Source organism: Toxotes jaculatrix, chromosome 13 (genome assembly GCF_017976425.1).
Source record: "Toxotes jaculatrix isolate fToxJac2 chromosome 13, fToxJac2.pri, whole genome shotgun sequence".
Lineage (NCBI taxonomy): Eukaryota > Metazoa > Chordata > Actinopteri > Toxotidae > Toxotes > Toxotes jaculatrix.
The window spans coordinates 12,137,087-12,425,444 of NC_054406.1; the positions used below are offsets into that span (position 1 = coordinate 12,137,087).

At 41.5% G+C, this 288,358-nt stretch overlaps 6 protein-coding genes across 7 annotated transcripts in view; 3 read left to right on the plus strand and 3 right to left on the minus strand.

Annotated features, from left to right (window-relative positions):
* The first annotated feature begins 10,081 nt into the window (after positions 1-10,081).
* gabbr2 (gamma-aminobutyric acid (GABA) B receptor, 2) lies at positions 10,082-171,128 on the plus strand. Its single transcript, XM_041053758.1, has 19 exons — positions 10,082-10,396; positions 54,992-55,129; positions 91,792-91,962; positions 99,792-99,893; positions 105,335-105,400; positions 105,924-106,112; positions 106,931-107,173; positions 112,464-112,524; positions 118,360-118,440; positions 119,246-119,396; positions 119,757-119,889; positions 121,353-121,460; positions 124,955-125,077; positions 160,682-160,792; positions 162,496-162,720; positions 162,947-163,129; positions 163,505-163,634; positions 168,852-168,969; positions 170,963-171,128. Exons 1-19 carry the CDS (start codon positions 10,082-10,084, stop codon positions 171,126-171,128), a joined length of 2,814 nt encoding a protein of 937 aa, XP_040909692.1.
* A 7,632-nt stretch (positions 171,129-178,760) lies between these two features.
* Positions 178,761-202,811, minus strand: elp2 (elongator acetyltransferase complex subunit 2). Its single transcript, XM_041054014.1, has 22 exons — positions 202,677-202,811; positions 202,453-202,531; positions 201,629-201,699; positions 201,389-201,533; positions 200,183-200,260; positions 199,774-199,838; positions 199,587-199,653; positions 197,354-197,500; positions 196,935-197,030; positions 195,657-195,757; positions 190,464-190,595; positions 189,758-189,907; positions 188,429-188,620; positions 188,085-188,154; positions 187,835-187,930; positions 186,226-186,283; positions 185,138-185,210; positions 184,199-184,391; positions 181,237-181,358; positions 180,947-181,089; positions 180,119-180,232; positions 178,761-179,426 (listed from the first exon to the last, which is right to left on the minus strand). Exons 1-22 carry the CDS (start codon positions 202,806-202,808, stop codon positions 179,231-179,233), a joined length of 2,520 nt encoding a protein of 839 aa, XP_040909948.1. The 5' UTR covers positions 202,809-202,811; the 3' UTR covers positions 178,761-179,230.
* A 7,001-nt stretch (positions 202,812-209,812) lies between these two features.
* ctnnal1 (catenin (cadherin-associated protein), alpha-like 1) lies at positions 209,813-255,527 on the plus strand. The gene is made up of 19 exons (XM_041053051.1): positions 209,813-210,157; positions 236,138-236,327; positions 240,523-240,710; positions 241,581-241,700; positions 243,149-243,238; positions 243,508-243,678; positions 244,729-244,929; positions 245,991-246,077; positions 246,445-246,603; positions 246,917-247,009; positions 248,424-248,574; positions 249,755-249,792; positions 249,881-249,931; positions 250,314-250,468; positions 250,834-250,882; positions 251,483-251,539; positions 252,932-253,051; positions 253,810-253,893; positions 254,396-255,527. Exons 1-19 carry the CDS (start codon positions 210,062-210,064, stop codon positions 254,564-254,566), a joined length of 2,271 nt encoding a protein of 756 aa, XP_040908985.1. The 5' UTR covers positions 209,813-210,061; the 3' UTR covers positions 254,567-255,527.
* A 628-nt stretch (positions 255,528-256,155) lies between these two features.
* abitram (actin binding transcription modulator) lies at positions 256,156-258,558 on the minus strand. The gene is made up of 6 exons (XM_041053057.1): positions 258,396-258,558; positions 258,179-258,230; positions 257,218-257,347; positions 257,033-257,109; positions 256,881-256,950; positions 256,156-256,683 (listed from the first exon to the last, which is right to left on the minus strand). The coding sequence occupies exons 1-6, from the start codon at positions 258,475-258,477 to the stop codon at positions 256,546-256,548; spliced, it is 549 nt and encodes a 182-aa protein (XP_040908991.1). The 5' UTR covers positions 258,478-258,558; the 3' UTR covers positions 256,156-256,545.
* The window catches only part of ccn4a (cellular communication network factor 4a), a 36,940-nt gene continuing 6,569 nt past the window's right edge, over positions 257,988-288,358 (plus strand). The window contains exons 1-3 of the mRNA XM_041053054.1: positions 257,988-258,024; positions 263,223-263,305; positions 287,384-287,776. Coding sequence (XP_040908988.1) covers positions 287,729-287,776 — 48 coding nt within the window. The 5' untranslated portion in view covers positions 257,988-258,024; positions 263,223-263,305; positions 287,384-287,728. The remainder of the gene's footprint in view (positions 258,025-263,222; positions 263,306-287,383; positions 287,777-288,358) is intronic.
* On the minus strand, positions 267,241-271,700 carry sla1a (Src like adaptor 1a). Of its 2 annotated transcripts, XM_041053055.1 has the most exons (8): positions 271,541-271,700; positions 270,937-271,033; positions 270,542-270,641; positions 270,285-270,371; positions 269,941-270,044; positions 268,843-268,974; positions 268,206-268,335; positions 267,241-267,883 (listed from the first exon to the last, which is right to left on the minus strand). In XM_041053055.1, the coding sequence occupies exons 1-8, from the start codon at positions 271,574-271,576 to the stop codon at positions 267,682-267,684; spliced, it is 888 nt and encodes a 295-aa protein (XP_040908989.1). In that variant the 5' UTR covers positions 271,577-271,700; the 3' UTR covers positions 267,241-267,681. The 2 variants fall into 2 exon arrangements, with proteins under 2 accessions (XP_040908989.1, XP_040908990.1); XM_041053056.1 differs by lacking the exon at positions 270,937-271,033 and having other exon boundaries at positions 271,541-271,682.

Consider the following 288,358-nt stretch of genomic DNA (forward strand, 5'->3'; position numbering starts at 1 on the left):
GGAAAAATATTCAAGGTGATTATAGGAGCATCAAATGGAAATTTCTCACAGATAAGGAAATTGTCTAAGAACAGTTCACAGGTCTGGCATCTTGATGATAACCCAGATTTGAGTGTAGCTCTCTGAGGCCTGGTTTTGGGAGAAAGCCAACCCTCTTCAGATCATAGGGACTGTCCTGGTTTTGAGAAAAACACATACAAGACTCCTGAGACTGAGCTGCGTTTCTGAACAAGTGCACATGAACTTGAGGCTGCACTCCACAGTTCACATTGCTGGGCCATTAGGATGAAGCCGCCAGCATTGCACAAGCAATCACTGATCAATACACACATTGGAGCTCAGAGAGGTTGGGAATCTCCTGTGTCCATTAGCACAATCACTGGCGAAGAGAAATAGAAACTATATCCTCAAGTGCTCTTCATTCATTCACCCCATGGAGCCACCTCTATCATGGAGAGCCACACCAATCAGCTCACACATATATAAATCACCCAATGGCTTTTAAGCGTGCACCTCTTTGTCTTTGGAGGATGGAAAGTGGTTGTGTATAATTAATGCTGGTGGGGTGGGAGTTGAGGAGGAAGGTCTTGGAAAACTGCTGTCCACCCCTTCCATCTCTGAGCTCATGCGCTGTGGGGCAGCGCATGCACATGCATCAACGTCTGCCATTAACCTGATCCGGAGAAATGCCCGGAGATTCTTTTCCTGCGCCGCTTTTTTTTTTTTTTGTGCAGCTTATTCTTCATCTCTCTATCTAATTTCCCTCCAATTCCTTCTTTGAACTATTTGCTCTCTTTGCCCTTTTCTCTATCTCCCTTTCACTCTCCTGAAAGTGTCTGTATTATCACTCTGAGTGAAAGTCTGCACTTTTGTGTGTGTAGAAGAATGGGCAAGCATGCGATGAGGGTGAGAGTCTGAGAACTTTGGCTCTGTGTGTGTGTGTGTGCATGTGCCTGTGTGCATGTTTGTCTGTATAAGTCTGCATACTTCTCATACCCACTAATTAGAATGACAGTTTTTATTAATAGTTTGGGGCTAATGTGCGATAGCGTGACTCCAGCTTTCCTACGAGCTCGTTTATCCTGCTCTCTTGCCACCTCGGGCCCTAATTATCAAGCTGATGATCTGACATCCGACCACTAAAACAGAGACGACACATTGACATATTGTCACTTCCGACTTTAGGCTGGACTTCTTTAAACCTGAGGTTATGCTGAATTCGGTAGACTTGTTCCATCTTGTCCGTCTACCTTTAAGCATGTCCGTAAACTGTGTGGAGTCCAGATTATGAAACTACATATATTAATAGATTCCAGATTTCCCACTCTCAGATTATGCTCATAATTCAGCATGCCAGGGGTGATTAATCAATCTTAGAAAACAATAACATGACAGCAGACAGTGGTTGTCTTTCAGAATGTATTTTCAATTCCTCTAACATTAGGGTATCTTCATATTTTTTCACATTGTTATAGTGGGTTGGGTCAAGTATCCACAAAGTATGATTCAGACACTACAGTTTTTTTTTTGGTACATGAGGAATTTTAACGGGCATAGATCCAAAGGATGTCATTTTGAAGACGGGGTGGAATGGAGATAATTTCCTTTTTTGTCTCAAGACACAAATCATTGCATGGACCACTCATGCATGTAGGATATACATTATGTTTTCCCGCAAATCAGTTGTATACCATTACACTGTACACAATATTATGAGGAAAATATGTATTTATCTACCTATCTATATTTGCTCTACATACAAAATCTTCTCTGTTTTAATCTTATTACATTCAGCCTCCAGACATGTGGAATTGCTGTTGAAATGATCAGGCTTGCTGTAAAGCAGTTATGCTGTAGATGACATTGGAAACATTCATTGTAAGTGTGATTATGTAAGACATAGTTCTTGCTATTACTAGGACTTGACAGTAATCAAAATAGTGTCCTCCCACAGCACAGCCGCAACTGAAGCTCTTTTGAAGGCAGTGGCCTACTTTACACAGTCTCTTCTCATATTCCTGATTTAATTTCAGAATGGAATAAGAAAGGTTATGATAACCTTTTCTGACCAGGACAAATGTAGCATGCCCATTCAAGATTATCTCTCTAGGGTGCACAGCAGAGGACATCCTTTAAATCAGAAACATGCTGTGTGCATCTCCTGTCCATTCTGACACAACAGTGACCCTGGAAATCCTGAGTACACCCTGCTGTGCTACTGTCACTGTAGTAGCTAATTTTATTTTCTATGGTCCTGTGTGTGTCAGCAAACTAGCCACAGTTTGTGCCTCTCATGTTTTTGCATTTGCCACTTTTGTGGTGATGATTAAATTCAAGTCACACAGCTAAGCATCTGTTTCTTTTAAATGAATGAATACCAGTCACACTTTGAAAGCCCCTGTAGGTCACAGGCAATACTTGCTGCTGTTTTGGAGACATTTCAGATTCCTCAAAGACTCTTTTTTTTTTTTTTTTTTTTTTTTTTAATCTAGCATGAAGGTAAAATATTAAGTTTGAGGCACACAGAAGAAAATGTTACTTGTTACCCAAGTTGTAACTCTGTTTCTTAAAACCAAATCAAAGCCTGAAGTGACACCCCCTATTTTAGTGGCATGTATTAAAAATATGAACAATTATCATATAGTATGTCAAAAAATAATTCAACATATAATAAAATATATGAATTAATAGAAATATAGAGCTCAATATAGTGCTTCAGCTCATGTTGGGTGCCTGTCAACTTGGTTATGTTGTTGTAGGTTACCAGAATTGTTCTATGCACCTGCATGCTAATAAATATATGAAAGCAACTAGCTGCTTAGCTAGCTCCTGTGAGCAGTAAGGCTAGTGAACAGCGCCTCAGCAGTGCATCTTATGATGCGCACGCGGCCTCTATGAAAGGAATGTCACTTCCGGTGACCATCTTTTTTTTTTTTTTTTTTAAGAGAACAAAAGCGTTAGGTCGCTGCCATTGTCATGCCTGCGCAGTCACGATGCCATGGAAATTTTCTTTACTGTTCCTGCCACGGAGTTTTTTTTGTTTGTTTGTTTGTTTGTTTGTTTGGTTTTATTTTTTATTTTTTGTTCCAGCTGGATAAAAGAGTTTTTGAAGAGACGGGAAATGTTTTCTGAAGAGCGGTAAGTTTTGACAAATGACCAATTACTGTTACAATTGTGAAAACAGTGATAAGGAGTTTGGCAAGAGGCACAAACCTGTGTTAACTTTATTAGCGACGTTAGCCACAAGTAGCTGTAGCATGAGTTACATAGGTTTAATTTAGCTAACTGGTTTAATAACTTTCTCGATATGCTTCAGAGTAAATATAATGGCGTTGATGACTCACTTAAAATAGTACATTTTTGGCAGGTTTTCAGCAAGCTAATGGGACCACGTTTATTTATCAGTGTTATCTGTATTATTTGTGTTGTTGTAAAGGTGATTCTAATGTTATTGGGTAGTGTCCATAGTCCGTATAAAAAAAAGTGTCATGTATATATATTTAGCATTTGTACAAAAGTGGTATAGCAGGGATATCAGCATCACCCCAACCTGTAGCTCCCATCTCCTTTGAACCCAAAACAGATCTTAAAAAGTTCATTAATTATGAAAAACTGTGACCTCCTTTGTTTCGAATGCTGTTGTATCTTGATGTTTGTGGCAGGCTGAATTGTGTATGAAAATGTAATTTTTAGAATTTGGTAATGTTATCTACATGCTAGCTTACTGAAATAGCTGGAATAAAATGTCTGCTGTGAGAAAGGTCATCCATGTTAAAGCCACACAGGTGATTTTAATTATGATAAGACCTCCTCTCAGGACTGATTAACATCCCCCTCACCTCCTGTTAAGATGGGACAAGTTAAACAATCCTGGGCTGGAAGACATTTTCACATGTTACAGTGGGAAATGCACAGGTGTAAATACTAAAAAAAATAATGATTGCTAAGCTCTATTTAACTGCTTCATTTTCAAGGTCCTGGTAATGTGCATGGTGGCTCACTGTCACACTGTCAAGGCTTACTTGAAAACTTTAATAGAACAGAGCCATTGTTAGTGCTATTAGTAACACCTGTGCTTTTCCTACTATGACGAGTCAGGCTGTCTGCTGTGAACAAGGCCTCTCAATACATGTGGTCTGGTGACATTAACTAATTCCTGTTCACCTTCAACCTGAGCCAAGTCTAATTAGCCAGAATAACTGAAAAACGCTTGTGTGGACATGCAGGGTCATTAACCATGAACCATCCTGAGCCTGTAAGAAAGCTGTGTTCTGCTGTTTGTCTATTTATTTTGTAATATTTTGTGTTTGGTTTAAATGCATTTGATCTTGTATTTGTAGATGGCCAGTGGATAGTGAATTGATGGCGATATGGGGAAATCTGCAGCTGTCTTCATGAACATTTCAAGGTGAATTTCTTTTAGTGAACATGTTATTCAAGTTACTAAAGAGTCTTTAAGCTGTGAACCCAATCTGCTGTGTAGCTGTAAAATAACACATTCCATGGCCTCACCATGACCTCTGCTTATTCTCTTTACTACACAGAAATGCATGTTGCTGTGAACAGTTCTATCTGTGACAGATATATAAGAAAAATAAATACTCTTAGCCATTCAATAATGCGTGATAATTAGGAGACTTTAATCTCACCTTGCTGTGTCATGTGATATTTTAATTTCAGAAGTGGTTGCATTAGTCACTGCCACTACTCAGTGTGCTTCTTTAACTTCCACTACCACAAGAGTCCATCTGCCATAAGTGTGTGATACTAGTGTTTCAAGGGGACTATATGATGTTTGCTTGGGTGTGGAGTTTTGTCCAGAGACTGTGCCACACAACATATCTCACCAAAGGAGTTGCACAAACTTCTTTAGATCATGACTTGATAAAAAATCTCATTAAGAAGCTCCATTTCCAAGCACCCCAACAAGGCCAATGTGAGTCATCCCTCTTCTTTATCCCAAGGGGAAATTTCCTAGTTGACAGTCTGCAGTGTTTTCATGTTTTCCAAGCTCATAAAACATGCATTCACCGCCGCCATGCATGGAACACGCCCTGTTGAAGAATTGCTCCTCAACTTGTTGGTATGCATGGAATTCACAGGACTGTGACTCCAGATTTTGAAACCAATTATTCAAATAGCTGCCACTGTAACTGGCAGGGCAAGCGTGTCGAGAACAAGGGAGAGAAGCATCTCAGATCCATAATAAAATGTTCTCTGCTGTAGAATGGAGTTACTTGTCTACGCTATTTCGAGATAGTCTGTTGTCCTTGGCTTGGAGTTTTGAGATCAGTCATGTGTGAGATGACTCTGAAGCAAGGTGTTGATCTGGGATAAATGAAAGTCTGTTCTAGCTTTTACTCCTAGTTCATATGTCTGTTTGCTAAGAAGATCACAGTGAAGCATTTTTTTGTGTTCAAGGATTTGGGATGTGATACCAAATCAAACTAATCCTCTAGAGACATAAACATAACCCTGCAAAATGTCCCGCTGTGGCCAAATAGTGAATTTGTCGCTGGATGTATGGATGAACAAACCTTTCCTTTCTTCCTCCACTCACTCTCCAGAGAGTAGTGTGATCAAGTGTAGTTCTAAGAAAAAGAAACATTAGAGAATTAGTTTGCATGAGTCATCTACTCATTCCATAAACAACTCTCAAAAGGTGTACATGGATAATCCTGCCGTGAGCAAAACCATCTGAGCGATGAAATATGAGAGCGTCATAAATATCATTTTTCATTCATCCTGTCCTGAATACCTGGCATTTATAATTCATAGAGCATCTTGTGGCGTATTGTCAGAGTTTTGGTGAGGGATGTCCTCAGGCCACTCCATTAATTTCTATTAAACGGGGACATGTGAGCCATCTCTGTGCGGGTATGTGTGTGTGCATGTGAATTGAATGATGCATTTATTAGTCTTTTTTTAAGCACTGGGTGTCAGGTGTTTGGAAGTATAATTGCTTAAAACTTGGTTATTTCTCACTTTGTTTTGTATTGTTTTCTAAAAGCATCAGTACCACAAGACAAAAGAATTATAGTCAAATAAAAACATTCACACTACCTGAAAGCTGATGTCTAAGTTTCAACATGAACATGGTCATTGGAGTCATAATATAAAATTTCATCTCTGATTGCTCAAGCACCAACATCTGCATAATTATTTCACTGTGTGCCCTTCATACCACACAAGCATGTTCCAATTAGTGGTGATATATTGGCTTGACATCTCGTTTAGGGAGGACGGGCAGATTGCAGAGCCATGATTGAAAGCTTAATGAATGATTCATAATCTGGAATGAAAAGAACATTTTCATTTGGGTGTCTGCAACAATCATTAGCTGGACACGTAGCATTTCTACATTGGAAAAAACTGTGTGAATTTAGAGTTGCTGATTGATTGTACCTGGAAATGTGTGTAGGTACTCTTTAAAAATAAATCCCATTCTATGTGCTCATTAAGAAACTAATTTTCAGAGCCTTTCATTTCCAGTTGAACTGTAGTTTCCTCACCTTGCGATGAAAGGTTTTTATTTGCATTTGGATGCAGTGTTCTACTCCACACTGCTTGTTATCTACCTCATGTTTCTAGTTCGCTGCTGTCTGGGTGCTGGTGGAATGTTTTGAGCAGGGAGGGATGTTTTCTTGTGCGAAACAAACAGATGGGACGACAACTTGACCTACTTCTTCATCTGGACCATCCTGAATAGAGAGGAATGACTATGGAGAGGTGAATGAAAATAGAGCAGTATGATGAATTTGTGTGGATGAATACAAAGTGCAGAAAACACAGCTGTTTCTTTTTGGTTAGCCTCACTTTAAAAAAAAATTGTGTTGACCACATTTACATGCTTTCTGTTTGTGCTCTTCAATTGCAGCAAACTTTTCTTCTGTCTTCCTGCCAGCTGTTCATACCATAAATAAATTAGGAACCAGATACAGACAGGTCAAAACATAAGTCTAGGATCGTGTGCATGGAGCTTGAAATAAATGACCTGTGTCTTAAAGGCCAAGAGGGTCAGCTCTGCCAGACCAACCATGAGGATTGAGGAGATTGGCTGTGTTACTGGAGGGGTGGAAATCATATTGTGGTTAGGAGTATTTGCTCTGCAGAAGTTACATCACAGTGCCTATTTCCTGATAGCAAAGTGAGTTCATCTTGAAAAATTGAAATGCTCGCAGATGGTGTGTTTCATAATTCCTCATATGCTGACATCATCCTTTGCATATTGATTGAACATGAAGACTTGCATCCTGACACCTGTATTGCAATTTGAACTTCAATTTGAACACCTTTCCTCTCCATAGGGTGGGAAATATGGAGTGATACAGCCCTGGTTCACTTCTGTGTCCACACGGTGATCACAGCAAGGCGGTCTTTGGGTCTTGTGCCATATCATCTTGAATAGGAGGTAAAAAAAACACACACACACACATTACATTCCTATTTGTGCTTTTATCCAGGAGCTTTTTAAACAAACCCCCTTGACACTGATTGTAATTGTGCATTTGATATAATTGCGTAGGTCAAACTGTATGTGCGTCCGTTTTGAAATACAGTTGCAACTGATGACTTGAAAGGCTTTCATATTTTTCCCACATGTGGAGAACAGTTACCCCCTGGCAGCATATTCTGTTCTCTTCCCACGCCTCTTTAACAATACCATGAATTGTGTTGCAGACTATTGCAATAATTGCCTGTTTTTTGTTTGTTTTTTTTGGACCACGGTGCCACAGGAGACAGTAATCCTTGCACACTGAGACATGAATAAAAATGTGTATACTCTGCCCTGGGGAAGTATAGGTAATGGACTGAAGGACAGTATACAGCATAAATGAGTACACCCCTCCTGAAACCTCGCAAATTCAGCTATCTCTCTTTACAAATAAGACATATTTGGGGGTCCATGTAATGTTCTGGGAATGCTGGTGTATTAATTCCCAGTGAAGCCTGTTACTACTCGGACTTTGGAAGAGATCACTCTCAAAATTATTAAAGGCCATGTTGCAAAAATGAATGCATCCTCCTGAAAGTTACAAATGAAAACTTAATAAAAATGGTTTCTGGTGCCATTTAAGGGCATTTGATCACCTTCAGGTCGCTGTCATAAGTTTTCACCTTGTGATGGGGTGAAAGATTTTTGATGAGAAAAGTGCAGGAGAGTTGCAAAACAAGTGCAAGCTTGGGAAAGCTAAACTGGAGTAACTCACTGTTTCATCCCACACAGTATGACGCAGCCTGCACAGAAGTGGAATGCCTGGTTTGTAGAGAAAACCAAGGCTGGAAACGAAAGCACAAGAAAACCTGTATAACCTTTGCCAAGGCCCGTACTGACTGAGGTGAAGATTTCTGTATTGGATTCATTTATGCTGTGTACTGTACACATGTCAACAGGAGGAGAGGGCAGGTTCAGCTTTTCTGTTTGAGTTCAGGACCATGGACAGTACAGAGGCTTTCCAGCATAGATAGCTCGCTGTCCATGGTGCTGAAATTCTTCCGATTTGTGGCTGAGAATCCACTGTCTCACAGATATTTTATGATTATTTATCAGTGGAGATAATAACAATAGTCATTTGTATACATCCACAATCTGGTCCAGTGGCTGGATAAAGTTCACTTGTGCTTTGAAAATGAACTTTTCTTGGGACCTCCTTAAAATAGGACACCTACTGATGACTGAACCTGACTCCAGTCTATGTTTTGGCATATTTTGCTTAACTGCTTGCTAGATGGCTTGCTTGCTGTTTATGAGACTTTCCGCTAAATCAAAGCTTATGCAGAAATTACAAATCAAATTACTTTCATATGCAATACCCATTCTGAATATTTATATAGGCCTATTTATTATTCGTCCTGGTGGGAATTCTCTTTTCATCCTCGGATTGAGACGCACACAGCCAGCTAGTGTGTCTTCTTAGGATGCTCACGGATACTTCGGCAGGTACTGCAGGTTACACAGCCAATCAAAGCCCAGCTTCCTGTGGGAACAATCCCGCCTTCCACGAGGGTCAGCATTTATAACGAGTCTCTGAAAATATAGCTCGAATAAGTGTTTTTCTTTTTGATGTGATTGTTATGTGACGTGCAGCATAACAGAGCTATACACATGTATACAGCCCCATATATTTTGACTGCTCCATGCGTGTCTGAAACGTCGTCTGCCTCATACAACATAAAAGCCCAGTAAATCACCTTTGGCTGTCAAGCCACTGATGAGTCTGCCCTGCACAAAGCCTATGCAGCCTTTCCACCAGGCTGTTGTATCCCTCTCCCTCTCCTCTCCTCCCCTCTCCTCCCCTCCCTCGTTTCCTCTCCTCCTCCACATTCAGTGCTCCCTCTTGCGCGCACGGTGAGCAGCAGCAGCAGCGACGGCTTCAGCGCTTCTCTGACGCACCATCGGAGATGAGCATCCCTGTCCCGCGGGCTGTCAAGGAAGACTCTCTCGACATTTCCCCCTAGGACATCTGCGGTCAGGCTTTCAGCATCAACTCTGTTAATTTTTAGTTAGTTTTCCGTACCCGTTCGTTGTCTTGTAATTTGTCAGATTCGGCGCTGCGTTTGGCAGGGATGCCCGCAGTTGACATCTTTTGGCTGGGAATTTACTTCGGAGGTGATTTCGTATCCGCAACAACTGTCAACGAGTGATTGATTTCCGTCTACACCGAGGGGGGTAATCTCCGTTTTCGGGGCATCCTTCAGGACATTCTTGTGCTTAAGATAAGTGGTTTAAATCAGAGGTGGAAAGGTGGGGATTGATCAGAGGGCTGTTTGACAGGAGGAGACCGTGGATAACGGATACCGAGAGGCAGTAGCTCTCCCTCTGCAACGCAAATCTCTGCGTCCTTGAAGTATTCTTACAGACGGACTGTTACAGAGTAGAAATATTTTCACAGTTTGCAGTCACAATCCGTAGGACGAGTTTGCCCACTGCAGGGGCTGTCGCGGCTTTCGCGTCTGCTCTGTTTTAGAGATACGATTTCCTTGACGGGCGGGCGTCTGAGCATCCCGGACGAGCCCGAATTTGCGATGCCCAAACAGTGAGAGTACGGCGGGATCTCATTTGGTCACCCTGCGCGGTAGCATGGCTCCAGCCCGGAGGGACTGCAGCGGCTGGGAGATGTTCCTCCCGACGGGATGCCTGCTCCTCTCTGTTATGCTATTTCACCCTGCCCTGGCCAAGGTGTGCAACGACCGCACCAAACACGGACAGGACAACAGCTGGTTCACCAGGGACGGGGAAAACTTGCCCATCATGGTTCTTATGCCCATGAATGAGTCGGCCCTGATGAGCAGCATCAGCCAGGGGATCGAGCCGGCGGTCCAACTGGCCATCCAGCACATACGGGAGTCCAGGAAGTACTCGTTCTCACTCATCACCAAAATCTACGACACCGAGGTAAACACACAGACTGAATCGTTTCACTAAGCCGCTGCGGGGCGGCCCAGGCGTGTTTAAAGCAGTTGTAAGCTATATGACTTGGGTGTTTGTGTGTGTGTGTGTGTATGTGTGCTCCTGTGTGCGCGCGTGTGTACATGTGCACGGGTGTATGCGCGCGCGCCCGGTGCCCAGCAGCGGTCCACACAGTGTGCGTCCAAGGGGAAACGCTGGGTTCTGTTATGTTTGGTATCTGCGCAGCCTCGTTGTTGGCGAGCTTGTTTTCATTGCGCAAAAGTCAACTGCTGGCGCCTTTTTTCTCCCCTAAACGATAACGCGGCGTTAGTGCCCATTTCCCCATCTTCGTCTATGTCACCGCTGTCGCTGGCCGTTGATAGTGCATTTAAATGTATCTTGACATCAGAAAGCACTGCATCACCGGGGCGCCCCAGAGCCCCACACTCACAGCCTCCCTGTATTGGACGTGTTAATGGTTACCGCAATCTCAGGATGAAACAGGATGATAAAGCTGTCTGATAAGAGGCTACAAATGTCACTCATCGCACGCGTCACCCAATTTTATTATGTTTATTATATTGTTTATTATTTGTTTATTATATTATTATTATTATTATTTTTAATTAAAGCGTTTCATTCGGTCTTTTTGTAATTGGCGCTTGAAGGTGTGTGTATGACTTAAGCTGGCTTTGTGCTACATAGATTTTCAGTCACGAATCCAGCGTATCTTTTAACGATTAAAGGGACTGGTTCTCGTCGTGCCTGAAGATGGCGGTAATTGGATATGCGATTTCTTCTGCCTCCTTGCACCCTCGAAAGGAGCCGAATCTCACAGCGTTCTAGCTCCAAATTAAGATCTGTTTATTTGATAACAATAACAACAATAATATACCACTCCAGCTCAAGTCCTCTTGAAGTTCAGTCATCGCTAAATCTCTGCGAGCTTTGACAATGTAGGCCTGTTCTCCATAATTTGTTTACACTTGAATCATTTGACTCAGTCAACAGTACTTAGAGTGGCCTTCTAGGCTTTAGTGATTTACGTGCTTTTGAGGACACAACATAGCTGTGGAGTTTAAAGCTGCAGCATCATACAGACATGTTTGGATGTTGATAATTTGACAGAGTTTTTAACAGTCCAGTTACAAAAACATCAACTTGCTACTTGGATAAATTATTACTATATTTATAATCTGTTTTACAATGTTAGGTGGATCCAGATTTATCTGGCTCTGTCTATTAAACATCTCATGGTAACGCCTGGCCCCTTTTGTCTTAAATTGCAGTAATTCTCTCAGTTTTTCCTGTCCAGCACTTATCAAGGGTACTGTATGTGCACAGGTGTGTCTGTGTGAAACAGCACACAAATCTCTGTTGACAGAGGTAAGCCCTCACAGGCGGCATGCGCTCAGACCATGGGATTAATATGCTCTTATGAGAGTTATGATTTTTCTCCTTCTATTCCCCGGGGAGAGAAAGATGAGCTAGAAGCAAGAGGTCAGTGGGCCAACATGACAGCCGCTCACTGGGAATGTCTGATAGTGATGCCAGCTTTCTAATACTGGCAATCAATGGAAACTCATGAGAACAGTGTTATTTAATGACTTTGTGGTCAAAAGCTAAACAGTGGCACTGCCAATTCAGTGGTATTTGACATTTGTTTTGTACACAGGCCAGCTGAAAAAAAAAAAAAAAAAAACTGATCATGTTTTTAGAAATCCCAAAATAAAAATATTCCATGCCTGCACTAAAAACCTGCAGTGTTTTTCCTCAATAAAAATGTTGCTCAGTGCACAGATAAATAGAGAAATATATATGATCAACACTCTTTTTCATTATTCTATTAGTGGCAGACCTTATAGATGTGTATTTACTTATAGATGAATTGTGAGGAGGAACGTTGACCAGACTTGGACTGTGAGCTCTGGCTTTAATAACTCTTAAGGAAAAAAAGTTCCCTGCCAACAACTTAAGAGTATATTTACAAGCTACTGGAAATCATCTGGCACAGGCTGGTATGGTTAAAGTCAACAAGTGACCACACAGAGCACTGCAAAGTGCAAATGGCAATATATTATTGGAACAGAACATTGTTATTATATATTTACAGAGAATAATAAAGAAACAGAGATTCTAGTGAAAGAAACATGATTTCAATAAGAGTTGTTATTGTTTGTTTATATCAGATGAAGTGGTCTGAAGTGTTTGGAGTGTCTCAACACTCATAAGCATTTTACAGGTAGAGGAGACCTTTGCCCAGGACACAGTTATTGCTGTAGTGTTGAATATATTGGTTTTGCGGCCTCTGACATGTTTATGGGAGCAATAATGTGAAGTCAGTGATGGCTGTGCCATTAGCAGTTTACCATACATGTGTTCATTATACATTTATTGCCATACAATGTCTTATTTACACATGAATAAAAGTCCTGAGCACACACACATATACACATATACACATGCACACATGCGCACAGCCTCCCCACATACCACATGCTTATGTCAGAAAACAATACATGCATCAGTGCATTCGTTGCAGCTAGCAGCAGGCCAAGTGTGTGCCTGTGTGATGTTTGTACATGTGTGTATGTGTGGGCTCTGGGATTTGGCCTGGCAGATGTAAGTAATCAGTCCCTGAGCAGAGTCTCTTTATCCCTTTATCCCCTGTCGGTGGAGCCATGGGTAGACTGAGCAGGCCCAGTCCATCCCATGGTGGTGTGGAGCTGGGTGGTGGTGCTGATAATGGGGATGGTGAGTCACTGGGGGGGCTGTCCCACAGTAAAAGGCCTGAAAGCTGAGGCTGTGCTGCTAGAATGAGGCAGTTGGAGGTTGGGAAGGCTGAAGAAGCAGTCACTGGAAGCAGAGCAGATGCCCTGATGTGGAATGCCATGATCTAATGTGGGCTAGTGTGAAACTGATCTGATCAGGCTGAGAAAGATGTCTCACCTATGTAGGCATTGTAGCAGGCTGAGGCAACTGCAGAATACATTTTTTTTGCTTTAAAATCAGAGCATTGCTGGTAGAAAAGAAGCAGGATGGATTATATCAACTGGGAGGCTTAGTGCCAGAGCCGGAGTTGGTCCTCCACGGCAGCTCTAGATGTGTGAGTGTGGGTTTTAGTGTAACCGAGGACTGATACTGTAACTCTGCAGGCTTAGAGGATCAAAGCTTTGGAGAGGACAGGAAGCACTGGAAGAGGATGGAAGGGAGACTTTGGGCAGTGAGAGCGTTCTAGGCTAAGCTACGCTAGTTCACAAGCTTATAGGATGTGTGACAGCCCCTTGAGAAGGGCCACTCAGGGAAAGATCACTTTTTTAGCAGAATAATGAACAGTGGTAGGCTAAGTTTCTGAAATCATAGTCATCTTGTGTTCAGCTCTGGCCAATCATATCAGACAATATTTACAAATGTAAACCTCACAAATCAGAAAGGTCAAGGTTGCTGTTATACACACTAGGATTTCACTATTTAAAAAATGAATGCTGTTGTATGAAAATATTTGGATCAGGATATCAGTTATCAGAAAAAATTAGATTCATACATACTCTCCAGCCCATAAAGGCATGGTAGTCCTACATACAGTTAGAATAGTACAGTAGCTATTCTGTTAATGCTGGGACTGGGCACAAGTAGTGTTAGTTAGGATATTGAGGAACATTTGTGTAACAGGTGTGTGTGTGTGTGTGTTGATAAGGAGTTAGGTTTAGGATTTTATGGGTCGCTTCCTTCTCCCCTAAACCAGCTATGGGTCATAACAAAGGTGGACAGTCAGATTTGAGGCAACAAGCAATACGATAGCGACTCTTTGAAACTCTGTGATCATTTTAACATGAGCAGTCCCCATTTCTTGGAAGGAATCTCAAATTCAATTAATCTACTTTAAGGGAATGTGCTCCTTTGCTATCATGTTTCCTGTGTTCTAGCAGCCAGAGAGGAGTGAACACATGTATTTTAAAGGCAAATCAATACAACCACAAAGACACAGAGTCTACAGCTGGAGATGTGGATCACGCCCAGTTACAGTGCAACAGATACAGTATGCAGATGGGTATTTATAGAATATAACTGTCCTTCCATGCAATACGATGGGCCCCCTGAGACTATGTTAGCAGTGACCCATGTTCATAGATTCCGCACACAGATACTTACAGTATAAACTGCTTCCCCTGCTCTCCTCAGAGGACTAGATGCAACATGTCACATTTGTGCACATGTTGGCAAGCCTGAAACCACTGTACAGTACACTTGTTCACAGAAGGAAGAGCACCCCCCCCCCCCCCCCCCCCTGAGCGTGTGTAAGGCATTCTGTCATTTTGTCAGAAGAAGTTAGGTTTTCTGTGAAAAGGCATTACCATAATGGAGGTCATGGTGCTGCTAAGCATAGGTCTTAAGTCAAGGCAAGCTAATTCAGGGCCGTTGGCCTTTTTAGGGTTGAGCAGAATTTGTTTTAGCAATGTATCATCTGTTTATAGTGTAAGTCATTTATGCATTTATTCAAAATGAGCATGCCAGAGTACCCTTTACTGATCTTGGCGATTCACACACTGTACCTCACCTCTGAGCTTTTGTGAAAAAAAAAAAAAAACATCTGACAAGGGCCAAATGAAGCAGCGCCTTTGGACATCTTGCATGTCAGGGTCTCATATTGTACGCCACATATTATCTAAATATCTGACATCTATTCAGCGCCGTAGCAGTGACCCAGTGGGGTCAACAAAGATTACCTGTCCCTAGGAGAAGGGTGAATATTCAGGGATAGTAGGGGAAAAGCAGTCTGTGACGGCCTGGCTACTCTCTAGGCATACAGAAAGCGCTGAGTGTGGCTGTATCCACTGACCCGACACAGATAGTGGGGATCAATGTGCAGCAGCCCTTCTCATAGAACGAACAGGATCTCAGGGGAGAATCAGAGAGAGGCGAGAGAGAAAGAGATGTGTAGGGTTATGAGATGGAGATCCTGAAAGAGGATTATATCATCTTCTGTGCAGGAAGAGGAAATGGCCATCCTCTTAATTCTTATTGGATCATAATGTAATGCCATTTGGCATTGTTTCTCTGAGGCTACATAGTTTAATGGCCATGTGGAAAAAAAGCAATTAGTGCATTAGATCAGTCAAAGGCTCTGAAGATCTTGTGTTATTATATCAGTAAGGTCATTTTGCAGGTTCACAAAAGTATTGTGTTTATATCATTATGATATTTTTTTTCACTCTGATTCAGTTAAAATTAGAGGAACACAGACCTCTGTTTAATAAAGTTACTAAATCTGGGCACTAATTGCTGACCTTTCGTCTGAGTCAGGCTTCCAGTGGCCTGGAGGGCTCGAGCAAGATAACCAGAAACATGAACTTTCTTGATAAAAGAGGCTCTTATGTGCCCTGAAGCTGGCTTTACAACTGATACTCTGACATAAAGCGCACACACACACGCACACACGCACACACGCACGCACGCACGCACGCGCGCACTCACACACACACACACACACACACACACACACACACACACACACATACAGTAAAGCCCATAAATGAGTGAAACTATGCTTGTAAACACTGGGACTTTACATTTTCATGCAACTACAGCACTGCAAACAGCACTGCACACATAGACCTGTCTTCTCTCTGCGTACACACACACACACAGACAGAGCACATACACAACCACATATGGTCTTGGCTGTTTTCAGTTGGCTCCCCTGCAGCATTGCCTGAGGTCAGGACAAAGTGGTCAGTTGAGCAGTTAAACACAACGTGTCGTTCAGTTCCAATAAAAATGGAGTCACATTAATGATCAGATTGCTTTGTAGCAACATCAGTACCTTCACCCATTCACCCTCACTATGGGGAGTATGCAACGTACCTCAGTAAAAACAATTTGCATCAGTCATTTGAAACCAGTGTAACATGACATGACTCTCTTTGTGCTATGCATTTATATTTTTCATATTTCCTTACATGCCTCATTTTTTCTCTTTCCTTGTGCACTGTCTTTTGTATTCATCGCTGTTTGCTTAATTTAATTTGATCAAGAAACGTAAAATAAATCTCATGTTTATGACTGAAAATAAATGGATGATAGTAAGATTGTATCAAAGGCAATAAAATGATAGAAACATTTTCTTTCTTTTTTTTTTGTAACAACAAAAACAAAACACAGTAGACCTCCCAGGCTTTTTGCATCCTCACTAGTGTTGGATTTGAAACTTTGTTGTTCCTTGTGCCCTTCTCTTGTTCACAAAAGACCACAAAAGACCTGACCTCTTGACCACTGTTTCCTGTTTATCCCAGAGGTTTGTCCTAAAGCTTAAAAAGAAAAACAAGTCAACTTTAACTGCTCCCCTTCTCTGGTACATTAATCCACATTAATCATAGAGAAACCTCTTCTTGCCAATGTGTTAACAACACAGTGCTTTGTTTGATATAACATCAGTATTCCAAGCATAAAATTCAATAGGTGAGTTCAAGTGTAACAAAAACAAATTATCCTTCTGGCTTTTGCCACTGAACACCTTGCATTTGCCCAGAGTAGATTACAGTGTGTCTGGCTGAATCTCATTGTTTGTGCGAGTATGTTGCTAATTTGATAGAGCAAGAGAGAGTGAGTGTTTGGCATTATCTCTTGTCCGTGGAGTCACCCTGCGGGGCCTGATGCACTGACCAAGTCAAGGGCTAATCGCATGAGAGAGGCAACGGCCGAATTCAGTTTCAAAAGCACCTAAAGCAAGTCACATCGGTTGCTTGCAAAGCAGTCGAAGCGTGCGTTTGTTCATGAATGCTGCTGGAGGTAGGGAGAGGATGGAAAAATAGTCTGTACACTGGATGCGTGGGCGCAGGCACTTATGTGAATATATCAGTGGCTTCTGAATGTGATTCTTCGAGATGGACCCAATCACCCCACACTGATATTGTTAAAAATCAGTCAATTACACTGGAGCCCCCTGCTACAATTCAAACACAGCCGAATGCTGTTGTTAAGAGTGTCACTGCCGTTGCTGTCATTTTTCTGCTTTGGTAAATCTGCCTTAGTGTGACTGACTGGAATCTAAATGAGCTCTTTGTTATCCCACTGAACTAAATAAGATACAGGCAAGTGCCCTATTGCCAACCTGGACTCATTCATGGCGTGGTCAGTGGACAGTGCTGTGGTCAGCACCAACACTTAGGTGGAGTTAGATGAATCACAGCCAAGTAGAAAAGCGCACAGGAAGGACAACCTCATCTACAAAAAGATAGCAATAATACTAATAATAGCATGCTACTATATTTAAATACATTCTAGCACAGTACCTCACCTGAAAAGATTAATACAGCATCTAAAGCTCTGCATATGTTGCTCTGAATTCATTGCATCTTAATTACAACCAGGCGACACGCTTGTGTAGTAAAAGCTTTAATGAATTCAGTTTGTGATAATCAATTAGGTTTCAAATGAATTTGTCATTGTCAAATTTTAATCTTCCTTTCTTTGGTGCCATCCTATTGTGTTTTCCCAGCAGATGCTATGATGAGACATCTGTTGGCATGCCCCCTCCTCATCTTTTTCTTTCTTTTCTCTGCTGTCGTCGAGATGCACAGTGACTCCAAAAGGTGGTGAACCAGGCATCTGGCTGCCATTATCATTAAACAAACAGTTACTCTCTGATTCGCATGGCTGTACTGTGATGCTGAGGGAGGGACACCCACTGGGAAATCACCCAGGAGATAGAAACAGGGTGGGAGGATGGATGAAGAGGTGGGTGAGCCAGAAAAATGAGGACTTTAGGAGGATGAGATATGTGATATGCGATGTGTAGACACTGGAAAACAACAAAAAGCAATGCAGCTTTAAAGTAGAGATAAACAAGCGCTGGGATGAGTATGAAAATCTCCCATCTTTATTCAGTGCTGCTGAAAATACTGACAAGATGGCTGCTGCCATGTTGAGTGCAACACTAAGTCAGTCTGTCTGGCTGCTACTGCTGGTGCATCTATAAAACTGCCATTGATCCCCAGCCAAGCCATTTGCACAGACAATTAACACAGTGAACGTTTATCCGCTGCTATAGCTTGTTTTGCTGCAAACGACTACAAAAATCACTCTTCCTAACTTTCAAATGTGGTTTTAGCATTAGGATGCTTTCAGTATTTTGTTCTTGTTGGTAAATGGTTTCATAATGATATTTGTGATGTTGTAGTCTGTTTACTCAACTCGCTTTTCTGCAGACAAGATCCAGGAGAATATGTGTTTGCGTGCTTATGGTTACCAACCCCAGGAGAGGTGACCTGCTGTTGCACGTCTAGAGAATTTCCATCACTAAAAGGCTGCGTGTATGTGTACGAGCGAGACAGGCAAAGGAGAGAGAAGGCTCATATGTGTGAGATGGGTTTCAGGCGTCTTAATATTGCTTCTCTTCTAATGTTGTTTGACCTTTAACCCTAACACAAAGCAGATTCTGACCAAGGTGCTGCTGTTCCAGTTGACCTTTTTTTTTTAAGGATGACTTGTCTTCTTCTCCATATTGCCTTTGTCAGCCATTATTATGCCTTAATCCTTAAAATTTTACATCCCCCACTCCATCACTGTCTGCTCCTTTCACTCCTCCACCCCCTCACAAACACACATGCACACGCGTTCACCACATTCACCTCTGTGCCTTCCTGTGCCTCTCCCGTGAGTGGACAGAAATGAAAGGATTATCGTGAAAAGGGTGTGCTGTTGTCATTAGAGATTGGACAAATGCTCTTTGCATGTTCCTGTCTGTCGCTCTCAAGGGGGCCCAGCACAGAGCAATAAGTAGAGAGAGTCTGTCCTTGTCAGTCCTGTAATTACATTAAAGCTCATGTAATTCTTGGCCAAAAAAAAAGAGGAGCCAGCCGTTGTCTGCTTCTTCTTGGGAAGATGTGTGTGCGTGTGCATGTTGGTACAAATGTGCATGAGCTGTGTAAAGAGAAAGTGACTTTTGTGCTGCTGCTTGCATGTATCCACACATACAGTTTGTGTTTGACTCTGAGCGCCGGGGACTCAGTGTGTTAGTGTTTGTGCATTTGCGTGATTCTGGCAGCACGCAATGTGTATGATTATAGCATGTGTGCATCCTGTTCCCAGGGGTGAATGGCAGTTAGCACTTATTTCCACAGGGCAGGTTGGCTGTCATGGCCACAGCTGGGATGTGTGTAGACTCAGGCAGGTGCACATAAGAAAAAGAATAATGCCTTTTCTTGCTTTGTCTCAGTGTTTCACTTACATCATCATGACACGCACTTACACATGCATACGCGTTTTTTCAGCTCGTCTTTCTCTCTCACACATACACTCACTCACACACACAAAACCCCAAACCACATGTCAACAAACACTCATACCTGTTGTAAGTGGTCAACAGAGGGCACCAGGGCGTTGCCTTACCTAACACAACTTTGGGAAAAAAAGTGGACATCCTCAATCCTCACTTTGTAATGCCAATGATATTATGTGGTCCCAAGGCTTAGCTAAGTTTATGCTGAGACATAGTGAAAAGTAAATGCATTATCAAAGATGTAATATTAGCATATGCCCTGTTCATTCAATTAATACTTGTATAAATACTGAGCTATGTTGTAGCTAAAGCAGTTTTCATTCATTAGCATGCTATTTCTGCTTGCATGCTAATGTTGCTAACGTTAGTCAGGATGTCTTTGACGATGGTATTCTTAAAAAATGGAGGTGATCTTTTTTCCTATTCTGACATCTAACAGCACAACAGGACATTTTTTCTTTATTCTGGGGATCTTGCCTGTTTCTGTCCACTTGTTTCTCTGTCTTTCTGCCACCACAATGGCTGCACAACTGCGGCGACGTTAATGTGACATCCACTTCAAACTGGTCTATACTAACCATTCTAGCCATATGATATCATCCCGACACATTCACTAACAGTCTCAATAGAGCCACCCTACAGCTTGGTGAAATGTTCCAGCAGCACACACAGCAGTGGACCCTGTAATGAAAGCTTTCTCACTGTTAAAAAGCAATTAAATGCCATTAAACTATTAAACACTAAGATCAAAACTGAGCTGTCTATAATATATTGCAATGATGAGTTCAGAGCACTTATAACTGTAATAACCCCTTTTAAAATCCTTAAGAATTCCCTCATCAAAAGTAACTCCAAATCCAAATTCACACAGCAATTTTTTTAAAATACACAAATTGCAATATCTGGTATAAGTGATCAGGCATGATCACTTATACCAGATGAAACTTCCAGCTTATCTCAAGCTTTTTCTTCCTTGGGCTCTACCTTTTGTCTTCCATGCAGATTTGCTTTTCGGGATATCAGAACAGGTAATTGTCAGTGCTGTTCCACTGTCCTTCTCTAGAAAGAGATGCTCAGCTGCTGAAGGAGTGATTATACAGTTTCAGTCACACCGATAAGGACCTTCATGGAGCACCTGTCGGAGGCACAGCCTTCACAGTTATTATTTTACAGAAATAGACTGCTGGATTTAATACATTAAAGCTTCCTTGAGCAATATCTCATGCTTTTGTGCTCATCCAGCTGTAAGGAAACAAACTGTCAGCTCGAGTCTTGCTTTTCGTCTTACGGTGTGTGCCATTTAGATTTTGCGGTTGTCAAACATTGTAATCCTCTGTGTGTTTTCCAGTATTTTCCTGCTTAAACTGACTACATACTGACTGTATGCACAGGGATTGTCTGAAAGTGTAACTGTTTTGATTTGTTGCTGGTAGTGGGCCTCAGCATGTGTCCATGTGGCACACTGCAGCTCTCTGCTCCAGCAGTCTCTGGATACACATCAGACCTTTGTCCATTTGCTGCCTGCACATGGTGGCGACCACTTCCCCATTCGTGATTGCTGAGGCCTGTTAGCGGAAAGCAGTTGGTAAGCCCATTGTGTGCCAAGAGCGATAACAACAGACAGTAGAATCACAGATGTAACCTACACACAAGTACACACACACTCCATGCCACACTCCCCAAGTGCCCAAGCACAGTAGCAGTGGTATACACATCTGTCATGCCCTTCCAGAGCAGGTAATCATGCCACATGCGATCACAAAAGCCTGTGCAATGATGATAAGAGATCATTTGCAACCAAGCTCTATCTGTTGTGGCTTAGTCCTAATCTTTGTGCATGTATGTATGTCTGCGTGTGTGTGCATGTGTGTTTTTTCATAGCTGGGTAGTTGGATAATTGGATAGCAAAACAGATTAAATTGTGCTTTCCTATGTTGTATCAGTGGAATTGTGTTTTGTCAGTGGAAAAAAACAAACAAAGCAAAAACAGTAACACGCAGCAGTGGGTTGCATTTTATTTTGAGCAGTCCCCACTCCATTTGGCAAACAAACCCCAATCCACAGCCCCAAACAATCAAAAACACAACCACACATCCGCACACCCTCTCTCACACCATTACACACAGAAGCAGTTACACTATAAATGTTGCTCTACATGTTGTACTGAGGTAATTTCTCTTTGGTTAATACGTCTCTAAATAAACCATGTTATAGGCCATAGAGTGGGAGTTGTGGCTGTAAGGAGTAGTTAGTGTTACAGAGCCTGTGTCAGCTGATAGATGGGGTGGGGTCCTGATTGGACGGACCTGCGGCTGCCTGTCTGACTAATGAACTGTTACTGTAAGGCAGGAGCCTTTTATTGCCTTCTTTATGTTGAGAAGAGGGTACACTGACGACTTGGTCTGCTGTCTCCTTTTACTAGTGAATTTCTTGCTATGCACACACAAATACATGCATGCGCATGCACACAGGGGATTCGCATCGATCAGCAGTCTGGAGCCATGTTATTAAAACTCTGTCACCTTGGGCTCTTGGGCCCATTTCATCAAATTTGCAGCATACAAACTGATATTTGCAATATGCAATCACTTGTTTGACATGTGTCACAAATAAATTACAATCTCGAGAGGCAAAAGGGACCACACAATGCACACACCGAAGGTGGCAATCTGGATTTAGAGGTTCATTCCTCACTTGGAGAGAATGAGTATGATAATGAAATACTCCTCTCTGACTGAGAGTATGCGTTCTCTTCCTGCTTCTCCTAATTCTCAAAAGAAAAATATTGTTTTACAAAAAAGCAATATACATGTTGAAAATTTCTTTTTTTTAATTCAATGTTGGAGTGCTAATTTGAGAATCGCAACTGACATTTATTTTTCAGCATTTTTGGGATTTGTCACCATAGGACAAAATCTTGTTTTGACACATTATCCAGACTTTTCTCACTTCAAGAGACCTTGAGCATCACAGCAAGACTCCAGTATTTGAAAAATTAAATTCTGAAAGTTTTATCTGACTTGTGCACATGAAAACACAGCCTGTTAACATCTATTTCTGTTGCATCAATTTCTAAATAATTCTTAAAATGTGAAATCTGGAAATCTTGGACTGTAATTGACGTGTTGAAAGGCGACTGAGGGGATATATTTGGTATAATCTAATAATCCTCATCTCAGACAGTCTTATCTGGTGATAACACTATTTACGTGATTAGATGCTCTTACTTCCGTGCTGATTTCTTGCCTCCGTCCAAATACATAACAGTCTTTGCCAGAAAACAGCTCCTCTGTTCATGTTGCCCAACTGTTTGTATTGATTTCATAGCTAAAAACTGGGTGGTGGCGGAATGCCTGTTTTATTCTTTCTTTTGGAAAACATCCAAGAACAATTGATGCCACCCTTTGCTGCTCCTTAAAAATAGACAGCTTGTTAACAATATAGATCCAGCTGCACTTGAATTTCATCACTTACATGATTTAAGTTAAATAATATTTGAAGTAATCTTTTCATTATATCCTATTTTCACTGGATTTAGTTCACCACATTTCCTTTAACCTCACACCTCTTCCATAATGCGATGTTTCATGGCCACAATGGGATGCTTGGGGAATGCACTCTGGGGTTTTCACCACTGCTGCCAAGAGATACTGGCTGCCACTTCCTCTGCCAGCCATCTTTTATTAAACCCTTTCATTATGTTTGAAATTCCAAGGTAAAAGAGGGTCTAGGGACTGAACGTCACCAGCCGTACTCAGCCACTTCAGCACACTATACAAGACAGATAAAGCAATTAAGTCACCAAGGAAATGCGTACACTATACTGAGCTCTTGAATCAACAAGAGAGTGATGTACTATTTGTCTTTAAAATGGCAGCCTGTGTTGAGGTAGAGACCCCCATTTTATAGTATGGCAAGAACATCCCTGCCATGTGTCATTCCTGCTTTTTGTACTGTGATGGTTATTGGGCTTTTGTGAGCTTTTATTGCCTCCGTTGTGTGTGATTGATGTTCCCAATGAATGCTGAATGCTGGTTGGGGCTGATGACACCCCAAGCTGTGAGAAGGACGAACGCCTATCACGGTAATTCAATAGAAAGCAGTTGGATAGTGAGTGAGATTTCATTATCCCACGTAAAGCAGATAATTCCGAGGGCCATCTGGACGGATGGAGGACATTACTCCTAAGGCGTATTCATATCAACATTTATATTCACATAGACTGAGCTATCCCAACCCTGCGCTGATGTAATTGTAAACAAGCCTTTTGTTGCCTTGTCTATTGGCCAGCATGGTGTTAAGCTAGCTATTTTTGATCTGATGGAAAGGACACCAGAAAAAAATCATCTGCCCACTGTGACATTCTCAGTGTTGCAGTAGCCTTTAGAGTGGAAAGTTTGCTAGCATTAAGCAACTGCTAAACAAAACCAAATGCGGATTTTAAGCATCCACTCCCTGCCAGGGATTTTAGCTCCATTTTACAGGCTCTTTAAAACGCAAAAACCAGATCTTGTCCACACTGAGCTACAGCCCATGTTTCACTAATTACTACAGCTTATTAGTATTCTAGTGGAACATTAGCAATTAGCGTAGCCATTAAAACCATAAGGATCTCCTGTGGGGGACAAACAGAAAGGAAAAACAGAAATGTAAGGTTTAAGCCATTTTTATATGGCTGTGTTGGTGCAATTGCGTTTCCACCTTTCGGCCTTGGCAGACAAATGTGTAAAGGGTCCTTTGGCACTGCACTACTGTCTAATGTATGTAAATTGTGTGGAAAGGGGACATCAATTAGAGTTGGCAGTGTGCACACGCTGTGCATTTATTCATGAGGTTGGTAAACCTGTTAATTGTATGTGCCGGAGACATCCGTCGTGGATCCTGTTGACTGGATTAAAGCAAACAGAACTAATGCCACGGATGCACATGATCTGTCCTACGTTATGTTGTAGCTGAGAACACAGAACTCCACGTTCAGTCCATATACAAAGGTATGCAGATGTGAATGGATGGATGTGTGTTTTTTGTGTGTTCAGAGACATCCTCTGAACTTAAAAAAGAATAAGACACACAGTCCCGGGGTTGTGTGCATAAATATTTAAAGGTGGCATACTAAACAATTCTCCAGCGCTGACCTGTTGCTAGATGTATTCTTATTGAATAAATGAGCATGCCTCATATTTACTAGATCACTGCTTTCAAGATGTATGAATAAGAATTATACATGGTCCCTGGTGGTTGTTGGCAGCCTCTCTCTACATAAATATTATCTGTATGCCCCTGCTCTCTGCTCTGTTGGCTTGCTCTTACACACAGGGGAGCTTCTATTGATTTCTAGAAGGCCTTCATGCCGGTTTCTTCAGCTCACTGGAATCACATTTTCAGGAACGGGTCTTCCAGCTCTCACTGTGTGCAACATCCCATCTTTGTCTATTCAGCGTACTTCTTAAACGTATGCAGTTATTTGGCTTCTTTCAGTGGCTTTTCTTATTATTGTCTATTTTAGGCCTACTAGGAATTTATGTGGGAGATTGTTGCTCGAGAAAGCAGTACAGAGAAAGGAAACAACTTGTATTTAAAGAGGGGAAGAAAACGTGTCTAAAATCATTATGGCTAAAACACTGTTTAAAATGTCACTGTATGAAATTATGGTGTCCGCATGTTCTTCTCACCCACTCGCGCTGTCAGTGGTGTTGCATCTATGGGGGAATCAGTGTTAGCTCAGTTATTCCTCAAGGCAGAATGTGTGACAACCATGGCAAGGGGACCGCAGGGTCATGACCATTCTTCTTTCTTTGATAGAGGGCAAATGTAAATGTCAGCGACGTCTGAAAAAGAAAGGTCTGCTACTCTCTGATGCTACATGGAATAAGCTGTGACAGATGGAAAAAGTGTTGCAAGCTACAATTTATGGAAGCGAAGCTGAGAGGAGAAGTAATACTAGAAGAGGGAACAGGAAAATAAGGAATTGTGTTGAAAGGCTAACAAAGGCAGGATTTAAAAAGTCACCATCTTTCAAGTGAAAATCCTGCAGAACTACCATGATCATATTTTCTGAAAATGCAGTAGCCATTGATTTCTATCCAGATCTTCTGTTGACTCTATTGATCAGTTATAGTTTGCCCTAAAAATCTTGAGATCAGATCTAACCTCTGGTAGTGCTAAAAAGGCAATGAAAATCATTGAAATACAAACATATTCAATGGTTGTAACTTGTGAAAAGAGGAGTTTGTCATCCATTGCATCATTGGTATCTGGGCTTCTACAGGGATCCTGAAAGCAATTTTTTTTTCTCATAATACGTAGTAAATTTAGCAATTGTAGAGAAGAATATTCCCATCCATATTTCTCAAACAGCTGTGGAACTACAGCCCTCCACTCTGAAAGCATCAGAAAAGAAGGTTTTGGCTGCAGAGTCTTGTCACAGCTTCCTCCCACCACAACAAAGGCAGACCAAGAACGATGTTAGCGCGTATTCAACTCATTTATTCATGAGGGTAATTGAAATATTAACGCAGCTGGTTAGACACTGGAGACTGAATGTCTTCAACGCTCAGATCCGCTCAACTCACCAAGGAAATTATGCTTTATTTACACTTAGATTCCATCCCTCACATCATAGTCCCCGTGTTCAATGGAGGTGTGTATCACAAAGGTCCCTGGACAATTTTTCACTTTGTTGGAAATGCAAATAATGTTCTGTGTGTGTGAATTACCAACGGTCAAAGAGAGCTGACATGTTCTTTATGGTAAATTTAAAATTTTCTAATTTTAGAGGCTCTATAATGGTTATAATTCTGGTGCAAACACAAATGTGAAGAGAGTAAGGAGAAGAACAGGAGGGATACGGTGTGGAGAGAGGAAAAGATGCAATGTGAAGAAGATATGGAGAAAAGATTCTGTGAAGGAGAGGACAGCAGCTCGGCTAGAATTGTACGACGGCTGGATGTCAGTGCTACGAGTGCAGCCTGTCATGTTTACCCCTTTCTAATGATGTGAGAGTGGTGCTGGAAAAAGGTGTGTGCAATGAAAGCCAGACATAGGCACAACATCTCTGCATCTGTGAACAGTTTGATCTGCACAGACCTAGCTTATGTTTCTCAGGCACGTGGCTTTATGTTCACATACCTACACTTCTGCATTCGTATGTGTGTCATTATGTGCGTTTAATTGCACAGATATCCGTCTATGCGTGTTGTGTGTGTAGTTGTGTGCATGTGCGTGCCTCCGAGATAGTCATTTGGGGTTGCTGGCTGGGGAGCGAGAAGGAACATGACAAGTGTGCCAAGCTTGTCGCGGGGTGTTCTCAGACAGTTGGGGGGGAAACAGGCCTGCAGAGGATTGGGGCGGAGGGATGGGGGAGCTGGGAGGCCATGTGCTGCTACTGTCACATGTCGCGCTTGGCACGGTAGCGGGCGAGCGGCAGGCGGGCGAAGAAAACACCACCCACCGGGAACTGTGGGCGTGGGGGCTGGGTGAGCAGGATGGCTGCGGAGCTAGCGCTTCTTCCCCAGGCTTTATCAAAGGGAGAAAATAAAACGCAGAGAGATAGATCTGCCACTAACAATCAGAGTAGTAGCACACTGTGTTTTGTGTGTGTGCCACAGAGAGAAAGAGTTTCATACGTACTCCATGTACTGGATGTATGTATGTATACAATAACCTACAGTGACAACGCCAAACAGATTTTTCACTTATTCTGCAAATAAATTAAATGAATTCTTTAAATAAGACATTTTCTTGAGTGCTTTACACTTGATGGCACAGCTGCATCTGGGCTTTAGGTTCCATACAATTTGGGTTACATGTGAACCCAAATCTATCAGCGTTGATAGACTTTTCATGTTTCGGTAGTGTACAGTAGGCTGCTGTAATGCTGAAAATGAATCTGAGGTCTGAGGTCGTGTGCGCTCTGGAACAGGTTTTTGTCTAGCATTTGAGAGAGTTGTTTTTTTATTGTTTAATATGTGAAGACTTTTATTATGAAATTCTTTTCAGTGGAGCACAGTTCATTGACTTCAAGGGTTTGATCATTTTCTATATGATTTTTCCTATATTGTTGTGCTATATATTAATAGTGGCGGGGGGGGGGTTCTTCTTTGAAATGCACTGTAAATGGTGGGACCGTTTTGACAGGGGTGTGCATTTCTAAACGATGTCTAGTCTCATTTAGATCAAGAGGCATCTCAAGTAAGATCAAAGGAAACCAGATACATCCAGGCTCAGTGTGACACAGAAAAGGGGGAATACATTCAGTATGTAAATGAATTGTTTCTGCATTTCAGATTCAGTTGAGACATATTTAAAAATGTGTTATAAATAAAGAACGTGCAGCAGAGAGATACAGCAGGATTAAAAAAAGAAACCTGGCTGTTCTTGTGAATGTAATGTCCAACATATCAGTTTGTGCACTAACACACTGAGACATAGACGAGGTTCCCATGAAAATACCAGCCTTTTTTTTTTTCAATGAACACACAGGCTTGCAACACCACCCGCATTTCTTTGAGGACCCCGTTTACCCATCAGCCTCCATTCCTGCTGTTTGATCCTCAAGGCAACCAGCAGACCAGGCCCTCGTGCTAGTATTACGACGTCTGTCGTTCCCCCTTTTAATTTCTTCCTCCCCATCACTCCTTTCCCTTGTCTCCACCACTTCTACCCTCTTCTTGGTTGTAATGGATGTCTGCTGTATGCAGTATACGGCAACCCGGAGGAAATATTCTGTCACACATCATCATTATGCGCCCAAGGACGCCTGTGTTTAAGCCAGGGACCCTGGTGCTGTCATGTCCCTTGATTATTGTGTAACAGATTGATTAACCCTCGAGTGGAAGCAACCCTTTTCATCATGGTGGCAGGTTGTCACCACTCTCTTGGGTGTCACTTTGTAAATATTTGTCTCTCTCTCGTTCCTCTATGCAACCTGTTGCGCTATTGATTAACACATCCTCAAAATCGATGCCTTTAAGGTAATGCGTCTTTTATACACATGTCACAGCTGGAGGGGGGTGACATCATTAATGGGTTTTCCAGCATATGTTTGTATGTAGTGATAAGCAGACTGTGAAGGATTTCTGTAAACCGTGCGTTATTTATTTACTTTATTTAAATGCTACAGTGTGTATAGAAAGCATTGTTTGTTTAAGCTAAGGAATCTAATATTAATGAATATTTTAAACCTCTTACCACATTTCTTTTAACAGTTTAGTCTCAACAAAACACACACATGCACACACACAAAACTGCAAAGGCTTCTGTGGTTGCTTTCTTCATGTGAATAATAGTACTTTTACATACATTTAACTAATGTCTAAATTTTGGAGTCTAAAAACATTAAATTAAGAATAATAAATAAGGATCATAGGTAGTATTTGTTTATATACTGAAACATCACGACATCCAAAATATTTTAGATGTGATATTTTATTGAGCTCACAGGCACCGAGGAAGATGTTGCTGCTTGTTACATGTTGCACTTGTGCACCAGGATCGAAAAGGGAGGAGAAAAAGAGATTTCTTGGATTTAATCTGCTTCTGACTTTCTCTGAACGGAACATTAAACTGCTCGGCAAAGTCTGAGTGAGAGTCACCCTCTATCTAATCTGCTGATTTGGCTCTTGGTGAGATTAAGGGTTATGGTTTAGAATGAAAGAGGGAGTGAGAGAGAATAGCTGAAGAGATGAGATGACGGAAAAAGGGTGGATTGAGACAAGAAGGCAGAGAGGGAGGAGGGAGCAAAGCAGAGTTGATTAGAAGAGATGGAAGAGAATTGTGCAGAAGCTCAGAGCAGATAGAAAAAAAAATGCTACGAAACATAAGAAGAAGAAAAGGCTGGTTCTGCTTTGACTGTCAGGTAAAATTCATGAAATTGTGTGAATTCATTTAGAGCCATTTTAGGCGGGGTTTGGTAATGATGGATGAGCCCTGTGGGTTAGTGGAGGTCGCAGTGTCCTGCCCCCTTTCAATGAAGCTGTTGACAGCACACTTACTCACAGCTCCCTTTCACACAGCTGAGATATATCTTAATTCTACAGGCTAAAACTGTCGCTTATATTGTCATAACCAGCAGCTTTGCACATTAGAGGAGTGTAATTTGTGCAGCATTTTGTAGTGAAGTTTGACAATTTTTCTCTGCTTCTTGCAGCAGGATGGTGGGGGTTGAATTAGGATCAGTCTCTCATGTAAATCAGTTCACATTTTGTTGTTGAATTACTGGAACAAAAAAAGGGATGAGTCATATTTTTATTCTGTTGTATCGCTCAAGAAACTAATGTCGCAGCCCACTGTACGACAACTACTAGCATTTCTGTTTTCATCCTCCTCTGCTACAGATTTATCCTTGGGCCAGTTATCGTTGCGACCTGCTACCGGTGATGGATTTCAGTCTTGATGCCTAGACTGAATTGACGGTCGTTGATTACAACTATAATTCTTCCTGCTTCATCTCTTATCCCACATAGGCCAAACAGCTCAGGGTGGGGTTTAAGTTCAGGCACCTCTTCCGCGCTTTCACATCCACACAGAGTGATGAACAACTCTATTTTTCCATGGGGGATCAGAGGGACTTTCTTTACACAAACATGACATGAAAGGGTATTCCCAAGGTTTTCTCCCTCGGGGAGCTGTAGCTGTAAGAACCTGCAGTCGAGGGTCTTCCTCCCACTTCATTGACAGCCCTATTTGTCTTGCCTGGTCAAGCCTATTCATTCGGCTCACAACTGCCATACAGTACAGTAGTGGTACAGTTTATTTATAGCTCTGATTCAAAGCTCAGTCTTCTGCCTGGCTTGCAGTCCTTGCGTGCAGTACAGTATAAATATAGCATCTTCTCGCCTCTTTACATCATTTTTTAAATCTCTTTATTCTCTTTCTTTGCTTTCTTTGCCCCAGCTCTCTCTCTCTCTCTCTAATAGGTACACTTGCATGTGTGTCCATACACACTTTTAACAACATGCACATCTGTACACATGCGCACTCACTTCCGCTCCATACCCTGTAGCAGCACTGATGTCTAATTGGGCTTTCCTTTTATGTATCCTGTCAAATAATACATTTTATACACATAATGTTAGTGGCTCCTTGTGCCTTCACTTGACTTCCTCTTTCATCTAAACCCATGTGTGTGTTTAAAGAACATACAATGTATTTTCTCCCTCCATGCAATGTGCTGGATGTGCAAATTGCAGCATGCATGAAAACATGAATAATGGAAATCTGTAAGTTTTCTCCCCCTATCTCTCTCCAGCATGGCTGTTTGAAGCATGGCTAATATGAAGTGTTTTTAACCTGCAGGGCTAAGAGAGGGAAATGCTCTAATGAGCTTGGATTGCTGCTAAAGTGTGTGTTTTTGTGTGTGTGTGTGTGCCTGCAATTGTAAATTTGCTCAGTGTGTGTTGTTGTGTATCTTTGTTCTGTCTTGGCGTGTGTGTGTGTGTGTTTGTGTATGGAAGACAGCAGAAGATCTTTCTCCTGCAGTGCTTAACCATGACAGTTATGAGAAGGGAGGCGGGCGTGTTTCTACCTATCTTTAGTCCCAAGTTTCATTAACTCAGTCAGTATCCCAGAGTCACGCAGAGGGAGAGAGAGAAGACAATGGAGGACAAAAAAGAGGTTTCTTCTGAGTAAAAAGTAGAAATAAAGACAGCGGGAGAGTTGGTATATGCACCTGAACCCAGCCGGAGGGGCCCTTTTCTGGCAGCTGAGGCAGGCACACACCCCCTCAAACCTTTCCCACCTACACACACACATACACACACACACACACGCACACACACACACACACACACACACACACACACACACTCCTCGCCTACGCCGCTCAAACCCCCAACAAGCCGGGCCCCGTTCCACACCAGTGGCTAAAAAGACGGGCAGCGCAGCTGACACTTCTGCCGAGGAGAGGAAGAGCAAACGCAGCCAGCTCCCCCTCCTCTCTCTTCTCCTTCCAAGTGCTGCTGCTGCTGCTTTTATAGCCCAGGCTCCTTCTGCAAGCCATTTAACATTTCATAGCAGTAATGCATGGCCCTCTCCTGGGCTGAGAGTCACAGCTCTGGTTTATTCATCAGATCTGACCAACTTAGCTGGAAGAGGATAGTCAGATTTGAGGCCACAGAGAAAAAGATATTGAGTTTGGGTGGTGTTTGTGATTGTAGTTACAGCTGCCTGGTGCACAAAACAATTGCTTTGCCATGTGATAGTAAGGAAGAGAAAAGAGATGAAGACAGCGTCAGATCATCTTGGTTGTGTGTGAATAAATTAGTAGTAGCTAGACTTGGTTATTTGGTTGCTGGGTAGTCAGAGATGCTGTGTGGAAATGCTGCATCTCACGTGCTGTCTTGTGTCACTTATCTGTTTGTCCACCTCCTTATCTGAATTACAGTATATTCATCTTCTCCATCACCTTCTCATTCTGTCTCCATCCTTTCTACATTTTTTTTCTTTTCCGCTCTCTAATTACCGCTCCCCCGTTTCCCCTCATCTCCCTTTGTTGTTTTTCTCCCTGCCTCCTCTGTCAGGAGGAGTATGGGGAACTGGTGTTTTCTCATTAAGTTAGCTGGGGACTGTGGAGCACAACATTCTAATATCTGCCCAGATGCCCATTAGTCCAGCAGCTTGGCCCAACTGATGGGAACACAGATCAGAGGGCAGACAGTACAAGTACCCACTGGCTCTGCCTGATAAAACATCCTGTTTCACGAGCAGTGTCGGAATGGAGCAGTCAGTTAGTTGTGACGGAGCCACAGAAAGGCTGCTCCAGAGGGGGTTACAAAGGAGTTGGAAAATGTGTTTTGTGTGCACATTGTTAGGTTTACAGAATGGCTGATATAGAGTACCCATCCTAAACAAGGCATGCCACTCATTACTGCAGTTACACCAGCAGTGAAAACCAAATGCCTTTAATTTATATCTGTTGCTGCAAAAAAAACATTTAGTTTTGTGTCCATTTACGTGTTTCCTCTCTGGTTGTAATCATTTAAGCCTTTGCGTAAAGAGTCACAAAGGCCTTGACATGTATCAGTCGTCTTCTTTTTCTAATTACTGAAGTGTTGATGTTTTTGTGGAACTCGGTTTTCTTGTGACAGTGGAGAGATGGAGGGCAGGAAGCGAGGGATTGAGAGAGAGAGTGGAGGCAAAGATCAGTGGGAGTTGGCAGGGTGAAAGGAAGTCAGCCGGGACCCCCAGAGCTGAGTGATTCACCACCAAATGAATAAACCACGTGCGCACACACACACACACACACACACACACACACACACACACACACACACACACACACACACACACACACACACACACACACACACACACGCACACACACACGCTAGCGCGCGAACATTGATGTGCCAATACAGACAGACACAGGTTACGTTTTGGGGATGTCAGGACACATCACTGTCAGGACTTTGTCTTTGTCATTCTCTGGAAAAAAAAGAGGACAAGTCTAAATTGGAGGTGGATCACAAAGTCTGTTTTTCAATGTCATTCACTGTAATTGGTTCACTTTGTAGCTGTGTATCTTCCTCAGGGTGTGTAAGGGTATCGAGGACTTAAAGTCTCTTATGTGGACGGTATGTTTTTGACTGAGAGAAAAGGGAGGGATTTCCATCTTTTCCCTTCTTTAACTCGGTTAATGTTTTGTGCATCTGTAGACATCTATTTTCTTGCTGTCAAAACCATTGAGGCCATTCTAAACATTCCATATTTACAAGTAACATCTGGATTATAGACCATTAATCATTTGTCTGTGCTGTAATTCAATGTCTTCAGTGTATTTTCTACCAAATTATTCTCCTAATGGTGAGATTTAGTTTTCATGACCATGAGGAAACCAAAGTGACAGCTGACATCAGTCTTACTGAAAGTTTTGATGACAACAAGATGAAACTGAAGGGAACAAATTGCAACGGCTACATGAGGCGGGGGCTGTTTTTGGATGTTACGTAATAGGAGCCACAGAGGCACGTTTTCTGCAGGTACATGGGCTTATGGACAAACACAGTGCAACGCTCACCTGAGCCATTTGTATTTGTGATCTGTGAATGAAGAGATTGTTATTGATTATATTGATTGTGCTTCCCCTGAGAAACCAGGATGTACTGATTTTTACGCCATAGGGGCTGTCTGCTGTTTTCGCCACCATGATCAGCAGGATGGAACCAATTGGGCCTGTGTTGAAACACACACATCACCAGCTCATCAAATCTTTGAGCTATACAGTGTATTATACAGCCTCTTCCAGCATTGCCACTCTATGTGCATGGCTGGGTCAGATATATTGTGCAGAAATGCCTGAGGGTGACTTCGCTGACACCAGCCTTGGTGACAGTATAGAACACTGAAGGAAGCTGGAAAACACGAATACTCAGTGAATCAGAAATGGAGCTTGTGTTGTGTGTTAGCGGTCTACTGTATGTGCATCGCCTGATTGTCTGACGCTAATTAACTGAATCACATTAACATTGCAAATAGGAGGTATTTAAGCACAAGCACACAAAGTCTCAGACAGTTGGATGATTACTTAGTTTATCCTGTAGCAGAAAATAGTATGATGGAGGAGAAGCAATGCATTCCATAGTGGTTAGCTCGCTGTCACATTAATGCACTGGCTTAAGGCTCATGTCTGAACTGGCTTCTGAAACAACGATATAGCGTGTGTTGGCTCGAGTAATCTATTATTCTGCACTTCTTTACCTGTAAACAAAAAGTATCACATGCACAGCCTATCATATGGTTACAGTGAGGTTTTCTTGAATGTTAGTAATTATCATCCAGAATGAAAAACAAAATGAATTACTTTTGAGAGTTAAAGTGACCACGGAGGACTATCAGTCGCCATGGACTACATTTGGCTCAGAATAGCATTGATAAGAATAATCACCCAAATTAGTCAGTGAGGATCAAGGAAAGAAAAAACACTGACTTTGGGATAGATGCCAACAAAATTAAAAAAAAAAGAAAAAAAGAAAATCATATCATTTGATGATACAGAATGTCAGCAGTAGCAGTGAAGAAGTGCTGGTAGTTGACCCCTGAAGACCAGTAAACTTCTTTGTGTGACTAATATTATTTCTGTGCAACAAACCACAGTATCAGCATTTTCCAGCACTTTGCCCTGCAACAAAAAAAGAGCAACCACAAAAGCTTCACAAATGCCATAACATATTGTATTGTTAAGGGATACTGCCCTGCACTGCTGAAAATGAAGCACGGTGTAGAACTATTGTTGGTGTAATTTACTTTTTTTTTGATGCAAATAAGAGGTGGATTACGGATGATTAGTGAGTTGTGATCTTTTTTTTTTTTTACTACAAATTTCCAGTGGAAACAGGCAGTATTAAAGAACAAAAATATACAATTTCCCTCGTGGAATTATATGATATATGGAATTATCTGACTGATGGGTTTTTTGATTATAAGCTGCTCAAAGACAGAAATGCATACAGGCCTTTTGCTGACAAACTTCACCATGGTTATTTTACTTCAGAGGAATGATATTACAGATGAAAGACTTGTTTGTCCAAGTTTTGGCTTGGCAGTTTATGATCTAAAGTTCTGATTCAGGTTTCCAAAAGCTATACAAAGACAACTGGACTTCAGATCTGCTTCAGTTCTGAAGTTCAGAGTGAACTGAAGTTCAGAGCTGAAGATGGATGAGAGGTGAACAGTCTTCAAGAACCTCAAGCAAGTCCAGTTGCCTTTGTATAGCTTTTGGAAATACCATGACCTGGATGACCGAGAGTCTTCACAGACATACTGATTCAGGTATACACATACTGATAGAAATTGTTTTATCGAGTGGTATTCGGTTTCATTTTCATGCACACAAAGCCAGTTTATTGATCCATGCATGTGCATATGTTTGAGTGTGTGTGTCCGCGCAGAGTGGCCTGCATAATGACAGTCATGCATTTAATTGCAGTTCCACCGAGCATTTGAAACCTGGTTATTTGCAACGAACTCAGTGGGAGACTATGTGACACACACTCAACACAGATTTCTGATGAATTGGTTTAGTTTAAAAATATATTGAACTTCTGCAACCATGGAGACAATAGCATTCAGTGATTTTGCTCTCATTCATTCCCACTCATGTTCTCCCTCTACCCCTCGTCAAATGCATCTTTCTCTCACATGCACACACACACACATGAACCAACGTGCAGACAAGAAAAGAAGCAGAAACACGTCACTCCACGCTGCGTCAGACAAACATAGATAGACACACTTAACACATGCACAAACATGCATATTTTTGGCGGTGGGCAAATTCAAATCTGCAAATACCGTCACACGAAAACCCATCCACTGAACACCGGTGATGCAGTTAACCCCTTCAACAGGTTCTCTGTTGCCATGGCAACGTGCTGCAGGCTGACCGAGCGGGATGTGAGTGAAAAACCCATTTCCTTGGTGACCGGTGGAGACAGGCGGAGACATCAAAATGGTTTGCGTGTGTGTGTGTGTGTGTGTGTGTCTAGGAAGTGAATGAGCTGATGTGTGCTTATGCGAGGACGTGTTAAGATCTCATCAGTATACTCGCCACCCTGCTTTGTATCTCATCATTCCCACCAATGATGAAACAGACTGTAAGTAAGGGGCGGGGCTCAGTGCTCGTCAGTGATTGACATGACTCTTTGTTCTGTGCAAGTAATTGACTCACACACACGTACGCATTCCCACAAACACAGGCATAGTTCCCCTTGTTCCCACTAATGACTGCAGCCATCATTATCTACCAGCGGTTTGTGACTGTGTGCGGGAATGTGGAGACATGAAAAGAGAACAGTCTCATGCTCATTCTGCATCTCTGTGGATGAGCTGATGCGAGGAGAGTCAGAGAGAGAGAGAGAGAGAGAGAGAGAGAGAGAGAGAGAGAGAGAGAGAGAGAGAGAGAGAGAGAGAGAGAGAGAGAGAGAGAGAGAGAGAGAGAGAGAGAGAGAGAGAGAGAGAGAGAGAGAGAGAGAGAGAGAGAGAGAGAGAGTCATGAGCCAGTTCCCTCTGCATTCTTCTCTCCCATGAATCTGCCCACGCGCTGCCTTCCACCCACATCATCGCAGCAGTGATGGAACTTTTCTGCCTCCTCCCTTGCTCGTTTTCTCACTCTCTGCTCCTTTTCTCCCCGCCTATTCACGTTCTCTCAGTTTTTCTATCTGCCACGCTTCCTTCCGCAATTTGTGTCTCCCTTTCTCGCGTGCTCTTCATTTGTCATTCCTGAACTCTAACTTCTTCAGTCTGCCATTATTTAAAATTTATTTCTGTCCCTCCATCCCACCCTTGCGCTGACAGAGAGAACATTCGAAAAGATTTTCTTCACTTCTGTATGTATCAGCGATCTACCTCCACCACAGCAAAACTCTTGAGGCCTCAAATGAGGTCTTAAGAGTTTCTACTGTCATTGCAATGTCATCAAAAAGTCATGTCTCGCAGAGCACCCGTTAGTAAATTTGATTTAAGATTTGAAGTAAAGATGTAACAGGAGATGCAATTAATTGTGTTGTGACTGTGCCAAAAAAAAGGAGTGATACAGTTAATTTAACTACAGTCACAGAATCTGAAATAAGAGTTATTTGTTGGGGCGTATTGCTCTGAATTCATTTCAGCCCCTGGAGAATCATCTCCAGGGGCTGAAATGAATCATCTCCAGGGTCAGGTGAATGAGAGGGGAGCAGTTTCATCCGATCACAGCCAGTGGAGGTGCCTCATCAAAGGCCTTCTGGCCTGGCCTGCTCCCCTGGGGGCATTGCCATCCTCCAGGAGACACATCAAACACATGAAAGAAGAACCTTCAGAGTCACACTCCTTTGCCTCCATCACAGCAGTCCGCATTTATCATCATACCTGACCAGCAGTTATTTCCTATGATGCTTTATACAAAACTTTCCACTGACTCTTTTGGGTTTGATTTACCTGAGCCGCTTTTCAAGCTGCTTTAAGACAGAAAAAACAAATTTTTTAAGTTTTAAACTTGATCATATCAGTGGATAGAACTTGATTATTCTCCTCAGCAAGTTTACAAATCAGAGGCCTCATTCACGCAGGAAAGCATCACAAAGAAGATCCATCTTTGGCTAGATTTTAAAGTACTGAAACTCCTTCCGTGAGCAGTGCAGATTTTCCATTCTATAGCCTGTTAGGAAAAAAAAAAACAGTACCTCTCCATTTCAACCACGCAGCAAATTAATACGGACATCTTCTATGCTCCATAACATATTCTACCATATTCTCACCTGCGGTGTGCTTTCAGACTGTCAGCTATAGCAGACAGTATTCACAAGGGGTGGGGGTGGGGGGGGGGCAGCGATGCAGCCATCTTGGAGGCAGTGGTGCATGCCAATGTCTGCCTGATGAGTTCACAGAGGAAGTAGTTCATCTTCCTCCACTGTTATTTTATTCATTACTGCCTGTCGGAGAGGGGAACAGACACACACATACACTGAATACAGTGTAGGCACGCGTACACAAAGGCAATCAGGTGGGCAGATGGGCAGAAGAACACACTTTTATGTAGTGCTGTTTTTCCCTCTTATCTCCTTTCCGTTCTCTTTTTTCTTAACCTCTTATTTTCTTTGTTCATTATTTTTTTTCTCATAATGGTTATTCTTGTTTACCTACTCTCTATAGCCACTGTTTATGTGGCACGTCACTTAGGCTCATTACACTTACCTGAGGCTTTTAAACACATCTTTAAATTGTAGCTCTGAAGCCTACCGAGGATTAAATGGCGATATAGGAGCCCCTGCAGCCTGCGGTGGTATGCTTCTGCTTTGTGTTTGTCTTTTGTTTTGTCAATTTGAGATGAACTGCTTCGTCCTACTTGTGGTGGGGGCAATTAGGAGAGAACCCTTGGGCAGTTGCTGTTGAGGATTTCTGGATTTTCTCACTTGAGTAAACAGTAGTGCATTTCAAATACACACATGTACACAAACTGAAGCGCACAGAGTAAAAGGTAGCAAGAACAAAGGGGCAGCGGAGCACTGCGTTCAGACCCTGGAGCTGTAGTTATTTCAATGTTGCTTCTTCATTTTTATATGACACGTTTGCGTGTGAGGGGTTGTTGGTTCGCTGGGAAAGAAAAGAAGCCATTGGGCATTGTAGAATCAAGAGAGAAGGTAAGGAGGAGAAAGAGTGTGGTGTTCTGTAACTGCCTGGTAGCCCATGCTTACCGGAGTTCAACAACACTCATTAAGCTCAGCTGCCTGTGCAGCAAAAGTTTGGGAGATTCAAACTAAAGAAGGCTCCTATCCCTCCCCCTGCAGGCCAAAACAACCTCTGAATTATATTATATCTCCCTGGCCTCTTCCTGAGATGGAAATAAGTTTTGATTTGCCTTCACTGTGGTCTGGCTCGGGGAGGCACAGGACTAGTCTGTGGCCATTTTTCAGGGTGTTGCTCTGCAGTGTGTTGTGCTGCAGCACTGAGGAAGTTAAATACAAGCAACTCCCTCCAATTAAAACAGTTCCTCTGATTTTAAAAAATGTTTTTGATTGAAATGACTGCACCTGTGAATTTTCCCAGTCATCCATGTGATGTGGTATGCAGACCTGAATGATACCACTCAAAAGGAACTGGACTTGATGTATAGGCTTGATGATGTTTTGCTGCTCATATGGGAGGCCTCTTTAATTATAGTGATGACAAACCAGGGAGTTTCCTGTTATTAAATCTGTGTGAGGGATTTGCGGTGGCATCGCTTTATATAACTTTATATGTATAAATAGTAATAACAGTGCTACTATATCTGGTTTTACATACAGGTAATCTCACTAATCTTGCTTCCTTGCCTGACCACTTTCTCACCATGCTCCTGCAGAATGAATAAACATATTGTAAGAAAAGGTTATTGATCCCCAATCAGAAATCAAACTCAAATGTCATTTTTAGATGGAGCTGTTTTGAACTCATTCGTTTAATCGAATTACAGCCTGAGGGTTTCCAAAGTTTGCATTGTAATGATTTTTTTTTCTGGGTATAAGCTAGACATAACTGAGGTCTATGTGAGATTACATACACAGGCACTGTTTGCTGAATACAATGTCTGCAAATTCAAGCTTCTGCCATATTAACTTCACATTTTGCGATCCAGCGCTGATACCTGAGGTGAGAGCTGAATGTGAAGACAGAGAATAGAGGGGTTTTTCACTGACACAAGAACAACCTGCCAATCATGACTTTGTAGGTGCGAAGAAACAATGGGGATGTCATCTTCCTACACAGCTCGCGGGCTACCAAGCCCCATCCATGAAAGACAGTGACAGCAAAATGGTGACAATCACGGATGAGACTGAGGCACCTGTACAGGTCGCTGTGAGTCGATGTACGGAAACAGTTCTGAAATCTGCATGTTTCTTCCATTCTCGTGTAAGTTTGTAACCGCAAATGTCCTCGCAAACGCTATCACAACTCCTGTTATGACTGAAAGTGACGTCGGCAGGAGAGAAGCAGCACTTGTTACTGATTGGTATCAGCAAAGCAAAAGAAAATAGCAACCCATTCTGAACAGAAATTGGCTCAAAGGAACATAAGTGTGAAGTGTAAAAATTAGCTTTTCAAGATGTGGTGTGTAAATACTGACGTAACCCTTTATATTGTTTAAATCAGCACTGAGCTTGTGCTGGTAGATTGTAAGTCAGGCATGAGTGAGGAAGAACTGATGCTTTATTGGTTCTTGTATGGAAATTGTGATTTTGCTATTCTCATTCACAGTCAGCGGTCAAGGTCTGCTCCGGCAATTCAGTCTCCACAGATGCTTTTGTACGTGATTTATTTGATGGAAATTTTTTTTTTTAAACATGTATCAAAGAAACGTGAATGAAGCTCTTGCTCCTTGTTCATGATGTGTAGAGATGTGAACGTGACCTGACACACAAATTCTACAGTACCAGTTCTGAATGGCTGTATATTAGACATCTGGTTTAGTAGTAAATAGTACAATTTTCTGAGGAGACTTGAGAATGTGTGAGGTGGGCTGTGATGTTAGTGTGTTGTGACATTATCCATACTGTGTGTGTGTGTGTGTGTGTGTGTGTACACTGTCCATCACAAACTGTACACAGCCTTGGAGACTCTCTTGGCTGAGAAACCGAGGGTGGCTAACACTAGTTGATTATTTATGAGGTGGAGTTCAATACAGGCTTTCGGCCTGTCTTTAAGGCCGGCCTCTTATAGTGTATGCTTATTGACAGCATTTGTGGTCTTCATTAATATTACATTGTGACATCCTGACAGATATGCATTCCCAGAGGACAGCAGCAAAACAAAAGTTTTCTACTTCACCATAATATTATTCACAGTACTTTCATCCAAACTTTGACAGGAAGACAGTGATTGTTTTCTGCTGAATGGTGGCAGATTTGAGATTTTTTTTAAAAATCTAGTTTAAAATAGTGCATATTTGAGCGGCTAATCTGATCAGTATGTGTAGAGAAGTTTGCAATTTCCCCTTTTTCTTTTTGTATGACTGTGCGTACTAAGTGCATGAATCAGAGCGAAATTGGTTTGGTGAGTGTTTACCTCGAGCTTAGAGCTGCCTTTGATCTAATGGGTCAGGCCAAGCAAAAAGCCTCCAGCTCAGGTGACAAAAGAAGTAAGTGTCCTCTGCTGCTGGATCTCAACCAGCAACACATAAAAATCAATAAGGATCACTGTGTCATAAATTACATGGCAGGAAATTGGAATGGCTTTGGGGCAAGAGTCTAACGTTTCATATGGTGGAAGTGTTGAAGAGAATTATAAATAGACTGGATAAATTGATCAGCATTATGTAACGCTCATTCAGCCGTGCATTCAGAGCCTTCATTTATGTGGTTTTCTTACATGTAATTTAGAATGGGCACTTTGCTCTCTTTTAAATTATTCAGGCACACACACGGACACACAAAGAACACCCCCCCCCCCGCCAGACACACACACGCGAAGCAGGAGCACTGTGATAGGTGATGCAGTCACAAAGAGTCACTGGTGATGACTGTCACTTGTGGTCCCTTGGGTGGCTCAGTGGTCAGAGTTTGGGATGTAACAGAGGAAGACTATTATTGTGATCTACTCAATTATTCATCTATGGATGAACTCCATACCCAGAGTGGAGGAGAGAGAACTTTAGCTTGACGTGAAGCATAGCTGTCATATGCCCAAGCAAAGATAAAATGTCTATCCATATTTTATCATGATGCTCTCGTGAATTAAATGTGGTGAGGGTTCAGAGGTTTTACAAAGGCAATAAGTGATTCTGTTCTGTAGTTTTTAATGCCAGTGATTTCATTCTTGGATGCAGGATAATGAAGACGTCTTATTTGTGATATATTACATTTCTGCAGAAAATGGGAAGATACCACACCACAGCTCTTACAAAAGGCCCTGTGAACGTCGCTAGTAACATTTCCACACTGTGTAAAGCTACCATTTCTTGATTGCTCTTCCATTGTCAGGAGGCACGCCAGTCCTTATCTCACCTGTGTTCACTTTGTGCCTCCTCCCATTCGACTCATCTGACAATGGAGTGTAGCTTTGGAGATAGCATCGCCAACCAGCTCACAGCTTTGCTAGTGGGAACCAAAACGCTCTGCTTGCTTTTATTTTAACCAAATTTGAGCCAAGCATAGGTCTGTACTTTCTACAACCAGACCCCATCCCATCAACACTAGCGCCTATTCAGTAAGTGTATTGTTGCATTATAACTTCATGAACATCCCCCAAAAATGAGGAGCACTCCTGAATGCAACTGCCAGAGAAGGCATTTTTATCCCATGTTGTGTTTACATACCAGCAGAACCACCTTTGATGGGATTAGAATCACTAAAGATGTGCTTTAGCCGGCCTGGGAAGCTGCTAGCAGGGAGAATGTGCAGGGATTTATGCATTTTTGATGCAGCGTGGGGAGGAGTGGAACTCTGAAAAGGCTGCATGACCTACTTAGAGAGCCGTGGAATTCAGACGACTCGTCATGCCACAAAAAGAGAAAACTCTTTCTCTCACTCTCTGTATGTGTGTGTCAAGGAGACATATGCAAAGTGTGCTCTTGCGCATGTTCTTTTCTGCCTGCTGATGTTGGTGTGCGAGGGATGTGACACACACACACACACACACACGTGGTAAAGTCAAGTGTTTCTTTTCCTTCATTTGTCCCTTTACTTTGCATTAGTGTGTGTATCCTGCTCCATGGGCTGCATTTTTTTTATGCCTTTCAGTCTGTTTTATTTAAAAGCCTCTGTAATGAAGAGCCTTCTGACATCCTGCAACACTTCTGCCCACAATCCACTGAGATGACATCTGGAACGCCATAGACATGTGCAAACACACACACACACACACACACACACACACACACACAGATGTCCACATTCACTTTTATCCTCACAAGCACTAACAACGGCTTCTCCCTCTGTCCCCATCTAAGGGAAGAATGCAATTTTCTTTGCGACATGGCCTTGTACACAAATTAATTTTCCTTTGCAGTCTAGCCCCTTCTCTCCCTCCTCTCTCTACCAACCCCCCCCCCCCCCCCCCCCCCACCCCTTCTTGGTAGCTATGGCAACACAGTGTTGTACGTCAGCTTCTCGAACGAGTCTGCATTGTCCGACTGCTCGGGCTGTCACATTCCTGCTTTACTGTCACCCTGTAGGGTGAGAGAAAAGGAGAGAGAGGCTGGTTGGGGCTTTCTCCTATGTGCTCCTATGCCTTTCCAGTCACCTCAATACAGACCAGTCAATAAGCAATTCATTCATTCATTAGAAACAACAAGCACTCGCAGTCAGCTCCTTCCACTGGAGTGTTTATTTGGCCGGGAAATGAGCCATTGTGAGACAAGGGTCGACCACCTGGTTGGATGCTGGGCCTGTGTGTCCATGTGTGACTGTCCATGTGTGTGGTGTGCTTGTAGCTGCTGGTGATTGATGATTGTTTGTGGACACCATTGGCATGGCCCCCAGCCCGGTTAAATATTCGCTGGTTGATGAATCCCAGGGTGCATAGTGTTTGTTTGTGTGTGTGTGCTTGTGTGTGCTGGTGGCAGTGGACCTCCCAGTCAATGAGGAGCACTGCTGGTCCAAAGCAGGCGCACACAGAATAGTGACGAGACCTCCGAAATTTTTTTTTGCTGAATTAATCACAGCACTGCTCACCCTACATGCTATACTTTTGCCCTGTATCTTTTCATTTCACGTGGATGTCATTACACATTTACCGTCAACAGCTATTCTGCCGTCCTCTGTGCTCTCCTGTCGCTCACTGTTTAATCAGTGTTCAGCTAATGTTAATGATTGATAAGCGCATTTGCTTGCCATGTTATGTCAGTCCACTCTTTCAAAGCATCCTTTGAAAAATATGGTTAGGTGATTAACTAAGAAATTAATTGGACTGAGCAGAAAACTGCAATGTTAACATCCAGAGAAGATGAGTTAATGATGCAGTGCTTACAGCCATGACCCTCGATAACTTTAAACCTCCTGGACCTGAGAGATGCGAGGGGAGAGAGAGAGAGAGAGAGAGAGAGAGAGAGAGGGGATGAATGAGAGGTAGAAATTGGTAAGGGAGGAAGGGGGGAGGGTGATGGAGGGAAGGAGGGAGGTGCAAGTAACTGCAAAGAATGATGATGTTGATGGAATGGAAAGAGAAGTAGTGGATGGGGAGAGGGGAGGAGAGGTTTACGGAATGAAAGAGGGGTCCCAAATCCAAACAGAGATAGGCCAGGATTCCTGGGAGGCGGCGTTCTGCTGTAACAAGATTGATGTGCGTGGACAGAAGAATCCCTAGGCTACAGAGAGGGACAGCCCGAACTGTGCTTTGTGCTATCCTACTTTGTACACACACACACCACAGACCTCCATGCACCCACTCACCCAATATGACAGGCAGTTTTTTGAATCCAGCTCCACAGTCCGCCATGCTTAGTCTTCTAGGACTCCCATCTGTCTTGTGTGGAATAAAGACAGGTGCTGCACTCCTCTCCTCTCAGCCTTGTCACAAAGTTGGTCCTCCTAATTTGGAGAAGGATGAGTAATCTGCCAGTGTTTGTCCTTTCAGACCTGACTAAATGTCAACGGTAATATCTGCCTTTTTCCTCTCTATAAATGGCCATTATTAGATAACCAATCATAGAAAGGACTACTGGCAATGTCATCCGAACACACACGCACAAACGTGACTTGTGTGACGATTGCGGTGGGAGAGGTGCCCTTCCAAAAGACAATGTCAAACTGACTCAAAAATAAACTCCCATTATGTGTTACATGTTAAAAATTAATGAAAACGTCACACCAAAGTGATTGACAGGTGAAGTCGCAGCAAAACAAAAGTGTGCGATCAAGTGTCGTGCCTCCTGTTTTCCTCCTCCATCATTTAACCGTGACTGTCATCCTTCTTTAACCTTCAGGGAATCAGTTTCACTGTACATCATCAAAAGTAGTTTACTAGTTCGGGGGGAGTATTACTCAGCCTGTGAAAACAGCTACACAACATCTTCTGTCGCTCTGGAAGAGCTTTGTCAACTCTGAGAAAACAACCCTAATGATGTCAACAGGGTTATCTTGGCTTGGGCTATATACTAATAACAGAAAACATGCATTACAAGCTGGGATGGGTGGGGGGTGGGGGAATTTGAAAGATATGGTTTTTGAAGAGGCAGTGAAGGTCTAATGAAATACGCTATTGAGTTGCATCATCGCTAGAGTACAAAGTGGTTTAAATTTCACAGCCATATCATAATTCACTTTAAAGGCTTTGTACAGGTAATGATTTAATGTCTAACCAAAAATATTGAAAGTAAATACTTAATAGATGTAGTTTGTTTAATATCAACATGCAACATCAACATTCTCTTGTGCTCTTTGCGATCAATACTGCTATCATATCTGTAAACATGGGGAAACGGCCAGTCTGGCCATTCAGTTGTTACTTGGCAGCTTCACAGTTAGGACAAAACTCCTGGAAGCCACTGCATATAACCTCCCTTAAATTACTGTTTTCACTCTTCGTTGTTTGTACTGGATGACTGTAAGTACTGAGCTTTTATGACACTGGTACTCGGTTTTTGTTACCTTTGTATGAAGCCACTCTTGTATCTGTTCGATTGAATGGACAATGAAAGCGGTGTCAATCTTCTCATCGATCTCTTGGCAAGAAATACAAGAAGTGTGTTTCCTAGAACATAAAAACTTCTCCTTTCAAATAACTGGAACAACACAATGATTCAAACTCTAACTCTCGGGTGTTTTGTCGTGTTTCCTGTGCCACATACTAACCTGAATTAGCTGAACAAGTAGCAGCACCGTGCAGGCCGTCACGATCGAGTTTGTGTGTGTTTCAACTCTAATTTAAAATTGACTTCTAACCTGTATATGACTGATGGTCTCCACTCTTGCAGACGGCATTATTTGTGGTAAACAGGGTGGAGAGGGCTTATAAAGAGCAGGAGCTGGGACTTTTAAATGTGAATTCTTGGAAAGCAGAGGTCAGCGATATCCAGCAGGACTTGTATATGTATTCTCTAAGAGTTTTCATAAAGACTGAGAAGGAGAGAGAGAGAAAGAGAGAAGGGATGGATTGGGTTGAAACTTTCACACAGTTGTTGTCCATAAACCTTTAATATCCCCAATTGACAATAAATATATGAGGGGTTTTATGTGCTCCCTTATTATTCAGTTTATAGGCTGCCTCAGTTGAGGAAAACTCAAACATAATCTAACAAGTATCTTGAAGGGTAGCAATTTTTCATTTCGAGTTCATTTGGGGTTGTGCTGTCAGTGATAAAACTGAAGGAAAAAAAAATTATACGAGGAGCGCCTTGAGTCACAATCGACTGCAATGCATTTTGTAGCAGCAGATATGATGACTCCAGAAAATCAAGAAGACTGTGCAAGAATGGCTAACAGGCTAGCAGAAATGTTTCTCTCTCTCTCTCACTCTGCAGTAACCTTAGACATCTGCATACCACCAAACTGACTCTCATCCCAATCCTGGACTCATTTACTACTCTGCTATTAATCAGAATCATCCTCCTTTTCCCCACTTCTTTTTTCTCTTTCCTGCCCCGATTCTCTCGATTCTTCCATGGGAGAGAGTGGAGGACCTTCGGGGGCCAAGACACAATTAACTTGATAATGGGCTCTCTCCCTTTCTTTTTCTTCTTCCCGTTCTCTGTCCACATTCCCTCTCTCCCGGTCTTTATCATTTACTAGTTAGCAGATACACCAGCTATGGTACCTCTGAGCTGGCTAAGACGTTTTTATTAAACAAGTAAAAAATAGATTATATTTATTGGGCCCTTGTGTTCAGATTCTGTTGGGCAGGTGTGAAAACGACCTTCCTCTTGTTAGGCCAGAGTTATCGCTCATGAGGAACTCCAACTCTTAGCATTGTGCATTTTTACTCTTCAACGTGATTTGAATAGAAAAATGCAAAATACCTTAAAGCTATTTTTTAAAGTGGATCTAACTGCCAATTACTTAGCAAAATTCGGCCCTATAAATTGCTGCCCAGGTCTCAGAGTTTGTCAGAAATTCAAATAGGTCTAGTGTTGTGTTGTGTTGTTCCCCTGGTTGAAAATAAAACCCCCATTAAGTCAGAGCCTAAATTGGGATTAACTGCTGCTTGTAACCAGTACCCTTCTGTGTGGACTGAAAATGACTTTGACAGGACAAACAACTCACTTGCTAGTGTTGGTTTAGGCAAAATAACCCATCCTAAACCGAAAACAGCTTAAATTAACAAAATGTCAGCCTGAATAATGAAGAGGAAATGAAACAGAAGTTCAGTCTCATAATTTTTGCTTGATTGAATATATTACCCTGATTATTCCCTCAGTTCTCTCCTCTCCTCTCCTCTCCTCTCCTCTCCTCTCCGTCCAGTGTCTCCTCTGGGACTGATTGGCTCGTTTCAGTGGGATTACACTTTGGTTTGTCCCCCTCACTGGTTAGCGCAACATGTTCCAGCTGTTGTCAGGCCTCGTCAAAAGCACAACAACCTGTAATAGGCTTAACACAGCGTCTGCTTCCTGCACAGCACAGATTGCTAATAAAGGTGCAATGTGTTCGCTGTGATTTTTCTACCACTGGCCAATTTGAGCTTATCTCAGATTTGCGAGTGAGCTGACGTATGTGTTGATGTGTGTGTATTTGTGTATGATTGTGCTTTGCCACACGTTTGCTTAAAGATGATAATATATCTCGTGTATTTGTGTTTGAGAATAAGCATCAGCACAGGGGAAAAGTTTATGTGTGTGTGTGTGTGTGTGTGTGGGAGAGACGGAAAGTGAAAAAGAGCCAAAGAGACTTGACACCGCCGGAGAGGCTTCCAACGTGCCATCATGGTTATCCTGGTGGCCATCTGAGCTCTCCAGAAAGCGCGAGATAGATTGAGTGCAATAACAAGAGCCAGACTGCAGGGAGTGAGGGAGAGAGGAGGAGATGGAGGGCAAACAGCCATCAGCTTGAGCAACCCAGTCAGTCTGTCACAGTGGATTTTAAAGGCCAGTCTCTCCCAAGATAAGTGGTGGGTTCATCAGTTTTTTTTTCCCCCCTCCGTGTTGCAGGCATGCATTGGAAAGGGAACAGATTGGAAAAGAATTTAAAAAAAATAAAACAACTCCATCACTCCGTCCTGCTCTCAATTTTACTTCATCCACTCTCACTCAATCAATGTGTACACTCTTCGGATACTCCGGGGCCCGCTGTCTAAATGTTACCACAAGGAGCCTTGATGCCTGTTGCATACGCAACTCAGCTTCATCCTCACCTCTTCTTCCTCTCCTTCTCTCCTGCTTGTTGCTCTTTTCAAAGTGGTGCACTTAAAGCTTTGGCTATTGCTTTTTTTTCCCCATTGGTTCCTTAAGTCTGTGAATTACCAGTCAGCCATGTCTTTCTGGTCATTTAGAAAGAGAAAGAAAAGGCATGGCGGGTGATATGTTACACCCCAGTGGACCTCACAAAGGGCTCAGTGGCGGGGAACAAATAGCTCTCGCTTCTTGAAGATCTTATGTCTGTGTGTAAGGATGGCAACAGGCAAGATGATGTGTGAGAAGTTTAATCAGCAGTGCAGAGTGTTGACCTTAATTGACAGATGGATGACCACAATGAACTCAAGGTAGCCCTGTTTATAATTGTTACTGATGTACTGTTAGGATAATCAGGGATAATACAGTTACATTGCCTTTACAATGAGATAGTAAAACTTTTCTAAACTGCTGTAGACTGAATCACATACACTATCCCCCCCCCCCCCCCCCCCCCCCCCCCCCGTTTATATTCCTCTTTCGAGAGTAGTTGGTATTGACAGCCATGACAGAGGTTAGAGGATTAGTTGGGTTTGTACATGGGGAAATAGATAATCTCCTTTAGATCTGACCTATTGGCTGCACCCTGCTAACTCTATAGGGCTTTATAATGCCAAGCATATGTTTTAGCAATCACTGGATTCAGCCTGGCACACTTTTTTTTTTTCCTCCTGGCTTGGAGATGTGGAAATAATTCAATGAGGAGTGCATTCAGGAAGCAGATGCGGCTGTTAGAAAAGACCAGCTTTTTGCAACTACTGCACTGCTCAGCACATCAGGAGAGTATGCAGCATGAAGGCAGTGACAGTGCTGTTTCTGTTGTTAGTGCGCAAATGTACTTTAATAGAATTGCAGTGTGTACAGTATGATTTAAAATGTTTTTGCTGACAAATCTTTGTAGCTCCTGTAACTACGTATGCTATCTTTTATTGTTTGTTATACTTGTAGAGTGATGTATCATAGACAAGTATAAGGTCTTTTTCTAATTTATAAATTCATCTTCCATTACAATGCTGGTGTTTTGGACTTTAGGACTTTCCCAGATAAATATTATTGTTATGCTTGTATTCTGGAAGTAAAGGCTAAAAAATAATTCTGAAACAAATGAAACCAAGGATGGAAGTTTGTTTGTTGGGTGGAAAGAAAACATCAAGTTCACACATAGTTTAACTATAAAACATCCACTGTTTTGTTTTTTTTTGGGTAAGTGACATTACATTATCTTAATAGATGACGCGACACTGTGTACACATCCAATCTTAACCCATAAAGACACATATTCAGTGGTGGGATTCTTGCACATTTTGTTCCCAGTAATCACCTGTGCTGTTGGCCTTGTCATGAATAAACGCACTGTGTGAAGAGCAGATTGCTTCTGACATCAGATCAGGCTCTCCCCTCCCTGTTTCTCCCTGTTGTTATCTCTCGTCTCTCTCTCTCTCTCTCTCTCTCTCTCTCTCTCTCTCTCTCTCTCTCTCTCTCTCTCTCTCTCTCTCTCTCTCTCACACGTGTGTGTGTTTGTGTGTATGTGCAGTATTGGGCCTCAGGTTGCTGATTTGGGTGCAGTAATTTGCCATTAGACGAGGGACAGGTGCAGCTGCCTCTGTTTGCAGCGCTAACAAGGCATTTCATCATGGTTAGCTGCAGCCTGGCGCTCTCATCAGCTCTTGTTCTTGTCACAATATCACACAAACATGCACACACATACATACAGTACACACAGAGACACACTCTAGTGGTCTCTACAGGCTTTAAAAGTGACGGACAAGGCTCGAGGTATGTTTTTCTGTGGTTTGACCCTCTGTAGTGGGGGGCAGGTTCATTTTCCTAAGGAAACAATTCAATTATTATTTAGCTGTCACCCAGTCCTTGTCAAACTTGTAGGAAACTGTACCTCAAACTTCTGTGAAGATTTTGGATTTGTTTCACCCTCTATGATGAGAGACCTACCAGCTGAGATGTACTTTAAACTTATTTTCAGATGAAAAACTTCAGTGGGCCTTGGTGTACACTGACCTTTCAAGATATGCTGTTTTCCAAGAAGTTATAGAATGTTGATTAAAAATAGATGGAAAATTATCACATAAAACATTAGATAATGGGTAAAAAAAAAACATTCCAGGGCAGCTGTTTCCTCACATTTAGCCTAATTGAGTGTGATTTATCAGTAGCACAATAACAGTGTGCTAATGTCATCATGTAATGATAAATCGATAAGGATGAATCTCAGTAGCTTTGTGTAAAGGTCAGAGTGAAGGAAATGTAATGGAGACAATGTATTGAGGAGCATTTGAAATAAACTCCTCCTTGGCTGCCATCCCATCAGTAATATCCTCTAAATAGTTAGGGTGGTGGTTCAAACTCACTGCAGTGAAATGTCAAGACGAGGAGGAGACATTTTGCAGAAATAAAAACTGTAATATCGCCCGAATATTGTAACAAGTATCTCTAAATCCAGTAACTTCAATCAGACTGATTTCAGTGCATATGAACGGCCAAGATACCACCACTCCCTTGAGTTCCCATTTCCAGGTTCTTCAGCCTCACCCCACCAAACCCACCAGCCCCACCCTCATACACACACACACACCTTCCTTGGCCGTCTCCCAAGGCGATCAAACAGATTACTACGGGCGTTAACTCCATCGATCTGCTCCAAATGGCCTCCAAATGCCAGGAATTAGATTTCAGTCTGCAGAAGAGGAAAATAAAGTGCTGTAGTATTTCTAGCTGCCCGACTTGCTATGCCTTCCTCACTGGAAGGGCTCTTCCTCAGAACTTATTTGTGTTTTTCAGGGCAGTGATATTTGTCTCTGTTTATACCTTGTTTAGAGCATATTTCCTGGGGAAAATTGGGATGTGCGACACAGCCTGTGCCTTGTGCCACAAGCCTCTCAATGACTGCTTGGGAATCCTTGAAAAATACATAAACGTCTCAGTACTGTTGAATAAGACTATGAAAGAGAAAAGAGTGAAAGGCAGAGAAAAAGGAGAGGAGTGGCTCATGTACTGGAACAAAATAAAATAAGGTGATCTAAAGATTTGAAATGTAATCAATCAAAAATTGCCTTAGATTTGATATTTAAATGTATTTTCTCCTTAATTGATGGACTGTACACAAATCTGCAAGGCACTGTGCAGCTACTGAGCGTCATAGAGAGCCACTGAATCAATCTCACAGTCATGAATTACTCCATTGTGGGGTTATAATGGAGGGCAGGTTTATAATACTGGTTGACTCGGCTTTATTAGTGCACGGTTAATGTCAGGCTAATACCTCTTCACTCCTCTCTTTCTCTCCCTCTATTCAGCTGCTCATTTCTCGCCCTTCTCCCACCATCACCATCACTATCTCCGTGTCCCTTTACTCTTTGTGCCCCATTATATTCTGCTGCCTCTCTCCCCTCCATCTCGCTTTGTCTATCTGGCGTTAAGCTTTACAGCATCTCTATAGCTGAATAAGTATTGATTAATGTCTGAGTGGTTGTGCTACCTAATGAGAGGCTAAATATAGCCGTCGCTACACCGGCCCTGCCGCGGCCTCCTCCCTCATTTCGTGCACAAAGTGTGGATAGTCACACCGTTGGCATGACAACATACCAGTCAAGGCTGTGTGAGCAGTTACAACAGATTGTGTGCATGTGTGCCCGGCAAAAGTAAGAGAGGATGAATGGAGCAGGGGGTGGTCAAAAAAAGAAAGAGTTAGCTTTTTTTTTAAGCTTTGCTTGGAACTGCTTTGCTTTCTCTCTTTACTTACTGCTGTATTCCTCCCTCTAAGAAAAAGCTGGACAGTCCAAGTTTGGTTATTTTTAATTGCTTACAGGGAGGACTAGAGATGAAACGATTAGTCTAATGATCAATAAATCATGGTTCTATTAGTAAGTTTTATAATGGCCACGTCTAGCTTATAAGAAAAGTTCAGTATCAAACATTAATCCTTTACTTGCTGAGAGAAGCCTCCAGAAAGCAGCACCAGTTTTAACTCTTGCTTTGCTTCTATTTCTGTCACTTTTTTCTCTTCTAAAGTTAGCATGCTAACCAGCTAGCCTTGCCCCTTCTTGCCTCGTAATACCACTTTGTGATAGCGAGTCACTGTAACCTTCAGTCTTCCCTCAGTGCAACATGAGAGGATGAAGAAATAGCGCTGCTCAGAGGGCGTATTCTAACCTCGTGTTGTAAACGGAGCTGAAGCTCTTGGCAAGCAACCATTATCACCACCAATCCCGCCTCCACCTGCTCCTGGCAAGGAACCATGTGTGGCGGCGGAGACAACTTACATATTGCACCTTTGCCTCATTTATCAAGCAGAAATGGCAAACATTCTGAAGTTCCAGCTTTTACATTTTGAGCATTTGCTCGTTTAATTTGTCTTTAATGTGAAAGTAAACTGAGTATCTTTGGGTTTTGAACTGATGGTCGAACAAAACAAGGAATTAAAAGAATTTAAAAACTTGAAAAAATGATTCATCAATTAATTAGAAAAAATGAATCAGCAGATTAACTGACTCTTGGGTATCTTTGATAGCCTATTTTTTTAACCCTTAAAGCAAATCTGAACCTAAGACTAGTGATGTCTAAAAAGATTTCCAAAATCAGCCTTTATCCCATTCAAAAATATGGAAACAGCTGTTTAGACAGCGAGAGTTTGGGTTGACTTAAAATAAACTCACATGCACACAGGTAGAGAGTCTGTTGTCAGGTTTCAAATGTTGCAAAGTAGTTTTATCTTGCTGCAGAGGGAGTGAGGAACATAACCGTTCTTGACCACCTACACTACATTGTCACTCTCTATAATAAATCAGCTTAAACCTGCAATATCACCAAGCTCTATTGTACTCACGTTGACAAGTTTAGTTGCCCACATTTCTTCTCTGTTGCATGGTAACCAATTGAGAGTTGCAATCCTACCAACCCACCTTGTTATGGCCAGCTGGAGAGAAATGAATGATAAGAGTATGCAAATGGGATATCTTCTTTAATAGCCTGCTGTTTTATTCAGCTGTGTGGCCAGGATAAGGAATCCCCACTGTGTCTAATCACATCTTCTCCCTCTCATTTCACCTGAGGCATATCCGCAATCTAGTCTATTTTTGACTGGCATTACAGCATGCATTGTTCTCTACCGGCTTGAATTTACGTGCACAGAGGAAACTGTGTTTTTTAGCAGAAATTGGTCTTCTACTTCAGAAATTGAAAGGCATTCACACATAAAAAGCTTAGCACATGATTAAATCTGAATGGCAAGGGGTGAGTGCAGTGAGGGAAGATGGCCTCGCTTTCAACCTGTGCAGTAAATAAGTTTAGGGCTCCAAGACTACCATCCTTCTCTCTCTCTCTCTCTCAAAAAAAAAGCAAGAAACAGATAACAAGAATGTAAACTTATGCCACCACTCTCGTCGCAACGCCTGCCATGCCCTTAATAAAGTCGCCAACAGATCACAACATACAGTCCTATGTGTCTAGTTAGGAGTCTCATTCCTCCACATTCGATTTTCAGTTTTTCAATCTGTGCTGTGGAGGGGCCTGCTGTGCTGTTGTTCAGCAGGAAATCTCATTCAGTTGCCGGCTGATGGCTAACAAGGTCAAATGACTCTCCAGATGAGATGGACTGTGTCAGAAACACACACACACACACACACACACCACCTGCCATTCAGTCAGTCAGTCCATCTATCTATCAGCCGCACACAGGAATACATCCTGAATTGAGTGGCAATAATAGAAGACTGAGAGGGGAAGTGCTTACTGCTGATAGGAATATCATTACAAACTGTGGAAATCAGGGAATCACAGCAAAACCAGTTAGCCAGCTCATGTAGCAATCAATAGGAACCTACACTGTTTTTTCTCTCTCTTCTCTCTTCTCTCCCCCCCTCTCTCTCTCCTTTCCGCACACTCTTTTCCTCTGGTTGCTATAGTGACGTGAAATGGCTGCATTCTGCAGCACTGGATCAGAGCGGGGGCCCGCTCTTGCAGCCAGTGAGCTACATTGTTTTACATGATGGTTTCAAAACACATACACACACAAGACTGCAATTATGTTAGCATGTGCCACAGCATTCAGAGAGTATAACAAGTTAAATGTTATTTAAATGTCACATCGTTTTTCATAAACAATGTACATTACCGTAAACTGACACAGTGAGTATGCGGGCTTCGCTGTGCATTCATCATAGTATGCCGAAGTATAATGACCTTGTGAGCGCAGCAGTTTTGCTTGTACAGTTGGTAATTATTGATACATTGACTGACTTCCAGATTAAGGTATCAAGTGTTGCCAGTAATTCTTTGAAAGTCATCTAACTATTATCAAACCGTTTCCTTTAAAGTGTCTATAACTTCCCCTCCATCTCTTCCGTGTTCCTATATCCTACACTTTCTTGCTTAACCCTTTTTTGTAAAATTGATATACAATATCTCTACCCTTTTGTCCCCTTTACCATTCTTCCCTCACTGTTTTTACAACAACTAATTAAAATGTCCTTTTTCTCTCTTCCCTCTGTCTCTTCATCCCTTCTCTCACCTCCACCTTCACCACCTTTCTCTGTGTTCTCAGTGTGACAACGCCAAGGGGCTGAGGGCCTTCTTTGATGCCATATGCTACGGTCCCAAACACTTGATGATCTTCGGCGGTGTCTGCCCCTCTGTGACCTCCATCATTGCTGAGTCCTTGGAGGGCTGGAATCTGGTGCAGGTAGGAGACGTATATGTTATCATGTCAGCATATATACATGTGGTATAAGCCTTTATGTGCAGTGTTGGTGAACCCTGGATGCAGAGTCTGTCAGTGGGTAGAATAAGATTTCAGTAGACATGCCAACTCCTGGGTACTTACTTATTAAAGCTTTCCTCTGGTTTCTCTGTTACTATTAGAAAACCTGAATCACTCATGGCTGAAAATATGTTTTTGCGATGTTTTGTCATTGGTATGAGCTAATATAAGTGTTACTATGCAGGTCAGTCGATGTTAATTACCTACTAAACAGTCATGTAATAGACTGTAATAGATTCAATTACACTCTCGCTCGCTAAATGGCATTTGTTACCATTAACATAGAGCTTTGTGGTTGCTCACTGCATCAAACACCACTCATTCTTGCTTCTGGCAAATGTCTTATCCCCTGAGTTATTGCCTACAGTTTCTATGACTGTGTACTGTACCACAGTACCAAAGAGGGGAAATGCCTCCTTCCAAAGAATACATTTCATTTGCTGCAAATCCTACAAAGGTTATCAGGCACAGATAAGAAAGGAGCGAAGCTTGTGCTTGGAAGAGATAGCATAATTCAAGAGGCTGCATTTTCAACTGAATGTCACATTACATGGCATATTTCTTCCGCTTGCAATTACTGTGAATCTGCTGCTTTTCATGTTCCTTTTTGCTCGCTGTCTTGTCAGGGTCACTCGAGAGTGAAAAGATCGGCAGGATGAGGGAATGAAAGGATCAGTAATTTTTTGTTTCTGTGTTCACTTCCTTTCGCTGGTAATGATGTCAGTTTAGAAAGAGAGGTTGAAGTCATAGTTGAATTTTAAGTCCTCTTAAGTGTTTTGTCTGTGTAGTTTGTGTGTGCTCTCCTCTCAGTTTATTAGCTTGTTTGGCAGTGATTACCTGCGAGAAGCAGTAACAATCTTCTGCTTTGCAGAACCTGGTACAGCATGTTCATCAAAGCACGTTACCAGCCAGGCTCTTTTTGCTATCAACACATAGACCAACACCAACAAATTCATGCTGATCTGATCCCATATATGCATTGTCATGTTTCCTGAACACCAGACAGCAAGTGGCAGAGGTAAAAATATAAAGGCGTAAGGCAAAAAAACCCACCTAGAATGTACTTGTATTTAAAGGATATGCCTTAGAACACACAGTCTTCAATTAAATGCCAAGGGAGACTGTGACTGCTGTTGCCACAAGCAGCTAAATTGCTTTCTTTAGGCTACAGATGTGTAGCTGTAAGGGCAAACTGGCAAGAGCACAGAGGTTACAGTTCTGAGATGCAGGATGCCTTTACAGGCCTGAATGGGGACATTTTACCTTTTGATGAACTCAAACTAAATTTTGTTCTTAAAGATTGAAGTTTTTGCAATACATGGAACTGGAAACCATATTGAGGAAATGCATTGTAAAGGGAATTGTACTTGGGGCGCAGTTTCAAAACTATATTAGCTTTTATCCCCCTCTTTCATTGCTGGCACTGAAAAAAATTAAATTCCAGTGGGAAAAGGACGTGGGTATATCTCTTTTCACAGAACACTGGGATTCAATAATGTCACATTAATGACGATATTTGATATTTGACATGATTATACATTGCATGTACAATTATATATAAAGGACTATGTAGATCTGATAATGATGGAAAGTGCAGCCTCAGGCCTCCAATGACTAGACACTAGACAGTGGTCTGGATGGCTTTTGGAGTGTTCTGTACTGTATCTCTGTTGTGGGAAACACAAAATTTAAATGGGGGGAAGTAAAACAACAACGAAAAAAAGAAAAGATGTCTTTGCAGACCTGAGCTATGTACATACTCCTCGGAGGATGAGTCACCAAGCAGCCATGATGTTTGCTGGAAGTCTGCAGCAAGACACGTCAGTGAATGTAAACAACATACCAGATAGCTTTTTGGTTGTTCTGTGGAAAATAAGTGCACAGTGAGGTGGCAACTTCTTGTTTAGTTGTTGTGCGTGTGTGTGTGTGTGTGAGAATGTGTACATGCGAAAGTGGTTGTATGCTTAAGTGTTTTTGTGACAGACAGCTCTCTGCTATGACAACAGCTGTGATGACAGGTAGTTAGCCATTGCTCCCAGATAGAGTGATGCTTTTGTCTGAAGGAAGGAAAGAAGTGAAGAAGAGATGGGGCTGAAAGAAAGATGTAAGAAAAGAAGGAGCCTCCCTGTGCTAAAGAGGAAGGTATACAGGGAAGGAGAGATGACTGGAAGTTTTGAATCCTCCACCCCATAACATTTAATGTGCCACATCAGCGGGAAATCTGTTTTTAAAACTGTGAATTCTGACACCCTGCATATTTATTACCCAGCCCAGGCATCCCATATGCAAGACTTCAGTTGGTGTGGAAGGAAATACAGAATTTTCCATGGTGATTTTATGGGCCAGGCTTAACAAGCTCATCATTTCCACATCAAAACAGGGAGCTGGCAGATACTATCTACAGTCGAGATAGCTGAGAGAACAACCACTCCTGGAAAAAGCTTAATCATACACCCATAAAAATAGCTTTCAATCAGTGTTGATGCCTAATGAAGTCAGCTTTGAAAGGCTCAACAAAAATGAACTCCCACTGCATACCCGTTCATTACGCTGCATGCACACACTTGAATGCACATACTCATACTTAAAGCAGAGCGGGTTTTAGAAGGGTGGTATCAGTGTCAGTGTTTTTGTACTAAAAGTCAATAGTCAATATATTTTTTGTTGCTTGCAGGTGGAATAAGGTCTAAAAAGAAATGCTGGAAATACCAATAATGAGAAAATAGAGTAAGAAGAAAAGGCTGCGTCCGGTAAGGTGAGGGTCATGTCACCGGCAGACACAGCCGAAAGTGTTTTCTGCTTTTCAGCGACCTTATTAACTTGTCTGTTTGCACTGTCAAAGAGGTTAAACAGTGAAGAAGTAAAACCAAAAAGCAAACGTTTCTATATTCTTTCACCTCAGAATAATGGCTGACAAATTGTGATCTGAGCAATATAAAGCTAATATAATTCTGAAACTAAACTCCAATATAAATCAGTAATTACAAGAGACACATACTCAAGAATTGTAGCAAGCCTACCTTCCTTCAAAATATTACATTTTATCTATTATGAACAAATTAATTCATGCAAATATAACTTCAAACCACATTTGAGATTCACTTTAAAATAAATTACTTTGCAGCTTCTGTATCACAGTTGTGTTACTGAAATATATTAATTGTGATTTGAATTCAGGTTAGTAGACTCCTTAGCCAGAGTAAAATCAATAAATTATAAAATAAATAGTTATTTAAAAAGCTGCATCAGATCAGACAGACAATATTTACCAGCTGTTTAAAAGGCCAGTATCAGTCTGACACAGTACAAGTGATTTCACACACAGTAACATACACTGACCTCGCACACTCACACACCCACTTGTTTCATTATCCCTGTGCCCTCTTACCTTAACCTTAACCATCTCAACTATATGCCCAACCACAGCCTAAACCTAATTCTAACCTGAACCCTAAAACCAAGTCTGAACCATCAAACAGCCGCTTAAACATATGGGATCCAGCATTTTGGTCCAGTGTAGTGAGTTTTTGGACCTCATGAATACAGTAAGAGAAGCCTGCACACACAGACACACACACCCACCCATGTGCACAGATGGCAGGCCGCAGTGATCAGTTTGCCAGCAGCACATTGTTAAGCTCTTTATGTACTGTACGTAAGGATTGATCTGCTGTCACACTTTCTGACTCGTGTCTTGTGATGCTGTCGCGGTGGTTTCGTTCGTCCACCTCCCTCACTGAGCAGCTCCACTTGGCTCTGTGCTTACAGTCACATCGTTTTGTAATGCAGTACTGTACATGTGCTAAAATGACTGCCCAGGCAAATTAAAATGGTGGATGAGAACGCTGCCAGGGCCAATGGACAGATGGCGAGGAGCGGATTGAGGGAACGATGGAGGAATAGGCAGACAGGAGAAGACACAGGCTGTAATAGCACAAAATTGAAATTCAAAGAAACCGGGCAAGACGCAGCTGTGTTTGTGAGCTGCCATCAGTGACAAATGCCACTGATTGCTGTGTTTTTATTTCCGCAAGACAATGAATGTTGAAGCCATTGTCTTGGCAGCCATCTTGGTGTGTGATTAATCTTGTGTTCTCCTCACCATGATGTTACATAATTCCACAAAGCATTTGGCGAGCTTTTTAAATACTCGCTGGCACAGGTGTCTGTAACCAGTCCACATGCCATACTCTCTTTACCCTGTTTTCTTAACTAGCGAGAGTTCCTTTTTCCTGTCCACGGCAGCGTCGTCTATTTTCTGTAAATGGCTCATTGAGTGCCAGGAAGTAGCCCCAGCCCACCCACCCGTCAGTTGCTGGCCCCTTCTCACTCTCCAATTAGGCCTATCAGTGGTGGCACTGTTCATTTTCAGCCACGTCGAGTGTGTAATGAAAAATTATGCTTGCCGATCATTTTGCCTCTTGTAATTTGGAAGAGAAGAAGAAGACGACAAGGGAGCGTTTTTGCTACGAATCTGACCATTTGTAGACGTAGATTTACACTGCCTTTTGGGTTTGTAGGGAGGAGTATGACTTTCAAAGATGTAATTGATCCATGAAGAAACATTGTAAAGTTTCTTTGGGAAATGCAAACTAGAAATCTGGCACTTCTGTTCAGTTGCATTAGTGTCACCGTTTAGATATTTGTCTAAAATGTATCCTGTGCCTCAGTGTATAGCTTGCAAAACATTTAGCACCAACCCTCTGATTCATTCATCTTTTAGGGACACTGAATAATGGAGTCAATATTTAGGAGGAGGAAAAAGTGGATGCACCTTTTCAAGGTATTATGGTCAAAAGCTGGAGATAGAGCTAATATTTACTTGTATATGAAGCCCATTTTTCTTCGCCACTTGCTGTATTGATCGTCAGTGCTTCATTAGACCAGGCAATTTAGGGACAGGGAAGTTGCATCCCTGCCTCCTTCCAGTGCAGCACTCTCTCTCTTTTTTTTTCTCTCTCTCTCTTTTTTGAAGCCTCCGCCAAATCTTTGGGGTCGTCTTTTTCCCCATTTTCTTTCGCTCACTCTCCCTGAGTGCTACACTGGATGCTTCAATAAAACATGTGATGCCTAGCACTGCAGTATTCTGCCTCACTTACGTCAAATCCTCCTGTGTACCGTATCAATATTTCATGACTTCCAAAGTTTAGGCAAAAATCTCGGAGTGCAAGGGCAGGGACAGTGCGATCATCACAATAGATCATCATAAATCAACATTATGAGTAAAGTTCAGGTTCATTTCTTTGTGCTGCGAGTGTAAGTGTGTGCTAGTTTGGCCCACTTGGCAACTAAAGGTCAGAAAAACTGTCCTCTAAAGGTTTAATGACTCACCCAAAACCATTTATATATATATTTGGTTTAAGTGTTTATATGTGTATTTACTAAGTACAAGGTCCAGTATTGTGGATTAATTTCTGACCTCTCTCTCTGTGTATGAGTCTCTTTCTCCATGAGTGCGACTCAGGACCCGGCTGTAGGGGAAAAGATGCTTAAGAGAGGCGATTAGGTCCGACTCTCATACTGTCTCAAAGCCTGTAGGCAAGACCCAGAGGAAAAAGGAAATGGTGTCCTTAAGTCTGTCTTAACCAGTCCAAGTCTGGTGAAACACTTGATGTCACTGTTGCTTTTTAACGGCCAGAGACTTGGTTCCGTCGTGTACCATTTGGAAAGGGAGTGGGAGGACAACTCAACATCCCTTCTACGGGTTGTAAATTACACTCCAGATTTCTGGGACAGGCTGCTGATGAAGTTAAACAAGGCGACTGTTGACATTTAAAGCAAAGCTAATTCTAAGACAAATGAGCCTGCTGCACAGATGTAAAAATGGAAAGACTTCCTCTTAATTCCAATGTTTTCTCATTGAGTGTGCCACAGTTCCTCTCTCTTCTTTCACTGAAGGCAAAAAAAAGAAGCAGATGAGAATATTAATTATACGCTATATTGTGCATTAATCAGAATTTTTTGGTCATGAATGCTGCCTGCACTTGTAGAATGCACCAGCATGTACTGTAAAGCTGAGCGCGCACATGCTGTTGTACCTATTCGAAGTGCCGAATGCACGCCATTTGACAGGAAACACAGTAATTAGCTAATTAGCAACATTTGTTGAATGCAGCACGTTAACGGGTTTCTACTGTTGGTGTCACATATTGAATAAACATGCTAGTTCAGAGGCACTCGATAGGAACAAGAGCTTTGACAGAACATCTTGCTATTTCTGTTCTTCCCAAGGAAGTAGGAACAACAAATGGAAACAGTTTCTCGTTCTTCCTTTTATTTTTTTTTTCCTTCCACCGACACATCTTTGACACCAAGGCCTATGTGACACGTTCAGAAGGAATACAAGATGAATACATGCTCAATTCCACCCTTGGATTGGAGTGCTATCATTCCCCCTGTAGTTTTCTGAAGGAGGGCGAGTCAAAAGAAAATCAGTGTGTCATACTCACAGCACTAATGATGGTGCAGGACCTGCCAACCACCAGCAACAATAAACAAACTAGACACATTAGTAGTTCGAGCTTGTTTTTGATGTTTCACACGGGGACTTTATCATACATACCTATCTTGTGAAGACTATAAGATATGGGTTTTTTTTTTTTGTGCCCCCAAATCCTAGTTCTCTTCTACTTTCTCAAATTTCTCTTATGGGGCTTTCAGGCTTTGATAAAGCTTATTTAGGTCATAGAGTCCATAGGACTTTGAAGAGCTAGCTTGGTGTACACAACTTTTAGTTTCTAGATAAAAATAAAGCTTTGAACTAGAAAAGGCCTGTGATAAATTGAATTTGTTATTAGCCTCTATCTAAAATTAATTTACTTTAATAAATCCAACACAGATGCATGTAGACTTCGACCTGGCTTTATTTTTGAAGGTCAAAATACATCGTCTTAATTTGTAATTTGACTCATGCTACTAGGCAGCTATTAATGCATTGAGGAAGAGTTGAAAAGAAATCACAAGAAAAAAACTATGGAAGGGAGCAGGAAAAAGAAATTAGTTGGAGGCACGCTGTAGAGGAAAAAAAATGAGCCAAGGAGGAAAGGATGAGGTAAAACAGACAAGTATAATTTAAGGAATAGCAGGAGGCAGGATTTAATGATTGAAAAAGACTGCACATATCAGCTCCGGGAAGTCAGGGATACAATTAATTCCACATCACAAGTGCAAATGAAGGGGGCTCCACTCTGATCATAGATACACCTCGCTTTAGATACCAAATAACTTTGCAGATGTGAGAAGAAATCATATGCTTCGGTGCAATGAGGAGAGAAACAAAAGTGAAACCTATCTCATAAATGTATGACTTAGATGAGTGCTCTCCAAGAAGTAAAACTACTTCACAAGTAAGTTCACAAGGAGAAACAGGGAGGGATTACAGGAAAGTTTTAGAAAATAAACATAGCTTTGTGTTTAAGCTATATGTTTTTTTAGGTTCATTATCTTGCAAACCTGACTTAACTTGTGACCAAATGGTGGAGTCCTGTCTTGTTGGGAACCACTGGCTTTGAGAGTAACAATAGACAGTAATTTTAATAATTCCTTTTTGTTGACACAGATTGACATTGACATCGACAGATTAGCTGTGGGAAGAAGTTGTGAGGCGCAGTTAACTAATAAGCTGTGAAGTGATATTTCATCCTTCAAGTAAACTAGTTCTTTCTAGATTATGTAGATGTTAATATCTTGTCATATCATGACTGGCACCATGTTGCCAGCGACTTTTTACAAAACCTCAAATGTCTACTTTTGCCCCCCTCACCTCCATTTCCTCTGATTTTTTTTTTTCCCCCAACAAATGGGCATTTTAGAGTCACAGGACTGGGTACCTCATCGACCCAAAAATTTGTGTCGGAAACTGGTTTCTCTGAGGCCAGAATTAGGAGGATACTTTGTATAAATACCAGAAACAAGGGCGGACTCGCTGAGCAATTGGACATCAAAGAGAACCCGGCTCCATTACAAGCCATTAAAACCATAACGGCTGCTTGGAAAGAGTGAAGCTTAGAGGATCGATAAAGGGCAGTTTAACTGTCTGACACAGCTCACTAATATCTGAAACATCAACTCCCCTTCACAGAGACACAGAGGAAGAGAGAGAGAGAGAGAGAGAGAGAAGAGAGAAGAGAGGACAAAGTTAGTGAGTGAGACAGAGGAAATGGAAAGAGAGAAAGACTCTTGAGATCATTACAGAGTGCTTTCCATTGCTGCTCCTTGTCTTCCTTCTCTCGCCCCTCCCTTCTGTCTTGTATGCATGTACAGTGATGATATAACACGATTTCCACGGTAGTTTAGCCCATAGGATAATTCAAACATTACGCACAGCACACACATAAACACACATTGACAAGCTAGCAATTTACACAGGAGGACAAGCATCAAACTGTCACAGCTTGACACAAATACTGGTTTAACTTGAGAAAAGAAATTTTAAAAACTTTAAATACTTAAATTTCAAAATGTTACAGTTAATTGTATTTACAACAACGTGTACTACAGTACTGCAGTACTACATGTTTCTGCTACTATTCAGTTGTTCTCACAATGGCGTTATTTACCTCAACTATACTGACTAAAGGCCTGTCCATCCCGTTCAGTACACTGAATTGCTTCTATCTTTAAAACTGATCAAAGCGTTTTGTGTTACAAACAATAGATCCAGGCAGAGAAAAGCTCAAAGACTCTTTCCACCTCCTTACTTGATTAAATTCCTTTTCCTCTGTGTCACTCTTTTCTGTCTCTCTTTCCTCCCACACGATCCTCTTTCGTTTTATCGGGGCATCAGAATGCGGAAGCGTTAAGCCTCCTTGAGGTTGATACTGAGCTCCATGCTATTTTCATTCCCTGTTGGTGCAGTCATTGAATACCTCTCTTTTTAGCCTGTGACTGCAAATGGAATCCAGTTTGATAAGTCAGGATAAATGACTCTTTTTAGCTTCAGGCCGTATCAACATAATTTCTAAAGACATAACCGTAATATGAATTGACGTAAATACCAAAATAAAATGGAAATTCTGTCTTGCATGGGTATGTACGTATGTGAGTCTATATATATGTATGTTAATTGTCGTGATTCAGTATTTTATAGTGATATGGCAATAATCACAACTGATTTCCAGTTGGTATTGTTATATATACTTATATAACATACACATGAAATGTTCTCTTCCTACAGTTTCATGGCAAAGCACATGTAAATGTGAGTACAGGTGCAGTTGTTTGTTTTGGCATCTCAGTTGATGTCATGTAAAAGATGTATAGATTCTGTGTTAATTCCATTCTATCTTTTCCTTTTCCAAAATTTTGGCCCGTGGGTAAATTTGACTTGGTTTCGAAGACTTGTTTTTCTTTTCAGAGACAGTGAACAGTAGGCGAACGGCTTCTCTCCTCTCGAATCACAAATCCCACTGCCAGTTGGTGTCCTCTTTGAACAGCTGTGCTACTCGGGCTCAGACTCAGACAAACAATTGTTCAGATGGGTAAATGAACATGCCCATACATGCACAGATGCAGAAGCAGAGTTGTGCATGTTCAGTTTGCATGCGGACACTCTTACGCTGGCACTTCCAATCATGTTTCTCTCACTCCATGTCAAATCTATCTCCCTCTCCCTCCGTTTCTTTCTGACCCGCTTCCCTCGTACTCTCCCTCAATCTCTCCTGTAACAAAAGGGGTTTTCCTTTTCAAAGGGCCTCAGAAACCCTTGGGCACACAAAGTAGGAACTGCTATAATTGGTGAAGATGTGGCTAAGCGTTTGGCACGAGGAAGTCCCATACTCTAATTATGCTGGCAGAAGCCGAGGTTTGTACCGTTTCAGAGCGCAGAAAGACATGGCAAGGAAATTACTTTCATGAATAGTCATAACATGCTTTGTGCTGCATTATGATACATTTATAGTGTGACATTTGTCAAAAGATTTATCTTTGTTTTGTAGCCGCAGCACCGCATTTACATGCAAATTGGTAGCATGATGTGCATATTGAAAATGACAGAGCAGTTTCTTCATATAATATGAAGATGGACGTTTTCAAATGGCACCCTTTTTTGGTTTCTGACTGGTACTATTACATCGTTAAACACCAGGCCATTTCTTTATGATGCTGTTCTCACTAAACATAGCCTACAGTATACGTACAGTGAACATTAAGCCCTTCATTTAAAAGAACAAATTTACCAGAGTGTGGCTCTTTATCACATGCAGCACTGCAGCTGCTCGAAACACACCATTATCTTGTGTGATATTAAACAGAACATCTAAAGGACTACTACAAACAGGTTGGTTGACAGTATGGTCCCTGAATATTAAATCTGTTGCACAACACAGACACGCAGTCCACATCCAGGACCAGTCCGTCACTGAACTAAACTTTATAGTTTTGCGTTTTGAACATGAAATTAGTTGACCACTAAGTATCTGAGCATCCTGAACAGCTGTAAGGACACGGCAGGAGTTTTTCACCTTGACAGACAGCACAAAAACTATATGACTCACAGTGCTTTGGGTTATGTGAAGTGCATTTTATATATAAATGTCCTGAGATGCAGGCAGCACAGCACAGCTCTGTTTAAAATTTTAATTCAAACCTTTTAGTGGTTTGCAAGCAGGAGTGCCTGAGAGACAAAACAGAGAGAGCAGCACAGCTCATTAGTACAGAGTGGATTTTGTCTGTCCTTGAACCTCTCTCTCTCTTTCAGGCACACACATGCATGCACACACATTATGTATTGCATATGTACACGCAAACAGTCACACAGGTGCAGACATGATTGCCGGCAACGTAAACGCTCACAAAGAAACTTACAGGTGTGTTGATCCACTCGCACTCATAAATCCACACAAAAGATCTCGATCAAGACACACACACAAACCAATTTCATACATTTATACATGTATCTGACCACCCCTGAACTCCACAGGTTAGCAGAATAAAAAAGGGAAAGTGGGGCAGAATGTTTTGCAACACTGAGCACAAAATGTGCATATGGTCTGATTTCCTCATACAACAACACGCAACCACACAGACACACTGACTAGGTAGATGCATTCTCAACTTGTACCAGCCTTTAAAGTTATAAATACCCCTGTGGTATTAAAAGCGAGTTTGTGTTTGACTTGTAGAGTGCTGGATGTTTCTGCATGCAAATGCATCAGAGCTCCTTCTCGTCATGCCGTCCTCTTTTAACTGCTGCTTTTTAGCGACTGCTGTCCTGTCTGCTTTAATAATGTGTTTGAGAGCTCACATCCACATCAGCTCAGTTTTTAGTGAATGAAAACTTTTGAATACTATTGTGAACCAACAGGAGATTCCCTTTTTAGTACACTTAGAAGAAGGGTTAGGCTCCTCAGCGAAGATTTTATTTGTAACATGCAACATTTAACAGGTTTGTTAACTGAGCAAGCCATAATGCTAAGTTAGTTATACGTTAAATGATTGATGGCTCTTTCCTACTTTGAGAAATCTACAGGCACCTTGCTGTACCTGACGGGTCAAACAGACCAGTTGCTGAGCTGACATTATTAGTTTTTGCTTTTTAACCTGAAAAAACATTAAAAACATTGAAGAGTGGAACAGGAAAACTTACTAGTGATAGTTGTTTCTAAGTAAATGTAAAATGATATCTCATGCAGTTACAGGCCCATGCTTTATTTATATATTTACAGTTTCAGGCTTTAATAGTTGATACTGATGTTCAGGAATATGATGATATCCATATTGAACAGAAACTGCTTGAGACTGAATACAGTGTAAAACGGTCACAAATAACTGTGCGTTATCCTACTTTTTTTGTGCTCTTACTTTTTTTTGTGCTGCCTTTTGATGGCTGTTTTTTTTTCAATGAAAGCTTTGTATTCCCTAACTTCAGTCAGTGCAATATTTAATACCATCACCTGCAGTTGAGAGTGTGATAGTTAATTTTCAGTTCAAAGGTGTCCTGTGGTGCTTTACTTGAACAGCCGGTCTTGTATTTTTGCATAAACCGATGACAGTGCTTTCATGTCCTAGCTGTATGAAATCAGGCATGAAATACAGGTACCTTGGAATTTGATCACAGTGAAAATCCAGGATTTATTCATCTTCCTAAATGCTGATATATTAAGATAAATTCCTTTCACACACCCCTGCACATGGCCTTTTCAAACCACTTCCTGTCTTGGTTAATCAATCTCCCTGTTGAAACGAGCTCTGTCACAGCTGATCTGGAAATGCAGTATGATATATCCATTACACCTAGGGCTAAAATTCATGTACAGGAAATCGATACAGTGCTCCAAATTTTCAATGATCTTTATCGGATGAATTCCTTTCATTAAATAAAGCAGATACTGTTGTGTTTACTCTCAAGGGTCGCTGTGGAAGGTTGCGAAGGAAGAGGAAGATCGTGAGATGTGGAATTCCATTGGCCGTGTTACCTGATATTTACCGCTCAATAGGTTAACGCCAAGGGGGTCACCGCTTCCTGTGGTGGAACGCCGTACATTTTTAAAGAGACAGCACAGACTTAACCAGCAGGACGCCAGCAGCCTCCCTCAGCGTGAGGAAACGAACATAAACACACCACCACTGACCTTTAGCTCCAATAAACACCATTAAAAATGAATAAGGACATAATTGAAAGTAACCACTGGCACTTTCTTCTTTTTTTTCCCCCCCCACCCACACACACTTACGCTTTAGAAAACCCCAAGCCAACTTCACATTATCTGGCTTACTACTTGGCCAATAATAATCGTGACATTTTCTGTGGTGTCATTAGGACACACTGCAAAAACCACACATGGAATCGAGCCTTTGATGGTGCCTGAAAATGTAAGGATTGGCAACCTAAACTGTGTTGGTTTACGACTTGTCCTGCTTCCTCTCATCCATTCCAGAGTGTTTTTTTCAGGAAGACAAAGGGTGTGAGACTTATCTCAGACATCTTGAAAGAGCTGAATTCAGAGAGGCTATCAAAAGGCAACAATGGGTCAGTGGTGAGTGTGAAATATTTATTTTGCCCATTGATTCCCGAACAGCTCCCACCTTCCCCCCTTCATCCAATACAGACCCCCCCCCCCCCCCCCCCCCCTCCTTGAACTCTCCAACCTACTTTCATTGATCCGTCAGGCTGAGGGAGAGATGGAGTGAACATGGAGCCTGGATAGATATTTAACTTTGACTGGGTTTATCCTGCAGAGGTAAACTTTGATTTCAGGCTCTGTTGTGGCATTACTTCCTTTTCCCCCACCGGCAGAGAACAGTGGGAGTAATCAGCTTAATTGGTATAATTATGGGGTAAGCAGTGAACCCTTGAACACACGCCTCTGCCTTTCTAAACGGATATTTGCAGATTATGGGGGTAAAGTTTTTCTCATCAGCATTTAGCTAGGTCTCCTTTGTCTGTGAACACGGGGCTATAATCTGCAGGAACATGTTCAGAACAGAGAACACAGATGATCCAATCCATTGACCAGCCTTTTTGTTCAACTTAATGATGCACCCTAGGAGTAATCTCACAGTGTTCTTCCCCAAATCCCAGTTTTTAATCATTACAATGGCTTACCAAAATAGAAAGTCACCAAATAAACAAATACAAGTTCTTAAATAGTATAAAAACTAAGGCCAAGTAAAACGTTGTCTTTACAATTCCACTCTTGTAGTTGTGGTGCTCATGGGATAGACGGATGTAAAAATCCACACCCAGAGTGAAAAGTATTATTATTGCACTAATTTTGTGATTGTTTGTTTTTAAATGTTCTGCAATAATCTGGATTATAGTCAAAACCAGTCTTTATTCACAAGATGTTTTGACAAAAATAACACAGGTATTTTAGAAAGTCAGGCACCGATTTGAAAAAAATCCCCACATCTTAGAAATTACATTTTAACACTAATTATTTTTGCCAAGTGCATCATGGAGAGAGACTTCATTGCTGCCTTTGGTTAAGATCGGGGAAAGATCATGGTTTGGTTAATTGTTGATAAAGTAAACACGCCCTGTCTCATGCTTCAAGTCACTATTCATTTTTTCAAAAAAGGTCTAAGGCCCCGATCTTTCCCTAACCTTAATCAAAGTGCTGTGAGTGCCTAAACATGACCACGGCAAAACTTTTATCATGCTTTGGTTGCTGTGAGTGTATACATGGTAACATATGAAATAAACTGTCAGAGAACATTTAATAATATGTTCAGTAACATTTTGCAACTTGGCAGATAAGTTAATTGAAATTCCCTTATGTACGTAGAACACATAATCGGGCACTGATACAGATTTGCTGTTGCAAATTTTTAATGTATAAATGTAATTTCTAGTAGACAAGGTTGGTTTATTTATCATAATTGATTTGCTTTTAATTAATATATTTAATTAAAACCACACGAACCTCCACATGATCTGAAGAACAGGCTCAAAATATACTACACTCAATTCACCCCTCCAACCCCTTCTCCACCTCTTTAGCACAATCTCATTCTGCACAAGCGTAACACTGCCCTGCAGAAACCAAAGGCTTGAGTGGTATTCAGTCTTTGGTGTCATCGTGCTCAGGGGTCTTTCATGTTACTTGATGTCTGACTGCCAGCCCACCTCAGACCCTGGCCATGTCTCCCTCGCAACCCAGGAGATGGAATTTTAAAAATTTACAGTCCTCTTTGAGCTAGCCTTTTGGCCCCTGCAGGTCTCTGGAAATTGAAAAGTCAGAGAGAGTAAAGAAGAGAGCTAAGGTAAGATGGAGGGAGGGAAGCCATGAAGGGGAGAGAGGTTTCTGTATAGGTGGACAGACTTTGTATTACCCTAGAGCAAGATCTCAGCCACTTTTCCACTCTCTCTTTTCTCTCTCTCTCTCTCTCTCTCTTTCTCTCCCTCTTGCTCTCCCCACACTGCAGAGACCAGATGCTATCAGATGCCATCACTGAAAAATTCAGCTTGTGTTGAGGGCAGTTCATTGAAATGAATCCCCAGACAGGGTTCCTGTTTTCTCAGACCTCTCTACAGCATATTTCACAGCTGAGACTGTCTCATGGCCACCATTCAAAGAGTAATTGAAAATCCATGGCTGATTGACTCAGACCCTTGGTAATTAATTTTCCTTCAGTTGCGGGGCTGTAAGACCAGCACCCACATCTGCGCTGTGTGCTGGCTCCTGTGCTGCACTGAGGTAATATTGACATAGTTTTGCAGATTCTTGCAGGAGTTGTATTTACTTTCACTTTTCACTTCGAAAATCCACAAAATGATGTAATTTGCCCGGAGGGGGGGGCGCCCAAACTTTTGCACACAACTGTACATGTATAAATACATTCTGTAGCAAGTTCTCTTCCAGCTATGCTAGCAGGCTGATTCTACGGATAACAGTGTTGGCGTGTGAGCTGTTTGGTTGGTTGGTCAGTTCACCACTTTGGTTCAAAATGAAATATCTCGTGAAATATAATGCATTCATTCATGTTTCTCAGACAGTGTATCCTAATGACTTTGGTGATCCTTTGAGATTTCCTCACCCTGACCACCATGAGGTTGAGTGAAATGTCATGACAGCCTCTGGATGGATTGCCTTAAAATTTTGTACAGACATTCATGTCTCCCTCAGGGTGAATTGCAATAATAGTAAACAGTTGTACCTGCTAAACATCACTATGTTAGCAGTGTCATTGTGAGCATGTTAGCATGCCAAGATCCTGTGTACTACTACTGCTACTTTGCTACAGTTTTCTTCCTCTGTCCTTCCTCTCTCTGCTCTGTGGGTAGGAATGATTGCTAAGAAATGCAAAAAAAAATATTCAGAGAATACTTTAAAATTCTGTGGGTAGTGTAATTTACTGGCAAAATAAGGGCTTAAAACCCTGGCTCACTTCCAGCGCTGTTATTTAGTCCCCCTAACTTTTCTCTTTTCAAGTGCCTAATACCACAGTGACTCATATCTAGGTGCTCAAGGTGCCTTCTGCTCTACTGTCTGTCCTTATGGCAACTGAACTGTTGATCAAGGGAGGGATACCTTTAGAGGGCTGGCACACATCCACCCGTCTAGAGGCAGGCAACAAGCAAAGCTGAAGGACATTTAGGTGAATACATCGGCGCATTTAAGTATGAGACTGGTCGACCACAGCTTCTCTGATGATTACTAAAACAGAGATGTTTTGAGTTTCAGTTCATTTGCATGGCTTAGGCCCCAACAGCAGAATATTGCTATGTTTGTTAAGAGAAAGAAGGGACCCTGATGTTGTATTGTCTAATATGACATTGATGCAGCATGTAGGCCGCACTATTCACCTCTGTAGTCTCCACACAACATCAATGGGAATGACATCTACACAGGAAACCAAAGAGGAGTTACAGCAGTCACATCTGAGAGTTCAGACAGAGAAAGCGGGGGACAAAGAAAGAGAGACAGACCTAATGGCATGTCTCACATTGAGGGACCTTGGAGCCTGTGTCTTGGAGATGAGTCTCTGATGTATACCCAGCGAGCCGAGTGTGGGAACAAGCCACATTGACATCCAAGTCACGTTTGCGGCAGAGCGTTGTATGGCACTATAATCATGGTCACACTATAAAAGAGAGAGAGGGAGAGAAAAGAGTTGTGTGGCTGTTATCCCCACTGAAGGTCTTCTTCCAAACAATTCTGTGAGGATAAAAAGGCATTTTCCTGATTAGCTGCGTGTCGTGGTTGACATTTGATTGTGTTCATTGTGATGACATGTAGATATAACTATCATGTCACCACGTGGGCGTATTTTCTCTCATTATCTGCACCTTTACACACCTAGCCTCCATTGTGACTATCTGTTTGTTCATCTGTCAGTGAGAGTGTCAGCAAAGACCGGGAAGCACTTCTTAGCACTTGACATGCATTTTGTTGCATAAAGGGGAATGTGCAGGCACTGCAAGATTTTCCAGATTCCAGGCTATCGTCCTGGCATAGCAACTATACATTTATTATGGATCACAATACAGAAATTATGCTAATGACCAGAGCTTTCAAGTTCTTAACAGCAATGCCTAAATCATTTTTACTACCGTAAGTCACCTTTGCAGAATGCTGCTACAAAGGACATTGGGTTTCAAGTAGTTTCCATCTCACATAAGCTGAATAGTTCTGTGATTTTCCACTTCATCTTTGTTGGTGCAGTTTGAGTCTGTCAGTTTGTTTATGGCAGATGTTGTCAGTGTTATCAAGACTGTTAAACTGTACTCCTGATGCATCTGCATTGTAAACACAGATGACTTAGCTTTTATGGAGCTTTGATAGTCGCCGCAAGTCACTTTGAAAAGTCACACATCAAAGAGGTAAGGCCTCTTTCATAGCTGACAAAAAATGCTAATTGGCAAATAAACCTAATATGACCCACGTTTGTAGCAGTGTCAGTAATGGTAATTAAGTTCTTGATAATTTTGTCATGGCACAGGCAGCAGACCTTTCAACAACATCTTTCCTCAGAAAAGAGGAGAAAGTCATTGCATGTGGATCAGAACCAAGTTTGTCATTTACTGAAGTGCTCTTTGTATAACTGCACTCTTTCACCTCTTTTTCTAAAAATTAAAAAAAATAAACATTCAGACTAATACTAGTAAAACTGCTTGTAAATGTTTGAAGTAATTCTGTTTCATGATATCAGATGAGATTTTACTGTCCACTGTTTAACAGCCTGTTGACCGACAGTCGAAAACACCTTTGAAGAATGGCTCTTAGCTTTGGAGAGCGTCTCTTTGTGGCCCCTGTGGCCCCTGTGTTGCAGAATGTTACTGATGCCGGCTTCTGATATCTTAGGGCTCCTCCAGGGTTCAGGACATTTGCTTTTTAGTATGCGTATCTGTGTGTCACAGAGGGGAGGTGCCCACCATCCTCCACCCACACTCTAGGGAGGTGAGTGCAGCTCCCACTAACCTCAAAGTTGTTGCACAAATCCACATAGAATTGCTGGGTGTGGTGTTGAGTGAATGAACACCACACCCAGCACCTCACCCAAATGAAGTAGTATGGAGAGCGAGTGAGTGAGAAAATGGCAGACAGATGGAGAGATGGTGAGGCAAAGAGAGAGATGCAGAGTGCATCATCAAATATAACAAAACCACATGCATTGTGTTTGTGTGTTTACGCATGTGTGTGTGTCTGTAAACTGTAGACAAAAATCACAGGACCCACCAATTTTAAAGAATTTAACTTTATTTCTGCTTCACTGCGCAGTGACCATATCACCCTTTCATATAGTCTCAGTAGCTGAGAGAAGGTGTCATCATGTAATGTTGTACTGCGTGAGTGTGTGTTCTTCATTGTTCTGCTGACCGAAGAAGGAAACACATGCTCACGCATACACCTATTATCAGAAACATACATCAATCAATAACCTAGTAGAGCACTCATGATCAAAACCAACCACTACTGCCAATTTTATTTCCAGCTATAATCAGTCACTCAGTCATTGTAGCTAAACAGAGCCTCCCATCACACACCCACAAAAAACTCCCAATTGGAAAACCCAACTCTTTGACCCTGTGGTCATAAATCCACCAGGACGTAGCATTTCCCCAACCAGCATGGGCTCAAACTGTTTCAAAGGCTGTATTTTGAAATGGGGGGGGAGAAAAAGACCTTTTTACTCCTTTCAAACTGCCTTTTGCTTAGAGGGGGATTCTTGGGAAGAGCAAGAGCGTCAAAAAACAAAAAACAAAGCAATTTGCATGGCAAAGAGGTGTTCGGACAAGCAGGGAGGTGGCAGAGTTGTTGCCTGGAGGACTGGACGGGTGGTGAGTAGTGGAGACCAAGCTGCTATTAGCCTCCCTTGAGGGCGAAGAAGCTGGCACAGCACAGTAATGCATTTTGTGAATATCAAATAAAGGTACTAATACAGTCAGACAGCAGAGAAAAGGCTGAAATGAGGAAAGAAACTGAGACGGCTGAAGAGAAGTGATACTATGTGAGAGTGTCTGAGTGAGCCTGAATGCAGCTTTTCATCACCAAATTTTAATGCATGCATTTTGCCTGGGTCCATAACTATTTTTCATGTGTCAGCAGGGCCTTTGATGTGCCCTGTAAGTCAGAAACAGTGTCACCATTGACAGAACTCAACTTAAAGTTTACTTCATTTGTCTGTGACTCTTTCCCAATGTTGCATTTGGTCAAATTAATGCTTCAACTGAGAAAATATGAGAATCCACAGTATATGGAGAAGGATCTCTGAAGATGGATGTTAAAATAAAAGCTAATGTTATGTGAATGGGTGTGTAGGTGGCGCCTAGGGAGATCAGATGACCATCAGATACCAATGAGTGATCTAGGATAGAGCAGAGGAAGAGCAGGGGGTGGATGCTTTAATGTTTGCAAACCAACGCACGCTCTTTCTTGTGATCTCCAGAAGGTCATGCGTGATGTTTTAAGCAGAAGCAGTGTATTTAGTCAAGAGTGTTTGGAACATATTGTACATTCTTACGGACAGCAGAGAAGAATAGGTTTGGATGTAATTTAAGCTAAAGTTTTTTTTAGCTAAAACACCATTTCCTGTATTTGAGAGCAGGTGTCCTGAATCTTCAGTTCAGGGACAATGGAGGAGGTTTTTCACCTTGTACAGACTCAGTTATCGGCTGATGATCTACTGGAAAACCTTTCCTGTTGTTTCGTAAATGTCCTGAGGCCAGTGCCATCTGCAGTTCAGCAGACTCTCCCCAGTTGCTGGAGTTGTTCATTAACTATTGCCCCAAGATATTTTTTAGGCTACTATGTGAAAAGGGGAAAAAAAATCAGGCTTTTCAGAGCCCACAATGCTTATCTGTTGGACATGGGCTGAGGAGGATGTGGAGGACGAGATGGAAAGCGAGGCAGAGGAGGTGGAGAGGAATGCAGAAGTTGCTTGCTGTGAGTTTCTGTGACAGTCGAGGATTTAACACAAAGTCAATACTACTGCAAAGTGCAATCACAACGTGTTGGCTAAAGCAGATGGCTGCGATCAATGGTACAGCAGAACCAGTCTCAGTGGCCTGGTAGCCCCAGAAGAGATGTTTTTTGTGGGGGACAATTCTTCAGACTGTCTGCTCCCTCTCTTTGTCCAAGTCTGTCCATATGCACCTCTCTGTTCTGGCACTGTTTCTTAATCCAGTCAACCACAGCTACTCTTATGTATGTAACCATCTTTTATGGCCATGTATTCTATACTGCCGGGAGACATGCATATACAGTGGGGGTGAGCAGTAGTGGCAGAAGTAATGTTGAACTACGCCAGAATTTAAATATGACAATAAATATATTTGTGTTAATTGTGCTTAGAAAACCAAAGACCTAAGTTTATAAAAACATAAGTTTGTTGTCCAGAGTCCAAGATTGTGTTTTATGACAAATCTGTGAAACATTCAACTTGTTTTTCCTAATTCTGACTTGAGCATGTACATGCACATGTTCACTATCAGTCACATGTAGTGTTCCCATCATCATTCGTACTGCTATGTGTTACCAGTGTGACTGCATTGATCAAGTCTGTTTGAGAAAGTGAGAGAGAGAGAGAGAGAGAGAGAGAGAGAGAGAGAGAGAGAGAGAGAGAGAGAGAGAGAGAGAGAGAGAGAGAGAGAGAGAGAGAGAGAGAGATTGTGTGTCATACTGGAGGTAAGCAGACAGTGAGAGAGCAATGTCCCCACATGTCAATATAGATCAGGTAGTCCTTACAGGAAATGATATGTTTGTGTGTGTGTTGTCTTAGAGAAGGTAGCAAACAAACAGAAGATAGCATTGTGAAATTTAGGCGCTGTAGCAGGACAGATGCAGGATTTTGTGCAGTCCGAGGACATATGATTATAATTTTTCAGTGATGGATGTCATTCATAATTGGCGGATTTTAATTATTACCATCGTTTAGGAGTTAACTTCATACTATTTGTTCAAATGAGCGTCACGTTTGACAAACAGGATGGGTGGGGAAGAGGACTCTACCTGGTTATTATGGAGACTTTCAATGGCATTTGGAAAAAAATATGAAATTTCATGATGGAAAAATACTTTTGCACAGGTTAGTGTACTGTAGATAACTAGAGTGGCAAGAGGGATGGCTGTTGACTGTGTACATGTGCACAAAGTGTGCTTCCTTCCCCAAAATAATAAAGCCCTCTGCAGTTCCACTTGACACAGCAAAGCTTGTTATGTAATTGTTAGGTGTAATAAACATAATGCAGCGTTATGAAATCCAGGCAAATGTTGTATCTCTGTTGCATGTAAACATTCTCTTTCTCACTTTTTTTCCCCCACTGTGCACTGTCTTCACATTTTTCTGTTTCATTTCACCACCTTGCAAATTATGTTTAATATTATGTTTCAGAGATATAACAAAAGAGGTACTGTGTGGGCCAAGAGAGGCAGGACTCGCTGCTTCAAGTGTGTGTTTTGGGGAGTCACTGAGTGCAAAAATCATAAGGATATAGTTCACAGTCCCGGAACAGTCTTCCCTGTTAAAGCAAAGATAACCACTGAATGTGCTGCATTGAAACCCTGAAAACCAGGCAGGTGTCTATCCTTTGCCTCGTTTTCATCTCAGGGAGGGAGTGCAGTCCCTACCTGAGCGAAGCTGTAGGGCACGGCTCCCCTCCAGTTTCTGGAGGAATAATCTGCTAGCAGTAATTCCAGCAAGCCCACTGCGGGTCACATGTTGGGAAATGAGGGCCGACTGAAGAGCCACATATCATTATTCAGTTCTGTTCCCCTATGGTTTGTTCAACGACCACTCTTTTTTTTTTTTTTGAGCAATTGCGTCCAGCCTCACACATTGTGCTGCTGATGGAAATAAGGCCTGGCATGTAAGCAGATTAAAGAGCATTTTGAGTCTGTCTGGTAGCGGTTTGAGTTTTTTAAGGGGCTTTTTTCACTAATCAGAGAGACACAAGTATATTACTATGTGTTTGTGTATGTGCGTGTGTGAGTAATGTAGTGTGGATGCGTGCTTTTCTCATGTTTCAACACTGAGTCACTGCAGAATCAATGAGTGCTCGCAAGAATAGTTTTTCAGGTGTTAAGAATAATTCCTGAGTGTGCTGTCACATGCAGCTTATTTTTGAACTGCGAACGTAACTGCAGATATTTTTCCACTTCCTGTGTCTTGAGCCTTTTCCATATTTCACTCTACTAACTCTTCAAATCTTTTCAAAAACTTCTCAAACTCCCAGATTTTTTTCCTCAGTGAAACGAAAGTATATTACCTGATTACACTTCTCTGAAGTGGCCCTGACTGAAATTACATCCACATTTCCACATTTCGACACGTGTGTCTTGTACCCAGCACTCAACGCGAACAAGTCTATTGTCTAAAAATACTGTCATTTCCCGGCACATCTTAACAGAGTGTATTCTAAGTGGGCTGATAATGCATTCCCTGCGGCGCTCGCTGTGAGACTCATTTCAGATCAAGGGAGTGATAACACTGCACTCCAGCCCCCTACTACAGAGGAGGAGGCGTCTACTCTCCCCCTATTTCCTGATGAATGGGATATGATGGAGGAAATGCATTTACTGTATATGTACTAATACTGAAGTCAACAGTTTAATAACAGCTCCTGTACCGTTGAAAGTTTAGATATTCACTCCCACATATATTCATTCATTTTTCACACATTTTCCTCCTGTACAGGTGTCCCACTTATCAGCCTCATAGATCTGTGATAGTAAAATTATAAATAATGTCATGGATGGGCTGTGGAGATGGAGCAACTACTGGTTTTATTTTCATGTCACTGCATAAAATATGTTCCTAAGAAGGAAAGCAAATATGTAACATTACATAATGTTACACACTTGAATAAAATTTCAAGTCAGCAATGTCCAGCCCCAAAAATCTTTTCAGCTTTACTCAGTAAAGCCTCAGCATTTTCTGTAGTCTGTGCTGCATATCTCCATGTAGCAATCACAGATTGTATATAAAAAGCAGTTCAGTACCCCACAGAGATGGTGCTAAGAGCAGCATGTGTCATCAAAATATTTTATAACCCAGTCGCTATCTTACCATCGGAGTTGATCCCACCAGTTTTGGGTGACCCAAACACAACCCTCTACCATAACCTGCTGGCTAAAAAGCCCAAACATCTGTCAGAAAGCATTGGAACTCGCTGTTGGTGTCAGTTTATCACAGTCTGAGGGATAAATTTACACCTTTGGCTGTGTGAATGAAAAACTGCTGTAAAAATACTTTCCAAAGACAACCCAGTCTCTGCCCTTGGTGTGTACTAACTGTGACTATGGTTGCGGGCATTGTTCTCAAGAAAGTGACTCATACTTACACACAGTGGTCACTTTACTTGGTTGTGCAGTAGTGTAATGCAATAAAATGCTAAACTGCCACAGCTCAGAGCAACGCAGCAATGGCTTTTGAATTGCAAAAGAATTATTGACTGTGTGAAGTTATAATCACATGTATAAATAATGCTTGGCATAGGGAAACACTGGCATGTTAAAGCATGTTATGCCTCTTCATCTCTTGACTAATATCTCCTGGCTATCTCTTCCCTTGCTGTAAGTAGAGGAGAGATAGTCTGCAAATCAAATTAGCCATCTAATGGAGAGGGAAAGAAGGAAAGATGAGAGAAGGAGGGAGGAGAAGGGGAGAACGGTCATGATAAATCTGCAGAATTACATTATTGTCTTTTTTTTGTGAATGGAAGAAGAGAGAGAGAGAGTGAAAGAGGGAAATGGGCTTGGTGGTCTGAGTAATATTGACTTCAGGGGAGCTTTTTCAAGGATGTATAACCAATTACAGTGGCCCTCCCACCACAAGCTTCTTTTCAGATTTGGGACAAGTCACTGGAACTCCAGCAGTGCTGTATTAGATTCCATATTGCCTCACCTCTGTAATGGAATCCTGTGCTTGAGCGACCAAGGAATTCTGGTACTCACAGAGACACACAGAGACACACAGAGACACACAGAGACACACGCATAGGTACAGACATTAGAGCCCAACAGATAATGCATTTATGAGGCCTAGACCTATTGTATATGTATTGATATTTGAGAGTTTAATAAATCATAACAGTTGTTAATGTTTTTTGTTTGTTTTATTGATTATGGATCCGTTAAGTCTGGTTTTTAAAGAAAAACTGACTATAGATAATATGAAAGGTGTCCCCTGTAGTGACAAACCCACCGATGAACGTCACCTGATGCTGGTAACCTCAAATCTATTGAGTGTTTTAGCATCTCTAAGCTCATTGTTTTGTTTTTTTCTGCTTGCAGCTTTAATGTTTTGCTTCTCTCTCACTGCTCAGGCGTGTTTCTCCAGCATGAGACAAAGTTAGCAACTACTTGGTGAACATAGTGCAGCGTTTAGCAGATAAGTATTTCAGCATTTCCCTCAGGAGGTGGTGAAAACCAAAACAGAGCTGAAAGACAAGTGAATATTGTACTCATTTTTGACTTCAAATGAACAGTAATGTTTTCCACATGTCTGCTGGATTTATAAATAAGCAGTTGTTTGCTGACATATTCACCATTGGATTTCTAAGCTGTTTTAAACTGATAATGTTTCAGTGTTTTGTTTAATTGCTGTTTTGTGTTGTCGCTTGTTGCGTTGCCCCCAAGTGGCCAAAAAAATCAATTAATGCAGGTTTAAAGAACTGGAACCAAAACATGTACTGAGTAATACATTTAACTGATGAATAAAACTTGTGTGCCATCTCTTGTAGACAAAATAAGCAGTGGCAGCACTTAATTTAAATTACTTCAGGCAAACTCAAATTTCTTCTATCTGCCAACATTTACTGTGATAAGCTAATATTGGCTGATAATATCGGTTCAGAATCTGTTCAGGCTTAAAACAGAAACATAGGACATACAGACATGACCTTGTGACAGCTTATCACACCCACACTCAGAACTGTAGAGGGAGATAGTTCGGAGAAAAAGCCGTAAAGAGGAAGAGATGTAAAACGTGATTGAAGGCATCTCATTGTTCAGTGAAACAGAAAGCACCTGTTTCCCTTATTCAAAGCATTTGGTTTTTATTCTGCTGAGCTTTAACTGTTTATGAGCAATCAGCACGCATCCGCTCCTCTTTCTTTCTCATATTCTTGTCCTGCTTTGTATGAAAACAAGAAGCTGCCGTCCTTGGAGAGTGTCGGGAAAAAAAGAAAGAGAGAGAGAATGTACAGGAGAACAAAAAAATGAGAGCGGGAGACGACGTTGCTCATGAAACCATCTGGGTGTTCCCAGCATCATCCTCTCGCTTTGGCACAGAGGCTGTGTTTTTCACTTCTTCCTCTCTCTCCTTCATGCCGTGTCTGTTCTGTGTACCCATGCTTTATTTATCGCTGCCTTCATTAACAATTTAATTGAAAAGCAAGGGGAAGAGTCACATCAGAATATTATTGGACCAAATGGGACCGATAGAGTCCCATAAGTATGGACTGTAAATGCTTTCACCAGCAAATGGGAGAGGGAGAGAGAGAGAGAGAGAGAGAGAAACTAGATGTCTGCCAACTTAAAAGATAGTAATTTGCAAATGCTGGCTGTCTCCAGTGAAATGTTTGCCCACTCACAACATGAATTGCTTGTGTGTGGGTTTCCCCTGCACTGCCCATACATAACCTATTATAGAATGAATATTACACTGTGCAATTTATTGGCTGTTCTGTCAAATATTTTAATACTTTACTGAGCATCAGTAAACATGCACATTCCTCCTCAGGGGGATGATGAACTACAGAATCTTTCCAGTAAGCAATTTTCCCTGCAGCTTCCCTTCATTTTATTTTCTCAGGCTAGAGTATGAAAGATCGTGTTAAGGCAGGGACATACAGCATGTGTTTGGACGTGGAAATCTGTCTGGCTGTGCATGTTCGTACACTTGCTAAAAAAAAAGTAAAACACTTTCTAAAACTGAAAGTGTTTGAAATTGAAATTTCTTGATTTAGAATACGATATTGGCTTGGTGCTCTTTGAGTGGTTCGTCTCATTTCAAAAATATTGTTTCTTGTTTCTTATAAATTCATACTGGAGGTTAAAGTGGACTGCCGGTGCGCGTACTGTTACCCTTTGGGAAACATGAATGGTGGCTGGGAAAAGTTTGTATTTTCCTTATTGAGAGAAAACAGCAGTGGTCATCTTGATTTATGTCGGTAACAGTGGATTCCAATGTTAACAAATTTTCAGCAAGGAAAAAGAACAAACTGATGTTGTTATAATGTATAGCAGCTGGAGGGAGGAGTTTAGGGAAGGATGGCTTGGACACTTGGACACTGGATATCAGGGTCCTCATTGAGCATTAGTGGTTTAGGGCAGTAAAACACCAGTAGAAAGTTGGACCTTCTTAAACATGCCCTCATACTTTAGAGCAACAAAAAGAGAACAGAGATCAAAAGAGAAACACAAATCTCAAAGATGAAATAGGATCCCATCTCTCATAGTGAGAAGCTTATTGAGAAAAGGACATTTAAAGCTGACCACAGCTGGGATTCTTCCTAGAGAAGAACCTATAAACTTTTTTACATCCTCCTTTAAATTCTGCACGGGGTGTTTAATGCTCAAAATAGTACGGCAGGAGTATCAGTTTCATTCTTAAAATGAGGACGTCGACATTTTTTTGTGCTCATCACAACTTGGCCAAGTAAGCAGAGAAAAATACTAGCTCATGCAATGTAATCCCCTGCCTCCCCGAAGGAATCGGTGTATAGAGCAACGGATGGAGAGAAGAGGGAGGGAGGGGGAAAAAGAACAATAATGGTCTTTACAGTTCAGCATCTGCTCATAAATCATTCATAGGCAGCCAAGTGGCAGCAGCAGGGAGCACAGTGAGATTTCAGGTTACGGTATCAAATCTCAATTTATAAATAGAATGGGTATGGAGCTAGGCGGCAGAATACCATCAGTCAAAGCCCCCCCCCCCCCCCGTCCTCTCACCTCCCCCTGAGCGTCCACTGATTTCTCTGTATCGAAGGTTTGGCCCGCATGCAGTGATACTACCCTCATGTACTATTTGAGTGTAAGACCCAAAAGGTGGTTCTGGAAATAAAGAGCAGTGCGATGAAATGATGAAACGGGTAGAAATAGTTTCTCCTGTGTCGCACAGGTTTGCTGTTGGTCATTTGCCACCATAGATTTATGAAAATATGTCACGAGTCCTTCTACACGCACTTGCTCGTGCTCACTCACAAACACATTCTGTTAACGGAGCTCTCAAGGCGTAGCTTAAGTGACCGTCACATCCTCTTCTCTCATTTGGCATCCGATCTTGTCAATATCCACCATTCACTCCACCTCGCCGCACCTGGATCGATAAGAAAATGCTTTCCTCGATCCTGCTTGTGATAGCGATGCTTCGCTGCCTCTCATCTCCATCGTTCAAGGACAACCTGTCCACAGATGGGCCGATGAAGAATGGCAGAGTCCTGTGATGCTTGTCTCATGGCAGAGGTGCTGAGAGGGTTTGGGGGGGGGGCGGGGATTGGGGGGGGGGGGGGGGGGGGGGATTGGGGGGCGGGGTCTGATCTTTCCTGCTTCTTACCCCAAGACACATGGCAGTGACAAGTGACACCTCCTGTTGATTAATGGTCCATAGAACTGCCTCATTTACCATACCAAGCACATACTACACTGTACGACAAATAGGCCCATGTGAATAATTTGGTGAGGGTGTCTGTTTCCTGCATACTTGTTCGTGTGTCTCATCCAATTACCTGCTTTAGGTGAGTTCATTTTTACCACTGACATGAGAACATTTAGTGGGCACATCAAGCTCTGTGCAGCTCTACAGCTATTTTGCACATTTGATCATGTCGGGCAAGCCAAGCGCTGAGGTCACCCGTGACCTTAGAAGAGAGTCCACAAGCTTACTCCAGCATTCAGCCTGTGTCAGTGATGAAGCTTTAAGTGGTCAGCTTGAGGGAAGAGCTTAGCATCTTAATCTGAGCTCAAACTTCTTTACACAGCATTAACATGTGAGATGAGCAACCATCAGCCGAGTGATGATTAACTGGGGCCTTAACCCTGAAGGCTGAGCCTCATATTTTGGAATTTGGATTTTTGTGATGCTTTGCAGTTATTTTAATGGATGACTATAGAAAAAAAATGTGTTTAACAGATTGTAGTAGAACAGGTTACTCTGTCCTCTTTCTCTCTCGCTGCTTTACTCTTCTTTGTCACCTTCTCAGCCATTTCCTCACTTTCTCTTTGCACATCCTGTTCTTCCTACTGCAACACTTGTCTATGATGTGTGGTTTTGGAAAAGTCAGACCAAACAGAACAAGGGAAGCCTCAGAGGAGGAAGTATTACGTGCACGTATGAGATGTCTGGGCACGGTGGATTGAAAAACCTTCGGCGAGTAAATGAAAGCCTCTGCCTCCAGTGGCAGTGCATGTGATTGAATGCTTCTGCAGGACAATCCAAACATTGAACACAGTGCAGGAATGGTGCTTCATACTTGACAATGTCCTAGTCTGTAAAGCCAGTTACAGATATGAGGAGGGTCAGGCATAACTGCTGAAAATGACAGCCTGGGAGGAGAGACGGAGAGGACGCAAACCAGGTCCAAACGATTAACCTGAGATAAGAGTGACGTGGTGGGGTGTGGAACGAGGGCAGCAAAGCGTAAACAGAACATCACTTAGTCAGTGTGTGTGTGAGTGGGTGTGTACATGTTGGCACTGGCTGTAACATGATTGACATGTTAGAGCAGGGGCTGCAGCACAGCAAAAGCTATTAGAGAGGAGGCGACTGCCACATCACTCACCTGTCTAGAGGCCTGTTCATGGGCATAGTATGTGATGATGTGCAGTATCCTGTCACACAACATAATAGAGTGCATGTCAGAGTCTAGCATTTGCACAAATGTGGACGGCTTTCGCAGTTGTTTTGATGCTGAAATTGATCTGTTTGAACAGACAGTTTGTCGTTTTGAAATTCTTCCATTTGACATTTCCTGAAATCCTTTGTAACTTTATGGTGATGGAAGAATGATTCTCCATTTTTAGAACAGTGAAAGAATAAAATACCATTTATAATTGACACAAGTTTTCTGTGTTAACTCTTTAAAAAAGGTAGACTATACTAGAAAAATCCGTATTTTCACTTATCCATATTTCACAGCATTGATACACACACACACACACATATATACACACCTTATTCCCATCATTAGATTGTAGTCTGAGCTCTAAACTAGATTTTTTTTTCCCATTATGTATCATGTTCCATGTTTCAGTGTTTAATTGCATCTGAGGAAGGCATGCCAACAATGATCACTGTAATAGGGGTTAAATGGCCTCAGTTATTACTCTGGATTCTTCTCATGTCTACATGTACCCGTAACATCTATTCACCGCCACCAAACTCTATCGGCCTCCGCTTCCTGTTTGGACCCCCAACATGTGCAACACAAAGACACGCACACGCATGGCTAATGTGTCTCATCTCAAACAGCTCCCAGCTATTTGGAAAAATGAAAAACCAATACCTTGTAAAATCAGTTGTGATGCTTAAATTCAAGTGTGCACAAGTGTGTCAAGAGCTTAAATATCCAGTAAAAGGTGAAGCTTTTTCTCTCATGCTCCATTGTTATTCGTCTTTTCGTGTGTGAGTAGGGTGGGGCAAAAATCCAATATGATTGGTTATTGATTTTTTATGGAATTGTATTATGATTCTAATTATTCTAAGCTAATTTTGAATTTAAAAAAATTTAATGTGCTTCATGTGTTTACATTTTTAGTCAGCACAATGCAGAGAAGTGAAACACAGTTTTAAATGTGGCTTTAATTTTATACCTGACTATTATACCCGATATAATAATATCTGATTGTCTTGGTTTCACCTGTAACAGCGAGCCTCAGATGTAAGTCTTCATTGTTAGAAATGAATTTGACTACATGCATGCGGCAACCAATAGAGTTTGTGCAGAATATACACCATAACACAATATACACTTGGCCTGTTCAAGCGAGTGTAGGAAGCTGTAATGTCTCCTGTGCTGTGTACTGTGCAGAGTGTGCACCTGAAGCCACTGTGTGTGCTGTTAGTGCATCTGATCTCTCATGTGGTTGACAATCCATGTAGCAATATGTTCTCCATCACCCTCACATCGCAGAGCTAAATTGCAGTGTAGTCGAGCAGATTTCACTCCTCTCCATTTAAGCCCTAACTTTAAAATGAGATGACTTCACTGCTCTGTCTCACTTCTGTTTCCATAATTGGAGGCAACGATTTGCACTTTTCCACCAACACATGCTTGAATGTGCCATATGATCATCTGGAATAGCAGATATGCAGAAATCCTATATTTGTGGCATTTACTGCACAGGCCCATGCAACCCACACACTAAACTTCACTATGCACCACAACAACAATAATCAGATACACACATAGAACTTAATGACTGGCACATCACTCCTATGTTATATCTTCTCCTTCCCCTTCTTCACATTCCTTGTTTGTCTGCCTCACTCTCTCCATTGTCTCTCCACCTCCGTACCTGACTCTACCATCTACCATCTACCTACAGTATTCATCTCCTTCTCTCCCTCCCCCATCCCGGTGCTAATGAGTTCTGGATGTGGTCGGTGTGGGGTCCAAAGCTTCTCCCTTGCTGCTGCCTCTCCAGCTGGGTTCTCCCACGGTGCACCAAATGCCTCTCTTGAATATTGAATAAACCCCAGGACCTCCTCCGTGCTTCCTGATCAACAGCACTACTATTACCGAGCTATTACTCTGCACGGGGTCCCGGGGCTCCGGCAGGATGGATGGGCTTTGAATCTGTTGTGCTGTGGGCGAAGGTAGAGATAATAGGCATGGGTGGGTTGAGCTTTTGAAGTTGTTTGATACCATCCCTTTTGATTATGAAACCTTTCCTTTCAGTTTTATAACTTGCTAAAGTTGACTCAAAGCACCTCTTGAAAGTCCGTTATTCTGGGATGCATCCAATTACAGTCAGACAGGGTTACTTCTGTGTAAAATTCATTGTGACCCCAGATTACACCACCAAAAATATGGGCCTTGTTGTATTTGGCATTAAAGGAAAATCATAGAAACCACTTTTTTTTTTTTTTTTGGAGGATCAGTAATGTTGCAAAAGATGTCTATTTTCAAATTTAGTCATAGCACGTGAGTGTTTTATCAAATATGCACACTGCCTCTTTCAGTGGTGTGTTGAATGTGCTTCAGCATCACTGATGTTTGTGTTAGTAATTCATCACTTTATGGGTGACCTTTTTGTGACCTGCTAATCATGTCTTATTGATATCTCATAAGTGTTTGCTGCAGTGCACTTGTATTGCATCTATGCCAGAAAACAGGAAATGTTCAGAAAACAACATCCAGACATTTTGAACACTGCTGCTGAATTTGTAGGGAAGAGACTGCAGAGTTTGGAAGTGATTTTTAATGTGTTTATTTTTGGATGTTTTGTAGGTTGTCAGTGTGTAGTTGAAATATTGATCACGCTTCTCCACAAAACTTATGGTCTTATTGATATTTGTGCCGAGATACTTGATCAAAGAGCAAGAGCTTGTTTTAAGTACTTGATATTGGATAAATGGTAAGCACTGGTGGAGCAACATTAATTTTCTGCAGCCAGAACTATTTGGAAGAATTATTGTAGACAAAAAAAAAATCTGTTCATCTCTCATTCCTCTCTGTTTATTTACACAGTGTTTGTGTATAACGAATACATTGGTGACACGGTCAGGTCGTAAATCCACAGTTTCAGATTAGTCAGTGATGTAACACATGAAAGGCATCGGCAAAACACTGTGAGGGAGCTGATATTTACCTCCAATTCTATTTTATTTTTATCTAGCTTGTCCATGATAGCCACTTCATTATTCAAAGGCCAACCACACAATTAGCACCAGCAGATCTTATTGCGAAGCAGTCCCACTAGGACCAATCAATGCTATTAGATCCGTCAATGTGATTAGACACACTCTTGCATCTTCCCCATTTCTCCTTCAAACGGCTTGTGCTCGGAAAGGTGGTAAGGCTTGTTGCCTTTAATTTATGCGCCATTGATTCCCAATCCCGTACCAGATCAGGCAGGTATACTGCAGAAGATATAAACAAAGAGACATTTGCAGTGGATGTTGGTAATAAAGGCTTTAACAGCTATATCTAGGTCTTTAGCTGCAGCAATCTTCTGCGGCTGTGTTATAACGTGATCAGAAAGACAAACCACCTTTATATTACCCACTAACTCACAACATCTCGCTCTTGCAAAGAGCACTAATAGCCAACTAAACGAGAAGCAGTTATAGCTTCTATGAAATGGAAAGTCAGCTTACTAATAATGGCATGACTCAGTGGATGCCACTGTTGGCCTGCTTGTCGGCCGGTTGGTTGGTCCTCTTTCAGTCCAGACTAAAATATCTCAACAGCTACTGGATGGATTACCATGACATAATGTACAGGCATTCATAGTTTCCAGAGGATGAATCACAATAACTAATGCTAACATGCTAAACTAAGTTGCACCTGGGAAACACTGTGATGTTAGTATTGTAACCGTCAAGGCAAATGATTGCTCATATATATCCCCACCAGTGGGATTCTGGCACTTCTTAAGACAGGTAATTAAAGCCCCCACCAAAAAAAATCAGTTGGTGATCGACTTAAAAAGTTTGTTATGTAATCCATTCACGCAGTCAAGTGTTCACTTCCATTCAAGGTATATCTGGTGAATCAGCAGTAAACATCTCACCTTGCTCTCTCACTAGTTTGTTATTTTACATTCTGGGCTTCTCTCTCACTTTCCATCCATACATAAACATGAAAAAAATAAAAATAAAAAAAGTAAATTTTAGTTGTGACTTGAAGAAGTCCAAACAGAGAAGCAGCAAAGCTTTTGTAGTCACTTCAAATAGAATGCGATAAGCGACTGTGTGCAGAATGTCTAAATAGATCACCACTGCGATCGTATCAGTGATTCACCTCAAGTCTTCACAAAAACGCCATTTTTCAGCGGGGCCAGCCGGATCCTCAGTCATATTACCAAGAGCCTCAGTGACCTTGTAGTGAGATGAGAGGGAGAAGCTGCCCGGAGCCCATTGCCACAGTTTTAATTACCACTGGCAAAGGGAAAGGCAGCGGTAGTTTGTGTGTGTATCAGAGAGTATCTGTTGTTAATGAGTGTGTGAATGTATGTGCTTTAACCTGTGCGTGATCTGTGTGTGCGTGCACACTGCATGTGTAAATCTGACACTGGTGTAGAGCTCTCCACCAAAGACCATCCTATTTGGGCCGGCCCTCTTTAAAAACCCTCTTACATAAGCCACTACTCTCAGATGTGTGATATCATGGAACTATTTTTGGCATTTCCTCCGAAAAAGGCTGTTCACTGTTAGATAAAGACTAGTCTATTCTTTAAATAATACATTGGGGCTCCCTCTCATCTTGACTGTCCTCCTACAAAATTATGCTATAGTTGACTTGGTTTGACCTGACCTGAGATAGAAGAAGAAAAAATCATGCATTTTATCTTAGTAAACTTTAACCCCTCATATCAGCTGACCTGGATTTAGTGGCCAAACAATATATATTTTTGTCGCCCTTAGATTTTGTTCTGATATGAAACAGGTGGAGAAACTGTTGTACTTGCCTAATGTCATGATTGGACATAAATACTCACAGAAAACAGGCAAATTGATCTTGAGTCAAAAGAAACAGTAACGACACCACACTCTTTTGTATTATAGAACAGTGTTGTGTAGTGAATGTAATCTGAAGAAGTACTTCTTCTTTTATGTTGTTAAAGCTTTAATACTGACTTTAAACTGCCTTCATAAACTGGTAATATGAAAAGGGTCATTGCTTGCATTTGCTCATGGCCCAGTGAAACCTCCCATTCATCTTACTGTATTTTCCCTCCAAAAGAAAAGCAAGTGGATAACCAGCACTGCAGAACCTGCACTCCAGTAAAGTTTTAAATTCAAGACGTGTGTTTATTGATCAATAATGTTGTTTTCTGTGGTTCTTCTGGGATTCTAAGTTCAGTGTAGTGTTGTAGACAAACAGATGAAACAAATAAGATTGTGCCAAAAGCAAAAACAACTCCTCCAAAATAGCATAACCCAAGTGAACCTAAAACATGTAAGGAGGGAGGAGGATAAGTTTGTGGAGCTTCTTCTGACCATGAAGTCTTCTCCCCCTGTAGTTGTGAGAGGACTAGTGCAATCAATTTGGTTTGAGAAAGTCACTGGTTTGAGACCCACAGGAGCATCTCGCAGTGTGGCTGTGGCAAACAGCCTTAGCTAAACGGAGATTAAGGCAATGCTAGAAAGACCCCTCGAAGCCCTCTAAGACTGGTGGGTGATTTTGGATTTAGCAGTGGTAGCAAGATAAAGGCCTTTCTTCCTGCTTAATTGATGGCTGTAATCCATGTGTTGTTTTTAAAAGCCTGTCTCGTTGGTGTGTGAACACAAACCCCTGTGGGTCTGTGCAGAAAGTGGTGATTTAGTGGACCAAACCCAGGGTTTCCCCACTGGTTGGGTGAGGACTTGTAGATTTGAGAACCAATGACATGGCTTGGCTGATATCATAGAGGTTGATGAGGGTGTAAAAAACAACAACATATAAATAGAATTTAAAAAAAAAAGGCAGGCTTGCAATTTAGGTTTATTTTTCTGACAATATAGACCTTTCATACAGATTCTTGATCTCGTCGTCTTTAGTGTTCCCCCTTTAAGATGTCATTAATCTATTTGGATTTGACTGCATTGCTACTCAAATTAAGCTAAATTACACTTTCATAGCTGTCATGCTATCTTACGCCAAACAGTAAACTCCCGGGGACTGTCAGCCCTGCTATCTAAAAATGAAGTTTGACTTTTGAATGTCCTCTGATCCTTCAGTAAAGTTCTCCCTATTTCTGTCATTCAAAGTCAGTTGCTCTCTTTTCAACCATGCTATATTTTCAGTACTTAAAGCTGTACTGTGATTAGTGAATAGTGAAGATGTCTAGAAGTGGATAGAGGCTTAATGAGAAGATCACAGTCATCCCCAAAGTTAGGAGGTGCTTGAACTCCTCAAGGCTTTAGCACACTTTTAGGAAATCTACTGGTGTACCTCTTGGTCTCAGTCAGAATTATAATATCCTTGTGTTGATCGCTATCATGAATCACAAGTTCTGCTTAATCTCTACAAAGTATGTAATTAACCCTGCACTGATTCATATCGCTCATTAAATTAATACAGATAGGACGTTGAAAATAGAGCATAGTGCTTCATTATCTCAGCTCAGCTGCCAGTGCCGAAATACTCACTACCTTTCAGACCTCTGCTCTGAAAGTTGAGCATTTTTACAAATGTCCCTTTGGCGTTTATTAAAGATTTCATAGCACACAGCCAGTAACAGTTATTTATTAGGTCATTCACACTTAATAGAAAAAGTGCAAATTAACAGTAAAGTGGCAGATCTGTGTCTGTTCTGGCACATGTTGGTTGTTGCATCGAACAGACTTGCAAATTTTAATTAATTACAGTTGTTTTCACCTTTGGAGAAAATTAGTGACCTATTGTTGAAAATGTTCTGCAAAGTGGAAGAGAGAGAGAGAGAGAGGATAACTTGATTAGTAAACGAGAGGTGGGATGGGTAGGAATGAGGACAACTGTGGCTGTGGGTGGTGATAATGTGTGTGTGTGTGTTATGAGAGAGAGAGATGGCTTTATGCTTTTATATTATATCATATTAGCGTGTTAATGCTCTGGAAAAATACTTAAAAAGTTTGCCTTTCAAAGTCTGGTACACTTTCCCTTTTTTTGGAACATGAATTCATTTACAGGAGATGTGCTTCAAATCTGCTTAGGTTGCAGTGGTTGAGCAGAATAATAGCTGTGTGTAAAAAAAAAAAAGCAATTAGTGTTTGAGGTTCAGCACATTTTATTCTTAGTTAGGGATGTGTGTGTGTGTGAGTGTGTGTCTGTGTGTGTGGACTTGTTTTACTATATTCATGGGGGGGCAAAGTTTCAATGACTGTTTGAGTGTTAAGACTCGGTTTGAGGGTTAGGGTTAGAATTGTGACAGGTCCCCACAGATATTGTAAAGCAAGGATTTGCATGAGTTTGTGTGTGTCTGTGTGTATGTGTGAGGAATCAGATTCAAACTGATTGCAGGTGAAGAACGCAAACGCTTTAAACTTACCTATTTACTTATACACACGAACACACAAGCAGGCTTGAAAACGTATACATACTCCAAGGTACACACACACACACACACACACACACACACGCATAGGCACAGCATGAAGCCAGTTTCAAAGGTCATGCATATATTCCACCCAATATTCACAGATCTATTTACAGTTACACTTTGAAGTTGTTATTTCGCTGACATTTGAAGTGATTTGAAAGAGTTGATTTGTTCACACCCTTAGACTATAAATGAGTGTGTGTGAGTGTGAACATGTTCGTCACGGATGCACTGCCATGGTTTAATCCATGAAATGACAGAGTCCACCGACTCGCAAGCAAGGTCAGACCTGAGATCTGTCATCCGGTGCATTAGGTTTCAGTGACGCCGTACTTAACAGTGCTACTGTACCAACAGTTCAAGTGGAACCAACATAACCTGACAGTTTGTTGCCAGGATTATTTATGACCGTTGTGTTTAACTCTAACAGAAAGACTCAGTGCTCACTGTATTTCTTCCTCTTTTTTTCCATTACAGTTGTCCTTTGCAGCTACAACTCCAGTTCTGGCCGACAAGAAAAAATACCCCAACTTCTTTCGCACTGTCCCCTCAGACAACGCTGTGAACCCTGCTGTGGTAAAGTTCCTCAACTACTACAACTGGAGCCGCGTGGGGACACTGACACAGGACGTTCAAAGGTTCTCAGAGGTCAGTTATTGTTTTTTGTTCTTTAAAGAGATGATATTTTAAAATGTAAATGAATGAATGATTTATATGACATATTAACATCAATAGAAAATTGGGGCTTTAAAAAAAAAATCCCTCTTTAAAAAGAATATTTCCATGGTCACAGATTGTTATATAAATAATGCTATTACTGTTCCCTGTCTTATTCTGTTTAGCCAACAATTCATTCTCAAGCCAAATCCAGTATTTGTAATAATTCAGTCAAACAGAATTGTTTGCAAAGACAACAGTGAGAAAGGCACATTAATAACTGAATAGAATTTAACATCAAAATTGAAGAAATGAATAGTGCATTTGATGAAATGTTCGGCTTCGTAGTAACTGTGGCCTAGTTTACAGGAGGGAAACAGTGCATGGTTTCTTTTTATCTAGATATTTCTGTATTGTACATAAAATATGCTTTTATAAAACACAACTCAAGAAAGCAGATCAGATACATAAATATAAAGAATATAAAGATTCCACATTGGACAGTGGACATGTAAATAGTTAATTCATGGCTTCATATTATCAGCTTCAGCACAGACAGTGACCTGTGTCCAGTGGACTTTTATTTATGACTGTGCTAATACGGCACTGCTTACAGGTGTTTTTGTGTTGTACAGGGCTTTTTTAAAAGTCACTCTAACTTTATTCATCTTTTAGCTTTATGGGAAAAAAACTTTTTCATGTTCTGAAGGTGAAGGTTAACATCTCAGTATCATAAAACACTGAATATATTCTCTGTCAGGAAGATTTTTATCTTATCGTAAACAGATGCAGAGACTGGGAGTAGTAACAGTACTGAACAATGACTGGCATTTTCTGCAATTGTTATTCCAATGATGCCAACATGATTTGAGGGGGTCACAATTAAATTCAACTAATTCCCCACTGGTTGACTGAATTCATATTTTTCCACGCATGTGATACTCCATGCTGGATTGTGAGGGAATGATGAAAGTTGTTTTTTTTTTTTTTTTTAAGGAGTGTCCAGCAGCTTTCTACAACAAAGAGAAATAGGAGAAATGACATTCCAGTTGATCAAATTGATTGAGACCATGATATACAAGATTACATCAAGTTACACCAAAATGGATGCTGAGTAATGAGTCAAACTTATTTCCATGTCTAGGAGGGTTGAACACAAACAAAATGTACAGATTTGTCATGTCTTTGGATAACAACTCAAACCCATGGCACAAGCATTATATCACAGCAGCAACACGGGAACATTCAGTTAAAAAAAGCCTTGTCAGAGGTATTGAAAGCATAAATTTGAGAAACATATTGTGAGCTCTCGCCTCGGGGGCCCTGGTTGAAAACAATCTGCTCTGCAGCTGGGGGTGGGAGGTGGAGGTGGTGCTGGTGCTGGGGAGAGGGGGGGTGTATAAGAAGTCTCACTGCAAATCTCAGAGAGCCCAAATCCCTTTATCTCTCCCCTCCTGAAAGCGCCAAGGGGCTTAGGACGGGAGGAAGACGGACGGCCCGATTCAATCAACCTGCCACAAGATTGGCCTCTAATCCTGATTTACAAATATGCAAACATCGCTTCCGTACTTCATGTTTCGTACAATCCTCTGTCAGGTTCAGAGCACGCCGGTGTTTTGGTGCACCGGGAAGTCACGGCAACGTGCAGCAAGACAAATGGGTTGATGAGATGCGAAATAGTAAATGTTGTTCGAATGCCACCAAAGAGTAGAAAAATAACATGACAATGAATTGCATTATGAGTCTCAGTTACCTTCTAATGCAGCTGTCACTGCTCCATTAGGTTTATAGTGTGTTGTCTACATTAATGTTAATTGGTATTCATGCATGTGTGTATGTTACTTAGTCCTGACATAATTATTTTAGAATGTCGTCAATTGCCAATTATCTGATTATGCTGTGTTTTCCTACTATACTAGAATAATACAGTGTTTTGTAAACAGCATATTTCCTCCCACTCCACAAACAAGAGAAGTCTTTAACACACCATCAAAATAGACCCTAGTGTTACAAAATTATTGCACCAGTGGACTGGAGTGGTCAGAAATCCTATGGAAATATCCTGTGGAGCTATTATGAAAAAGAAAGAAAAAAAAAAACATATGTTCACTGTAGGAAATTACTCAGCCAAGGAAAGTTTTTCACGTTGATTTCCAAATTGTATCGAAATGAATGGAAACCATAAGCTGTTTGTAAAAGAGGAACAACTGCAACATTATTGAATGGTCTGAACATAAAGTATTTGTGCTGCTATGTGTTTTTCTTTTTTCTTTTTTTTAGGAGCGGTAAGCCAAAATTCATTTTCAGTGGATTACATTTTCTTTCCGAGGCTTTTGAAAACAAATAACACGATACACTAAACAAGTGTGGATGGAAAAAAAAACATGTAGTACATGACCTGAATGATTTATCTGTGCTCTGTAAAGTATTGGATTTGGATTTAGGAACATTGCTAATGCACGCCATTGTACTGTACTGTATATACAGTATATTATGCATGTGTGTACACACGTACATTGCGTAATGAGTATACTATTGACTGTGTTGTCATCTCCACCACCTACAACTCTCTTTTTCTCCCCCTTTCATGCTCTCTCTCTCCCCTACTGATCCGCAGTGCTATTTCCCAGGGAGACTGCTCGCAAGGTTAATGTTATGTAATGCTTGTTAAGGATTCAGTCAGTGGCATGCACACTACACACACATACAGTTCGGTGTCCCCTGGGAGTGTAACCTGTAAGCTAAAGCCAACTCGTCACTTCTATTTATAGGCACCATTGAAACGCACACACACACACGCACACAGCCTGTTTGTGGATGGACACCGACGTTCCACTAATGGGGGTGGGTTGTGGTTTATTGTAGTGAGAGATGAGAATGAGTAAAGGCTAGGTGTCCACGCTACACACACGCACACACACACACACACAGCAATCAACATTATTGAGATTGCCAGACATACAGGGCTCACCCAGGAACAGAGCAGCCATCATCAGTCAGTCAGATGACAGACCTGACTGAGAACAGGATTATGGCTCTGTCCTCTGCCTGGAACCCTCTGAGCTCAAGTGTTTAATTACACTGTGACCACTGATAAATCTAGCAGAAGTTCCTCTCTCAGCATCCTCTCACTGGCCGTTCCTCTCCCTCGTTCTCTCGCTTTCTCAGAAATCCTGCTTACAATCTAAAAAAAAAAAAAAAATTGTTTAGTAGTTATCCTTGTTTGGGCATTTCACAGCTTTTCTGTAGCCATTAGCTGCCGTTCGTTAGAAATAACCATGTAATGTTGTATAAATTCCTCCTCACAATGACTCACTCATGCCATTGTACAGGGCATGTAAGGCCGCGACAGGAAGCCAGCGGAGAGGTTGTCATCAGGCTGTGGCGCAGCCATTTGTCATGCTAGTTTGCATAAGCACATGCCTGGCATTATAGTCTGGGATAACTCTGAGATTTGCGTGGCGATTTGTATAGCGATGGAGCAGCACACAGTATGAGAGACAGATGTGTGCGAGGATCCAGCACACTGCCACGTTTGTAAAAGCCAAATTGCATGAAAATGTAACTGTCACATCCTCTTTTTGTCTCTCTGCTGTAACTCTAACGGTGGACACACAGATGCATTATGAAAGCACAGAAACTCACGGACAGTGCTCAGTCAGACAGACAGTCAGACAGACAGTCAGACAGACAGTCATACAGATGGAATGATTAAAAAAAAAATCACCTGCTAACACTGTGGTATGTGTGACACTATTAAACACACACAGGCAGTCACACCCGTCATTGCAAAGGGGCTCCACACTGTGAACGTGCCTGGAAATTATGTGTCTGTTTGTCTCACAGTGTCACACTGGTGCCATCTGAATCATCAAAAGCTACTCACTTACTGTGCATCAGGGCACTCACTTACGCCTGTCTGTGGTCGCCTGAAGGGTGTGATTTCTCTGTTGATGTTTGTTTGATTGCAAAAGCCAAGCTTTAGTACTAGTTTATGATTTGGTCTGGGAATTACATCCGCTCCGCATGAAAGTGCACTTTATCTTGAGATAATGCTTTTTGAAATCACCTCTGTAGGATATGAAATTATGTGTAGAGGAACTGTTGAATGAGCAATGGACTCACACTGCGGTGCTACCTGTGCATTTAAAAAATAAGTTTATGCTAACTATTTATGTTGACCGAAAACTTGACTCTGATGACTCAAAGTATGTGTTTAACTTGGTGAACTTTTAGTTTTGCTTTACAGTGCATATAACAGTGCTCATGTGCGAAGCAAATATATGAGCCTGTGCCCATTGCAGACAACACACACACATTTAAGACAAAAAGAAATACATTTATTTTATAGAGGTTTCACTCTGTGCTTTGCTCCAGGCAGCTGGAGTGGGGTGATACTTCATCCTGTCATATACACCCCAAAACCTCACAGGGTATCCCTCAACTTCATCAGCTGGTCAGTTTATCTTAATTTAGTTTGTGGTTGTAAGGTATGATATGGTTTTTCTTCATGTTTGTGTATCTCTTTGTGAGACACAGATAAAGACGTTCTGCATATAAATAAAATCCTGTCATGTTAATTTTCTGTCTGAACACAGTTGCTTTATATAGATATAACTCTGTCAACACTGTCATTTCATCCATCATGTGTGGGTGTGTACTTACATTATTTGTGTGTGAATGTGTGTGTGTGTGTGTGTGCGTGCGTGCATGCATGCATGCTCAAATGTGCAGGAGGATTATTTCTCTTCTGTAGCTGCTGCTGGGGATTCCCAGGCAGCCCCAGACAATGGAGAGTGTTTTTGTTACGCAGGAAAGCCGCTCACTTTTCCCCTCCTACTGTCCCTCAATCCATCTGTCCCCCTCCCCTCCGTCTCCCGCGCTTTATCTGACACGTTCAGTCCAGCAGAACACAGATGCATTTGTTCTTTTCCATCTCAGTGGAGGAAACACAAAATCAAACCAATAGAAATCCTCTTGTGACAAGTGCTTTTTTCCGAAAGGTGTATGGTTTTGTGTGGCAGACTCTCTGTGTTGATTTATATGTATGTATACTTGTGTGTACATGTTATTGTAGATCACACATTTTCCATCTCCGTACTGTAAGTCTTGTCTGTATGTGATTGTTGCTTGTTATTCTGTCCATCCGTCTCGCCCATCCCTGTCATGTTCCAGCTAGTTTCCTTTTAGCATCGCAGCAGCCAGGCCTTTTAGATCAACGCTCAGCACAACAGGACATTGTAGCTTGTCCAGACCACCGAGCCAATTGTTCCTCAAGAGCAAAACCTGGTTGTATTGATCTGTTCCAGCCTCCCTGTTGTTTCAGCTCAGCGAGCAGTACATTGGAGGGAATGTTTGTACAGGAGCGAGTGATGTACAGCGTGATTTAGAGCTCCCTCCAGGGCGCCAGAAGAGGAGGTGATTATGATAGACAGACATTTAGAGACATGAAGTAAATAAAGTTGAGGTTGTTCAGACTTTTTTTTTTTTTTTTGGATGATTACACAAAATATTTGTTTTAACAACTTTACAGCAGTAGCAATAGTAATAGTACTAACAGTGGTTGTGGTAACAGTCATAGTTTTATATCCATCATCATATATATCCTTGGGTGTGTTAATTGCTGTAGTTATCATCACACCACTTTGATGTGCTATATATATTCGTGAAGTGATACGTCACCTGTAATTTGTCTTTTCAGTGTGAGAGCAGCGTACTCTTCAGTCAGTTTGAATCTACAGTTAATTCCAATAATCATAAAATTTAACAGCATAAAAACTTATTAAAACTTTCATAAAAACTTTTTACACCGGTCCTTTAACATAATCTACCTCTCTACTGTCCATTGTAATAGTTTGCCAGTCTTGGTTGCCTTCCGTTGCTTTGCGAAACTCTGCTGTGGAAGCACATGCTGCTGGAATGGTTTGGGAAGTTTCTGTCGGGTGTTTTGATGCCTTTTCTCTGTCATGACAAGCTGTCATCATAAATGAAACGAATTCAAGCTGACCCAACCCTCTGTTCTCTGCCAATAAGTAAACTTCAAACCTTTCAGAGACACATTTCAAGCTAAAAGTTTGGATGGAGTAGGAGTAGTCACTTTAAGCAGTGTGTTCACAAACATAAATGTCTGTGTGCATTCAGCTCATTTCTGAGGATGCAACCAATATGTACTGGAAGCAGTATAGGACACATAAATGTGGGTATATACTAAGGCACACATTCACGCACTCAGACAAATATAGGGCAAACACACATCTGTTAGCTGTTAGCTGAGAGACAATGTCCCTGCCAACTGAGCTTGGAGTGAACTGAGTGCGCACACTCTCTGATGTCTTAACATGCCCCCTAATTCTAAACTCTCGAGCGGGAGTGGAGGGGCCGATGGCCTCAGGGCATGGCCGGAGGACAGTTTGGCCATAGAGAGAGGAGGAGATGTCATCAGTAAAACTCAGCACGAAAACCGACAGACCGTTTTCATGGCAGACATTTTGACTACCTAGACACAGGCGTAACTGATAATGTTAATAATGGCTGCATTCCACTTAGGTGCTCCTGTGCCAGAGCCCTGGTATTGTGCATGCTGGCCTACTGGCATGCCTTACTGGAACAACTAAATGGAGCAGAGCCATCATTAATGTTATTAGTTACACCTGTGCTTTTCCTGCTATGACAAGTCAAAATGTCTGCTGTTGAAAAAGGCTTTTTCTAAAATTGTAGCTTAAAGGAGGGAAGCCAGAGGGATGAATCATAATGTGTGTGTTTGTGAGGGGAGAGAAGGAGCGAGAGGCAGGATGAAAAACCACCTCGAGCTCGCCATCACGGCGGGATACCTGCTCCATTCTCTCTCCTCCTCTGATCCCATTATTCCCGTGAATCAGTACATCAAAGCAGATGTACAGCTGCTGCAGATACATTTACAGTGCATCACACGTATGTCTGCTTTTCGACAAGCCTCCGATAACGGTTTGAGATAATTTAAAGTGAGCACTTGTGCTTGCTTGTGTCATTCTGTGGAAAAACAAATGCATATCACTATGACAAATGCACACTGGGTATTATCAGCACTACAACTTCACAGTGAACAGTCAGTCAAATTAGACTGATAACGGTTTTGATGTCTTCAGTAGCCAATATGTCTCTGCCATGCAAACTTGACAAGCTCCTCGTCTTTCTGTCTTTTCATTCACAGTTTCATTCACACCAGTTCAGATCTTTACTGCTTTAAACATAATGTACATATGTGCTGCTGTATGGGAAACAGCAGAATATTATGTAAATTTAGAGAAGACGCGTTGCACTCGTTTCATGCACTCGTTTGTTGAAGTCATTTAAGCATTTATATTTTAACAAAATAATGTTCCTTTAGTTTAAACATCATAGCAGTTGCTTGCTGGTTTGTTTCAGCTGACCGTAAGGACATAAGGAAGCCCCCCCTGCTAAATCCCAACCTGCGGCTCTCCAAGCTGATCAATAGACTACTAGTTACTAGAGTTGTGACAAGGACGTGATCCCACTTGGATTCCCATCATGAACGCTGACAGTTGTTGTAACTTTTACCCTTAAGCGGTCAGCTTAAATCACCAACTCTGAGTACAGCTCAGTTAGTCATATTGAGGGAAGAACGAAGCTAAGTCTTCAAGGGTGAGTATTAGGTCTACAAGAAAGAGAATTGTGTAGCCACAGTCCCGCCAAGAAATATGAATGGGTTGGATGATAAATAAAAAGAGCAGAGCAATGGACGTCTTACACTGTAAATTATCCACCGTGCTCATGTGCTTTCTCTTTTCTGTCTCTCTCTCTCTTTTCTCCTGTTCTCTCAGGTGAGGAATGACCTGACTAATGAGCTGGAGAAAGCAGACATTCAGATCGCAGATACAGAAAGCTTCTCCAACGACCCCTGTGTCAATGTCAAGAAGCTCAAGGTAAGTGATCCAGCCTGAGCACCTTACAATTCTATTTAACTGAATAAAAAAATAAATAAACTGGAATGCTTCAAAGTCAGTCGCGGATAATTCTCAGATACACCAAATGTCTTGGGCTCCATTTAGATTTTACTTATAATTTTTTTAATACTATATTTGTATCTGAGTCGATGCCGTTCACAGTGAATGCTGCACGATGAATAATTTATCTAAGAATTGTCCCTGAATTTGACTGAGCAGAGCAGGGAAATTCTCAATGAGACTAGTGGATCCTTAATGAGAAGAGTGTAATGGCTGGGGAGGGGGGGGTCTACACAGTGACCTCTGATGACCTGCTCTGACTAATGGATATTTGATGGACATTTAAGCATATACATGCACATACAGTCATGCAAGCAGGATTTCTCATTTATGTTCTCTCCTCTTCTTTACTCTCAAATGTGTTGAGACAGAATGAAATTAGACCATTATGGGGCCAATATTAGGATATTAGACCGGTACATTTTTATACCATTTACTCTTGACTTTAACCACTGCGTGGTTGAGCAGACTTTGCTAAGATAAAGGAAGAAAAAAAATGCATGAAATTCAGATGTAACGCAGTCAAGTGTGATGGCTAAATCCAAACTCACTCACATCTAAATGCATTTTGCCTCTTTCACCAGTTGTACAGACAGAGTGTCTCAATGCAGCAGTTCATAGTAGCAAAGATTGAAAAAGGTATGAGTATAAATATATTTTCAGATAGGAAGCAGCACACATGGCACAGTGAGAGGAAAGATGTTGGATGTGAAGAGGATGGAGTAGGAGAAAGTAAAAAGAAGTCGGATTTGTGAGTGGAAGATATGACGTATGCAAGATGGAGCAGGTTGAAAGAAATGCAACAGAGCGATGATGAGACAGAGGAATAGTAGGGAAGGAACAGGAAGATAAGCTGTTCTTCCAAAAATATATGTGTAACTCTGCATGTTGAGCGCTGACATTTTAAGCTGACACCACCCTTGCTTGATCAACTCTAAATATGCAAATCACAGAGTCGCCTCGAAAGCTTTTCAGAACCTTTGGTAGGTGTGTGTGTGTGTGTGTGTGTGGTGGGGGGGGGGGGGGGTGATTGGGGGGTAGGGGCTATGACACCCTAATGGTTTGTTTCCCGCTCATCTCACAACAGCGGTTTGCTGTCTCCCCCGACAGCTACGTAATATGATGAGGTAGAGGGTGACACAGATTTCGTTGTGAAGGCTGGTCTTTTTTTGGTATGCTGCTGTGCGTTTGTGTATGTGAGAGTGTGTGCGGAGTGGGAGTGGGGGGATAAGGGGAGGGGAGGCGAGGGGGTTCATGGCGTCACTGTGTGATCCACAAATAGAGCACTCACTTCTGCGATATTCCAGCTGGAATATTCAAAAAGCAGACAGTGCATCGCTGCTGCAGGGCGCTGAAGCAGCCCTCTGCGTTTCTCTGTCACTTTCTTCTTTTTTCATCGTCATCTCTAGTTCTCTGTCCCCCGTTTGTTGCTGGACAGGTTGACAAGATATCATCAGGAAACAAAGACAGACTCACATTTCTGCTCAAAGATACACACATACAGCCACATTTACATACTAATTTTAGAAACAATCTAGTTTTGTCTTTTTCAGTTTGTACATAACGTAACAATGCTCGCAGACATTTTATAGACAATGCCTTTTTAAGATTTTTGTGGCTGACGGGACAGTTCAGGCAGCTTGCATTCAATGGACGAGCGTGTGAGAACAAAAAAAAATCCTATAAATTTAGATCAAGACCAGCACACTTTATTACTTATTATAACTCAATTATTTATTATACACTCATAACTCTTGCCCCACAGATGTGACGTAGCAGGGGATGGCCCATTTCTCATAAGACATTTTTTTTGCCACACTAATTCAGCAGTTTTTGGATGGCAGAGGGCCCTCCACTCATGTACTACTTTCAGTTATATTCTCAAATATGGTTAATTTATAAACTCACTGAAGTTCTACCCCATTTCACTAACTCATTATTTAAAAAGCGGCTTCTGATTTTTGATTTTAGGTTATAAATGTGTTAAGGCTGCCAGTGTTATGTGTGATGGTATAAGCTCTGAAATGTGTCACAGAAGCCTTTGAGTTCATAAGCTAACCTTTGATTGATTGATTTTCTGATACCTTTACACATCATTTCTTCACCAACATATTAGATAAATGCATCACTAGAGACAAGGGGGGCACCTACAGTATATCCACCACCTCTTTAAATTCTACAGAAGGTGGTGTTGTGTGGAGCCACAGACCCAGGAGATTGATTCAAGACAAATGGTTTGCATTGATATTATCATTACAGGTTTGTCTATTTCATATGGTATGCTACTGATAATATACTCAGAGTAGTTTGTGCTGTTCCCATGGACCGTAGCGGTTTTCTGGTTCTGTTTTTAAACTGAAGAATCACCTCTGCTGGCCCAAATCCCCAAATAGCACCATGTTGCTGCAAGAGTCTTACACAGCAAAAACTGAACCCTCAGACCTCCTCATATCCAGCTGTAAGGACCAATCCATACCAAATTCTAGGTCTGAGGCGAGTTTTCAGACTGCTTTTGACTTAGTTCTCCACTAACATGGGTTTAGTAATGAGGTCAGGAATGCTTAAATGTTTTGTTGCATACTGACTGTATTTTTGTTGACTTTTATTTTGAAAGCAGCAGCCTGTTAATTTCGTTTCAGACGTCTGTGTCAGATCTGTGGTCATAACAGTGTGTGTAACTTTTAATGCTCACCTAGTGATCAATTAGTGATCAAATGCACACGCAGATGTGTCCTGTGAGTGTTATGTGTTTGATCATGTCTGCACACAGCGCAATCGCTGCACAGTAATCATCACAAACAGACGGGGGGATGGTTTTAGTGGGCAGAAGCAACACATTGCCCAGTCTACAAATCATATTTCCCACGAGCTCATAAAAGACCATCATTATTGCAGTGTTTGCGTGTGTGTGTGTGTGCGTGTGCTTAATAAGCCTTAACAGTGCCTGATTGGGCTTATGAGGTACAATATTATTCAAACCGTTATCACATATAAATCACCTTGATAAAGTTACAAACAACCCTGTCACGGATAAAGCAGTCAAGGCTGCCCTTAACACTAACCTCTTTGAGAACAATTATTATTATAGTTGTATAAAAACTCGAGCAATGAAGGTAATTTGGGGCCCTGTAGTGCCCCGGTTTGTCTGCAGTGCACAAACACAACATACTCACTCATGCCCTTGCCCGCAACTACGCAGTCTTTTCACGTTGTTGCCAGGCAGGCCAGAATTTAAACCGAAGCTGTGGTCCTTGGCCATAGCTGGAGTCATTTGGGTTAAGTGCCTTTCCTCCAGGGAAGAGCAGTGTTATTGAGTAACCGCTAGCACTTCACACACACATAGACACGCGCACATACACACACACACACAGACAAAATAACGCACCCCACAAAAGTTCAGAGTTGTTACCTGCTCTTCTTGCACATCTACACACACACACATTGTGACGTTGCCAGAGCAGTGGAACAACACTAAGGCCTTTGTACAAAAGACCCCTTGAATGTCCCAGCATGCTCTCTGGCTCTGATGAGAAACCACCAGAGAAGCCTTTTGATTGAACTGCTCAACTTTCTAAAAGCTCTCATCCTCTTTCATGTGTATGTGTGTATCCCATAAGCAAGAACCTATATAGATGATTTGTCATGAAATTCATCTTATAGCTGCTGAAGATTTTCTATCTACGTTCCTATCGCTGTTTTGAAGAATAACTACAAGGTTTGGTTGTTGGGTGGTTCTGTTTGTCCAATCGCCTCAAGGAACTGGAATTAAGATGACAGTGATTGGTTGTCCCCAGTGATCTGTGGATGCGTGACATATGGTAGTGTCTGCTTGAGGGAAGAGCACTTCATGAACTGTATTTGTAAAGATGTCTCAGCATGCAGAATAAAAGCAGGGCACTATAGGTTCACTGAAATTACTGCTTGTGTCGCACTGTTTTTTTAAAAATCTGCTTTAGTTATAATTTTTCATTATAGCTCAACCCAGAGTGGCTGTCAAACATGTTTTCAGAGTGTTTTGTTTTATAATTACATTTCAGAAAGCATCTGGCTGAAGACAGCAATGCCACTAAGAGGCTGAATGGTTGTTTGTAATGTATAGCCTTTTCCACCTAATCGATATTAGAGAGAACCGAACACTTGAACACATGTAGCTTAAAGTGCATGTTGCACTTACATGACATTACCATAGAAAACACACTCAGCATTGAGTATGTTTTCCCAAAGAATGAGAATCCTGTTACAAGACGACTGTTGGTGACAAACAGCAAAATAATCTAGTGTGTCTTCTGTTTCTTACTGTTTAGTGAAGTTCAGTGACGTCAGTGATGCTGTCAGTGTTTAGGTTTCTTTTATATTGCTCAGTGATTTGGTTCGAACAGCACAGTCAGAGCCTTATTAAGGCCTTATGACAGACTTTTCTCAGTGCGTAACACATCACCTCCAGCCTCATTGACCAGATGTACATTCGTCAAACCTGTGTCGGTAATATGATTAGATTAGATTTGGAAGTATTTGGATGTGTGTGTGTTTGTGTTTTGAGTGTTTGTGATCATCATATGTGTGCATATGTGTGTGTGTGTGGAGGCCTGTGCTTGTGTTCATACTATACATATGCATTTTCACACTAAATGACAGACTGTTGGTCCCAGAGCCTGATCTTTTTTCCCCCCACCATGAAACATGCTGCACTTCCACCCGGGCAATCTGAATTATTTACAGAGTCAGTCACCAGGCCATGTGCTCTGAATCCCCATGTAAATTTGTGCTCTCCAGCCTGGTTGGCAAGGAAGGCAATTCTGCCCGCTGACACTAATGTCTCTGTTGTTATGGATCGACACTTTGCGACTTAATATCGCCCTGGTCTCTCAGCTGCTGGTTCGCCTCATACTTTGTAGCCGTTGATGAGGTAGACATAGTGTGGAAAACAGAGTACACCCAACACGTTTCTATGTGTATTTGCTAATAAAGTGTGATGATGCAGAATGATGAGAAAAAGTCATCATAAACATGGTAACTGATCCTAGCACAGATATTCTTTTTTTCTTGATGCTTATATTGACTGAAGTGCAGTTCCAGGGTAACGAGCAGGAGACTTCTGTTGATAGAAATGTCAAGCATGTATTGCAACATTACTGTAAAGTCAGTGGGTCACAAAGTCACAAGAAAAAGCTTGCTTACAGTGTAATGAACACTATACTGTACGGTGAGCGCAAAGCAATAAAATCCTGATTACATAATAATGCCGTTTCACATCACACTCATTTCACACTGTAGCGGTACCTCACAGTAACATCTGCATGAGTGTGTTAGGCTGAAAAATGTTTCTTTGAATCATAAAGTCTTATTCTCTCTTTTTTCAGGACAACGATGTGAGAATCATCATCGGCCAGTTTGACGAGAACCTGGCCTCCAAAGTCTTCTGCTGCGTAAGTCCTCAGTCTACACTCACTGCAACTGAAAGCTTTATATATCAACTTTGAAGTTTACGCTGCTTTTGTTTTGAAATACAATTGGTGCAGTGCTGCTGTTAACACAAAATTGGAACATGATGTGATTTGGTTTACGGGGATGCTGCGAATATGGAGTAGTAAACTGTAAATGTGTAGTACAGGGTGACATTTATGCCCAAAGTCGACAGAAACTAATCCCGCCCAGATAGAATTAGGCCTGGCTAAATTTATCACTTAACTGTTTGGCTTCACATAATTTGGACTTTAGATGGTTCGGTCTCATTTTATGATTTCCCCTTGGGGCTCGGTTCAAGATGTAACAGTAATTTTCCAGGCTCGTTTGGCACTAGAACCAAACTATCATGGAAATACAGCAATTCCACATCAAGCAAGAATAATTACACATTAGTTACAGAGTTATAGTCAGAATCAGATTATATTATACTGTATCTCCTTGCTGTTGTATTGCCTAAACACCCATTTCATCTACCCTTCCCAGGCGTATAACCTGAACATGTTTGGCAGCAAATACCAGTGGATTATCCCCGGCTGGTACCAGGGCAACTGGTGGGAACAGGCCAACACCACCAACTGCACCACCAAGAAGCTGCTCACGGCCATGGAGGGATACATCAGCGTGGACTTTGAGCCGCTCAGCGCTCGGCAGATCAAGGGCATCTCTGGCAGGGTGAGTAACACATACGGTTGTCCTCCAGATGAGTGTACATGTTGTTAACAAGTAATTTAATGTGACATGAGACTTGAAGTCAACATTTAATTAAAACAAGACAGAAACGTGTATTGTACCAGTGAGGTGAATATCTTTAGCCCTAATACACAGCGGTATTTTGTTAAAGACTGAGTGGTGGTAACCAGATGTAGACAAATTTTACTATTGGTGGAATTTATGTTTTAGAATATAACAGCCTGAGGTCAATAAAGCAAATGAACTGTGAAAGGCTTTGGTTCAGTTTTATCTGAAGGTTTTCACTTCTAAACTAAACTTGGGTTTTCCTTTTTTAGACCAGAGCTTAGTCATCACTGAAAGGTTGTTTTTTTTTCCACTTTGTCTTTGTGTGATTGTAATACTTCTTTGGCTGCAACCTGAAGAGCACCTGTGATTGTATTTGAGAGAATCTGTTGAAAGTGTTCCTGTAATTGTTTTTAGAACAATCTCTGGAGGCAGTAGAGAACTTACTCCCCTAAAATGACATCTTAGATGCGTGTTTTTAAACCAGAGGTTGTGACCAAAATCAATCATAGAGTTTGTTTTCACATTGCACTACCAGCAAAGGTGCATTGATTCCAAGACAGACTTATTTCCAGTAACTTTGTATCCCAAATTATGTGCAAAATAATCCCCTCTCCTTGGACCAAGTTACACCAAAAATAGTGTTTTTGAAATAATCTTGAATTAATGTATTCCTATAGATAAACAACATATATAAAAAGTTCAGAGATGCACATTTTCACCACTTGATTTCCTGTCTGTTACTTTTCCTCCAGACCCCTAAGGAGTACGAGAGGGAGTACAGCCGAGAGCTTCAGCAGAAAGGTGTGGAGGCCAGCAAGTTTCACGGCTTTGCCTACGATGGGATCTGGGTCATTGCTAAAACCTTGACTCGAGTGATGGAACTGCTCCGGATAAAACAACGGCAGAACACCTATCACAACTTCACTGTGGATGACCGCGAAGTGGGCAAAATGGTGCTGGATGTCATGAACGAGACCAACTTCTACGGTGTTACGGTAAGTTATGGAGCAGATCAGTATTTTATTTTTATTTTTTTGCATCAGAGTACCACTGTCCACATTTAGCTGACATATGTGAACACAAGGATCATCTCCAGACACTTACATACTGTACATTTACCCATACATGCAGGCAAAATGTTTTCTTTAATATTGATGAGACACATACATTGAGGGAGAGGGAGAAAGCCACTCTCACATACTCTCACTATCGAAACACTGGTTAAGGCTGATGAATAAGTGTCTTTTTGGGGTTATTCAAACGTGTCGCTGTAAGTGCTTATGTATTTAAACTGTGTATGTTAAGTATGTACTGTGTTTGAATGGAGTGGGTAAATGTCAGAACAACACATAGAGGCATTAATTACTGCTCTGTCAGGCCTGCAAGCTTGTTTGCAGACAGGGCTGCTTAGCCGTCCTTATCTCTGTATGAAGCCTAAAGTGATGTCATCCGGTGCTGCAGACTCACTCCAATGCATTCAAGATTGATCCTAGTAGCTATGCTAGCTACAAGCTGTGTGTATGTGTGTGTGTGTATTCTCACTCTCACTTCCTATTGAGCTATTAGAGGATATCTTCTGTTCCCCTGTAAAGGCCACTCCATTATTAGAGGATGTCACGCTGCTCCCAGCCTCAACTGCCAGTAAGCGTGCAGGGCCCTGCAGTACAGTGGAACATTACTCATATTATTTCATATTCATAACCGTGTGTACAAATAAATGGCCTGAAAAAATGCAACTGAGGATAAAAAAAAGAGAAAGAGCTATACTGAAAATTACAGCGGAGCAGTGTTTAAAAAAAAAAATACTACTGCTCATGTTTTGCTCATAAACATTCACTGCATGTGATTAATCTGAGAGAATAAAGTCAATGTAGGACACATGAGAAAGACAATGAGATACAGATTTTTACAGTTACAGATTCTTCTACAGGATAGATGTCAACAGAACAAGAAAGAAACAGAGTGAGAGAAAATAGCCTTGGAGAAAATCAGAACAGGCTACTGACTTGTATTATTGTGAGACCCTTTAGGGGCTAATGTCCCTGGAGGTATAATACTGTATGTGTGTTGCAGCGCTATACCAAATCCTTTGGGTCCTCATCCCTCTACTGTTACCTCTCTCAGCACAGACCCACTCAAGGCTGCTGATCAGGAGCAGGCTGACATTGAGCCTTTCCTCAGAGATTCAGGGCAGAAAAGCGGTGCAGGAATATTGATGGCCATGTAACAATTCATTCACTTTTTACTCCAGGCACACAAAAGATGATGAAGTCCTACTAGGTTGTTTGAATAGACTAGCAATCTTATTCTCCCTTTTCATATCTGTATTGACTCATACTGATCCAACATATGTAGCCATCAGTGGTGGAAGAAAGACTCAAATCCTTTGAAAATGTAGTGATCCCACACTAAAAATACTCATGAATTCATAATTTTTATTACGTAAAAACAAGGATTTGCTGCAAATTAAGTCAAACATAAAAGTGCTCATTAAGAAGAAGAGTGTTCTCTCCTGAAGTAGCAGAATAATAGTAGAAGGTTTTATAGAACTGAAGCACTTAAGTAAGATAAATGTACTTTATGTTACATCGTACTTAAGTATAGTACTTAAATATACTTAGTTACTTTTTTCCTCAAGGAGCCATCATTAATGTCCCACTTTACATGTGAAGAGCATTAACGTTGAAGAAAATATGCATGTGCCACTTCATTTTGAGATTTTAGAGAGTGTGGATTAAATTAAATTCATAAAAACATAGTGTGCAAACATTGTGTTGATGGGAAATGGACGTGGTCACAGGTAATGTGGAAATTTTCAGAATAGCTACAGTAAATCTACATGCTCTTATTTTGTCATACAAAAAAAAAAAAACATCATCCACATACAGAACATTGTTTAACCAGCTAAATCTTTATATAATGATGTTTTTTGTTTTGACAACCACAATCCTCAGAAGAATAAAAAAAAAAATCTGAGCAGAAATATTGTGCATGTGGTAAACAAATATGTTGTTTGAAGACAACGGCATTGCGGTATAATTAAATGCGTCTCTGTACCAAAAGATTTGAGATCTGTCGACTGTTAAGGCTCTTCTTTTAAGGGATTACATGAAATGAGATCAAAAGCGTTTGCTTATGTAGCACACACTTAGCACATAGAAACTTCCACCCACACATGACGACCAAAGACATAGGAAGGCAATTTCCCTTCCACACTGCATACATCTTTTATGCTATTTTTGAATTCAGATTTCAAAAGCAGCTGTTACACAGCTCGCTTGGTTTGCTTGTGAATTGCAATAACTTCAGCTGGGTTTCCAATAAAATTAATCCCTGTACAAGCGCCAGTGAAACGGCAAATTCAGGCTGTTTATCCTTGGTTTAAATGTTATGTGTGCATGTGTGCCTGATCATATGGGACCATACCCTGACTTGAGCCTTGTGTCTTTCCTGATGTCACGATTTTGTGCTTTGTGCTTGCTGTGTACACACACACACACGTCTCGTGGGACCGCACCATGTCCGCTCTGCACTGATCGCGGCCCTGCTGCTGAATCAGTGGCGGAGGCAGCGGAGGCAGCAGGAGAGTGATCATTGAGGGCTCCACATTATTGATCTGACTGCTGTCAGGGACACACAGAAGGCTGACATTAGCTGGGAGGGACGTCCAGGGTATAGAGAGCGCAGATAGCTGCTACAACCACAGAATGATGTACACTGGAATTCACCAGGGAGGGCTGGATGGGAAGAGACACAACAGGTTGTGATTGTGGGGTTGACAAGAGTGTGAGTTTCGGTTTATTTCACTGCTGCTTTGTCTGTGGTCAGTTGTCATTGTGTTCAATGTATCAGTGTCTTTCTGGGTAATGGTGAGTAGCACAGCCTTAGGCTTGACAGTCACCTGCAACAGACACACTAAGGCGAGACAGAGGGGCAGGGTTTTGAGCATCTGTTTTTCCCTTTTAATGTGTATGTATGTGTGCACGTGTGTGTGTGTGCGCGCGCATCACAGTTGCATTAACCATGTTCCTACCTCGACAAACCTGAAAACCCAGAGGACGTCACACCTGCAGCCCACAGACCGACATCTCATTTGACCCCAGCGCTCCTGTCACTGACAGTTTTCTCACCTCCAACAGACAAAGTGATACCTGGCCACCTCCCCCGTCTCACCTCAGAAAGACACATTCACAAACACATGCACGCCTACACTCAGTGATTGCTCCATCAGCTACCACCGTGACACAGGTCTGAACGTCCTTTGAATACTAGACAAGGGACACCTGTCTGTGTCAGTACACTCTGGTGAGCTTACCTGTGCTGCTGTGGAGCATAACACATGGTGGAAAGAGACTTTACAGTAACTTCTTTGAATTTTGGTCAGAAGAGGTTAGTTTAATCTTTGTAGCCCAGTCATTTATTTCCAATTAAGAATGTCAGAGTCAGTGCCTCTGCATATGTTTGATCTGCTTTGCATATTCTACAAACAGTGTTTACACTTGAGAGAACAAATTGGGGGGCTGTTAAAATAACTACACGCCATTTCAATAAGGTTTGCGATAGCTCCACTTTTGCTGATGGGAAGGGTAATTATGATGGCAATGCTAATGCTCAGCGAGAGCATGACGACGCAGCTACTCTAGAAACCTGGATACGTACGCTCACAGTCATTTACGGGTTCAAGTCAAGTTCCCCTATTTTCAACCCACATTGTTTGACCCTGTTTACACACCACCGTTATCTGAATGTAATACCTAATGAGCTGAACTGAGGTGCACTGCATTGTCCTACTTACACTTCAGGCATAATTGCATAGCATATTGTCGAAAAGAGCAGCGCATGACGAAAGGAACCTATTAGCGCCGGCAAGTCAGATTGGCACTGTGGTGCGCGGTGGGTAGCAGAGGGCTCGTTGTGTGGCAACATTGGAGACTCTGCGTCCCAGGAGTAGCTCACACACAAATATTATCCAGGACACACGATGCATGCATTAAAGCATAATACGACAACATATTAAGTGCATACACATAGCACACAGACACGCACGCATGCGCACACTCAGACAAACATCAAAGATGCCACACAAAGACGGGGATTCAAACAGAGGGGTGGGATCCTGCTCTGCTACTTCAAAGCTTGCCATCTTTTTGAGGCAAAATTGGCTCTCCAGCTTCCTTCCCTGTGTTTCCCCCCCTCAGCTCTCTTTTAATCAGCCAATGCAAATGCTCTGTATCTGTCTATCTGTCTATGTATCTATCTATCTGTCTGTCTGTCTCTCTGTCAGTCTACCAGTAGATCTATTTGTCTTTGTAACTGTCTATCCGTCTGTCTGTTCATCTGTCATCTCTCTGCTCTCACCTGTTTTGTTAGCCATCAGTAAAATGTAAACCCAGTTAAATGTGTAATTAAGGAGCTCTGTATGCAGATGGTGGGCAGAATTAATTGAACAGTCTTGGTAGAGGAAGAGAGCGATAAAGAGACAGAGGGAAGGAGAAAATAGAACAAGGGAGAGAAAGAATGAGACTACATCGGAGAAGATAAAGCGACAGAAGGCAAAATTGATTTGAATATGGCTTAAGATACTGCCACAAAGTTGAATTGCTTTTGTCTACCTTGTCTGCATTTGCCAGACGCTCCCTGGCTTGAAATTGCTTATCTTGTTCCTGTGGAGTTAAAATCAGAGACTTTCCTTTGTTATTTTTTTTTTTCCCCCATCATTTTTGGAAGATGCTGTGACCGATGAACACGCCCTTTTGGAGAGAAATCAATATCTAGAAATAGTGTTGAATAAAATGGCAGAAATATTCACTGACCACTGCACACTGTTCTTTAGCCAAATATAAGAATGGCTTTTTAAGTGCTGTCTGAGCCCAGATCTGTACCAACATCAAGTGAGCGAGCAAACAGTTCAATCCATAGTTTAAATCAGACATCGGTGCTGACGTGAAGTTGATGCAAGGATATTAGCAAATGAATTGGCCGAAAGATAATTTTGTTTACCTCTATAAACAGATCAATTTTGGCCACTTCTAATCAAATGAGATGCAGTGTGCAGGAGCCGAGACTCGGCCCTTTACTTGCCAATGCTCCAGTATCGGAAAAGCACTGTGCATAAATTTAGTTGGACTAAGCTCCTATTTTTTTTTTTCTACTCAGATTCACTTTTCTGCTTATTCTGCATCTTCTTCAGAAGAATGGAATGTTTTTATCATTTTAAATATTTAATAGTATGTATTTCCCATGTTATATTAAAGATTTATATTTTTCTTGTGTCCTTCTTTTCAGGGTCAAGTCATGTTTCGGAATGGAGAGAGGATGGGCACTATAAAATTCAACCAGTTTCAAGGTATGTGGGACGCTGCTGCTACTGTATGCCTTAAATGAACCTGTTTTAGTTTTACTTGTCAGGGTTTCCATGGTGATTTGAGGGCTCCTGATCACACGGTTTACCAACCTTTACCTTTGCTCAGTCTATTTTAAATGGAAAACAGTTTTGAAGCATCAAGAACTTTGTTTTGCCATATTGATGTAACTTCTGTGCTCACTTCACTCAGCCTGTCACACCCACCTCCAGCCATCTGCACTTGTTCTTGTCCTGACTTTACTGTGCCAGAGTTAGAATTATTGCCATAATTTGTCAAATTCCAACTAGTCATGTTCGTGTTCAACAAAAAAAAAAAAAAAAAAACATCTACAGTTATTTGAGAAATTTTGCAGGATTACCACAGCCCTTTGGAAAGCCACCTCCAGGCTTTTTGCAAGTCAGAAGGCTTCCACATTTGATATACCGATACACCTATAATGGATCCTGAGGGCTTCAGAAAAGCTTTTCGCAGAGTCATATTCACAGGAAAGGAATTCTGAAAGATTTCACACTTTCAAAGTCAAAGGCTTTGTCCACACATTTATCTCATTAGTGGTTTTTCTGGAGAGGAATTCACACGGCTGCGAGGGTTGTTTGTCAGAAACTGTAAACATGAATCTTAGACTATTTGTTTTTCCTTGGTGAGGAAAGCCTACACAAGCCTCTCTGTACGGGGGTTGCATGTTCAGTCTGTGTCTGTATGGGTGCAGGTTAGGTGAATCTACAACTCAAGGTCAATGGTGCTTTGCTGTACTTCCTCTGCTCTGTGGTGATAAGACGTATGTATGGATGGTCAAGGTTAGTATGTAAAAACATGCCTCAGTCCTCTGTGTCCTCATAGCATCATCCTGAGGTTGTTTTTGAGCCACCAGGGCCTGCTGGGTGGCATAACCCAGAGATTGCATCTCCATGCAGGGGATTCCCAGCTCCTAGGCTCTCCACACTGTATGTAGCACACTGCATGGTGCTGCTCAGTCCTGTCTGCCTAACCATCTTATCTTCCCCACTGCAGAGGGGCTCGATCCCTCTGGCTGCTTACATCACCCTGTGTGTGTGTGTGTGTGTGTTTCTGTCTGAGAGCATAAGAGAGACAGAGGGCAGTATATGTGTGTGTGCTCATTCACATGCTGGTGTGTCTACCTCTGCTGGTGACTGACTGAGCATGTGTGAGGTTTTCTATACTAATAATGTTACAGAGCCAGGCTCAGTGGGTTTGACATGAAAGAGACCACGTGCAATTTATTTCAGTGTAACTGTGATTTTATTTTTAACTGACAAAATTAACACAGTCTCTAAGAGTGTAGGATGAAAGTAAGTGTGGAGTTTGTCGTGTTGTTTATCAGTGTATAGTGAAAAGAGGAGAATTTGCAAAACCAGGCGCTGCGTCCCATTTCCATATTACAAAGTATTTGTACTTTATACCATTTATCATAGGATATTGTTGCAGTAAAAGACAAGAGATCAATGCTCTGCACTAACAGAGAATAAAAGAAAATGCAGTGTACAGTCATTAATTAAATGAATGGAATGGCACAGTCATTTAAACCTCAAGAAAAAGCTAAATGAATTTCCAGAGATTTTTTTTTGTTTTAAGTCATCCTTCAAGCACCACAATCCCCAATTATTTGTCTTGCAGCTGTGAGTATCTCCTCTCTTTCCTTGAACACTAATGTGCATCAACAGGTGACTCAAAAATCAAGCATTTTTAGCACATGTACTGATTTTTCTTCCTGTCCTAATTCTTACATGTTTTTCTTTTTTAACTGTGAACACACTAAAGACCGAAAAGCTCTGTAGAATTAGCATGTGGCGTGGAACTGGGACAGATGGAGGAGCCATCTTAAACATTTTTGGGTCCTGCCGACACAGGTGGCGCATGACATCAGGTCTGATGACCTCTCATCTCTACCTGTACTGTGGGTCACCTGCAGGGATAAAACCAAACAGCAGGAGGAGCACTAACAGGGCACTCGCAGAGCGCTGTGAGGGAAAATAAAAATGGTGATGTCATAGAAAAGATTAGAGGAAAGTGTTTATATGTGAGTACAGTATGTATGTATGTATATGTGTAACTGAGACAGAGAGAGAGAGAGGTTCTCCAGGGAAGGTTGACCTGCTTGGCCGGGAGGTGATGTGGGGTTTTTTTTTTTTTAGAACTTTTTTAGAGCCTGAAACATAGCTGCACATCTCTATTAATTTGGAACACCCTGCTGCCCCCCCTTTTTTTGTTTGTCTTTCCCTTTCTTCTCTCTGTCTTCTCCCGGAGCTTGTTGCCCACTGTGTCTCCAACACTTTCCTCGACCAAATCCTCCCCTACAGCGTATGTTAGAGCTATCTCTCACTATCTTCTGCTAGCCATATTATATCTCCTCCATCCCTCCTTAACCCTCACTCTATCACTTTTTCCTCACTTGTCAGGGATCGTGAATTCGTCACCCTTTTGACACACCAAGAGTCTGAGCTGGGCGGAGAGGAGAGGAGGGACAGCCTCAGCTTGAATATTTCAAAAAGCACTGATCCTCAACATGACCCTATCATCTGTCCTCAGCCTCTGATCCTCCATTTTACCCTGTCAGACATTCTTAGTCAGGGGCCTCGATGGCTCTTATTCCCACTGTCTCTCATGGGGATAAGAGATACCAGAGGTCTTGATCGCAGTTGCAGTCCCTCTGAGTACAGATTTTAAATCAACGCTCTACCTGGCATGGTAGATAAGGAAACCTGGCCTTTGTCATTCTGTAAGGAGAAGAGGTAAAGATGCAATGTGTGTGTGTGGGTAATAGGTTAAGATGTTTTAGATCTTTAGAGATATATGATAGGATTTACTATCTACAACACCCCTCGTGTGAGAATTAATTTCCTGCTTTTATATCATCCTCTGCAGGAATTTGAACTAGCAACAGCCTCATTGCTGTCAGTTCACCTCCAGGCAATAGTCTGCTCACAGTCCTTTCAACCTGAATAGCTCACAAGAATATCATTGAAATGAGGCAGCAATTTCTGCCACGTTAGAATTTCACAGGTCTGACACGAAACATAATAAAATGAACTTGATCAAAGACTAATCAGCAATTACGTGAACCTCACGGAAAAATAACTCCAAATTAACTTAATTACATTTACAAACGCTGCTACAAAGATGGGTCAGATTGTGTTGATAAAAGATGCCTTGTTATCAACAGTATGAAAGAGAGCTGCTGTAAATGAGGTCCGGCAATCACCACTTTGATGTTTGAGTGTTCAAACCAGCATGAGGCTCTGCTCCAATTAGGCCAAGTCGTCTGTGCTTGAGTTGCAGGTGCATCAGTGAAAAAAAAAACAAAAACTTTGATTTTTTATTTTTAATTTTCAGCATGTCCAGTGCAACAGTTTTGAGATTTATAGCACACCAGTACTAACTGCACTGAGAAAAAGGAACAGGAGATGTACACAGTACATACTGTAGTGGCGGACAAACAGATATGAGAGGGTGGATATAGCTCACCTTTATGGTGGTCTTGTTGTTGGTAGTTTACTTCTTTTGAAGTACCCCTGTGGAGATTTTGATCCGTGCTAGTTTTTTTTTTTTTATATGCATGCACATGGGTGATGCAATGGGCGGTACATTTCTGCCAATGCTTTCACACTATTCCTCTAATCTACAGGTGGTGGCAGATGCAAAGAAATATACCAGTGAGGAGGAAGACTGTTTAAAAAGTAAACACTGACGTAAACAGTCTGGATTTAAAGTATTCTACAAAAAAACCTTATTTACAGATGTCTTTTAAACTAGGAAATGCATTTAACTCATTTGTAACACTAAATGTAAACATATGTTTTGTTTAAACACAGAAATCTCTTGTCTTATACTGACTGTTCTTATGTTGGCAGAAAATAATGTGTTCATATGGGACCCTGTTGCACATAATTAAAAAGATGATGGAGAAAATACATTTATTTTCAGTGCCTGTCTGTTTTTGTCCATTATGTCACATCAGGAATCTTATTTAAGTTAAAACCTGACCAATTAAGAAAATCCCATCTGTATTTACGGTTGTTTAACATGACTAATCAAACAAAAAGGCGTGAGATGCGATTGCATGGGCTGAACGATGCGTTGAGTTTTACCATCCTGCTGCAGCCATCAATATTCCCTGTGGGGATAGAGTGCTGGGATAGTGTTTTAGCATCTCAAAGTAGCAGCGCTGATATACAATCCCTTCTCCTGTTTAGATCCTAACAAAGGATGTGGTCAAGGGAAACAGTCATTGATCGCTCGGCTCTAAGATGTTTGAGAAATACAAATCCTGATTGTGTATGCATGTAGAATTTACCTTGCTTAAATGATCACATATAGTGTGTAAGGTTTTCAACATTTGCCGCTGCTTTGATGTCAGAATTGGAGATGAAATGAGGTGATTCACTGAGAGGAGAAGGGAACGCGGTGCCCTGTGATGCTGCAAAAGCCGATGTTATCTGTCATTTTCCTAGTCAAGGACAATGCTACAGAGGAGTTCAATGGGCCTGTAAGAGTGATAACGGAGGGAAGCAGAGAGAGAAAAGAAATTGCAGGTTGTTTGTAGTGCTTACAAAAAAAGAATCCGAATGATCTGTCCTCTCCTTGCATCCCCTGCTCCTCTCCTCCCTGGCGTACACTCTAAGTGAGTAATCTTTACGAGTGAAGAAGAGTGAAGACCCAGGTTTGTTTGACAAGGTCATGCTTCCTCCAGTATTACACCTGAGGGACTCATCGTTGTTTCTAAAAGACAAAACAGTAAATCCTGAAATAGCTGTGTTTGAGCAGAACTCCGGAGAGACTGTGGTGTTTACAGACTGGAGTTTATGGCACTTTACAAACCCTTGACTGTATCTGGAAAATGCTTATGTCAATGTAAAGTGCAATATACATACCAAAGTAGGATTACAGTTATTGTAATTTATTGTTTCTTCCACATCAATCGAAGACTCTTCTCATGGTGTGCACTTGAAGTCTGTGCTTGCTATATCTGAGTTTTTTTTTTTTTTATGTCTTTGCCTGTGCTGCTGGTTTCTGTGATATCTGCTCTTCATTGCCCTTTAGGTTTCCTTGAGGTAAAATAAACTGATAATTAAGACTGTATAAAACAGGAGGGCTACTTCCTGACCATATTAAGCTGCATCTGAAAGCTATGGAGGATCTTAAAAGATAATCTTACTGAGTGCCATAAAATTCTATGTTATGGATATTTTGTTATATTACTAATGGGTTTTGGAAGATCTCCCTATGATTTAAGGCTCTCCGTGAGGTCGTACCATTGTGCCAGACTGTGCAGTTTACAGCCGGTCCATTCTTCACTGTGTCCAATTACTATTTGAATTAGATTTACTTGTTCGCTCAAAGTAGCATCTGTTACACTTTCTCCAAATATGGATCACTGTGGCTACATTTTATAAACCCAGCAAGCTTTGTGTCCATGATCCATTATTTTAGCATTTAATTGCTGAGTTAAGTTGACTACCTGAAATATTTCACAAAACGTGTTGAGAGAATCAAGCCAGAAAACTCCAAAACTAACCATTCAGCCAGGGTCTGTCGTTTGGTTGGGTCCACTATTTTGATCCAGACTGAAGTATCTCAGCATTTGCTTGATGAATTGCCTCAAAATTTTGTACAGACATTCATTATTCATGGTAGCCTATTACTCTTATTCAGCGCTATTCAATGCAGCAGATTTAATGTTTTTGAAAGTGTAAAAACAGTCTAGACCGTGAAGGAAAAGGGGGTTGGACAGCTTAACTACACATACTTATTTTAATGTCTACGTGTCTTTGTGTTTTTTTGTTGTTGTTTTTTAACAGAGGGCCAGGAAGTGAAGGTGGGAGAGTATAACGCAATCGCGGATGTGCTGGACCTTATCAACAACTCCATAAGGTTCCAAGGTATGAAGAAGGCTGGGACAGTGCCTGCATTTGTGTGTGTGACTGTGTGAGCACTGACTGAGAGATGTAAAACTCTGTGAAGAAGAAAAAGGTGACTTAATGCATCTGTGTGTTTTTATATATGTCACAGACCCATCACTTACCACCTCAGCACTTTCTTCGCTCGTTCGCTCCCTCGCTTGAACCCAGACCCTCCTCCCAGCACACATACATACTCAGACACCACCACCACTCAGTGTAGGGACTCGCCACTCTCCTTTACCACTCTAAACTGTCCTCTGTCAGCTAAATTATTTACCAGTCCATTTTTCACCCCCCCCCCCCCCCCCCCCCCCGTGTTTGCTTGTGTTGACATACTTTGTAATTTGTTCAATCCCCCTGGCTATTCTCCCCTTCACCACCCTTGCCCCACATACAGAAACTCTAGGACAGTGCCATCTAAAATGCTTGTTTCCACATCCCTGACCACAGTAAGTGGAGATGTGTAAGATGATGCCATTGCGATCGATTGGCACACTGACAAGAGAAAAATAGAGCAAAAGATAAGAAAGTGCGGGGTCTAACCACAATAGCTTGACTGTGGTGCTTCGAGATACATGCACTCAACTAGGGGGAACTGGACACTAGGAAATGGGTCTCAAATAAGTAGATGCCTGCTGCAGTGTCACTGTTTTGTAGTTGAAAAGAAAAAGGTCTGAAAGAAGCAGGTTTTCAGTTTTACATTATGTTTGATGTTGAGAGATTGTCGTGTTGTTTAAATAAAAAAAAAAAGTTTTTTTTACATCACACTTCCTCTCCTTCATAGGTGTGGAACCTCCCAAGGATCGTACGTTTGTGCGTCTGCAGCGCCGCCACATCAACGTGCCCCTCTACAGCATCCTGTCCACCATCACCATACTGGGCATGCTCATGGCTGGGGCCTTCTTGTTCTTTAACATTAAGAACCGCAACCACAGGTCAGCATCCAGCATTGGTGAAGCACAGCACTGAGAGGGAGGGATTAGGTGAAGGCTAGCTATTGAAGGTGAAATAGATATACGTACAGTGCAGCAGAAAATCAAATGAGGGATCTGTGTTAAGGGAGAAGAAAAATAGGCATGAATGAAGGATGAGAGGAATCATGGGAGATTGAGCAGTATTGAAATGAAAGAATGATGAAGAATGATGACCTTTAACCATCTGCCAGTACATTATTATTTCACATTCCCTTCTCTCTATACAAGAATGTCATACTTTACTTGTATTTTTAGACTGATGGATTCAATTCTCTTCTATCTATTTTGATCTGCTCTAATCTAATCTTATGTTCTCCACAGACTAATCAAGATGTCAAGTCCTTACATGAACAACCTGATCATCCTAGGAGGGATGCTGTCCTACGCCTCCATCTTCCTTTTTGGGCTGGATGGAGGTTTTGTCTCTGACAAAGAGTTTGAGACCCTCTGCACTGTGAGTTTCCATCATACTCATAGAATAGTTGTGGTTTAGGGTGACAACCAAACTTTATTTTCATTTGTAATTAATCAGCCTAGCATTTTCTTTGACCAACAGTCCAGAACCCAAAAGTATTTTGATTACTATCACATAAGCTAATGAATAGCAGCTAATCCTCCTAACTGATATACTGGAACTAGAGAATTTATAGCATTTAACATGAACAATGATTTAAACAATTAATTGACAATCAGAAAAGTTGCTTATTAATTTTCTCTTGATTGACTGATCAATTATTTGGCTAATCATTTAAGCTCTGATGCTATTATTTTGAGTCTTTGAACTTTTGTGATTGCCTCTGCTGACAGTTGAACAATTCTCTCACTTGAACGTGCTCTACATAGTAAAATAATTCACTTCACATACTTCATACATTCGTACAATGAGCCAAAATATGGAGAATACTGCTGAAACACTAATCACATGAACTATGTGACAAACTCTAAGTGAAATCTGATTGAATCTCCCTCTCCGGGTCTCTAGCTAGCACGGAGCACATTAAGTGTCTCCCCCCAGGTAGCATTACTGTGTGACTATGTACACGCTGGATTAATTAAAGAGTTTTGATTACAGTGATAACTGGCTTCCACTGAGATACCACCCTCCCAGACACACACACACACACACACACACACACACACACACAGGCACATTAAAGTAATGTTAGGCAGGGCACGTCTCAGGCTGCCACCACCTGGCTGAAGCTTTGCCGCAGAGTCAAAACAGAGCTTGTCACTTCAGACGGGGTTCTACAGCAAAGAAGCACAGAGGTTGATCCATTCACCATCAATCAATATGTGCAGGGCTCCTTGAGAATAGATGCTGTAATTGTTTTTTGCTGTCTTCTTTACCCCCTCCTGCCCCCTGCCTGGCTTTATTGCTTTCCAGACATTGTAGAGAGGGTCACGAGAAGACAGCCAGGTGTAAATGTGTGGAGGTATACAGTGTGTGTGTGTTGCAGAAGGGGTTCTCACACAGACAGACACATAAAAACAAACACGTGTATCACATGCAGCAGTCAAACACTAAGTGTGCACAAGCACACAAGCAAACGCACATCCAGACTCTGTAGCTATATTAGGATTTTGTCAGCTGTATTCAGATTCTAAGCTTTTAAAACACTTCAGCGGTGTTCTTTGTGTCAAAGCAGTAAGAGGTCTACATTTTGTTTCTCATTAAGATGAAATGCTCTCAGGAGTGTGACAGCTTCCATGGTCCAGGACGTTCTCCCAGAGCTCAAGACTTGGAGACGAAAAATAAATCTGACAGCTTCTTATTTTTAGAATGCTTCACAATGCTATTTTGAATGAACTTCTCAAGAAAAAAATGCAAATACTTGTCAGATGAGATGTTGTTTTAAGCCTTGATCACCAGTTTAAGACCTGCCACAATTACGTGTGTTCCTGTTGTTCTGATAGGTTCGGACGTGGATTCTCATTGTTGGATACACCACAGCTTTCGGAGCCATGTTCGCCAAGACTTGGAGGGTGCACGCCATCTTCAAAAATGTGAAGATGAAGAAGAAGGTATAGAAAAATTATGTCTATTTTACATGTGTTACAAAGACCGGTATTTGTGTATCCCTCTTTAACAAATGTGCGTTATTTATTTATTTATTTATTTTTTTAAACAAATAAGAGGAATTTATCCATCTGAATGGCCATTATAGGTACATATGATCCTTCCTGGTTAAATATGGCTCTCAACCTCAATTTTATGTTACGTTATTTTATTTTTTACACCATGTGCATCTGTTATAAAGGATAACTACTAGTTCACATAAACACCATCTCCATTGAAACATGTGGACTGGATAGTCTTATCCAAGATACTTCATGTGTCTTTTGAAAGCCCAACACTGGTGTGTGGGTGCTTGCATTTAGACTCATGCTTTTCAACAAACACTGTGAAAGACTGGCAGCCCCTGGCACCTGCTTTTAGAATTTTCTTGTGTTTAAAAAAAAAAAAGATTGAGAAATACAAATGGCTTTTTAAACATCTGACACAATCTGCTTCACTGGCCTAGTTATATAAAGTGGTGCCGAGTTCACTGAGTGTTGTTACTGTGCTCGGCCCTTTTTGTATTTATAGATCTTGCTCTCCCCCTCTCTTTGTCTCTCTCCTCTCACCCTCTTGCGTATTGGAGGAAGTGTGGGTGGCCTGCCAGAGAGAGAGAGAGAGAGAGCAGGAAGAGAGAGAGGAAAGAAGGATGGATCAAATAGCAAAGAAGGGCAGAGAAACGGACAAGACAAACAATGTGGCACAAATGGCAACAAAAGTAGGTTGGGCGCTGTGAAAAGAAAAGAGAAAGCTTGGAAAAGAAGGGCAAAGGATAGATGAAGATAAAGAGAACCAGATTACAGGTTAAAAGATAAGGAGCCATCACCGAGCTCTACTTTTGCCGTTTTCCACTGTAATTTTGTGGTCAGGTCAACACGGGATCACCCCCACCGTGTTTTTTTTTTTTTTTTAAGCCGATGAATGACACTAGACCTGGCCCTTCATATTTTCTTAATTGATTGTCTTTTTCAGAGTAATCATTTGAGGGAAACAAAACCATTTCACCTCTCTGAGAACAGTAACTTTGCCCTGAACCTTCACAGCCAATTATCTCTGCTCGGTTCACCCTCTCTCACCCCTCTTTTCCTTGCTAACAGAGACAAAACAGATGTTTTTTCAGAGGCAGTATTCACCCCTACCGCATACTTCAGCCCTTAAACATTAAGAGGTGCTCTCTATTGGTCCAGGGCCTCGGTCTGTGTGCAGGGTGCACACACACACACATACACATCACACTTCCTCCACACTGATTGAGTGCAGGTGCTTTGGCTTCAGTAGAGTGGTAGTTGCTGTTGGTTACTTGAAATCTCTGCCAGCCACTGTCAGGAGAGGGACAAGCTCAAGTGTTGGCCATACTGTTGACCATATTTTTTTCAAACAGTAGGGCTAGAAGTGCATCCTCACTCCCTTCCCTCTCTCCATCCTCCATCTTTTTTTCCCTGAGCACAGATTGTAAATCAGGGGTGTGTTCGATAAGGGTTCCAATCGGTGGGATGCGGCCGGCACTCCTTCACTTCTTAAAGAGCTCAGTGACTGTGTGTGTGTGTGTGTGTGTGTGTGTGGGGGGGGGGGGGGGGGGGGGGGGGGGGGGGGCGGGGCTGTCAATCAATGTCCTCCATCTCCAGATACACACAAACACACACTACAGGCACAGATAAACATACACGCTCACAAAAAAAAAATCGCCCTGCCTCACACAATCCCTCACCCCCAGGCCCCTGGAGCAGCTACTTGTCAGTCTGGGTAATTTACTGAGTACTCTTTGGTGACATATTGCTGGACACACACACACACACACACATACACCCACACACACACACACACACATACATGTGGGACAAAGGTAAACAGTACTCATCAGTGCACTACACTTGCATGTATAGACATAGACACACATAATTAATGTGTTCAAACTTGCTTGTTGAGACTCCATGGTGAATGGATGTATACATTTTAAAAATTATTTTACAGCCTTTTCAGTTTTATAAGATAATATTTAAATAGTTGAGCGTCTGACAAAAAAATCATAACTCAAAGTCTACTTGCAATTTTTTTTTTTTTGGGAAATTTGAACCGCATGTCACGCTTAGATATTCAGAACAGAGAGACATATTTATTTATAGATTTCTATGTTTCTACTCTTATTTCTTGTCTCAGTCATGTCAAGGCCATGTGCAGATCCAATAACTTTTAAAAGCATTTGGTCTTTTTTTCCTCAATCAAATTCATCAGTAGAAACAAAGACATTAGAACCCAACTGATATGTCAGAGTGCCAGTATTACTGGGGGAAAGAAAATATTGGATAACACTTCAGGTAATTTAGAGTCATTACATGGTTTGTTTCGCAGACTCAGTTGGCAGAGTAACATATCACAGTTGAGCAGATGGTGGTGTAGAGCCTTTTCTTTTTTTGTTTTGTAATTTTGGCCTAAAATATAACACATCTCGCATATCTTTGTCACAACTATTTACCTGTTGCAATCCAAGATTATTATTTTCATCAGGCAGATTTTACCAGAATGTTTTTCATTTATGTAGGAATTTCAGTTGTCGTCCATTTTGGCATCAATTTTTTTTTTTTTGGTTTGGCTTTCAAGCAGCCATTTGACATTTGACCTGCTTTGCTTTTTCTTTGCTGGCCCACCCTAAAGCGTAGCAATATTTCTACAAGAACTTTCGCTCGCCTTGCTTTGCCAATATTTGTTCAATGCCAACACCATCAAACGACAGACGATCAAAACAACCATCCCCTCAATGCATCTCATCCTGAGCCCACCGGCGGATGGAGAGTGCGAGACCACTGTGCTGCATCTGGGCTATGTGATACTCTCCAAACACAGCGCTGCCTGTGTTCCCTGACCTTTCCTTTGATCTGCGGTTCCAGACAGTCAAACGCTATTATAAATAAAGATCACAAACAGGTCATGGCTTTCATCCCTCTAAAGTTCATGGTACAAAAGGAGGAGCTTTAGTGGTCAACAGCGTTGGGTCTTGATTGGTGGGCCTTTTCCACATTCTCTGGCCACAAGGTAACAAATCCACAGCTTGTTTGTGGTATAGTATTGACAGAACCAAATGTTCACCAATCATTCTCAGTACTGGGGCAATGGATTACAAGCTGCCAAATATGCATGTACCACAGTGTAAAATAGTGTAAGCATTGAATTCTGAACCAGGACTTGGTCTTCGGACTCACAGTTTGGCTGGCTTCCTATGCTAGTAGGTGGTTAATTGCAGCTAAATGCATTGTAATCAGTCCCTGATTAGATGTTAGAGTGAAACCAGCGGGGGTCTGGGTCCTAAGATGGGGTGAGAATCACTTGGTTCACTTAATTACAGTGGTCAATGAGAAATGTTGTTTGAAATGGCTCTACAGACACACATACTATTATATAACATTAGCAGGTGTGGGCTACTGGGCTAATGCAAGCGTCTCATCTTCTTCTTTTCCCCCTCCAGATCATAAAGGACCAGAAGTTGTTGATTATCGTTGGCGGGATGCTGCTAATCGACTTATGCATCCTCATTTGCTGGCAGATTGTGGATCCACTTAAAAGGACTGTGGAAGAATACAGCTTGGAGGTCAGTGTGCATTTTGATGTTTTCTCACATCTTATCTAAACTCGCGCTTGACTGTGGCTTTTGTTCATGTTGATGTAACATGATTTGCCTCAGCTGGGAGAATCCCGATGACACCGATTCTTGCTAAAAATGCCTGTGTGTTTGGAGTTTGGGCAAACAAAATGTCCGCCTTGGGCTGTAGCGCAAGCATGTTTGTTGCGCTTGTTATTTTTGGGTCAGGATGTGAGCCATTGCTGCCTCCTGTGCTCATCCCATGGCCGGACATTTGCCAGCTTGGATGTGAGACTTTGGCAAGGACTGTTGGAAAAGAGGCACTTGGCATCACTTTCTCCTTGCTGGAGAGGTGGTGTGATGTAGGGTGGAAATGAACTCTGCTTTGCTCTGATTGGTTAGAGAAGACTCAGATTGTCTATGATTGGTACAGGATTAGGCTAGCAGTGTGCCCAGTTGGCTAAAATGAGCATACTGTAGCTTTGGCATCAGAGGTTGATGGTGTGTGAAGAGTGCTTTCAGTTAGGCATGACATATTAGCAAATAAATGTCAGTGACATTAAGGGAATGCAGAGTGTGAATTATAAAATATTTTTGCAGTATGTCTGTCTCTCTGTACAGCTTACCACTAGTGTGTCCAGCAGACTGTTTAAAGAGGACGGGTTCAGCGCTTGAGAGAGGAAGATTTCAAGCTTCATATATTAAAACAGCTTTGAGTCTAGTCTTTTTTTTGTGTTTTATTTTTGAGAATATCAGCTCATGCTGTTAAATAAATGGTTCACTGCTTCACTGGTTAAATGCAAGAGGCTGCGAAACTTATTCATTCCTCAATCTATTAAATTGTTAGATAAAAATATGGGCTCGCATTAAGCCGAGGGCAACTAATGCAGTGTAATGGTAAAATGGGTTATGGAGCTGGTGCAGTGAGGGATACTGTACAAATGAGATGGGCCCTGTATCTGTGTGTGACACCGAATTGTTAGTAATGAAGTATGCTGCAGCTGTGGTTTGTTAAGCGTGAGTGCATAGATGTGTGTCTGTCCACTCTGTGTGTATCAAAGAATGCTAGTGAGGTGAGAAAAATTCAAAAGAAAGACTGACAATAGCGTCTATTCTGCTGTTAAGGTAGAGATGTTAAAATATATAACATAACACACGTTATGTTAAGGCCTGTGGTAGGTTTTGTTGTCTTACCTGTTTCCTGGAAATGTCCCAGTGTCCTTGTCACTGGGTTTACTGAAGCAATGATAGCATAACTGAAAAATCTATTTTACATTGCTATATACTATATTGTTTTCTTTATGTGCTGACAAATAATTCAGTGGAACAGGAAAGATTGTTTACTGTTGTTGCTAACAGCTGACAAGCAGGAGCAATTATTCAGCTGCAGCTGAGATTAAATCATCTGTCTTTGAAGACCACAGACCATGGATACTGCTAAGTGGAGATTTTCCCTAATGAGTTGTCTTTCAAGTCCCCTGCACTTCTGTATGTAGGCCACGAGACTGTTAACTGCCTCCCAAGAGGCTGGAGTCCTCAGAAATTGACGGCATTGGTTGGATCCTCATTGACCCTTCTGCTAAACAGAGGTTATCAGAAGGTCACTGCAGTGAAAGCAGGGTCTAATGGTGGATTTTTTCATGGAGACTTCTTTTGATTGTATTGAATGGATGATGTTTGCTTGCTTGTTGCCAAGTTCCTGCGGGGGATGGAAGGGCGTCTGACACCGTATTGCACCCAGTTTCGACTTTTTCCTGTCTTCGATTAAAAGAAAATCTTGTGAAGTGGTGAATAGTACTTTTCTAGGAGCAGTGGGAGCAGGTCAACCTTTCTGAGTTTTCTTTTTTTTTTTTTTTAATCTGTCTCAGTCCTTGATGAAAAGATTCCGGTGGGAGAAACTTGAGCATGATATCTTGCTAGGCTTATTTACATTCTTGTGCTCCTTTTGCCATATTCTGAAGGTATGCTTAGCACAGTTGTACAACTCTAGACAAAGCCGTATTTCCTTTGTGATGATAGCCACTTATATATTTAAGCCTGCCTAAAGGGTGTAGCAAAGCCTTGCCTAACATATTCATTTGTGAATGTTGTCAGTGTATGCAGTCGGGTCCTCTGAGTATTCTGAGACTCTAAGCCCCCGGCCAGGGGAGTGTTGTGAATATATTAAACACTCAGTGTAGGAGTCTGCACCCCCCCCAGGGTCATGAATCTGCATGCCTGGGCTGCGGCAGAAGCCCCTCATGCCTGCCCAGCCTGCCAGATTTCCAGCACCAGCAGCAGTGGACCCTTGGGGCTCAGCTAGGGGATAGGCAGCCTGGAGCTCCTCTGCGCTCAGGGCCTCCCGGCTTGTCAGGTGGGACCAGAAAGCAGAAGGCAACCCAAATACCCAGAAATGGGTGAGGAGAAGAGGAGAGAGAGAGAGAGAGAGAGAGAGAGAGAGGAGCAGAGACGCTAGGGAAAAACTGTATAGATAAACACTGTATTTATGGTAATAAACAATATAAGGAATTTTAAAAACAAGCAAACCTATTGCACTACCAGAGACAGAGGAGAGTTAGACTGTGTTCACAACGACGTTATCAGTACATCAAATAACATTACCTCCTCAGTCATTTCAGTGAGGTTGCTGCGTTAATCCAGTAGATCAGAACCAGACTCAACTTTAAGTCAATGCAACACATTAGTCAAACCAAGCTTAATGGATCATAGAATTTTCTTGCCTACCAACACAGCAGCCCCTTGTGTTTTTTAACACAGTGCTATTTTTGGTCCAAACACCCACTTAGGTGGAATGGGGTTGGTTGGGTGAGGGGGTGGGGTGAACGGGACCGTGGTAGGTGGTCATAGGGCTTGGGAGCCAGTGAGACCAGCTCTGACGGACTAACAGTAATTGGCGCAAGGAGAAGGACCATTAGTTACCCAGTTTCCTGTGAGCTCTCACATCATTCTAGGCCACCCCTCCTCCTCCCCCTCCTCCTCCCCCCCCCCCCCCCCCCCCCCCCCCTCCCCTCCAACTTCCCCCTGTCTGTTGTATTTTTCATTTTCTCTCTCTCGGCTCTTTATTCAGTTCAATGTAATTCAATTCAATATGCTTTATGCTAAATGTCAGATGGACAACATTGCCAAATGCACTTAAATAATGACATGAGACTATAGAATATGAGTATAATTCATTAAGTAAAACAGAATAAATAAACTGATAAAAAACACCTGTTTTACGTGTGTGTTTATTCCATATGTTGGGATAATTATGATTTTTAGAAAATTAGAAAAGTTTGCTCAATGTCCATCCCCTAATAATGTCTGTTGCTTTTCACTGCCATCCAGCTCTGTGAAGTCTGGGATTAACAAATCAAATTTCTTGAAGTCTTCCACTCTGCTAATATTCAATTTGTCACATTTTAAGAGGAGGACTGGCTGTGATTTGATCAGTCTTTGGACCAGCAGACAGAAGGAACTCTTTTGCGGGGGTAGGGGTCACCGGCTGGTGTTTTTATTTGGATGTTTAATATGGACCACAGAGCACAGAATTCCTCCTTGCAGGGCCTCTGTGGCCTGAGGCCTGTCCCATCTAGTGTTATCCTGGAGGTCCAGGTGCTGCTGTAGTCCTTGCTGTGTGGGTGACAGCAACGCCAGGTCATCAACACAGAGAGGAATTCAACTTCTTTGTTTTTAAAGCCGGTTGCAGACAAGCTGGTGCCCTGAAAGACACCTCTCCCTTGAGTGAAGAGATCTGTAGTTTTACTTGATCCACATGTATTACTGACATACAGTGACTTAATTATGTCATAAAGTTTTTTACATTGATTTGGAGAATTTTATAATATAATCAATTTAAAAATACAAACAATTTCACCCATGTTTTTTGGAGTATGTGATGACTAATTAGAGTATGTAGAGTGTAAACCTGGTCAGTGGTGCTGTGATTTGGTAAAAAGCCAATTTGCCCTTTACTCAGGGCATTGTGTTCCATAAAGAGGCCAGCATCTGTTCACTGATAATGCTGCAAAAAACCTTCCTCAGATTACTGCTCACACAAATGCCTCAGTAGCTGTTGGGGTCTAATTTATTTCCACTCTCATGTACTGTGGGAATAAGCCCCTAGCTCCAGATTTCGGGAAAGCAGCCTGAAGAGAAGAACTGAAACAGGGCCTGCCTCAGCTCAGGGCTGCTGTGTTTCAGCATCTCTGTCCTGATGCTGTCAGGCCCACACGCTTTGCCAGAGTTTAGATTTTTTATACTGTTTTTTTTTATTGTAATTAGATTATCAGTGGATTATTTTTGATTGTAAACATTTCTTTAACTTGTTTCTGTTCATGACCGAGATTGTTATGTGAAATTTGCTCATGTAGTTTTTCAAATTGATCTTGTCCAATGTAACCGTTTTGTAGGGCCAGGTTGTCTTTGTTGTTGTTAAAGTTGTTCCATCTCTCCTAGAGCAGATTTTGATCAGTGGCCTCTTCAGTTTCTCTTAGTTTCTGATCATTATGTGTTTTTTTCTTATGTCTTATTGTCCATTAGAATGCTAACAGACCCTGAACTAATAGAGATGTCATTAATAATTAATTACCAATATAAATCATGTAATGGCAAGTAAAACAGTGTGTTCAAATTTAAATTAAATTCAATGATGATTCACCAGTACAGAATACAATCAGGAAGTAAGCAGAAGAAAACAGCCTGTATATTTTGATGAATTGTTGCAGTTGCTTCATCTCTCCGATGTCTGAGTGGTTGGCCACTACCTGTGCATAGGTAGGCTGCATCCCAGGAGGTGACATGGCTTGAACCATGTCAGACTGTGCTTCTACATAGTAAGCTGCTCCAGATATGCTCCCTCAAGGCCTCGCACTGCTGTGTGCCTGACTTTTAAAGGGTGGGGCTCTGCTGGGTTGGGCTCTGCTCAGCTGTCAGTGTGTGGCAGTTAGTGTGGGGATGGTGATGTTAGCCCTGTGTGGTGTCTGAGCCGACTTGATGATGATGATCTCCGCTGTCCTTCCTCCTTTGTGGCGCAGGTCCTTTGTTCCAGTATGTATGAAGCTGTTGTCAGGGTCACCCAGGTGGTCATGACAGAGGAGCTGAGAGGGCTTTGTCAGTGTGAGGACACCACTCTGTGATGAGGGAACAGCTTTCTGTGCTCCAGGAATTTACCATTAGAGTCAATGAGGACTGCAGTTTAAGGCTGATTGTGATGGAGTGGTCCGTGCTCCTCTGTGATTGGCTCCACTGTGGCTGAGAAAGGGGCTGTGTGTAAGGCTGGACGGATAGTGTTGTCCTGTGGAGGTCTGGGTCATCTGACCCGTGGTGCTCTCTCTCTGTCTTGTGAGAATCTCCCCTCCTCTTCCCCTCTTGCATTTCCCTTCCACAGCGGGAGTAACACTGACCTTGGGTTCACAGAGCTGTATCTACCCGCTGTGCCCAAGGTGATGCAGCATCACAACACGATGTTATTGAACTGTCACAGTGCTTGCCACTCCACCGCATTTGTTGCTTGAACCATCACACAAGAGGGTTTCCTTACTGACTCAGAACCAACAAGGGTACTCACAAATTGTTTACAGGAATGTTTGTTGCTCTTTTGAGTTACATATACAGTTTGAGGATCATCAGTACAAGTGTGTGTTTGGAAATGTATTAAGAGAGAAATGTATTAAGCTGAAGTGGGTTATCCTGCATACAACCTATATCTATGCCCTGTGTGGTCACAGATCTTAATATTATAAGGGGATAACTGGCTGCAGTTTAGACTGTGGGTAAAATTATCTTGCTTGTGCTTTACAGCCAAGCGTTACCAGGGGGAAACATGGACAAAGTCAATCCTCTGCATCACCAGGGGTGAACCCTCCGCTCTGAATCCAGCAAGCTAAGCTTAATGAGCTACTATTAGCAAAACTAGGGCATCCCCCTTTGCATCCTTTATTAGCATTAGCAAGAAGATGAAACTGTGAGGAGGCTGACAATAGATCCTTGTGGAATGCTTCATAAAACATGACTGATTTAATACCCTCCAAAATAAAAGTAAAGTAGGGCCAGAGATCATGTAGGGAGTTAAGTCTTTGAGTCTCTGAAATGAGAGGAAAGTGACCCCCGAGTCCTATTTTATGGCTGCATTTCAAGCCTGCAGTTTTAATTACAGTATGCATATGATGTGCCTTCACCAGAAATGACATGTGACCTTGACATCGTCCCCAACCTCTTTAAACCAAGCCTGGCCCCTGATCTGCACTTCAGTACATAAAACAACCGTCTATGCTGAATTCAATAAATATGTTAAGATTAAAGGCAACTTTGGCAAAATGGTAATTGCGCCCCCCCCCCCCCCCCACGATTCTTTAGAGTGGTCCGACCCTTAAATCCTAACAGCACAGGGAATATTGTGCATATCAGTGTCTAATTTTTTTCCCAGAGAGCTTAGTGAGAGCAGGAATAACACAGAGCTGCTCCGGGAACGTCCTGCGAATGCTGATGGAGACGTTGGGCTGCAGTGAGCAATTAGATCCATTTTGTGGCTCGTTAATAATTGAGCATTTGTTAATGGCGTGGATGTTTCAGCAGCAGGGCAGACTGCTGGTTGCCGTCAGATTAAGCCCCGCAGTACTGACACGTGTTGCAGTGTCAATGCACTCACGTGTGTTGAAGCATGTAAGTGTGTGTGGATCGTTCCTTTTTGCATTTGCTGCTCCCTGTATGTGTGTTCATGCAATGACCTTGTATGTATGTTTCAGCCTGTATATATATGTAGATATATACATACACATGTGGAATGTATGTGCTCACTCGTGCATGGATATATTTTCATATATATGCCTGTGTGTTTACGTACGCATTAACGTCCTTTCTTGTGGTCTTGGGCATTGTCTCCTGCATAATGAAGGACAAACTGTCGAGAAAGGATGATTAGCATTCTGGTGGATCCTGCAGCAGACCCCTCTACTCTAGTCTCTCCTCTTGTCTCCTTTTCCTTCCCCTCCCTCCCTCCCTCTGTCGTTTTTTTCCCAGCTTGGAACTGCTGTAAGCATCGGCAGGCGGGCAAGCTGCAAAAGAATATTGCAGTGTGGCATCACCATGGTAACAGCCATGGTTTCTGACATCCATAACGCAGAGAGTGGAACTGTTGATCTATGAGACAAAAATAGCAGGTTAGGGGCACCCACTTCAGTATAGCGACACATGCAGAGAAGATGTTAAACATCCATATTGAAATACAGGCACCAGGCTAACAGAACATCAGTGGCTGATCAGAGCAGAAAAGGTGTACAGTACACATGAATACTCATGCATGCATGTTTCCAGGCAGAAGTTTAGGAGTGCTCACAGAGATTTCCCTCTGCTTGCTTCCCTCCTCCACCTGTACGCAATAAGGCAAGGAGGAAGGGGGGGGGGGGGTTATCCCAGTGCTTTGACAGTGCTCTCATCTGTCTGTTCCCAATCTCATATCACTGCAGAAGCAAGCCAATGTATGACTCACTACTAGCTATTTAATGTGGAAATATTGCTCTTTATGAGGTGATGGAGAGATGATGGTGATGAGCTTGAATGTGAGCCCTCATTATCAGCAGTGAGGATCGAGACAGGGGGCCTCATTTCCAGGCTAAGGCGAAATGGGGGATGGCTGAGATGCAGCACGGATCTGACCAGAGACTAAAGGGCACTGTTAAGGTCAACATTTCTTGGCCTTAGCTTTTTTTTTTTTTTTTTTTTACTTATGCCATTGAAACACTTCTAAAGAGATTACATTGCTATTTCTCTTGCTGATAGGCTCTGAAACACCATCTGTTCTCACAGTATTTGCATACACCATTTTCCTAGGATGGGGAAAAAACATTGTGATTAACACAGTTTCTGAGAAGAGGGAGAAGTCATTGTAGACTACAGATACGCTGTAGGCAACAGATGAGAAGGCCAGTTTTTGCATCTGTTGTAATTTCTGTTAATAATTACATCAGGCGAAGTTGACAGCAGACACCTGCTATCAGTTGTTCTTCATGTAATCACAGTGTGATTTCACTTTTTTTTTTTATAAGTGACTATTTATAGTATAACGGTCCTGGCTAGATTTGAGGGGAAATGGTAACTTAATGCATAAGTATTGGCTTATTTAAATTTAAGCCTAGATGTAAGACAAAGCTTTCTTTCACTCATCTTTTCGTTTCCATCCTCTTCTCCTTGTTTCTGTTGGTATTTTCCCAGAGTCCTCTCACAGACCTGTTAACACACTCTGTCCTACTCCCATAGGTATAAGGTTTTCTCACATTCAATCCCCTTGCTTTTATTTAAAGTGTTTTCTTTTTCTCAACATGTCTGTTTGTTTACTTTGGAACTGTCTGCCTCTCCTGCCCTCAACCTTTGCCATCTATCCATTTCATCCCTGTCATCCCTCTGTGAGATGTTTCTCCATCAGAATTGTTACCAGCCTCTTTTCTATTTGCAGACACCTTCTTATTCCACACCTCGTGCTCCCATCTTGCTCTGTCATTCTCTTTCTGCTCCTCATGTGGGCAGCTCCTACATTCCCATTTTCCCCCTGTGTTTCTTTCCTCTTTCAGCCTCTTCTTTCTTACTTTCTTCACTTATTCCTCCCCCTTTTTTCCCCTCACAACATCTTTGTCCTCCCAGTTCACCATTTTCAGCTCTGTCAGTTTTCCAGTTTCATGTCACCTCTTCAAAGGGAGGGATAGAAACTCAGCCATGTGCCCAGTCCCAGCCAGGATTTGGTGTTAGGAGGGTGAGTTGGGGAAAGTGGCAAGGGTAGCCAGAGGGAGTAAAACATGTGCCAGCAGAGTTCCTCTAGCCAGACAAGTGACAAGTGTGGCTGACAGTGAGTGTCCGGCTCCTCTGGGAGTCTATGTGGGTCGAGGTCAGTCAGGCAGAATGCATATACAGATGTTTGCAGTCTCATTCATGTTTTTTTTTTATTTTTTATTTTTTATGTTTTTGCGATTTTACCACAACTTTTATGTACCTGACTTTACTGCTGTGCATGCCATAGTTTTTTTGATGGACAAAATTAGTTGTCCAGCCTCCTTATTCTGCCTTTTCAGCAGCCACTTAAGATCTGGTTTGTGATTGGTAATCCATCACAGTGAACATTCTGTCAACATTACAGCTTAAAAGATTGTTTTAGAAACCTCCTCCTGGGGCCTTTGTTCACGTGCTTCTGGGAGGCAGCGCCATAACTAAATAGCAACATTTTTAATACAAGTGTGACCAAGGTCTTTTTAACAATGCAACGCTACAGTATACAACAGTCTATCCCTTGATCTCAAATAATGGTATTTCCAACAAGCATCTGTATGCACCAGTATGGAAGAAGTTTGAAAACAGCATGATTGTAATTCAAATACCATGAGCTGATAAATACATTTTAAGACCTGGTATGACCATTTGAAGTGTTGGTTGGAAAGGATGCTGTACACCAATCACAGTTTGGGTTTTTTGGAAAAAGTAAAGTCAGCAAATGTCCAGTGTGTTAGATTATCTGTTTGAAACTGATGTCATCAAATCGAGATGACATCAGTCACTGTCTAAAGGTTGGAAAAAAGAGTAATGTAAGTTATAAATGGGTCATAGTCGCTTCTGTGAAACAAATGCCAGAACCCTTGTATGATCCTTCAGCAATGCAGTTATCCATGTATGCAAACCCTGCCTACAGTGTTGTTCCTTCCCTTCCTCCTGCACAGTCGCACAGGTTCTCCCAGTCAACTGTTGATCGTGCGAATGCCATCTGAAGGACACAGTGATCTTGTTTCACGATCAGCCTGGTCTGTGAAAGCAGGCAGAAAGGATAGTCCGACTGACATTTCATTTAATCCCATTGGCTTTTCATTCTCAAAATGGTATGCTTTGGAAAATTAACCATATGCTTTTCTTTTGAAAAAATAACACAGAAATTAAATTTACCCCAGTCGCTTGCATTTTTATCTCAGATTCGGCTAGATTAAGCAAGATCTGAATTGAATTACACAGAGATTTATCCAGGAATAATCATATTTCCAGTGACAGGAACAAAGATGTGATGTGACAAGAACCGAGAATCATCAAGTATTTATTCTATAGAATGAAGAACAATGTCATCTGCAGCATTATCTAAGACGGGCTTTGAGGCTCCTTTGTTAGCGTTGAGTAAAGCACTGGCTGAGATCAATGCCTTTTCAAAGTAAACTGGGCCATTAAGGGATAACCACCACCCACCTAGGCCTTCTCTCATCGACCACCTCTGGAGGGAAGAAGGAGGGGAGGGAGAGAACAAAAGGGAAGGCTACGTAGACCTCACACATTCTGGGTGATTTGTATGGCTGCAGGAGCGTCTGAGAGCTTTCCCATCCCAAGAGGATGGTTAAGCATTGTTACGGTTATAGTAAGGTAATGTCACTGCATGTGTTGCAACATTAGATTGCATCAAGCTTTAGTATTGCGGTGAATGTGGCCCTGCTGTAGGTAGCTGCATTCTTAACAGCCTATTAAAATAGGCTCCTTTGCAATGATCATCTTGCTGATATGAAACCACGTAACCACCTCAATATTCCAACTTCAAATCAGAGACACACATCACACTTCTCTGCAATCACATTTTCTTGTAGCTGTTTCTGCTGTAATTGTGAAGGGTTCAGAGGCATGAGCGCACCTCTGACAGTGCCTCTGACGTTGGCCTGTTATTCTGAAGTCCTCCAAGGTATCCTAAGTAAGTGTGTCACAGGTTTTACCTTGGGGATACCCGCTTCTGTTTATAGTCTTGCCCATTTTTACATGTCCCTGCCAGCATGGCTTAACTCCACCTGGACAGGACAAAAACCTCAACCTACATAAAGAGTTCTACATTGTGAACTGATGAAAATGGAAGATGAATATGTTTTTTATGAATACTTTTCTTGTCATCAGCTTTTTCTTAAACATTGTGAATCATGTTACATCTGAAGAAAGCAGAGCAGAACAGGAAACCAGGGAAGAAAAAGCAAATACCTTCAAAATAAGACACAAATTAAAGAGAAAAAAAGGGAAACAACAGAAACGATATTACTGTGAGCAAGGTCGAATTGCACAGGGTACATGATATATTTGGATTACAAGAGGCTGGACACAGAATCAGCCACTATACGCCATATGTTAATTGTAAAGTAGCATCATTAATTCATGTAGAAATCTACAGGTAATATAACATCTGAGTAAAACAGAATTCAGAGCCAGATGGAGAGAGAGTGAGTAGACTTCCAACATCAAAATCATTTTCTTATCAGTAGTTAAACAGCTAACATAATCTTTCGTTGTTGTTTCAAAATGCCCAACACAGATCAGCAACAAGACAAATATAGTTGTGGGCACTGCCACAAACAACAGCTGGGACAATTCAAAAGCTGCCTGGTTCCAAAAATGTGCAACTAGCCAGTATTCCCATATCATCTGAAAGAAAGCAATGAGGGCCTGCAAAAGGAGTCATTCCTCTTACTCATCAGATACAGCTTGTGTTGTTAAGTTGCTGGTGGTGAGGATTGTGAGAGACCTCTTTAATGCTATAAATAAAACCCAACTACCTAGTCAAAGTCAGGATCAAGAACAGGGCAGTCCCGCCTTCAGCGTTTCTATATTTAAAACTAGGTTTAGTTCCACTAATTTCGGAGTTAGAGATTGTACCTCAGTGGCAGCGGTTCAGCAACTTAGCATATTAAATCAATAAAGTTGTTCAAAAGTTTGAAAGCATTTTCGTGTTTGTTGTGTTGTCTAGATCTCTCCCTCAATCTAATTTCGGAGGGAAAGATGAGGGGGACCTTGAAATCTCAACAAAGACAACAGAGGTTTCAGTTTACACAGGATTTCATCATTTTTTTGTGGAGAATATTTACCCAGTATGTTTTGTAATGCTTTTGGCAATACACTGGTATTTGTCTTGTGAGGGACAGTGCACGGTATGTGTAAGCTGACAGCGTTATCAGTGAATCATTCAGGAAAGCACTCTAAGGACTGCTTCAGTGGTGCCATGTTTGTTGACACTCTAGCTGGTAAATTGGACATGTGGTTGTGCATGGCTGAGTCTGTTCAAGTGAATCTGTCGAAAATGGAATTGGGTGGCAATATTTATCTCTTTTTTTTTTTTACTGTCTCTCCATCTCTGTGTGCGGTGTGATTTCTCTCTTTCCCCTTCCCTCTCTCCTTTCACCTCTCTGTAGATCTTTCTTTCTCTCTTTCTGTCTCACAAAATAAGCACAAACACACTAAATTACCCCCGACCTCCACCATCACCTGCACCTCTCTTTTGCTCTCCTCTCACTTTTTTGCCTAGGCCTTTCTTTCCCCCCTGCTCCTCTCCTACTGCTCCCCCGGACTGCAGTTGCTAGGCAACAGCTGATTGAGCATGAGGGGTATGCAATTGACCAATTAGAAGTCTTCCAAATGAAAAGTGGTGTCAAGAGTTCCTGCAGTTACAGCTAAGGCTTTATCCACTGTGTAAGTGGACACTGGTTGATGTACTGTATGTATGTGTTTATGCATATGTGCATGTATACACGCACATTTACACAAATGTGCAAGTGTGTAGGCACATGGGAGAATGTGCGCTGTTTCAGTTTGTTAATTTGGCTGTTTTAATAGAAAATTGGGTTTAATGTGTATTGGTGTACATTTGTGTATATGATGCTGTAGTCCATGGTTTGGATTTTTAGTCATTTCAATATCTTGAGTTGTTACTGTGATTTCACTCAAACGCACACATACACTTAGCCATGCTATTCAGCTTTACTTCCTTCCTTCTGTTTGGACCAATGTAATTCTATCAGTCTTTCCGTTTTCTCTGTTCTCTATTTCACTCTGTCCTCTCGCTCGCTCTTTCTCTCTCTCTCTCTCTCTCGCTCTCTTCTTTCTCTGTATCTCTTTCATACCAGAAACACCCTCCACCACTGACCACACACATCCATCAATGTTCCTCCTCCTCTGCTCATCCACAGCCCTGAGGATTCCATCATGGCTCTTCTTTGTGAGGACACTCGTTGACATAATGCATTCCCCTAGCCCCTTACCCTAACCCTCAAACGGCACTACTAAATCCCTAACCCTAACCTAAACCCTAAAAACAAGGCTCAACCCCCAAAGAACCCTTTAAAGTTGTGGGGACCGGCCAAAATGTCCTCACAATGATGGTTTCATAACACACACACACACACAGAGCTTAGGGATAGGCTGGTCTGTCTCGTCTAGCCACAGGCACAAACTGAAGCTCTTGATGATAGCAGTGACTCTGTATGTGGTGATGACGACGATGATGATGATGATGATGAGAATGATAATGATGATGATGATGATGGTGGTCCCAGAGGCAGCGAGGTGATGATGAGGTGCACTTCGACACAAATGTTTCTCACAGTTGCTTGGCCCCTTCATCCGTTTGACCATCATTAACCTTGCTATCAGTTGACTAAAAACTGACCCCTGAGTTTAATGGGTTTCACTGAAAACAAGAAAAAAAGGCAAAAAGAAAACTGTTATTGTAATTGTGTGTTGCTCGGGCCTTACACTATTCAAGAACATCACGGTTCACTTTCTACTTCACTTTTCTACTCCTACGGTTTGTATTTTTTAAAACCGTAGGAATTGAAATATTTCTAACGGGACCAAAATGCACCATTAAGTAAAACATATTATTTGGCAATATTGAGGAAAAAGAGAATTTTATTGTTTTACTCTCCATTTCCAACTTGGAGTGACCAACTAGCACAATCTTTATTGCTGCCAATCTTTCCTCTTTATGTAGCCAGCATGAGACCAACCAACAGTAGTTGCTAATGATGTGCCAGAGAAACTGTATGACTTTTGCTGGCTTTCCACCCAATACTTTGCCAAGCTGAAAATACTGCTGCCAGGGACTGAACCAGGTGGAGTTTTTTTTTTTTGTTTGTTTGTTATTTTGAGTGGTCGTTTCATGCTGACTTGGCACAAGTTTGTGTGTTTAACCATAAGAGACAACTTTGGATGTTTGATAGGTAAAAGCTGTTCATTACTGCCCTTTACGTGTGTGTTGAGATGCCCTTTTAAACATGCATGTCCTGTATCTCAGTTTTTGAGGATGCCCTTGTAATGTAATTAGCACGTTATACCCAAAACAACATGAGTGGCACAGTGATATCACACCTAACTGGTGTCGCTTCACGTACATGTATTATTTTCAACAGTAAATTTTCTGACTCACCTTGAATGAGCCAAGTTTTGTCCTGTATGAAATGCAGCTAGAATAAGCTGTAAACACAGCACAGTGATGGATGCATGAATAAATTAGCAGCTGTGTGAGATGAGAGTTGTGTTATTCTGCTGGCGATTCTTTTCTTTTTTTTTTTCACTCTCATTCCTAATTACTTTTCATACGAAACCACAAGCTGTTGCGCGCTCTCACGCTGCACTGACACCGCAGCGCCGTATTCGCCTCAAGGACAAGGAGCCACCTCCGAGAGACTTTAGTGCCTCAGTGACACTGCGCGAGGGGAGGGGTCAGTTAGAGAGAGGTTAATCACTGATACCACACCGTTTCACACATGCGCACGCGGATATAAATGCATCAAGCTTCAACGTACACAACTGCTCCTAGGAGTCAGGTATAGGAGACCACCAAGGTCGGCCAGTGATGGGGAGATGAGAGCACTTCGCCACTGCTTGAACAAAGTACTGGTGCTGCCTCAGCACTTTGAGCCCAGGAATACAAATACATTCAGCTAAGTGGAAGAGTTCTTTTACACAAGACCTTGAGCCTTCTCCACATTGCAGACTTTACACTATCGGTATAGAGGGCTGAAGAAGGGAGGACAGGGCAAGAGTGATAGGGGGCTGAGGGTGACTCGAGGGAGACAGAGAGGCAAGAGGAGATTGGAAGAAAAGCAAGAAGAAAGGTGAAGAAAGGGCAAGGAAAAGGAAGCTTGTGAGAGGGAAGAAGAGGCTAAAGAGCGAAAGAGAACAGTGGCAAAAGAGCTACAGGGAGAGTGAAGGAGAGGGATGTCATCATAGCAGCTATAACTATGAGATGGAGACATTAGGGGACATGAAGAAGTTGGAGATATGTGATGAGAGACAGTGAAAGAGGGAGAGGGGGTGAATGAGGGGGTGTCATAGCCACTTATCATCGCACTGCCAAGGGTGACATTGATTAGCACTTGCCATCGGCAGGGAGCCTGTGAGCCAGTCGACGGGAAGGTCAGATAATTAAACCCAAAGCCACTGCAACAAGCTGGCACTGCGCCCGTCTCAGTCCTGCCCCTAACTCACTGGAGCTGGATGAGCCAAACTGTTGTTGTTGTTGTTGTTGTTGTTGTTGTGCGTGTTTATGCTTCCTGGCATGAGGATATAATGTGTGGATTCTGTGTGCATGAAAAAAAACATACAGAACATGTAAGAAGTTGCCCCAGAAAAGAAGTCTGCCGCTGCTGAGTATGATGAGTTGAGTGTGCTGATAATGCAGGCATTGCACATATTAAACTGCATGGCCGATAGCAGCAAGAGCAAAGTAAAACACATGCTGTGCGAATGGTTTATCTAAGCAGCTGTTAATTTTATTTTAAGCAGTCAATAGAGGTGGCAATAGTCTCACTTTTTCAGACCACAGGGAAATGTCTGGCTAATGGAGCTCTGTCCTCCAGGGAGATATTTTTCCTTTGCAAGTTTACAGTTTCACTTGAGTCAGTTTGAGTTTGAGTTTGAGTCAGAATTTCACCTCTGTTTAAACCCTCTGTTCCTCTTCTTCCAACCTGCGATATTGTTCCCGTCATTTCCAAAGTCGACTCTTCAAAGAGCACGGAGGAGCTTTTTTGGCATTGTGAGCGGAGCATGGTGAGATTGGATTTGACCCCCGTGAATTTTCTGCTTACTTTGATCTTAGCATGCATCTTTTTTTTTAGAACCGAGCCTCGCACGCTTTTCGCCGTCAGCTTGGCAGTTAAAGCATTAATTTAGCTTTAGGCATTATTAATAATGCTCTTTAAATCAAAAAGAGAAAGGGTGGTGTAGGTGATGGGAACAAAACATTCAAGGGGGGAAATGGTTCCAATTAAGCGGTAATCTGATGCAAGTCACACAGGTTACTGTGTTAATCCATCAGTATCTTCATTTAAGCAAATTCAGTCAAATTTAGAGTCTAAGCCTGACAAAGCTCAGGAGATATTTCATAGTAGTTAATTGCCTCCTGCCTTTTTTAATATGTCATTGCTGCCAAGAGCTCTGCACACAGCATCGTTGCTTTGCAATTGATAGTTATCATTTTCTAATGTACCAATAAATGTCTCACATTTACAATCCTCCTTACACTCCAGTGAATGTAAAAAGCTGTCCTTGGGCCTGGTTTCAGTTCTCTCATTTCCCTCCCTCCCTCCCTCTCTCCCTCCCCCTCTACCCCCCCCCCCCACACCTACCCCACCGCCGCTGTCAGGAGCCACCTCTGCCCTCCGCAAACCTCCGGAAATGCAAAGAGCAGAGGGAGATTATGAATGTCCTGGATCAATACGCTCGGAAAGTGCATCACTGGAAGAGGAGGATGTAAACCATATGGCGCTACTTGAACTATACCCCATCCATTTAGCTTTGCTGTTGCCCCCTTACAGGACTACATAGCATCCCATTTTGTTCTTCTGTTTTTTTTTTTTTTTCTTGAGGAAATCTTACACCTCGAGTTTAATATAGCAGTAGTGTCAGGGAGGAATAGCGTCCTCACCATCCCAGCCATCACGGCTTCATTTAACATTGCGTAATTCTATAACTCGAGCATGAATGCTTCTGGCTCCTTTACTGTGATTGTTACTATGGAATAGAGCAACAGTAGCATGTCGACGCATTAACTATAAAGGCCCAGAACTAGAAATGACTGCAGAAAATTACAGTCATTAATGATGAATTACCTGTCATGTGCGAACTGCTTGTTTATTTCTGTGTTAAATCGTCTGATTGCTTCTCTGTGGCGCATTGCACATTATCAGCTGCAGCGAGGCAGGCGCTCTCTGCGTGAGATTTGAATGGTGAGATGTGTCACTGTGGATTAGTGAGAGAGCAGCGACGCAGAGGAGGTGTTAGGAGCGCAGAAAAAGAGAGAAAGAGCAAGAAGAGGTGATGGCGTAGAGAGAGAGAGAGAAAATAGCTGGGAGATGATTAGATAGCAGTGAAGAGATGCTTGCTTGCTGAAAGCGAAATCTACTGATTGCCAGTTGGTTTACCTATATGTGTCCACATTAGCTTATCACATGCCTATGTAAATGCATTATTTATGTATGTTTACAGAAGAGGTGTCATTATCTTTTAGGCTTGCCACCCCTCCTCCTCCCAACATCCACACCCACCCAACCTCGCTGACTGCCATCTGTCTAGTAATTAACCTGACTGACACACTGTGCAACACCGACTGCCTTACTGCCCTTCACTGAATCGCTGCGTGTGTGTTTGTTCACCTGTTCTTTCATTTTACTCACCTGTGCACTTACTCGTGTCCACCTCTTAGGCTCCGGTCCTAATGAATGTGTGTGTTTTCCATGCGTGACGCTGTGTGGAGAATGCGTTCATTGCTGTGATGTAACAAAGGAAAGGAAGACTGTGTGCAGTCCGGCGTTTGTACTGCAACTTTACACAGCTCCTTTATTTACATTCATTAGTCATTTAAAGCTGACGCGGACAGCTCGGAGGGTGGAGAGAGGAGGGAGGGCGACGATAGTTCCTGAGGGAGGGTATGAGAGGAAGATAGTGATGTTTGATTAAGAGCGAAGAAGGTGTGAAACAGCAAAAATGGATTCTACCTGACATCAGCATGTTGATGTTTCATACTGAGTGAAGGTAGAAGTGCAGACTCACTCTGCCCTGCACTTTATAAACCCTTAGTGTATGAATGTGTGTGTGCATGTGTGTGTATGCATGAATGAGTGATGGAAGACTTGCCCTGCAGTTTCAAAATAGCCATAACAGCAGTGCAGCATTGCTCATATAGAGAGAGTACTGTATCTGCAGTGAGGTGTCAGGTTGCGAGCACCCGTGGAAAAGCTGCAGTTCCTCTGTTACTTTATCTTTCTGTATCATTTCAGCTACTCATACAGTATATCTACTTTTTATACCTCATTCTCTAATGACATGTAACCTTTTCATGACAGTTATACATAAACCTAAGAATAATTCTCAAAAACAGATAAGAGCATCTTCCTAATTAGACTAGTTTAAAGTAAGTAGTAATTTAATTAAAAGTTTATACCAGTAATTTGTTGGTGGATCTGTTTGTAACCGATGGTGTTTACTATTATGCTTTGTATACTAATCAGGGCAGTGTTTGTGGTCAGTTTCCTCACAAACTTACACACAGGCTCAGTTTTTACTCTGACACGATTTACAGCCTGTTGTCTTTTACTTATTTCAAAGCTGTATTTATACCATTTCTGTACATATGCACGCTCAAAAATGTTTTCAATACATAAAGACATATGAAATTTGCATTCCTTCATAAGACATACTGCTATTGATTTGTGCTCAGATTAAATGTGCTGCCATGTCCTCAGAATGAGATTCACGTAGCCGCAAGAGCCTGATTGGACTGGGGGATCGATAAGGTGGCAGAGAAATGGAGAGACGAGAGATGTGAGGGAGCAAGAAAGACAGAGGGAGAGAGATGTATTCGCTGTTCTTCATTACACCTATAAAAGGAAAGAAATGAGAAGTGGCAGCCAGGGAGTAGTAGCATTTTGTTGCAGTGCAGTCCCAACTCAGCCCTGAAGTACTTTACGTTACTTTTTTTTCCCAGCATATATAATATAGTAAAGAAATAAAATAAAAAATGTAAAACCTCACATATTGCTAATGCATTCGATGTGTGGTATGAATAATCAGTGAGAAGGACATCCAAGTGCAGGAATTCCCATGACGGAGAGCAAAGTAGGGCTGATGGTTTTTTTCTGCAATCTGAACTTATAGCCTGGATGTGTAGATGCACTGCAGACAGATGAGTTGGATTTAAAGTGGGGCAACACCAGAGGTGCTGAGGTGAGCGTCACAGTGAGGGACAGACGTCGCATCAGAGGGCTCATCTGTCTGAGATAGCTGGGTATAATTAACAAGCCTGTGGTTTTTAATTAATCTTCCTCAATCAGAGTAGAAATTCTATTCTTGAAGTTTGGACTAAATTAATTCAAGGACATGTGCTCAAACGGCAATATGCACAGACTGTGTACTCCAGTCTTTTTCCTTCCCTTTGTTCTTACCTTCTTTCATATTTTTCTTTTTCTTGGTGTACTTGTCCAAGTGTTCTTCATTTCTTCCCCACTGCCTTCCTTCTTTACTTTGTTGTTTTTTTTTTCATTCCACTTCATTCAGATAAACTCTGATATGATCTAAATCTGGCACCAAACTGGAAGTGAAAAGAGAAAAATATGGTGGTGTCCTGTGTTTCCAACATTCTAGTTACAGCCTTGGCTGCTAGGGAATGCGCCAACCCTACAGTGCCCTCCAATGGTGGGTCTGTGCCCAGGGAGGACGTGGCGGCACCTGGTGATGATCCCGATGGCCAAACTCAACCAGCTGAGCCCCGAAAACAACCACCATCTGACCATCTGACAATAATAATAATCTCTCTGTCAGACTGCCAGCTCCATGTGGCCGGGACATCAGAGAGAAGATATTACTCAGCTTTGCTGGGGTTCACTCTCTCTCCAATCATCTATAGCTTGTTCGATCGGTTGATGCTATACACTGTGAATGGAGATCATTTTGTCTCTGGATATATGGTGTCCCCCCACCCTCCTGTGTTTGTCTCTCTGTCTGTCCATTTATTGATGTGAAACACAGAATGGTCACAGACAGACATGTCAAGAATTGTCCTGAGGAGCACTACCCAGCCTGTTATATCCTCTGTAGCTCTGGAGGAAGCTTTACAGAGTTTGAGTATCACAACTTCAGGGATACTAAATTGTTGGAGTACCACTTTAATCACCCCTGACACGCTGACATTCCTAGGGAAATGTTTAAAACATGGTTTGGTTGTCTGCCCCTTGTATTGCTTGTCCTATTGGACTTGTATAACTTTGGCTCCCAGAGGTCAGTGCGTCCCAAAACTTTGCACCGGAAATTAGTGAGTAAAACGTTAGAATAACTGAATTATGCAGAAAAAGAACAAAAACAAGACACAAAAATGGAATTTTCTTTAAAACAAGTGTCAGCACTGTCACTCGACTGGCCTCACCGCCACCTCTATTTATCATGCATGCACTACCTATTATCTCTGAATTTTGCATCAGGCTCTCACTGTGATGGATCTAGATGGCACATGACACAAATCAGAAAGATAATGACATGCATGGCTGTAAGCGCCGGTGAAATTTCCATGGCTTGAATGTTTTGTGTGCGTTCAAAACAGAATGAGAGGCCCTGAGAAAATTGACTATGAGATGGACGGTTATTTTTTTTTGCGTGCGTCGGATAATGGCGATGTCTGCTGATTCGATGCACTGACAACATCTTGGAAAGCAACCGATGACAGAGTGGATGGGTGTGTGGTCACACTGTGCCAGACTGCACAGTTATTCTGTTACTCTTAACGGTGTCCAGCCCATCGCTGTGAAAAGTGTGTGTTCCTGCTAAAATGGGAACACAACAAGGCACTGTTTGTCCAAAAAGCATTTGTCTTGTGCTTTGATCTCCTTTCTAAATAGGCACTTTCTTGGCATCCTTTTCCCCTTTTAACCGGACCGGAGGGAAGGCGGCCATCAGTGAAAGAGATCCAATGGGCTTGTTTTCTGAGCTTTCGCACAGATATATTGGATTGGTGAGGAAATGGGCTAAAATTGGATGAAAAGTAAGCGTGTGCTTGAGAGTGTGTGCATGTGTATTCATGCTTCAGAGGCCACCACTGAGGTATGTGTGCATATGTGTGTGTGTATGTGTGCGTGTGTGTGTGTTGGGACTTCACCAATCTCTACCTTGAGGACATCCTACTTGAAAATGAAATGCTGGAAGTTTTTTTTTTTTTTTTTTTTTTTGACAGTTTCATTTTCAGGAGCACTTCAAGATATGTATGTGACCTCATCTGCCATGAATCTGTTTTTATGAAATACATCTGCATCTTATACAATATCAGCTCTAGTTTCTGTCCTCACAGGCCACAGAATCTGTTCTGGCTCAGGTAAGCAGGGACAGGGTATGTTATTGATATTTGTGATGTTGTAGTCCAGGAGTCAGGGTTAATTAACTGTTTACATGGAGGTGGGATCCTCCTTTGCTGTGATTGGTGGCGCCGCATCATTCTTGGGTGCAACTGGTTGCTGTCCTTGGGGAGGCAGGCAATGACAGTTGAAGTAATTGACTGTTAAGCTCTTATGGATTTACTGCCTGCTGCCTGGTGTAGCAGAGGGCTGATCACCCTGTCCTGTACACATGCTGCTGTTTATACTCCATGTCCCTGTTACGCACACACATTTAGCCAGGTGATAAACACATGAAAAGCAAGGAGTGAATCTTTTATTGGCCTGCGTTAAATTCTACCTAATTGCTGTACTGTATACAAAGTGCATTAAGACATTGTTGTGCTGTGTGCACTGTTGGAGATAGCACAGGGCTGGAATTAGGATTGTGTCTGTGTTGCTGTTTCTCCTTGGGCACCAGTAGCCAACCATAAGGTGTTGTGTTTGTCAGAGCCAAGCTTTAGCTAGGTGGAGAGATGCCCCTGGGAGTGTCTGACTCACCCATGCTTGTGCGGGTATGTGCTTGTGTGCGTGCGTCTTCCATGCAGAGAGTGTGAGGTGTTGGCAGGACTGTCATATTAAGCCAATGGCGTTGAACTCATTGTGTCAGCTCCTGCAGGCTGCTATTGATGCTCCTATCGTATAACTCTGTCTTCCTTGCCCTCAGTGTGGCACACTGGCCACATTCTTGTCACTACTTGCCCCTGACACGTGCATGCGTGTGGGCATGTGTGAGCACATTTTCAATTGCGCCTTTGCAGCTGTGCCTGAGTGTGTATGTCTGTGTACCTAACGTTTGTGCTTTTATATGAGTGTGTGTGCGCCTCCTTCCTGCTCTCCCAGCGGGTCATGGAGCTCCTGCAGAGCACTGCTGCATTTCCGCATCATTAGGTCTCTCCCTAAGGTTGAGCAAGAGGCCGGACCCCTCAGGCAATGGATTGGGACCAGAGAGCATAAAGAACGGAGAGAGGATAGGAATGGAGGAGGAAACACAACAAGACAGTGTATTAAGGAGCAAAAGATGTACAGCAAAGGGACCAAGTGAAATGTGGCTAACTGAGAGGAAAAAATGAGAGAAATTGAGAGTAGAAAGATTTGGGGGAGACAAAATGAAATGGAGATGGAGTTACTGGAGGAATGCAAGGTGGAAAAGAATGAGAGGAACATGGAGAAAGTGTTCTATCAGAGGGAAACAAACAGAGAAAGATGGAAAGTGTGAGAAAGGGAAGAGTGAGGGAAGATGTGCTGCAAAAAATGTAGTGTTAATGTGTAGTTTAATCTCATCTTGAAGCCTCGAAATGCTGCTTATTTTAAGAAAACTGTCAGTGAGGTGGAATACTTCCATTAGGTTTAATGTCCTTCCACCTGCTGAGAGATCTTTATCAGAGCAAGTGACCACATACACTTCACTTGTGCCAAGATAATATTACTTAATTCCAGACAACACATGTAAAGTTTTTGAAGTATATAGTAGTCTTCCAAACCTGAGTCCTGTAGCTGAGGCCAGCCGACGAGGGGTGCGTCGGCTGGCAGAGGAGAAGGGATGAATTATTCTGTCTGCTCCTGTTAGCTTCCATACACTATCACACAAACTTAAGCTTATGAAGCTGGCACTGCAGACAACATCCATTCTAACAAGCCATTTAAGTGGTTCTTGTCACAACTTGGCTAGAAAAATGACAAAGAGGGCGATCACACATGGTCACAGTTTTAAATATTCATTTTAACCCGACCAAAGTTGAAAATAAACTACATTGAGAGAGCGTGGCCTTAAATCTTATTTTATTTCAAATGCATGGGAAAAAAATCACCAAATAAATCACCAGAAAAGTAGTTTTTAGTGTTTTAAACTAAAGATGGTTGCTTCAAAAATCATGTAACCTCTTGTTAATAGGAATGGTTTTCATTTACTGTCCTGAAAGTGGGTGAAGGTGTATTTAAAACAAGATTTTCAAAATAAATGAATAAATAAAATAGGATTTCAGAGTGTACATATGATGAAAAATAAAATGACTGGCTAAGACTGACAATTTGCAGGGAGAGTTAAAAGAATGGCGAATAGAAAGAAACTGAAATGAAGTAGTGACAGAAGAAGATTGTCAAGCAGTGGGGAAAGAGGCAGATGCGATGCTAAAGATGACAATGGCATAGAGAAAGAAGAGTAGTGAAAGAGGAAGGATGGAGTTATATAACAACAAAAGAGAAAAGTTTATGAGTTGTAAAAGGCACAGTTTCCTTTAAAGACACACAACTTCATAGTATGTGCACAGAGCAAGATGCAAAATTGCAGTCAGTATAAATATTGCCATCTACACCCTTGGAAAAATAGACAAACAGCACTAGAGGCCTATACCACTAACACAGTACAGTACACAGTGGTTTGCTTGTGAATAACACAGCCAATTAAGCAGCCACAACACAGGGCTCATGGCAACTCGGGGCCTCAAAGGACTCAATTACTGCTCTTGGTTTGCAGGGACAGAGGGAGAGGTAGAGCGAAAGAGACACATTCCTCAAAAGACGATAGTGTGGTTTCCCTCTACTGGAAGTACAGAGATTCTTATTGCTGTCCATATGCAGCATGGGTAATCAAATATCATGATGACAGTGTGTCTCCAGAGAATTATGGTGTTAGGATGTTTGCTTTTTCTAACAGGGAAATGCCTGTTGGGGATTTCCCCAGCCAATTTTCTCCTTCTGCATAAAGGATAAGAAAAATGAGCATTTGCAAAAAGGTTGAAGTAGGTCGTTTATAGTCTGCGTTCTTATTGTGTTGAATCACTGTTGCATTTGATGTTATTAGGTACTGAAGCGGGAAGTATCTGCAAGCAAATGAATTCATCCTGTGAACATATTGCACTCGCTCATGGCAAGTTTAAATACAGTAGGCCTGCCTGTTCAATTAATGTTTAACATGGCAGATCATTTCCGGTAATTTCCTGAGGAAGATATTAAATGATATAATAGGATGGGCTTGTACCAGACAGTGTAAACAGGCAGGGAGATAAAAATGAATGGAGAACAATGGAAATTATTTCCTGGTAGTAAAGCCGGTTTCTGGCCCACATTTGTTTGACAAAGGATGCTGGGAAATGTAGTGAAGCAGGTTATTAGTGTTATTAGTGACAGAATGATGTTGGGCTTTTATTTTGCCATATTGTGGTCCATAATTACTACCAGACAGTGGTACCAAAGGCCGCACTGGTATTGAAGCAAATCAAAAATAATCACCTTGAGGAGAAGGCGGTGCTGGGGGGGCTAAGAATGGGTTACAGAGGAGTGTGGAATGATTAAATAAGAAGAGGGAAAAGGTCATCAATGAATGTCATCCTCAACCCTTCAATCAGGAGCTGGTGCAGAATAATGTATAAGACATTCGCCATTAAACTGAGATTTATGCAATGTATCATTTTTTTAGTGGCAGGGAGCACAGAGGTGTTTGTGTTTGTTGTTGGAAAATGTGGAATAAAATATGTGCTGCTTGTGTGTTATACCTTGCTTTAGTCAAAGTGAACTGTCGGTCCTCCAGCAGATGAGGTTTGGATTAATCAACCACTGACCTGTCTGCAAAGCTGGCAAGAATGAGGCCAGTTTTAAGCACCTGAAAAGGGAGAGCTGCTCAAAGAGAGATAGCTGGAAGGGAAATGAGAGTGAGAAAGATAGAGAAAGAAGAGGAGAAATACCTGAGGGTGAGGTGATGTGTGAGAGTAACTTGTCATATCTGATGGCTTATCCCCGGTTCTTGGTGCTTTCCATTTGTCACTGAATCAACCAGGATTTATGAGCTTCTTCAGAGCTACAAATCCTGATTATGGCCTTTCAGATAAAGAATGACACCCAGGTGTTAAAGGGAGTATGTTTGTGTGGACTGGATCGTTTAATTTTCCTTGGGTAATGGGGAGGGGCATGTGTGTGGAAAATGTAGACTGAGTTCTCATTTCCGCAAATCCTGGTCAGTGTAGCACAGACACAAGCTGACGACATTATCAGATTATTGTGGTTAATGCATGTAAAACAGTGCCGTTTTGTCAAACAGTCGTACAAGTCCTAAATCCTCCCACCTTTTGATCAGTATTTTGTGTTTTAAAGAAAACATCCAAAAAAAAAGACATTCTTTTATTGTTGCTCACGGGGCAAAGTAATAACCATATATCAGAGAAGTATTTATTATTATGGATATGCGTAGCTGTAAAAGGGGTAGTGGTAACAAACTACAGGACATCACTAGCAGTCAAATCACCTAAGAGGCATTTGTGCATTGCAGCGTCAACAGCTCGATAAGAGCTTTGCTATATTTCCTCTGATAAATTGAACCTTGGTGGGAAGATGATGATAACTGAGCAGAAAACAAATGAGTGAATTCTGCATGTTTGGAGTTTCTTACAGACGGTAGTTGTTACAAACACAACCTCTTCCCATTAAGATTAACTGTGCCTTGACCTGGATTACATCTAAATTCATACATCCAATGTCATGTCAAACTGCGTACGAACCCAGAGGAGAAAGTTGCTCTCCACCTCTGCCGCAATGTACTGCCATACCCCCCAAAGAAACGCTCCCTCCTCCCAGCAGTATACAGATCTCATTAACAATATTCCCACCTCTCTGGCATCATACCACCTCCCAAGAAATAAACCTAATCCCCCTAGCACTGTACAAACTTCCATAATGATGTACCCACCTCCTCCACAATGACATAACAATGACATAAGGCAGTTACAGTTACACCTAACATAGAGCCCTAAGCTACGCAGTGTGCAGATGGGGCGCTTTGATGAAAGCCGGCGTTATGACAGGGAGTTATGTTAAAGAAAAGCAGCCATAAAAGCAGTTGCAGTCTATGATAACAAAAGCCGCAGCTCGCACTCTAACAGACTGCCAGGCTATACCACAGCATTTGCATATTCTAATGAGCCCAGTGTTCAGGGTTAGCCGCTTACACTAATGACGCGTTTAGTTCTTAATAAATCAGTTAAGGCAGCTCCCTGCTGGAGCCCAGGGAGCTGCACTTGTGTGTTTGTGTGTATGTGCGAGTGTGTGAGTGTGCGTGATCTTACTGATTGCATATTTCATTATTATGTAGCATTGTGTATTCGTGTGTGTGCCATTATGCTGTAATTTTGTGAGAATGCATAAGTGAGCGACTGAGTCTGTTTGTGAGCACTTATCTAGTTGTTTCTGTCTCAGTGTTTGTGCCAGCATGGGGGTGTGTGTGTTTCTTCAGTCTGCATTTAAATGTGTGTGTGTCTCTGTGTGTTTGCATAGTTTTTGTGTGCTTTTGCACATGTGGAAGGGTGTGTGTTTCACTACTTTGAAGTTGCTTCTTTTGAAGCAGTGGTATGAGCAACTCACTAGAAAAAAAGATTTTGTGTTTCTCCACCTTTTACCTCTTAATTTAAAAATATGACTTGCCAACATTTCTTGTCTTGTACTGTTTTACTCACTTCAGATTTCGTATTTTTTACTGACTGCTCTTGCATTGCACCTGTTACTCAATCTACATTTTACTGTAATGAAAACAATAAGAAGGGTGATCGAAAACATGTTGAAACTTATGCTGAGGATAAACAACAACACCTTTCTTATACTGTGATACAGAACACTAAAATCATGTCCCCAAATATATCAGGCAATCAAAATAGCTTTGGTACAGCTTCGTGCTGACACTGCTGTCAGGAGTGCAGTAACTGATACAGTACACTGACAGGTTATCGCTGGACTGGGATTACAACTTCTTTTTTCTTTAGATGATATTGTGACAATTCACTCGCATATGCTGACGTTTCGAGACCAATTTCATGGCTCCAAATAAAGCGTCCTGAGAAACTTATAGTGGGAATAGGAAAAGAAACCAGGATGGGCTTCAGTGCATGAATTAAACACAGACAATCATCAGTGAATAAAATGAGAAAACTGACGTTTAGCCAGTTTTTAATTTCCCTGCATGAAGCTCTGGTTTGTTTCCAATCTGTGGGTGCTGGCAGGTCAGCCAGTTATCTGAACAACATGGAATCAATCCTTTGTCAAAATATTATTGTGGCAGTTTCTTACAGAGAAAGAGTAACAACAACAAAAAAAAAACCCTTTCACAATTTCATCATGTTACTGCCAATTTGGCCCAGTGGTGGTTAGAAGGTCGTTGGGCCATGGTTCTATCAGAAGGATTAGTCCTCAAATGGGATTACAGGCTTGTATGAAAAAAGAAAGAAAAGGGGGTGGATGTTCAAGCAGTCAAGAGAGCAGAAATATTTGAATGCAGACAGACACATTCAAGTAAAGAGATCATTTTATCATCATTAGTGAGGAAGGGGAAAGGAGGGGGGAGGAAACTGTCTTAAGAGGGATGGAAGCTGTATGGTGAGATGTGAGTTGTGTAGTTTAATGAAGATTAAAGATTGAATGATTTGGAAGAGTGTGTGCATGTGTAGGATAAAGAACAGCGAAATAGTGTTTCATTATGTTTTTATTTTTATGATTTATCTTATTTCGACTGTTTTTTTCTCCACTTTCTTTTTCTTTCCAACACATCCTTGTTCTCTCGCTCTTAAGAGAGCCATAATAATATCTGTGAAGATGCACTGGAGTGGAATATCCTGGTCACCCATCCGGTGTGACGAGGACACTACTGTAAAACACACACACGTCCTGTCACACAGGCACACACACACAGGCACACACACACAGTTAGATGGTATTCACACACAGTGAAGTGGCATGGCTGAGACCCACATGGCTTGGAGTGCCAGCGGCGTCTTGCTGCCTTGCCACCATGGCCCCTCTGCATGTAGGTCAGCCTCAGCCGGGGGCACACCACCCTTACCCTCCCCCCCCCCCCCTCTCCCTTGGCTCCTTCTCTCCTATCTCCATCCCTCACTTCTTCCAGCCCTTCCTCCCTGGATTCTTCTTCCTCTCCTTCCTCTCATCTTTCGCTATCTCGAGTAGTTCAGAATCAGGATGGCAACTTTCCTGATGACAGCTGATGTTCAGTGTGTGAACAAATACCTTGTGATATTTAAACTCTCCATGGGTTAAACTCTTCACAGTATTTTCCTTACCTGGTTAACAAAGAGCAAAAAAGGAAAATTGTAACTAACATGCTAACCTCTTTATTACACTAACATCACTTTCACAAGACTGGCTGTCTTGTGAAAACGACATATCTCCAGATCATCAACTTTTTATCAGCTAGGAAAAACAGACCTGTTCTCAGTTTTGTGTCAATGCATTTTTCAGATATTTCAATGGGTTTTTAAATAGTTAATTTAAGTTGGACAGTTTTTGCAATTCATAATTCAAACTCACTAAATCTGGAGACATGTCCTTTTCCCTGGACAGTGACAAAGTGCCAGTATGTGTCTTTTTCCTGTGTTACCAAGGAATCTCTATCCACCCATTTAAAAAAAAAAAAAAAAAGTGAGGAAGAAAATTGAACAAACCGTTTTTTCGTAGTCAAACAGAAACCAGCTACATTCCAAAAATGTGCTCAGATGGGCCACTTGACACAACAAAGATCCTACAGTATATAAAACAGGAAAACATTTTGAGAGGTAAAGGGGCAAAATGCAAACATTGACAGAATATAAGAATTGCAAGTTGAAGCAAATGCTACTAAGATAAACAGTGAAAGCCTCCTTGGGAATTGCTCTTTCCAGAGTTTTTCAGACCCCGACAAGTGACTTTATGCATCATCTGATGTTCAAGTCGTTAGCCTCATGAAGTGATGGAATCAGGTGCTTTCTTGTTACTGCACACGCACCAGCATCAGGAACAGAGAAAAGTGCCTTTAATAATCTCATCACCTCAGCAGGGAGGCTGACGTTATAAAGATGGGAGGCAGAGCTGGTTTTAAACATCACTCTATTTATTGCAGCAGGTGAGAAGCAGGTGTCATTATGCAGTGTACGAGAATGACACAAGTTGCTTAATCACAATCGACAGTGGAACGTCAGTTGGTCTCCGCTCTGTGGTTCTTTGACCCTGCTTAAGTATCTCAGCATGAGCAAGTCCTTGTGTTTATGCACCATTTAAAGCTGCTGTGATTGTGCTCACATGTGGTTGGCAGTAATGTCCATACAAACTAGACATGTATAAATGAAGTTTGTAATTTCTATAAATAGAGTCCATGGTCTGTTTTCTCTCAAACTGCCTACCTGCATGTTAAGAGCATATGTTTATATACCACCTTTAAATTGTGTTACCCCTTTCTCCTTAAAAAAATATAAAGCTTGAGTTGCAATCTCTCATTGCAGGTTGGCACACAGCAACCTCACAAGCTTTGTACCATTAGTTTGCATTATATTTGTCCATTTACATTTGTCCATTTCTGTTTAACAGTCTATTTTCACCCTTAACTGTCTGTGAAAGTTAAAAAAAAAATGCGGTCTTTTGCAACAGTGTGTTTGCTAGCAGCCAGTGTGAAAGCAGTTTCCAACCAGACTCTACTGTGACAAAGACTCGCTGGCTGGTAAAACAGGACAAATGTGACGAATATGAATATGAGGGGAAAATTGGGTGCATGTTCAAGAAATATTATGAGTAAAGCAAATATGGTTACAGGAGTTCTAACCATGTGCATAATTTAAGGTAGAAAGATTAGGATCAAGGGTTAGTTTGTGTAAGGATGAGACAATCACAGCTGCCTTCTTTAACTTCCGAATTAGCTTTAAGGCATTTGAGTTATGGCTTGACATGTAGCTGTTACTGAATGTCATGGTGAATCTACAAGAAAATGTCTCCTGTATGGGGATGAACTCTTTCTTGGCATCACTGGCATCAACCTCCCTGCCCAACCAGCTGAGCTAATTACCCACTATGCATTTGCTCACTATTTGCTTGTCTAAAGGCCATTATTGCTGTTCAGAATTTGATAGAGGGCCTGTGAAAACGGTGCTCGCTGCTTTTCAAATGATTTCCTACAAATTACTGTGGCACCAGGATGCCTTTCATCTTCCCATCTCTTTGCCCTTGATGTGTATTTTTTTTTCCTCCTCCTGCCTCTCTCCTAATCTCCCATCCTGGCTTTTCTACATTCCCTTATTCATTCCTTAAATACCTCCATCCTTGTAACATTTTTCTCTGTATGCTGCAGTTGCTTCTCCTGCTTTCCCCAGTCCTTGAGACTATGAGGTTTCTTGGGTCTCTTCTAAAAACCACTTTCAACAAAGAAGATTTTTACATAATGTGATTTTTGTCACAACTTTAATCTTGTTTGTTCTAATGACAGTAATTACCTTAAGACAGCGGCGACAGCCTGAAAGGGACAGACGACAAATGCTAAAAATGTCTTCATTTGCACTTTCGAAAACAGTTGGTGCTGAACAGGATAATGTGTTTGTGTTTGTGTGACATCTCCATTAGACAGCACTGTGTCAGTGTGCATCTCCCTGTCGCCGTGCCCAGGCAAACAGTTGGCGGGGCTGGTACCCTGGGCACCAGCTAAGCACGATGCCACCCGCTGACGTTAAACACATTACCGATCGCAAATCAGAATGTCCAAATTTGTTATTATTATTTAGTATTCAACATATGACATTGCTTACTGTTCTGAAAGAGATTTCAAATAGCCTCCGCGTACATAAATGTAAATGATTTTGATCCCTGGAGTAATCACAACACAGTAATTTTATGCAGTGTTTTTATGATAAAACTTTTACGATCTTCCCAGAGGACAGAAAATCTATTCTAGACTGGGTTTTTTTTCAGCGATTCCCATTTTCTCTCCCTCTGCACTATTCTCCATGGCTTTCCTTCCATCATTTTCTTTGCGTTTTTAGAAATTACTACAGCAACATAAATTGCTGCCATAAAGTCCAAAGTTCCACCCACAATCTCTATCTTTTTGTCCTCATCGCTTTCTCTCTGTCTTTCACCGTGGTAGAATCCTCCTCTGTTGTAATTGCCCGTGTGAGTGATGGAGTGTTTCTGTCAGTGTTTGCCTGATAGCACCGTCTATACACAGACACACACATGCACACACACACTCTTTGCAGACAAACAGTCACTAACGCACACGCAAAGCCCAGTCGCATTACGTATGTGTGCTCACAGAATGTGCAAACGTTGGCACCCACAGGGACATATGCTCGCACACACACACACACGCACACACACACACACACACACACACACACACACACACACACACACACACACACACACACACACACACACACACACACACACACACACACACACACACACACACACCTCTGTGTGAAGTAGCTGCAGGTGACAATGAGTGAGCTCTCCATTTCCCTTCTCACTTGTTGGTCTATCTCTCCCTGCTTTCCACCAGGCCAGGGGCCATCATATTGTCAGAGTGAGATCCATATCCAGAAACAAACCCCTTTGGCTGTGATCGTGGAGTCAGGGGAAAACAGGGATGCAGGATGCTCTATATGACTGGGAGGTTTTTTTTTGTTTGTTTTTTTTGTTGTTTCGTTGTTCTTGTTTGGGTTTTGTCATAATTTTTTTGCTTTTTAATGGCACTTGAAATGAGCATGCCAGTATTTAATGGCAGCTTAGTGAGTTTGCCAAAAATCTTATAGCAGTAATTTTCCAAAACACATCATGTATCCTAAGTTTTTTAATGTGTTTCCCTCTGTTCCAGACAGCCCATGGTTTCTAATTAATTTAGCACAATGTAAGAATCAACTTACAGAGGCTTGAAACGTGCTTCAGATAGGTAATTCAATTTATAATTTATTTCTCTACAAAGGTTTGTGCATCATTTTCATGGTAACTGGAGACTTGAGAATCAATTGCTGAACAGCGTCCCCTTCACAGTCTTTGTTACGACATCAAAGAATCAAACCCAGTAGACAAAACACTCAAGCACGGACACTGACAACAGGATAATGTAAATTTTGATTTGATTTTTCAGGTGCCAGCTCTCAAGTCTCAGATGTTCGAACTCTCCACCAGTCCATTCATGTAACAAGCTTTTCTCTAAATGAAGTGTAGTGAATGGGATAAAACAAGCTCAGAGAAGAAGAAAAAACAGTAAACTTTGTTCTGTTCTTGCCTCTGTTAACCAATGATTGTGTTTCTCTGAACACCCATATTGATCACACAGCAGCTGTGTCTACAAAAACACATCTGATAGCCAGATAGTTTGAATTTACAGTCGGCTTGTCCCTAATCTTTATCCTCCGCCTTTCCATAGCTCTTTCTGATGTATTCACTCGACCTCCCTACTGCTCTCTACTTATTTCTTCCTTTTAGAAATTTTTCCTTCCTTCACTTTAAGTTATTCTTCCAGTATCTCTTTGAGGAAACAGAATTGACAGCATCTATTTCTCTTACCTCTCCACACCATCATTTCTACCTTCCTTCCATCTATCCTGCTATGCCTTTATTGTTCCATTCATTTCAGATTCCATCTTCCCATCTATACTTCTTGCTCCTATCTTCTCTCCATCCCACCCTCCATTTCTTTCTCCCTCTTCTTTCCGTCACTCCCTTCATCGCCTCATCTAGCTCCATCTCTCCATAGACAATCTGCCAGCACTGTGCCCGCTCCAGCCCTCCCAGAGTGATCCCGTTAGAGGGCTAATGCTGTGAAAAATGACAGTGAACCGGCACTTTTACTGCCATCACCACCGCTTTGGGGCCGCCTGCCGCCTACAGCCCTGTTGCCTGGCAACTCCCCAGACAGCTTCCCTCCAAAAGGCGAGAGCTCCTGTCTGCTCTGTTGCGATAGAGACCCGAGCCTAATAAGCATTATATCTCATTTTGTCTTATCATTTTGTTGTTAGTGACACAAGTTTGCTCGGAGCTGAGACTATGCAAAGAGCACTGATGCAGAATATGTCTCTCGTATTGAATGAACAAAATGATTTGCAAGAAGTGTGACTTCTTGGAGCACTGTTGTTTGAATAAGAGGTTGCTCAGCCAAAAAAAATCAGAAATATGCACAAATGATGAAGCTGCAGATGATGCTGTGAAGCTTTTCAGTAGAGGAGAGATGAGGAGCTCTGACCCCATTACAGATTTCTTGGATGTCATGCTATGGGTTTGGTACATTTACATTCTAGAGTCAATAAATCAAATTTCAGAACAATGATTATTAATGATATAATGAGAAGGTAGTTGATAGTTCTCTCACAGGCTGGATCAGTGATGGATTTCAAAACTTATTTTGCCACTGAAGCCTTAATAAATGACAATCATCCCCTTCTCTTGCTAGTGAATCCCCTTATAAATGTCCCCATTTATACTGTAGATAGATAGAGAATTCTACTTCTTATTTTATAATGCAGTGCACCAGGATATAATGACAACTGATCGGACTGATCTGGCATGAGGAGAATCTTAAAAACAGCACAGTTAAACAGATTTTCATTTCTTTGTGCAAGAGAGACGGTAATCAAGTGAAACATATATTACAGTACTTTGAATAAGGTGAACAGAGCCTGCATTAAATTTCTGTCTGATCATATTTAATCTTGTGATACTGTAGCTTTGTGTGATGGCATTTAATTCAGACTTCTTCAAAGCGCTACAGAAATGTTACTAGGTCCGACCTAAAAGGCATCGCTTTAACAGACAGATGAAGGCAGCAATGCTTCATAGCCCTTCTCTGAAAAGGGCTCAAGTGTTTTTTGGATGACTGGAAAGCAGAGGGGATGAGGCTAGTCTTTGTAAAGCTTCATCATCCATGCTCTATTGCAACTGCTGCAGTCCAACGCGGCCAGTAGCTTGCAGAGTGTTTGTCTTCATTGTTTACACAAAATATAAAACTGTATCACTTCCTATGACCAGAGAGGCTTCCTGCCGCTGGCTACTGCCCAGGGACTTGGGCAAATCAGGGCATCTCATACATAACTCATGATTTTCTCATGCTCAGTCCCAACACATTCCATCAAAAAATTACCAAAAAGAACTGTTACATTACCTGTAGCTGTATGATGAAAATATCATGCTTGGGTCTGAGGATCATTTTTCTGCACTGTGTTGGCTAATTATGGTTCCTTGTAAAAAAAAAAAGAAAAAAATATATCCTGTGCGTCATCTCCTGGCCCACTTATTTCTCTTTCCACCTCTATCAATGCTTTTAAGGCAGAAACCTTTTCCAAACGCTGTGTGGTGGTGGAAAGTTGCATGTCCAAGGAAGAGGCACTGGAACTAAAGCTAGAAAACTGTACTGTAACACAACACTTGAAGGATATACTGAAAGTGTATGGTACAGGCCTATTTCTGTTCAGCCATGTAAGGTGAATCAGTGTAGCTATTAAAGCACCAGTTTCCCATTTTAAATGATTATCCAATAGAGAACCACTAATGCAAATCCATCAGCGTCATAGAGAAAACCATGAATAGTTGCAATTTCCATTAATGTGAGCTGAATGGAGAATATGAAGGTCGAAATGACTAGTAGTGTGTGTGTGTGTGTGTGTGTGTGTGTGTATTTATGGGTGATGAGAGCATTCGCATGAGCCACATCAAACAAAGTACACGCTCAGTGTAGAATGTATGAGGACAGAAACAAAGCCAACATCTCAGTATTTCTCCTCTCGTCTTGCTTTCTGCCTTAAAGGAATTTGCTTATGAACTGAATTTCATCACCGTAGATGCCTGTGCACACATACACACACCATCTGCTGAGCCATTAGACAATTCTTTTTGTAAATAAGCCTGAAGACACACACACACACACGCACACACACACACACACACACACACACACACACACGCACATGCACCTAGAGAGAAGAGTGGCAGTATGCCCAGCCTTGCCCCAGGTGTCTCACAGTTGATGTATTGGTGTGGCCTCAGATGAATCCATGCAGGCCAAACTAATGCTCTTATTAAAGGCTTTTTAAATCTCTGCCTAACAGAGAGAGTGAAAGAGAGAAAGGAGGTGACGTGTTTTAGCATATAAATATCCACCTCAGGTGCTAATTTGCCCTGTAAGTCACTTGTGTCACTGGCTGCGGTGAAAGACAAGTGGAAATAAAAAGAAAAGCAAGAGGAACGGAGCGACAGGGGCAGGATGGAGAGAGCGTGATGGAGACTGAGTGAGAAACAAGAAAGAAAAGGGGAGGTGTAAATCACATTAATGAATAAGCTTCATTAGTTGTGCCCATTAGCATCCTAAGCACGGATTAATTTAACTTCAGCTGACTTTGGAGAAGCCTAGTGGCCGTGATGGGACACAGTTTGATTACACACCTGGATGTTTGATCACTGACACCCTTCATTCTGATGAGCAGCGGACAGTAATGTGAAATCAGAACACCTGCAAAGAGAGAACTAATGTGGCTTACTAAGGATTTCCTCCTTTTTGAGCTCATTTGCTGGTTTTCTCTGCTGTTTTTGTCATTGCTGCCTGTTCCATTGCAACCTTTACACCTCAGGTTATTTTTTTTTATCTGTCTGATTTACTGAAGTACTTTTTTGGATGTTGCACTCAATTCTCTTCCCGTCTCTGTGTTTGTGTCGCCACTAGGCGGACCCCCAAGGCCGAGACATTGCCATCCGTCCCTTCTTGGAGCACTGTGAGAACACCCATATGACCATTTGGCTGGGCATCGTCTATGCCTACAAGGGGCTGCTAATGGTGAGAGAATTTGCCTCCAAAGGCTTAACAGTCTGCACAAGCTCTATATTTAGACCCTGGACCCTGGAGGAAAAACTGCGTAAGGAGGGATCCCTCTTCCAGTATGGACGGAAATGCAGCAGACAGCGATGTGCACAGAGTAGTCAAAAATAACAAATTACAATATGGAGAATGTGACCATTTGACCTCTATCCTTGAAGACCTGGAAAGAGAACAGACTACACCTACACACAAGAGACAGACTCAAGTGTACTAGCCAATAGTCTGGGACATAACCTCTGTAAAACTATGTGTTCACAGTTTAGCTCTTGCTCTAACTCCTATTAATTTAATGCATATAGCCATTAAAAAGACAATGGTTTTAACAGTCTTCTAACCAGCATTATTGTCTGTTAATGTTAATGTTTATCTTGATAGATCAGTAGCAGTTTACTGGTGAATAAATGTTCACTGATTTCATTTGATCATCATTATTAATATTTAAAGATTTCAGTTCGCAGGGGCACTTAAGGACTAACAGGATGAAAGGGGGAGGGGCCCTAACCGATGGGCTGCACCTGGACATGTACCTGTCACCGTGTGCAAAACACAGGGTTCTAATCAAACTGTAACATACCTCAGGAATTTTCTATTTCCCCAGCACATAGTTTGTTTGAAAGCCTCCATTAAGCAGGAGCAACCGTGAATTATGCAAACCTCACTACATTTATGGTGAGGCGGAGGAGAAGGAGCGAGACGCCGCCGTAAATCATCTTAAGCAGATTGAGAGAATGCAGATACTACTGAAAAAACGTCAAAGACAGCGAGATGGAAGGAGTGAGAAAATTGTAGGGTAACAAGTTGAAGGGCTTTGATGTAAAATAATAAGACAGGAACAAAGAAGTGGAGCGGGTGGAAAAAGTTTGTATGTGAGTGACTGACAGGAGCCCACATCTGTATGAGGCGTAGAGAGGGACAGCACAGCAAAAAGAAGCATTAAGGCTTCAGACATCTCTGCACACACACACTCACATATGAATACATGCACACACACACACACACACACACTGATACCTCACAGTCACATACACATGCTCACACACCTCAGGTTCACTAATCCCTGATGACTGCTTTTTTAATTCTGCTGCTTGTCATTCCATTAACTCTCATATAGACTTTAGAATTAGCAGGCAGGCCACCATCAACAGCACACAGTGAATTATTCAGCAGACTGTGCAGGGTGCTGCTGCTGCTGCTGCTCCAGTGTTCTACCAAACAATTAATTTTCTCTCACTAAATAAACATTTCACAAGTGTGAAACCTAAATCTGCTTTAAAGTGGTTTCTTTAGGTTTTTTCTCCTCTTTAAGACTTTGTCACATAATGAAATTGATTTTTGTTTCATTTTTTTTAAGTGTCTCAAAGTAAAGTGAAACATGCACTCCATTAGTATTTATGAAGAACAATGAAGAGCACTCAACAACAAAAAACATTAAGATTTAATAATAAAGCCCTGCTTTAATCTGAAAAAAAAAAAAAATCCTGTCTAAGCTAGCAACAGCAAAATGAAAGACTGCATAGTTTTAAAACAGTGAGGTTGACCAATGTTCAGACTTTATATAACCAAACTCAAAAGCTGCTTTTAGTTGTTCTGAGATGTCTGTGTGATCTTTTCTCAGAATTCTTATAGAACATGTTTTGCTTCATCTTTCTTTTCCTTGATAGCTGTTTGGCTGCTTCTTGGCATGGGAGACCAGGAACGTGAGCATCCCCGCCCTCAACGACAGCAAATACATCGGGATGAGTGTGTACAACGTGGGCATCATGTGCATCATCGGTGCCGCTGTGTCGTTCCTGACCAGAGACCAGCCCAATGTCCAGTTCTGCATCGTGGCGCTGGTGATCATCTTTTGCAGCACTATCACGCTCTGTCTGGTCTTCGTTCCCAAGGTCAGTTGTTGTGTGAAAGAGGAGAGGGTGTGTGTGTCAGCGTACATGTGGATCACTGCACACTGCCAAAATCTAGAGTGTTTAATTATCACCACAGTCACACACAACACTTCACTAAGCCCTGGACGCTAAAAATGCAGCGTAAACAGTTACGTGTAGCTTATTTAGTCCAGGTAATTTTATCCCACAGCGCAACTGTGACTAATACTCATAACCCCTCTTCCAGTTAATCACCATGAGAACCAACCCAGACGCTGCTACTCAGAACCGGAGGTTAAAGTTCACTCAGAATCAGAAGAAGGAAGACTCCAAGACCTCCACCTCGGTCACCAGCGTCAACCAGGCTAACACTTCTCGGCTGGACGGGCTTCAAACCGATAACCACCGCCTCCGCATGAGGATAACAGAGGTCTGATCCAGAGAGAACACAGACATGTTGTATTTCTTTTTTTTTTTTTTTTTTATACCATGAGCAACATTTCTCAAAACAGGACAACAGTGCAGTGACTAGCAAGGTTATTAATGCAATCGTGGAATAAGGAATAAGGCTTAAGTTGTGATGTCTTTGCCAGAGAGGAGTCTTTTACATTCATAACTGTACTTAGAAATGTAAAGTAGTTGCAGAAGTCTGTTGTACATACAGTAGATCAGACTCAACACTGGGTAATATTTGCCTGATAACCTTGCAGCCTGCTCGAGCTAGGTTGTTCGTGAATAATTTATGCAAATTTGATGTAATCGAATACAGTTATGTTTACGTTTCTCTGTTTTTCTGTTTAAAAAGTTGGACAAGGAGCTGGAGGAAGTGACCATGCAGCTGCAGGACACCCCAGAGAAAACTCCTTACATCAAACAGAACCATTACCCCGACGCAAACAACATCCTCAGCATACGCAACTTCACAGATGGCAAAGGTGAGAGACTGGCTGTATTCCATCAGCAGTATCCATGAACCAGGAACTCCGACCCACCGTCTATCACAGTCCTGTTAGGCCGTGTGTGTGTATGTGTGTCACCCTACTCATTTGAGGCATACTTACAAAGTTTGTTTGTAACAATGTTGATATTCGCTGAGTGTGAAGTGACAAACACATAACTTACAATAATGAAGTGTTGGTTCTTTTTCCATCATAGTCGGTGTAAAATCCAAGATGGTGAATCCTTCCTTCCCCAGTCTGTGCTGCTCAGCTGGGCTGTGCTCAGTGCTGCTGCTGGTGGTGCCTGAAAACTACATTGCATCACTCTATAAAGACCAAAAGCAGTTCTTCAGGAAATAATTCAGTCCTGTCTCACTGCGGTACAGTGTGATTCAGCCTGATGCAATTCTTTATACAGTACCACTGTAATAAGCTACATGTTTGTGCGCATTTCACTGTAGAGAGAAAAATTAAAATGGTCCATATCACAGTTTTATAACGATCATAACAATTTGTTAATATTCAGAAATAGAAAGCTAATCCGCTCACACATTAACTAATAATAATTCTTTAGAACACATAAACTATGTTTGCATATTCTGTGGGTTCAGTAAAGGATTTTAATGCTGCGTTCAGAGCAGCAGCTTGCAGGAATATCTTCAGGCTTTCTTTTTTTTTTTTTTTTTAATTGCTGGAGTTTCTGTCAGCTGCAGGTGAAGAAGGGACACAGAAGCACTCTGTCTGACAAGCAGGTCTGTGACGTCTCTTAGAATGAGTCATGAGATTAGCTACAGTACCTGAATACTTCAGCGCTGCTCGGCAAGTTCTACACATATACTCTGGCCACACTTTATCAACTCTCTCACCTTTTATTATAAAGTCCAGAGTGTGTCCACACTTGATTTTGCACCTAATTATTTGGTGTTTGGGGTGATGTTTGCCGTCTGTTGAACAATGTACTTGAGAAAACAGAAGAGTAAAGAAAAGGGAGGGAGCAGTTAAGGTGAACCGTCATCGGGTGAGACAAGCATAATTATGGAGACACTACAAGTAAACTATCAGGTGCTAAAATATAAAGATACATGTCATATTTATTTCTTCACTGTGTCAGTTTACTCTCCCAACTTCTGCCCCCTTCATGCTGTTTGAATTGATGCAGCTGTATCTTAGATGAAGACGGGCCCCTCAAATTGAATCAGAGAATCGTTACACCCGAGCAGCATCGCTTTGCATTAGGCACCATTTTCACAGACGCGGGGTGATGGCGATGTACATCAGCCAGATCCAGCACGTCTGATGCACACGCCAGCAACAAAGCTGCTCTCAGGGGTGTCTAATGGATCTGTCTGAGTTTCGGAAGGTAAAAGAGCGAAACAGCTGCGCTCGTTCTGCGGATTGGGAGCAGAGTATGTTGGAATTGTTTGAGAAGCTTCTCATCTGTGAAAGTTCATAGTTATGCAATGAGCTGATGGCGCTTAATGAGTGCATTCACAGAGCAATGTGTCTAATGCCTCTTCTTTGGGTCTTAGTTTGTTCTCTGCTTCCTTCTGTTTCTCCTCCTTCTCTGCCTCTCATCTTTTTGCAAGCACGCACACATAAACATGCACCAGACACACATCCCTCCTGTTTTAGTTCAAATATTGTCTGGCTGTAAAATAATATTTGGTGGTGGTGGTGGGGTGATATTATGCGATTATACCCTTACACGGATATATTTGAAATAAAAATATGTCTATGTTGCTGTGCTCTTGGTTGGAGCAGCTTAGTGTTGAGAAGTCAGTGCCAATATTATTTTAATTAGTAAAAAATGAGCTACCATCTGTGAGATTTTTGACATTCCTGTCTTTATCCTTTAAAGAATCCCATCCAAAATACTGCATCAAATTTTGTCAGTCAGGAGATTTTTCAGTGGTTTGAAAGATTTTACAAGATGCTGTAAGAAACTGCTTTGGCTCAGTGCACTGTTTTTTTTAAAATCATGTATTATGGCTCACATGTGTGAGTGAAAACCTATCCATCTTAAACTCCATTTCCATTCATCAAAAAATAATGAGGAAGAAAGAAAAATTACGGCATATTACCTGAAAATAATTAACTAACCTAATTTAAGTAAACACACTCTCGTATCTTCCATTTGTTGAGAGTAATCTCTCTAATGTACCGGCAGCAGCTGGCAGCTGACATCAGGATCTCTTTAGTGAACTAAAATTCACATTGTGTGGGCTCATAGAAATAAATCTATTTTTGACTCATTCTTTGTATGTGCTCCCTTGGTTACTTTGTCAGGAGAGACAAATATAACCAGAGACGTCTCGGTATAAATATGCATTTACAGAGACATTTTAATAGGAACGAAAAATATAATGTGGCTAACAATCTCTATCTGTCTTCTATAAATTTGCGTCAGATTATATTATTCATATTTACAAACCTGTGTTAAACAGTTTTGGTTCAGAGTTATGAAATGTGTGCAACCTCTCCAGGACAACAGCAGGAGTTGGCAGCAAAAAGGATTGTTGTCATTTTCATTAGGGGAAATCGCTGGTAGAGAAATTAGTCATTTTAAGGAGGGAATATTATTAAATAGCAATAGAAAGGAGCTCTGTAAATGGACAGAAAACTAAATGAACACTGGGCTGCTTCAGTTTGTATTTGGCTAAAACAGAGAACGACAAGTATGGAAAGTTGTTAAAGTCCTGATTACATGTCAGTCTAGGCATCTGAGGCTGGTCTCATAGTGAGCCACTGACTGACTTACCTATTACTAAAAAATTATACAGAGAGAAGTGCATCAGTCTCTGGGTTGTTAAAATGTTCTTAATAATGATCCCTTGAAGAGAGCAGGAGAAAGAGAGTTCTGAGAAACCCAGTTCACACAAAGAGAGACAGCACATTAGGTGGTACTCACAAACATCAGTCTGACACACATTATGGAAATAAAATCACAGGTCATTAAGCCTCCTTTAAAGATCACCAGCATATAAACTTTTTCCCATCCTCAATCTGCTTATGCTTGACAGTCATCATCATCATCGCCGGCTCTTAACTGTAGTCATCAGTATTCATAAGAGAGCTGGTCTAAATATATTGGGGGCTGTGAATGAGTGGCTGTTATAAGAGTAGAACGCCATGTCAACAGCGATTACGCTCACTCACAAAGGGTGAGAAGCAACACTCCACCTCTCTCTCTCTCTCTCTCTCTCTCTCTCTCTCTCTCTCTCTCTCTCTCTCTCTCTCTCTCTCTCTCTCTCTCTCTCTCTCGGCCTGTCTTCATGAATATGTACAAGCGCACAGCGATGCTGGAGAACACCAGCAGATGACAGTTAAGGTGTGGTTTTCTGACAGATTGGCAGCTGCGAGGCCTGATTTTAGACTGAGAAGCTAGAAGTCATTATGTTATTGGTTCACAGTGATGTGAGCATCTTATATCATGGCTACGGCAGTAATTATTACCCTTTGGACTGTTCAGATATACTGTCGAAACTAATAACTACTGATCATCCAAACAGTTGTAATCAACCTAAAATAGTAAAAGTAAACTAAGCAGCTGCTTAGAGCACCACAACTCATTTTCAGCTCATTATCGATCAATCTTTTGATTGCTTTTTAAAATTGATTTAATTGAATTAATTGATTAATAGTTTTATCTTCAAAAGGTCAGTTGTGAAAAATCCTCATCACAGTTTTCCAGAGCCGAAGACGAGCCATCTAAAAAGAAAAAGATATTTAGTTGACAATGAAAAGAAATATTTTTGTCTGCGAATATTTAAAATTAAATGATTCTTGCACATTGAACATTGAATTTTAAATCTTTATAGTATTATCGTACACTGAAAGTCCTAATTAATTAAATTCTGCTGAAGGTGTCATAAAGGCTGGGACTGGCCCTGTGGGCAGTAGTGACATTTAAAAAAAAAAAAAAAAAAATACTTTCTCTGTGGCACAAACACATATTCTGTGTCTGAATCCATGATGAAGTATATAAATATCTGTGTCTGTGCTTTTAACACAGCTCAGAGAGCTACAAGGTTAGGCTTTTTTCAAAATGCAAAGAGGACTAGTCTGTTCTAAAGTAGTTCAGCAAGCTCACATGTCCAATCAGGGCACGGAGTGCTGTTATCAGTGAATCAGGTCACAAAGTCCTGGGAAATCTGGGACAACTTGAGAGAGAACTCTGTAGGGAAAAAAAAGGATCATCCCGCTACTCTCCAGGTGCAATTTTGGGAAAAGTGATGTTTGTTTACTCCAGTTGTTATTGTGTTTCAACCTCATCAACTGCAGCATCTCCCTGCAACATTAGGAGAATGCAGAAATCGTGTTAGGAAGGCTTTTTGTGTTTCTCCACCTTTCTCTCTTGATGAGGGTTGTTCTTTCTTACTTTCCCTCTTTTACTTTGCTCCCATTTTCACTTTTTGAATTTGTCTCCAGATGTGATTAAATGATGAAATCTGTTTCTGTTTGGGAAAAGGAAACTAACAAGCTTACAGTCAGTTGACAGACATGGTTGACATATTGTTAGATCACTATTTTGACTAAGACTTCTAGTGTTTTCACTTTTGAGCTGATGGAAAGGGTTGTTTTCCCCTGTAATGTATTGTGTTTCCAAAGTGTAAATGCAACATGAATTAATATAAAAACACATTGTTATGTTATTATTATGTTATTAAGTACTTTGAGCAGTGATTTTACCTTTGTGATGTGAATGTATGCACTGTACACACCTGATGCTGCACCTGCACTTTCCCTCACCATTCCACATGTTGTTGTTATTATTATACTGTACCCTCCTTCTTGCTTCCTCTTCCCTTTCCCTTTGACGTCACACTAGGAGGGTTATTATGCTGCTCTCGTCAGTCCCAGAATTAGAAGTACCATCACGTTTTCAGAATCAACTTGATACTGAAGTATTGGTTCTTGTGACATTCCTAGTAGGAATCCACCCTGGATTAATGGATTATCGCTTTTTGCATTGTGCCAGGAACAAATTAATAGCATAGAAATCAAGAGGCATCATTCAGAGGCACCCCAAACAGCTGAAGATACAAATGACGGTCAAGATGCAGGTAATAGGACCACAGTTGTTTGAAAATGACCTTAAAGTCGTGTCTCAGGTACTGGTCATGTGTGGGAAAACAGCTGAGCAGTCAAGTATGACAGCCCACTTGTCACAGCCTATCATATCTTTCATGATGCCTACATGTGTTTTCAATGCAGATGGAGAGAAGTCGATACTGAAGAACCACCTGGAACAGAAGCCTCAGGCGCAGTGGGGCTCCATGGATCCTTCCAGAATAAACAGAGGTCCCCTGGAGGATATCAACTCACCTGAACAGTGAGATCTCCCATTTCTTCAGCACCTCTACCCTCGTGTCCCTCTCCCCCTTCCCCTCTGTCTTGTCAGCCTTCTCATCAGACTACACATCACACATATCGCAACTACCAGCAGCTCTCATGCAGTTGCTCTGGCAACAGAGCCCTGCGAAAGCATGGACCGGCCCTGTACTTTTCTCTCCCACGCACATCAACATACATATAACCACGTAGGGTGTATGTGCAGCGTGAATGCTCACAGTCAAACTCTCACAGACAAACACGTGCATGTACAGTGTTCACACGTTTACATGCAGCTGATTGATTTTTGTCCCAACTTGTTAAAGAAGATCGTCTTTAACTCATTCACACTACATTCACTTATTATTCATAAGGCAGCAAAGCTGAGGGATGTCGACTTCATCAGTAGTGGTGGTGGTGGGGGGTCATTCCCACTATGCTGTCCCAGCATAGTAGGACAGATGGATAGAGAAGGGAGAGGGGGCAGACCAGGAGGGTAAAATATTGAGGAGAGGGCAGTTACAGAGAGAAGATGGATTAAGAGAGGAGGATGTTTAGATAGGAAAGAGAGACAGATAAGGAGGAGAGAAAGAAAGAGGTAGAGACTCACAGAGGCTTATGTAACCAGTGATTTACAGCTCGCATTGGAAGCAGCTCTGAAAATAGACAGGGAGGAGAACAGAAGTAAAGGAACACTCAGAGCTATTCCCATGCCGCATGAATGTTTGATCACATGGAGGGAAGAGAGATGAAGAGGCAGCAAGAGAGAAAGAGACATATAAAGAAGTCAGCAGGAGGTATGAAGAGAGAAAAGGTAGAGGAGGACGAATGGTAACACTTTGTGACATGACGCATGCAAAGTCACACACCAGGTCCATGTAATTGTCAAGTGTAGCATCTGTGTCATGTATGAAACACTCAAAAATACACAAAAAAAAGCAAGATTGTGTTTCCATCAGAAATGGGACAGGTCAGGATAACTGACTAGGCCTGAGGACTATTAATATTTCAAAGTTCACCTAATTAAGACATTTTTCTAGGTCTATAGCTGACTGAGTTTGAATTTCATTCCCCCTCTTAATATTTTACATAAGTGGCATTTGGTTATGTAATTTTCTTGCAAACTGCTGGCAGTGGCACTGGCTCTGGCGAGGTAGGGTGCGAACTGTCACACCAGGCGGAAGCATGAAATGTTCTTTTTGTCAGATGATCCCCGAAGCTGGGAGGCACGGTGGATTAAGGACTTAGTAAGGAGAGGCGAAGAAGGGAAGGAGGGTGCTAAAGAATACTGGGAAAACAATTAGAAGAATTGCTGAGGGCTTGCAGGAACTATACTTTGCCTGTTTGTTCTCAGTTATCCTTTCTGTGTCTCTGTCCAGTTTTTTCACTGTACTTGGGTGTGATTTAAACAACACCAAACAAAAAGTTGGGGGAATTTTAACAGTATACAGGGCAGGTCTACTACATGTGCCACTTCTAGGCTGTGGTACTATCCTAACAGACCATTTTCCCATGTGTCTTTCCTTTGTGTCTTTGTCTTTGTAAGTACTTTTGAATAAATGAAATATGTTGAAGGTGAGTGGTAAGTTTTTATAAGCAATAGGCCAAGCCTCCCAGCACAGAGATGATTACTGTATATACTGTGGGGTAATGTATTTGATAGCAATACATAATTTTTAAAAAATAATTTTTATAATCATATAGTATATGCAAAGTCTAGTCCAACAACACAAGGAATTATGTTCATGTTGGATGATTTTTGCAGCCACTTACATGTAATGTCAACATTTAGGACCAATGCAGAAAGTAATGGGCCCTTTATGTAGCTAGGCACAAAGTGCAGATGTGGAGGGTGGGGTGGTGATCGGGAGTGAAGGGCTTCCAACTTTTACACCAAGGACTAACCACAGTTTTAAAGTAAATAATACTTTAGATATACTTTGTTACTTCATATGTCCGCCTTTTACAGTTTACCTTGCCTTCTTTATCTGCAGCATACAACGTCGACTGTCCTTGCAGCTCCCTATCCTGCACCATGCCTACTTACCTTCCATAGGAGGGGTTGATGCGAGCTGCACCAGCCCCAGTGGCAGCCCTGGTTCCAGCCCACGGCACAGACACATGCCCCCCTCCTACCGGGTAATGGTCTCTGGCCTGTGAGCTTCATACACTCCCCCACCTGGCTCTTTGCAGAGGAGACATATATGGTTCTTTTTTTCTACAACAAATAGACTGATATCATCAGCGTATGTGCGTATTTTGTCTCAGAACAAGGAGGACAGGGGGAGAAGAGAGGGAGGGGGGCCGAGTTTCACTCTTTGTACCTCTTCACCCCAGCCTTTCTTGAGAACTGAAACCCTCAGTCAGGAAGGGGTGGGAGGAGACAGAGTGGGCACTGGATGACCCTATCAAACTCCCACAGTTCACAGCAGTGCCCCCTTGTTCATCTGCTCCCCTTGCATAGGCATATACACATATGCACAGTCAAACAAATACACATACACAAATACACACACATGCACAAACACACTGACACCCCAACAGCAGAGCAGCAGTGGACCAGCCCTGACCTGACGTGTAGCCTTATCTGCTTCGGAGGGGATTGTCTGTTTCTGTTCCTTATCTGTTGTATGTATGTGCTCGCGGCTTCGTGTGAGCCTGTCATCTAACTTAAGTATTCACTGCTTCAGTGACTGGATACTGATGTAGAGACGTGGAATTTACAAAACCCAACAAAGACAACCGTCCAATATACTCCCCCGTCCACTTCCCAACCTTGTGGAGACATGTAAATATCATCATTTCTGACTTTGATGTACTGTAAGCTTTGTACATGCTGTGAATGGACAATTAAAGAGGTTGAGTGTGGAGTTTGTAACAGAGGCAGGTAGTCATGACAGTTTCAATGAAAGCTTATAAAACATGGCGTCCTACAGAGAATTAGACATGTTTATGAAAGAGATATGAATTTGTTTGTGTAACTGTTGATAAATTAGCTTATGGGCAGCAAAGTAAGATACATCAAAGCCTGTGAGTCACAGGAGATGAAAAGGCACCAGGGGGCCATTTCTCCAACATGGAGCAAGACGCACATGGCTCTTTTTTCCACTTTGCTAAATTTGCACCACTGGTTTTTCGTCAGAGATTTCACATCAGACTTTGCATAGACCTTCCATATTTTACAACTTGCTTAATATGTCCTCGGAAAGCATGTTAAACAGAATATTGATGCTATGCCTTTTAACAGGTCTCCAAGGCTGCATATGTTAGAAAATAGAGCTAAAAGACACCACAAGAGTGTTCCACAGTTGTCTTTTATGTGTGTTATATGCCAAGAAATGCACACATTCAGATGTACACTTAAAACGCAAGAGAGCACCTTATGAACTCAGCTGCTTTTCAGACAAGGCATTAGTGACAGACCTGGTCATATTGATCCCCACAGAGTGGTCTCTACAGACTGTTAAGATGTCTATCTGATCAAGCCCTCACAGCTAACCAGCATAGTTAAGGGCGATGAGGTTCATGTCAACGACAAAAGGGCACAAGACTGAAACAAAATGACTTCTTAAGAACAAAGAAAACACAAGAAGTGATGGTGGAAAGGATGTAGGTCTACCAGTTCCACAGCTAGTTTGCTAGTTAAATGGCTGACCTGAATTTCCATGAGCGATAGTAAAGACAATGGAGCCTCGTGTAATAAGCCCCAACCGGCTGTAGCTTTCAGTTCCAAGACGGTGATGACACCACTGCTGGTCACAGTGATAGAGCATAAAGCACAGACACAGGGCTTTCTTTCACAGATAATATTGAGTGTCACGAAAAATCACTTCACACTTAGCAACAGTGAACATACCTCAGTTGCTATGGAAATGTAATTCAGTGCCGTTGAACTCGGCCCAAGAAGGCTGCACTGAGCAAAACGGTCATCGACACAGTGTTGTCATTTTTTTGTAAAACTGTCCTCATGCAGGAGAAAAGCAAACAGGGACTCCGGACAAAAAAAAAATGGACTTTTTATCAAGTGTGAGAAGGTTTGTTCTCAGCATATGTTTCACCATTGGTGTCTTGGTTTTTAGTTTTTAAGGCGTTTGTTGAGCGCTGTGCCTGTTGTCTTATATTGTAGCCTGCAGGACCCACAGTACATAATAGGGTGATAATGGCGCTGACCCAGCAAACTACAGCATTGGCCACACATCTGTAAATTGTACGTGTCATAGATTTATTTGAATTCAATGCCTCAATGCATGGGACAGTGTGGGAGAACTCGGTGAAAGCTCCACTTAAGCTGGGGTGGATTTCCTCTCCAAGCTGGTGTCTGATCAAAAAACACTGTCAGTTCAAAGGCCAGCAGAGGATACAGAGTTGGAGTGGGAGACAAGCTAGCAGAGATCCACCTGCTATCGGACGTATCAGGGTGACTCCCTGTGAGCCCTTCCTGCCCCCTGCTGAGCGCAGGAGCAAGGAAATCCTGAGCACAGACCTCCAAGGAGTCACAGCTTGTCCCTCACCTTTGCCAACTACAAGAGAATCACAGTCACTTGACAAGTGAGTGAGAGACATTGTCAGAGGGTTGGTTCTTTCTTCAGGAGAAGAAAAACCAACCGCACATTTTATATATTACATTATATGTGATTGTGTACAATTTGCTGATACCCTGATGATGGTGTCCATGTATGGAATATTTGGTATTTGGCTTTCTCAAGACGGCATGAAATAAAATGTATAATTCACAGAGTTACCTCTGTTTTTGCAACTGTCGTGACAAATCCACTCCGTTGTTTCATCCTCTCACCTACAATTGGTTTTACGTATATTTCCTTACAAAACATGGATTTAAGTTCTTTTAACCTCTTGATCAGCTCACACATGTCAATGCCAAGATTCTCAGTGGACAAACTCAACATCATCATATCGACTATGCTACTGGTTCAGCAGTTATTCACTGAGGGCAATAAAGTGAAGGTAGTAGCAAACGATCAATCTTAATAACCCACTCCTGGCATTTACCAAATTACCAAATTACTTTTTTTTTTTTTCAAGCCCATCCAAAATGCCAAATGCAGATCATCAGGTACTGTTCTAGTTTTCAAACTGTGCCCTGGTATATATATATTTTTTATTATGATTAATTTCAATCTTTTTTCAACATGGATGAAAAATTGTTCAAATGCAACTGTGGTAGGTCAAGGGCTCATCATTTCCTGTAATAAATAACATTATGCTGATGGTTTGTATTTGCCACAGGTCTTTTTACCTTTTTAGTTTGAAGGTTTGAAGTGACATATACGTATATAATTATATCTTTGTATGTGTCATCATCAGGGTTTCTGGAGAACACGAAACATACATGTCCAAAAATATAACAATATGACGTATATATTAAGTGGAAAAACACACAGGTCCATACTGTTACTGTTTTGTCAGTTAGATATGTGGTCTCACATGGCGTTAAGTTCAGTTAAGAGTTTAAAATGGTAAACAAAACCTATGTTAAATGCAACATGTTCAAGAGGGGCAATAACTTGTTTTCTTATTACAGAAAGAATAGAGAACTATATATATGTATATGTAAAGATCTTTACGTACATTCTCATTTTTACATAGGAAATATTTCACAAAAACGCCACAAGGATACTTGGAAGTCATTCTTTTAATTTACAGTATCTGTAACTATGTTATGTACAGATGAGGTATAGATATGAAAAAGTTGTATAAAATAAGTATCACACTTGGAACACCTGAACATTTTTGGAGCCATTAGTTGTTACGGGGGGGGATTTGAATAACATTCTTCTTTTATTGTCTGAATGTTATGGACAGCCTTTACTTTTCACATCATCGTTAAATAAAGTGAGACTGAAAATAATGCAATGTTTGTTTCATCTGCACACAAGTGGTTGATGTAATAGGATCATTCTTGTGTTGATAATGTTGATTTAAAGACAGTATATAAATTAAGAAAAAAAAAACAATCTGCACTTTTAAAGTTGCTTCAGCAATATCTGCATATCAGAACAATGTTGCTGTGTAGTACCATCTGGTGGCAGGCTTTGGAAACGAGCAAAAACAAATGTAATCTCCCTTTGAAGTTAGCTAACTTCTACAGTATTTCAAAGAGAGACAGAAATCTATCCAGTGTTATGAAATGATATTCTTTATGCTGTAAAGTAGAATGTGTGTAAGGTGTGGTGAAGCCACACTTGCTTGTACTGCTAGCAGCACCTAGCATATTAAGGTCACCACGCTTGCCATTTGTTTATTTTTTAACTGACAAATTCTTTTCAAAGCAGGGAAAGCCACTGGCCATTTGTAAAATAATCAGTAAAGTTTAGCTAGTTAGTTAGGCCCTGGCAAGAGGACATTTCATATGTTCAGCATTAGCATAGGTGGCTTATGTAAGGTTTGAGGCCGATTCTGTATGCTTGAGTTAACAGAGAGCTGACATTTATGCAATGTTATGAGCTCCTGCCTATCAACAATTTATACAACAGGCTTGTAAAATGTCAAGATTCTTTTTTTATGTGAATTATATAACTTTCTCTTTGTTTAATTTTGAATCAAATAATTGCATTAGGTCCTTGTCACAGAGGACAGTTTGACTTGCAGGAAAAACACAGGATTAACTAATAGCACGTAAGACTTTCTTTCCTTTTCAGGTGTCCCAGAAGACATCCACAGGTAAGTATACTATGCTGTTTTTTTATGACATTTTGAAGTCTTACTAAAATCTGACTTTTTTGGCATATTTTGAAGCCTTACGGCCGTATGACATTTTTTTATGTCATACAACTGCGGTTTTTATGTCATGACAGTGGTTCTTTGAATTTGAGTTACGGGGTTTCTGTAAAGCGTCTTTAATTTCTGCTGGAGTAGATGTAGAAATTTAAGCTAAGCTAAGCTATCCACCTCCCGGCTCTAGCTACAGATATAAGAGTGGTGTCAGTCTTCCCATACAACTCTCTGAAAGAAAGTGAATAAACACATTTTGCCAAATGTCAAGCTATTCCTTGAAGTTTCAGAAACTCCATTAGACATTACGCCATAACCTTGTAATGGCTGCAGATGTTGTTCATAGACCTCAGCGGGAACACGAAGTGAACTTAAGCTTTCAAATCCAGTATGACGCCTCTGCTGCTGCTTACTGATTAAAAGATAACCACAGATTTTGCAGAACAGCTTCCAGAAACACTCCAGTGTGTGTGTGTGTGTGTGTGTGTGTGTGTAAACGCTGCATGACCTTCTCTCTCATCTCAGCTGGATCATGCTGTGCAAATGGAGGGCGGGTTGATTAAGTTGACCTGGGTGTCAGTGGAAGGGGAGCGTCGATGTGTCCTCCTTCACATGCTCCATTGGAGAAATGAAGGCTTGGTCGGCAAGTATATGAGCCTCTACTACTATATCCAATTTATCCATCTCATTCATGCGTGTATATATTAAGCCCCACTGATCTGCAGATTGAGACACTTGAGTAACTTTATTTAATGATGGCGTACGAATGCAACATCAAGGTTGAACTGTATATTTACTGAAGGGCTCTGCCACCTGTTGACCAAAATTGTACACACAAAACTTTAGTCTCCTAATAACATCTTTTTGGCTGTGGTAGGGGCACAGCTTTAGGGATGGCAATATCAGTATGTTTGTCACCGCTTCACTGCTTCGGTCCAGACTGAAATGGCTCAACAATGGATCACCGTGACATTTTGTACCTTTATAGGCCCCAGTGGATCATATCGACTTCAGTGATCCACTGACTTTTCATCTAGCACCTCCATGAGGCTGGCATTTGTGATTTCATTCACTCTGAGTGAACAGACCGATATTAAGCTTGGTGCACACATTCATGTCCCTCAGTATGAATTACAGTAACTTTGGTGATCCCCTGCCTTCATCGTCTGTGCAGCGTCATCATCTGTACAGATTTTCAGTTGATGACATTTCAGCTGAACTTCATTTAATGTTAGAATGTTAGCTAATGCTAACAGCTAATTAGTCATGTTAAAATGCCTAAAATGATGAATGTGGTGAGCATTATAAATGTTTTACCTGCTAAAGATCAATGTTAGCATTTAGCTCACACCACTGCTGTACAACTTTACAGAGCTGACAGCATGGCTGTAGACTCTTACTCTTGTTAACATATATTTTAAGTTTGGTTTCATCTGCTTCGTATATACAGTCGAGGGCTTTGACTAATTATCTTAATTGACATAAGTGAGCTAAAGTGTGTAAAATTCAAAAGGGAGCTGGTTTTGTTTTGAATATTTTTTCATTCTTGGCACCAGATGCCTCACAGGCTTAACAGTAGCTGCACTTTTATTTCTCTTTTTGGACCAGTTAATGGGATTTTGTGATTAATGATGTTTTGTTGCATGTTGTCTGGAGTGGAAAAGAAAAGGCTGTTTGAATTCATGAGATTATATTTGATCCAGGCCTGCAATCCACACCTGTCTGTGTACAGCTAAGTTTATCTTACAAGAGAAAGCCTCACTATAATGTAGGAAGCATTGAGGCACGAAACTACATACTGTACACTCCCACACACAATAATCACTACTGACGTATGACTCATTCACAAACCACAGAGAGGCAAACGTGCATACACTTTTACTGTACACACACACACTTACAGCACACTAACAATAAACCCAGAATTACAATCTTTTCCCTAAAAACATGTTTCTGTCACATTTCCTTTGTGTATCTTACAAAGGCTGAAATGTCACATGCTATAAAAAAAAAGGAGCTCTCAATTTCCATTAAAATTATGGACTATTCATCTGTGAGAACCGACACTGACACAGAAGCATAATGATGTATTCATCTCCAGTATTCCTTTGTTTAAAACCCTCTCCAGAGCAGTGTTTCTGAGGTCTCAGTAACCTTTGATAGTGGTTTATTACCTGTGCCACTGGTCACCATTTTCCCCATTAATCTGCAGCATTCAAGGATTTTCGGACGTGACTTCTAATCCCTCCTCAGTACCACATTATGGCAATCCAGCCTCATCAAGATGAGTGGTCAAGGGCATATTGGAGCGGACATCTGAGAGAGGAGCATATGCCTTGTGTATTAGTATGCTAGTCAGAGCTGAGAGAGCTCCTCACACAAATGTGTTGATGAAAATCCCCAGCAAGATGATCATTCATGTTTAAATTGAAACATCACTGATAATGACTCAATAATTACATTATGTTATATATGACGCGGATAATCCTTTGATATATGGCTGTATTGTCCCAAAACCTCATTTCACTGTTTGAAAAACAGCCATTTCCTGGAGGAGCGTGTGTGGCCTGGGTTGACTGATGCCTCCATACATACCAGGCTACGTGATTAGAGAGAGAGTTATGGCCAGTAGTTACAATCTCCTGCAGATAAATTTATGGCTGACATATAATGACGGCACACTCGGCTGAGTCCACAGTAAATCCAAGACATGGACTTCTTCTGTCCTTGAGAATTCTGTTAAGGTCTTTACTCAGTCTCCAAAAGCAGATGTACCTTACTCTAAAGCTGCAGCGTTCAATAACTGGACAGTCTTGCGCTGATTTTATCCTTGTTTTGCTCCTATGTTTAATGCTGCCTGTAAAGTACCATACCTGTGTTTTATTTCCTTAACTATGACTCATGTATACTTACTGCTAACAATTTTCAAATGCATGTGGTTCCCAGTGTCTAGAGAATCACTTTCAGGGTTCAAATGAGAAAACGGCTTAAGTGTTTGGTGATTTAACAATAACTAGAACTTCATTCAGAGACCAAACACAGACAAACTGTAGATATAGAAAACTTTTTATTGATTGGTCATAAAACAAATAAACACCATACAAGCTGAGCGATTAATGACATCCTCAACAGCCAGAGAGAATGCAATGATCATAATGATCTGAGCACTTCCTTGACTTGTTTCTTTTAGGATACAGTTCACTGTATACATGTTTACTTGGATAACCTGTCTAAATATGTGATCTGTAAAGATATCCAGTGGCGTCGTCTTCTCTGAATGTGAAACACTCTGAAGTGTCTTGCTTCTACCCATCAAATCCGTTCAGTCAGACAGACTTCGGGGCATGTGTGGTCTGTTTGTTTTGGGTTTTTTTTGTCCTGTGACTGACCCATGACTTAACTGGCTGTCACAGGGAGTGAATGGCTTGCCGGCAAGCAGCTGTGGCCTTGGTGCCCCAGTCAGGCCTGTGGCCCTCAGTCCAAATGTCTCACTGTGTGTAAGGGACATAATAGTGTCAGTGTTGGTGGTGCTAAAGAGCCAGTTTGTTGATGTTGAAGATTTTGACAGAGTGGTCGGCGCTGGCGCTGGCAAGCTGGACCCAGGAGCTCTCTTCCTCGATTTCACTCCGTCTGTCAGTCTGTCCATCCTTCTTGATGTTCTCTCGACCTGCTCGACCGGCCCTGGGCCTCCAGCGAAGCCTCTTGACTGCCAAAGCGTGGCTTTGTCTGTGAAAGGGATGTGATGAAGGGAAACAACAGGATACTGCTCTGGACGACAATAAGCATTAGAATAATTACCCCAAAATGTCCACTATGTATACCATACTACTGTGCTACCTCTCCCTCTCAAATATACAACATGAACAATTCTTGGATGATTTGTCCTTGACACATTCAATATGGAGATTTTTACAGTTTCTTTAAAAAATATAGCTGAATATAAAACAGATTAGCTCAACCAACTTTCAAAAGTTGTCAAACTGACAAAAATGTGGTCCTGAGCAGCACTGAAGCCAAAAACTTGTATGAAACCTGCAGCAGCCTTCTGATACAAAGACACAATGAGGATACCTGTCTTCAGCTCACTTCCTGTGCTCTACAGACAGTGACTCACACACACACACACGGGATACAAAAGAAGCAGAAATGCGCTCAAGTGCCTGTCGATAGCTTCCTCCCTGACCGCTGCCCAGTTTAAAGGAGCACAGCCATTCAGCTCCGGCGCCCTGCTGCTTCTCCCCCCATAACATAACAGAAAGCATCTGTCTCTCAGCAGCCATCAGACTGAAGCCACAATGCTGTCATTTACATGTGCTGCCAGAGACCACTGGAGGCCTTTCAGTGCTGTATCTGATGATTTTCAGAAGAACCTTGTGTGTGTCTGTGCGTTTATGTATGTCTATGTTTCATAAGGATACAAGGTGTCTGTTTCTCCACAGCTGCTCCAGTCGTGTCCTCCAGCAGGCTCCTGGCCAGGGCTCCACCTGTACAGCAGGATCCTGCCACACTCCAAACCAACTGCAAGCAGGTAGCTGTGAAAAGGCACCAGAGCACACACACATACACACACAGAGTACGTATTACAGTAGACCAAACCTTCAGTGTCTAAATTCATTTCTATAGCTCAAACCTTACAGAAATGACCTAGAAACAAAATTTAAGATACTTTTACCAAATTAAATTTCATTTTACTATCACAGGATTTAGATGTTTCATCTGGGGCTTTAAAAGATGAATCCAGAAGTCTGGGTCCATGCATTACACTGTGACAGATAAAGCTTTATGTATATTAATACCAGCCACCAGCTTACAATGCCCTGAAGTGAATCCAGGTCTCCCTGTACTGGTTGACAAGACTAATAGCTGCAGGAAAATATGGAATTAATTTTAAAAACAAGCATCGTGCTCTGTGCATTAGTGCTTACAGAGATAATTCACGTATTTGGTTGCTGTGAGCCATTTTAGTCATTAGGTAACTCATTTCCTCAACCCATCTTCTGCTGCTATTAACTTAACGTGTTTCTGGGTCATTGTTACATTCTTTCAAATGAAAAAATAAACAGCCAGGTTATTGGTTGTTTGACGTTTTCCTCGGCATAAAAATAACCCCTACGTAAAATGAAAGACAACCATTCGACCGATAGTATCCTGGTTTGCCAGTAAGGTGATACTTATCCATATATTTGTCCGTATTGCTAAAAAAAAAACAGGCTTTCATGTGTGATTGTGTGTGTATGTTTGTGTACCTGTTATCAGAGCAGAGTACAGGGCAGAAAGCTACAGCGGTAGCAGAATCACCCACATCCAAGACGGAGGAGCAGGGTTTAATCTCAGGAGGAAGCACAGGGTCTCCAGTGTCCTCTAATCTGCACGGACCCCACACTATCACCTGGACACACACAGACAAAAAAAAAAAAAATGGAATGAGGAGTCACGACACTGATGCCATCAGTCACTTTTCTTTCCATCAATTTAACTTTCAATTCTAATTGTGTGTTTGTTTGTTTGGTGAATGAAGGCAGCATCTGAAAATGACCTTCTTGTCACGACTGGATGTCACAAAGTATTTGCTGTCAGGGCTCCAGTCACATGACCAGATGATTCGGCCGTGTATGGCTGTGTCCTTCCCTGTGTGTGCGTGCAGCGAGAACTGTGGCTCTGTATGGACACAGAAACAAAAACAGAGATTACATTAAAAAAAAAATGAAGCCAGACACAACTCTACATATGTTTTGTCACATTTCATTTATAGAACAACGCATTCACAACACGGGATGAGCTGATAGTCAAAACTTTGTCATGATTGTTGTAGCATGACATCAGCATATCTAGATTGCTGCCTCAGTGCTCTGAGGCAGTAAAGGCTCTCTCCCGAACGACAAATAAACAACCCAACAAGACAGAGAACCTCATTCCAGCCCCTCCATTTCAGTCAGTTTTGGTTTATGACCTGCTGCTGTTTATTTCCCCAGCCTAAGTCATTTCAGGCCCCAGATTGGTTTTCCCCAGAGAGCTTGTTTGTATGCTGCTGGCAGCCGCCTGTCTGCGCGTCCACGGCAGTGCTGCTCTTCACTGGCACACACACACACACACCCTTAAAACCGAGCCAGCATGTACACACAGCCGTAAAACCACAGTGTCGCCACAAAAGTCTGAGTTAACCACCGTGTCGTGTCTGTCTGTGCTCTCACAAAAAAAAAATTCTCCCTCAGCAAAATGCACGCACACACATTAGAGGGTGTGTTGTTTGGAACACACGAGTGTTGCATCTCCTTCCATTAACACTCTCTTTTGAGGACCTAGAGGGGCATGTCAGGCTGTTCAGTCCCACCGCACAGTGATGGTGACCAGAGACAGACAAAGTAAAGGAAAGAAGAGACGGGTTCAGTTTAGAGGCAACTCGCAAAAAAAAAAAAATACACCGACAAGATAAAAGAACGGCACATGAGAAAGGCTACGCAGATTACACAGAAAGCTGTACAAAAAAAAGAAGAAGAAAAAGGAGGAGTGAAAGGTAACAGTGTCTCCTTAATGAAGACGTCTGAGTTCTTGACCCATGAGGGAGAGGAAGATGGAGGGAGGAGGATGTGGTGAGACAAAACGGGTAGGAGACAGAGAAGATTTGAGGATAGAGGAAGTTAGTTTGTTTGATCGGCTCTGACTTCGCTTAACCTTCCCTAGTCTGGCCTGTGAGACTGTTTGTGTGTGTGTGTGTGTGTGTGTGTGTGTGTGTGTGTGTGTGTGTGTGTGCGTGGGTGTTGGTGTGTTCTTCACAATCACCTTGAGTGATTCAGCAGCCAACAAGAACAGACGGGACCCAACCCCCCTCCACTCCCTCCCCTCCCCTCACACACACACACGCACACCGTCCTGCCTCTGTGCAGTCCACCATACAGGCAAACAGGAGAGTGCAGGGCTGGTTAGCCTCTGTCAGTGCCCATTAAGACCACCCTGAGCAGCCAAAAGAGCCAGGAGATGTGTTACCAGGTGCAGGTGGGAGGTAATCCTCTGAGCTTACACGTTGTGTTCTGCACACCTTGGATGCAGGATCAGGTTATTTGTCTGAGGTGCTGAGATTCTCTCATATAAACAAACTCTCCAGGAGCTTGCTCTTGTTTACAACAGAGGCCTCGTAGGAGGCGAATGGAGAGTGAGGATGCACAGGTTCTGCTTTTTCTTTACTGGAGAAAGAAGCAAAGAAACAGCTCTCATCACATCATAGCCAGCTACATGTTAAATTAAGAACAGTCTAATAAAAACATTAATTATGTATGAAAGGGGTTAGAAATTATAGAGTAAATTCTACGAAACTGGCTGAAATGGAAAAAGACACGTGCAGACAGTTAAAATGGAAAATGACTGCAAACAAAGTCAATGCCAGCGACAGTATTTTCAGGTTGTTTGCAAAAAAAATTAAAAAATTCAAATGCAAAGGGTAGGCTGAAACTACACTGTAAACACAGATGAATTCTCATTCACTTAATTTCTCAGACCATGTGGATACTGACCTTCCAGAAACAAATCTGTTTCTCTAACCATTAATGTCACCGTCACTGAGTTAAGCCTCACAGAGGGCAAAGATCAAGCAAAACAGACAGAATGAGTGATACAGCTACAAGGGAGGGTTTTAGATCGATACTCAGGATCCTGAAATCAAACCAAAGGCCCAAAACAAGCCAGTACGCAGGGGTTTACGTCTGCATTTCTTCAAACAAGGGTCGCACAACTCGTAGTTTTCTTCTTCATCTTGATCCTGACATGATTATACACACAAGCACAGATTTGATGAGCTATTGCGAGCCGTTGCTACTTTGCTGTACTGATAAGCCCTCTGGCAGTAGATGACATCAAATGAAATATACAGGGAGGCATCTGTTGTATTCTGCATAGTTACTGTCTATCTGAAAGCTCTTGCACCCTGTTTCAAAGCAGAGTTGCATCTACAACCCAAAGTTTTACTGCAATAAAGACATGAATACGTCCTTTAAAAGGGAACAATAAGAGAAATTCAAATTGTGGTCAATTTACATAAATATGCAGACAATATTAGATTTAAATAAATTAAAATAAACCAAATAAATAAATAAATAAATAGCCTTTCCTTTATTAGCTCCTTTTTGGACAAGTCTCAGTCAATGCATCACTTGTTTGGCTCTTCACAGTATTAATTAGAGGATTTCTTCCAATCAGGCCAGCTTGTCTTGGAATTTGATTTGGAACAAATCTGCTCAGTGGGTTTACCTTATTTTAATTAATTTTAATTAGGGAAGCTGGTGTTGTCTGCCAGTAATGCTCCAGTATTGTCTCTTTGTCTTGAAATTCACTCAAACACATTTTTAATTAAAATTCATTAATTTCAAAGCACCATGAAGAACTATTATCTCATCCTGAGCCGCGGAGCATTTGAAAAGAAAATCCTGATGACTTGATAATACGCTTATTTAAGGTGGACCCCCTCATTAGCATCCGCTCCTCCCCTCCGTTCTTCTACTTCTCACCTGGGCTTTCAGGTGTGGTCGGGTTCCGTGTCCATAAAGACCAGGTGCGATCACGAGAAACAGCTAACAGGAGCTGTGCGTCAGGTGAGAAGGCCATCTGTGTGACGGTGAGCGTGTGGCACGGCAGCGTCTGCAGCTGACGCCACGTAGCTGTACTCCACAGCAGCACTGCTGCATGCTCGGCTTTAGATGCCTGGAAAAAAAAATAAACAGGTTATATTACTCTAACTTCAGATAAAAAAAAACATACACAATATAGCATCTTTTAAAAGTATCTTAAATGTTTTCTTTGTCCTCTTCTTGATTTGACAAGTTTTACTTTACTTTTGTGAGTTATGCACATTTTGCTCCTTGTTTTATTTACTGCTTTCTCTGTCTGTTCTCCTTCTTTGCCATTTCTGCTCCCTGTAAAGTGCTTTGTAACTTCTGTTGTGAAAAATTCTATAAAATGTTTGCTTGCTAGCTGTGATGTGTTGGGAAAAGAAAAAAAAGATGTAAAGGTACTGAAGGCTGAGGGATGAGGAAAGTCATAGTAGAGAATAAAAGGGAACATGATTGTGAGGGGAGAAAGGAATAAAGCAAACGGGCAGAGGACAGAAAAAAGGACTTTTGGAAGAAACAAAAGATGAAGGGATGAGAAAAAGGGGAGAAACGCAGGTGAGAAGGTGGGTGAAGCAGAAAGAAAGAGAGTCAAAGTGTATGTGATGGCGCCTGCTGCATGTGTATCTCTAGGTGTGTGTGTGTCTGCACAACCGAGGTCAGGACAAGGAAGGCAGTATCAATACGTGACAGACAGCACAGTGTAACCCTGCTTGCTGTGTGTTGTGGTGTGAACATGTGTGTGTGTATGTCATGATGCTCTATCTCCTCTGATCTAACGGCCTTTGCTCAGGGGTGTCATGTAGTCCGGACTAACGGCCTCTGTCTTATCGCACTGACCTTGCATGCGGACGCCACCACCGTCCTGCGGCTGTCAGATGCGAGACAGAACATCTCAAAGCCGTGGCCGTACCTGGAGGAGACGGAGGAGGAAAATCGTACAGAGATTAATCATGAACCGGCACGCTGAATGTGGACGGGGAGACACACGGGATCTGAAAGACAGTCAGGTTAGAGGTGGACAGCAACATAGAAAGCCCTCCCAGTCTGACAGTACATTAAGTTTTCTGTTATTCCACAGCATCACTCCGACAAGCTTCCAGGCCAGAGCCATCGCCGCTTGCAGACAGGTAAATAAGCAGAGTGTGAAATTAAAATGCTGATCTGCGACGACTGGTCCTTCTCCCGCTGACAGAGATGAACAGTGATGATGCTGCAGCTAATCACTCACAGCCTAATTACTTTTAGCTTGCCTACTATCACCTGGTTGTTTTAAAATGTCAAAACTCAATGGAGAGAAATTCCTCCCCAACCAGGAAGCTATCAAACGCTGCAGCAATTTGGCAACAGAGTATTATTTATGCCACAAAAATTATTCGGCCACTTACTCATTTTAATGTTTCTATTATGCACTAAATGATTCAAGGGGGGCGAAGCCAAACGGAGGTAGAAAAATGCTTTTCAACACACTCAATGCCCACACCTCGAATAAACGGCCACGCCATACGTCATGTTTATGGTGGACTGACTGGTAAATGGATTTAACATTGGTCACAAATGGAGGCAATATATTCAGCCTGGGGAAGAGGCTCATGGGATGGCAGGAAGCTGGACTCTGATTGGCTGATGAATATAGAGAGGGAGACAACCGAGAGCTTTGGGAAGTTCATCATTTTCAGAAACAGTAAGTCCTTTGGGCAAAACCAAATACACACAATTCCAGGTGGAAATGTTGTTTTATTAAGAGCGATATGGAAACTGATGTCTATAGGGAAAGGAAGTACATAAAATGGAAATATGTTAAGGAGATTGTGATTTTAAATTGTTTCAGGACTCTGAATATTGTTTGTACTTGCAGGTAACTGAAGCTAAAGACAAGCTGAGACGGTCTGGGTACGCTGTCAGCAGAGAAACATTTCAGTACTCACAGTTTCTGGACCTCAGGCCAGAGTGTGTTCTGGAGAAGATGATCCTCTGGTGGGGGCTCTGCGTGCACACACACACACACACACACACAGTTCACCACAAACTCCAAAATCCTTATATAACTGTCATTTGCAAAGCCCTGAAAACTGAGCTGTTTTAAAATTCAAATACAACCAGTTTCCAATTTGCTAAATGAGGATTACACCCAAGTGGCTATTATAGTTTCCCTCCTTTAAATCTCTGTACTGTTAACCCAAAGAGGGACCAAATGTGTGTATGTGACAGGCTCGCAAGCTAAAAGGGAAAAAGAAAGACAGAATAGGTACCATAAAGAGCAACAAAGCAAGCTAAAAATGACGTGCTAGACTGAGAACACGATGGATCGCCTCGAGACAATGTTCTCTCACATTCACGTACAGCTTATTTTAGCATTTAACGTGCATGAAATCCTCTGCTCTGCAATTTGCAGCTTTTCCCCTGAAAAAAAAAAAAAAAGCTATTTTGAAACAACTGCAGCTTTATCTCCGTTTCTTAACGGCTGCTGGCTTGAAGGGGATCAAGTCTAGTCGGGTGCCAATCCTCTCCCTCACACACCGCAGGCTCTGCACCAGCCCCGTGCCGCACTTTGAGTTGCGTGTAATTGAAACCTACACTCCTTGTGTTTTTCTTATTGGTCATCTGCTTTCCCTTTTGGCTAATTATTCATTTGTCTCCCTGCCGGCGGACGCCAATCAACCGAGTGAAAATGCATTGTTAACAGCAGTCTCCGCACTTGCTTGATCCCTACATAGCCGGGGGTCACCGATACTTAAACTTTGCAATCACATAAGCCTGCTTTCTAATTAGCATTGCAGATTAAGGAGTGGCTTCAATCATGCTGATGACAGCCTTTCACACCCCCTACCCCAGGGGTTTTAAGCACAGCGCTACATTCTCTTCATTTGACTCTCATCCATTTCCCATCTGCCCATTTCCTACAATTATTTTCTCTAATTTTCCTTTGTTTCTTGTATTCTTCTTTTCCCGTGTCCTCTCTACACATCAATTAGCCGTCCCCTCCCAAACCTGTCTCACATTTCACATGCTTTGTTGTTCAGTCTTTCAGTTGTTTTGGAGTCATTTTGTGATAAGAACCTGCAATTTTCCTGTCTTGTTCCTGAATTTTTTTATTTTATTTTTATTTTTTGCTTCTGCTTATATCGCTGTTTCCTGTCACCTCGTCTTCCAGCACTATCGCCAACCATCCCTTTCCTCTCATTCCCTCTCCTGCTGTAATACCGTCCGCCTCCAGCAGACCTCAGGCACTGTGGGAGTGGTGCATGGCGAGAGCAATAACTAACTGTCCGTCCGGCTGCATATCATTGTCTCTTATAAAAACATCCTGCGACAGGCAGACAGGAACTCTTAAATGTGTGCAGAGGCTGCTGAGCAATGAGGAATAGGAATCAGCCTGTGAGGCCATAGAGTGTGACAGAGATGCATTTTGGCTTCAAAGTTATTTATCAGGGAGGGTTAAACTGAATATGAGTTTACTCAGATACCACATTTTCTGAAAGAAAAAAATGTTTGATTGGAGAGTGTGAAAATGTATTTTATGCAGTTGTACCATACCGGTCATGTTGAGCGGGTGGAAGTAAGACTCCTGGTATTGATCAGATACACTGCTGAACTGCTCCTCTTCTTCACTGGTTTTTGGGACAAGGTCACCTGTAAATTAAAATTACATTATAAGAGTGAAAATACTGAACAAATGCTCAATTTAATAAGAAACAGTTGTCTCAAGAAAATTGATTGTCAGAAAAAACTTGGCCATAACTTGAGCACTGAAACTCTCAAATGCAGAGCTGAGCAAGTATTTTACCTTGAAATACAGCCTTGTTGGACAGGCCTAGGGCAGGTGTGCTGGCTCCTTCTGGAAGGTTGGCAGAGTCCTGGCAATGAGCATGATATAAATGAAGGAATAGAGAAACACATCAATAAGTAAGCAGGTTTTTTAAAGAGAGCAGGCAGTCCACTCAGCACATTTTATAGTTGGAAAACAAAGTGAAAGAGACACTTCCAAGGAAGCTTTGGTGAGATCTGATCATAGGACATAGGGCAAACGTGGCTTTAGAGTTTACGGATTTAATCTTATGACTATTTCTACAGATGGAATGAAGAAGACTGAAAATATAATCATAGAAAGTAATTTAATCTGGAACTCACACTGGATGCCAGAAGCTTTTCTCTCGACGTCCCAGAGATGTTAGCAAAGTTCTCCACAAAATTACGAGGAGCTTGAAACACTCTCAGGACCTTCTCATCGGCTCCAGACACAAACTGAAACCTTCCGACCATGGCCAGACACTGCATGTCGTATCCATGGATCTGTGGCCGTGAGATTTCATGCCAGGTTGCCTGCAGGGTGATGAAGACAAAGAAACATTTTTGTTAAGATCCTGAGCTGCGGTGGTTGCCAGGGGAAGTGCCAGTGTTTCAATAGATCCTCCGGTGTTGTGGGACTGGACTTCTCAGCCCTAAATCCAGGCGTTTGAAAACAAGCCAAATGCAAAATTGATTCTCCTGTTCAAATAAAACATTTCCAGAGTAAGATGCAAAGTGTTCTCACGAGGGAAGATGGAGGGCTCCACTACAATGACTGGATTTGCTTTGGCACTGGCATGAGGTGGCAATGATCCAAAGTGGCATCCCGAATAACATAATGAAGACTGGAACCTTGATCCTGTTTGAACCTAAGATGAATGTTTTACCCTGACTTTAGTAATTTCACCTGGATAAAACTGAGGCAAAGTTAGAAGTGGGCTGTGTAGCCCTTTACTCTGACATTAGCAATAAATCTAAGGAGTATCCTGCAGTACTGCGAAGGGTAATCAATCAATCCCAGTGAGCCTTACCCTAAAAAATATATGATTACCTCTAAGAAAGTCATTATTATTGAGTTAAAGCCTACTAAAATTCAATTAGGAACAGAGCCTAAACATATTTCAGCGGCAGCAAGTAGAATATATATTAGGCACTGACTGCAACTCACAAAGGTTAATACAACTGGCCGGAGTTGAAAGGAGAGAAGCATACTAAGCAACCATCGCTCACAGGAAACAATTCTTTATTTACACTACAAGATCATTTAATAGGAAAACCACCAATGGCAGTGTTTGAAGCAGACTTCTGAAATGTAGTATTTTTTTAAACTCCTAATAGGCTTGAATGATATGATGATAAATGCTATATTGTTTACCCAAGTAACTTTCCCTTTAATTTCTCTATTTGTATTTGGCCATTGTTGAAAAATCAGTGGGACTACTTTATATTAGTACTGGATTTACTGAATATTTTCTTCAATGTTGCAATGCATTTTTTGGGGGCATTTAGTGGTTCAGCTAAAAAAAAAAAAAAAAACAGACATTTCCATCTGGTAATTAAAAATAGGAACATAAAATATTTAAACCCACTAACTAAGAAGAGTCATTAATTCAGTTCTACTGATTTCTTCTGTTTCAACATGTTATAGGTGAGATTCTGAATCGATTTTACCGGTTTGCCATCTTGTTTCCTCCATGGAGTGAAGAGTCTGGTGGTCTGGTCTGAGCCCACGCTGAGGATGAACTCACCCTCAGGATCCCAGCTGAGGTCTTGGACTGCACTGAAATGACCTGATATAACAACCCCAGGTCTCCACTCTCCCTGGACAGACAGCATTGTAACAGTAAGTTTACAGTTTTCAACTATCTAGACCCCCCCCCCCCCCCCCCCTCGATAACCACAACCACGAGCCACATGACGTTAAAGCCCATGAGTCTCATTGGCAGCTATATGAGAGCAGCTGATTATAATTTCGGTGTTGCTGTATGAGAAGTCAATCTGAATTAGTTATCAACACCTTCAGGTTTGCGTTGAGCTTTAATTCACCTGCCAAGCGGGCATAATTGCAGTGCACTTATCTCTGAACTTACGCTGAGGCTTCAGACCTCCACTCTTTCTCAGGGACACCCAACAAAGACAAATGCTTAGCCAGTCAAATTGAGTGGCAGACCGGAGACTCAGTGTGACTAATTACACTAATCACTGTCTCTCACACAATGTGTATGTATGTAGCAATACACTAACACAGAATCTTATTTCTAACACGCTTGTTATTCTTTGTTTTCCATAAACTATTCCAGCATGTGTATTGTAACTGAATAAACTACAAAAATATTTGATTTGAAAGTTTATGTGCCGCTTAGACCGTGACTCTCACCTCTTTGTCTTGGTCCTTGCACCACAGATGTAGTGCTCCATGAAAAGCATGAGCCACTATCATGGAGCCATCCGGACTCATCTGGCAGCCGTAGAAACCCAGAGTGTTGCCACCAACTTCCCCTACACGCACCTGGTGTATAAAACAACAACAACAACAAAAAAAAAAACATTTAAAAACACGTTGTGAGGGTGATCATTAGCGATCAGAACGATCAGCTCATCTGCCTTTACTACACATTCGTATCTGACATCAGGTGGGTGAAGAACACCTGGTTTCTGGGTCAGAGTCACTGACTTTCTGCAGAGAAAGATGAAAGTAAACCTGAAACGACATAAATGTGCATCAACTGCCACATATGGAGAAAAAGCAGCTGAGTAAGGTAGTTTTTTTTTTTTAATGCAGCTATTTCTGAGATCTATGAATTTAGCATCTGCCTTCATCCTGTGTGACATTCAGACATGCTGTTTATGGCCTATCTGCTCTGTCAAACACCTGGGTTTTCTGTGAAGGCTACAAGCTGAGATTTATAGAAAAGAAGGGAAGGGGGAAAAAAATTAGGGATGTCAAATCTGTTCTCAGTCTCCCACCAACTAGCTAACAGCCTTCATAATGGTGGATAGAAGCAGAAAAAAAACCCCCAGCAAATTAAGCTGACAAGTCAAATGAGAAATTATGCAAAATGGGGCTTTAATTAGAGTTGAATAAACTATGTTGTGTTTTTTCAAAATACATTTGTCTAATACAAAATGAAAGCAATTGCAGCGCAGCATATCACATTAAACAAATAATCATGAAAAATGGCAAAGCTTGAGAACACAAGGATTTACATAAATTGGATTTGGGTGAGAGCCTGCGACCCCAGAGTCACGTACATAGGGCAGATCTTATTTATACAGAGTGTAAACCCTCCATAGGGTCTGAGCTTTCACCGAAAAACCAATCCAATTTAAAACTGCACACAAGCGCAGCTTAGAAAAATGTTTGGAATTTTTTTTTTTTTTTTTTTTAATTGCTCCTTCAGGATTCGCACCACCTGTCCAATCTTGGGAACCCACAAAAGCTTTTGTGGGTCAAGACAATTCTGTATTGAATTTTGTGGATTCAAATCACTACCTGGGGCAGAAAGCCCATTTTGATTTAAGTGCAGTCACCAATTACGCTGACAAATGAAAATGCACTTGTTTAAACCCTGTCTGAGGTCATTCTGACTCACATTTAGTTTCTTTAAAGTTTTGCTTTACAGGGTGGAGAACACAAAAAGAAAAGAAACAAGTGCACTAAAGGTAAACAGAAATGTAGGAGGATTACAACTAAAAATGAACAATATTCAACCATTCTCATTAGTTCTAAAAATGTAAAAAATGAATTACTGTATTCATTCATCCTTTCATTGAAATTAATATCCATAGAGAACAGAAATTACACATTTAAACACAGGAAACGAGACATAATAAATATCACATCCTAGTACTTGCATAACCAATAGGATTCAATGCAGGATTATGGGACTGGATGGAAATAACTTGAAACATATTTAAAAAAAAAAAAAACAATCTGAATAAACAGGAATTGTTGTTCAGGCTACAGAGAGCTTTTCGAAGAATGAGCTGTCAACAGTTTGACCAGCAACTGGCATATAAAAGGAAAAATGAGCTTCATCCTTGAAATATAAATAACAGTATAAGAAAGTTCTATACCCCGGCATGAAGAGACATTTACAGGCATAGCTATCAGTTAAAGTCGTGTCAGAAATTAGCATTATCTAATCACTCTTGTGAGATTATACACCAGAAAAAGAAAAACTATTTACTGAAGGACTTTGAGAATATTTTGTGGAGCAGGCCAACTTCCCACTGCCATGAGGAGCTCAAACAATTAAAAGCTTTATCGGACCCTGAGGCCTTGGAGGTAAACTGGGCCCAGAGGGGAGATCTATTCAAGTCGATAGCAGCAGAACCAGCCCCAGAGAGAGCTACACTGCTCCCTCAGCACCACTGCGGTCTGTATTCAGATACAGCTATATTATATCTCTTCCATCTTTAATTAGCTCGTGCCTTAAATGATATGGACGTTGGCTGTGAGGAAATATGAGACGTGCTAAATTCATACTGGAATTATTACAATCTGAAAAGATGTACAGCTCAGCCCGTTATCTTTTCTTGAAGCACAAAGTGAGGGTGTGTTTAGCTGCAGCAGTGGCCTGAGGCGCACTTCAGGAGAAACGCACAAGAACCTGCGGGCATCCATTACATGTTAAACAAACAAGTTGAAAGGCCACACATAAACACACCAGCAGAGGCACACGCATAACTTTGCTATGTCGGTTTACTGTATGTGGCATTAAAGTGGTGTCCTCAATCATACGGCCCTCTTAGGGAGCTTGTGTTGGTCATCACTGACCTTCAAAATAATGTCTGTCTGCAGGCTGAAACACAGCGGAACTAATGACAGCGATAAAGGCATGCCTTCACTTTGAATGGCAAGATCCTCCAGCCATCCACAGAGAAAGAGAGAGACAGAGAGGAGAGACAGACAGTCAGGTAGAAACATAGATGGTGAGATTGAGAGAGAATGAGATGCAACATTAAGCAGATTGATTTTAAAATTCTGCACACAAGAGCCGGCTGTACATCATGCAAAAACTCACAGAGGCAAAAAGCCGTCATCGGTCTTGTTTACGAGAAGAAGAACAATATGGATGCATGGCGTACCTTATCGCTGGCCGCCGGGGGTGTGGGGGAGGAACAGAACAAGGACAGCAGGGAAAGGAAGGCATATATCATTCTCGGAGGAAGAGAAAAAGGGTGACGAGCATTGGAAAAAGCTTAGCCAGGCCGGGAAAACCCATACAGAATGGAGCAGAGGTTTTCAAATCAGCTTTTCTGGCTGAAATACTGACTGATACGATGAGTGACTGACTGAGTGACTGCCACTAAGAACTATTTCCATTATCTTTTAATCTGTTAGTTACATTTTTCTTGATTAATCGTCAATCATGTCTATCAAACGTGAGAACATTTCTACATGCCCAAGACTCGCAACACAGATATCAAAAACTGGGCTCGGCAGTTATTATGGTTTCCATTAGAAAAGGTTACTTGTACAGACAGTCATCTACATATTTACACAGAAATTATCCAAAAACTCCTTATTCAAAAACTCATTCTGGTTTTAGTGCATTTCCTCGATCTGTCGTGCGGCCAAGTGAAACTTGAAGGGAATACACAAGCCAAGGCCTGAAAATAGGTTATCTCTCAAACACACAAACACGCGCACAAACTGACAATTCCTCCAGGCATTGCGGTGGCCCGCTGTGGTCAGTCTGAGATGTTAATTACCAGAATGTCTCGTTAGTAAGATGTACTTTACGCAGTGGTGGGCTCCGGCCACCCCACTGCTAACCCCACTCTCCATTAAATCTCACCAATTACTCTAATCAGTGTGAAGAAGTGGAGCACTTCTTTGTAAAAATCGGCTAATTAAGACACACATGGCTGGTCATTTAGCGCTGCGGAATCTGCTCTGCCAAAAACTTAAACGTCCCATAGAAAAGCCTTTGTGAAGCCTATTCAGGTTACAGAAAACACTCAAAAAGGACCAAAGGCCTTTAATTCTGTCTAACTAGTAAAGATAGGGACTAAATGTAAATACAGTTTTATTCACGGACATTTCATTGTTGCACGTGTGTGTGTGTGATAGAGCTTCACAGGTTTAGCTTCCATTGTAGGCAGGAAACCTGTCAGTTCAAAGGGTTTGGCTCTCGTTTGAAAAGAAAAGAAAAACAGGTCAAAAGAAAGAGATATAAAGTGAAAGAGAAACGGAGAGGAGACTCATATGCGATGCACTTTTACGCTCAACAAAAAGGTTATTCCAGGTATGAGGGTTCATTTATTTATTTATTTTTGGCATAGGGAGAAAAATCCTGAGCTGAGGAGGGAGACATGCCACACCACACTTGATTTCAAACACCTACCGCTGCTTCTCTTTTCTTTTTCTCGACTGACCGCCTTTGTCTAATCATACTAAGGAAGTATACGTGACATCAGCACTGGCTTCAGGCCCTAATCATCGTCCCTTTGTCAGAGAGGAGAGTCGGGACTTTCATGGTTGCTCCTTTCTGTGGGCTTTGTAGCTCGTCACCGTGGATGTGAACGATGAGATCAAAGGTGCAAAAATGTAACTGATCAAGTGTGGAATCTTTCTCATCACCTCAGGGCGTGATCACACTCGAGGTGCCTGCCATGGCGAGGTGAACCATTTCTGTGCGATAGGATGTGTGGTATATGTATGTGTGTGTGCGCATTTGTGGGACATATTCTAGGATGTCTGCATGTGTGAGCATGTCCTTGTTGCTAGTTTGTGTCTGATATTTTTGCCCATGAGTACATGTTTCTATATTCTGTTAGGTACTTGGAAAGGTAATCTGAGGTACCCCTGAACCACCTGAGAATTTGCCAGTTGTATTTAAATAAAAAAGAAGGAAAGCTGTGGGGCAGATGGGCAGAGAACTGCTTTTTCTTTGCCATCCACACTTGTGTTAAATTTAGCCCCCATTCTGGCACAACAGCAGCTGTTGGGAGCTCAGAGAGACGAGGTGGTGGGGAGAAAAAGGAAGGGAGGAGAGAGATAATGCGAGAGAGGGAGTCGAGACAGGAGAAGAGGAAGGGAGGCAAGCGGTGGAGAAAAAAGAGGAGGAGGAGGACAGAAAATGACAGAAGGCGAGTGTGTGGAGTGAAAGGGAATGACAGATCACGGAGGGTAAAAAATAATAAGGAGAAAGGCAGAGCAGAGGCTATGGCACGTCTTCCACCGGCCTCTCCATCCTCTGTCGGATGTGTTGGGGAATGGGCCCGTAAAAGAGGGGGTTCGGTCTGAGTGAGTGATCGAAGGGAAGATGGGGGAGGACAACCTCGGCTTGTCTAAACTCACAGTGGTGCGCCGGGCTGGGCGCCGCTTCATCACTGTCTATCACTTCTATTCCTGACACCTCAATGTCAGGGAGAGTGGAGGCCAACGCAGGGGCACTGACAGCAGGAGAGAGGAAACTGGGGGAGGGCTTTGAGCTCCAGATCATGTCAAGAGCTACTGAAAGAGAAGCTGGCAGAAACAGAGCGGGAAATCGGTGTGTGTGTCTTTAGAGAGTGACTGATACTATGTGTGTAGGGTCTGTGTATCTGCATACACTCTGACCTGCTCCACCCAGACGCCAGATCCCTCCTCAGGAGCCCAGAGGATCATGGTTTTGTCCATGGAAGCAGAGAGCAGACTGAGAGGCTGTCGCAATTCGCCACCTTCAGGGGGGAGACAGTGAGACAACTGGGATTTATACAGGAACCACATACACAGTCAACAGTGATCAATAGAAAACAGTCGATAATTGGGCCAGTGGTTTTCAGGATTTTTGAATTCTACTCACACCTCCTGTCACAGGCCACATATGTCTGAGTTATGAGCTGCTTCCTTTATCACAATTTTTCATCTGAGCAGTATGTCTGAGATTAGGGTCATAAGAACTGACATCATTTGCGAGGCACAAATGTGTTTTTCACTTATCTTGTTAATCATCTCACAACTCCTCAGTTGTTTTAGGTCCTCTGTGATTTATTGTTAAGGCTGCACAGGAACCACGATATGATTTTGTCTCCAAAATGTATGTACTGAATATTTATACTGACAACTGCGTATGTACGATGGCTGCTCTGGTGCAACAAATCAAGGGCTTCTTATAGGTGTTTTTACAGATAGACTGACCAATCACAGGTAAGCGTTCTGTGGTTAACAGCTTACCTAACACATTTCCCCTACAAAGACCAACTGCAAATAAAATTCAATTTTTATTGAGGGGTTCATGAAGAGATTTGCATGCTGTCGTGTCATATTCTAATTATTATAATTATCTATGCCTAATGGTGATGAAAATATTGTTTGAAGGGATGGAAAAATAATCAAGACTACAAGATGAGATCACAATATTGTACAAAATCATTGCGACGGCCTCTGCGCTCATGACTGTGTGTGAGCTTTATTTATCTGAAGCATCTAAACACAATGGCATGTGCATAAAAGCTGGGATGGGTGTGAAGTGATCTTGATGCAAGACGCTTTTAAAGCAAGCCAGAGTTTAAAGAGAAGATTTAGCACATCTAGGAGGCCTTCCCTTGAGAACTAATTAAGCCAATAACTTTTCAAACCGTTTTTTTCCCTTAGAAATTGTCACCGTCTCTTGCTGTCTTTTGTAAGCAATAGCATTGTAAGACACACAGAGAGAGAAACAATATCTCCATTTACTTTCACAGGCGGTAGGAGCAGAATAAGTGATTGAAATGTTTAAAGGGAATTGTGTCTGATTCTAAAATAAAAGGCATTCTAGCACCGACCTCTTGGCAATTTTATAAAAAAGTCCTAAAAATGGAATTCATTAGTGACCAATCCTTTCCCTGTGTTTTTTTTCTTTTTAAATCAAGGTACCTTTGTAGGAAGGGGGGTGCCAGTGGATTCCATAGACCCAATTCTCATGACCTGCCAGGACCGTCTCAAGAGAAACAGCAAACACTGAGGACACGTCTGTAGCAGGGAGACAGAGAGGTCAGGTGAATACTGTTATTACCATATCAGTCTTACAAGAAAGGAAGCTCATGAGCTGAGTAGGTATATATTTGCTGCTTTTTTTAAAAAAAATCTCCTTTTTTGTGGCTAACTGCATGTAATTCTAAATGGTCTGTGAAAAGCCAATTAACTATGTTACACTGATGAAAGTAAACACAAATACACGCTTGATTCTTTATGAAGGTCGGTAACCACCATGTGCCATTAAACCATCAAAAAGCATCTCTCTTCATTTGGTTAATTAGCACCCTTTCATAATCAAGCCAGTGTGGCCCGCTCACCTCTCTCCTTCACTTCAAAAACGTCCTCTTTCATTTTGATGATGGTGTGATCGTCCTCTGTGCGGGTGTCTGTCCCAGACTTGGCACACAGCCTCCACACTCTGATGAGACAGTCCTGCGAACAGCTGGCTAATAACAGCTCCCCACCTGAACGAGTCAGACAGAGAACCTGAAAACCTTTCCAACCGAAAGACATTTTCTGTCAACTCTTAAACTACCTTATCACAGAATTTATCAAAACTGTTAAAAACTTGGTGTTATTTGCTGTCCTGTGGTAATATGTGCTTTTATTTTTGTGGTTTTTTGCGGTATTTACAATTTTTCCTAATGTTTTATAGACAAAATGAATTGATTAGTAGAGAAAATAATCAGTAGATTAATTGTTAATGAAAATAATTGCAAGTTGTAGCCCCAGAAGAGATTATGTGCACTTCTGACTTCTGAGTAGCACAATCATTTTCTGGGAATGTAATAAGTATAAAAGCCTCGGGTAGCAAGTTTGCAGATTTTTAATTTCTGTTTTCATCGGTTTATCTGTTAGAACTCTAATCAAGGCATAAGAGGAGACTGCTTCTGACTGTGGTGTAGCCAGTAAGACAGCAGGAGAGTAGGCCTAAAATACATAGACAGGTGGTAAACAAAGCACACGCCACTACCCCTGAGTGCCCTTGTCTCTCACATTATGTGTTTCAGGTTTAGTCCAATGGCCAGTGGCCCAGTTTTGCCTCTGCCAAGATAAACAGACATAATAAAAAGTCTTTTGTTGCCACCACCTAAGGCCTCCTGACTGTCGGGAGACGGGGGAGGAAGGCCATTATAGTTTGTCAATCATGGTGTAATGACACTGATGATAGTGACAATGTTGATTGTTTTTACCTCTTGCCTGAAACTCTGCCAAAACTAGTTGCACTGGTGACTTTCTTGACCCTGTCTGACTATTTTTTATACAACACTGTTTTTGAAACTTGATGCCAGAAAGTATTACCCTGAGGCATGGACACTAACGTCTCATTTATATGTGACATTTTAAACATCTTGACATCGTGGTGCTTCTTCAAACATGCATTTTAAAAGGGGGATAACTAAACTGGGCAAGCGGGTCTTTTTCCCATAAACCCCTTGGTTTATGAGAGATGGCCATCTGACTTTAATGTAGCCTTGATTTTAATCTACAGCTTAGGCTGACAGAATAATAAACATGATTTTGAAAACAGAATAAAGATAGAAACACAGAAACAAAAAAATAGCATCATGCTCTGAATCCCAATATTTAACAGCTATGATAAACTGAACCTCTAGTGCTGCAATTTGCCATCTGCCGACTCATAAAAGAACAGAAAGATTTATTTAACTACTATCACTGTGGAGAGGGGGGTTTTGTCATTCCATTGGAAATATTTCATACAAACAAACTTCTCTCTGTCTTTTTGCTGGCTGGTAGCTTGGCAGCGTGGAGTAGGTCATAGACTGTGAGTGGGAAGGAGACGCTAGTGGAGAGGGCTGGTTAAGGAGATGAAATAGCTTTTACACAGTCAGAACAGTGCAGTAATGAAGTGCCCTTGAAGAGGGTTACACAATTAGTAGAGCCTGGATTGGATCCATGCATTGCTATGTGCTATCAGAGTGCTGTGAACAGCACACTGGTTGGTGATGCTGCACTGAAAATAACTGGTGTAAAAGGCTAGACACACACGGAATAGTCTAGATTTAAAAAAAAATGTTCTATTGATCTAAAAAGAGAATTTTGTCTTTTTGCTCGCTTGCTTTTTGCTGTCAGAAGATCAAAGTGTGATCCTCAGACTTTCTCATCAAATTGGTTGAAGGCTGTGACTGAAAGTCTCCTCCTACCACACAGCGTTCAGCCAATCACATGTCATTTGACTCTTTCAAAACCCAATAACTGCATTATTCAGCTTAGCACGTTCACCTTAGATAAACCAAAGATTATGGAAAACCACAAGCACAAGCTATAACAGTTGTATAACAACGAATCACAATAGTAAATCTAGGAATCTGTTTTACTATCAAAATGTTTTGTTCAGCTTGTTTTATAAGCTCTGCAAAAATTCAGCCCTGGCAATTTAGTTGTTACTGTCACCACCTGATCTGATCTGATCTCTGCTCTGATCAGACTGTGCTTCAGAAGATGCTGATGACATGTGAGAGATAATTCAAACAAGCTTCTGTTCCTGAAACAATAACACTACCATTACCTTCAGACATTTAAACTCACCTACAGATGCCCATGTCACTCCACGAACCCAGTCTTCGTGTCCTTGTAGTGACAGAGCTTTCTGGAGCTGTTGCAAAGCAGTTTAAAAAGGTCAAATGTTGCCTTCAAACTTTAGAAATTCACATGAAAAAGTTGGCACTGAATACATGAATGAGTCTCTTCTGAGTGAGTACTGATCTGAGTTTACCTGTCCATTGGACTGCACGTACAAATGCACCCAAGAGTCATCACCCCCGCAGGCCAATATGGGAACTGTGAGAAACAAGGTTTAGGTTTTCACAGTCATGTAAGTACAAACACATGGCAGGCTGCATACATTAACATCTATTGTACATCGGGGTTTTATAAAACAGGAGCAAGGTGGAAAGGAAGGTTGAAGCACGGCATCAAACGGACGAAAGGCATGTAAAATAGAAAGGCAAAATGACACAAGACACTTCAAACGCAGAGTGCATTTTGAATATGACATTCGGTTACAGGCACTAAAGCAGGGGTGCAAATTGAGATGGAAGACATGAGAGGAAAAATGTGTGTGTATGTGTGAGAGAGAGTGTGTGCGGCGTTAAGGATGTCTATGTAGGAGAGCTTAGGCTTACCTCTGCTGCCTGGCAACAGTGCCAGAGAGACATCCATCATGAAACCGCTGCCAAATGATACGATATGGAGGCACTCGGCTGAGGAACACACATGTACATGGAATTTAACTTTCTGATAAGTTATATTACACCATTAAAAACAATATATATATCAAGCTAAAAAGTGCAGCTTTTATTCTTTGTGCAGTCGTACTTTCAAAGATTTCTTTAGACTGTTCCTAGGTGAAATATTTGCAGAAAGATTTTTTTTCCTCTGCCTTTTCGTATAGGTAGAGGACAAGGGTCTTTCAAGCTACCACAATCTGCATACAGGCACCAACATAACATAGCTAGTACTACTATCTGGAAATACACCCCAAGGTTATGCTCAGTCCACATACATGCATTTGCTCTTCATGACTGTCCAGCACCATCAGTGTTAGTCTGCACTGACAGGTGGACAGAAACTTTCAACAAAGGGAAGCTGTTAAGGGTGACAGCTTGAAAAAAAAAGTACATATGGATGACAGCTTGGAACACCACTGATATTCAACTACATGAAGAGATTAAAGCAATATTACAATTAAGACAGCTGTTGTGAATCTGTTAACTTACATTATTTAGGAAATAAAAACCTTTAGCCAGGAGAGACTGCACAGCATGTACAGTTATTTCTGACCAAACACATCAGATTGTTTTGACCACATCTGAAGCGTACTTTGTGATATTTAAATTTAAAAGAGTCTATTGTAAGTATGTGTGTAGAAATATAAATATAATGTAATAGATGTGATAGAGAGACTGCAGAGATGAGGCAAGTGATCATGTTGTTTGTAAGCACTGTCTGCCACTAGGGGGCAGATAGTCACACTGTAAGTGAGTGAATACAAGAATTCATTGATTATTTACTTATCAAGTAATATTGTGACTCTTATGACTCTTCTCCTTTCTGGACTTTCTGGATACATTAGGTGTCTCACATCCAAAAAATGATTAAATCCCATTTATAAAAAAAAAAGTCACAGCTATTTACTCATGAGCTATTTTTTGGGGATCCATCTAAATTAAAAACAGTCAATCCAAAATTTCTCCTTTAAAACATAATTAGTACAATTTAGTACATATTTAGTACAATTTCCAGCATTAATGTGGTGGCAATGTACCATGCCAGAACCACTCCACAGACAGATGATAAACGGATCTGCCATTTTTTGTTTGTTCTCGTACCTTCTTTGTTTTCATTGCAGAGCCACAGTCTGACTGTAGAGTCAGATGCTGAGGAGGCCACCAGGATCTTTGAGCCCTCCACGTAGATGGCATCCACAGCACAAACCGGACCAGTGTGGCCCTTAAACTCCACTGACTGGGTAAACTGGAAACAGCAAAGCACATTTTATAGCATACGTCTCTAAAAAGAAGCAGGAAAGTTTGAGTCAGAAATACAACTTTGTGCAGCAGGTGGCTTACCTTCTCATTTTGCACCTCCCAGAGGATGAGCCGATTGTCTGAACCCCCTGAGACAAGATGACTCTCCAGAGCTGTGACAACAAAAACAACAGAGTTAAGTAAAGATACAATGATATTATCAGACAACAGTGTGTTTAAAACTTAATTTGAGGGAGGCTCTCTGAGGGAATGGTTTTCTAGGTTTGGTGTTTCAGAACTTGCCTGGCCTGCACAGAGCCCTGACCTTAACCCCATCCAACAACACTTTGGGATGAACTAGAACACCGACTGTGAACCAGGATTATTTCTCAACATCAGTGCCCGACCTCACGGGTGCTCTTGAGGCTGAATGGGAGCAGATCCCTGCAGCCGGCCCCCAACACCTTGTGAAACACCCTCCCAGAGGAGCAGTGGCTTTTATAGCAGCATAATAACATGTTATTACTGTTGTTACTGTTATACATGTTATCACCCATGGTGTGTAATCTTTCATGTGTCTGAATAATTGACTATATAGTGTGTATATATATATATATACACATATATACTGCTAAATGGTCTATGAGTGACATGCCAGCAAAGGGACTTTACACAAACTTAACAAGTATTTCAAAGCCACAATGAAAAAGACTAGTTGAAGACCTAGATTTTCATTAGTGACTGAATTTTAGATCCATAGACTGAATTAAATTACAGCAACTCTTGGTGTAACATCTCACGTCTGCTCACACACAAGCCTCTGCGCACTTATTCCAGCGACAGATCAAATGGTCGTGACTGACATGAGCAGATGAGAGCCAGATGTTTCACAGGTCCGCATCACTTTCCTCCCTCTCCTCACTCACCGCAGTCCTCTCTGTGAACCCACTGGACCGCATTCACTCTGCCCGTGTGTCCATTCAGCACAGCAACGACTCTCCTCTCCTAAAGCAGCAGCAAATTTCGTGTTGGTTAAGTTAATGAACAAAACGTGCGATTATTTACAATTACAGGACGCTCGGTGATCCTTAGCTGAGACAACTGACAGCTGTAGCGAAGTTCACTGGAGGAATTAGACAGACTTTACTACCTGTGGGTGGTACAGAGCCACCGAGTCACATGTCCCAAAAGCAACGGTTCCTCCACGACTCCAAGAAACAACGTTTGGTGTCCTGTTGGCACAACAAGCGACATGGCATGTTTCAATTACAGGCGCCGCCATCTTGGAAACTGAAGTTGTGGTGCTACTGTAAAAATGGCTGTAGTTAAAACCATTCCCGTCTAACAAAGATTCCGCATCCAGCGGGCTACAGTTCAACGAACTTTGATTATTATGAAGTTGTTTTTTTGTTTTTTTTTAAGTGTTCACACACGATATCATACACAATAATCTTTCTTAATTTTAATATGTCTTAAAGCAAATCTCAAAGCCTTTTACCTCAGTGAAGTGCATTGCTGAGCACTGTCCACTAGATGGTGTAAGATAATCACAAAATTCAGAAAGGCCTTATTGAGTGCCCATTTCTTGCTTATTAATATTTAATTAATCCTATATAATAATTTATCCTATTTAAGAACATGATTTGACAACATTGCAGAATGGATCCAACAGTAAAATGCTCAGTGGAATTAACCAAACCAGACTGTAGTGTTAAACATGATTAAATGTATTTGAATTCACTGATATAAAGTCAGATGGGTAATAACGGAGTGATTATTTATTAGTTTGTATATATTACTTTCAAAGGTCAGAAGGCTGCTTGGTGATTTCAACACTGGTCTCCTGGCTGAATGTTGGTGCTGCCTCTGTCTAGTGTCAGTAAATGGCACTGATGACAACCCATGCATTTACTGAACTGTACACAAATAGGAAATGGAAATATCCTCAAGTGGATAACTAAGCTGTGCTTCTTTGAAGGGTCTGGCAACATAATGCAAGCTCTTTCAGCACTGTGAAATGTTTTAAACTCTATGCTTTTACATCTGTGTGGCCTTGGTCTGATCAAGACAGAGAAAAAACAGATAAAATGTACTACAGTAATTATAAACCATATTCCAGATGAGATTTTACATTAGTTTGAAATTGCTCCAGCAAGAATCAAGATGCCACAGTACACACACACACACACACACACACACAGCTATGTCGGACTGTATTATCCCCTTGCCAAGTCTTGACTGAGGGTGACTGGTCACAGCTGAGCTAGCTGCCAGCCAGACAGCCTTGCTTGTTACAAAAAAAAAAAAAAAAAAAAAGCCCCTGGGCCTTTTGGATTTCAAAGGTTGAGGCGACACTTTTGTCACAAGGAGTTTTCAAGCACCTACTTGACATGATCAGGGGGAAAAATGTGATGGCATCTGTGAGCCCTAGAGACGATATGATAAATGACAATGTAACAAAGACAAACAGGGATAGAGCCAAAGAGGAAGTGAGAAGGGATAGAGAGGGGAAGAAGGGGTGCCTGACTCTTTTTGGCTTGCCTCTGACCGTGCTGACTTGTGATATATGTGCGTGACAAAGACAAAACAGACGCACTGTCACCAACACTTGGGCAGAAAATAGATTGTGTTCGCCTTGCTATTGTTGTCCCTCCTCACTCAGTCTCAGTAAGACAGGATTTAGGCAGACTTGGCAGGGTGAGACGACCTTTCTGTGGAAGATACCCATGCATCTATGGCTCTCGTCTCAAGAGAGACAGCTAGGCGATAGCTGGGACGCAGCCAAACAGCTGCGTCTGTGAAAAAAACATCTCTATTATCTTTGTACCGCTTTGACTGTGCATTTATCATGCTCTTGTGGTGAAATCACTGTACCTGCTTACATAATGCATGGTTAATATGATCAAATGTACGAGGTCATTGCAGGAAAGTGAAGGTTTATTTAGGAAAGATCCTGTCCTATTTTCCTTGGACAAAAGAGAGAGATGAGATGTTTTGTGAACATGTCTTTGCACCAGTGTGATATAGGCCCTTGCTATTCACATTCTTTAACTGCACTAAGTAAACAATTTTCTTGAACCCAGCGATGAAGCATCATTGGGGGAAATAAATTTTTGTGAATAATATATGTAAAGATTTGTGATTAATAATTGGACAATAGCATCTGGGTTTGTGTACATGGTGAATATAAGACACATAACTTAGGATTTCTTAGGAAACTTCTCTGGCTCTTTTTGTTATAGAAGTTAGTGTTAATTTGAATGTACAGAGTGGTACGTCTTTATTTCTATGAAAGCACGGGGGGAAGACCAGTTTTTGGTTCAGAAAGTGTGATATAATTTTATTACATTTTCATTTATCTTTTATTTAATATTATGACCCCAAGTGCAGTCCTGATCCCAAAATTGAGAAAGTCTGTCCTATGTAATGACTACAAGAGAAAATAAATCCCACTACCTTATTCATTTAGAATTTATTAAAGCAGAAAATTAAATGTGTTTTACAGAGCAGATAATATTCTTAAATGTTTTATTCATTCATATTATTGTGCCATATGTTGCCGCCAAGTGCTCAATAACTCATTGTGCCTGAGGAGCTCTGAAGCCTCCTTGGACGAGTGGATAGTAATTTAGGGAACCACTATAATGAACTTCATACTTATGGAAATACTTAAGGGGTTGAGGGATGATAGAGAGACCTTCTGTTTTTCTTTTAATCCTTTAATATTCCTCAGGAGTTTACAGTGTCTGTCTCACTCAATGCCATTTTCTAACTCACCCACCTGCAGGGAGTGACCATGCAGAAGCATGTTTTAACACTGTGGTTGAGACAGGCTATAACAGTTCATGTAATTACTCTACTATTACACTTTTAAGGAGTCAGATGAAAACACTACTTTGAAATAATTCACTGTCTATATTTTCTGTGAGCTGTGCATAAAATATTGGCTTTATCTGAGTGAATACTTGGTGTTGCATGCAAGAATGCAAGGTAATAGTAATAAAAATAATTAAACTACAAAATTTGATAAATAGCTAAAACTTTTGTAGATTATTTCCTGACACTCACATGTTGAATCTTGAGGTTGTGGAATAGCACAAAATCTCCCACTGAGCAATATATGGCTTTATATTGTGTTCATTTCTCTGGTGTGCATGGACACATGTTCCCCAATAGGGAGTGACCATGCATTAAGTCTGCATGCTTACATATGTAGAAACACGTATCTCATACATAAAGTGTCCATTTATGCATTACATCTCCACACGTCCCTGCTTGTTTACACATGATGTTTTTTTAAACTGCAGAGAGCATCTCTGACAAATGAGACAGCCTTCAGACAAAGAAGTGCTGGATGGAAAATGAATGATAATGAGTACATGCGAGGTGTCCGCAATTATGTAACAACAGAAATGGAGACACGGAAAAGCCAAGATTACTGGGCTGGGTGTCTGCATGGCACTTTGTTGCTGCCTAGTTGTGTTTACGTGAAATTAAATTAGCCTTATCCCTGAGGGTGCCTACTTGGCAGAAGGAGAGCGGCAAATGACAGACAGATGACCTGCTCCTTATTAGCACGGCTGCTTAAGTGTTTTTTCTTTTTTAATTTCAGCAGTTTCTAATTCTGTTGTGTGCATTATTTGCACTGGAAGTGATGCAGTTTCTTCCTGACAAGAGTCCACATTGATGTAAACACCTGTAAACCAGTGAGGATTAAACTCCTCTAACATTATAAGCATCCCCTGAAGCTTTAAACTGTAAAACTATTCAGGGTCAGTCAGTAAAAACAGTGTGCAGCCAACTAAACATTCAACCAGGGCACTTCACCTCAGTTTGACCTCCTCTCCTTCACAGAGGCCTCTCTGGTCACTGTATCACGCTATGAAGGTGAGTTCAGCTGCAGGTCTCTGTCATGGCCACAGTAGAAGTACATGAAAGTATTCAGAGTAATATTTCTTCTAAATAAGTTCATCTGACCAGCAGGCTTGGGACTATAGTTGCCCTGGAAGCAAATGTGGTTGTGTGAATTGTGGTGTGAGAATATGCACAAAGCATGGAGTATTAAACAACAGAGTACAAAACATAATGTTGTGTAAAATATGTACAATTTAAGAACATTGCTAATGTACATAAAAAGCAAACTTTATTATTTAGGGTTAAACTGTTTTCTCAAACTTTCTCAAATGTTCTACCTTTTTAAAATGCAGGGGGTGAAAAATCCTTCAACATTCCACCACAATCCTTCTTTTGAATCCCAAATTTTCAATCTACTTATCCAACAGGGGAATATGACTGAGTGCACTCATTTTACATCTTGCAGAGTGCAAAATCACTATCTCTTTAGGCTCAGCAGTTCCTGTCCCAGGAGCGGTACAGCCAGAAGGAATGATCCAGAGAGAGAGAGAGAGAGTGAGAGGAGAAGTCAGCACTTCTAAAGCATGGAAAGAGACAGTAGCAGCTGTTAGCAACACAATCACACCATGCATAAGCATCTTTTATTTAATGAGTAATACTCTTGGACTGTGCAGATGAGTATACACAAAAGGGACCTCCTGCTTGTATGGGTTTTCAGGCAAATTGTCAAAATGCAATGTGCCTAAAAGAGATTAGAGGCAGAAAAGCAAATATTGAATATTCCAGAACAAATGAGATACTGTTTAGAAAAACAAGTCTGTTTCACAGCTTGGAGTATGGCTCTGACAAACTCAGTGAAAATATGCACACTAGTGTGTTTGTTTGAGCCAGTGGATTGGAAGCAATTTGTCTAGATGATAACTAAACTACTTCCACTGAAAAGTTACAGGATAGATCATATTTCTTATCTTATTCTGCCTCTTGCATTATCTACTGTGACCAGAATCATTTAAGCCAACACAAGTTGATACAGCACAATGCAAGTAGTCCGCATGGAGCTTGTTATCATTGTATCACTTGGAAAAGAGCCTCAGAGCAGATTAACAAAAAATGCACAGATATTATCTAGTTAGTAGTAGAGCCATTCATCAAAGTGGAACACAACCCTGTCTGCTCATAGCAACCAAGCTGCTTGCATGCCTTCATAATGATGCAGTGTAAGTGTGTGTGTGTGCGTGTGTGTGTGGTTGTGTATGTGTGTGGAGTGAAACCTATGTAAACAGGGAGGGTTAAACTAAAGCATAGCTTTGGGGTTTTAAATAAATACTGGCTGGGCCTGAGAACGGCAGGCAGTCTCAGCACACATACACGTACAGATACACACACACACACACACACACACACACACACACGCACACACACACACACACACACACACACATGCAGACACAGCCATTGTCTCCACTGCTGACACAGAGAGCTAGCCAGCCACCATAGTTGATGATAAAGCAAGCAGCAAAAGCCCTCAGTAAAGGTGCCACAGTGGTTATAAGCCATATCTGCTCTCATCCATCTGCTGTGTTTGTAACGTGAAGTGTTACTCACCACTTGTCATGCAGTGGCCACACTTGTAAAGTTAGAAATAGCTACTGGAGCCACTTGAGGATACAAAGAATTTGGCAATAGTTTGGTCAGGCTCAGATCCAGACAAGTACACTGAGCCATGTTATGGATTCAAGTCACAGGGTCACAGAAGAGGGACACTGTATTGTTAGGATAAAATTGTTGTTCCTAATTTCAGAGTGTGAGAGCTAGATTTAAAGAACCTCCAATGCAGACAATTTATACATATTAAGGAAAACTAATACAGACAATAGTTAACAACTGTATAAATAGTGGAGTTTATGCTGAGCAGAGGAAGCTGGATCTTCTTACCCCCACAAAAAAAAAAAAGAAATCCATCTAGAAATAACATCCATGTGAGTCATCTTGGCCTCCAAGTCTGTCAGTTTCTTTAAAATGAAACATCATCCTACCATCCCTCTCAGGCACATTTATAATCTTAAGCAAAAATAAACCTGTTTGCAGAATCTTAATCATGCACCAGAAGAATTAGCTCAACACAGACTGATAGATCTATTGTATTGCTAATGTTTTGGTTGATCCCTTTTGGCATTTTCTTATCTTGAGATCTGTATTGTGCAAGTAGTTTTGGGAATTTGGGAGAGATGTGGGGGTGTGTTAACTGTTGGTAACAGGTAATTGGGAAAAGAGGGATTTATCCTCATGTGTATTTATGCATCAAATCCTTCCTTATAAAAGAAAAACTGAAGAAAAAGGTTTGGGGTGAAAAAAAGTCCATCCATCCACATCTCAAACTCACACCCCTAACTGAAAATATGGGTTTTATTGATGGTTTCACGCTAAGCTTTTGTAACCATTTTCAGCACTAGCTATCTATTCAAAATCTGTGTGTGGAGGATCATTTTCTGTTAGTCTGTTCACAAAGACTTCAGCCAGATCTGTGTGTTCCAGTTTGTTTTAGATAACTCAACAACAGAAGCTGCTTTGCTACGTTTTTTGTCAGCCTTTGTTTTTGATTTTACTGATTTCAGCCAAAACTGGAGCAGTATGAAATCATAAATGCACACTTTGGAACCTGTCTAGTTAAGATATTTAAGGGGCCTTTCCTCAGTTTTTGACCCTGGGTAAACTACATTCACCTCAGATGGCAGGATCATGAGAATTAATGCTTTCGTCAGAAAAACAAGAGGTAAAGTTGGCAACTTTTTAGGATAAACACGGCATTCCAGTCAGTGCACCTGTCCCATGTGACTCAGTGCAGCCGACTTTGATTGGCATATCTGGTGTGTATTTGGAGAGGATGATAAGGGATTCTCAGACTCCAGGGGATAATATGGGATTCTTTGTCTCTGGGATCAAACCAGAACTGCGCTGAGGAAAGCATTGCTCCTTTCTCTTGAGGGCACTGGATGCACAGTCCTCTGAAATCCGGATGGATGGATGGATGATGAATTTTTAAATCCAAAACTCCTATATAAAATCCTCTGAAATTTGCATGAATGGATGATAAATTTTTAAACTCTTGTACATCAGAACTTCTCGTTTTGCATGCTGCAGATTAACTGATAGATACACTGCAGACCACTGATGTTATAATTTCAAACGCTTACTTACATAACTGCTGTAGGTGAGTGAACAAGCAGATTAAAATCAGTAATCGTCCTGATTGTCACTGAATAAATACAAATAAAAATTATGTGCTGCACTTTGGAAAGCTCTGAGCTGCACATAAGCAGCCAGCAGTGAAACCTCAAGGTGTGTGTGCGTGCTGTGGTGCGTGTGTGTGGTTGCCCACAGTGGTGTGCTGCAGTCCGCTCCCTGCCGTAGTTGAGTAAACTACATGGACATTAGCGGGCGCAGCGGCACAACCACCGAGCCGGAGTGGATTAAAGCAGCGTGCGTGCGTGTGTGTGAGTGAGTGAGTGTGGAGAGCCTCTCGGTAAACGGGTGTGTAACCAAAGTGAGAAACCCCGGGTGTGTAATAGCAAGTCCGTCACACCAGTTTGCAGCTGCGAAACAGCAAAGGGGGGAAAAGGCTCTTGGTGAACTCAGTTAGTGGCCGTGTATTGTGTGTCAGGCAGGGAGAGCTCGGCGGGAATGGCTTCATCTCCGTGCGGCAACAGTAACTTTGATTCCGGTCTGGAAATCAAAACTCGCTCGGTGGAGCAGACGCTTATTCCTTTAGTATCGCAGGTGAGTACTCCGTTAACGTAAAACAAGACGTGTATGCGCTATTTCCTGAACCTGTTGTACTTTTAAAACGTACTTTGGCTTCACAGCAGCAGCAGCAGTGCTCGGACTCATGTGGCTAACTTTGATTCTCGTGTTTACCTGTTTGTATACGGAGACTGCGTGTTTCCTTCTCGTGCTGTGTTTAAAAGCCTGTCTCACGCGTGGGGAATCTACTATGAGTTGCCTCATGGTAACTACGGTCGTATGGTTGTTATCAATAATGGTAATGCGTTGCAGCCTACTTCCAGGTCGACTTGTTACAATACTGCACCCAGCAAAGTCTCCGGGACATAGGTGTAAGCATCCACAGAGATACGCACGAGGCTGAAGACATAGATCTTTGTTGTTGTTAGGCAGAAGTTGGTAGGCTACCGAATTACATAACAGGATACACTGTACTTTAAATGGGGAAATCAAAATGGGAACAATTTAACCAATGATCAGCCACCCAGAAAACACCCACTGAAATAATAGTGATAGTAATCCCTTATTTTGCTGAAAGTCACAGCTATCTTTGAGAAAATACTGTCAAGGGAGCATAAAAGTTTTCCCCAAAAGTTTTGTGTGCTCTCCCCTTTTGCCTGTCCTGAACTGTGGCTGTGACTCCCACTTCTCTAATTGGGCCACTTTGAGACACGTGTTTTGTTTTTCAATAAACAGAGGAAGATGAGAGACCCACTTAGAGCCGCTGCACTCTCTCAGCAGCTCCTCTCCTGCACACTCAGAACAGTAGTCCCACCTTTAAAAGTGTGGAGTTTAGGTCACAGAGTTAACCAGTTAGTCTACTGTACAAAGTAAGCTACAAATTTATAAAGCTGGTTTGTGATTAAAAAAAAACATTAATGTAATTTTATTCTGCTGATTTCCATTTAAGGAACAATTACAGATGATTCATTCAAAGGTTCTGATTTGAACATGAGCATGGCTGTTTTCCATGGTGGCTTCTTGAATGGTCGCATAGGGATGGGAGGTGGGTTGCATCTCCTGAATAGGGGAATGACCACCAGTCTTATAAATGCTAATATTCTTTTGTTGTTCAGGGGGCTATAAGGGGCAGAGACCTGTGAATGTTCTGTTGTTTTCACTGAGAGTGGAGGAGAGAGGCACGGTGGCTTAACAGAGTCTGGACAATACCCTGATGGAAGGTCCCTGACACTGTCCTTCCCCCTGTGAACATTGAAAGCCTGCTTCCTCCCTCTCATTGCACTGGCTCATTTAAAAGATATAAGGTCACACTGTACTGAATGGATATGGGTTTGTTATCAGAGGAGAACATCTGTTAGGGGCCGTGCTCTTCGTCTCTGCTGTTCATTTTAGATGAATTTAGATTTTTTTTTTAAAAAGAAAATCTAGTGCTTTGGTTGTACCATAAGAGAACTGAAGGGTAAATCCAGGTAAGCTTTAACCTTTGATGCAAAAAGCAGTCACTGTAAGAATATTTAGTAGTGTAGAGTAAGCACTGCTGTAATATTGAGCAAAAGCATAAAGTAAATCTGCTGCACTCTGCTTTATCTTGATAATATTTACACTGCAGCAAACTTATGGTGCACTCCTGCCCGCTGAGAAAGACTGGCTGTTCTCCAGTCTATAGCACAGAAGAATGTGCTGTATACTGTAACGGGATTCAGCATATTATAGTCCACGGTTGAACAGTGGGCCTCAAGGACAATGTTTCCTAACTTTCTTTTTTTTTTTCTCAGTGTGAGGCATGTCCCCATAGCAACAGAGCTCTGCAATGCTGAAAGAAACAACATTTCCAAGGACCGTTACCTCCATATATAATGTTTTGTTGTTGTTGTTGTTGTTGTGAGGTCATCAGGAGGACGGTCAGCCAGTCCGGGCTGACCGGTACATTAATTTCACCTGCTGTGTGAGTGCTTTTCATCCAGTATGGTGACATGCAGCTAAATAACTGCATTACAGTAAATATGGAGAGCTTGTAGAGCTTAAACAATTAGTCGATTAATCAGTTAGTTGACTGATGTATACAGTAGCAATGCTTTTTTTAAAAAGTGTTCTATGAGATTAAACTGAGTATCTTTGGATTTTGGACAGACTGGCCATCAGGCACACTGGGACAAATCCAGGTGGGCCACCACATTGGTGGGCCGGTGGACCATCAAGAAAGTTTATACCTGCCCCCTCTGTCACTCAGGGTGCTGCTTGTGTGTTCTGGGACTGGGCTCTCTGGCCACTCAGAACCAAGTTTCAACCCTCACCTTCAAATTAGCTTGAAAAAATTCAACCTCAGCATAGGGCAGTTGTTGACTTATCGTCAAAATTGCATGGATAAGGGAAACCACATCACACTACAGATGCCTCCGCTTGCCATATAATATGCCTGCAATGGATGACCAAATTATATGTTGCAAATGGATTGGGCAATAAGGAAATAGTCAAATTGGGCCCATTCAGACCAAAACAACACACTGATTTGGATGAGATGATAGCTTTTGTGCATCAGGAACTGTAACGCAATGGAGAGATGCAAGGATATCGCTGGTAACATCTATGAACATTTCAAATGGGATGTGGCATTCACTGTTTACCGGCAGCGTCTGTGGTGTGATGAGATCAATCCAATCCAAGCAAATTAGAGTGATGTGGTTACTTAGTGAGTTTTTTTTTTTTTTACTACTTTTAATTTCCTACTTTAATCTCAGAAATTCTGAGCTGTGGTGCTCTGATTACTGCCATAATGTGAGTAAGACGACTCAGTTAAGAGGTTTACGTACCAGTTCTGAGAATCAGTATTGCCTTACATGGGTTTAAATTGAATTATTATTGTTATTCTGTAAATGCATGGACTGTGTTGTGTGACTTTTCTTCTAAAGGAGCTTTGTATGTACGTGTGTGTTTGTTGTGTGTGTGTTTGCATGTTCATATGTTGAAGGGGTCTTTAGATAACTATCAAGGAGGAAATGAAAAAGCAGTGTCAGGGAGAAAAATCAGTGTTTGATAAGGTATCATGTTGTTCACTATCCCTTTCTTTCATTATGTATCTCCTCTCCTCTCCATTCCTCTCCTCGCCTTGCTGTGACGTTGATATCCTCAGGCCTCTGTTATCAGCTTCACTCCCACCAGGGTGTAATTATAGGCCTGGGAGACTCCCGGCATTGCACTACATACACACACACACATTAGTTAGACACATGCACGCAGTCCCCACCCACCTCTTCTCTTTTCATGCTTATATGTTCACCTGTCATACTGATTCTTTGTGTATGCATTTATCTTTTTGACAGTAAGTCTGAACGTCAGCTTGATTCCCAAAGTTGCTGCTGCTCTGGGTTTTTGCAATTTAAATTTCCGTTTAAATGTGTCTGAGTCCTGTTTTCATAATGTGGCCACCTGGATGTTTTCTAGCTGCATCCACCATCACTTTGACCACTCACTTCACCCTTTTCAAAACAGAAGGGGCCTTTTCCTAATTTAGCAGAAGCACTTTCCTCAGCTTGGAATTCACTAATGTGCTTTATTTCACCGTTTCTCCTACTCCCATCTCCATACCAATGGACTTGCATTGTGACAGGCATGGTAAGGGTAATGAATTGCTCTGGTGGTGGTCAAAAATGTAGTGGGCATCACACAGAGAGGGGAAACTAAGCAAACGTGTGTGCTGTTGTGTGTGTCCTACCTGTGATGTGGTCTGTAGCCAGCTGGAAGGCAATTAGCGATAATCTTGCTGCTTTTTCCCTTCAGTTTTCCTGGAGATGTGATTCCTGTTTTGAAGTGGTGATTAGTGGAATAACAGTTCTGTTCCTGTGTTTTTATAATTGAGGTGTGTTCCTAGTAAAAACACAGCAGCCCTGTCTGGGTGCGGACATGGTGGTCCTCAGACTGAGGAGGTGTAAGGGTGTTGTTTTGAGGTAAAGATGTGTGGGAACGAATAAGGGCAAGGGAGTAATATCTGGGACTTTGATCAGATCGGTGAACATTTAAACACTTGTGACACACTGGCCTTGTGATTACATAGCTATACCGGCTCTTTCATTTTTCTGCAAGGCCAAGCCAGGAGTTTCTTAAAAGATTTTCTGCTATAATTGGGGAAAATCCGTTTTCTGTCCAAGATTGTTAGCGTCGACATTGTCATGCTTCCAGGGGTTCTGTGGTGCTTGCAGTTTTGCCTTCTGATTTCTTAAAAGGGACTGTGGGTAAAAAAAAAAAAAAAAAAAGCTTTTCCCTGTTCATTTTACTCAAAACTGGATTGAAATAGCATATTCATTACCCAAACAAAAGCTCAGTGGCAGGTTTGCAGATGCGATTTGCTCAAAGCATTAGCATTTTGTCACATAAATTCCACATTAAACAAAATGCTGACAAATAAAGGGCCCAATAAACATAGTCCTCACTTAACAGCTCTGTAAGCACATCCATCCATCAAATTTTCATTCCTCTTTCTGGAAATATTGGAAATGGACCCTTATTGAGGTATGAGCCACTATTTCCCTCTTAATGTTTCTGGTCCTGTGTTGGGGTGACATGACAAACGTCCAGGTAGTGAAGTTGTTTTTTATACCCAGACAGAGAGGCATTACTGTTGCCACGAGCCCTAACAGATCTGCTTCCTCCAGCCGTATGATGATAATGAAGACAAATGGGTCTCTGGCATGAAGGTGAAACCACATGAGGATTACAGTGCGTCACAAACATGCATGTGTGTGCACACACACTCACAAACCAAAATATATTTACCTCCTGGGATTGGGACAAAATAAGCCTTTATTGTGTGTATCTGTGTGTATGCATGGGAGAAGGGTGGGGGTTTCCTCCGTGGTTTGTGTGCCTTTGTATCGGCATACTTTAGTATGTGTGATTGTTTGCTTGTGGGCGACAGAAACGAAACAAATCTGTTGTGCCTGTGTCTAATGTGCAGCCACCAGCATTTTTTTTTCCCGCCACCATGACTTGTCACCTGGTCAGCCTTCAACACTTTGAGGCCTCAACCAAAACAACACCGAGTCTGATTACAGTGTTTCAGTGCAGGTCACACTGGCACCACGAGGCCACCATTTTTCCTGTTGTGCCATCATCAGGGGAAGATTTTGAGAAATGGCCAATGTGAACACCAACACCCTCCTTCGTCTGAGTTGTGTATTTATCTGTTCCTTAAGTTTGAGACTGGCAGAGTGTGTCTTTTAATGTTTTGTTTCATCAGATAGCCTCTGGTTCAAACATCAAATGCTGTATATGAATCACAGTGAGCCTGACTCACTTTATTGTTGAGTAAATGGAGGTTTGAGGCAAGTTCTTGCTCAGTGGTAAGTAGTATACACAGGCAGTCAGCAATGTTGTGTCATGAAATTGAAATGAGATGCAATTCCACTCAGCTCCACTTGTTTTCCAGTAAAGTGGTTGCATTAGTAAGTTAACTTCGTCAGTTAAGAGAATTCATATTCTCTCTTTTGATGATTGCACTCGCTCCCCTGAACCGCCCACCCTCCTTTATTCTCTCTCGTAGACTGTTTTATGGATCTCTAACACACAGACACACACACCAATACATGACCACTGTTTCCCCCTTCTCCTCTCACTTGGGCTCTTCTCGCTATTGCCATCAGGGGAGTCATTACAGATTGCTGTTCTCTGTAAGTGCCGATAAAAGGGTCTGTCTCACATGTCGATCCATTGACCTCTCCCTGGCTAATATACTTACAGATGAGAAAGGTGTGTATTTGTGTGTGTGTGTGTGTGTGTGTGTCTGAAACCTCCAAATAACCCAGCCTAAAGGGATCAGTCACCTAGAGAGAACAGCAGAGTTAACTTAATGGTGAAAAAAGCTATCTCACCCTCTCGCCATTTAAGTTATCTGACGGCTGTTGCTAATAGCGATAACCGCTTTTAATTGTCTCAAGGAAAGCTTCTGCCTCCCACCAAGATGTATTGCTATAGCTGGGAGGTTGATAAAGTATTGATTAAACATCCTACCTATTATCAGAGAGCCTCAAAGTGGCATTACCTGTGCTCACATAGCTCAAAGTCAAGCATTCAGTTGAAACTGGAAAGCAATTTCAGGGACCTGTTCTCTAGACAGTAGAGTCCTTTAGTGTTTTTTTTTTTCAATCAGGAAATACTTTGGTTTAATTTGGCCAGGTTTTGACGTATCCAACACGGAGACTTCTCTCTGTTAAAGTAGTTTTTCACCATGTTTATGTATCCTATGTGAAAGCCTCCCATAACCCTGCAAAAGCTATTAGAGGCTCAGCGTTCTTGTGAAGTATCAAGTGGCTGTTTGGCCTATTAGCAACCTGTATTTACTGTATATTCTTAGTTTATCATGATGAGATAGAGATGAGACGTCTCATAAGAGTTGGCACACAGGAAGAGATCTCCATCAGCCGGGATGTGGTGTCTAATGTAGCGTGGTGTTTTGTGTTGTCCAGTCTGACTGGAAGCACCCTGTGGATTAAAACAGATGCACAAACACACGCCCAGAAACACAGACAAGGCCGTACTTATTGACTTTAATTACTCTGTAGGCGCACAGAGGCCATCTGCAAACTTAAGGGAAACAGAGCAACAGTTCCCCTGCCAGTCCTTCTGTAAAAAACGATGGATGTAGCTTAGACAATATATACAAGTTTTTATCCCCTCCCTCCTTAAAGCACTGAAAGCAGGTACAGAGATATAAAGATGAACAGAATCATGAGGTATCACTGTTCACGCTGCCAGGACAAAGGACACAGAGGAGTGTGACAGGACAGCCCGCCTACTGTAATCTTGCAGGCGCATACTCTCCCGCTCTTGTCATGTATTGCCAGAGATATAACTCAATGTACGTATATTGTCTGCTGCCTGGACAACAGCAGGTAAACAGATCAGTATTTGGCAGGCAGCTGTTTGTGTCCCATTGCTTTTCTGTTGGTGGTTTCCTTGGCTCGGTGTTGTGATAATTCCAGTCTTGAGCACATGACATTGACTTGGACAGTTGTTCGCAATGTGATGTCTGGCCCTTGCTAGGGGAAGCTCTGCAAATCCTGGCAAAGGCAGGAAACCTTGCCAGTTGTAAGGCTGCCTGAAAAAGAGTCATAAAATATTGCACAAGTCACACTTAATCTAAAAATATGTGTATCATGCCTGTGTGCTCATATTTCACCGAGTTTTGATTCTGGCAAGGAGTATAAATTTGACAAAATTGCAGCAAAACAGTTTTAGTACCTTGAAGTGCCTAAATTGCCTTTCACCTCACGCAGTATCTTTGCTTCCACGTCTCTCTGTTGGTGGATGCTGTTGCTGTGGATATGAGTGTTATATAAATTCTTGAAGCATAACTGTCTAATGATTTCTATCTTTTAAGGTCACACAAAGCAGAAATATCTGACATACTGTACATCCCAAAGCTCTCCACAAGTAGTCATGTTTGTTCTTCTCTTCCTCTCCAGCAGCAACATTGCTGACTGTACCACTGAGGAATCCTTCAGTCTGGCTTGTATGTGTTAATTGCTTTCTTCGAGCGTCTTTGAACTTCTCCCCTCTCGATAATGAGTTCTTTTAAAGAGATGAGGTTTGACATGACAGAACAAAGAGAGTGTGAAGGACACAGAGAACACAGAATACCAAACATTTTCTTATCTTTTCTATTTCAGAATAGTTGGAGATTTCAAAAATTTAAGTTTGCTATGTCACTCCAACCCATTTTTTTAAATTACAAAGCTGACCAAACTCTTTTGATTATCAGTTATCTGATAAAATTGTACTGCACATCATGTTAGTAAGAGTGTCACATTTGACCTGGCAGTGCCACAGTATCAGTTTCAGGCCCTAAAACCCGTCCTAGGCGTCCTTCACTTTATGCTGTGATCTCAAGATTTCGGTGGGAGGAAGTATCAGTATGTAAGATGCTATAGCACCTTTTTTGTATGCCCTCCTCCCTTCGTCTGTCGCTCTGCCCCATTTCTGATTTTGTTTTCCTGTCACACATCTCACTCTCGTGCTCTTTTGTTCTCTGTCTTCAGCCTTGTGCTCATTTTCTCCCCATCTCTCCCCACTTAGCCCCCTGTTTTCTCACTTTTAATCTCAACCTCTCCAGAGAGTCCAGTGTCCCTGTATTACCTCATTAATTATGCAGCCTACTGAAAACCTAGCCAGAGGCTACAGGTAGTGCACAGAGCTGAAAAGCCCAGCCTTACTGTTTCTCTTAGAATCTTACCCTTTATCGTCTGTGTTGTAAACTGAGACATAATCCTGCAGACCCACATCTATTCTGAAGAACAGTAATGGGAACAGCATGTAACTAGCTGAGCCAGATTTGGCTGTCCCTTTCTTTGACATAGAATACGTGAGAGTGATCAAGACGATGGTATTATTGCTGTCTTTTGTCTGACCGTTACATATCTCCAGGGGAAATGTGTTTGGAAGCCAGCACAGTGTGGAAAGCACAATTGCAAGCAGATAGGATCTTAAAAATTGCAAAAAGACTTAGTACCAAGCATAGGAAAACATAATTTTAACTTGATACTGATAAGATTACATAGAGGTGGTATGCTTTTTCTGGACAAACTTGGTTTGTTAAGATTCAGTGCGGGAAGAAGCTGTATTTTGAAGTAGCCAGATTTACAGGCAATTTTAAAGTTGTCTTTTCAAATGACAGCTTCATTATGGGTATATGTAGCAGGTCAGTAACTGGGAAGAAAAGACGCAGCATTGCAAATCCTTTTAGGATTGTCCAAAAATATAAATTAGTTCACCAGTTTTGCTTGTAGAGATTATTGGCATTGCATTTCATGTTTTAAATGCCGATGAGGCAGAAATATACAGGTAGTTATTTTGGGTCATTTAAATTGGCCCAAAAAAGTCAATCAACCACAGATTCAGCCTATAGCTGATATATTTGTCCTGTCGCCCAACCCCAGTGATGCTCGTCCCCTGATCGATAACCTCAAAGTACCCACTACCTAGTCCTATCAGTATGGGCAGGGTGTTCTCATCTTGTCACTGCTTCTGGGTGACTGGAGCCAGTGGGTGACAGCTGGGGGCCAGTCAGCCGGGAAACACAGCCCAATGCGTGTGTGTGTGTACTTAAACACACACACTCACAGTGCCAACCCCTATAAATAAGTTAAAGTCACTCACCTTCTATAAATAAAGTTCCGGTTGTTCTGGATGTTTGAGCTTGTCCGTTAGCTGAAGGGTTGAAAGGAGCTTTTTGAGGTGCTGATGCTATGAAAACTTCACTTGTGTTTTGAATGTGAGAACTTGCTGATTAGAATAATAACAGTATTCATTATGGGTGGGGCTTTATTTTGGTGGTTACTTTGGATTGCTTCTTATATATGTAGAGACTCCAGGTACTGGTTCCAATAAATGGTTTTTGAGGTTTTATTATAGAACTCCAAACACTTAAAGACATGGGTATGTGTCATGTAGTGAAAGCATATTCCCTAAGCCCCCCATGAATGTGTCAGAGAGAGTCAGTGTGTCACAACACAGGCCATTATACTGTCTGAAGTCAGGGGGGCTGCATTCCTTCAAGGGTTCAAGTTTCGAGCTCCTACAGTGTGTATTGCTGTGAGTGCTGTCTGAAATTGTGACTATGTATTCTTTATAGAGGCATCACGGCCAGGGTCAAAGGTCAAAGTCTCGAGGGGTGAGACCTTTATGCGCTCTATACTTGCTGGTATGCATGAGTTAGTGCCTTTCGCCCCTAAGGGCTTGAAGGGCTTGTTGGGCTCACTTCGTTCGCTCACCACTTTGATCAATGAATCGTTTTTCTCAGCCACTACCTCGTTGCATTGAGGGTTTTGATGTTTTGTTTGACACACTTCATTGATTTATTAATGCAGTCATTCACTTTTTAAATCCCCTTCTTCTCAAACGTCAAACCTTCAAGACCACATTCTTAGAAATGCCTTTTTTTTCAGCTGCTGGGTTGAGGATTTGTCTCGCTCTGGGGATAGTTTGCAGTCATGTTGACTTTCTTCCACACCTGATGTTTTATCTTCCCGTCTCCCTCCTTTCATCCGCAAGGATTTTTTCAGAGGCTTGTAAACTGGGAAGGCACAAATCCTGGAGGTAGCTTGTGAGAATCGTTTCGGCGCTTTCATCAGACACTTATGTTTGTATTTGATTTGAACCTCAGTAGGCGACTCAGAAACAGCCCATTTTCTTTGTCTCCTTGCTCTTTCATTCAACAAAAACAAGGCTTATTAGTTTAGAGGCAGGCCAGTGCTTTGTGCTAGGTGTATTTGGTCAGGGTCTTCCTACCAGCCACTGCAGTCAATGTTTTTTTTCCTGCAGAACATGCTATCGCTATGGGAGGCTGTGACAGAGCCTAGTTAAGCCACTTTCACACACTGTTCACCACACACTATTATTTGTCCATTACTTGTAATTACCCATCATGATGACTGATGGAATGTTTTCGAGGCTGAGTTGGCAAGCAGTTAGGATTATCCTGTTGAGGACTTTATATAATTAGCCAGTCATTAAACACGGCTCAGTGTGAAGCCAATCTGAGGGGGGCAACTTGCAAATGGCTCAGTTGTTGTGTTCGTACCTCCAGGTTGTTGAAGCAGGCTGATGTCGTCGTGGTACGTTGCATCCAAGAATGTGACTCGGGGACAGATGTTGTTTGAGCAATGGCTGCTGCATCGTGTTCGTGTGGTCTGCAGTCAACAGACTGAATGTTTTTTTTTTTCTTGGAGTTTAGAAATCTCTGACAGTGGTATTTTACTCTCAGGATAATGCTTTGTGAGGCGCGTTTTTCAGACTAAGCTGATGATGATGAGGAGGAGAGGATGTAGGTTCAATTGTCTTGATTGCTTTGGATTGGATTTGTGATTTCTTTGGAATGAAGTTGGGTGATGATGGATTTGCAGATAGTCCTCCGACAGGTTTGCGTCGATTTACAGTTCCGCCTCTTTGGGTTTGACACAGGTGCTCATCAATCTTTACTGGCGACCCAGGACATCCTCACTGAGATAATTGAGGAGCAGAATGAAAAATACAATAGGGTTTCATCAGGAACTGGAGTCTGCCCCTTTTCAAGTGCTCTCATATCCAGTTTCAACAACACAAAGAAATTGTGGAGGGGGACAATCAAAGTTTGGAGTCAGTTAGCAAGAACAAAATATGAACAGTGCTCTGGGCCACATTATGTTTTTTGCAGGGGTCCAGAGGTTTCAAAGAGAAAGATTTGTTACAGCCTATGTAAATTTTTTCACTATTTTTTTATGTTTCTTTTGAAGGTGCTTCATCTTACAAGGTGAGACTGATCTAAATTATGCAACTCATAGGAGAAAATTGTTTTCATGACTTTGTGGAGCACGTCTGCTCTTATATACAGAATGCCATGTTCCTCGTGATTGCCAGATGAAGTTACTCATTAAATGCAATTTTTTTTGGACTGTTTATATGCACCAGCAACTGGCCATGTCAGCAAATGAAACCCTCCACTGAAATGTTTTTGTTTGTGTTCTTCGCCTCTTCTCTTCCTGGAATGGAACCACTTGCCTAATACAATTATAAGAATATTCTATTACAGAGCTTCAAGTCTTATTCAATTAGTGAAATGAAATATGTCTTCAGTATCCAGGCAAAGGCTTTTTTTTCTTTTTATGAGGCATTCTGTTTGGAAGTTCCAAACTTTCCCTTGAATGTTGCCAGCAGCCAAATCTGATGGAGAGATTGGAGACCTCACATACAGATGTAATATGTGATGTCTCGATGTTTTTCTGCTGTGTTTCGCTTCCTTTGGGTTCCCTTGCCAAATTAAACAACTGCCATATCCTTGTAAAAGACTTACCCGGGGAAGAGTATGAAACAGACATCCCTATGAAATAACCAGGTCTTCTGTGGAACAAAGAGCCCAGTGTAGCCTGGAGAAATTTGTAACTTCATACGTTGTACATTTCCAAATGTGTGGGATCTCATCTGCATTGCCCTGCTGCCTGGGCCGGGGATGTCTTTGATATCACATCTTGCTTGCTTAGATCAAAGATGTCTGTGCTGTCAGGCTCACAGCCTTGGTTTCACCATCATAGTAGTTAAATTCATGTAAAAACAGGTAGATCCAAGTAAAAGAAATTATGTGTGTTGTCGGTATCTTGTGGTCTGTTTGTCCATTTTGTATTTGTTACCAAGCTGACATGATTTGCTTCACACTTCATGCTCCTAAAAATCTCCCCTTGGCTATGATTCGCCTGCTGGCTATTTTAAAGTGTTGAGGTTTTTAAGGCATTATACGGCACATTTTACATCTGTTTGAGATAAACAGGAAGAAGCACACTTTGGTGATTCACTGCCTCTGAAATATTTGTTACACCCGCAAAGTGAGATGTTGTCAGGGGTATTCAGCTGCTGGAAGATACCTACCATTCCAGGTGCATCATTATTATCACCATCGACACACTGGTAGGAAGTATATAGGCTGGAGCTACACTAATGACACACCAAGGGAAACATATTTGATTTACTGATTTATTATTTATTTGGCTGCAGAACCTCCCCTGTATTGTGTTTTGCTGAAAACAAAAACAGAAAATATCCCTTTAAACTACAAACTCTCAGATTATCTCGGTAGAATGAGATCATCTGAAACATTATTATGATGTTGTACAGACTGTGTGGTTTCTATATACATCTTGAACTAAGTAAATAATCAGGTGTTTCTCTTTAACAAATTTAAAGTCTTTGCTAATGAAATAAATCTGTTCACTTTTCACACTTCATGTGGTGCGTCACATAAGACACTATACAGATGCTGCTAGATAATGTCACATATTTATGCCTGGAGCAACATCACACCAAGATAAAATCATTTCTACAAAAGAGGCAGTTTGACATTGTGGATAATATACCTGTTGGCTGGCGCTTGCAGGTGGATTTTGTTAGCTTTGGACTAGCTGGAGTTAACTTCTTTTTATCTAAGTCTCAGTAAGAACATGGATATGCACAATGTCTAACCTTTTCTTTAAACGGCTCATTAAAGGCAGCTGATGCAATGTTTTTAAATGCCTGTTTCTAATGGCAGCATGTGCACAGCAGTGGTTGAACTGAAAGTCTTTTGATAATACATGGCTTTTCAATCAAGCTCATAAAGGGCCTCACCTTTGGATGGCTCTTGGTACTGTGTTTAACTCATAACTGACATTAAATCAGAACTAATCTGTTTTTTTTTTGTTCACTGCCCTACCACCAGCAACTGTGAAGGGTTTTATAGGGAAACAAGGTTGGTGAACCACAGCCCTAGTTTGTGTCATGGTCTGGTGCTTTCCAAACAGAGGAGATCGATTCCCTCTGCTCCCCTTCCCATCTAAGTTAACCTTGGTTTGTGGTTAACAGAGCAAAAATTGATCCACAGCCATGTTGTGTTTGTCTACCCCATAGCAAGGACCATTGAATCAGAGGTCACTCACTCACACTGTCTCATGTCACCAGTGTGCCTCTTAACTGAGAGAGGGCAGTTTCTTAGAGTTTTTAGATACAGTAAAGTGAACTTGTAAAGACTCATTTTCCTTTGTTTTCTGCAGCTCCTCTCACTATGTCCAGTGCCTGCTTTTCTCCATCTCAGCTGTCCTCCTTTCTTTCCTTATTTACTGTATGCCCTCCGCCATTCTCCCGTCTATCTTTCCATCACAGCTGTCTGTCTGTTTTTCTCCCAGGTTTATCATTCTCTCTTATCAGCCACTGCTGGTTCCTCTAGGCTTCCTGCACCTCATATCAGCCTGACTGATTACACTGTAGCAATGCTCTGCTTTCAAGAGAGATTATCTGTTACTGTCAGTGCACTAACAAACCAGGTCAGTGGGATCCTATAATGCAATTTTTTATTTAAACGAATAATACTTCCTCTCAAATAGGGTGTAAGGCCTTCATTCACACGGGAACCAAACACTGAATGAAAGCTCACAATGTGCATTAATAATAAAAGATAGATGTTTTAATAAAGCTTGATTTGATTTGGCGTGTTAGAATTTGTCATACAGTAAACTACAACTGGCTCAGGTCAGAGTGACACTGGAGGGCTCTTTGCACAGCACACTCAGTGGGCCCACTTAAGACTTGATAGATTTCCCATTATTTTTAGACAGCCATGATGGAGTACCAGGTAGCACACAGCTTGTTCTGCTTTCCTTTTAGCTTCTACTTCCTGAGTGGAAACACTACCCCGCTATGGCACATGAATGGTAAGCCAGCCTGCTACCAAGCCCTGGAGATGAATGCTTCTCTTCATGTGAAACAATCACAAAAATGTAATCCCTAAACCCTGGGCCATGTTTCCATCCCTCTATTTGGAAATCTGTCTCGGAGAGGCTTCAGAGAGGCTGTGAACACTTGAACCGTGGCAGAGCACCAAAGATCGATGCCAAGCCGTAATACCAGGCAATAAGTGGGATTATATTTGTCGTTTATTTGACAGTGAATGGTCCCCTTGAAAAATATGAGCTGAGTTTACTGGTTTGTCTAATGTGTGCCAACCTTACAGTCAGTTCTGTTGTGTTGTCTTGGCTTCTCTGCAGACACGTGGGCAAACGGAGCAGATTGATTGTTAGATTGCTGTAATTTAGAACCAGCTGCCTTTCACAGTGAAAGCAGATGCAAAAGAAGTAACTGAAGACCTCAGATCAGATTCAAAATATGTTTATTTCTAACATTTGCTTACTGTAGTTTCTATGATTTGTATATCTACTTTTCACATTGTATTGAAGTCTGAGCCAGAAAAAGTAAAAGGAAGTCAGCATTAAAAATATTTTGATTGATGTACTCATTGTTAAATTGGTTTAAGTACTTTGTTCACTGAAACAAATCTGCATTTTTCATTATATTCTAGGGGCTCCCTGGTGAGTCAGCTAATCTGGCCAAGCTTGAGTTCCTTTCAAAAAAAAAAGAAAGAGATGATGCACACTGCAGCAGCAGTTGCTGTTGTGCCGTGGTGCGACATAAGCTGAAACTGGAGAGAAAGAGTATAGCGTTTGACACGTTGCCGTGCTGTGAGCCATACGAGGAGCCCGGAGCAAACATTTCAGTTGACTACTCAACGGTTAGATGCCACCTCAGCTTTAATGGGAAAGTCGCAGTCACCTGTAGAGATTTAACTGCAAAGAGAACAGAGACAAGAGTTTAGCTAGCAAATCATATTGTTCCTCTGACCATGAAAATTCGCAGTGAGAGCTGCTGAAATCTCAGTCCTGTAGTAGAGTAGTGATTAAAACGTTTGTTCAGGTTTTCCTCAGGGTGTCATAGTCGTCCTGGGATTAGAACCTCAGTACCTTTTGAGGAGCCACCGAAATGTGTCCAATATTGAAAACTGCCTAAGCTTGGATTCTTCTTCAGTCTTGTTTACTTGATGGTGTGATCCAGAAATCCAGAATAGTTGCTAATTTTAGGTGTGGACTCAGTATGTTGTTTAGCTAAAGGTCTTGATTGGCCACCTGTGCTAAATAGTTTGAGATTTTTAAAGCATATACAATGAACCATTAGGTCAGATTCTTCAGCAAAGTTAATGCTTAGAGCACAGAGGAGACTGTTAGAGCATGAAGAGCTCGGAGCATGTAGATGTCAAGGCCCAGGTGAGCCACCGCCTCGGGGTGCTCTGTATCTGATGCCGACCTCCACAGTATGTTCCCTAGATTCATCCCCTGGTACACCGGAGATGGGACAGGTGAACAGCTGAGACAGCCAGAGGGAGTTTGACCCGGCAGTCACGTTGTGTTCAGGGCTCTCTATCTCTCCTCTCCTTGGTTGACCCCCTCCCTGACTTTCTCTTTGTGTCTCTCTCTGTCTGTGTCTCTCTCTGTCTCCCTCCCACCTACTATTCAGAGAATTACGTGAGCAAGAAGGAATGAAAAGAGGTATTGTGCTCTGTTGAATGCAAGCTGCGTGTGTGTGTGTGTGTCAGTGTTTCAGTGGCTGTCTTTACTCTTGCGCGCTATGGAACTATGCAGAAATCCCAGCCCTGGCATGCCACAGTGGTCAGAGGAGCAAGGAGCATGTTTTAACCAGTGTCATATTTACCGTCTTTTCCATATGTCGCAGTCCAACCTCACATGTAACACACTCACAGCATGTTTCTACAACATCAGTGGCATAATTTAGACTTAAAAAGTTGTTTTCCAGAAGTCAGAGGCTCCATCCAGTCACTCTTACTTGCACACAAATTATTTTACTCTCTGAATAATGTAGATAGTGGAACATAGCCTAGTAAAACTGCACCGTACAGAACACATTGGCTCATAGTACTGGCTTAGCATAATGTTTTGGAACAGAGCCCAGAACCACAACACTGCGTCCGCTAACATACAAATTAGACAGCAGTGCCTTGTGTGTGGCCTCTTTGTGTGCAGCACGCAAGTGGAGGAACATGTGATTGTTCGTAGTGAGAATGGAGACCTATTTCAACATGCCCTGAACATGAGTCTTTAAAAAAAACATTGTTTCCCACAGAGAAAGAAAACAGATCAAGGTTTGTGTTTTCACTGCTTGTAAGGTGCATGTTTTTTTTTTTCTTTTGAGTTAGGAAATGTGAATAGCACGTACTGGTACTGGTGCTAGAGCTGGAATAAAAAGAATAAACAGAAAATTATAAGAAGAATTATGTAATTATGTAGTTATGTAGGGAATGTTCTTGTGTGGCTGCTTATGTTTAGACAACATTCAGTGTTTAATAAATTGGGCTTCTTTTTGTTGAATAAAAAAAGTTTTATAAGAAAAACATTCATATTTCTCAAAAAGGATTACACTGGCACTATTATCAAAAAAAACACTGCATAGCTGTTACTCAAGTAATCATTATGCTGGTATTGATTATTTTTAACTGTAATGTCTTTCAGCTTTTTATAAAAGGCCTCGACCGTGCATCTATAAGAGACTCAGTGTGTCATTCCGAGTCACTAAAGAGACATGATACTCCATTGTTGGTCATTGTCCCTCTTGAGTAGCTGGTTAAACAGAGCAGGACACGGCTAGTTATTATTCATCAGCGATAACCTTTCTGGCTGATGTTTGCCGTGCATTCAGTCCGTCTATCCACATATTCAAATGTCAGCTCTGATTGCAGAGCCAAAGCTCGAAGGCCAAACAGTGCCCTTTTCTCATGCAACTCCAACGGGGTACAATCTGATAAAAATCCAAACTCATTCAGCTGCTAGCCTGTCTGCCGTTCAGGTTGTCTTTACTGTCCATCAACCCTTCTCTCTGTTTGCCTCTGTGTGTCTGCTTGCCTGGATGCCTGCTTACACCCCACACCCTCTCCCCCCTCCCCCCACTTCTCTCTGTCTACCTCTATCATGTCCCCCTGCTTGTCTGTCTCATTGGCTGCGTGTCTGATGGCACACATGAGCGAGTGGGCTAAGGTTCATGTCATGTGCTTGTCACATGCCACCCTCTTTCTCACCCACCATGTTTATTGTGTCTGTCCGCTGTCTGGACTTTAATCAAACAAAGGGAAAGTTGAATCAGAGCCCTACATGGTTAGAAAATACTGTATGTAAACTTTTGACATTTTGCTAATTAAGCTCACTTGCTTTTCTGATGACAGTAGATCGATACCACTTTCATATCCTTTAAAATGACTGGAGGCCTCTTGAAATGCCTTCGTAGGAGATTATAAAAGAACTAATAATAATAGAATCGTGTTCATATGCCGTCTGACTCAGTGGGACAAACATTAGTTTAACTCACCATGTGACTTTCACTATTTTAGAAACTATCACAATGTATTGATATCAAATTAATGCTGCTACAATTATGGAAAAGAAGAGAAATCTAAAAATAAAAAGCAGTGTTCTCACGCAACTGCAGTTAAAGTTCAATAAGGACCCAGTGAAAATCATATAAGCACTTGGAGATTCTTGCCCCCTTGGGCATAAATACAAATGCACAAGAATGCTAATCTGTTTGTTGGCTACACTACATGGCTGTCAGCTTGCCTGTCTCTTGGCCTCTGTAGTCTTCCCACATCCATCACCTCCTCTGTGTGCTGTGCCCTTCTCCCCCCTCTGCCTCTGTCTTTGGAAATCAGCTGGTATTATCCCTGTCATCTTGTGGCTGTATAGGCACGCACTGATTTGACCTTTTTTTTTTCTGGTGTTATCTGCCTTACTGGTTAAAGCCATCTGCGTTCAATCATCCGTAGCCCCTAATACTGCCAAATCACTGCACTCTCTATCTTTATCTCTGGGAAATTTGGTGCTTCAGTTAGATAGGTGTGTGCGTGTGTGCATGACAAAGAGACAAAGTGTGTTTCACTAGCTGGATGCGGCCTGAAAATGTCACGACTATAGGCTGTGATCACTGGTTTGGGGAGACTCTACAGGGCCCCCAAATTAGACTGATCTGAGGTCAGTTTGTCACAGGACAAGATTTAGAGGAGCGTGAGACTGGAACTTTCTGTGTGACCTCCACCCGTTCATTACACCAAGCATTACAGACTGTCTGTATTGATAAGACACACTTTCTCTTCATTTCCTTCAGCCTCTCTGTCTTCTCACTAATCGACCAGAGTATATTTGCTCTCTTTAAACAATTGTCTATAAGTGTGTATCCAGACAGCCTTACTGTGTGTGTCAGTGACTGTGTGGGTCTACTGTCTCATCTATAAGTGAGAAAATAACCACATATTCCATAAATAACAGCAAAAATTCTCTCAGGTTTGACTCTCAGGATTGTTTGCTTCCTTAAGCGGCAGATTTCTTCACTTTCTGCTTCTTTCTGTTACTTTCCCAAAAATGCACAAGTGGTGCTGGCATGGTGTCAGTGCCTATAGGTTTTTAAAAAATGTATAAAGATTAAAATTTACACTTACTCCACAGGGTGGTAGCTCAACAGACTTGTGGTGTGTGTGAATGTTTCTGAAGGTGTGTGTGTGTGTGTGTGTGCGTGAGGGGGTGCCAAATGAAATATAACTCTACATATGCAATGTAATTCCGAAAGAATGCATGACCAGTCAAGACTGCATATGGATGTGGTTCAGCTTAGCTTTTCTACTAAATTGAACTGCTGCCTTGTGGTTCTAATTTAACAAGGTACACCAGAAAACTTGCATTCTGCTCCCATTAGCTGACTCTGTAACTCTCTCCATTGTGTCTGCAGGCAGCCGAAAGAGCAAAATGAGTGCATCTTACGTTTGCTAGATGAGGGCATGATTCATTGTTGCAGAATATGGCTGTAAATTGGCGGCTGGCCCAGTATGTTTTACTAATGTTTTTGCTTGGTAATGACCAACTGGTGTACAACTCTGAAAACTGGCCAATTTGAGTTTGGACCAATTTTTTTTTTGTGTGTGTGTGCATTGTGCACTTGAAATTAGAACTTTATTCAATTCACTGGGGAATGAAAAGCCATGTGTTCTGTGATTAATAGGTTTTTGCAGTGTAAGAGCTGAATGGTGCAGCACACTTTTACAGTATACCCTAAAGCTTAAACATCAGATACTGTTACTGTACTGTACTGTACTGTACTGTACTGCAGCAGCCTGGATGTAGGAAGAGACTTGAATCACTCACTGCACATAGAGGAGAGGTGGATGAAGGTATGAGAGAAGGAGACAGACACCGCTGAAGTCACAAGGGAGGGAAGTTTAAAAGAGAGAAGGATCATGCTAGATAAACAGTGAAGAAGAAACAAGTGAGGGTAAACTGTGATGTAGATGGTGTCCTATTCCTTATTCTCTCCTTCCTTTCACCTCTCCTTATCTTTCTATATCTGCCCTCCTTCTAACTCCCTTGTTTCTCTTTTTCATCTCCTTGTATTACTTCTCCAGTCTGGCTGTCAACCAGCACAGCATCGAACTCCCATCTGCTTGGGCCAATTTGGAAGGAATTTGCTCGCCCATTAAAGTGCATGTTCAGTGCTACTTTCATCCCTTTCCTCTTATGTTTTTTTTCCTCTCGGTCCCCAGTGGATACCCAGCCACATCTCGCCTTGCATCAATAAAGACTGAACAGAAACTTGCTTCTTTTTTGAGGGCACCACAGTTCAGAATCTGTGGAAGACAAAAATAATGTCTGGAAACCTATTGGGAGAAACCCACATGGATAAGACAAACATCCAGAATGTCCTTCTGGGTGCAGTTTTCCCTTCAACAATGATCCCTTTGTGCTGTAATGGGACGAAATGAGACCTGGAAGTGTTCTTTTTCCCTGTCCGTTTTAACAAAGTGATCCATATGCTGTAGAGTTTGTGTAATGAGAATGGCAATCTGAGTTGCACAGAAGCAGGAGGCTAGCAAAGTTGCTACAGATGGAGACTTTCTTTTTCATATTAACAAGGACGAACACAAAAACTCACAGATAAAATAATGCTGACAGTTTCGTCTGATCAGCAAGTAAACACGACCAAGACATTAAACTTCCCTTTTTGTTTCTCTCTGCCTCGTCTCCTTCTCTCTACACTGTCCAATTATTTCCTTCCCATGCACAAAACAGTAAGTCAAACACATTCATACAGCAGTACTGCAGTAAATACTTGGATCTGTGTGCACACATACACACACACACATGCTTAAATAGACAAAAAATGTACTGTGCTGTCACCATAGATGGATGGATAATGTTTCTTCTTTGATTTACACCCCCGAATTCACATGTGGAAATCCTTGTGCTTGGCTTCTAATGGATGAATGTGATGTGAGTTCCTTTGCTTGGATTCTGTTTCTAATCTAAACTCTACATTCAGTCTTTTTGCTCCGGCAAGGAAAAAAAAAAGTTCAGTTTGAATTGTGACTCTCGTCAGCAGGCCAGGCCAAGCAAAGCTTAAAAAGAATCAGAGATATAAATTAGACAAATAAGCGGGCCAACACTAGCCAACCAAGCAATTATTTTGATGAATGGTTACAATGTGTGTTTAATAGAAGCCCCCTCAGGCCTCCAAGATGAGCTTGTTCACACTCACTTTTATCTCGCTGGCTTTGTTTAAATTTCTTGCAGTTATTAAATGACAAGAATGACACAATTTTGCCACTGGAATCTGCGCTTTTATAACAATTGTACAATCCAAGAATCAGAACAGAGTAAAAAAAAAAAAAAAAACACTGACAAAGAGAAAGAATGACTCTGATAACACCAAACTTTCTCCCAGCATTGCCACTCAGTGAAACTCAGTCCGTAGCCATGGGAGGCAGCCACAAATGTTTCCAGCTTTTGTTACCCGCTGATTTATAGTCGGTCACTGTGTCCTTGAGGTGTTAGTCTAGATTTCCTGCTAACCAATGGGTGGGCTCTGTTCGTGTATTATGTCGCTCAGAGAAAGCTGCTGATGTGGTTTTTATGACCTTGTAATTGTCCTTCTAATTATGGACAACAAAGAGATGAGAGGTGAATGGTTGGGAATTGACTGGTTGTGTGCCAGGGGAGAAAGTTACAAGAAGGGGATGGGCATCCACAACAGGCCTCTGCTGTGCTCAAGTGTGACAGAAAAAGAGACTGAGGCATTGTGACATTATGTACAGAACTGTGAATGTAGAAGCAGCCTTCCCATTCTTAATGAACTTAAGTCCTGATATATGAGATTTACAGAGTTTTTCCTCTCGATCACGGATGTCATAGCATCTGATAAATTTGTCATGGAAACGTAAAGAAGTAACAGGGACAAAAGAGCCACTTCACAATAATGTACATTCTAACTTGGCTCCCACATTTATCACATTAGAAGGTAGTTTTCCTCCATAGGAAACCCATCTGTATCCACGTCAATACAGCAAGGGGGACACAACCAAACCTGATTGTGGAAGCTAGTCTTGCTGGAGGTCCAACTTTGCATCTAAAGCAATATTTGGGCTTATTTCATGGATTTCATATCACATGTAAGTCCTTGGTGGGTTTTTGGAGGCTTTGGGCTGGATGCTGCTTAGTTGGTAATGCTCATTGGCATTCAAACACTGCTGGAGTGCAGCAGAGCACAGCAGCCTGTTATAGTGTGTGTGTGTGTGTGTGTGTGTGTGTGTGTGTGTGTGTGTGTGTGTGTGTGTGTGTGTGTGTGTGTGTGTGTGTGTGTGTGTGTGTGTGTGTGTGTGTGTGTGTGTGTGTGTGTGTGTAAGAGAGGGAAGAAGAATGAACAAAGAAGAGACATTTTAAATGAATAAACTGCAGTGAAACATACAGTAAATGCCCAACCTGTGGCCTGAACCCAGCTTCAGTGAATGTGCAGCTGTCTCTGAGGAGTAGAGTCAGATATTGAACCTCTACACTTTGCTGGTATCGACTTAAATGTGTCCGCATAGAATCACTGATCAGATATTTCTTGATTTAAATAATAACCATTAAGGCAAAGTTATTGTATAGCTGTTGAGACTGACACTCATTCCTTTGATAAGCACACAAACTTTCAAAGTCCTGTCTCTTGCGATGGCACTGTTTCAGTATTATGTTCTCTCCACCCTGCTCTGTTCCTGTTTGCACAGCCCAGTAAATGTACCCACCTAGTAATCCCTCATGGAGGAAATCCCAGGCAGTGGTTATACTCTGCTCTCTCTCCTGCTCTCTTTTTTGTAATTCACAGGGACTCTTTTCTCTCTGTTTATCTTTCACAGACACGCTGTCTTGAACCTGTTAAACTAACTTTACCCTCCTCAGCTGTCGCAGTACAGAAGAAGCCTTTTCACACAGGAAGATCTGTAATTAGGTTTTCTCTTGGTGTCACTTTTGACCCTCATGCAAGCTCTTTCCGTCACTTTCTCTTCCTCTCCTCTCTCAGTCAGCCTCAGATTTCTTTTTCAGAGGTTCTCATGTTTGTATAGCTACACACATGAACACTCTCAACAGGCTAGCTTCTCTCATGCTCTCACCCCAACTCAGACACTTGTTTCTGGATCAGTGCCAGTCTGTGAGTGTTCATGAGTGTCACCATTTGCTTGCAGAAGTCCTGTGGGAAAACATGCACTTTGTTTTTTTTTTTTTCTGCATTCAGACATGCATGCACCTGGGCATACACACTTACAGTTGCGCACAAGACCCACCCACACACACACAGATTCCTCCATGAATACCACCTGACAATGAACAGTCCATTTATGACGTAGGTCTGAATCATGTTTCACAGTGCCCTAATTCCTCCTATTACACTACACAATGTCCAGCCAGCCGGTGTTGGTGTTTTCTAAGGAGGACATCCTACTCCGTGTGGATGAGTCAGTGAAAAAAACAGGCTCGCAGGAAGGGAAGCTCTAATACTGAGATAATAAAGACAGAATGATACATTAAGTGACGAGTGACAGACCAAAAGAGCTGCTTCATGAGAACTTTCAGGGTCACGATCTTGCTGCAGAACAATGGTCTTGTCAGAGAATGGAGAGCAGGGAAAAATGAATACAGCTTATTTCAACACATTAGGGAAAAATGGTGACTTTTTCAGATTATTCTGGCAGAGGGGGAGTTGCAGAGGAGAAGAAAGGGAGAGCACCAGGGTTGTAGCAAATTTATTTCAACTGTGTGTTTGTGCCACAGTCTAATACTGACATATACACATATATTCTCACGGCTCAAGCTTTCATTATGCCTCTGAGCACTTTTGTGGTCTTACTTTTTTGGATGTGTGATTTGGAAAGTAAGTTAGTTCTGGGTGATGTAGAATCAAACATCCCCGTTTTATTTGCTTCTCTATTTTCTCTTTCTCTATATTTTCTCCTTTTTTTCCTCATCTATTTTTCATGCTATTATATAACAGAAGTAGATACTTGACAAGTAACATAGTTTATGTTTTCTATAGGAAGTAAGAGTAATGTATGTATGTTTATAATAAATCCCTGAGGAGCTCTATTATTAAAGTGAATTGAACTACCATTGAAACTTCATTATAGAATAAAGATATGACCTTCAGTAATCAAGGGAATACTGAGTTCATGGTGATCTCTTCGGTTGTTTGGTTGGTGGTTTTTTTCCAACCAACAGTTCAAAAACTAAAGACTAAAGAATTTACTGTCATGTATTGCAAAGAAAAGCAGCTAATCTTCACGCTTGAAAAGCTACATTTTCTTGTGTTGTGAGGAATTCATGCCATCCCATTTTTTTTAAAACCCAGTCCCAGCTATTTTCAAATTTACTCAGCAATTTAAAGATGCAAAATCTGACCTAATTACTGAATTTTCTCTGTATCCGTCCTTGACACGACCTTTTACACTTGCAAGTCATTTACCTTTTCTCAGAATTATAAAGTGCACAGTGCCTATTAGCACGGAGGCTTTACTCTGAGAAACACCTTTGGCGGTGCTAAACATGTTGTCAAAATCAGTTTGCAGAACTTTGCAACTCAGATATACTTGACAAGGCTGTCACTCAGGATGATGTGTGATGTAAAGGTTTAATGTGGGTCATGTCTCACAGGGCAGCAGTTCAGGAAGTTTGGTGACTCAGACTAATTCAAGCTTTGGCATTGTGGTGCTCACAGTAAGGAGGCACTGGTCCAGATTTTGGGCCTGCATTTTGAAAACATGAATATCCACGGATGAAACAGTGAGTGGAGCAAAAATTACACCAGTCTGCCTTTGATATAAGACTATGCTGTGGACACGGATTAAAGAATGTCAGTGTCTTGTCAGGACATAGTTAATAATGGGCTTTTTTCATGTAAGTGATCCAGTGCTGATCAGTAACAGCCCATTCAAACTTTTCACAATATTTGAGGGCTAGGTGTTTTATAACCCTTAAAATATATCTGAACACATCTCAAAGGGTTTCATTCAGATTAATTTGTGAAAGAACAAAACAAAACAACAACAATAATACTGTAAAAGATTCTCCACTTGTACCACCTGCATCTTTGGTCCAATTAAAATCACCACCCACCACTTCCTGACCTAAATGGTTTGACACACACACACACACACACTCTCACTCACACCCACAATGATAACAGCTGGAGAGAGTGGAAGCAATCAATAAATAATTGATGATAATTGGCTCTATCCATACATAATTGATATCCTCAATTATCACTTAAGTAGCCCCACCTGAGTTTCACATGTGTGTGTTTCTGTGTACCCAGCGGTGGACTGTCTTGTATGTGTCACAGAAGACGTGAGTGCCTTTCCCATCTGCTGCATCTGTTGCTGTTCTCCTTTCACATTGTGCGAGTTGTGATGTTTGGTGGGTGTTTGTGCTGTAGACATGCTTTCTCTCTGTCTGACACACATAGCAAGTTATCCACATGCTGTATCCCAAAATGCTATCTTCACTTGTATCTGTAGTGGCAGGAAACTCCTCTCTGCAGATAAGCAAATGGAGTGCGTGCTCCAGACTCGGCGCACTCCCTTATCGAAGATGATGTTTGGATATAATCACTGCACGCTTTCACTGTTGAACAAGGCTTTATGATTCCAGTTTGGAAATGTTCAACCATGCAACTTTTGTTTTCATTTATCTTCTCTCCAGGCTTCGACAAGTCAATGGAAAGCTAGATATTACTTAACCATACAAGTTATAACAGAGAATACCAAAGATGCTTGATTGCATTTCATTAGCATGTCCTTGGTGCTACAATGAATAGACAGTTAGGCTATTTGATAACCAACGAATTGTTTAATCATTTATGAAACAAAAATGCCATTGTCTGGTTCCAGCCTCATAGATGTGAGGATGTGCTTATCATAAACTGGATATCGTTGGGTTTTGGATTGATGGGTGGACAGAAATTCAAATTAACGACTCAGGGGTCTGGGAAATTGTGATGGGTATTATTATTATTGTTTTGTTTTGTTTTTTTACTGTCCTCTGGAATTTCATAGACTTAATTTTAAAACAGTTAATCAAAAAGATAATCAACAGATTAGTCAATAAGAAAAATAATTGTTCATTATTGCCCTACATAATTACATCATATTGCATAATTATATGGTCCAGGGCATTATTTTTAGATGTGTTTACCAGCAAATTTTCAGTTTTTTTTTTACTAAAAAAAAAAAAGTTTTGCCTGCAATTTTCTAATGATTCACAGGCGATGACATCAGGTCATTGTCTTCCCACACAGCTAACGTCCTGCTTTGCCCTTTTCTTCTTCCACACATTCCTGCAGATCACCACTCTGATCAACCACAAAGACAAGCCAAAGAAGTCCGAGCGCACCCTGGCAGCCATACACCGGGTGGGTCAGGCAGTGAGCGTGGCAGTGGGACGTTTTGTTGCCGTCGGGGAAGCCATCGCCGCGGAGAACCAAGAGCTGAAGGATGAGATGGGTCAAGCGTGCTTCGAGGCACGCCGAGCAGGTAGGCTGCTTTAGCTGGATCTTATTATATACTTGACATTTCACTGAATTGCTTCACTTTAACACATTGTCAAGCCTTTCTCTTTTGGACAAGTCAGGTGGCTCTTATATATATATATATATATATATATATATATTTTAACTCTGAAAACTATTTGAGGGTTTTTCAACCTAAAAGCTCCTTCGTAGTGGATACTGTATCTTGCTGTCATAAACACGTCTATGGCTTTATGATGAAATTGCCATAGAGGGAGTTATATCTGGTCAGCCATTAAGGCTTAAGTTATTGTTGCCTCATCAGTGCTTATTTCTTTAGACAAACTGTGACAGTTTCATAAAGCATCAGGCATCACCTTCAGGGTTCACAGTGTTATCAAATTTTAGCAAATTTCGATTAGGCTGGACAGCCTGGCTGTCAAACAGTATTACACCAGAGGACCTCCAGAGTGCTCTAAAGACATTGTTGTTATTAGGTTGGAAGTAAAGGCTGAAAAAAGTGCTTCTTCACCCAAGGGTGCTGTGTGGAATGAACGTGTCTGCACTCTGTTGGAAAGCACTGCATAATAGATTCTGATAGAAAGGCTCTCTGAGACTTTATGCATCAGGCTGTTGGCAAAATAGAAGGAGTTGTAGTTTTTCCCAGTATTCACTGCCTCATAGATTGATTTGATGTTATTTAGAGAAAGTGTTTCTCAACCTGAGGTCACGACTTGTAATTTTCTCCAAGATTTGAATCCTCTGCCTAGTTTGACCATTCTGTGTGCAGTTTAAACTTCTCCCCATCTTAATTTCTGCAGTTTCCAATCTGTACTAAAACATCCACGTTAGGGGAAAGGCTGGCAGGCTGTCCAGGGTATAGTCTGCCTCTCATATGATGTGGATTGCAGGAGGCTCCATTAGTCTGTGAACCTGAACGGATAATCTTTTTGGATGGATGTATCAAGTGTAACTACCGAGAAAGAGAAAGTGGTATACTGCGTTTTAGGGGTGGTGGAAACGGTGACAACCAGAACGCTGTGAAGAAACGAGAAAGTGTGGATCACTCTTACGTCAGCTTTTATTGAACCTGAGAAAGAAGAGGTGATGGTTTTGTCAGAAATTTGTTTCTGTCAGTGCTTTTATACTTTCTTGTAACATTTTCTGTTCAAGATGCTGTCTGAAAATACACACTCAAGACACACACCACCCCTGTATCTTCCCGTCAGTCTAAACTTCCTTACAGCTCTTTGTTTAGATACTTGCCACCACTTGCTCGGATAAACACTTTTTTTATATCTGGCAACTTAGTTCTTATCAGGCAAAACAAGGACCTCATTTAGCCTTCTACAGAGTACACCGGAAACAAAATCACACTGGATAAGAATTTAGACACAACACCATGATAATAGGTTTATGTTGGGGGAACCGGTTTGTGTAGCAAAGCGTTTAATCCTCACACAGGGCTGATCTGTAAAGACGGCTAAAACTCAGACAAAGAGAGCGCTGGTGGGAGGAGGAGAATAGACTGATGAGAAAATGTGCGTGCGAGTGTGTGCGTGTGCGTAGGTAAGGCCAAGTGAAGTATATGTGTGCACTTGTGTTTGTGTGTGTGTGCATGCGTGTATGTGCAAATGTCGGGATGTGTGTTACCCACTGTGACTAATTTATTCCAGTTCTCACTTTCCTCTTAGGGAGGTGTTTTCACAGTTTTCTCTTGCACTTCTCCTGACAGACACTGTACAACTGGTCCCTGATTTAAAAAAAAAAAAAAAAAAAGAAAAAAAGAACTTTTTGTCTTGTCTCTGTCCATATTTTTCAAAAATGATGGAGACATCTTCAGGGATGAAAAAGAAAGTGTTTTTAGATTCTTTAAGTCTCTGAGAGAGAGAAAGGCTAGTTAGTGAAGGATTGACATTTTCTCTAATACCTAGCCGCAGGGAGAGTTTAATCAGGCAGGCTTCAGCCTTGTGTGCTATAATGAATGAAATAAAGGCAGGCTGAAAGCACTAGTTTAATTAGATGCTACCCATCAGCAGCAGCGGAGAGATCCAATGAGGCAGGCCAGTGAAGGCAATCTGTGTTGGATCTCTGTCTCTGTCTCTTTCACTCAGTCTCTCTGTGTCATTCTCACATTCGTGTTTTTTCTGTCTCACTTTCTCTTTCTCCCTCAGAAAGATTCACAATGCTTAACACAATGGTTAGGATCAAGGTAAATTCATAGCAGATACAGTATATAAGGGTTTAGGTACTTGTTTACATGTGGATTCCAGATATAGTGAATTACAAGGGGTGAAGGCGGAAGGAGATGAGTTATACAGCTCTCATTACACGCACATGCAGTTCAGTTCTTTGAGTGATTATGCAGAAAGTTTTACGTTAGTAACTTTTGCAATATTTCTGTTTTGGATCATTGAAAATTGCAATCAGCACTGTCTAAGAAAATGGACAACGTCGGGCTTTAGGGCAGTCATTCTCGGTCCCTAGGGCTCACCACCCAAGGAGGTCCTTGGCCTGATTTGACCTGATTTGTCAACCTCAGACTACTTCCTCTTCCCCAAGATGAGGAAGGCGCTCAGTGGGCGCCATTTTGACAGTGATGGTGACGTAACTGCTGTTATGGACCACTTTCTTGAGGTCCAGGACACAGACTTCTACAACCACTGGACTTAGTGAGTAAATGTAGGAGGGGACTATGTTGAAAAATAGGGCTAGGTTTTCTAAAATTGACTTCCTTCTGCCTTAGGCCACAAACATATCACTTGCCCCTCATAGCTTTCTACATTTTTTTTTTAAATCAGTAAGACTGCCTGTAAGCACTTTACCAATACATCAAGGACAGGCCTTTTAAGTTTTCACTTATGAATAATAAATGGATCATATAGAAGAAAGTCAAATTCAATACACCTGATACAGGATTTTCCATGTAGAAACAAAACTTTTTTTTTTTCCCCAACAGGAAATACAAAGGTCCTGAGTACATGTAGGTAATATGTAAGGGACCACATTTAAGAACATGAGAATCCATACTCCATGCAATTTATATTCTGGGATTGAAGGCGGGCATTGGAGAGGGGCTCAGGCCTCTGCTTTCCACCCTGCTAGTGTCATGGGGGTTGTGTAGCATTCTTTGTGAGCCAGGCCTCGATGTTTTAACTGGTTAGCGGAGCTGGCAGTGAAAAGCAGCCTGTCGGATGCAATCAGTTTGTCTGCGCCGCTTCTTTTAAAGGACCAGCCAAACCAAATAGACAGCCAAGCTGCATGACCCGATAGAGACCCATCTCCCCTTCCCCCTTCCTTTCTGAGCTCTTCTCTGAGATTTCTCTCCTCCTCCCTCTCCCTCTTAACTCTGGACATTTTCCTCTACTCTGGTGATGGATTTGACAAAGCCTAAAAAAGACTTTGCATTCTTCCCCTAGTATGAGCAGGTTAGAAAGAGAGAAAAAGGGAAAGTTGAACTACAAATTATTTTTACATTTGCATTTTCTGGTTTGTTCGCCGACTGTGTTTGAGGGCCCAAGTTTTCTCCCCCAGAAATGGCTCACACCACCCAGAAAGTATGCCATTACTGTGTGGGTCAAATTGGCATAACTGTCATGCCACATTGCTGAATATAGGACCATTGGGTTTCATTCTGTCCAGAACAATATGTTCTCCCAGAGGTGAAGAATGGCAGATTGGAAGAACATTGTGCCATAGTGTATTCTGAAGTCTTAACTAACTTAGAGGGCATATAGATAATTCAGATGACCATCCATCCTTTCATTTTCTGCCTTTTATCTGGGTCCACATCTCAGCGACAGCAGGAAAAGCAAAGTAGCCTAGAGGTCTTTCTGCCCAGCTACATCCTGCAGCTCTTCCTGGGGGATCCCAAGGCACTCCCAGGCCAGATGGGATATGTAAACCCTCCAGCATGTTCTGGGTCTGCATCCCCAACTGGGAGAAGACTCTTCCTGAATCATCTGACAGTTAGCCAGAAAGTCTTCACGCCCAACCAAAAGTCATTTTCCACAGCCGCTTCAAACTGAACTCTTGGTTCCGCAGGAACTGCAAGTCCCTCTCACCTGCTGATAGCGATTTGTTGATTCGGGAGCCTAAAAAATAAGCCACTTGTTCCAACTGATCTCACCTGGCTGATTCAAATGGTTCTTTTGTCTGTATAATAAAGGAAGAAAAGCCATTGCTGAACAACAACTGTACCCTTCTGTCCCTTCTTTCAGGTGATGCCATAGCCCAGCTAACAGACGTGGGATCAGCCTTGCCATCCCAGTCAGACGGACGTGTCACGGTGTTCAGTGATAGGACAGGGATGGTGAAAGCTGCACGTTTGCTGCTCTCTTCAGTCACTAAAGTCCTGGTCTTAGCTGACCGCATCGTTATCAAACAGATAATCACATCACGGAACAAGGTGAGACATGCAAATGGAAGATGGCGCAGCCTTTAAGCATATGCATAAACTCTCTTCCTTCATATCTCTTGCACAAACACACACACACAGCGGTCTACACATATATACACACACCTTTGCAAACTCCTTTCTGAGTCATTTATTTCCTAATAGATAAGCACTGGTTCTCTGAAGGACTGCTCTGGAGGTAATTGAAGGAAAGCAGCACATTTAGCGAGCCAGGGACTGTCTCTCTCCAATGTACCTGGCTATGCTCTTAGCCAGACAGTGTGATATGGATGTAGCTGTAGACTGAGCCAAGAATGGAAACAGGGGGCCTAATCATGACTGGTTAGCCTCGTTTGGACAGGCAGTCGACAGCCCCCTGTTCTCCATTACTGGCAAACACAATTACATCTCTTCCTCCTCTTTGTCTGCCATGGATAAAAGCTGCTGCGTTAGCGCTGCCAGCTAGCCTACCCCCAGCAGCTAAATTAGCAGCTACACGGACTACTATTAACTAAAATGCAGGTTAGGAACTACTTAATCTGCTGGTTTTATTTTAGGATATAACTGATATAATTACATCACATTGAGCCATTAATACCACAAAGGGAGTAGTGGAAGGAACACAGAAATAGCATGTGAAACATCTAAAACTTTGAAATATAGTAATATATTAGTTCAATAAATGTTGTTGTTGGTTCTGTTATAAGGTAAGGATTTGCTCTTGAGATATAACCGTGGTTTATGTTGTTCTCTGCTGTTTTTACACTTCCTGCCGATATTCTGCAAAATCAGATATAGGTTGTTAAAGTGTGGAAGGAAAAGAAGAACACAAACCATATGTCACTGTTCACCGTACTGCTCTGATCTTCTCACTTCTCTCAGGTCCTGGTAACCCTCGACCATCTGGAAAGAGTCAGCACCTTCCAGGAATTTGTACAGATTTTCAGCCAGTTTGGCAATGAGATGGTGGAGTTTGCCCACCTCACAGGAGACAGACAGAACGTGAGTAGCATTTGAAGAAACCGACTCTCCGCTTTTCTGTTTCAAAGAGTCAAAATCACCAGCTCACTTTAAATATCTCCCAGTAAGTGAAAAGTGTATGTGGTCTAACTTGACAAAAAGCTGCATATGGATACAGTGTGGCTTATGAACATGCAGTAATTTGCGTCTGTGTTTCTTCAGCACTGAACACCTTTTGTTTGTTCATGTACCGGTAGATGTAATCTTCTAACAAGCAGTGATTTTATAAATACGGTTTTCTGAATGTGCAAGCAGGTGGTGGAATTAGACTGTGAAACCTGCATAACCTGCTCTATGAATGTGCAGGAAAGGCAGAACAAATCAATAAATCAAGCGTCAAATATTTACACTTCCCAAAAAAAATCAAACAATGAAGTAACAAGGTTTCCTCAAGCTCCTCTTGGTTCTGCAAAGTTTCCTTATTTTTCTCTGTATCTATTCATTTTTTTCCAATCCATCTCTCAAACCCTACAAGAAACGCACAGGTCAGTTATGACTCATATTCCACAGGGACTGTTTACATCACGATTCAGCGTCTGTATGAACTGCCCCATGCTTTCAGTGATCCATTCTTTCTGCAATATATTTGTAGCAAATTTGCAAAACAAAACTTTTGCTCAAACCTTCAGAAAAACAGTCCAACTTAGGGGTTCTAACTTTGTACTGTCAAAGGCTACTAATCCTTCTTTGATGCATACATTCAGCCTCTGCAGCTAAAGCGCTTTGCCTGCAGAAGCTGATGTAAAGTGCAGCCGCTGCGATATCTAGACAGGGAGGGAGGATCGACCAGCCCTCTTTCTGAATTTCATCGGGGCTTGTGTTTTGACACACACATCACGTCTCTCACCAACGCGCCTCATTCCAGCTAATGCTCTCTTTCCTCATTTGCCACCCTGTTTTCTTGATCTTTTTTTGTTGTACTCACTCCCACTCATGTGCTCCCATGCACGCACATGCACAAGCACGCAGCCCTTTAGAAAATCTACCATCTTCATCTATTGAAGGCAGGCGAGCACAGAGACAAAAATAATGACAGATCATCACATCTATGGCGTAGTGCCAGGAGAGGAGTTGATTCAGCTGCTTTTTCCAAGTCCCGTATCTACCTAATTCGAGCTGTTAATTTCTGTTTGGAACACTGGGAGAGGTCATACAGGTCATACACACTCTATACTATCTTCTCCCCTGTCCTGTGGTAGCATCTCTTTTTCTTGACAATGACAATTAACCGAGGAAGTTTTGTGTGTGTGTGTGTGTGCCCACTTGGAGAGGAATCAGATTTGTGTGTCCTTTCATACCAGCATGAAAGAGATTTGTTGAATACTTTTGATGCTTCATGTCCCTCGGACACCCCGAGAGTTCTAAGAAGTTGTAACTGGAGTAAAGCCACCCATTACCATCTGGTGTGCGTGTTTGTGTTTGTGCTGTAGGACTTGAAGGATGAGAAGAAGAAAGCGCGGATGGCAGCAGCTAGAGCAGTGCTGGAGAAATGCACCATGATGCTCCTCACAGCCTCCAAGGTAAACTGCTGGTGCACCAACACCAGACCTCTGGACAAGATTTATGGATGTTTATGTCCAGCTTAAAGATTTAAGGCCTTCTCAAGTTGGTTTAATTTCAAGGTTTCTCACAGGCTGCGATCCATGTTAAAATGTAAGCTTAAGTAACACAATCATAAATAACTAAAGGGAGTGAATAATTGTGTTTCAGAAACGTGAGAAATGATAAAAGTTGAATACAGTAGAAGAGGCCACGAGCTTTGACATTTCACATTGAATTCCTTCCAAAGACTTGCCTGAGGCACCCAGATTGCGAGTCGGCACGAATCAACAAAGACGCTGTGTTCCACCGAATGCGCTGTGCCCTGGAGCAGGTCATCGAGATAGTCACTGAGGCACGAAGCTGTGGGGAGAACAAGATCCTTCCTGCCAGCATCTACAACGGCATTAAGGATTTCAAGGTAGGATCAGAAATTAGACTTAGTGAAGAAGGCGATGTATATCATGGTAACAGCTCACGATTAGTGATGCTCGTCTGACATGTGTTGGCCCCTGAAGTTAAGTCATACTTCCTGTTGTGGGCAAAGCGTTGTATTGAACAAGTCTTTTCTAGCTTGTTTACAAACCACTGTAACGCTGCTTTTTCAGAAAATGACAGGAACATAATCTATTTTTATTAATGAGGCTCTCGAAAGACTCTATCTCTCGCTGTGTGTGAGTATGAGCGTTGATTTTTGGTTACGCCTTTAACATTTTTTACATTCACTGTGTGTGGCAGCAGCTTCAGATGTGACTCAGACAATCAACACGGAGAACCAAACCTGTCTATTTTATGATTCGGTTAATACGGTTATGTGAATCACCATTAAACCTACATCACTCTTACTAATCTTCTCTCTGCTCCTTGTGCAGTGGCAAATGAAAGAAACAAACATTTGTGGGGGGAAAAAAAACATTTTGAAGGGGTCTTTTCCACTGGGTGGAAAGTAGAAGAAAGTATTTTAATGAAAGGACCTAGAGATGCTTATGGCTTTTAATAAATGGCTTTTACGCATTTAATGGCAGGGTTTAACTAAAGGCTTATGTAAACCTGCCATCTTAGGACACATAAGCAGAGACCATTACTCCTCTTAAAAACAGATCTTTGTTGATTAAAGAAAAGAAAAAGATAAACACATTAAATATAACACATTAAAAATGCATCAGCCTTTATGGTTGTGTGCTTTTGATGCTGTTTTGCAGAATTTATTATTCCCCTTTGATGGCCCAAGGTGAGTTTAAGGTTATACCCATACCCCACACTACTAGTTATTTAATAGTGAGGTCAAGTGCTTAACAATAATAAGACAATTTATCTTATCTTATCATTGGTTAGTAAAGCTCTTGTGTGTGTTGCTGCCTCAGTCTTTTCACTTCTCCTCTCTCCCATCCTTCAAATGCTCCTTCCACTCGCATCCCCCATTCACAACCTTCCCCCTCCACCTCCTCCTCCTCCCTCTTCACTCATGCAGTCCAGCGTGGAGTGCCTGCGAGAGAACCTGTACTCCTTGTCACCCCAGAGCGTGGGCAGTCAGCTGGAGGCGCTGGTGGAGCGGACAGAGGACTTCACTGATTCAGCCTACACCAGCCACGAGCAGCGGCAGGCCATCCTAAGTTTGTGCCAGCTGGCGCGCCAGGACACTCAGCAGCTGATGCACGCCTGGATTGAGGCGGTATGTTGGCACAAGGAGGCACAGATGCACACACATACCTACAGGAATATTCATAAAAACATATGCCACTGTATGAATAATAATTATGAGTATCTCATCTGTAAGACACTTGTAAAAGGAGAGCCTGATAATAAGATGCAAAAAGAAGAGGTATCTAAGCAAAAAAGAGGAGATGTGGGTTGGGTTGTGTTGTTCAACACACACACACACACACACACACACACACAGCATACTACACATATAGAAAATAGAAATCCATACAGACAGACCCACACACATTAAGACTCCCTCCCTGGCTCTCACTCAGTCATTCACTTTGCCTACTCACTTTCTTTTCACACATCCCTCCTGGAATAACTGAGCATAATAACCCACTTGAATAACAGTTTTTACTAAGGCTCTTCGGGCTGAGAGAGAAACATCACGTAGTGTTCCATGTCTTGTTGCCATTCAGCAGAATCTCCTTGGCCTTCAGAACTGATGGACTTATACAACACAAGTCATTATGCTGCAGTTTCTCTTTGTAAACTTTTTTTTTTCAGTGTGCTCAGAGCACACAAAGAGACTGCTGCCACATAATTGTACAGTAGAGCCTCATCTAGCCTTTGCAATTGAAGGTCATCTGGAGAACTGAAAAGGCCAGAGCACTGCAGTGCTTTGAAATTGCAGAGAAACTTTTCGAATGTGTAAATAATCATGGGTATTCTGCCATTTCAATTTGTGCTCTTGATTCTTATTGTGGCGAGTTTAGCAGCATATGTATTTGTTTTGGCTGTTTTTTTTTTCATCGCAACGGGTCTGGAATATGCAATATTTAAATGATATAATTTGCTCAATTCAGTTTATTTTGATTATACAAAATTACATGTTGAAATACCTGACTCTCCTTTCAGAACATAACAGTTCACAAATGGAAGTGGGAAGTCAAACAAATATGCTATTAAGACTGACTTAATTTTCCATTTCAGTCTTTTTCCAATGCATTGTCATAGCTTTGTGTGTGTGTGACTGGAAAACCAGATTGTGTCTCATGCTCTATTCTCTCCGTCTCACTGGAGCAGCAGTCTATCCATGCCAAGGAGGCCACAGAGGACATGGAGGTGGCCATCCTGAAGACATGCCAGAGCGTCATTGACCTCAGACGTGAGGTGAGCAGCAGTCAGTAACTGCTCTGCCCATCTGCACTCTGAGTCTGAATAGATGTACTCAGTTATAGAAACAGACAGACCTGATGTGGGTGTCTCTCAGTTACTGTTCTGGTTCTGTAACTGGTTTCCCACTTTTCTTTTCCACATCACTCTCCATCTCACCTGCTACTTCTGTCTTTCTGTCAACTCAGCTATGTCACCATCTCACCTCTGCTCTTCTTCTTTTTTTCTCTGCCTCCTCAAAATCCACCCTAGTTCAGTCCGTTCACTTATCTTTCCTTCTCCCATTTTACTTTCTCCACCCTTTTTAACTCCCTCCTATTCTTATTCTACAACTTCATCTTTGATTTCTCTTTGCCTCCTCCAGCTCCATAAGGTGGCAGTGAGTCGTGCCTCAGACTTGCTGAAAGTTCACGGGGAGCAGTTGCCTCTGCGGGCCCTCAAAGCTGCAGGTGCCGAGGGAAACCTGGAGGCAGTGGCGGAGTATTCGCGCACACTCACTGAGCAAAAGGAGCAGCTGGTGGAGGTAGGCGAAGGGGACAGGGCCGAAGGTAGCAGGGAGGGAAAACTACACCAGTATATATCTGTAGTGAAGTTTAGATTGTTCCATATATCTCTCCATATTTATTGTTCTGCCTTCTTAGGCAAAAGAGAACACTAGGGTCAAATGAAAACCAACAATGCAGCCTAAAAATTCCCTCATTATTCACTGGCACTAAAAAAAAAAGCTAAAACGCCTGTGATGCTTAAGTGCAGTGGTAGTAATAGTAATAGTTGGTCATTTCCAGATGTATTTCATTCATTTTTCCACTCATCCCCCCCCCCATGCTTCGCTCCAGACCTGTCGGCTGTTGTGCCATGTGTCGGGGACAGAGCCTCTGGAGATTACCTGTATACACGCTGAGGAGACCTTCCATGTCATTGGTCCACAGGTAACATTAATCCTTCAGCTGTTTTCTGTATGGACTGTTGTTTTTAGTTAAGTCTTAATATTGTGGGCCATTGACTTGATGTGTAAATGGCAGCAAACGGGGGAAAGAGGAGAAGTCTACAAAGACATACAGGTTAACTTTAATTAAACCTGAGACCCATTTTGTTCACTTCAACGCTTTTATTGTATGTCAGTAAAGTCAAACTGGTGTCACAGTGGTCTGGGGGAGTGAGGGATCAAACCTGAGTAATATTCTACATAGACACAGCGTGAAGAGAAAATACACAAATTACCTCACGTCTCCTCTGTCTACTTCCCACACATGCCGTCCATTCAAGATCGCTGAGAACATGCTGTCCACCTAGTCCCCCTATCCCAGATCTAATTATGTTTGCTCTTGGAAACCATCCATGCCAGTAATTATCCAGCAATGTAGAATGTTCCTGTCCTGCGGCGCTAATGTCAGGCCCCGCATGACTCTGCAGTAATGACTCCGCTCCTAAGTTCAAAGGTCAACCAATCAATAATACTGCAGCATGGGGCGGCGGTGGTGATATCTCTCTGTCTGCCCAAAGTAATGGAGGGTGGCCCAGAGGGTAATTGACTATTAAATACTACACTGTAGGGGATGGGCGTAGAATGTGTGTATGTGCTTGCACGTGTATTTGTTTATGTGCATGTTCGTTTTTTTTAGCTACATTTGTCAAATTCAGTTGTCAAAAATCTTATTTCGACTGAATCTAGACCGAGACCAGACTTGATTGTAGATATTATAAGTTATGTGACAACTTATAACAGCTGCAGATCAGTCACACATATTCAGACATGGCGAGTCATGTACCACAGATGTACCGCACCGTTGTTATCAACCATTGTCCCTTTATTTTTCATTGGTTAATTCTGTCATATTATTTCAAGCCAAATTCATAAACACAGGTTTTTTCTTAATGAAGTCTGCAAAAAGTTATCACAGTTGAAAATGGCAAATTTTATGATTTTAGTCTGAATAATTCCACTACATTATTCTTTAGAAGCTTCGTATCCCCTGCACTGGGGTCATTTTAGTTTTTACCTGCCTCTGATTTGCAGGGGACAGTTGGGAGTGTAACAGTAATGGGTGTAATGAGTGCAACAGCGGAGTAGGGGCTCTGATGTGAGCCCCAGGAGAGTGAAGCTGGGCATTTTACTGTGTTGCAGTGCTGGTGTTCATTAAAGAAGATTATTCCAAGAGAACAGTAGCTCACTTATTACCCACAGACCAGGGAGACAGGAGAATGTTATTCAGCAAGAAAACACATTTACAAAGCTTTTACCATTGTCAATAGACATATTAATGACTTTGGTTATTGTCTAGTGCTAGTGAGTAAGTTAATGATTTGTTTTCTCTTCTCACAATTCTCCACTCTCTTGCTCAGATCATGTCGGCAGCTCAGACACTGGCCCTGCACCCATCCAGTAAGATTGCTAAGGAGAACCTGGAGGTGTTCTGTGAGGCCTGGGAGTCGCAGCTCTGTGACATGGCCCTGCTACTGAGGGAGATCAATGATGTCTTTGAAGGCAGGCGAGGTTGGTTTTTGTTCAGTTTAACGATGCTTGCGTGCATTTGGGTGGGTCGGGGTGGTAGGACAGACAGCGCACTCACACACACGAGAAAAACAGTCTTTTGGAAAGTGTGTAGCAGAAGCAAACACAGGCAAAATGTGCTATCTGTGGTATTTTACCCTGAAAGAAATCAAATTCTCTAATAACACCTTGGTGAATTATTTTGCACCTGAAAACTTCAATAGCCTCTATGAAAGTTGAAGTTGTGGCAAAGCAAGCAGCATGAGTATATCTTTTTAAAAATTAATTATCACGGACTGTGGGAAATATTCTGTGAAAAGAACTACGTCAATGCCATTAAACACCCATGCATTTATTCCTCCTCTGTACTTCCACTCTATTCACTATTGTGCCGATTACCTGAAGTGTCCAAGTCACGGACAGTGCCTCTTACAAACTCATCTGTTTGCATCCTCACTGACAGAGAATCAGACAAAGAGTACATGTAACCACTCCAGCCTATGTGACTATGTATATATTTGCATCTACTGTACATTTATCCACCTTTGTATGATGTTTGTTTTAAGGACTGTTGGATTCAAGTGCTGTTAACCTTGTGTTTTCACACACTGTAAGTCAGTCAAGACAAGAGGAAGCTGTTCTGGCATATTTTCAAGATGTGGTCGCCCTCACGAATGCGACTCTCACATCAAGTGCAGTAAATATTTTGAAGTGCAGCTCAGTGGGTGAAAGGATCACATCCATCACACTATTGTATTACCATGAAGCCAAAATGCTGTGTTAAAATGTTATATGGACACTGTAGAGAGATTTTCTTCTATTATTTTCTCTTAATCTTCCTCCATAAACATGACGGAAGAGTTTATCATCCCCGAAGTCGATTGAAATGAACCGTGCTGTTCGCGTTTATGATGAAAGATAAAAATATGTCAGAGGTGGTCAGTTATAAAAGCAAAACAGTTTCATTACCATAATTACAGAATCACCCTAATTGCCCATCCTAATTGTCTGTAAAAGTCTGGATATCTGCACACAGTATTCAAAGAGAATAATAATAGCAGGGTATCATTTTTTCCTCTAAATCACTCAGCCATCATTAAAATAGGAGATGTGATCATTTTATGTTTTTATGGGGTTTTTTTTAAACTATGTTCAGATAATCATAAGAATTCTCTATTCGTAGGAGACAAAAGACCTTATTTGTCACTGCCCAGACCCGGGGTGAGTATCACACCACCCATCGTCATGAATATTGCAATGATACAATGGTTTGTAATCCTCTGATTAATGCCATTCTCTTTTCCCGCAGAAACACTCGGCTAACTTGAAGACTGCCAAGGCTGTCAAGCTGGATGCAGAGGTAGCATACACCATAAACTCCTCTGGCTTTCAGCACAATACATCACGTCACGTCTTGCACCCTTTTCTGACAGCAGTATATTCATCTCCAGGAAACTTTGTGTCATTCGCTTCAAGAATTGATGGTGTTTGTATTTTAACAGGCTGCAATTTTGCTGGCCAGCAGTTTTGCGCATGCTGTACCCCCACAGGAAGCGGGATTATGCTGATTAGAGAAATTCTGCGTGTATTAACCAATAAAAATAACCCTGTGTGTTAATATACTGTACATTTCTAAATTTGCATCGGTTAGACTTTATACTCAAGTCTTTCACATATAGAATTACTTTGTGTGTTTCCATTTGTGTGTGTGTGTGTGCGTGTGCACACGCGTGCGTGTGCAGGAGCAGACAAGCATGGCCAAGCTGGGTCTGGAGCTCCGTCTGCTGTCATCAGACGTGGACACAGAGGTGGAAAAGTGGGAGGAACAAGAACATGATATTGTCCGGCAGAGCCAGAGCCTGGCCAGTATGGCCTACAACATGTACCTGTTCACCAGGTAACTTCTCGGCACCGCACACTACACAGACACACACGTGCTCAGATTTTATATCTGCAGCTTGCTGAACTGTTACATTCATTTCAGAGCTCAACATTGCAAAGCCTCTTAAGCATCCACACGAATCTCTTTAGAGGATCAGTGTTAATGAGATTCTCGAGCCCCCAGCTATCAATAAATACCAAGCATAGTTTGAGGCACTGACAGGGTTGACATGACTGTGACTCATTCTGACAATAAAATCATTGTGATTCATCAAAGTTTACAGTTTTTGTTGATTGCTCTGGACGTATTTTGTCCTGATCCATCTTTCTCATCCATGTTTCCCTTCCTCATTTTCTGTGTTTCCTGTATTGATTCCCCAGAGGGGAGGGGCTGCTGAAAACAACACTAGATCTCTTTCATCAGGCTGAGGTATGTACATCCATATCCGCTAATCTCGCCTTCTCTCCACCTTCTGTTCCATTTTTCTTCCTGTTTTATCAAAGTTGTAAATGAATGCATCTGTTGTTTCATTAAACCGAAGACGTACTGGGGCTGACAGATCAATGGGTTAGTAAATGACAGTTTCCCTTCATTTACTGCCCTCTCGTATATCTAATAGGGCATGATAAGGACTTATCATTACGATGGAAATATAATATGGTATGTTCCTGGCCATCTCGGACACATGGGGTGATAACAAACAAGGTTTCTCAGAGGGAGAGTGTATCCTATTGAATTGGGATCATTGCCAATAATGTGCAGTGCTTTGTAGAATCAGGGCCCAAAATGTCAGAAAGGATTTATTCCATTTGTGGTGAGCAGGGGAGATAAGAGAGGAAGAGGAACGAGAGGGGAAAGAGACGGGGAGGCATACTGATAAGAAGCAGAGAAAAAGTAAAATCTCATAATATTTACTCTGTGCTTTTTTGCTACTGAATGGCTTCCTGGTGGAAGTTAAAAGAATTAGTTTTGCTTGTATTTGTGCAAGTTTTTTGATATTTGTCTCTTTTTTTGTGACTCACTCTTAAGGTTCTTTCTGAAGAGGGGCTCCAACTGTGCTCATCTCTCCGCACTTTTTCCACTCAGGTATATACTAATGCAATAAATCTCTCCGTGGAACACACACACACACACACACACACACACACACACACACACACAGAGTTTAGGCTGAATACCAAATTAAGCACAGTAGAAAAAAAGAAATCTAATGCATATTATATAAAAGAAAGATGATATTCTACTTTTTGTATAAGTAGCAATAAAATGAATGCAGCAGAATATTGCTGAAAAGAAAGAAATTTACTTATTTTTATATATTATACCTTTGCTTCTCTGGTTGACTACAGTATACGGACAGGAAGCTCAGCTTAGAAACAAATAAAGGTTCAAATGAAGCCAAAGAGAAAAGAAAACTGTTTATTTTCTTTTGAACAGGTTGAGCTTCTAACCCATCTGTATACAGACACACACACACACACACACACTGGCACCTGTGCCCCCACCCACACACACACACCCATATCACCCACTCTGGCATGCCACGGTGCCAGGTCTGCCTTATAAATCACACAGCAAGAGCAGGAAATTAAGGCTGTCAAACACTTTCACCATCTTCTTTTTTTCCTCCGAGTTCAGATCCAGCAAACAAACGTAGCCTCAGTACCTTTCTTCCTCTTGCCCTCCACCAACTTCTTCCCCAGGTCCTCCAAGTTTAATTAAATGGCTCTTTTTGGCAGCCATTAACGACTGCCATTTGTCACTGATGTGTCTGTGGGTGTGTGTATGTTTGCGCACATGTGCAGAGGGGAAGAGTGTGGGGGAGTTGACTGCGACTGCAATTCATAATCAGGTGGCCCGGCTCTTCAACTTGCCTCACGCTTTCTGATTAATTACATCAAACAAACCGGTGCTAATGGAGTCCCTCTGTCTCGCCCTGCACTCCCATAGTTCTTTGGCACCCAGCTCACTTGTGGCACACCTGTGTTGCTCTCATTGAAAATTATGAAACTATTTATGCAAATGAGCTTGAGCGTTTTTAATTGAGGTTTTAATAAGAGGTTTTGTGTACTTTTGTCACTCATGAATAGTGCTACCCTGAATAACAGAGCTTGAGTTTTTTGGGTCATTTGTGGCCTTGTGAACACATGTAACCGAAGCAGATTGATGGCCCCCGTGACTGAGATCTGGGGATTAACTCAGCTGGATAACAGACTTAAGCAGTAGATCATGACCTGGCTGTTGCTGATGGATTACATCAAGCAACACTAAATTTTAATTTATTTTATCCCCCTTTTTTCTTTTTATGATGCTTGATTTGTGTTTGTCCAAGAGCATTGTAAATCCTGTCCAGTACATCTATCAATGTCTGTACATATTAACCCAGTCTCCGTGGATAGTACCATCATAAACCATCTCTGCTGTGCTTGAAAGATGTCTCCCTCTCTTTCTCTGTCTATCTCTCTCTCTCTGTTCCAGCTGGTTGATGAGGAGAAGTCCGTGGTGATAGCAGAGATGGAGAAACTGGTGGCATTATGCCAACAACTGCAGATGGGGGCCAAGACTCCTGTACAGGGCAAGACTGCCACCTTCCAGAAGGTACCCATACTACTTCTGTGTGTGCAAAGGGAGACACACACACACACCCATACTCTGTGTGTGCGTGTACCTTTTTCTTTGCTTTTGTTTGTGTGTACAGTTGTTATAAAAATGAATAAATTACTTATTTTCACCCTGTGTCTGTTCTGTTTGATACACATTAAATGAGTAATATCACACAGGGTGTACAGAACAGACTTGCTACAGTTTTTTTTTTCCAATAAGGGGTAATTAGCTTTGACAGCATCAAAACTACATCCCCCAACAACAGACGGGCATCAGTGAAGCTCTGAGCATACAATAGAGCATGACTAACCGCATTACTTCATTACTGGCTACGGCATAATCTTTGAGTGATCTGCGAGTAACACCATTATCGAACACAGGGCTCTAGATTAATGAATGTCTATGAGGAATTAATGAGCATCTTGGGCAGGGATGAGTTGCCTTAGGTCACCTTGTAATAAAGGCGAAGGTTGGAATCAAAAGGACGGGATGAAGAATAGCATGTCCTCTGCTGATTAATGAGCGCCTCTTTGATATGTATTGGCTCCCATCTCTGTCTCTCCATCCTGATGTTCACTTTATCATTCATCACTAACAGTATTGTGTGTGTGTGTCTGTCAGGGGTTGGTGAAACACTGTTCATTCACATGCTGAATACACTGTATATGGTGTTTTGCATTTGCATCTAATGTGTATGCATCCGTCCATCCCCTCTTAAAGTAGTGATGTATAATTTTATCTCTTATGTTTAGGTGGACTCATCCATTCAGACAACCAGAGGTATTTTGACTGTGGTCCTCTCCCTCCTCCCATTGTGCAACAAGCTCAACAAAAAGGTGATAGCCACTGATCGGGTCTCATGATTGAATGACTGACGCTCACACTAACTTGGCAAGCTACATGGAAATCTACCAAAATACAGAGGAAGACCTTCAGTAACTGATTTTTCTTTTTGGCCACTTTTGGGGCAGTGGAAACAAGATGTAAACAACAAATACAACAACATACCACCTTAAAGCTACAGTATGTGACTTTTGAAATATGCTCCAAATTATATGCTCCATTTTAATGTGGAGAGGTGCTATCAAAGGCTTTTGTGGTCCACTGCAGACTAAGCAGTTTTTACAAAGTTGGCCATATCTTTTTGGGTATTTGAATATTTCAAATATTTATTTTTTTCCCCACACTCGTATGAATGTTTAAATTTCAAAAATGGCAGCCCTAGAATTGTGATTTTTAAGATCTTTTCTCAAAAAATCTCAAAAAGAATGAGCTGAAAGACTCTGAAACTGTTTTTCATATTTTGTGTCCTTTCATTCATTTTCTGTCCATATGCAGTACAAGTCAGAGAGGAGTAGTCTGGGTTCCCCGCATGACTGGAGAGAGAGGCAGGATGCATCCACACCAGTTAAAGAAGAGGGAGCTCTCAACAGTAAGAACAGCAATGGCTTTGGTGTCAAAACCTTGGAGCAGCACATGGCTGGTCTTAATCTGCTAGAGAGCAAATAATCCAGGAAATAGCCACCTCCTTTTTTGTTCACTATTCTCCCTTGGAGCAGCACATAGCCAACCTCACCTTTCTGGAGAACATGTAATCCAGGAAACACTCCCCTCATCCTCATACACCCACCATAGAGTGGGCCAGAGCCGTGGGGTGAAGATGGTTACCTTGGCTCAGTCAGAGTTTGTATTTGCTGTTTGGATGATGAATTTAAAGGTTTATCGAGGGAAAAAGTAGATCCAAGCTCTCTGTGCCCAGGGGGCAGTTTTACCCCAGGGTAGCTTGTTACCTGAAGCACCTGTTCCACCCCAGTCCACAAGATGGAGACAATCAGCCAACACAAAGACTTTGCCATTAGCAGTGAGCCTCCTCAAAGAGAGGCCTGGCACAAGCCTGATTTTAGAATCGCTTTTATCACTTCTCTGGCTATTGAGTTGAAAAACTGATTGTAAAACAGCAAAGAACTCCACTAAATGCTCAGCTCAGCCATACATCTGTCCTCACTACGTGCCTCTGCGTAACAAGCCTATTTGCTCTGTGGTGTACTTTAAACGTGTTGCACATGTTAGCCAAATGGAAAAAAATTAAACAACAACAACAAAAAAAAAAACAAAAAAACACTTGAATGGCTGAAAACCCATCATGCATGATGCCATTAACACTAAGTCCGTGTGTTTGAGTCTCCTACGGTAAATGTGTCATAGGCTTGTAATGTTAACACTTGTTATGTAATGTTAGCCATAGTGGTACATTCTGTCCTTGATCACCGGCACTGTAGTCAGCATCTCACTTGGATAATTAAGTATTTTAAATGTCGATCATGCCATATGATTGTCTAATTTTCATAGGATCTACTGTGGAACATTCCCCATCTGCCATGTTAGTAACAAAATGCAAAAACAAACAAAAAAAAAAAAATCACAATTTAATGCCAAATATGATTGTCCTCATGAAGACTGTGATCTTCAGCTTACTGCTGGTATGAAATATAAAGCTCTTAGTCCTTCAGTGTTAATTACTGGAGACAGATTTATATTTGGGCCTGGTTTCTTCAAAAAGTCAGCTGGTTAAAATTAATCCTATCACTGAGATGCTTTTGGGAAGTTACAACCTTACTTTATAATGTCCCGAGTGTTATCAAACCATATTCTGTGTAAACTATTATACTTATTTTTTCTCACGAAAGAAATGAAAGATCATTCTGAACTGGCGCCTATGTCAAATGGAGCCTTGAAGTGTACTTGTTATGAAGACTATCATTGTGAAGCTGCCTAGTTGGCCAATATGTATTAAATGGTATATGTATGTATAATCTGGTACTTGAATCATAGAGAGAGATATATATATATAAACACAGTATGTATTCTAAGGTAATGACTTTGGTACTAGGTGAGGGTGTGAGAATGACTGAAATGAATAACATACATTAAGCTTTAGAGATGCTTTGTACTGTGTGAGAGCAGCTAAGGATGCTGGGTATTGTGATGGCTCCACAGATGTGAAGAAATCATAGATCTAGTTTTGGATCATCTATTCTTTTGACAATTGAAAGGTTAAAAAACAAAAGTGGCAAAAAATAAACAATATTTTTCTTAAATCTGTGTTGATTGTTTTTAATGATATTATACAAAAATAATTCTAACTGAAGATTTTTTGAGGAGTACTTAATTACAGATTCAAATAATGTCATGCTTTTCTATGTTTCCTTGCTCTTCAACTTACAAAAACCAAACAATAAATAAAGCACTTCAAAGAAAAATGCTTTCTGAAACCTTCAAATTCTTTAACAGTGAAAAACAACATATAATAATCTAGAGGCACAGTGCAATTCTTGCATTATACATGACAGTCTTTTAGAAGTAACCACAAGTAAATGTCACTTTCCAGGATAGCGTCCACAGTTTCTACCCAACCTGGTGGGATTTGAAGGTTGATGAGCTCTTCCAAAACAGTTCTGACTTGAACAAGGCAAGAACACGGAGCCCTGTCAAGAGGGTTGTGATTCAGCAACACTCCGTTTGGAGACGATGCTCTCAAACTCCTCTCTGCTCAGAAGATTCTCCGTTATGCTCTTGCTTTCCTCAAACTTTGGCAGGATGACAGCGATGTATCCTTCAGTGGACGGCTGTTCAGATTTGACAAACGAAGCACAATTAAAACATTTCAAACTTTTGTTTTGCCAGTGTGCATCAGTGTTTGTATACATTAGTAGATGCACAAATCTAGGTAATTCACACATGGATGAACATATCCAGATAACAATCCAGATATGCACATAATGATAAAATGATGATGATAAAGTGTAAAAGATAGATTATTTACCTTTTCCAGCAAAAGTGAAGGTGTTTCTAAAATGTTCTCATTGACCTCAAGAAGACGGCCCCGGATGCAGCTTAAAGGAGGATAAATCTGTGAGTCATCACAACATATAAACATTCAGAAGGTATGCCTAGTAAAACAGACTGTTTCCTCACCTGTAGATTGTGTATTCAGTTTCATCTGTACATGTTATCCTACACAGAGGTGCGAAATCGGTGAGGAACTGACCGCCCTACAATGGAGGGAAAAAAGGAATGAAAGGCAAATGTGTGAAACAAAAAAGACACAGGCGAACACAAGTATGCACACAAACAAAATCATATGTAGCTTCATGAGTTACCCGCTTGGACTTCCCGGAGACTTTATTGTTCAGCCGACTGCAGCCGTTACTGATCTGGTAATTGATGCTCTTGATCATCTGCCCATTCTGAAGGATGGGGTGAGTCTCTGCTAGTGTGATAACGCATATTCTGAAATCAAAAATGTAAAAGTGAGCCTTTAAAAAAAGCATGTGCGTCAGTTATATTGATGGTGAATTAAACCCAGCTAAAACACTGTGGCACAAAACTTTGATACTCCCTATTAACATTTCAGTAGGCAACTAAATAAAATGGGTGACCAGAAAAGCAGTACTGTAACAGGCAATCAGTAATTATATCACCTTTGTTGTGAACCTTATACTTTTTTGAAGCTGTACTTTGTGTGTATGTGTGTTACTCTTTCGCATTAAATATTTATGGAAGGCGCTTCTAATATTTTAGTTCCTTCACAGACAATATTGTGGAAATCCCTCTCAATATAATACAATACTAACCCCAAATCCGTCAAACTCTTATTAAGGCAAGACACAAAGAAGCATCAACAGACACTGAACAATTTAAGTGAGGTAGTAATTATCCATTATTTATACCTCTTATCTTCGTATCTATACCGCTTCTTACATGTCCCCTGACCCAGTTTGTGGCACGCCCTTAACAGGGCACGTCTTTGGACTGCGGGAGGACGCCGGAGCACCCGGAGGCATCTCACGCAACCACGTGAAGAACATACAAACTCCACACAGAAAAGCTCCGCCCGGCGGATTCAAACAAAGAGCCCTCTTGCTGTGAAGCGACAGTGCTAACCTCTGTAAAACCGTGCCGCCCAGGTAACACTTATTCCGGGGTATTTCAGCACAGGTGTCTCTATATACTGATAGTCACACGGTGTAAACTTAGTTACTATTTAAAATAATAAAGTTTGTTTGTTTGTTTAGCTGGTAATCATCACCACCTGGTGTTGGTTAGCACACCGCTGTTTACCTGTTTGAATGTTGCAGGATGCAGTGGTCCTCACACGGTTTCCCCTTCATATCTAAATAAAGTAACGACAGCAGTTTTCATTTAATTTTCAATTAAATTATGTTGGCTAAAAATATTTCACACTCTCTTTCCCTGAGGTAACAAGTTCACCTAACGTTAGCTGACTTAGCCTCCTAACATCTAGCACGAAGATACATTTTTGTCAGGTTTTATTTACCGACTCTGTACCACCGTGTGTAATACCGGTCGATAACTGAAGGCGCATTTTCCTCTGTTTCTTTCTGCTTTATGTCGTCCATCAAAAATATTCACAACACAGGCTGTAACACCAGTTTAAAGTAATATCTAGCTAGTGCACGATTTTGATTGACGGACAGCGAATTGTGTGACACTGTAATGGTCCGTCATGTAAACGCATCCGAAAACTTCCGAAGCGAAGGGTTCCGGAGTCTCTTTTTTTCCGCTCCTTTGGGGATGGAAGGATTTGAAACGTTATAAAAGTACAATGCATCCACGTAAATTTTCATCGAGTACAGGTATGAGCTTAAATGTTAATGGTTAATTTCGTGAAAAGAAGCTGGCTGTTGATCAAAAATTAAAGTGATAGCCGTACAACTGATCAGCTACAACTACTCTTCATCTTCTTTGTTTTTATGGTGAATTGAAACCAGACGGAGCGCTATTGTTACATACTGCTGTGTTACAGCGTGCTTGAATTCTTGTTTTCAGTAGTAGTATATTGAAGATAAGTGAAGACACAGTATGTTTCAAAACAACATTCCCAGACTATTTTCTGAAGATTGTTTTAACATCCATGCGTTGAATCCCCTTTTTGTTCCAACTAAATCCTTAATAAGTGTCTGTCATATTACATATTTTGGGCAAAAAAAACAAACACATGTTCTGTTTGATTGCAAATGTCACAGTTTCCATTTGGATACTTTCCCATAGATGCAAAAAGGAATTTAGTTATCTAATCTAATTCTAACAATCAAGCTCTCTTTCTTCCTACTTTTCCACTCCACCATTTGATTAGTGATAATTTGATTAATTGCAAATTTGTTATACAGCACTAAAGGGTGAGGGCAATAAGGCAGTCCCTGCATTGTTGAACTACTTTTTCTAGTCAACCTCTCTTGTAGAGGGATCCTGTGTCAAAAACATTCTTAACTAATTTTGAGTTTCAATAAAATATTACAAACAGATATCACAAAGCTAATTATTGGCTAATTATTTCCCATATAAATTTTTGGGCCCCATGGCAGTTTATCACATTGCCCACTAGATGTCAGACTACTGCTAACAACTACAAGATGTGGGAGCCTACAGTCAGTGTGATACATTACCGTAGAACTCCTCAGGTGACATTGAACATTACTTAACTCTAAAGAAATATCTCCAGGTAAACATTTTCATGCTTACTTATGTGTAAACCAGTTAAACAATGCAATATGGTTGTTATATATTACCTCACAGTGTCTGTGATTATCTGCTCAATTTCCATGCTTCGAACTGTGTCGTCTTTTTTTCCATTTTGCTCTAAATATTTTCACAGATGGCAGATAGACTTATAAGTATGTTTAGGGAGCATCCCAGTGGATTATGTAATGAAGAAGTCTGAGAGTTAATGGATACAGGAATGAAGGAATGTTCCCCTCCTTGGATCTGACAAATAGCCCCTCTCTGACCCAGGCCAATCACATACCGAACATATCTGGCCCAATGTGCTGTGGACAGTGCTGAGGGAACATTCTGGGGGGACTGGCATCATCACGAGGCAGATTAAGTAATGATGACTTCATCTTGGTTTTCATAATTGAAAGAAAGAGAGGGGAAGAGAGTGAGAGAGGGAGACTCGGCTGATGTTTTGGGGGCACAATGACTTTTCCATGTATCTACTCACCAGTACCAAGTCTTGGAAAGTTTTGCTGTCAAGACCCATCGTAATGAGTTTTTTCCATTACTCCTCCATCTGTGGTAGGCCAAAGTCTGCAATTAATTCAGAAATGAAACACAACACCATTGTGGAAACAGTGGACACAAAGGGAACATCCCATAAATATGTGATCTTGCATCAGGCTTAAAATGCAGTCGTGTCCAATAAGCAAAGTCATCTTCTTTATTTGTGAACCTTTTCCAGAAATTTCCCACAGCAAATTATATCTGTAAGAGCTGCCATTAGAGCAACAAGTAGATGCTCACTTGAATTCATGCAGCATGATTTGTCCTAGACAGTAAATATTCAGTAAGTATCACACAATAGATCCTCACAGTAGATTGCATTCTGTGAAAGCTCATGAGGATGTTTGACAGTTTCTCATTTCAAAGTATTGAGTCAGAGGGAAATAGGCAGGTACTGTTAACTAGCACGTTACCTCACAGGATGCTGGTATTTTTAGTGCGTGTGAGTGTGTTTGCATCTGTTTATCAGTCTGTTCATTGCCTATATGTACATGTCAGTCTGTTTACATTCCCAACCCTTTAACTACTGCATATTGTCAGAATGAAAAAGTGTCTCCCACTTTTCAATACTCGACTTTGAGGTTCACTGGCTGGCTTTCAGACAGGCATCTCGAGTGTCTCCAGCTGCACAGGCGTCTGTGTGTGTGTGTGTGATGCACACGCACTGTAGCTCCACGTCAGCTACTGCTGCAGCAAGCAGCTCTTCTTTGGCCTGCCGTTTGGCTGTTTGACTCCAGCAGTCTCTTTCTCCACATGGAAGATGTCAGGCTTTTTTCTTTTTTTTTTTGGTAGATGGTCCTCTGCGCCAGAGGAGAGCCTGATAAGGGAAGAGAGAAGCGCTGACCAAGGCTGGGTCATGGCTGCATGGCTAATAGAAAACTGTGGCTTTTTCTTCTTATTAGGACTGGACTCACCTAAGTATAGTTGCAGAAAATTGAGGATTTCCTGGTTTGTGGCGCACTGTTTTTTTTTTTTACCAAGAGAGACAGATGAGATATTTCTGGGTAGTGGGGCAAATGGAAAGAATCAATGCAAGAAAGGGAATTTCTTATCCCTAAGTGGTTCATGCAGACAGGCTATCAGTAACACTTTCAGCAATTCAATGTTTGGAAGGGGAATTGCATGCAATGCAGGCTCGCCTTCAGTATCTCATTGTTTAATAATGTCTAAGAAAATAGAGAGAAGTATGCTGCAGTTAGAAATATTGCCTTGTCTTTTTCTTGGAAAGCAACAAGGCACACACACCTGTATTTATTATTAAGCAGATTGAGCTATATGGAGCCAAAATGAGCATTTAAAGCCTTGAGTAACCGGTATTTACAGGAGTCTGTAATTTGAGGCTAACACTTGTATGTTTTTAAGGGCTGTCAAAAGTGCTTTTGTGTCAGAGGATTTCAGTGAGAGCAATTTCACTGCTCTTATGAAAGGACTGATCAACAATATCCGTCATGACTGTTGGGATACTTTTCATAATTGATCTGTATTCCTCCTGAAAAGTTTAGATGGGAAAGCACGAAGCTGTCACTCTGCAGTCAGTGAATGTGCTAACATGCAACAGCACAGAAACCCCCAGAGCTCCTGACTGTTGATTTGAATCTGGTTCTTGGAGGCCCAATGAGCTTTACAAATGTCATGTCTACAGAGGAGCAGAGTCACTCTGATAAGTTGATCTCACGTCAAGTTATTATTAGCTTTCTCTCAGTCAAAAGTGCAATCAATCATGTCATAGGTTTTCTGTTATTTCTGGCCTCTCTCTAAAGACAGAAAGAGCCTCAGGCACTAAAAAGTTATAGCAACTTTATGATTAGCCCCTTTAGTCGAGACATATTTCATCAGAGAGCTGTTTTACATCAAGTGGTGCTCCCTCTTTCCACAGTGGTAACAATAAATTCAACAGGATACAACTAATTAAATTTCAACAATTGTGACCATGGCAACAAAACAGATGCTATTAACAGTCCTCTTATTTTTCCTTGAATTTTTTTTTCCTTGAATCCTTGTTCTGCTGATTTTTAATATTAACAAATTCATGACCTGCATGTAATGGTGAAGCAAGTGGAGGTGCAACTGTGACTTAAAGGAATAGCTCGACATTTTGAGAAAGACACTCTTTTGCTCTCTGGTGGAGGGGTGGAGAGGTGTTTGCAGTCTTTTAGCTTAGCTAAGCTAACCGGCTGATGGCTGCCACTTCTTTTTTAACAGACAGATACAAGAGTGATATCAGCCTTCTCATCTAACTCTCTATCAGAAAGCAGACAAAGCACATTTCCCAAAATGCCAAACTATTCCTTCACAAATACAGTAGTTTACATGAGTAACACAATGATTGACAGAGCATGACCAGAGTCAGTAATTTAGACATCTGCTTCAAATAAAGGATAAAAAAGATATCAGCGTTTTATATGTGAGTGTGTGTCTACAGTACACGTGTTAGAGAAAGGGATTAAATGTCCCTGGCAGCAGCTGTGGTTGCAGGACGTCTCTCCTCCCAGAGACAAAATGTTCATACACCGCTGCCGTATTCTGTGGAAACATTATAGCACAAAAATGCACAGAGGCCGAACAGTTTCTCTTGGTTCCCTTAAAAGTTAGTACTGGAGAGGTTTTTGCCCGAGTGACACAATTTTGCTTTGACTTCTGAAGTGTGAAAACAAAAGGAAGCTATCTAAACTGGTTTCAGCTGCTGACTATCAGTGTAGCATGTTGTACTTTCATTGTACTTACTTATGTTATGAAATCATTTGAATGTCCAGTAATGGTAATCGAGCTAGATGAAAAAGGGCAGCAGTGGAAACAAGTCATGTGACTTCATTGCGATATTCTGATGAATTGTATTCACATTTGTGTACTGTATTTACATTTATTAAATAAATTCAATCAATCAAATGCTTGTTCCTGTTAACTGAGTCACTAGCAGATCTGTTGTCATCAATCACATATTAGTATCTTTCTCAGCAACACATCCATCTTATGCCGAATCTTTGATCTGGAGTCCATCCATCTCTGTTTCCCTCCTCTTCTCTTTCATTTTCACTGAGTATGCAATACTTCAGACTCATTTCTGACTCTAATTTGTTTACAGCTGCCGTCCTGCTTGCCATTCTCCAGTGACAAATGAGGTTCAACAGGAGCTGAGGGCAATGGAAAGAGCATGCTCACTGCCAGGTAAGACCCAAAATCCTTATGCACACACAAGGAATAATTTACAGGTATTAAGAGGTTTCAGCTTTGGATTCTTACCACATGCTTTTCCTGCCAAGGCAGTAAAATTTAACAAGACTTTTTTTTACGAGACTCTGAAAGGGATATATGAATATATATTAAGACACCAACTGGGCTTATTTAGGTTTACCAACAACTGAATTTATCGTTTGATACCACGGTGCTTGTGTTAATTATTTGGAAGAAGCCACGTGGCAAACAGCTGCTTGAAATTCTCCTCATGGAAAGCAAACTTTTCTCCAAGAGGAACTCTCCACCTCTTGTGTTTGCTTGTAGCGCAGCAGCAGGCAGGATGCTCTGGGCTTTAACTCAGCTGGCGGTTGAATGACAGCAGAGACAGGTTGTTCCTTTTAATCCAAATATCTATCCTTCAACTGCTTCCCAGAAAAACTCATTTATGCCTCTGGCTGACTGAAGCTTTCCAGATCCAAATGTTGTTGTTTTTTTCCAACAATATTCTTTCAGATTTTTCCCATTCTACTAAGCTTCTCAGGATCTTATTAAGGTGTGAGAATGTTCCCGTAATGTTGTGGTGTTTAATAAGAAAATGCCAAGCACACCCAACTATTAGCTATTAACGGGGTCATTCAAGTCCAGCTAATAAATCAGCTGCTACAAACAAAGTAAAAGTTTCCTTATGCAAAACTTACAAAGGTCGTTGCACAAACCTGTCCATTCCAAAGTAACATGCTAGTGAAAGCACACAAACTATGGCATTGCATACTCATGCTACTGTTTTGTAGTGATTGTCACTGTATTTTCCTTGCATATTTTTCCTGTGCACTTTTATTTCATATTACAGAATATGAAAAAAGAACTTTATGATACGATATGAATGTCACTTTCACATCAGCGGTATCCATGAGAAATGGTGGAAATGGCAGACACAGAGTACTAGCAGGTCACATAAGAGCAGCCTGTTCCCTGGCAAAGATGTGGACCTTTTTTTTTTTTTTTTCTCATTGCAATATTTGGTTTTTGTTTGTTTTCCCCTGACTCTCTGGACAGCCTTGGACATGGTTGTGTGTATTGGCTGAGGCCCTTGGTTCAACATTAAAGGACATGTTCTCATGTGCTGTTTCTGAAGCGAGCACTCAGTGTCACTGACAGAGGTTATTTCACAGGTTAGGTGAAGATTGTCAGAAGCAGTCTCACTTTGCATGATGGTAATTTTACCATCGCTGTAATTTTGACAACAGTGCACTGTTTCTGTCACTATCATCTTTCAGGCCGCAGCTGCCATATTTGTGTCCATTTTTGGGCCAAACTGAGACAAAAATCTACACTTGTTTCTTCTTTACCCATAGAGGAAGTGGTCAGAGTACAAGTGTAACGTCGCTTTTTGCACCAAATTAAACTGAAAGCATAAACAGCTCATAGTGTTTGTTTTTTTTGACAGGAAATGAACAACCAAACTATATACATGTTTCCTAAAAACAGAATAAGAGAGACAAACTAATTTAAACTTATATTATTTCAGTCAGTTTGAAAGCCATGTTTTAAAAAAGTTGCTTTTCATGATGATCTCCAAGACATCTGCACTTCAAGAATCAACCATATGATAAAAGCAGAGTTACAGAGAGGGGAAGCAGCAGTTTTAATTAAAATATGCAGTGCGTTATGCAGTTTTTGATCGAGCAAAGCAAATATTTATGTGGGTTTTTTGCAGCTCACCAGCGAGCATGAAGTGGTGAAGTCAGAGGTTTGGACAGCTGGGCCTCGGGGTAGAGGGGAGCATGTGGTGAGATTAGAAGAACCTGATTAACAGAAAACAGGCTGTAGGAGGAAGAATCTCCCTCCATCTCTTCATTTCCTTCACTTATCCCCCTTTTCTCTCTCTGCCTTGACCTTGGACGGGCCTCTTCCTCTTCTTGTTTTTGTTTCGGGGAAAACAAAAAGGCCAGAGTGCATTGTTCGAATGTTTGGCTTGGTGCTTACATCCACTGTATCATCAAACAAAATTCTGATGGAGAACAAGGGACTCGGCTTAGAATCCCTTTTGTCTCATCATAAAGTCATCTTGAACCGGGGGTTTTCTCGTAAGACAGCATGGTCTGTGCGGGTGTCTGGTTTTGTTGAGTTTGAGCTGTAACTCTTCCGCTCTTTGCCCCACTGAGAGCCTTTGTTTTCACCATCTACACACACACACACACAGATTTGTGATGATTGGCAGGGGGACGGGGTATTGTCTTTCTTATATGCATTGGTATTAGAGTAAATTCTCACATGATCTCAGGGAAGAGGCGAATGTTCACCAGAGTGAATATGGATGAACAGACGGGTCAGATGAAAGGTTCAGTTTATTTTGTATGAGCAGCCTTTGATGAAACATTTTTCCCCAAACATTTGCCTTCATCCTGATTCAGACATGAACATCTTGAACTTTTTTGTTTCACCCTAACCGTAACGCACATCTGATTAAGACTGTCAATGAATCATGTAGTCACTGATTAGCACAGATTCTTCCATCGGTGTCATCTCCAGTCATTTCCAGACCAGGTTCCACACGGTCTGGAGAAGCAGCCTGATGTGAGGAGTGAGTAATGCTGACTGGACAACAGTCTCTGTGTGGTGCAGCAGTAGGCGACCAGATGTGTGTGTCTGTATCACTAATTGTTCCATTCAACACACACACACTGCTTGACTTCCTAAATGGCTACTTGCAGGTATTTTATTAGACTTTTAAACCAGGCAACACAACTATTTGATCCTTCTCTGTAACTGAGAAGAAAATGCTGAGCTTGCCTTGACTGGTCACACACAGTTGGCTCATAAATTTAATGAAAGCACAGGAATAAAGCCAGGTTGCTGGCTTCATGGGACATTCATTTTGGGATGTACACCTTACTTGAACTTCCTGAAACTGGTCTTAGACAGCATAAGGTTTCTGTGCATGTTCCCATAGAGGTGAACACAGAGGTTTCACAGTCACTGATATGTACTGGCAATGATGAAAATATCACGGAACCTTTAAACCAGTTCCTCATTGCTTGTGACCCACTAATAGAGCGCAGTGTCTATGAGGTTTGAGTAGTTTCGTTGAGTGATTTTTCCCTTCCCAAACTGAAAAAGGTCCTAATAATTTTGTGCCGCAAAATTATATTTTTCTCATTTTCTCATTTTCTATCCAAGTAATCATTCAATCAATCAATTATTTTGTAACCACGTGTGCAGGGCCTGAAACCTTTACTTGAAACTACTCACTGTTTCAAAAATAATGCATAACATAGTTAACTTGAACTCTTCCTTACTGTCTGACTGACTCGTCCATGCTTCTGCTAGCATTCTTCAACGTATTTATAATGCTTTACTTTTCTGACTCACATTTGCCAGCAAGGGGCAGAAAGCTAAGGATAATGACACATCCAGCTTGTATGTTTTCACATACTGTTCCTGTGGTTGAGTGCTTAGAAATGATTAAGTCAACACAAATAATTCCCCTCTAGAATAAATATTCTATTTGGATCTCTTTACAAAATATACCTTGTTATTGATCACCATGTTAAAAAGCTGTTTTTCAGCCAGCCTGTCATGTGGCGACCATGTGGTATAAGCAAGACTATTGCACAGGCAGTTGTTTGTTCCTCTTTGTGAATCATGTAGAAATTTACCCCACAAGTTTTTTGTGTTTTTTCCCAACTGTCATTTCTTCTGCCTACTCAAGACCAAATTGTGTACAATGCCAAGACTTTAAGCTGTTCTAATCAGTAATTTTAGTGGATCAAATGACTATGCGTATGTGACAGGGATTGCACATACTGACAAATCCAGAGAGAATTATCAAGAAACTGCAGTTCCTATGACTTCTACGCAACTTTCTGAAGTATTTTAAGTCAAAGAAGCCAAAGTTTGCAAATAGATACAAATTCAAGCTGGTGTCATAATATGACCATTCAACCATTCATCATTTATTAACAACACAGGAAAATAGTTTGAAAGCCACTAATATTCATATACACGTTAACATTACCAAACAGTCCCCATCGCATTCAAGTCTTCTTTTCACTCTCAGAACGGCAGGCTGTTAGGTGTTGTTTTTGTTTGCTCATGTGCAGAATACACACATCTCAGTTCAATTGCACAGTCGTCCAGTTCAACTCCATATTGTTCCTTCTCATCACGTGAATAAAAGTGTAAGTGGTCATGCAAGTTGCGTTATTGTTAAAGTACTTCAAAGTGCTCACATTAGAAACTAAAACTCACTTCGATGTTTGGGATGCTGAACACTTAAGTGTCAGTGCAGCGCAGGCCTCTGCTGACATTAGAAACATGCCGTCCACTTGAAGGTATTCCAGTATTTTGAATTCCACTTGCAGTCTCTAGAAGTTATCTTCATAGTCAGTGTTTGCGAGACTGTTTTCAGGAATAGCATAAACAGATTTACTCTTCTTCTTCCTGTCCTTTGCACTTATTTCTGCGGGGTCTTGATTCCCAGAGAAGGACAGGTAGGCAGCGATGCTGTTTCTGACACCATAGCTCACCATGGTGTCAGCGCAGCTGTCTGTGCTGACAAGCTGTGTCCTGCAATGAGAAGAGAAAGAAATGAGGACAGAGTATCTTAGCATTTCAAATTTTCTTCTTCACCTTTGAAAAAATGATGCAAGTGATGCCTAATTTTTGTTATTATATCCAAAATCAGCTTAAATGACCAGATGAATAAAGATTCTGCATGAATATCTACATTTAGATAAGTGATCGTTAGCTGCAGCCCTAATCTGCATTCTTACATCTGATCCTTGCTATTTCGGTCAGCAAAAGGTGACACCCAGTGAGCCAGAATAATCATGCACTGTCATGCTGACATGACATGCTATTAAATGTCATCACCACGCCTTTTTCGTACCTGTCAACTTTCTTCCAGTCAAAGTTGCGTCGCATGACTACAGGTGAAGCTCCAGGATTTGCGTCTGATTGTGGGGCCGTGCCCGACAGACAGGGAGAGGTTAACGCACAGCATAGGCCATCTGCAGAGTCTGAAAAGTCGAAGGTAGGGGGAGTAAATTACTGCTCTCAGGCAAATGTTATGATACATAATTTGCAACAACCGCTCTCACACTCTATTGCTCAAGCGCACAGTCAAACCAAACTCGTAAAGAGGGGGTGGACTGTATTTGCCCAGAATAACTTCACTGTTACAGCAAATAACGCTCAGACTTTTTTTCCACTTGGTACGCAACAGTAGTCAATATCAATAACGCATATTGTATCTCATTTCCTGTTTTGTTTCAAAAATGATCAGTGAGAACAGGAAATATATAGAAACTTAAGAAGTGATAAGAAATAGTTCTATATTAAGAACATGATAAATTATTTTCAGTGCTAAGTATATGTGATTGCATGTGATTACCATGTAGTGTGCATGTGAAGCCTGTTTGCGTGCATGTACGTGGCTCTGCACTTTGTAGAATTTGTTTATATTGAGGCCTACGCCTGTCTATTTAGTTGTGTAAGTAAGTGCGCATAAGTGTGCATCCACCCACCAGAGTAGTGGTTGATCATATCTTCAAGGCACTGGAAAGTGAGGCGGGGGGAGATGTAGTACCAGCTGTTGTCCAGTCTGAAGATACGATAGTGCTTTACGATCCTGTGCTTCACTGAGAGTGAATACAGACCTGAGGGAAAGATAAATACCATGCTCTTAATAATTCAAGCTTTCATTTATAACACCAAGCACGTTGTGGTTTAAGGTCACTGAAGTTTTGCAAGTAATAGAAAATATAAATCTTCAACCACCAGTTGGTTAGCTTAGCTTAGCATAAAGACTGGAGACTAGGAAACAGTCAGCCTGGCTCTGCCCAACATTAAAAAAAAAAAACTTATCAGCTCTAGTCAGCACAGCGTATTGTTTGTTTAATCGGTACAAAAACAACTTAATTTTAAAAGTAACGGTTTGTGGTTTTACAAAGGGTTGTGTGTCAGACTATTTCCTGGCTTGGATCAGTAACTCCAGGAGGTTACTGCGCCTGGCCAAGAAATAAGTGATTAAACAAATGATCTAACTTGTCAGCTACTGAGTCTCTGGTGGGCATTTTTTGTGACTTTAGGACGGAGTCAGATTACTTGTTTCCCCTATTTCCAGTTTTTGTGATAAGCTAAGCGGCTGCTGGCTGTAGCCTCATATTTACTGTACAGGAGAGTGATATTGATTTTCTTGTCTAATAAAAGCGAAAAAGGGTATTTCCCAAAATGCGGAACTACTCTTACAGCTTGTTTTTTGTTATTGTTATTCGGTTTTGCTATAAGACTATTTTTGGGCAGTTTGCCTTTACAGACAGAAGAGATAGGGCAGAGAGCATCAAAGATCCTCTGTCAGCTTTAGACTCAAGATGCACTTTGCTCTTATCTTTGACTCTCCTTAAACTAAAACCTTTTTTTTCATGTCTCAGATCTGATTAGATCTGGTCTCGGCCTCCCTTTTACTTCATCACTCTTGTCTTAATAATCATCCTGATCTAATCTTTGCACATGCTTACGTGCCAACTAGCATTTCATTTCTCTTGCAGAAATTCTGCATTCTAACCATTACTGATAGCCAAAGTCTGTCCCAAATTAAAAGAGTTTATTGTGAGTGTTCTCACCTCTCTCCCTGGTGCTCTCCCGCACCAGAAAGGAGCCCACTCTGTTCCCAGGTAGAAGCAGGAGCTCTTCGGCCTTTTGCCTCTCCACCCCCTCAAAAAGCCAGCTGACAGAACAAGAACATTCTCAGAGTTATAGATCACATTAAATACTTGTGGTATTTTCAACCTGAGCTGCATATATTCCCATTTATATTAACTCCCACTACCTTCCTTAAGATAGAGCTCTTACATAGGGTTGTGAAAAATGCATTTGATATTTTTTTGCAGTTATTGATTTAAAGGAAGATCAAACAGACCAATGAGGCTAATACAAGTAGTGTTTATATCAGTATAATTTTACTTACCCATGGTATACTTTTGCCACATGACTGCCGGGTATGTAGTTCTCCTTCCCTGTTTGGACAGAGCTAACTCTCCACCAATAAGCCTCCCTGATCACCATAAAGAAGCAAAGAGGAATCAACAACTGAACTTTTGTGCAAGTACTTCTCCATACTATAAACTCAGGTCATCAAGTGCTCATTTATTTCCGTCAGACTTTATTTCCTCATTCTTATTCAACTGGGTTGTTTTTAATCATAAATGCAAAACATGATCGTACTGTGCGATGACTCTGAGCTTCTCCCCCATTCTGTAGATGGGCTCGCTGATTTCAGGGGACGGATAGTCCTGGAGCACCACCACCATCTCGTCCTCTGAACCTGCCAAGAACAATATTTATGGCATTTATAAACAGCCAGATGCTGATGCACAGACATCAGACATTTGGAAATGTCCTCTGTCAAAAATTAGGATCCTAATTCATTCATTAGGAGTGTTTGTTTTAAATTCGTTTTGAGTGTAGCTTACTATATCATGACATTTCTGGTACCATCAGATTAACTCAGCAGTGCATTTGTATAAATAAATAGTCTCTAGCAACCAAGAAATCAGCAAGCTTCAGTGCAAAGACAGGTCAAAACAGTATCGGTGGAAATATACACTCAGAGCTCTTACTCTTTTGAGAGCCGTCAAGGTTTTCAGTGCTGACCTTGTTCCTGGCACTCACACCTCTCATCATATTCCCCATCCTCCAGATGGACCAGACTCTGGCCTGAGGTGAGAGCGAAAGAGCTGTAAGTGTGCTCTTCAAGTCCTGTAAACTTTCTACTCACGTACCAACCTGTATTTTTTTTATACCACAAAACTTGTCTCTGCAGCTGCACCACAAAGTTTGTAACTTCCTATAAACTGACCATTGAACTATCTCAACTAACTGTGCGCATTGCAAAATGGGAAAGCTGGGGCTAGATGATATCAGACTGAATTTTCCATTAGCATCTAACTCAGTGTCACAACAGTGATCAATGATATTGAATTCATATATTGCAAAATCCTCGTCCCAAATTTCACATCATTTTACATACTTTACATTATGATTAATCAAAAATACGTATTTGCGTACACGCATTTCAACAGACCCTACCATTGTGAAATCTGTTATGAAGTTACTTCACATAGTGTTCGGTTGACCAGAATGGAGAAAGAACAGTTCCCTCTCTACTGAAGCTTTGAGCGGGTCAAAACAGAAGCGGTAGATGTGGTAAAATGTAGGCCCTACCTGTAGGTTTTGTAGTTTGCCTGCAGTGATGGGCATCAAGTGTGGTGCGAGAGATGATGGCCCCGACAGGGCATGTTGGCAGCGGCGGAGTCCGGGTCTAGAGAAGCACCATGCTCACAAGAGATTACAGAAATGACCTGTCACAGAGTGTGGTGACAGCTCTGCATCTGACTGCAAACTCACTTCCTGTAATGAAATGAGGAAGAGGGCCAACAAAAATGTTGCTGTGACACATACACACAGCCGATTGTGAATAGCAAATACAACAACTCGCTAGATGTAGTTATTTGGAGTAAAGGAAAGCACTGTAGGTTTTTTTTAACATTCCTGATTCCTCTGCATGTTTTTGATACTGTGAATTATATGTCATGTTAATGTTTTGTCTTTGTTCTACTAGAGATCAGGATTAATTTATGGCTGTTACTGTCCAATAATGTTTTATTTGCTGTCAAATTTTGTTGTTTCTGATACTATTGAAAGGATTGTAAAATAAATCAGAGCTGAAATGATTAGTCAGATAAATCATTCACAGAAAGTTAATCAATTATTTTGATCATAAATTAATTATCTGAGTCATTTATCAAGCAAGAACGCGAAGAATTACCTTGTTCAACCTTCTCCATCGTAAATACTTAAAGCTTTTCTTTGCATTATGTGATGGTAATTTGAATTTTTTTGCATTATGGACTCTTGGTTGGACAGAACTAGATAGCTCACAGAGTCAGTTTGGGCCTCAGAAAATTTCAACAAACATTTTTCACAGTTTTCTGACATTTTACAATAAAATGCAGTTGTTAGGCAGCAATCAGAGACTCCAGGAAGTTACTAGCATCAGCTATTATCAGCTTCATAATATGAAATTAAATTAATAATTAGTTGCATCCCTAAAATGATTTTAAAAATGTAAGCACATTGTTACCATATTGTCACTGCAGAAAGCAAAAAGCACCAGTATTCGGAGACCCCATTTGTACAAATTATTTAGTGGCTGTATTTAAGCATTTAAACTATATCTATTATACAGTGAAACAAAACGAATCCTTTTTCTTCATAGCAATAATTAAGAAAGACGAAGATGAGATGAAAAAAAATTCTAATTATTCTACAAACCTGGAGCTGTCATGACTTAATTTACATGTACTTTAAAGTTATATTTAGTCAGACATCCAGTCTGACTAAATATAACAAATGAAGTCAGCATTTACCAGCTTTCATGTTTGGTGGGAAACAGATGTTATATGCCACAAGCTGCCATAGAAGCTATTAACCATCTATGTGGTTAATAGCAGCTTATTTCAAATGAGCTGTACATAGTAATAGCTACTGATTAACTTAAAGAAAGAGCTATGGCTACACCTTTATTTAAACGAAAAGGACTAAAGAGCAGAATTTGAAAAACAGAAAAATGAATAATATCACCATCTCTCATGGGCCTGTCTGTCCACAAAGGGGAAACGGCAAATGTGTTGGCAGTATCTTTAACCGCTGTGTCTATCTGGTACTTGAAAATATCTGAAAATGACACTGCTCGGGTCTCAAATAACATAACCAAAGACCATAGAGTTTCAGATTTATGACCTCCTGAAATAGTTAATTCTCATTTACATAGTCTATCTGTCTATGTGTCTATGTGTTTATATATATCTGTTGTGTGTCTCACAGATGTTGTTTGTCTCATGGTATCTTATTAGGTTTCTGACGAAGTGTTAAAGATTAAATAACGTGTGGCAGTTTTCTTTCGGGGCTGCACATGTGATGCAGAAATTTTTCTTTCCATTGTTTTTAGGACTTTCACTCCCTTGTCTTACTCCCACTTGTCTCATGATTCATTATATGCCATTAAGCGATCCGAGTGTCAGATGTAACGCTCTGTTTACCATTCATCAAGTTGAACCCTTATATAAGGATAGATTGAGTATATCTGAAGCCTCAGATCCCTGGTTACATAACAATATTCCTCTGTGCCACACTTTATTATTCTCAGGACAACTTAGCTCATGTATTTTCCATATTAAAACCTGGAATAGTCTGCTCCAGACCATCAGGCCTCTTTCCCTTGCCACCTTTCCCTCTATGAATGCAGAACTGTGATGCAATAAAAACAAAGTGGAGACAGAACATGAGATCTGCCTCATTGTTAAAGTAAACTTATCTTAAACTTTGTCAGGGATTTTCAAAAGTAGAAAAATAAAGGGGTCAGTGAAAACTCTCTTCACATCTGCGTCACTGTAGCTTTTTTTTTTTTTTAGTTCTGACATATTAATTGTAGTCAGACAACACTGAGCTGGCAGTTCCTTTTGTTGACTTCCTGGTGTGTGTGCGTGTGCGTGTGCGTGTGCGTGTGCGTGTGTGTGTGTGTGTGTGTGTGTGTGTGTGTGTGTGTGTGTGTGTGTGTGTGTGTGTGTGAGAAAGAGAGAGAGAGAGAGACACAGACAGACACAGACAGACACAGACAGACACAGACAGACACAGACAGACACAGACAGACAGACAGACAGACAGAGAGAGAGAGACAGAGAGACAGTAAGAGACAGAGAGAGGAGGAGGAGAGTATAAATACTCCTTAGAAGAAATATACAGGAACTCTATGTAACATCCTAAACTGAATTGCAGCTAAACCGTATTTTAGGCTGAAGTGAACAGTTTTTTTTCTGCTGGGCGGAGAAAAAAAGCATCAACTGTGGCCTGGTGGGTAGTGGCTGGTGTCAAATGCCAGAACTTGAACTGTTGTGGCTGCAAGGAAGGAAGGAAGTCTTCATCTGCTTTAGATGAAAATAAATACAAGATCACCATGCAGTTTGTGTGGTTTAAAGACCTCACTGTTTTATCTTTAGAGTAGAATTTGCAGTATTTCCTGTGGCGAGTTTTATACATTTTTCAAACATTTTAAAGTATATTTTGCAGGCATTTACAATTTTGAGCCTTTGGTTTACATTTTTTTTTTTATCAATTGTTTATTGAGGGTTATTTCAGTGAAATTACGAGAAAAAAATAATTTCTCACTAACTCTAGTGCTCTTTAGCCATGCAGATACATTTTATCAAAAACAATGTCTCTGTTACGCCACACCTAGAATACCTTGTCTCTGTGCAAATCAAATCAATGTGCTATGTAAAAAAGTGTCATGGGTAAAGGCAACAAAGTTGAAAATAAATATCTAAATAGTAAATCAATGACGATTCAAAAAGAAAGAATCCATTTGTAACAGAGACCCAAATTTACAGTAAAGTGCAAGAGAAAGTAGAAGCACAAGAAATAACTTCAACTACTAGGCACTAAAGTTTTACAAACATACTGTATTAAACAACCAGTCTCTTCGCTGTGGAACATTTTCTTCCTTGACTACGCAACATTTTTATTTTCTGTTTTTCTATTCAGGTTCCTGGCTCTTGTCACTGAAAGTGCCAGGACCATGTGTGTCTTTCAGTGAGTCACTAGCAGACATAACACAGGTGAAAACCAGTGGGGCTGTCCACATTGACCTCCAACTCAATAAACTCTTTGTTGGATGAAGACGAGAAACTTATTCCCCAATTATTTCAGGTAATTAATCGAGACAGACTTCCCACCTGAGTTACCTCTGTTACCAGCCTTTGTCTGAAATTGGATGACCCAGGTTTTTATTTGGTAAATTACACAAATAACATCTAAAAGGCCAGTGCAGTTAAAAGGAAGAAATTCAAAAAGGAGGAGTTCAAATATTATCCGTCCTCAAATATCTTATTCACAAAATGTTCATAACAGCTGTCCAGCAGGTGTTTGCAGGTGTTACACTGGTTGTAAGGCTCATATTTGTCTGTCAGAGACTTTCCTCATGTGGGTAATTGTCAAAGAGCTCTGCATGATTGATGTCCCAGTTTGTAACACATGTTGGGGAAGCTGCAAGCTTCAACTTTGAAGATAGTCAGTGATTTGTAAGCACTTTTTCTGGGCAACACACAAAGACAGATGCTCTCTGTCTGTGGCTGGCACTGGTCTCAGCTGCCAGTGGATGCTGTGCTGGAGTCTGCATGTGTCTGAACATTTCAAGGAGAAGTGACTTCCACACCCTCTGTCTAAAATTACAAAATTACTGACTGTAAGGAATTTCCATCATAATTTATTTTTTCTAGAAGTCTAAATGAAGACATGTTCATATGGCTTGAGGCTCTCTGGTAGGGAGTGGAAGCAAGAGGTGAGTGTTTTTATAATGAATTTTTCCACAGTTCCTCTGTTCCTAAAAACAATACACATTCCACATGCTCGGACACCGGTAGTTAGTCCTTATGTGGTTGTTGTGTTCTCTCACTGTAATGAGCAGTATCTAAATACAGAAGCAAGGCTGACCCCACTGGACCTGAAACCACAGGATCGACAGCACCGGGGCGTGTGTCGGCTATATGTGCATGCGAATAGATCTGCAGCTTTTTTAGCCACAGTTTAATCCACAGACTTTATAGGGTTGAAACACTCAGAGCCAAAAATACTTATCTGAAGAACCCCAAATCCTCAACCAGTTAGCCTGTAATCATTAATGTAACGTGGTTAGTGTATGTGGGTCATTCAGGCATCTGGAGCATCTTATTCACCAAACCATCTGCACAAGTAATCAACCCTCCCTGCTTCTCACATCTATTAATGCATTCCTCCTTTCAAATATATTCCTCTGAATAATCCTCTGATGAATTTCGGCAGCAGTGTTTTTTTCTCTTTGCTTATTTAGTGATTTGAAATAGCTATAATAACATAGCACTTTGTCCCCGAGCACACTTCAGCGGAATCATTTTGGCGATTTTAATGGTAACATAATTGGATGAAATTGCATCAAGAAATCTGAGCCTGTATTTGCAAACCGCTGCATCATTATCACAGAGTTTGTGAGCGGGATAGAGCACAGGGTTACAAAGTTGTCCTCTGTTTAGTTTTTTCTGGCAGCGAAGCACAAGCAAAGTTCCTCAGTGAATCAACAACAACAGCTTTTAGACTTGAAAACCTTTCCAGACCTGAAACATTCATTCCAGTCTGCTACAATAAATAAGACCTTACTTAATGGCTTAGGAAAGTATTACTCACAAGAATTACATCACATTACTTTGTGAACCACGACCACCATTAAAAAAAAAAAAAAAAAAAAGAAATCCAGTACAGGGCCATGTGATGGCACTTAAGTGGAGGCTCTCAAGAGAACTGTGGCTGGACCCTCAAACTGACATGAAGCAAAGTAATGCAGTAATGAATAACACAGAAGTGGTGTTGTGATGCTACTGCTCATTTTCATAAAATCAAACGCTGTTTCATTCTATTTATGGTTGGCCTTTTTTCAGCAATACCCATTTAATGCATTTACAGTCTGTAATTAACTCACTATATGATAGTTTTCATTGTTTGTGGTGGAGTCTGCCATTGCTGCTCTGGATTTAAATTGCCTTCATATGCACGAGTGATGCACAGGAAATGATGCAGCGTGTAATCCAGCCTCACTGTTTTTAATTTCACCTCATTGATATGATCCTCACTGCGTACTGTTCATGCTGCCACAACTATATCAGAACTGTATTAATTTACTGCTAATGCAAACCCAACATGTATTATTTTGTTCATTTCCAATAAGAGGGCTTAAAGGGGCACTCCAGTGATTTAGTAGTGTGCATCCAGAACGTTGGGGCACTTTCAAGAAACAGATTAAAAATACAATTTTCAAATTTGATACAGAAGAGGCAGAGATGTCCTGATTTTGAGCCTAGCTCCAAAAAATACTACATTTACTACATTTCCCACAATGCAATTCAGTGACACCTTTCTTTGACCCTGTATGAATGATGACTTCTCAGCTCCAAGCCCCAGCTGAGAATTCATCAGGATTATTTTCTCAGACTTTACAGAGCTCTCTCCAGAGCCACAGGAGACATTATACAACTGTTTTCACAGGCAGAGTAGCGCTCCTCATGACTAGTAGACGGACTTTGATGTGTGAAATCTGTGGAGTGCCAATTTAATTCTCACACTCAGAAATGTTACCCAAGGTTATTCCAGGACAGATTTGACATCATGCATCCATTAGTGGATGAGGTGCAGTCTTACGCTAATTGTGCCATTAAACTAATAAGTGTTCCTGCGCTACAGTGTAATCCTCACAAGTGTGTTCGGCAAGGAGAGAAAGTGTTCCTAATGTCAGGGCGTCGTTCAAGCTCTGTAATCAGTGAGTCCACGAGGGCCACCTGTGTATTCTGGCAGCCCCGCCCTCCACCTCCACCTCCACACGCACGTTCAGACACACGCACACATCAGGGATAATGCCAGCCTTCACATCCAGGGCAGGGTAACTATCGGTTGCCTTGCCAGTCAGCCCTGCCAAGCCCATAATAAGAGTCTGCATCAGTGGACCCAGCCGTTCCCTTCAACGATCCAGATGGGAGTTTACTGTTTATCGCTGCGTCATCATCTATTACCCAGTCATTACCGGCCAGTGAGCTATTTTCATGATTCATGTTTTCACTGTGCACCTGTGAAAGTACATGCACCCCCACTACAAACATGCAGGCACACTGCTGTTTTTAAGACACATAAAGCCTAAAAAAGCCCCAGAGCCAGATCTGATAAAGACTTAAATGATGTCGTCAGCTGTGGTGTAAGCATGTGTTTGCTCTCTGGAAACATGTAATGAGTGATATATAACCATGTGGAACGTAATAATTCGCAGTCCTTAGCAGATGTCATGTAGATGTGTTTGCTGGGTATCTTGACAGACAGTTGTCTTTGCTTGGGTGCGGTTTGTAAAAAATTAATCAAAAAGTTTAATCTCAAGATTTGACAATAGCATTTTAATAATTTAAATTAAAAGTAAGGATGTGAATGAACAGCATAACACCTGTATTTGATACAGGGTGGGTCTTGACTAGCTCATGATACTTATGTACCTTTTCAGAAAAACTAAAGCCAGGCAACTGTTACATAACAAAGGGTACTAAACATACTTTTCCACTGGCTAGGTTTCAAAATCATTCAGCTTCTGCTGGCACTCCAGAGAGATCATTTGTTTTATTACTTTTCTGAGAAGCAACCCACAACGGAACAGTGAAAATTAATTGCCAGCCATTCTTAAATTTATGGCCCATTTACTTTTGACCGTGGCTGTCTAAGCTTTTCAGCTCACTAGAATATACTGTATATATCCTGCCATAGATTCAGACTGTCAGGCTGAGAAAGGCTCCAAAATCACACACACCGGCGTGTTTGAAGTGAAAGCAAACAAATTGAAGTATACACTGTGATAATGGACATGCAGCTTAAAAAGCTGAAAGGCCCTACATGTGTGGAATAAGTGTCACACTTCGCAGCCACAACTTAACAGTTAAAGCATAGTTCCTTTATTCTATAAAGTGAGACTGTACAACTTTGGAAAGGAGAAATAACACAACCCTCCTCCACAAATGGAAAGATGATTTCATAAGACGTAAAACTGCATGCTTGTCTTTCAGTTCAGTGCACTCAGGTGTTTTGCTGCAACAACCTTATTTGCTCTGGTATGACCAGTAGCTTATGGTGGCTAATGTTAGCAAACTTTTGACAGACATAGTTATGTAACCAATATTATTGTGTTACTTTCTGACTCAAACAACAAACAAAAAGTGACCAAAATGTAAAGCAGTTTTCATGGAGACTTATTATGCAGCTTTGATATGCAGGAAGAAACTGCCATCAAGTTTTAAGGTCAAGTGAGGCACGGCCTTCCTGTTGATCTGCACTGGTGTTATTCTTTGGATGACCTTTGACTTTTTGTTCTGACAGACAGCTTTAACCACTTGACATAACCAAAAACTGGATAGTTGTGCATTTCGTCTGTTCATCGAAAATTCTAAAGCTTTGTGGTTTTGCAACTGATTTAACGAAAGATAAAAAAAGCCAAACAAAATTCCATTTCTGTGTTTCTGTAAGGGACCAAACATTTCCTGGTGTTCATTCCACTAATGTGACCATCACTGAATACATGTAACGTGATTCCTGCCATTTCCCTCGTTCCTGACATTCCTGACCGATGTTTTTAACTTTGGAATTCACCTCATCATCTGTGTTCAAGGTATCGAGCCAGAACTGACCAACACTCACTCACTTTCCCTCATCAGAGTCCAGGAGATGTTTACGTATCTATTTCTGCCATCAGAAAGTGGTTGTATTTTATTTTAGCTCTGAAATCCTTCAACTTTATCCTCGTCTTTTTCATTCCCGTGGTTTATTTAATCTCCAAGGTGATATATCAAAAACAAATTTCTTTTTTGTTTTTTTTTTTTGGTTTGAACTGAAGTTTTATGAAGTCAGACTGATAGAAACCATGAGGTGTTTTCAGTAGCAACGACTTTGTCCATGACTGGAACAATTTGTACTGATAAAACAGAAAACACTTGAGGCCATGCTTCACCTGTCAGCAGCCACAGGCACTGAGGAGAATTTTGACCCCAGGTCACAACTATATACTGACTTAGTGTCTCACTATTAACTTCTGGGTAGGAACATATTTCATGGTCGAGTGCAGACACCACTGAAGAGACGTAGACTGTGTGCAGGCTTTGTTTCATCCTACTTTTTAATTGGCCCTCATTCATCCTTATTACCAACTCTACAGAGCAGGAAAGGTCAAAAGAAAAAGACAGAAACTATCTGGAATGACTGCTTGCAGATATCCTGCCTTCTTATGTGAACAAGTGTATGAAAATGAAAAAAAACAAAACAAAAAAGAAACCCTGTCGTACCATCTCACCTTCAAATGGTCTCCGCAGGTTTGGCGCTGTGATTACATAAACCACAGAGACGTTTAAAGTATAGTTTTAGCTGTGGCAGGTTCTCCGGGGATGTGCTCAGCTCTAAATCCTGTTTACGACTTCACCTCTCTTTGAGAAAATCCATCCAGCCACAATGGCTCCAAATTACCCCTAACCTTTTGAATTTCACAACAGATGCGGCAGATAAGGCAGCCTGGACTCTTACTGTGATTATAATCTTTGTTCTTCATGTGCTTTTCCTTGTGCTGCTGATGGTACATCTGATTTCTTCAGCTACTCAAGCCTATTAAAACTTAGACAGTGGTATGTAAAATGTCCCATAGCATCTTAATAATAATATGGATGGATTTACATTTGAATCCATCCAAACTTAAATATTTTTAGTTATTTTGGGAATTTGTTATATCCAACCATTGACTTGATAATATCAGAATGAAGGTAAATACCTGCAAAAATGTCAATGACTGATTCCGTGAATGCTGAAGGGATTAGCTGCAGATGTAAGAGATCTGGCATTAAAGCCTGAGAATGCCTCAAAGTCATTTAACCCTGTCATTCATTTGGATATGCACAGAACCCAGAGGGACTGTGATACACAGCTGCTGAAAAGCCTGCAGATATGTGATCTCTGTGCCTGGTACCCATCGGTAAGTCAGATAACACCTTTTGCCGATTCTTGGCTGCAAGTGGAAGCTTTTCAAAACCATATGTCCTGAGGCTAGTCCTTTAGAGTTAGCAGGTCAGCCACAATAAACACTCTTAGGACAAAGAAATTCTACTCTGGGCTGGGCTCATGCAGTGAAGCAATGTCAGGCCCTCAACAAATCCACCATTTATCACTAAGGCATATCCAGAAAAAGTCACTTATTTGTATTTTTGAAAATGTACAAGTCATTGCCTACACAAAGCTAAAAGGAACCTGAGCCAATGTTTAGTTTGTATTACAGCCAAGGCCATACTGAGCTGAAACGTATACGTCTCAGTGGGCGGCTTATTGTTGACCCACACACACACACACACACAGATGCTCTAAAAGACAGCTTTTGTTTAAAGTCGTGATCTTGAGAGCAGTTGGGATCTCGAAGCATCCTTAAAATCCCTGGCTTTGTCTACATGTCAGCTCTCGCCTGCCAAAAGCCAAACACATGAGCAAAGCAGCACAAAAGCCTGATGCAGACACAGTGTGTTCAGAGGCCAGTGAGAAGGCTCCAATACAGCTGTCCCTTAATTCATGGATGAGATGTAAAGAAGTGCGTGTTTGAGTTTTTGCAGACATGTTCATACTCACAACAGGCAACGAAAGCTGACTGCACATAAACACCTCTTCGGTCAATGTCACATACACACACTACAATACTATATAATGCATGAAGGCTGGCACAGTACCAGCATTGGGAATACATTAGCAGAAGGCATGTCTGAGCTTGGACTTAAGTCACAGGACAAGGCTGACGTGATGTGAGGAATTTCAGCTTAAGTCACCCAGACACTAAAGCTACATCCACGCAAATGTTGAATGTTTGATAACATGACACTCAACACAGTATTGAAAGATTCTTTTACTTTGTATGCTGTTGGTTGTGTTTTGAAAAAAAGAAAGAAAAGAAAGTTTTGTTCTAACTTTTGTTTTAAATGTGCCTTAAAATGTGACAAGCTAACACAAACCAGAGACAAAACTACAACAAAATAAACTTTTCAAATATAACTTACTCTAAAGATTGCACCCCTAAAACTCCTTATTTTGTTTTTTTTTGTTTGACTGCTATTATCGTGATTGATCAGTTATTGTCTGGTTTTGTAGCTGCAGACAGTTAAAGAGGAGGAATTAAAGTGGGTCTTTGATAGGAAAAGGAAATGATTCAGCATAGTTATAAATCTAGTTTCCCTGGGTCAGGCAGTGGAAATATGCTTCTAGGACAGAAGAATGTTAGACATTAAAAGCCTTTGGTATAAATCATTCTAATCACAGTGAAATTATTGTTTAACTTTTATCTCCTGGGGTGCGTTCTTGTGTGTAGAACTGTGTGCACGCATTTGCACCACCACTTCTCATATGAAGCCTGTTAAACAGAGCTGATAGTACTGGATAAAAAGCTAAAATAAAAGTTGTTTTTGGCAGAACAACAACTTACTAAATGTTTGCAAAGCCTGTGAGGATTTTTCCACTCAACAACAAACATGGGCATGAATGGAAACATTTTTTATATAAATATCTCAGGAACTGTGAATTACTAAAGGTGGAGGATCATTTACAAAGTTGCACAATCACAGAAAAATAATACATCAGTTATTAACATAGATGCCCATAAAGTTTGTATAGTACACCTTTAAAATGTGCTGAGAGCATTTTGTATAATAAATCAAAAGTTTAGAAAGCTGAATGAGTTTAACTTTGTTTGAACTGCAACTGTGTGGTGTTGACTTAACAGGCCAACAATGTTACGTAGGTTTATATCCATCATTAATTCTGAATTACATGGTAAACAGTGTCGACAAACGCAAGCAACACAGCAAGCTACATGAGGAATCGTTCACTATTAAAGTGCTTCAAGTTCATGTAGGTTTGTATCTGTAGAGCCCAGCAGATGTTTTCTTCAGTCTATGACTCTCAGACCACAGCTAAATAAAGACAATATAATTACTGGACTGGTCTGAGCACAGCCAGCCATGTAGTTTCTCTGCCCCACACACACACACACACACACACACACACACACACACACACACACACACACACACACATACACACAAACAAACAAGCCTTTCATATAGTTTAAGCATGAAGGCCATGTGGCTGATAGAGTTCGGTGGAGCTGAAGGGTTTGAGATGTGGGGAAATACATGAATACACTTTCCTGCTGAGTTTGTGCCTGTGGCCATAGCTAAACATAACGACTACAAACAGGTGGAAAAGCCTGGTGCAAACCTGGCTCTGTCCGAGGTAACAAAAGGCTCTGTTTAAAAGCACTTTTAAATCTCACCAGTCAACACCTTATATCTTGTCCGGTTAATCTGTACAAAAGCTGAAACACCTTGCGGTTTTACTGGGCCTATTTATGGCAGAGTGTCGTCATGTCCTGGAGACCTACTCCCTCCCAGCGCAACCACAGTGTGTTGTTTTTACTCTTTGGTTTTTGTGCATAACAAACAAACAAGACATGTTAATTTCTGAGCTTCAGATGTGCTGGCAGATGGATTTTTGTCTGTGTGAAACAGTGCCAGGTTATCTGTATCCCTGCTTCCAATTTATGCTAAGCTAAGCTAACCATCTGCTGGCAGGAGCTTCATATTTACTGCTCAGATGTAAAAGTATAGTATCATCTAACTTTGTTTTCTAACAGAAAAATGAATGTGTATTTACCAAAATGTCAAACATTTTTTTATTGCGTCATAGTTATTTACTGATTTGTACATTTATTGTGGTTTTTGTTTGGATAATTCTTGGTAAATTCTGAGATATTCTAATCATTTCCACGTATTGTAGTACTCACTGCACTTAAATTAACTTTCAGACTTCCCTTTAACGTCAGCTTGTTTTTGCAGTGAGGTTGACTTTTCTGATCTTGAGCTATTTCAAGCTGCAGAGAAAACACACTCTGCTGTTTAAAGCACTTTACAGGCCAGTAGCTGCAAAGGAGTGACCTGATGTTCAGAAAAAAAAAAAATTCCCACACTAGTGGTGTGCTGTTAGGGAACCTTTTTTTTTATGTATCACCTCAGCAGTTTTTGGTCGCCTCAAGGTGTTGTAAACTCATTCTCCCATTTTAAGGAGGATTACCACCTCCACTTGACTTTGAAGCTTGAAGATTTCCAAAACACGGTTTGACTTCAAGGCTTCTTTCCCTGTGAGTTGAGGGGATTTTAATGAGGGGATTTTCAGTTTGACCAGCTATGCAAGACTCGAGTCATAGATGGTTGGCTCCTGTAATCAGGCCATCTATCACACTTTTATACCTGGAGCGCAACTTCACTCCCATGGGAGAGACATTGCAGAATACTCAGGGGGGGGCTCTTGGTTTTATTCTGCCTCACATACAGGGATGTGGTGCACATGCTAGTCTAGGGTGACACAGTGGGTCAATGTTTAGCACAGCTGACCTCTGGTTTGATCCCGTTTGGGTTTGCAGAGTGTTTGTGTGTTTCAACCTAGGATTTCCTGTATAAGAAAGTCAAATGGAGACTTTCAGCTCACTGTTTTATGAATGAATTACTGATGGAAACCTGTCTGTATTGTTTACAGCTCTTCACCCAGTGCATGCTGGGAAGCTGTGAAGGCCTTACAAGGATCAAAGGAATAGTTCAGCATTTTTGGCAGCCAGTGATCTTAGCTCAGGATAAAGACCAGTAGTAAAATCCACCTACCGGCACCTCTAAGTTTTACTCATTAACATGTTATGGTGTGGCATCAATCCTCTCATCTGATACCCAGCAGGAAGGCTAACAAGTAAAGTTCCAAAAATGTGAAACTATTCCAAGATATCCTACTTATCAAATATTTTAAGAGGCATGAAGCTAGTGCACTCTGTTTCTGCCCTCGCTCTCTCTGCTGAGTCTTTCCCTTAAACAACCTTCAATTTAAAACCTCTGCTACATCATGAAACACCCTGAATTCAAGTCAGCTGACAAACTGAGCTCTATATTCACTTCATGTGAGAGCAAAGCAGAAGTCATGTCCGACCTGGTTTTCATTATGAGATATTTTTGCTAAATGTGCCACCACAACAGACACGTGAAGAACACAGATGAGATGTTATGCGATGCTGTTTTGATTGGTGTCACCTAACGATGCATGTCCGTGTAAAGCGCTACAGTTAAAGCTAACTACCGCTGTTGTTTCAGACCAGAAAAGGGAGAGCAGATGCAGACATGAGCATGAATGATACCATCTGTGGTTTGAAACTTTTCTTTCCTGTGTCTGTTTTGTTTATTCCAGTGGAGGACGGAGGGGCCTCTGATGTGTGACAAAGCCAGTGTGAGACAGACAAGTATCTATTTATTGGACAAGACTGCCCAATAAATAGATGTATTACTGATCATCTGATAGTCATTATACTTCGTCTGTCTTAATTTTTTTTATTTTTTATGTCAGCCATATAAATATATCATTTGGCCAGTGATATATTTATATGGCTGAAAAAATACATCATTTGGCGAATTTTAGCTTGTTTTTTAATGTGGTTAGGCTTAGGGTTAGGATTATATTCTAACCCAGCATATTATGGGTGTGTGTGTAGGTCATTCACTGTCCCTCAGGTTGTGGCCTCACAACACTGCTCATTTCATTATTTATTACATGAAAGAAAAGTACATTTTATGCCCAAATTTTTGCTTTGTACAGACAACTCAGCCGAACTCAGATGTGTATCAGTGAAAAATATTGACGTCCTACTGCAAATGGATAAGTACAAACATTCTAGCCCGAGTCAAGATAATACTGTACTAACACTACATCACAAAGCATGTGAAAAAAAGAATCAAATAAAGTGAATGAAAGTACTCTGTTTAGGAATTAAAGAATAATTTAAAATTAAATATCACTGCGGAAACTCTAGGATCAAATATAGATAAAAGATATTACCCTCAGTTGCACAGAGCAGAGCAGATTACATAAGAATAAAAATCTAAAATCTGATCTAAAGTAGACCACTGAACTGGTTGATGGAAATGGGTTGAAGCATGAGAAAGGAAGAGAGCAATGGAGAGTGACAGAGATGGGAAAGTAAAGATGAAGCAAAACGGAGCATGAGAGAAAGGAAGCATCAGAAAGACAGAGAGACAGGGAGAGAGAGAGAGAAAGAGAGAGAGAGAGAGAGAGAGAGAGAGAGAGAGAGAGAGAGAGAGAGAGAGAGAGAGAGAGAGAGAGAGGGTACATTGTGCTGTGGAGGGGTCGGGTCGTCCCGGTCAGAGCAGAGAGAGAAGCGCAGCTCAGATCTGCTCAGAGGCTGACAGCTCTCTGACAGGGATTAGAGGACTGCCTGTAAATAATAGGGGTTCAGACCTGGGGCACCTTGCTCCTTGACAAAGTGCTCGTTTCTCATCTCTTCTTTCTCTTTCTTTCTGTGTTGCCTGTGGCGCCTGATTCTCACAGAGTTTAGGTTATTTTCAGTGATATTTTCATTAGCAGAGCTGTAGCGTGTGTTGGGGTGAGAATTCCAGCATAACTGAAATAAAAGACATTTTCCATATGGCTGAACAGCAGCGCAAAGTGAAATTCTTTTGGCCCTCGTCTGCGTCATCTGAAAGGAAACATTCAAAATTTCCAGGAAAATGAAAAGAAAGCAAAGTAGCAGACTCTGAGATAGATGACATCATTGATTTAACCTGAACATCTGGGGGCCAGACGCAGTCCCAACCTTAAAATAGATGCTGTAGATAGAAGGCAGGCAACCTGTAAGGTATATTTATTCACTCCTTTGAAAAAGCAAACGATTGTATCAACACTTTTTGTACAATTCAGATTCTTTTTTGTTTTCTTGGAGCAGTTTCATCTGAGGTGGATGCAGTGAGGCTTTATAGTCTGTGAAGATGGGATGAGATGCTGTTAAATGAAACACCAGTAGCTCTTTAGGGGCCTGACTGGAGCGTAATAATCCCAAGTCAACAATACTCATAAATTGTGCATAGAAAGAGAAAAATAGAAAAAATAGGACTTAAATTGCAGTTCAACTCAATAAATTCTGTATAATTCAGTAAATTAATGTGAAGAAGTAGCATGTTTGGCTCTGATATTAAAGAGCTGCATGTTAAATCATGGAATCATGGAAGTGAGAACAATCAAGCCCACTACAACAATGTGATCTAAACTACAGTGTATAAGCTGTGCAAATGTTAATCCTGCGTACACATTCAATGACAAGTTGACATATTTGATATTTGATTTTGAGATTACTGAAGCTTCACATTAACGTTGGTTTCATTTTTGAATATACTTTTGCGCATGATGAAGACTGTGAATTTTGCCCCCCATCATTTAGGCCTACACTTCTGAAAGTGTCTTCCAATGGCCAGCATGGAGAGGAGAAACGATCACAGTGCATGTGGGTTTGCTGAGCACCGTTTAAAGACGAACCTGTCCTTTAATCTGCAGGGTGAACGGGATCTCTCTCGCTGCTCGGCCGTGAGTGACTTTTGGGTTTCCAGACACGCCCTAACCACCGGGGCTGCCAGTTCTCTGAGGAGGAGGAGGATCGGGTGAAAGTGGAGCGGAGGGAGCGAAGAAACCGTCCCCTGTCAGAAGTATGCGGGGCTCGTCCTTTCAGACCTTACGTCAGCCCGGACTCTTTAACAGGCTGTCAGCCCGGGACGCAGACAGAGGCGCGCGGAGATGACAGCGACGGGAAGAGGATGTAGCACACCTGCGGAGTGCGGTGCGTCGTGCGTTTAAGAACGGGACTAATTCTGGATTCAATGCATTTGCGGTTCTCCACCAGTGATGAGTTGGCTCCTGTTGTGGATTCTAACAGCAGCCGGGATTCAACAGGTGGGATGGAGGATACATTGCTCAAATCATTTTTTTTAAATGTGCAGGCTGGATGCATTTGATTCACTTTAATACTGCATGATAGTGGTCAGGTAAATTAGTATAATTATTATTATAGTAGTTTTGGGGACTTCGTAAACTTCTCTTAGATCTTGACATGCGTTTCTGGCTCTCAACGCTGAGTTTAAAGTAACTTCATCGCTCTTCAAGGCAATTAAGCTCATGCAGTGGCAAACTTGGTTGGCTGCTCCTGCAGGGACTTATGCTCAGAGTTTCATTACGAGTTCTTATCAGAACTTGTTTTCTTTAGCTGGTTTTCCTCTCTTTGCAGCCTAATAGATATCATCCTACTGATAGCACATCTTTCCACATATTGTATGATTTCAGTTGTATTGTAGATTTGCCCCCCGTCCCAAAAAAAGATAAGACAGTGCTGACTGTGCCAAGACTTGTGGCAGAGTAAGCTTGACTGACCTGAAGCTCCTTATCCCCCCTAAATCTCTCTGAAATCTCTGCCATTATTGTCCTCAGTCATCCCAGAGATTAAACTAATAGTGTGAGATGGTAGCAGTTGCCACCCTG

Bases quoted from the DNA above. Each gene is read 5' to 3' on its own strand.
- gabbr2 (XM_041053758.1), top strand. From the start codon at position 10,082: ATGGCTCCAGCCCGGAGGGACTGCAGCGGCTGGGAGATGTTCCTCCCG. The intron at 55,130-91,791 runs GTAGGAGACGTA...TTTCCATTACAG, and splicing joins AGGGCTGGAATCTGGTGCAG to TTGTCCTTTGCAGCTACAAC. The intron at 163,635-168,851 runs GTGAGAGACTGG...TTTTCAATGCAG, and splicing joins CAACTTCACAGATGGCAAAG to ATGGAGAGAAGTCGATACTG.
- ctnnal1 (XM_041053051.1), top strand. From the start codon at position 210,062: ATGGCTTCATCTCCGTGCGGCAACAGTAACTTTGATTCCGGTCTGGAA. The intron at 248,575-249,754 runs GTTGGTTTTTGT...CTCTATTCGTAG, and splicing joins TGTCTTTGAAGGCAGGCGAG to GAGACAAAAGACCTTATTTG. The intron at 249,932-250,313 runs GTAGCATACACC...GTGCGTGTGCAG, and splicing joins CTGTCAAGCTGGATGCAGAG to GAGCAGACAAGCATGGCCAA.
- elp2 (XM_041054014.1), bottom strand. From the start codon at position 202,808: ATGGCGGCGCCTGTAATTGAAACATGCCATGTCGCTTGTTGTGCCAAC. The intron at 201,700-202,452 runs GTGAGTGAGGAG...TTGTTGTCACAG, and splicing joins GGTTCACAGAGAGGACTGCG to CTCTGGAGAGTCATCTTGTC. The intron at 184,392-185,137 runs GTCAGTGCGATA...TTTTTTTTCCAG, and splicing joins TGGTGGCGTCCGCATGCAAG to GCATCTAAAGCCGAGCATGC.
- sla1a (XM_041053055.1), bottom strand. From the start codon at position 271,576: ATGCCCATCACTGCAGGCAAACTACAAAACCTACAG. The intron at 270,642-270,936 runs GTAAGAGCTCTG...TGTTCTTGGCAG, and splicing joins CCTTGACGGCTCTCAAAAGA to GTTCAGAGGACGAGATGGTG. The intron at 268,975-269,940 runs GTGAGAACACTC...TCTTTCCCTCAG, and splicing joins GGAGAGCACCAGGGAGAGAG to GTCTGTATTCACTCTCAGTG.
- abitram (XM_041053057.1), bottom strand. From the start codon at position 258,477: ATGGACGACATAAAGCAGAAAGAAACAGAGGAAAATGCGCCTTCAGTT. The intron at 257,348-258,178 runs GTAAACAGCGGT...TTTTGATTTCAG, and splicing joins ATCCTGCAACATTCAAACAG to AATATGCGTTATCACACTAG. The intron at 257,110-257,217 runs GTAACTCATGAA...CCTCCATTGTAG, and splicing joins TCTCCGGGAAGTCCAAGCGG to GGCGGTCAGTTCCTCACCGA.